This window comes from Falco rusticolus, chromosome 8, assembly GCF_015220075.1.
Source record: "Falco rusticolus isolate bFalRus1 chromosome 8, bFalRus1.pri, whole genome shotgun sequence".
NCBI lineage: Eukaryota > Metazoa > Chordata > Aves > Falconiformes > Falconidae > Falco > Falco rusticolus.
In genome coordinates this window covers 19,576,007-19,857,435 of record NC_051194.1, presented here as the reverse complement: position 1 = coordinate 19,857,435, position 281,429 = coordinate 19,576,007, and the positions used below count along the sequence as shown (strand labels likewise).

General features: G+C 48.2%; 9 protein-coding genes, 5 long non-coding RNA genes and 1 other non-coding gene across 52 annotated transcripts; 6 read left to right on the top strand and 9 right to left on the bottom strand.

The window, feature by feature from the left end:
- Positions 1–3,654: 3,654 nt before the first annotated feature.
- Positions 3,655–6,243, top strand: LOC119152821. The gene is made up of 2 exons (XR_005105942.1): positions 3,655–3,933; positions 5,878–6,243. It is a non-coding gene; the product is annotated as an uncharacterized LOC119152821 (long non-coding RNA).
- Positions 6,244–81,024: 74,781 nt separating this feature from the next.
- Positions 81,025–95,184, bottom strand: LOC119152818. 18 transcript variants are annotated; one of them, XR_005105933.1, is made up of 4 exons: positions 91,607–93,094; positions 90,872–90,940; positions 85,271–90,654; positions 81,475–84,116 (listed from the first exon to the last, which is right to left on the bottom strand). It is a non-coding gene; the product is annotated as an uncharacterized LOC119152818 (long non-coding RNA). The 18 variants fall into 18 exon arrangements; XR_005105935.1 differs by having other exon boundaries at positions 90,872–90,937; XR_005105932.1 differs by adding an exon at positions 81,025–81,216 and having other exon boundaries at positions 83,931–84,116; positions 85,271–93,060.
- A 1,113-nt stretch (positions 95,185–96,297) lies between these two features.
- LOC119152819 lies at positions 96,298–120,454 on the bottom strand. 4 transcript variants are annotated; one of them, XR_005105937.1, is made up of 9 exons: positions 120,242–120,454; positions 118,948–119,040; positions 116,559–116,663; positions 116,040–116,164; positions 111,996–112,094; positions 107,784–107,906; positions 99,648–103,717; positions 96,635–96,810; positions 96,298–96,437 (listed from the first exon to the last, which is right to left on the bottom strand). It is a non-coding gene; the product is annotated as an uncharacterized LOC119152819 (long non-coding RNA). The 4 variants fall into 4 exon arrangements; XR_005105938.1 differs by having other exon boundaries at positions 96,635–96,807; positions 99,648–101,527; XR_005105939.1 differs by lacking the exon at positions 99,648–103,717 and having other exon boundaries at positions 120,242–120,445.
- A 546-nt stretch (positions 120,455–121,000) lies between these two features.
- Positions 121,001–126,472, bottom strand: LOC119152820. The gene is made up of 3 exons (XR_005105941.1): positions 122,727–126,472; positions 122,055–122,204; positions 121,001–121,107 (listed from the first exon to the last, which is right to left on the bottom strand). It is a non-coding gene; the product is annotated as an uncharacterized LOC119152820 (long non-coding RNA).
- A 379-nt stretch (positions 126,473–126,851) lies between these two features.
- DELE1 (DAP3 binding cell death enhancer 1) lies at positions 126,852–147,387 on the top strand. 3 transcript variants are annotated; one of them, XR_005105918.1, is made up of 13 exons: positions 126,852–126,981; positions 127,108–127,219; positions 127,435–127,555; positions 127,914–128,057; positions 134,594–134,649; positions 136,261–136,354; positions 137,060–137,202; positions 137,961–138,119; positions 139,034–139,126; positions 142,569–142,725; positions 142,980–143,238; positions 145,911–146,048; positions 147,013–147,118. XR_005105918.1 is itself a non-coding variant. In XM_037398519.1 (12 exons), exons 1-11 carry the CDS (start codon positions 126,875–126,877, stop codon positions 143,228–143,230), a joined length of 1,437 nt encoding a protein of 478 aa, XP_037254416.1. In that variant the 5' UTR covers positions 126,852–126,874; the 3' UTR covers positions 143,231–143,238; positions 147,013–147,387. The 3 variants fall into 3 exon arrangements, 2 of the variants coding, with proteins under 2 accessions (XP_037254416.1, XP_037254417.1); XM_037398519.1 differs by lacking the exon at positions 145,911–146,048 and having other exon boundaries at positions 147,013–147,387; XM_037398520.1 differs by lacking the exons at positions 127,914–128,057; positions 145,911–146,048 and having other exon boundaries at positions 147,013–147,387.
- PCDH12 (protocadherin 12) lies at positions 146,557–156,791 on the bottom strand. 2 transcript variants are annotated; one of them, XM_037398518.1, is made up of 5 exons: positions 154,596–156,791; positions 153,686–154,031; positions 153,060–153,154; positions 151,965–152,116; positions 146,557–147,389 (listed from the first exon to the last, which is right to left on the bottom strand). In XM_037398518.1, the coding sequence occupies exons 1-5, from the start codon at positions 156,590–156,592 to the stop codon at positions 147,025–147,027; spliced, it is 2,955 nt and encodes a 984-aa protein (XP_037254415.1). In that variant the 5' UTR covers positions 156,593–156,791; the 3' UTR covers positions 146,557–147,024. The 2 variants fall into 2 exon arrangements, with proteins under 2 accessions (XP_037254415.1, XP_037254414.1); XM_037398517.1 differs by having other exon boundaries at positions 153,686–156,791.
- A 5,532-nt stretch (positions 156,792–162,323) lies between these two features.
- Positions 162,324–189,651, bottom strand: SMIM33 (small integral membrane protein 33). Its single transcript, XM_037396500.1, has 3 exons — positions 187,971–189,651; positions 165,827–166,030; positions 162,324–164,392 (listed from the first exon to the last, which is right to left on the bottom strand). The coding sequence occupies exons 2-3, from the start codon at positions 165,949–165,951 to the stop codon at positions 163,954–163,956; spliced, it is 564 nt and encodes a 187-aa protein (XP_037252397.1). The 5' UTR covers positions 165,952–166,030; positions 187,971–189,651; the 3' UTR covers positions 162,324–163,953.
- On the top strand, positions 167,407–187,660 carry ECSCR (endothelial cell surface expressed chemotaxis and apoptosis regulator). 2 transcript variants are annotated; one of them, XM_037396499.1, is made up of 11 exons: positions 167,407–167,513; positions 177,966–178,007; positions 178,555–178,605; positions 179,734–179,850; positions 180,351–180,398; positions 182,260–182,307; positions 182,906–183,004; positions 184,259–184,357; positions 184,957–184,993; positions 186,377–186,476; positions 187,012–187,660. In XM_037396499.1, the coding sequence occupies exons 1-11, from the start codon at positions 167,456–167,458 to the stop codon at positions 187,018–187,020; spliced, it is 708 nt and encodes a 235-aa protein (XP_037252396.1). In that variant the 5' UTR covers positions 167,407–167,455; the 3' UTR covers positions 187,021–187,660. The 2 variants fall into 2 exon arrangements, with proteins under 2 accessions (XP_037252396.1, XP_037252395.1); XM_037396498.1 differs by lacking the exon at positions 187,012–187,660 and having other exon boundaries at positions 186,377–187,003.
- Positions 189,652–189,794: 143 nt separating the features above from the next.
- DNAJC18 (DnaJ heat shock protein family (Hsp40) member C18) lies at positions 189,795–204,839 on the top strand. Of its 5 annotated transcripts, none has more exons than XM_037396492.1 (8): positions 189,795–189,931; positions 190,069–190,214; positions 191,415–191,600; positions 194,700–194,812; positions 196,154–196,263; positions 198,270–198,442; positions 202,592–202,672; positions 203,158–204,839. In XM_037396492.1, exons 1-8 carry the CDS (start codon positions 189,894–189,896, stop codon positions 203,304–203,306), a joined length of 996 nt encoding a protein of 331 aa, XP_037252389.1. In that variant the 5' UTR covers positions 189,795–189,893; the 3' UTR covers positions 203,307–204,839. The 5 variants fall into 5 exon arrangements, with proteins under 5 accessions (XP_037252389.1, XP_037252390.1, XP_037252392.1 ...); XM_037396497.1 differs by lacking the exon at positions 189,795–189,931 and adding an exon at positions 190,310–190,385 and having other exon boundaries at positions 190,099–190,214; XM_037396493.1 differs by lacking the exon at positions 202,592–202,672.
- Positions 204,840–214,538: 9,699 nt separating this feature from the next.
- MZB1 (marginal zone B and B1 cell specific protein) lies at positions 214,539–215,927 on the top strand. The gene is made up of 4 exons (XM_037398215.1): positions 214,539–214,727; positions 214,978–215,084; positions 215,245–215,349; positions 215,448–215,927. The coding sequence occupies exons 1-4, from the start codon at positions 214,539–214,541 to the stop codon at positions 215,623–215,625; spliced, it is 579 nt and encodes a 192-aa protein (XP_037254112.1). The 3' UTR covers positions 215,626–215,927.
- A 114-nt stretch (positions 215,928–216,041) lies between these two features.
- On the top strand, positions 216,042–220,595 carry SLC23A1 (solute carrier family 23 member 1). 4 transcript variants are annotated; one of them, XM_037398737.1, is made up of 15 exons: positions 216,042–216,120; positions 216,600–216,671; positions 216,883–216,984; positions 217,088–217,245; positions 217,326–217,414; positions 217,495–217,562; positions 217,647–217,828; positions 217,927–218,047; positions 218,159–218,315; positions 218,476–218,623; positions 218,749–218,854; positions 218,932–219,061; positions 219,314–219,457; positions 219,613–219,708; positions 219,879–220,595. In XM_037398737.1, exons 1-15 carry the CDS (start codon positions 216,085–216,087, stop codon positions 220,127–220,129), a joined length of 1,860 nt encoding a protein of 619 aa, XP_037254634.1. In that variant the 5' UTR covers positions 216,042–216,084; the 3' UTR covers positions 220,130–220,595. The 4 variants fall into 4 exon arrangements, 3 of the variants coding, with proteins under 3 accessions (XP_037254634.1, XP_037254635.1, XP_037254633.1); XM_037398738.1 differs by lacking the exons at positions 216,600–216,671; positions 216,883–216,984 and having other exon boundaries at positions 216,044–216,120; XR_005105983.1 differs by lacking the exon at positions 216,042–216,120 and having other exon boundaries at positions 216,608–216,984; positions 219,581–219,708; positions 219,879–219,986.
- Positions 220,596–222,576: 1,981 nt separating this feature from the next.
- PAIP2 (poly(A) binding protein interacting protein 2) lies at positions 222,577–232,121 on the bottom strand. Its single transcript, XM_037397759.1, has 4 exons — positions 231,966–232,121; positions 227,524–227,683; positions 224,937–225,116; positions 222,577–223,672 (listed from the first exon to the last, which is right to left on the bottom strand). The coding sequence occupies exons 2-4, from the start codon at positions 227,659–227,661 to the stop codon at positions 223,607–223,609; spliced, it is 384 nt and encodes a 127-aa protein (XP_037253656.1). The 5' UTR covers positions 227,662–227,683; positions 231,966–232,121; the 3' UTR covers positions 222,577–223,606.
- Positions 232,122–235,468: 3,347 nt separating this feature from the next.
- On the bottom strand, positions 235,469–262,204 carry MATR3 (matrin 3). Of its 7 annotated transcripts, none has more exons than XM_037397755.1 (15): positions 261,787–262,029; positions 258,930–260,433; positions 252,737–258,517; positions 248,225–248,286; positions 247,663–247,704; positions 247,285–247,388; positions 246,224–246,276; positions 245,673–245,798; positions 244,919–245,044; positions 244,565–244,735; positions 243,169–243,300; positions 242,004–242,047; positions 241,133–241,523; positions 239,084–239,477; positions 235,469–236,731 (listed from the first exon to the last, which is right to left on the bottom strand). In XM_037397755.1, exons 3-15 carry the CDS (start codon positions 253,625–253,627, stop codon positions 236,718–236,720), a joined length of 2,550 nt encoding a protein of 849 aa, XP_037253652.1. In that variant the 5' UTR covers positions 253,628–258,517; positions 258,930–260,433; positions 261,787–262,029; the 3' UTR covers positions 235,469–236,717. The 7 variants fall into 7 exon arrangements, with proteins under 7 accessions (XP_037253652.1, XP_037253648.1, XP_037253651.1 ...); XM_037397751.1 differs by lacking the exon at positions 258,930–260,433 and adding an exon at positions 238,361–238,482 and having other exon boundaries at positions 252,737–253,810; XM_037397754.1 differs by lacking the exon at positions 258,930–260,433 and adding an exon at positions 238,361–238,482 and having other exon boundaries at positions 252,737–253,810; positions 261,961–262,008.
- A 3,180-nt stretch (positions 262,205–265,384) lies between these two features.
- On the bottom strand, positions 265,385–267,086 carry LOC119152871. The gene is made up of 2 exons (XR_005105955.1): positions 266,976–267,086; positions 265,385–266,625 (listed from the first exon to the last, which is right to left on the bottom strand). It is a non-coding gene; the product is annotated as an uncharacterized LOC119152871 (long non-coding RNA).
- On the bottom strand, positions 265,891–266,094 carry LOC119153029. The gene has a single exon (XR_005106019.1). It is a non-coding gene; the product is annotated as a small nucleolar RNA SNORA74 (small nucleolar RNA).
- Positions 267,087–281,429: the final 14,343 nt, after the last annotated feature.

Here is a 281,429-nt window from a genome sequence, read left to right as displayed (position 1 = left end):
TTGGAAGCTGCAAACCAGAGTGCGCAGGGGCACAAGGACCCTCTGGCTCCAAAAGTGGTCTGGGAGAGCACTGCAAAGGCTGGGCATTGCTGCCATCCTTCAGTCAAAGTGAGCAGGGAAAGAATTTGTTTCTCTTATGCAACCAACGGGAGCTATTGCCCAAAGCACAGGCCATGTGTAAGACTAATTAAGAGCTGAGCTATGCGCATGAAAGAGCTGAAGAGATGTTGCTTTGTTAGCGAGGTCTATGGGCCTGCCTGGCTGAGGGGAGCAGGCACAATGGAAATAATCTGAAGCAATCATCAGAAAGCCAAGGGTGGCCAAAGCAACACTTTCCAGCCTTATGTTCAGAGCAAGCAAAGACTGAGATTTTGGGCCGCATATTGGCTGGGGAAAGAGGCTTGGGGAAGTCTGGTGGCATCAGTATGTCCTGCTGCACCAGTGCTCATCTCAAGGAAAGGGTCATTTACAACAATGTTTTTGCATATGAAATGAATGCCTCCAGAAATACCTGGCTCTCTTGCAAGTTCCCTCCATATTGGAAATAGCTGCCAAAAGTCAAGTCTGAATATTAGCTAACTACTTCAATCAAATTACATAACTACATGATGTTGAATAAGCTGAGAAATAAAGTCAATTGTGGAGTAACAAATAATGTATTTGCTGCAATAGAGGTGCTTGAGCTTTCAAAGCTTACAAAATGTCTTCTTTTTTTTTCAAAATTAAATTTCCTTGAAATCAATGTATTCCCATGGAAATTCTTTATTACAACAAAACGCCATTTAAATGCCATTTTCTGGTGGAAATGCTCTGTTGGTGTATTATTGACATGGTTCAATTACTGCGCTCACGCATTCAGTAGCAATGTGCCAGACAAACAGCACCCAGGGCACATTCCTCTCTTTCTCCAGACGGTTTTTGTGCCCCCCCTAGATGCAAAGGCTGGACTCCAGGCCAGGCTGGGAAGATTCATCTGCCACATTTTGACACATCCTGGGTACAAAAGTCCCTTTCTGCGGAAGGTCTCCAGACTCCTGTACCCTCCTGCATCCATCCAGGACCGTTTGCATGATGAGGTCAGGTCCTGCCCCAGGACCAGCTCTGGCAGAGTTGGGCCCCTTGAGAGATACGAGGGCTGAACCCAGACATTATGTGTGCTGAGCCCTGCCCAAGGAGAGGTACCCAGACCTGCTGAGTTTCTTCTCCATGAATGGAAGTCATCCATTTGACTGCCACCTCATGCTCCTCTGGCAACAAATTTGCATCTTCTGCCTTTGCATTTCAGCCATGTGATTTCTCATGCTCTGGGGATCCCACATGCCCAGTAAGGTTGTCACTAGACTGGTTTAAACCCAGACTGTCTGGTTTTGTCCCAGAATGCCCTGGACCTGCTAGAAACACAGCCCTTGCACATGCCAGGCTGCCCGATGCTCAGCAGCTTCAGGGTTAAGGCAGCTGCTCCTTGTGTTCTTTAATCCAGTAAACTTGGATAAACATCGTACATTCTTTGAAAGGGACCACAGCAGCTCCTGCCCCATCAGGCCCCCACCTCTGAAGTCATGCTGTAGCTGTGCAGGCAGAGAAACTGCAGTATGTTCACTGTCTCCTGAGGATGTGAACTGTTGCTTTCATGGCTGGGAGAAATAACTGCAGCGGGTGCGAGCAGGAGCTGCCTGTTCCTCATCTTTAGGGTGTGCTCCATGGAAATGAGGCAGTCTCTTTCCTCTCAGAGTCGGGAAATCATTTCTCACCTCCTGCTTGGTCCAGCTCAGACAGTGAGGTGCTTTGACCCCCTCCAGGAGAACCTGAGTCTCAGCCCTGCCTCTCACTGTGGCATCCTGCTGCCTGCCTGCTCAAAGTCAGGTGTGTTGGAGCTGGGTGACGGGGCCAAGTGCATCTGCCTGGAAGATGGAAAACATGCACCCCCAACAAATTTGCACATACAAAACTGAGAGGAGTGATTGATGCACCCAATGGGTGTGCTAGCCTTCAGAGGGACCTCCACAGGTTGGAGAAACGGGCTGATGGGAGCCTCACAGAGTTCAGTAAATGTTTGCAGTGGTGCCCAGTGACAGGCCAAGAGGCAACAGGCACAAACTGAAATACTGGAAATTGTGTCTGAACGTAAGAAGACCTTTTTTTATTGCAAGGGTCCTTGAACACTTGAAGTTCACAGGTTGCCCCAAAAGGTTGTGATGTCTCCATCCTTGGAGATATTCAAAACGCCCAGGTGCAGCAGTGGGGGCATGCCCCAGGGTGTGCCTGCCTTGGCTGTACTACTCCTTGCTTTGCTGTGCAAGCATCCAGGGAAGTGGAATGACATTATCTTCTTCTTTCCACTCAGATTGTTAAAGCGGAGCACCCCATTTCCTTCCTGAATTAAGCTGATGTATAGTTTGGCAGCCTGGATAATCTCCTAAAATGCTCCTGAGAGGCTGCCTGACCCGTCCTGTCCTCCATCAGCAGGGGCTTCCTGGGAACAAGGAATGCAGTGTTTATCCCCTGCAGCCTGTATTCTGGAAATGCAATGCCTGTTTTCCTGCAAACTGCTGCCAGCCACCCCGGCCCCTCAGGGTGCCAAAAGCCCTGCGGTGCCAGCCATCCGCCGCTGCATGCCACAGCCACCGGGACCTGAACGCAGCCCTGCAGCCACCCCTCCGGAGCCAGGGCAGATGCAGAGGGGATTCATTTTACCCACCTCAGTAATTTGCTTGAAACAGAAAAAACTTTTTTTAAATCTCCATTTGCTGTGTTTCACCCTGATTCTCCGCTGCAGCATCTCTTTTTCTTGGCCACAGCTTGCACTGGAGAGCAAGGGTCTTGAAGTTTGTTCTTACAAATAAACCGAGTGACTGGTACACTTATGGCAAATTAAAAGCAGCTATTTAGCTATGCAGATAAACTCGGCTCCATTTTTTTTCCTTCAGTTTTGGCTGTTCATTAATAACAGCCCATTTGTACAGAGAGAAATATCACACCAAGCAACCAGCAACACACAGCTAGGATCCTCGGGAAGTTGGCAGTTTTGCTGAAAGGAAAAGGAAACAAAAAAGGCACATTGGGTTATAGAAATGCAGCCTTCTAGTTACAGGCAGCCAAGCAAGTCACAGCAAACACTTTATTCAATTCATTTAGCCCTTTCTCTTCTTACGAAATATTTGCAGTCTTCATTTTGACCCACATGTATTTGTTGATGAGCCAGCTCTGTTAATCATTCATGTCAAACTACTTCAGTCTATCCGCTCTTAGCCCACTGTTTGCTTTGCTGCCTGAAGAATTGGAAATTCAGCTTCGCAGGCTGCAGGTGACTTACAGTTTCCTTTGTATATTCGTGTGCAGAAAAATGGTCTTGAATCATTACTTGAGGGACCAAAATGAAAAGGAGTCAAAGGAAAAGATTATAGCAGAAAGATACAGTATGAAATGACTGATTTTTATTTAACACATTAACCAATATACTTTTTCAAATATAGGCTCAAGCCTACTTAAGGCAAAGTTCAAGTTAATATTGATATTTGAAGGAGGAAGCACTTTCCTATTAATCACCTAACTATTAAATGTCTGTTATGAGACAGAGCTTATGGGCTATGTCTCCAGACACATTTCCAAATGGTTCAGGCTAACTTTGATCCCTCTTAATGACAGAGAGCAATTACATAATGGGTTCAGAAACACTTTTATCGCACAACTTGCACAGGGTCTTTTTTGCAGCGTTGTGAGACAATATCTCAAAAACATTTCTGGGAAGCAGAAAGGACCATTCTTAGATCACCCTGCAGTTTTGCTCTGCAGTCTCAGATTTGCAGCCTAATTTGCAGCAGGCCAGAGTCCAAACGTGAAATAGCTGAGTGATCAAAGTGCAAGATGTTGCAGTGGTGCAAAACCCTGTGGGCTTCTCCTTCAGCCAGGGATGCACAGCATTGTCCATCACAGGTGGGGAAGGAGATAGGGAGCATTTTCCTCCAGCCACTGGGTGGTACAGACCCTCGGCGCATGCATTGCCATGGCAACTGCATCCCAGGGCAGCAGAGATGGTGAGAAAACCCAGCGTTGGGCCAGCAGCACAGCAAAGCTCGGCTCATGCCAAGGCTGGCGCAGGCTGGGCAAGCAGTGGGGCCTGACACCATGGCCAGGTTGGGAAGGGCGACCCAGTGGCCCAGGTGCTGGGTGGAGGGAGGTGGATTTCCTCCCGGAGGAGTCTGGGAGGGACCACGCACTTGGGGAGTCAGCGGCTGTTGGCATGTGGAAGGGTTGTTATGGGAGCCAGGGGCAAATGGGAGCAGAACTGCTGTGGGGGAGCCTGTGGGTGCACATCTGCACATGTGTGTGCATACACACGTGTGTGCATATGTACATGTGCATGTGTGCTCATGTGTGCATGTATATCTGTGTGTGCATATTTTTGTGCATGTGTATGTTGCTTGTGCACATGCATGCAGGTGTGCATGCAAATACATACGTGTGCATGCAGGGGCACAGCTGGGCATGAACCTCTGTGTGTGTGCACCCCCTCACTCCCGCATACCCTGCAGGGTACGTGGCTCTACATCTACATACATTTGTGGGGAGGTCAGGGGGGTTGCAGTCATGCCTCTGTTCCAGCCAGCCATAGGGTGCTCAAGCACATGTGCTTATGTTAAAAATAATGTAATAGATATTCCTTTCAACATCAGTGGGGAAAGGCTGCCAATACCACAAGCATAACACAGGGCACCATCAGAAAGAGGTGGACTTGCACTCGGCTTTTTCACACTTCATCATTTCTGCGTTTTCTAGCTGAACACTAACCTGTCTCTGAGAGTGGGGTGGTGGGTGCCCTGCAGGGATATGGAGAAGCCTCACACCCACAGCCAAGGCATGAAAATATCCATCTGAGTGTGCAAGGGCCAGTGAGCATTTGAGAAGTCAAAGCATACAGAGTGGCAGCATCCTTCACCTGCTGTCCTCGTCTTAGCAGAGCCAGACACATAATGCTGCTGCTCACCTGTGGGATATAGCTGGACCAAGCATATGGGTCTGGGAGACACCTACAGTCAGTCCAAGGTGTTCATCCTGGCTATATGTCATATATCATCCCCATAACCAGACCAACATGCTGGGACATATCAGCTCTCCCTGTCCTTGGGTTTCCAAAGGGATGAGCCCAGTGGCAGGGGTTGGAGAAAGCAGAGATTTGGGGGAAACAGGGCTGCTGGGTGTACCCCAATGCATGTTCAATACCCATCTAAGCAGGCAGGTGCCTCCTTCTGCAAGCCCTTTTCTTCATCTGTGTCTCTTTGCCACAAGTGCTGCTCTGCAATGATCAGGTCCCCATCATGCAAGGCACCCCCCTGGGATGGTCTGTGCTGCATTTGGCTGCAGGCACAAGCTGCACCTGCCCGGTCACATCCTGCACCCCTGAGCTCCTCAGCACAATTTTTAGCTCTACAGGTGGGATCAGCACAAAGCTTCAGCACCACAAAACAAATAGGGATGGGTTAAACCAGTATTTTACAGCTCTTGGCCTTGCCTGTCCTCAGGGTGAGTGCTGAAAGGAGGCAGTGCAATGAATAGATAGGGAACCCAGAAAATCACCTCCCACTGGGTCAGGGAGCACCTGGGAGGTGGAGTATGGCTGCATGGGGGCCTTCTCTGCTGAGGGTGAGGCTGAACCACAGTTGGTGGCTAAGGCATCATTAGAGTGACTATACATCCAAGCAGCATCCTCCTTCTGACAAGGGCTCTTTTGTCCAGCACAGGGGGTCACGGGAAGCCTGTGACTGTAGGCACAGGGGTGATGGCTGGGTAGGTGCACGAGAAAGTGAAAAGCTTTGGGAGCAAAGCTTCTTGTAAACAGGAAGAAAACACAGCTGACTGCTGCACTTCATCTGTTTACAGCTAACAGCAAGTGCAGCAGCGAACAGAGTAACAGGCAGCTTTCACCTGGAAAATGTACCATGTTTGTGCAAATCATCTCTGAGGAAGAGGATACAGGAGCTGGAGCTGCGTCTCTGGTCTGGAGGCAAACACCAGATGCTGGGGTGCCCAGGAAAGAGATTTCCCTTAGAGATGCAAAAATTCTGCATTTACACACATGCCTGTGTGTATTTCTGCCTTTACAACTACAGAGTAAACCTTTCCAGCTGTGGAAACTCAGCTTGGTGAATCCTTTCTTGAGGATTAAGTTTAAACTGGTGTTAACCTAACGAACAGGAGAGATGGTTTAAAGAATTCAAATACAAATAAAGTCTCTTTGTTAAGTAAGGTTTGCTGCCATGCTGTCAGAGACACTCCACTGCCCCACCAAGGGAGTTTTCAGAGGTGCAAATGGTACATAGGTGGCCAGGTCCTGCTGAGAAACACCACTACTCATGTGCGTAATGAAAAGCAGTCTCCTGTCCGAAAAATCCACCAGGTGCAGCTGGACCCACTAAAAGTACAAGAATTAAAATCACAGGAGCCCAAGCTCCATCCACACTGAGGCACCTGAATGAGCAATCTTCTCGGCAGAAATTTTGAGCAAGCCAGGGGCTCCTAATGTTCCTGTGCAGCCTCTGCCACTGCTCAAGGCACAAAAGCTGCTCATTTCAACTGGCCAAATTTGCAAAGTGAAGGGAAAATGATGGTTATTAGACACACTTTTTAACCTGAAATGCAGCCTTTTATTTAGATAACAAAGAATTTTTTACATTATGGGCACTTTCAAGCATAGCTGTTTGGATAGTGACATCGACAGCAGAATCCCAGCATGAAAAATGCAAAATATGTGAGAGAGTATGAAGTCCTCCATGTATCGTGGGTATGCACATCACAGTTCAATTAATTTAAAGCCAACTCTAACCAATCTGGACCTGACTCAGCTATTCTGCTCAGGACTGTGTGATAGCACAGCTGGACTGCCTGGGTCAAGAGCTCCTTGCTCAAATTCCATACGCAGGATAAATAGAAGTGTAGAAAAAATACGACATGGCATTTGTCAGACGTCCGCTCCCTCACCTGCTCCAATAGTAAAAAACCCTTTTGCCAGGTGCGAATTTGCAAGCCCCAGTTTCTGTGATCTCATCTAAAAAAGGGGGGTGGGAGGGTGGGAATGCATTTTAAGCAATTTTGTTTTACGCTACACTTTTTATACTTTGATGGCTTCTTCTTTGGTAGTAAGGGCACAGGAATGCAAAATTAACAAACTGGCCCACTGCCTTTGAAAAAAACAGAAAGATGAGCAGGCCTCTTGTATTTATAAAAATGTTGCACCTTCTACAGCGTTCAGAACTGTACAAGATGAAGGAACCTGTGCAACGGCTAACCTGTACTCAGACAGGTGCCGGAGAGATGCATGGGCACTTCATTTGCAAACACAAATGCTCCCTACGGTGGCTGGAAAGTTGGTACATGAATGTCATCGTCTGAAAGCATCAGGTGGATGTGCCAAGGGTAGACACGGATACTCTGGGAAGGCCACAAAACCAGGCAGAGAATGTCTGATGGTGTCCCAGTGCACAGGCACTCCTCTGGGCTCCACTGCTTCATCAGTGTGGGGCAGCTCCCAACACGAGCATCTGTCCTCAGAGTCCCCGAGGGTGGAGCAGCAGTAACAGCCCTGTCTGCTGTACCATAAATCCAGCTCGTGCACGAGCCCTGGCGGTGCGTGGTTCAGCCAAGAGGAGCGAAGCACAATTGCTGGAAGGGGCTTGACACAGAGGCGTGCGGGAGTGCTGGCAGCCATTCTTCTGAGCTTGCCAAACTGGCACAGATGTAATCTGTGCAAAACACCAGTAACCGGGGCCAAGGGTGTGACAGCTATAGCCTTGACTCGGTTATGCTAAATACAGGAGATGAGACTTGGTGTGCTCTGACCCCCACTGCTGAAGGAATGATCCTTCCTGAGGTGGAAATTGTGGGGGCTGTCTGATGGAGGCACCCCCCAAGCTTTGGACCCAGACTCATTAAGCAGTGAATTTGCATCTTAGCCTGAACTTCTTATTTGACTTTTTAAGAGGGGAGACATCAAACCAGTGAGCAACCCTCATATCATCAGCCTCTTCCAAGCAGCCTCAGCGGTCATAGAATCATCATTTAGGTTGGAAAGGACCTTTAAGATCATCAAGTCCAACCGTTAACCCATCACTGCCAAGTACTCACTAAACCATGTCCCTAAGCACATCTATACATTTTTTCAACACCTCCAGGGATGGTGATTCCACCATCTCCCTGGGCAGCCTGTTCCAGTGTTTGACCACCTTTCAGTGAAGAAATTTTTCGCAATATCCAATCTAAACCTCCCCTGGCACAACTTGAGTCCATGGGAAGCAATATACATTGCCTAAACAAAAGGGATTTCTTGGGTCCCACTGCTCCTCAGGCTACTTGAAGATGTCTAAGCCTGGAGATCTTAGTGTGCACGATGTTATCAGTTCGTTAATCCATCTTTACAAGACACTGCACCCTGGTGCAGCCTCCCAGCATTAACGTAGCACCTTAGGAGGGTCTGAGGAGGGCTGTACATCAATGAAAGAAAAATTGCAGCAGACATTGTGGAGTGCAAGAAGTCCCTGAGCTGCAGGTAGATCAGCCAGCCTGGCTGCTGACACCCTCGCTCCTGCCCTGGCCCAGCAGATGTGCTACCTCCTGAGCTCGCATGGCTGGGGATCAGCTCACCGGCGGCTGTATCAAAGCTGACACCTGTCACCTCCGATGTCCAGCGAGACCGTGCAGAGCCCAGAGCGTGACGTTGGCGTTGGCTCCCAGCTTGCCCTTGGAGCTTGCTCTGTCTGTGCATCCCCACAGCTCCTGTTGTGACCTGAAGCGAGACCGAACGGTGGGTGAAACCTCCCCCAGCGCTGGGTTTCTACAGCCATGACCGACTGCTTTCGGGGTGATTTTGCCTTCTGAAGAGAATGCTGAGTAACGCAGGTTGGACACAGTCCAGGGAGGGGCCATTCAAGCTCAGCTTCTGGCTCACTGTTTGGGGTGCAGATGGGACAGGACACAGGAAACCTGCTTCATCTGACCATCTGCTGGGTAGGAAAGCAAGCACAGAGGCCCATGCTCATCTGCAGAGATCAGAGTCATCTGGGCTGTCTCCATTATCAAAGGTGAGATTTAGAGGACTTCAGAGACCAATTTTGCCAGGCTTGCCTTCAACACCTCCAGTGCAGCAGAGGGAATGCGCTCTGGAAGCATCTCTCTGTCTGCCTGGGCAGTTTTAGGATCCTAGACAGCCACAGAGTTTGCTGCTGTATGGTGACAGGCAGGTCACACAAACATCACCCACCGAGTCTGGAGCAATACTCTTCTGCAGCCAGCAGCACCACCCTCAAGTGGAAGGATGCAGAATACAACGAAGTGATGGTGGGCTCCTGAGCTCTAGAGCCCCTTCCCCATAGATGGGATGCATCCATCCCACTAGAAGTTAGAAACACTTGCTAAAAACCTTCTGAGGGTTATTTCTCTCCCGTCTGAGTACAGACAGTACCAAGCACAGCATCACATAAACCAAACTTGCACCTGCACAGCAGATGTCCTTGTGGGGAAACTTCCTACCACCCGAAAAGCGTTAGGGACAGGTTATTGTCAGCAACATGGGCTTAGCCCAGCACTGGTCCTGCCAGGTATGGGGTAGAGGAACCCCTGGGGTTGCATTTGATCCAGAAAACCTCAAGTGATATTCTCCATCACCAGAGGCAGTGAGGTGTAGATCCCCCAAGTGAGACCACCATCCTCATCTCTTAAAAGGGACTTCAAGCTCAAAGCTCAGTGTTGCCCTTTGGTAAAAGGCTTTGAGGAGCTGGAAGTGCCATTTTGCTCCCATGCTGCCAGTACTGCAAAGCTCTATGCCAGTAGCCAAGGTGGGAATGGTATGGTCACAGGAGTGAGACCCCAAAGCTTGCACTGAGGGGACCATCCCAGGTGGCACTGCTGGAGCAAAGCCCTCGCTGTGCGAGCAATGCACTGCCATCCCTCTAACTTGTGCAGGGAATGCCGTGTCCCACATGAAAGGTGAGAGAGCGTTTAAGCCACTTTTAAAGCTGTGTAAGACTTAAACCCTTGGTGACACATAAGGACTTAAATGCCTTAAGACTGTAACATGTCATAAGGCAGAGTTAAAGCAGCATAAGCCGCCTTTAGCTTCTGTGGTCCTTGAAGGGCAGCCTTATGGCATGCCAACGGCTCCTATTTTAAAGGCCCCACAAAACCAGGCTCTCAGAGAGATGTCCCTTCTGCTAGGCTGGTCTGGAGTCCCCTGTTTGACCCCAGCTGGGCTCAGGCTGCATCGGGCACTGTGCATGCAGGAGGTCTCTTCTTCCTTCACCAAGTCTGGATGCCTCATTAAGACAAAGGGCCAGGGCTTCCGGAGCGTGTCAAACAGAGCTGGTTTCTCCCTTTTCCTTGATTGTGAGTTTGAAGAAGCAAGTCCTTCTGGTGCATCTGGTGTGTCTGGGAGAGGAAGAGGATGCTGGAAGATAAAACAAGAGCGTTCTCCAACTGGTACAGACACAGTGGCCCAAGTGAAGAGGCAGGAACACACATTTGAGCAGTGACGAGCAAGGTCAGGAAGAAACGCCTGCGAGGCAGGCAGATGAGCATGCCCTATGCAAACACACACACCCTGATCCATAGGGCTTATCACAGGCTATAAAGACACATTTTGTGGAAAACCCTGTTAAGATACTGGCTGCACATCACTGCTTTAAGCCCCTACAGCAACTTAAACTGGCTATAATGTTAAGCTTTTAGAGTATTTTAAACTGCTTAGATTGCTCAAAAGACCAGCTTAATCTTAAACTGCAGTGCAGCTGCTTAAACAGTTTAAGCTGATCTAAAAGCTCGTAGGAACACAGAGTGCTTGAACTATGCTTAGCCCTGTTTGTTGACTGAAGCACGGTGCTGGCCCTGTCACACCCAATGTGACACCCGGGCTGACATATAAGCTGTTTTCCTAAATAGACCTTGCAGAATCTAGGGGAGAAAAAAGACCTTCTATTATCCCCTCCCAGCACTAGGCACAGCTCCAGGTGCGCTCATCCTTCCCTTAGCACAAGTGGCACCAGCTCCCCAGGGAAAGGAAGGTCTCCAGGGCACAGGTGATCCACAACATGGTGGGAAGTGTCACACTTTTTTTTTTTTTTTTTTTGTCAGACACTCTTAGTCTTTGCAAACAGAATTTTGCAGGGAAGGGTACTCACTAGTTGGGTTATTAATGGTGCTTTCTTGCAGAGCCCAGCACAAGTGAATGTTGGCTATCATCTTTCTCTAACATGAGTAATGGCTGGAATCTCCAGCTACAAGGACAGAGGACAATGCTCCATCCCTGAGCAGGATGAAGCCACATCTAAACCGACACCTTGTTCACACTGAGTCAGACCAGCCTTGTGAATCTCCCCCAACAGGGTCATTTTTTCCCATTCCCACAGAGAAAGCCCAGGGCTTTTTGTCACTAAGCTTTGTTTTTATGAGTTGCAATGGCATTTGCACCTTCTTCTCCATGTGTGACTTTTACATAATGCAAGTGCAGAATTTATAACCGTTTTGACTACGTATCACTCGGGGAGTTTAATTTATATGTGTCTGTTATTTTGTTTTCCTAATGCATGTTATACTGAGATGCGTGCTGTCCTGTTTCTCCTGCTGGTGCTATCTAACCAGCCTGAATGGGCTTCTAGTGCTTTTGTGGTGCTATCTGTTTCCTAATAACTGGCTGGAATATATTTAGCATGGTATGGTGCTTGCATATTGTATGTCGACACACAAAGACAGCACAAAGAACAATTCTCCAACAGAACAAATCTCCAACACAGCGAAGTTTATGAAATGCTGCAGGGCTCCAGGAATGCGTCCCAGTACCCAGGCACTTACCCAGCTCTTGCAATGGGTGGGAAGTCCTGGCCTGTCTCTGGTAACTGCTGAAGCTATTTCATAAATTCTTGTAGAGATATGAAAACCTAAAAATAGGACTCATGGTCTGTGGAGTGGCCTGGAGGTACGAGAGAAAAGGCCACGAGTGTCCCTGGTCCTGCCGACGAGCTCACCATGGATTAGATCTCAACACAGCATCCTCCTGCCCTCCTGGCAGAATTCAGTGCTACGTCAAATACCTCTGTTTGCACAGAGGGAGGTCATGCCTTGTAGGAAATGCCTTCCTCCCGTTGTTTCCCTGCCCACTGAGACACCAGCTGCCAGACCTGAGCTGAACACTGGAGCCCCAGTGCTCAGCATGGCCGGATCCTTCCCCTGCCTGTTCCCTGGGAGCTCTCCCTCGTGCACTTGGAGCATCTGGGACTCGTGAACTAGCTAGTCGGCTTTCTCGCTCAGGAATCATTATCATTTATTGATAGGATGCCTTTTGCAAGCCTCAGGGCACTGTTGCAGACTTTCAGGCTGTGCACATACGAATTCAGTCCACCCATAGCAGAGAAACAGTTGCTGCATGCAGAGATGTTACAAAACTGTCTTGGCCAGGAAGCAAAAAGCAGTTTCTCAGTACGTGTGTAGCAACTGCAGCAAAATTCGCCAGCCCGAAGAGTGTGTGCAGGAGCGACACACATTCCAGCATCTGGGAACAGGGGTTTTGGGAAACACCCCAGGCTCCTGTCTGCACGGGGTGCACCATGCAGGGCATTATTTCAACAGCTTTATTCCAGCCTCAGCAATCCCATCCTCCACTCCTGGACACCCCGCACCAGCCCCCACACTTAGGCTGTGCATTTACCCCCAGACCATCCACACCAGTCCTGTCTCACACTCCCTACACAACCCCAAGTATCCCGAATGGAGCATCTCCACCAGCTTTCTCAGTCTTCTTTCTACCATCACCTACTGCCATGGACAGAAAGAGAGAGAAACTCATTTTATAATCCAAATTCCTCAGATCTCTACCTCAAGAGAAAGACTGTGGGCTGTGGTGCATTCTGAGCAGGTCTTCTGGGCAGTTGGTGGCCTCAGTATTCAGGCAGCATGGTCTCCATGAATGGTAGTTAGAGCACAAATGCTCCTTCTCAGCTTGCCTGGAGTTCTCTGACGAGAAGGTATTGCAGTAGTCAGTGATCAGAAATGGACTAAGAGAAATGCTGCATTTCCAAGAAACGGGCGATGAAACAAGCTTGAGGTCAAAGACAAGCTGCCAATTCTTTCTAATGGGTTGCTCCAAAGTGCAGACTCATCTCTAGGACTGAAGTTTTAAGGTAATTTCTGCCCATTGAAGGCTCCAGGGTGGATGTGCCAAAGCTCTTGAGGCTTCTGAGATGCCTGATGGAGGCATTTGGGCAGATGGCAGTGCTGTCTTCATAGCACTGGGGTGGGCGATGTGGAGATGGGGATGACACCCACAGGTCATCATGGGGTGACCAGGACATGGACATGACCTAGAGGTAAGTCAGTACCAAAGGCTAAGGCAAGATGTTCTCCTGGGCTTCATGTAACTGATTTAGCCAGTTTCTCACCCCTGAGAGACGCGTGCCTACCCTGCCACCAGCACATCTGCTCCCTGGGCCCCAGCTCCCCTCTCTGAGCAGCACAGAGACAATGTCCTCCCCTAACTGGGTTATAGGAGATTGGATTAGCAATTTGTGAGTTAGTAAAAGTCTAAGAATGGAAGATAAAACAAAGTGTGACAGGCTAAGCAGCCCTTGTCACCGGGGATTGATCACAGTGCTAATAGCCAGCGACAGCCACACATTAATAACACAATAACCCAGCTTTGGATATTGGCACTATCACAACCCTTTAACCTGGTAATAACTCATTGGGAAAATGCTAACAGTGTCATAGCCAACATGTCTCTGCTGTTTACGCCCCCCTCTACCTGCCAGGCAGGCAGAGGCAGCAGGACCACCACAGGGTCACCGGCTCTGCCACAGCTGTGGGTGTCAGGTCCCGTCTCAGCACCCTGTGCCCTGTCAGAATTTTAGTGGATTTTGGTGGCACACACCATCCCCAGTTTGCCTGGGAAGGCTCCTGCTTCTACTTCTGGCTTGGTGGGAGAAGAGACACTGGGGAAGTTTGAAAAAAATCAGAGTTGTTTAGAAAATAGGAAATAAAATTAGAGACAAAGCTTTTTGAAAAATGTAGATCAAAATTTGTAAAAAAAAAAAAAGTAAACTCTATCTTAGGGCAGACAGCATTGCCTTGTTTACAAAGGGTTTTCTGAACGCTGCTCGGTGTCACGCAGCACGGAGGGGGAGGAGGGATGGAGGAATATCACTGCTGTTTCTCCACCCCGAGCACGAGCCGCACGAGGCATTTCCCTGCCTCGGCTGGAGCCCAGGCTCGGCGCTGGCACCCACCCAGCGGCTGCATCTCTTGGCTGCGCTTGTCAGAGTAACGCTGAGAGCAACCGATTTAAGGGATTCAAAGGTCAGCAAATCCTAAGTGCCAGCTGCAGGAGAGAGGGTCTGCAGCATCAGTGAGACATCTGCAGAGGAACCCTTCCCATCCCAGCAGGGACCAGCTTCTTGCCACTGCATGTGCCTGAAACCAAAGACAGCTCCAGGCCAGGTGGGCAATGCAGCCAGGGCTGGGACTGACAACATCTCTGCAGTAGCAAGAGCCCCAGCACAGTTGGGGTGAGACCTATGAAGTCCTGTTGCTACCCCAACTTAGCCAGGTCGGCCATCTGGGAGTGCTTATGGCCGATTACACCCATGGGCTGTGTGGAGCATCCTGTACGTCATCCCCAGCAGACCCAACTGTCCTCATTTTGGGCTCAGACAATCCTGGGGATGTCTGTGTGTGCCAGTGCAGCCCAGGCGTGGAGGAGCAGATGCTGGTGAAGGAGTGGACTCTTGTGCCATAGTGCAAGGACCCGTGTCCCCCCTGTTTCTGGGGGGGCTGCCTGTGCTCCCTGCAGCCCATCATCCCTGCCAGCAGAAAGACAGGTTAACCCACTCATTCTGTGTCAAGCAACACAACTTAATGGCAGAGAACCCCCCCAGCTGTTATAGAACACCTTGGCTATCAGCACAGTGTGCTTTGCTCCACCTCCCCAGCAATGGCTGAGGTTGCTGCTCCAACCCTCCTCTGGAGTCGTGACCACTTGTTGCCCAGAGCATCAAGTCACTACCAGCCAGCACGAGGGCCATGGGAGGCAGAGCAAAACTGGGGGGGTTACCTAGGGTACAGTGGCGTGGCCGTGCCCCGGGGGAGTGCAAACCCCTCCCAACCATGGCTTCCTTCAGCTGGCCAGCAGAGGCAACTTTCCTTCCTTCCCAGTGGGCTCCTGCCCACATGGCGCCACCGCCCATGTTTTTGCAGCAGAAGGCATACCTAAAAAAAACCCAACAAACAACAAAAAAAAAGGTGAAAATGCAATCTAGCTTTGAATGATCCCATGACTAATTAGTTTTGGAGACCAGGCTGGCTGAGATCAGCCAGCCTTGCCTGCAATTGCTCTGACAAGAAAGGACCCCTTTGAGACTTGCTGCCAAACGGGGCATTTCCCCCTGCTGCCCAGCTAAAGGGATGAGGACCAGAGAAGTGGTGGGGAGAGAAGACATCCCGATGCTCCCGTGCTCCCTAGCTGCCTTTTTTCTCCAAAGGTGCCCCAATGAGGGGCTTTGCTGCAGTGTAGCTCTGATGCATGCAGGGGACACGCATCAACAGTGAGAAAGGGAGGGCTCAGCTTGTTTAGCTTAATTAGAATAATGAAGCTGTGAGCCTAATAGGAGGAGGTTGGAGTGCTGAGGCTGTAATTGGCAGAGATTGGGAAGCGTGAGGCTGTCGGCTGGCAGCCATATGGAAGCAGCAAAGTGAGGGTAGTGAGTGACAGCCTGAACCTGTGGCGCTCTCATTAATTCCAACAGCAGAGCTGTGATTGATGTGTCAGCTCCCTGCTGCTCCACGATTCGGGCGGCTGATTCCACCTCACTTCTGCCACTACTGCTGCAGCCCAGGCTGGGGAAGAGAAAGGTGGAGAGGGGAGGAGAGGAGAAAAATTCGTAAAGGAGGGAAAGAGAGAGAGAGGAGAAACAGCAGAAAGAGGAGAAAGGTCAGGGGGTGAGATGGACGGGTGGGTGGGTAGATGGATGGATGGATGGATGGATGGATGGATGGATGGATGGATGGATGTTATAACCTGGGCATTGGTATCTGCAAAGCCTGCTCAGCCCCAAAGACAGGCTTCAATTCTGGTTTTCAATCCACATTCAGATTTTCAACCCAGGATTCACTCTATGTTGCAGTCAGAAGTGTTTCATAGCCCCCAGGACCTGTACGGCTCTGTTCCTGTTTGTGCTCTTGGAGGCTTTACCAGGCTGCAGGCAAATCGGCAGGGCCAGGCTACCCCCTTGGCCCCTCTGCCTGCACAGCAGGATGAGATGCTTGGTCCTCACACGCTCACCTTCCTGCAGAGAGGCTGCCCACTCCCACCGGTGCCTGACACACAGGCGCCCCACGAGCACACAGCAGCAGCATGCCAGCTCTCTGACTTCACCAGCACACCCAGTCCTAGGCTGAGGCTGCAAAGCTGGTGTGTCTGAGGTGTGGGTGTCTATAGATCCACAAAGAGTTTTCTGTGTAGAGTTCTAAACTCGAGGCAGGAGACACTCACCCTCTCTCCCACCCTAAGCAGGACAAGAGCAGCCCCTACAAAAGGCACACTAAGACATGATATGCTGCTCACAGCCCCTGTCTTATATTACCCTAAAGCTTCTGCCATGATCCTGGCAGAGTTACAGGATTGCCAGCCATCACCGCGTAACCAGCTAACCAGATTTAGCTGCTTAATCTTTCTGCAATGCTTCCACCTTCCCTTCAGCTCCAATCACATCTGAACGGGGCCAGTCCCCGTAGGGTGCAAACCAGAGGCTTCGCACCAGCGGCAGCTTCCTCGTGCCATCTAGACTTGGGTAGCAGTGTCTGCCTGAGCATCCCGCGTGCCTCCAGAGAGCTGGTCTGGCTGAGCGTGCAGGGAGGAGGGAGAGCATGTCTGTCCCAGGGAACGGAGCAGGTCTGCTCAGGGAAAGGTGTTTTCAGGATACAGCCTGTGGCAGGACACTGCCAGAGCAGGGAGCGCAGCTGGAAAGAGTTTGGAGCAGACCAGAGCTGCATTTCTGGTCTGTGAACACCGGGCACAGGGAAGGGACTGGGCAGTGTTAGCTGGAACAATTAACCCATCTGTGGGCAGGGAGTGGTTATATGCAAACCCTATTTAATTTCTAGTCTGTCTGGCCCAGTCATTTTGGACCTTTTCCATTGAAACAGTTAATTTTTGTAGTTCTCCAAAAGCCAGATTTAGTCGTTCAAATGTCCTTTTACCTCACTTTAGAGAAGGGAAAATGTCTGGGTAGATCCACCTCAGTGCTGTGACTAAATGGGTGTCTTGGCACGGCATCCAAGCAGTTTTCCCTCGTGGAGCAAGATATGGCTGTGGGAGGTTGTGGGAGAGGCGGCCAGGGAAGTCCTGTCACCATGATCTGATGTTTCATCTAGCATTGCCTGCCTGCATGAATCAAGACTTCTCATCCCTCCCTCTGAGGGAAGCAGCTACCCATGAAGGGGAACAGGGGATAAACTGCCAAGATGATAACTCATTTGGGTAAGGCTATCAAGGCTCATTTGTTTTGCCTTGTTGCCTTTGTGAAGGAGCATGCAAAATGAAGTATTAGTGTGTGGAGAACAAAACTTCAGCTTTACCCTCTCCATACGTTCCCCTAGTCCCAGCTGGGGGGAAGCCAAGGTGATACCTCACTCCAGGGCTGGCTCCTACACACTGCAAAACTAATGGGGAAGAACGGGTTGCCTTTTCCTCTGGGCAACTCCACTGAAAGCACACAGCCACTCCACTAATTTGAAGAAGGATGAAAAGCAAGATGGAGAAGGAAAAACTGGGTTTGATTGCACAGCTCCAGCTGTAGAGCTCCTTTAGCAGGGAAACAAGTAACAGTAAGGGTAGCCAGAAGCTTTGTATCCAGTACAGTCATTTTTTCTAGTAGGTATTCACTTGTACGATGAAGACCATTAGGTAAAGTATCTCTGAATAACTCTCATTTGCAGACTACATGGTGAGGAGGTGGTTTCTCGGCAACTGGTACCTCCTACACAGCGACTGCGACTGTTCCTGGAGTAGGACGAGGCTTTTGCTTGTGATGATGCTGAGATGTGTTTCATCCAGCTCCGCTCCAGTCTGGGTGGCTTCCTCAATGTCTCTGTCATATTTGGACACGCAGAAGTCCGAATGGCCAGGGCCATGATTAAACTGAAGGAAATGTCTTCTGCCTGCTCCCTCTGCACAGAAAAGATGCCAGGCTGACCTTGCTTTCCTAATGCAGAGTCTGGGGGGGAGCCACAAAACCACGGCACGGTAGAAAGCTTCTCTGTGAGTTCAGGTCAGCGCAAGCTGTTCTGCAATCAGTTTGTTCTTCAATAAATGGGTTTCTGAACAACTAGCTACCACTTCACCTCTAAGCTGGGGAAAACAGACTGTGGCAAGCTGTTGTCATACCCGTTCTCGCAGCCTTGCCTGTGCATTTGCTATATCAGAGACAGCACTGACCCCATTGGTCTTGAACTTGAACTTAAACAAAAGATGTGCACTGTCTGATCCTACCTGAGATGACTCCTGCAGGGGCTGGCATCCGAGCCGGACCATCGGCCCACAGCTGGCTCTGCTGCCACCTGCAAGGAGCCAGGCTGTCCTACAGCCTTTGCATGTGCACTGCTTACTCCCGGGTCATCTGGCCCAGAAAGCAGCACACAGGCTTGGCCGACACCAGTGCAGAGCCAGACGTACCTTCAGATCCCCACTGGGAGCTCTGGGTCAGTGACACAGGAGTCGCTGGGGTCCTCAGACCAAGTGAAAGCATGGAATGCATCCCGTGTCTGAGCAGTTTCAGCAGAAAGCAGCATTGATCCTGGACAGGAGCTTTGCTTTAGAAGAGCAGTGAAGAAAATAGTTAGAAGGATGTGCCAGCAGTCAAACACGGCAACTCTGTGAGGTTTTCCCACACATTTTCCTTCCTATAGGTATTTCCAGAGGCTGAAATACAGACTTAAGCTGGCTGAGAATCTGTGATGCTGTTTCCAAGACTGTCTCTCCAGCTCTGTGTACAGTCAATCTGTCTTCTAGCTACTGCAGCTGAGCAGATGAGATGAGTGCATCAGCTTAGGTCTCTGGAGCTTCACATGTCCTGCATGGGTGGTAGACAACAGAAGGCAGCATTTGTTGAGTAGTCAGGAGAAGGGAAATAACTGCATGACAGCCCATGGTTTGTCATCTGTGTCCATCTCAGCATTTCCAAAGCTCATGAGCGAGCAGTAGACTGATGTAGAGGGGGATGTGCATGAAGAGGTGGATAGTTTGTGTCAGCGGAGGCACAGCCAGCTCACCAGCTGCAGCAGCCCTTACACGGCTGGGATGCTCTGAGCTCCCTCTGTGGTTGGTCTGGGGCTGGAGAGGATGTAAGGACTCATGGGCAGGGTCTAAGGAGCCCCTCATTTGTTGTGACCAACATAAGAATGATGAGACAGAAAACTATGAAGATGGCCCCAGCATCCCACATGCTGACATGGTGACAAGCCCCACGTGCCTGGTGATGTCTCCCACGTGGCTGGACACTTGACATGTACTAAGGGTGGCCAGATACCGTGGCCAAGTTAGGATCCTTCGGCTTGATGCCAGGGATGTGCAGGTGGGAGTCAGCGGGTCCTCAAACCCATTGCTACAGCTGCTAAGCACCAGCACCGAGCTGAGCCGGGGGTTTGGCTGTGACAGCGCTCTTATTTCACCCTTTTCCACCTGTGCCTTGGAGTGAAATGGGGTGCAGAAGCAGCACCTGTATATCAGCTGTGTCTCAGCCAGGGGCTGTGATCTGCAACAAGCAAAATGGAGCATCTTCCTAAACTATTGCTCACTGGTAGGAGTCCGGATTAATTCCTCGCTCCTGTCCCCATGTGTTCATGCAGGGGGAATGGGGGCTCAGCACAGACATGCTTCCCCTGGCAACCCATCACCCCCGCTCCTGCTCCAAAGCACCCTGTGCCAGAGTTGTCACTGAGCTGCAAGCACCGCACAGCAGCGGACAGGACAAACAGCCTGCAGGCACCTAAACACAGGGAACAAACAGAAAAAACAGCACCTGGGACAATTCAACCTACAGAGATTTCGGATACCAGGCACTGGAACTTGTGTTAGCATTGCTGAAGCACCCAGGGATCCTGTCCAGGCTCTGGCCCATGGTGCCAGAAAGCTGCCGATTCAGGGAACCACTGCTCAGCCATAACCTGGATCCTTCGGGGTCACGGAGCACACGCCAGCCTCGCTGACCGGGCACTTCCTAGGCACCTCCAATGGCTTTAGCTGGCATCAAGGTTCTCCCATGGTTAGTCACCCCATTTTAAGTTACAGACACAAAGGTACTGGCCCCATCTCCTAGTCACTATTTCGCCTGGATCATTTTCAGTAGTACTTGCAAGAACCGCCATGTGTCCTCTCGGCAGCACTGCCTGGAAAAACTGCAGAGCAAACCCCTGCAGGGGCATCGCGCAGGTTGTGGGACCACGTGCACTGCCCGGTGAAGGGCACTGGGAACAGAGGAGCTCCTTAGTCCTCTTGGTTGATGCTTCTTCCAGTTATTAACTGGGTATTGTCTTCTTCAGGACACCTTCCTCTGCTGAAATGCCTAGATGTTGCCAGCTGATCAAAGTGACCAGGAGAGACACTACACTTCTTCTCCTGCCTGTACAGTGCTGGGACGGTGGGGTCATTTTCTGTGTTGGCTCAACCAGCACTGTGCTGCTGAATATTGCTTCTCTTTCTCTCCATCGTTTATTCACAGCATGGTGTAGTCTTTTCTGGTTTAAGGGCTTCCACACCCAGGTGTTCAGAGCTAATGGTGCCTTCGCTGTAGCACAGCCAAGACAAGCCGAGAGAAGCTCTGAGGAGGGTCAGCTGGGGTCCAGGGCTGGTCAGGGAGATTGGATGAGAGCTGCCAGGGTGGACTATGGCAAGAAATCTCCATCCTACTTTTAAAACCAAACATGATTATGGGTAGCCACCACCACCTCATTGGGCCTTTCCTAGCATTTCCTCCAGGCACAGCACCCTACAGAGCTGTGATCCTCAGCCTGGGGTTTTATTAACCTCACCTCACCGTGCTGAATAACTTTCTGCTCGGTGCATTGCACTGCCTGCTCAGCTGGCCCTGTTTGGTGAATAAATTAATGCCGAGGTGAATCTGGGTATGGGACATGTACCTCTGCCAGGAGATGCTGGCCGACCACGCTTAGGCTAAATGATTTTCATAATTCAGAACTGGAACTGTTTTGACTGCAAACAAGCCGTGTGATGTGGATCTGCTTCTTAATCACATCAGACTCCTCAGGTTTCCAGCGTGAATACTCATAAGTTCAAAATTCATGTCTAAAACACATGCTGCTGCATCTTTGTGTAGAAAACATTCCTGTTGGCAAGCTCTGCAGGAGTGCTTATAAAGAACAAATATCAAAGTGTGACAATCATGGCTGATTACAAATAGCAGGAACATTTGCAGAGCACTGCTCTGCAGAACTGGCCCCGCGCAAGAGGCTTCTCCGTCTGCCATTGAAGCAAAGCCCAGGTGCTCCCTGGGGATGGTCCAACCCTCGGCATTGCTACCCACAAGCTACAGAGCTGCTCTGACTCACCCAAGCCAGGAAAAATAACATAAAATGTGTAAGCAGGGTAGCAGAAATGGAGAAGGAGAAATATGCACCAGAAAATTAATTCTGAAAGCAGAAGCAATATTAGCAGGCAAGCAGAATTCAGTTCCTGCTGTAGCCCGCACAAAGGCAGAATGATGGACGTGCAGAAGTTATTCTTGTGCTGCCTTTTTAAAGCTGAAATGAGGAACAGGTTAAGCAACCTTTTCATGTCAGTGCTGCAGAACACGCTGTCCTGCTCCAGGACTGCAAATCCCACTTCAAAATACCAGAACATGTTCCTACCACAAACCAAAACACCTTATTGTGATTTTTCCAGACATGCTTGCATGCTAACTTATAATATCTTTGCAAAATACGTTGCCTTGGGTATTCTATTTGCATCCACATCAGTATATCTGTGATGAACTTGGTCTTTCTCATGTCAGATTACATGATGCTCTGTGGGTTTTTTGGGAATCATAAGGCAACCCAGAGAATTTTTTCCTGCGTGTCGCCGACAAAGTGGTAATCCAGTAATAGCACCACAGCCTGCTGGCAGTTACTGTTCTCAGATATTAAATGAATGTTCATGGACAATTTTCAGGGTATGTATTGTACCATCTGTCATAGCAGCACTGGTAGGTTTTAATTATGGTTTATACTCTGTCTTCAAGCACCTGGATTCATTTTTTTGTACTGTCTATTATTCATGACGATCTGCTAAACAGTGCCTTGCTTCTGCTTTCCGCTATCCCCTTTCAACAGCTGGGCCAGCAATATAAATGGGAAGGTGTCAAAGGTGTGCAACATGTGAGAACGCTTCTTGCTCAGGCACTTCCCGCTGTGGGGGCCAATTCCACGGCCATTTGGAGATTCATCTTTGAAATAATTTGCTTAGGGACTTAGTTGGATAAATGATTTGCAGAGAGAAAATAGATCACAGGAGCTTCCTGAAGAGGAAGACCTCGATGCAGAAGAAACCTAGCCCAGCTCTGGTGATCCCATGCACAGCTAGGCAGCCCCCGCTAGTAACAAAGCCACTTGCTTTCTGTGTCACTACAACCTGGCCAATTTGCTCTTGTCAGCTCGGCCATGAGACAGCTAGCGGTGGAGGTTTGCAGCTCTGATATTAAAGTTACTGCCTGTGGGTTGTGAGCATCGAGGGATGGCTCTGAAATAATCGCTAAGTTACAGTGAATAATGTCTTCAAGCCGCACTAAAGCCATTGATGCGGTGAAGCTGTACTCGGTAGAGTAGCTGTAATGCTGCTACGGAAAGTACATGCAGGGTATGGCGCAGGTGGGAGAGGACCTGCTGTTTGCATGTTGGGGCCAGGTGGGGTGGCATCACTTTCCAGTCACCTCTCCAGCAACAAAGTGCAGCTCTGAATTTTAGTAGACCGTGCCCACCACCCTCCACGGCTCACGGAACTAAGGTGTGGTCTCACAATGCCCACAGAAAATTCAAATATACCTTTAGCATGGGATAAAATAGACACTCGGCCAATTTTCCCGATAAGAAAGTGTCCATGAAACAATAAGGGCATAGACCCAAAAGAGGTGGGGAAAACCCAGGCTGCCAGATATACTTGCATCCATGATATGGCACTTTCAATGAGTAATCACTTGCCAATACATATGGTGTTTTTGTAGATGTGAAATGTCATGGAACATAACGTACTGATATGTTTAAAAATAAATCGCTGGGATAGCTTAAAAAATAAATGACTGAAGTGAAGGGACTTATGTTGCATTTTGCTGTGGATTAGTTTTGTCATTTGATTTGGGTAAAGCTTGATTCAGGTGTCAAACTAAGCATTGACTTAATAAACTGGGGTTTTTTCCGCTTGCTCTCTGAGGAGTACTGGGGAACGAGGTCAGTCTCTTAATTAATTTATGCAAATTGCTGTTTTCTTCTACTCCGCTTAAACGTTAGTGATACCTGTCTTATCTCCTTATAGCTAATTGAACAGCAACAAATATGTAACCACAGGCAGGACTTTCTTAAAGTCACAAGCAGGAACGATGAAACTCTTACAATCAGCCCAGAACAGCTGCAAAGTATCATAATAATCATATATGTGTGCACACACGCTTTTTCAAGCATTGATCAAACCCATATTCAGTTGTTCAGCATCAGGAGGTGTTACTTAAAGGCACGAAGACAGCGTACGTCAGCAGCCTGGGCTCCCACCAGGGACCTTGCTCTGTGCAGATACCCAGAGGCTGCTGCAGGAGCCTTGGAGCAGCAGGTGTGAGCTCCTGGCTGGCTGCCACACCGCCCCCACGCCTGGCAAATCCACCCCCACATCCTCTTTCTCGGTTTCCCCCGTGTTTGTCCCACTCTTCGTCCCGTAAGTGTCTGATCCCCCCAAATCTAGAGCTTACCTTCCACATGCACCTTTGCAGTGTGCTTTCTCCATCCGTGTAGCTGGGCTGTAAGCTGAGAGATTACCACAGAACAAGGAGCTATAAAGTGCCATCCTGCCTCTGGGAACAGCTGTTGAGAGGGGTGCAGAGAAGGGCAGGGTGCTGTGCGGATGGGCAGGATGGCACAGCTGGGCTTCCAGCCTGCACCTGGCAGTGATGCTGTGGGCGCTGAAATAATAGTGCAAATAGTGCAGGTTCCGGCCCCGCAGGGAGCGGGCTTAGGGAAAAGGGACAAAACGACAGGCACCTGCCAGCTCCGCTTATTGCAGTGGGAACCATATACCCCACAGCCTGTCTTACCTTCTGGTTATTCCTGTTCCCCTACTTGTGGGTTATCTGTGGAAGAGGAAGCCTTCAAAATACCCAAAATATCACACCTGCATTCATTTTGCTATTAAAACACTCCAGGTAGCCTTTGTTTGGTTATTGTGTTGTTTGTTTTTTTCAAAGTGATGCTTTTGATTAAGGCACAAGCAAGGCAACAAAGGTAGTACCGCAGGAAAAATCCCAGGGAAGGGGTGGGAGTGGAGGCGATGCCAGCGCAGCCGCGTGGGCAGCTGCCCAGGTCTGAATGCACCTTGGGGCTGCCCAGTGCCACCTTGGGGCTGCCCAGTGGCTGTGTCACCCACCGGCAGGACAGCCCGGGTCAGCCGCATGTGCCAAGCTGAGTCCGTGCAGATGTCCTGGGAAAATCTGCCTATTTTCCTGGTGGAAGATACTACAGAACCGGTCACCAAATGGCAAATGCTGTTTTGCAGGAATTTTAGAGGGTAATTCGTCACAATTTCCTTTGGATCTTCTCTTTCTTTTGTGAGGAAAGAAAAGTTACAGGCTTCATTTTTCAAAAAAAAAATTGTTTGAGCACAAAATTGCAGGGTTCTGCAAGAAACCGTGTACAGATTTTAAAACTGACTTCTAGGTTGCTTGTTTGCTTTGTGAGTATTTTTAAGAAAACCTGTTTTGTGCAAAACTATAAACCCTCTAGCATCATGTTTCGGTCCCCCCCCCCCCCCTTTTTTTTTTTTCAGAGAGAGAGAACTATGTGAAAATTTGGCCAAGGTGATAAGAAGAAAATAAACACAGAAGCCCTGTCTGGCATAGAAGTTACTTTTACTGGTGAAATCAAACCCAGATATGATGACAGCAACAGCCCCTTGGCTGTGCAGAAGGGAAGCAGCCCCAGCCCAGCGGGAGAGCCGAAGGTAGGGACTGGAGGCTGGCCCATTACCACTTCTGTGGCACAGCAGGTTTCCTACATCTCCGTTGCTTTTTGATGAGTGGTGTGAATAGCGGAGCCACTTTTCCCTATGAAAATATTCTGTGTTTTTGCACATTGCTCTCCCTCCTCCCCCAGCCTACCTCCTGGGGCTCTTCTCTCGAATCCATCACATCCTTCCCCTGCTTCCCATCAAAGTTCACCCAGGCTGTATTGCTCCCAAACACCCTGCATGGAGCCGGCAGTGGGGCTGCAGGTGAGCTTGCCGCCTGCCTCCTTCCATGTGGCACCCACAAGAGCATAAATAAGCATCCACTCAGCCACGGGTGCTCTGGGCTGCAGAGGGATGTGCAGGGTGAGGATGGTGTCCTTACCACTGCTGGTTCCCAGCCTGTGATGGGTGCTTACAGGCACCTAAATGTCAGTGTCCCCGCTGTGAGCCAGGGGTCTGGGCTCTCCTGACAGCCAGCCATGGTCCAGTGATGCGTGCAGGTTCTCTCACAAGTGGGTCTGGAGCTGTAAGAGATGCCCTGGTCTCCAGCTACAGCTTCAGGAGGCATGATCTGTTGTTTGTCTGCCTCCATGCAAATGACACAGCTGCTGAAGGCTTTTTTATCAGGCTCCTGCAAAGTCAAGGGACAGCCCACCTGAAGGCAGGTGAGGGCTGGCCAGCCCTGTAACTTGGCTCGGAGGCTGCCAGCATACCCAGACACCAGGGCTGGACCACACCATGCGCGTGGCTCAGTCCCGAGCAGCATCCCAGCCCCTGCTGCTGGCTGCCTGAGCACTTCTCATCTGCTCCAGAGCAAAGTCATATGGGTTCACTTAAAATAACTCCCAGCGCTGCCGCTGAGCCACTCGCAGATGCCTCTCCTCTGAGATGCGTGGAGGGGCTAAGCACATGCGGGTACCTCAAACATGGAGGCAAATTTGGTGTTCAAGCAAAGTGAGAGACTGTGGGAAGCGTCTGGACCCGTTGAGGCTCCACTGTGACTGGCGCAGAATCGCTACGTGCCAGCCTGGCAGCCAGCTGCCACTGTCCTTATGGCTCTGCCTACATGCATCCCCTCTGCAATGATTTCTAAATGTGCAATATCAACATTGCAGTAGCATAGGATTTTTGCATGTAATTATCCTAAGGTTTATTTGAATAAAAAGATGGTTGGGGGGAGGAAGAGCCCATCTATATCTTGCAGATCATGCAAAGTCTAGCAGCTCTGCTAGCAGAGCTTGGAAATGCCGATAGACAGTTAAGAGCACAGACACACAGCCATATCTGTATTTGCTTTGAAGCGTGCTGCTAAAACATGTTGCCATTGAGATTCCTAAGACCCACATTTTAAAATATTCATTGCCACAGCCCAGATTCTCTCCTGAGGAGCAGAAATCCAGGCAGAGATGAGAATCTATCTGGCATCCCCTTGTGGCTTTGTTTCTCCCTGCTGTAACGGGAAAGCAAGTCATAAAACCAAAGGACACCCCAGATCTGCATGGATCATGGCCAGACCTCATCGCAGAGAAGAGAGTGTCTTCCCATAGTTATCTCTCCACTTGCTACTGCTCCCACTAGCCTCCACTTGCTGCTGCTACCCAGAGATGTCATGAGTGGCTTTAAGTAAGAAAAATACACACAGTCTCTCATGATCTGCAACAGCACTAGTCAAGTTTTGTTCTCCCTGAGATTTCCCCAAGGTCTTGGTCACAAAGATCACATTTTGGGAGGACTCAATGTATAAAGCGTGGCCCCAAGGTGACCACGGCTGTGTCAAAATGACCTTGTTTGGGGACAAGGGTCCTGCTTCAAAGAGTTCAGGCACTTTGCTGTACGTACAGGGACCAGTTCAGCAACAGCCCCGTGAAAAGGCTGAGATTAAGAGGTGCCCCAGGGGTTCAAACCACAGCTACGAATTGTAAAGTGCAGATGTTCTTCCCACACACAGTCCTCCCAGCAATCTGCAGACCAAACCATAAATTTTGTGGGTCAAATTTCGTTAAGGAAGGCCGGGTGCTTCTAAGACATTTAACATTTGTCTCTGGTTGTTGTCCTGGTGATTTACATAATGGATTAGTACAGATTAGCCCAGCATTCGGGAGAGTCACTGCTTTGCTTTGCATGCACCATAGGCAAAGGATTCAGGCTGTAAATGGGATGATCTAATAACAAGCATAATTGCTGTTTTATAGACTATAAGTACTGCCATGTCAGTAGCTCATCTAACTCTACAGTGAGGCCATTGTACAAATATAAATCCCCCAGCCACCAAACAGCTCTTCAGAGGCTCCTCCTTGCGACAGCCACAGCGAGTGGCCTCGCACTGGCTTAGATGCACACAGGAAGCTGAACACCTGTGTTATGAGCCACCAGCAGCAATTTCATGGATCCAATCCTTTAAAGTTGCTAGCCTGAGCATCAGAAGATACTGGGCTCCCTTGATGCAAACGTTTCTGCTTTCCCAAGCCCCAGAGCAATGCCGGGGTGGGGGGGGGGGGGGGGTGGGGGGGGGGTGGGGGATGGGACTGAGGCAGGAGCATAGGAGAGCCCTTTGGAAGCGGAGTGTGGGGTGTAGGGTGGGTTTTTCTTATTATACCCCATAGTCAGTGTTTTTCTTTCTGATTCACTGATAAATTCAGGGCTCAACAACTAATTTCTCTCAGGTGCTTTGCATGGCTCTGGAGCAAACCAACCCCATACTGGTAATATTACAAAGCTTTTTAGGAAAGGAGAGGCTGGCAATTGCGACAGCACTTTTGAATCATTCATAATTTTGCACAGGGGCAACTTCCGTAGGTGTCTTGTTTTCTCTATGATTGTACTGTTTTAGGACTAAAAATAACAAGGAATTGCTGCTCAGAATGTAAGCGAGGAATTAAAGTTGCGAAGAAACTTAAGAGTAAAACTGTAGTGGAGGACACCAGAGCTTTCTCATAGCCGCAACCACAAACCCAATTAATCCTGGGTTAGACAGAATGAAAACACGCAGCTGGAGAGATTTGCAGGAAATGCTCCAAAACAGCTTTAACTTGCCATCCAGGCAGTATGCAGATAGTGGTGTGAAATTTTTTGGAAAATTAACTTGAGCTTATTTGTGACCACAAACACTGAAACGCAGTGACTGTAACTGCATGGCCACCTGAGCACCTGTGTCACATCCCCGTGGGTTAGCCTGCGCGTTTTGCAGTACAAAAGTGATGCTCTGGGGCACCTGAGCTGCACTCCTGCTCCGTGCTTCCCATGTGAGGCTGCTACTTCACTTGGACCAAAATGCTGATGTGGTTTTGAACAGCTGCTGTGGTTCATGGATCCTCTCCTGCAGGTGGGGTTTGGGCTCCTTGTTGGAGCTGCCCGGGCTCATTCAGCAGTGACAGCCACGGAGCAGTGTGGCTGGGCTTGGGTCTGGGACCCAAGGCTGTGTGAGGAGCATGGCTGTTGCATACATGGAGACACCGAAGCTTCAGGCAATCACAGTAAGGCAGTCTGGAGAGTTGGAAGTGGGGCAGAGCCTTGTCATGGCAGGGGAACAGGACACAGCGCTGACGATCCGGCTTTAAGGGTGCTTTCAGGCACCTAGAAGCAGGGCAGAGGGTGGCCGACAGCATCCTGGAGCTGCAGACAGGGCATCTGCAAGGGAGCATCAGCATGTCCCTGTGCGACCCTGCTCAGGGCCCTGAGACAAGCTGAGGTGTCTGGCGTGGCAAACACATCACTGCCCCAGTGCCTGTGGCTGGCCTCCTTGCGCTCACCATCCCCATTCACCAGGTAGGGGCATGTGGCTTGACACCAGCTCCAACCCGTCCCTCTCTTCAAAGTTCCTTTTGCTGGTTGCTCTGCACCAGGCTGAGCCACCCAGATGTCTTCCCCCTGGCCATGCTGGTCTGGCTGGATCAGAAGGACCAGCCGATCTACCCAACTGGTAGAGCTGTTGACCTAAATGAAGGTCACCCTCTGGACCCCTTGGTGCTGGGGAAAGTTCAGCTTTCTTTACAACAGGTCACTGCCCGTATTCTTTCCTGCACTTCCCAAGCACATTGCAGTGGCCATCTACTCTGAGCCCTCCTCCACTATAGGGGTCTGCTTAAACCCATTGCCTAATGATTTCCACACCGAGCTCTCCTCTGAGCCGAGGGGATGAGAGGAATTCACGTCCTGGAAGTTTCAGCTTCTTATTTTGGAATTAATTTTGTAAGCTCCTCCTTGGACCGAGCTCTCTGTGGGCTCAGGCATAACAGGGCCAGTGAGAGGGGAAAGTCATGTTGCTGGTTAAATCTCTAAAGCAAAAATAATCCATTTTAATGAAGGTTCACAATCTGCAATGAATGTGAAACAATGTTGTCAGCTAAGCTGTTGCATTATTCACTTTTATTTGTACAAGGTCCTTCCATTAATATTTGACTACAAGAGAATGCAATTAAAAATTTTCTACTTGAATAAACCTCTCGCCACTGTGTTAGTTAAAGGATAAAAACCTTTTACATTGCTGAAGAAGAGAATTTAGCACACTAGCTTTGTGCACGTGGGTCACACGCCAACTCTTTTAGTTGCCCGCACCCCACAATTTGTTCTGTACTCCCATTTCTTCGTGGTGCCTTCCCTTCAGCCTTCACCCTCGATCAGCTCCTCTGTGCTTCCCTTCTCCCTGTCCCTCTCATTCTGAGCATCCCAAAGCAATTGTTTCCTTCTGAGTGGAGCCAAACCAGGCAGGGAGGGGGGGGGGGGGGCCTGTGCAGGCAGGTGGGATGCACCCACAGTTCCCAGTAATTTCACAGAAGTAACAGTAAGGCTGTCTCAGGCCAAGACAGAGCCCCACTTTGCCAGAAAGAAGTGGGGCTTTGCATTCATGTGCATGGGTGTTCGCTGGCAGGGAGAGATGATTTATTATTTAAATTTTTGCATGCATGGATGGGCATTGAATTAGTTGTTATCTCCCAGGGAGGAAGGAAAAAACTTTCTAGGATCCTGGAAGACAGCTCAGTGAAGACACGAGGTCAGCTCGCAGACTAGGGACAAAAAGGAAGATGTTAGGAACAAGGGAAAGAAGGGTGAGATGCAAAGCATAGTGTAACAGATACAAGCATTATGCACTATTTCCCTTCCCAGAGCATCCAAGAACAAAGGGTATCTCGTGAAAATAAAGAGAGTTTATGTGGGCACAGAAGTGAATACAGTTGGTTGGTAGAGCATGATATGACAAGACACCAGTGAAGAAATAGGTCTGTGTGTGTACAGGCTGGTTGCAGAGAAGAGGGGGAAATGTGTTTTGAGAAGAGCTGAAGCAGGAGGACTGAAGTGCTGGCTGTTTTGAAAATACTTCCGCGCCTCGAGGCTAATTCAGGGAGCTGTGATGTACATAGAGGAGATGAACATTTTATCCTGTTCTAATTCATCTCTTGGAGTCTCTGACACTGCTTGCCTGTGACTGCAGCTGCGAGGAAGAGCAGCTGATGGCAAAAGGAAAGTTCACCTGTGGTTTAGCAGACTGAAAGCCAGAACTGGGTGAGATGGAAAGAGAAAGCATGTGTGCATATGCAGAAGAGGAGCCTCTGGCCTTAGAAAACTAAGGCCCATAGAGGTTTGGAGCCAGGACTTTGGGAGTGGAAATTAGGGGGCAAAAAGGGCCAGCCCTGGGGGCAGACAGATGGCAAGGTGCAGGTGACCAATGTGTTGAGTCAGGTGGAGAAGAGGCACTAGGACCAGGTGAGTAACAGTACCTCAATAAGGGCTTTCAGGGGAAAAGGACCCTGAGGAGAGTTCTCACTGCCACAGGGATCTCCAGATAAGGGACTGTGTCCAGCATCCTGTAGATCACCGTTGGTTTTTTGGAGTGATATCTGCCAGGGCACACAGTGGGCAGCCAGCTGCTCTCAGAGGAGTGTATAGCCTCATCACATGCCAAAAGCTCACTGGTCCCTGTGGGAAATTCATACACTGACTGTTTAACACCACCCAACACGGTAATGTTTGTAGATCTGTATCTACCTCCTTTCAGGAGCAAGCAGGCCCCTGATCGCCATGCAACAAAATCTGTGCCATGGTGTAAGAAGCTGCCAGTGCTGTCCTCCTCTTCCTATGATGAACATTTCCCATGTCTATGACAAACACAGCTCCACAGCTAGATCTCTTTCACTGAGCAGCTGAGATCCGTTGTTGAGGTTGGTGCAATCCCTGTATGTGGTTCCTGGGGCAGAGGGTCACAAGAAGCAACCAGCAGCAATTGCAGTCAATAATTAGGGAGTATTCTGCTCTTCCATCCCCTCCTGATCTCAGGGGTGGGCTCCTGCCTGGCTGTTGGTGGGGAAGGTGGCAGTGATGTCCAGAGTTCAGAGAGAAGCCAGTGGCACCATCTGCGGGCTCTTCTGAGGTGCTCTGGCTGCACGCCTGGAGATCTCACATCCCACAGCTGCTCCTGCAAGGCAGGGAATTAGCTCATCTAACGCTAAATAATCCGTCCATCGAATACTAAGCATCACCTAAAGCAGGTCCTCAGAGCCTCAGATTGCACAACTGTATAGAAAGGAATCTTTGGACCTTAAATGCTCTATGCTTCAACTCTTCACTGATAAAATGAGGATTAAGGAGCCCATTCATCTCAGAGAGTGTTGTGAAAAATCAGTCCATTAGTTTGCGTCCCATTAATGTTATCTAGGCCAAGGAGATGAATAATTCTGTCCCCAGAAGATTTGTATAGCGAGCAGCATATAAGACAAGGGACCATACCAAACAATAAAGCTAAAGCGAGATATTGAGAAATGGTTCGTTAAGTGTATGCCATTCATCCCAGCACAGGGTCAGGCTGTGTCTTACAGAAGCAGTACGTGTTTATAAGCAGAGGCTGCGGTGTGGTGCATGCACACAGGGGCTGCATTAAAGCTTTGCAAAACACCCTAATTGGAATGTGTCCCACCTTGCTGGTGATCAATTTGCAACCTACGTATTGTTCTGGGGTTTTTTAAATGCTGTGCTTTTTCTGTCAAATGACTTCAAGAGCTCTAATCCTTGTTAAGCGACAGCCATTCACCTGGGAGCAAGGGAACAAGCGCGCAGGGACCAGCCATCCTCTCCGGAGACCAGCGGCTCCTGGAGCAGCGGTGGGGGCCAGTGCAGCTGCACGCCAACCCCACCAGAGCAATCTGCTTCCAGCGCTTGGAGATCTCACTATTACCACCCACCTCTGTCCTCCGAAGCAGGGTTAGTTAACCCCTTCTTTCCAAGGCTGCATCTGAAGCCACGTAAGTGTCTGAGCTCAGCAGGAATATACAAGCTTGGAGGTGCGTTCTGTCTCAGACACACAAATCTCTGCTTGAATAAGGGTGGATGCAAGGGGTTCTGCCCTTGACTGCCATGGACCCAAAGGTGTCCATCTCAGGCACCCAGGCAGCTCAGCACCAATACTCTCGCCACTGTGAGCAGCTGAGCCCAGAGCCCTCTGCTCCTTTAGGTCCTTGAGAAGGAGACCCTTTGAGCATTCAGGTGGATGACAGGAGCATCTGCTGCATGGCCAGCACTTACTTTCCAACACAGATGCAGAGCAGGGGGGGGATGTGAAAGCAGACAAGCTTGTTCAGTGAAGGGGACAGGTTTTCTGATACTTCTTTGGCTTCTGATGGAGCTTGGTTACTTTGCAGGGTTCCTTGTGTGCTCCCATCAATAAAACCAACCACCAACAAATCCATGGCTTCAAGGCTTGTTTTTTAGAGGTGAAATGCTTAGATTTCTTCTTCTCTGCCTTGCATTAGTCTGTAGTCAGGAAGGATTTTCGTTAAAATATCCCATTTTCCTTTCCTTTTCCCCCTCAGCTCTGGAAAGAGCTGGGGTAAATCTGGGTTTCAACAGCTGGGCTTACAGACTGAGCCACAGCCAGATTTCAGATCCTCGGCAGATCGTGTAAACTCTTTGGGCTGACAGCCATAGCTACCAGAGCTTTTCTTCAGAGGTAGTTCAAGAGCAGCTTCTGGGAGTCCAGGACATACAAGGCAACGTGGAAAGGCATCTCCACCTGAGCTGCCCAAGTGATGTGCCCAGCTGGGCTCAGGGCTCCACAAATGAGCAACCACATTTGAATCCATTAGTTTTAAACATGCCACCATTGCTGCACCAATCAGCTTTTGCATTTGGCATGTTGCATGCAATAAATGTTTCATAAAATACCTGTTTCTGACAGTTTCCAAGGTATTCATGGACTTCTGATGATATAAAGAAATATTCCCTTTCGTTCAAAATATCTCTACTAGTCACTAGCTTGCCTAGGCTGATGTGGAAAAATCTCACTGTCAGAAAGGCAGCCTGAAAAAATTAAAAGCAAATGGAAAAGGCAGTGGCTGAACAGGAGCTAGCAACTAACCTTATCTCCAGTGAGCCCCTCTCGTAACAGGTACGGAGCTGCCTGGGAAGGACTAAAGGTGCTAAAATATGATGTTTATTGGATGATCAAGGAGTACTGCACTGGCTGTTCAGGAAGATTTATTCTCCATCTGTGCTTGTTTTTATTCTACTGGCATGCCTAATAAATATCAGCTCTTTAAAAGAAAAGCACCTCTATTTGCAAACATGTTAGCAAACCTTTGGCATTTCCCAATGATTTTGCCTCCGACCTCCCCAGCTGGAGGCCCACGTGTTTATCCCCAGGACTTGCTGGTATTTCTCAGGCCGATGGTCCCTCGGGTTCACTCCTCTGCTTGTTGCCTGAAAAAAAATATATCAAAGATCTGGTGCTTTTTCAGCACACACACACCCTTCCAGATGCACACACAGGTGACTACCAGCAATCCAGGGAATTTGAGAAAGCAATTACTAAGTGAACACTCCATATCATACAAGCTCACCAAGGCTCAGAAACCTTTGCTGTGCAACTAGAGAAGAAAAAAAATGAAAATAATTTTAAAAATTACCAAATCCCAGGGCCCTGTGAGGGAGTAAGTAAAGTTTGGCAACTTTCAAATGCATAACCCGTTGTTACAAGCTGTTCCATGTGGCTCCCCAGAGGGCTGGTCCATAAAGGATAACAACCTTTGCCTGCTGGGAGCTATTAGCTTAAACGGTAGCGGGCTGCTGCAGCTTTTAAGGCTGATTATAATAGTGTCATTGGATTTGTATGTGCTGGGATCCATGCAGATGGATTTCACAAAAATTCTAAGAAATTGCTTCCAGGAAAGGGAGCTAAAGGGACGCCTCTGTGCGTGGCAAGCACTGGCTGAACTGAAATTGCTAATAGAGGATCACCAGGGGAAAAAAAAAACCAAACTCAAGTAAGTTAAATGAGTATCGGTGTTGTGATGGGGAAGTCAGGAGCAAAAATGTTTTCCAGGCTCTGGAATATGCTGGAACAGGTAGATCTATTAATGATCAAAATGCCTACATCTCTCTTCTTCATTTTTGCATTGAATTCATATTATTTTATTAAGACAGCCTGTGGGTACCTGCACATTCATTAGGTATGCGAGCACACTCAATCATTTGCTGTGTTACATGTGGCATTACACAAAATTTGGCTGGTATTGTAACTCTCCTTGCAGGGTTATCTATAGATTAGCACTTCTCCCTTCCCATCATTTCTAGGGATTCAGGGGACAGGCTGTAAGCCAGGAAATCTAATCAGATCAGAGAGCAAAACCTGAATTTCCACGTCCTGGAAACAAGCCGGTAATGTATACCTGGCTAAAGCACATGACCCAGAAAAGCATCGATCTTGTACAATTAATTTGCGTTTGACTTGCAGACATCAGGGTCTTTACACATTGCAACCAACTCACCTCTCAGCCTTCCAAGTGAGAAGGTAAAGGACTAGCTCTCGAAGCATCTTCTGCTCAAGGTTGGTCGTTTGGTTTTTTCTGTTTTCTTTTTGGGTTGCACATTGAACTATTTAGTGGATCTTTTCAGCAGTTTTCTCACCCGTGGAGCTGCCACAGCACCCATGCTGCTCCCCAGATTGCTGGTGGGCCGTTCTAGAGCCATGGAGCTGTGACCGATGGAGCAGGGCTTCCCCCAGCCATCACAGCCACTGCCAGCGACACCACAGACGGTCCACCCCAGCAAACCCAGAAGTGCCCAGCACAGTGCAGCTGGGAAGCAATGAGCTTTCCAGTAGCTTCCTTGTTTACAGAGCTATTTATAAGCTTCCACTTAATTAAAACAATCACTAATAAGTCTGGCAGCTTAGCAGAAGCAGCCCGCACTCTTTACGCAGCTGCAGAGGATCGCTGCTCCCAGTGTCTGAAGCCATTGCTGGCTCAGTCGTGATTTACCAGGGATGTTGAAATGAAATGAAGGAAAGGACAAGAGACACAACTTTAGACTGCCTGAAACAATCTGATGATGATGTACATGTTCAGAGCCAAGCATCAGCATCCCATCGCATGTCCATCCTTGCAAAGAGCCAGCCAAAGCGGGTACAGAGGGGCACAGTACTCACGACTGGTGCCCACACACCAGGGGCAGCCCTCTGATTTCACCCCCACTACCAGGGCAGCAGTCCTAGCCTTTCCAGCTGGCCAGGGTCACCTACCCAGCTTCACTAGGTTTAACCCCTCATTAGTTCTCCAAACCTCCACCACCTGGACAAACAGTGCCTCACTGCCCAATACTCTTTTTAACATTTTGCAAAATCTTTCCCTCCTTCTTAAGGCTTAAAGAGAACAAAAAAAATGCACATTCCTTATTTAGAAACATTCTTGTGATGTTTATTGGAACAGGCTGAAAGAGCTGAGGTTTGAAAATTAGTATCTGGCAAGGAAACAGTGTCCTCAGGGGCCAGAGAACAAGCCGCAATGGGAGGAAAGTGATGGGACCAGCCTTTAAAGGCTGGAAAATTGCAAACTGAGTGTGCTCAGCAGTATTTTCTTTTATGCAGTTCTTTTATTCTTAAGATGAAAATTGCTCAGGACAAAAGCATCAGCCTGATACCTGGGACAGTCTGCTCCTTACTCTCCTTTTTCCTGTGAAAATGTATGGTTCTTTGAAAAGAAGAAATGTTCAGCAAGAAGCAAGTGCCAACGTGACCATTTTTAAAGCAAATTCTCTGAGATCTCTCCCTGTTCCTCTAATACTGCATAGGAAATCTGTGACGGTGCCTTGGCAGGGCTGTCAGTCTGTGCTGCCTCTGCACTGCTGGGAGAGGAACAAGGGCCTGTGGTGGTTTTACATGATGAGAAACTGCCTTGTTCATTTTCCAGACTCTGATCCTACCTCAACGCAATAGCGAGGGCCTGTTCCACCCCCCCTCCGGGACTTGCCATCCCATCGCTCAAAGGTTTTAATGAGCGGACAAAGCCGGTGCTGGTGGCATCGCTGGGAGGATGCTCCTGTGGGCCAGGAGGTGCTCAGTGTCCCCTGGGCGGGTCAGGGCAGGCGCAGCCGCACGTCCTGCACCGCTGGTCCCAGCCTCATGCAGCATGCACAGAGTTAAAACCCCTTCTGCTATTCTCGGGGGGCTACGGGGGACTCGGCTGTGACTTTCCCAGCAGTTCTTCCCACACTCGCCCTCCGTCGGGATCTGGCAGAGCCGAGCAGCGAGCACTGCTCCGTGGAGCATCGCACTGACCCGTGACCCCGCGTGGGGCCCAGGCTGCCGCCGCTCACCGCCCCCACAGCCCGGGGAGGCCAGCGGTTCCCACAGCCCGCGCGGGGGGGAGGAGGCGCAGCCCCCCAAACGCAGCCCTCGGGAGCCACAAATCACCCCAGCCCTCTGCCGCCACTCTGCTCCCCGCTGGCCCTGGCGCGGGTGTGCCTCGGCGGGGGTGCTGTGCGAGCAGCCATACCCCTGAGCAAGCCCGCGGATCCTCAGGGTGCCTGCGGGGTAAGATGCATGCAGAGCACTTGTGCTTTCCACTGAGAGTGTCGCGTTCCTATCCAGTATACCCTCTAGCACCCATCCTCCCTCCCCAAAAACAGTCCCATGCTGACGGAACTCTGCCCACCCACTTTATTATCATCTCGACACCAGCATGCACCAGTACTCGGCATCCACAGCACGGCACGCAGATGCACAGTGGTGCGCGCATCTACAGGGGGATCGATGCTGCTGGCTGATTGCTCCTCCGACAAACAAATCACACCTGATAAACATTCCTCTGTCCATAAACACACAACCCTGACCTGCACACCACCCGTATTGCCACCCCCACCCCCACCCCATGGAGTCCATCCATAGGGATGCTGGAGGAGCACAGAAGCTCATGCACCATGACTGGGGCGCTTAGACCACTTTCTGTAAGCCCTTCTTAGACTTGCAACCTCTTATTAACTGGGAGTGAGTCCTCTGCCCCAGAAATTTCCATCCTGGCTACAGCTGCAGAGGCAACGCTAGGTGTAAGGGTTCAGCAAGTGATGATTCATAGTTTCCAAGTGCTTTATTAGTATTAACTAAATCATACTCATTAGTTAGCCCCATCTGCTCAGCATGTGACTGAGTGCTATAGTCTGCATGCAGGAAAGGTCATTTCGACCAGGTGCTCATACACCTTGTCTTTCCTGCCAAAGAGGAAAGTGGTGGAGTAGAGAGAGAAAAGAGCCTGTGAACAGTGTCCGCTGGTCAACCCAACCAGGAGGGAGTCCCTCCTGTGAGGTGAGATAACGCCATCGCAGACCAGGAACACCCAAGCCAATCCTCCCACCTGAGATGCACAAAAGATGTGAGAGAAGATGGGAGAAGAGCCCCAGCAGCCGATCCCAGTCACCAGGATGCCCAGGCTGATGGGAAGGCAATGGAAACCCGCTGGATGACCACGGCAGGCAGGGAGCTGCAGAGCTGTGATCCAGCACGCTTGGCTATTTAATGCTACTTATTGCAGCCCTCAATTCTTCCTCTCCCTGAAAGACAAATGTGATCACTGCTCCGTTTGCTTCACTAGCCTTCCCCAGCACCATTCAATTCACCACTGAGTTTTGCTGGGGGGCAGGATAAGATTGTACAGATATAATAACTCCATTCATCACCGCCGAGCAGGGGTGGGCAAACAGCGCTTTGTAAATGACTTGGGAAGTTTGGCAGCTCAGATCCCACCAATCTCCCTGACAGGCAATACCAGCGTGCCCTCCAGCCCTGGAGCACCACAGCTGGAGGAGTCAGACCCACTGCCACCGTGCTGGCATGGACCCTGCCACCCCATGGTGCACCAGCCTGGGTGCGCATGGGAGCTGATGGAGGGGAAGGCTCTCGCTGCCTGCCCTCTCCCAGTCAAAGCATTCAGAGCAGCAGGAGCAGTAAATCTGGGGGTGCCAGCACCCCAGCAGTGGTATCCCAGCCATGAGTGATGGTCAGAGGCCAGCTGCTGGGCAGTGCCCTCATGGCTCCCGGGGGACCTATCTGTCGCCTCCCATAGACTTTGGGAGCTTTGCACTTGGATCCCACCAGGTTCCTGTGTCCCGCTGTGGTTGACAAACCCGAGTATCAAAGGCTTTTGGTGCTTTCCTAGCATGCTCACACACACGTGCATGTGCAAACACACATGCACACACATGTGCACACACAAACACATTACATATGTACACACACAGCCTGGCGCTGCTGGCCAATGCATCCCCTCCTGTTCCATCCTGCTTAAAAGAAATAGCTTCCACTAGCCAAAATACAAAAGAAAATAATGGGTATTTTTAAATAATAGGTGCAGACATAGACGGCAGCTTCAGGTGCATCCCACACTGCCTCTTCATTGTCTCAACACCTGGGCAATGCAATCCTGCTGCTGACGTGTGGCTTTGGTTCAGAAACTGCATTAGCCCTAATTCCCTGCACCAACATCCTCTGCTGATCCAGGACTGTGGGCAGGGAAGCTTGAGATGATACTGCTAATTCCCATAGCCATCCCACAGCCTCTGTTGCAGTCCACCCTGGAAATTGCTTTGCAAGCTGGAGCCATAGGGAAGTCACTGCTGGGACACGGCTCAGTGACCTCCTGGGCAAGCTGGCTGTGGAACACCTGTGGGCTGGGGATACTATTTTCAGCTCAGTTTTTGGCCTATATCTGGTTTTAGGGTTTGGGGTTGGGTTTATTTCCAGATTTTTAATTACCAAATTAGTACAGAAGGAGCCATTTGAAAACCACTAGTTTAGTGAGGGCTTGCTACTATCTGGGCTTTTCATTAAAAGGCTAGCATCTGTTAAAGAAAATCCAAGGGGCTGACTTTTTCTTTCTTGACACAAAACAGCTTTCCAGAGCTTAATAGAAATTTGAGTAAGGCATTTGCTGCCAAGGATGCAAAAAAAATGATTTAGTGTGTTGAAGTTCATTTATTATTTTTTGCAAAATATTTTTAAGGGTGAAATTTCCTCTGTGTGTTTTCAGCGGAGTTTGCAGGAATGTGTTAAGATACTTCTCAGTACAACAGTAATTACCAATGTTCATTTTCAGGATTATAAAAAGACTGGGTTCTTATGACTATTTTCACTTCACAAACAACTGGAAAACCATTGCAGGTTCCTACACAAATACCACATTGCAAGTATCTCTACAAAATATGTAGCACACCTAGTGTTGTTTAAAGTGACAATAAATAAATAAATAAATCAGTGACACAAATAATTATCAAAATACCTTCGAGCAGTATGTATTCCAACAGAGTAATGAAGTCAGGTATGCATTGTACTCTGTCAAACCAAACAACTCACTTTTAGTACTCCTCCAGTGCTTCCTATAAGTAGTGCTTACACTTACTTATATATTGCTGTATAGGCACTGTATCTAGTTATGTGTTTCCTCCGCTTTTCACATTTCAGGGAAATGGTGTTACAGGTGCATTACATCAGGGGATGGAAAAGATACCCAGAACACGCAAGTCAACCCATGGTCAGATCTGTTCTGCAACACCCGTTCCAGCGCCCTGGGAGCACATGGTGAGGCTTTCCGGCCCAAGCATGGCCCTTCAGTCCGAGCAGCACAGGCGCGCGGCTGGGCATGGGTGTGCTGGGGACATCCTGGGTCTCGGGGTCAGCTGCCCTACCACAGTGTGTTGTAAGATTCACACAGTGAGTAGAGAAGAGAGGTTTTCAGGCACAGGAAGATGAAGCAGCAGCTTCTTCTTACAAGCCCCTGAAAAGTCAATTTATTGTTGTTGCTCTTCTTCTTCCCTGTACTAGAATGGGAGGGAATTACACACAAAGAGAGTAAAATAGGATGAGAGGTGCCATGCTCCTTCCAAGGGAGACCCTCCACGCCAGAAAATGCTGGAAGTCCTCACCCTGCTGCTTGGTGATGGGTTGGGTGAAGGTTCAGGGAAGAGATCTCATGAGCTGGAGCTAGAGGGTGACCAGCACAGTAAAGAGCAGAGCAGTATGGGGACACACACAGACGGCTGTGGCTGGTCTGGACTGGGCAGACTGGGAGAAATAGTTCAACAGCAGGTAGGGTGGGAGCAGAGCTCTAGAAAATCCAGACAGAAAATGGCAATGGTCACAGAACATCAGAAACACCACGTAACAGCATGTCTGTAAGCAATGAACAACTGGGAAAGCCACATAAAAATCCACATCCTGTGAACACCCATGGAAAATAGCATACACAGCAGGATATGAGGGTCATTAGACACAAATTCAAGGACTTTTGGCAGGGAAGCTTCGTTTTTAAGAAAACTTTAGGGGTTTATTGCTACATGGAGTGTACTATGTGCATTTATGTTTGAAATAGATGAATGCTTTCCCAGTGGCTTTGGTCTCTCCTGAGCAGGTTGAGAGATGCTGGGAACATCATTCTCATCCCTTTGATCTCCAGGACCTTTGAATCCTGGAGCAACCCACGAGCAGAGCCCAGCCCAGCTAAGGAGAAGTGAACTGGGACCACCCTGTGGAAAAAAGGGCTGGCCTGAGGATGGTGCAGTACCCAGGATCAACCTGGGGCTGACTCCATTCAAACTTTGTAATTATTTTTCCTCTCTTCTCTTCCAGACGCAACTTCACTGGAGGTATGGATAGCTTATGGACCTTTGGGAAGGAGACAGACTAGCCTGGTAAATACCTACATGTGGAGATCCGGGCCACCGGTGGGGTCCTTCACTGAGCAGCAAGGAGCAAAACCAGGCTTCTAAAACCCACAGAAATGAAAACAGCTGTAAACTGGGAAACAACCTTGGCTTTTTGATGCAAAGGATGCAAATCTCAGAGGCTGCAATGACATTTTATGCCAACGTCCTAATGAAGCACAAGAAAAGACACATTTCTGACTATGGCTGCAAAAGGGACATTTGCATAATGTTTGCCTGCAGATTGGGGTGTTACGCTATGATGGCTTTAGAGGAAGGACAGGCTGTCCTCCTGAAAGTGTCACTGAAAAACATGCCTCCCTTGGAGACTAAGGGACAGCGTTTGTATCCTTCATTCAATGGGAAATAAGCAGCCCAGAAGCTGCTTGGTGAGACATTCAGCAGGTCACTGTGTGCCTTGGGACAGCAGCGAGGGTGCAGAAGGGTGCCCACCACCTTCCCAAGCACATCCCAAGCTGGAAGGAGCTGGGACCACTGTGCCAGTGAGGTTCCAGGACAAGTGGGAGCAAGTCAGGGGCACACGGTGATAAGCACAGCTGGAAACAGGAGTCATCAGCCCCAGAAAGACGACAGCAGGGACAAGTAGCCCCAAAGCCTTGCATAACAAGGTGTGTACTTCGGAACGGGCCCAGGTGCAGGGCAGGAAGGTTATGGTCAGCCAGACAGTGGCAGGGAAGTAGACATGATATGTCAGGACAAGGCGAGGGCAGCTGAAAAGGTTGCACAGGTCACCAGGGTGGATCCATATGATGATGACGTTGGCTTTGTGGGAAATGATCTTCTCATCAAATTTTACTTAATAAAACTGGATAGAAGCAGCTGATGTTTATGTGCTTGATTGAGGAGTGTGACAGAAAGAGAGCTAATTAATTATTGCAACCTGAGGCTTAAAAAACAGCCAGAAAGTCAGTGTTTGAAATGCTGCTTTCACTGGCCTGCCTGCTCTGACAGAGCATGGAGAAAGCCGTGGTAACCCCACCAAAACCATCTTTTCCGTGCTCAGGGAAGGGGACGTGTCCATCCCCCAGCCCAGTGAAACTGGAGCCATACCCAGCTCCCACTCCCACCTGCTAAACCTACAAAACTTGAGCTTCCTCATAGATTCTAGAAACAGGAATACAGCAGCTGATAACACATGAAAATGGACATTTATTTTTTAATTTTTTTTTTAAAGGCTTCTATACTTGGAAGTCTCCTGTTGGACCTCAAAGTGGACCTGTTACTCTCTGCTCTTTAGATGATTTATTAATTACAGGCAGATTTACGGCAGAACTGCAGTTCCCTCAGTTCTGGTGATTTGTGTGAGACTGGAAAAAACTTTGCCTTTTGCAGGAATAAACCCCACATGCATAGCCAAAAAAGGGAACGTAGTCCTTAAAAGACTACACACAGAGAGACACACACACAAACACACACAAATATCTATTCATAAATATAGCTTTTGGTGATGTGTCTCATGCTTCAGGACTGAATCTATTTTTATGCTTTCATAAATGACCATGGAAGAGCATTTCAAATGAATCTCAAAGAATAACATCCTTTTGTTCATAGGCACAGATACACACAGAATGGACTTGGCAGAAAAATAAAATAAGACTTTGAAAGAAGGAGAAAGAAGAAAGTTACCTGAATAACTACAGACTTAGAGCTTCTCATCCTGTTCTCACGGCATGAGATATTTCTCTGGTTTGGAGAAAGAGCTCTGGATTCCCATCTTAGGAAGGATGCAAAGAACAATATAAATCTCTTTCAAATTCTAAATGAAAAGAGGCATTTGATACTGTTTTGGAAGTAGTTAAATGCTGTGAACTCTTACAAAGATGTGCTAATTATGGAGTACCTGCTTCTAGCCACAAGGATGCTCAGCCAGGAAGATATTTTACTGCATTCGGGGACACAGCGAGAGCAGACACACCCCAGCCCAAATCAATAGGTGGACTCTTATGCTCTTGCTTAAACTTAAAGAGAGTGCCAGACTTGGAGGAAGAAGCTGATATTGTCTCTTACCGAAGAATCGAATCAAACAGTAGGTCTCAGCTTTACTTCCCCAGGAGAAGAATAGGCACACGGTGGTACGAACAGAGGCAGGCATTGTGTTCAGGACAAATATTTAGAATGCTCATGATCTGACAGAAAGATCAAACAGGCTGGGGGAAGCAAAAGGTTGGGTTAGAGGATTTTTAGGTCGTCGTCTGAAATAATTAATCACCAGTGCGGTCTGTACCCCATGATACACCCTGATTGCTATGTGTTGGGTGCAGGCTAGGCAACGCTGGGGCTAATACAGCCTCAGGGCACGTCTGCACATTGCTGTGCTCAGTATCTGCCGCTAAGCTTAGTCTGAAGAAGCCATTCCAGATAATGCATCTTTATTTGCTTTGGAAGAATTAAATTTAAATTCCCAAAGAAAATCGGTGGAACTACATAATAGACAGCACAAAGCCCGTGAGCCCAAGCTCCACGTTCCTTCAGACCAGAACAAAATCCATCTTTTCAAAACTCAGGTATTTCAAACCAGGTGAAAGTTTTTGTGAGAAGGATTCCTAGCCTAGAGCCAGGTCTTGAAACAACAAGGAGGCAGCCTGGCCTGTTGTTCCTAAATAGGAAATACAAAAATACGGTTTCTAACCAGGAAAGCTGCAAGACCCAGAATATTCATATGTGAGATCTGAAGTTAGGATCTTAAATTCTTTTTCAAGAACATCAGCAGGAGGAGCACCAAATAAAAATTGTCACTGTTATTTTTCTTGTTGTCATTATATGGTTACAAGTGAAAGCAGAATGGGCCTTCCTGCGTCAGAGGACATAATACAATCTGTGGGTGTTGCAGGAAGAAAGAGAGAAGAATAAGCAGAAGGGGAGGTGGGGAAGAGAAGTAGAAAATTAAATAAAATGACAAAGTTAAAGCCATTTTGGGCAATACAGTTATTAGGAAACTGAAAAACCATGAAGGCTAGGCTGCTGTGCTTGGTGGCATCCACGCGGTCCACGCGATAATGTGGAGAGCACCTGCCCGTGGGGCTGTCCTGGAGCAGGCATCCTCACATGGCCTGGCCAGGCACCATGAGCGGGTTGGGTTGAATTTCTGACTTCCAGCAGGGGATGACGAAGAGGATGGGAGTCCCTGTCAGGTGTCTTCAGCCTGCCTGAGCTTCAGGGGCTTCAGAGCAACTGGGTCTAGCACAGGGTTTCCAATGCAGCAACAAAGCCAAGGGGAAAAGTGAGGGCTCCCTTCCCTCAGGGGGAAATTTCCTGAACCCAGAGGTGCTAACGCCATCCACGATGTCAGCTGCAAGGTGGGACAAATCCTGCTGTCCCTGCAGGGCTCCTCAGCAGGGATGTCTGCTCCAGCACCACTGGGCAAAGGGATGAGTGTTGGCAGAGCCCACACAGCAAACACTGCATCTTGTCCAGCAGGCAGGACAGGGTCGCGGGTGCTCACCTCCACAGCCAGCATTCAGCATTAGGGCAGCAGCAGAGATAAAAGCCAGAGTAAAACCACAAAAGTGCAGAGCGTGGCTGAGCCGTGGGGCAGAAGGGAAAAGCACCACGCAAGAAATTGATTCCATTAAAAAGTAATCTCGAATTTAATAAAAGTTATGATTTGATTATAGCCATAGAACCGGAGGGCAGGGAAGAGAGTGCAGAGAGAGAGCTGAGGGGGAGGCACCAGGAAGGGGGAAAGCAGCTCTCAGCTCTGGCCAAACCTCCAGAATGGCTCTCACAGCCTACGTGGCTACTGCCTGGCCCATCCCCAAGCATCTCTGCTCCTGCCTCTATCTCTTTCCAACCGGCGGGATGGCTCCCTGCGCTGGGCCCCTCTGCCTGCAGGACTCAGGCAAGGGAGAGTAATGCCGATGGACAGGATGGAGAGCATCATGGGGGAGCTCATCCAGATACAGTCAGCATTTATGAAATCAATGCCTCAACGTGCTTGGACGAACACAGAGAAACTCTTATGCATCCCAGAAGATGCTCTTGCTTTTCTGAGGCCCAGAGGCACAGCTTTGTGCAAACCCATCTGCTTCACTCCCACCTGCCTTCTCCAGCAAGGTGGCGGCAGCCCCCACCTCCCCCTGCAGACAGGCTCTACCTTCCCCTGCATGTTGGGACCACCACAGGGGCGGGCAGACTCGGTGGCTTGGGGCAGGACAGATACCACAGGCATTTGCCTGCACCAGGACCGGCAGATCCAGAGCTGAACCAGGTGGCTGTGGTGGAACCCACATGCCAGGGAGGAGCTGATGAGGCTGACACCTTGAGTGCCCTCAGCTGTGACACATCTGCAGCCTTTCAAAGCTGTCCTTGCCCCTGTGAACTGCTTGGTCTGGGAGCATCCCTTTCCTCTGGCTCAGGGAGAACCCCTGCTCACAGCATGTCCTCCCTCGGTAATCCAAAGCCACCCCTGTGAGCAGGGTTGGGAGGGCTGTGCCAGGGCAATGCTGCAAAAGGCTGGTGGGGGGATGGGGATGGGTGAGGGCCAGCCTTGTGTTAATCCAGGCCCCACATTGCAACAGGGGGCACAAGCGGTTCCTCTCATTTTTGCTGGGGAAGGAGTGGGCATGGCCTTTGAGGAGAGGGGGACCTGGGTGGGGAAACACAGCATTGCTTTCCCCTGAGACCATCAGTGCTGAGCAAAACTGACGGTGAAGGAAAACACAAAGGAACTTGCTTGTTCCTAGAGAGGCTCCTCTTGCATGTTCGGTTACATACCAAAGATCCATGATTCTGCTGTGCAGAATATAAAAATACAAATTGTTTTGCATGTTAGAGTAGTGCAAAAGCCCAGTCCTTGTCCTGTCAAAAAGGACTAACAGCTTGGTCTGTGAGTCAGCATCTACCCTGAAATCGCTAGCTGCTCCTTTCCAATTTCTCTGTTTATATTGATAAGGTTGGCAGCTGGATGGCTGCCTGTGTCTTGACAGTAAACGCGTATGAATGATATAGATGCATAATATTGTTAAATGTTATGGGTAAGGATGTTTCTTTAAGTGCAGGTGACAGGCCGTGGCTGTTAGTGCAGACCTATATGCATGCACATATATAAAGAAGGGAAGAGAGAATAATTAATCTAACACCAGTTACCTAGATTTTGCCTCTTAAGCTGAACGGCTATATTATTAGAAAGTATGTGGTTATGGAAGTAAGGAACAAAAGAAGAAAATAAAAATGTGTTAGGACTAAAAGGAATCTGATGTTAGTTATTAAAAGGAATCAAATGCTGGTATAAGGCCTGCTACTAAGTGGGCATGATAAAACTGAGAGTAGTGTTACTGAAAAGTCAAATATGTTCCAAAAATATTTCTGCTTGGTAATTAAAAAAAAAAAAAAAAGGACAGCGTTTTGCAAGTTTACAGAGCTAATGAGATATTTTTCATTCTAAACTGTAACTATTGGTGGTTATTAAATTGCAATATTGAGTCAAATGCATTTAAATTAGAGATGCTGTGCAATGGGCTTCCAAGTGTTTTTGAGAAACTCCTGGGGAACTTGTGGGTTAATAATACGTACTGTGATAATGGGAAATACTGAGAAAGCTTCAGAGGATGGGGAGAGGGAAACACTGGGCCAAAACAAAGAACAGAATGAAATTGCTGAAGTTATTTTGCTGAACACTGTTCCTACATAAAATAGCAGGACAGCTGGTAAAAGATATAGCTAATAATTAATTGAGAATAAAACATTATTATAATAGATTATTTTGGCCACTCAGCAGGCTTTTCTGAGTGTTCCTGGTAAACGGTTATAAATCACCAAGGGTAACCATTGGAGTGATTTTCTCGGGTACATCTCTCAATCGTGCGTGGTGGTGTGTGGCTGGTGAAACAGGAGGATGGGGACTGCATGGGGCTGCTGCGAGCTCAGGCAACTCCAAAATAGAAATTAAATCCAGGGGTTCAGAGGAACATCCTGGAGCTTCAAAAGCCACAGATAATCCTCCAATATACTTTAATGTACTTAACTCCAAGACTAAAATACCAAATACTACAAAAAACAATGTGTCCAAGGTAGAAAGCAGGAGAGACTGTGGAATGCTGTCAATGTGGTGGGCTCCTGCAGCACCGGGGTGTTCGCCCAATAAAAACTGCCAGGTGGCCTCTGATAATGCCATCTCACAGAAGGTGAAAAATAAAGGCATCCCTATGATCCCTGATTTAGGGAATACCTCCTTGATCCCAAACCTGGTGACCAAGTTAATCCTGGGCCTGGGAGCAAGATGCATCTTTCCATGCCAAACCCACCTTTACCTGTGGCTGCCTGCTGGTGCTGCAAAAGAAACAAGCAAACCCAAAACCCAAGTTAACGCATCAAGTGGCAGAAATAGAAATTTGTCCCGATCCCTGGGACCACAGGGTTATATATAGCCTAGGCATGGCATGCAAAATAAATCTCCCTGCATCCCCTGTGCAGATACACCAAGAAATGTACACCCAGCCCTCCATACCACAAGTGACAATTTCTCAGCCTCCTGTCTGGAGGAGGAGGGCTGGGGCGGGATGTACGGAGCTGTGGGGGGTGAGGCGGCATGGGCTGGGTTGCTGCCAGCCCTGCAGGGGTGCTAGGCAGACGGGAGCAGCCGTGGAGGGGGCCTGGGGCAGCCCACGCCGGTGGGAGCTGCACTGATGCCCAGCAGCCCCCATGTTCTGCGAGGGAGGCAGGATGGCCTGGCGGGTGTCATGGTGGATTTTACCAAGAAACCAAGAGGGACCTGAAAAGCTTATTGCTGCGGTTTGGGAGAGACACAGATGGCTGCTGCCTGTTCATCATCCCATTTTCTTTTCCTTCTTGATCTTCAGCACAGTGCTGATCGGCAGAGCTGTCTGACTCACCACTTGTGAGTGGGAAAGTAAAGCTCGCTGTGAACTCAGACAGTTCAATTTTCAGATTTTGATCAGGACTCCGTTTATCAGCTGGGATAGAAGCTGAAACTGTCCCATGGTTGCAAACTGGGGGTGATAGCTGATGGGCATGTGCCCTTCTCCCAAGTCCTCCACGTGCTGAGCCTGCTCTGCCGCAGGAGTTGCCAGGGATGCTGTTAAAGCAACACAGCTTCTTTGTAAGTTGGGAGATTGTGGGGTTTTGGCATCATGTCAACTATTCTTGAGATGGTTCCCAATTATAGTCCTTTCCTTTGTGGTTTGTTTTTTTCAAATTTGTTGTTTTTCTCCGTCGGTGTGCAGTGCTCTCAGTGATGTGAAATGGGTCCTTACAAGGCTTTTAAGTAAATACTCGTCTGGGTGGATTTGCACTTTATTCTTCAGCTTGTAGCTGAGTCACTAAAACTGTAAACTGTGGTCACAAAAAAAATGTTTGCTTCTGTGATTTTGTTTTTATCTGTGAAGATGATGTGAAGGCTGCCATGTCCAGCTCTAAACCAGACGTCCGGTGACAGCCCACAACACGCATGTCCTGGCAGCACCCGAGCGCGTGGAGCTGCAGGCTCGCGGCTGGTGATCCTGGCTGGCCCAGCAGCTGAGGTCCACGTTCCTCTGGTCAAAATGAACCCATCCTGGCACCCATGTGCCAATGCAATGTCCTGTCTGCGCAGTGTAGCAACTCTGAGCCCAGGAGACAACATTTTATTCAAAACCTGAACCCTTTGGGCTGTGCTGCACGGCCCTTGTTGGGGGTGTTGAGTTTTGCTTCCCGATTTGCCATACCTTTTGAGTCCCAGGGAAACGTGATGTTTTATCAGGCACTGATTTCGCTACTGAAGCAAAATCCTTGCTGTCACTCACTTATGTGTCATGCTGTCACAACACTTCTTTGGCCCTGACTCTTTTTTTAATTCATTATTGATCATGGGAAATTGTTTCTAGAAGTGGGATGTAATTTATTTATTACCAAGTCTTCCAGTGGAATGTGATTTGTGCTGAAGTCCTTTTCCCTGAATTGTGCTTCAGCAAATACGATAAGACTCTGGAAGTAGGACAGCTTTGATGCTGAAGAGTCACTCTTAACATCCCAAACACACTGCTGTAAATGTGGCTGTAACCTCCCTTCTGTGCTCCATTTCTGCTGGTGCCAGAGGCTCCCCATCTCTTCCTTTTAAAATCTGAGCTGTTTCCCTCCGCCCCTGGCAGCAATAGGTGGGGCCTGAAGCATATCAGACCCACTCACATTATATCACATCAATATTATTACCCTTGATAAGCTCACAGGAAGTATTTTAGGCAGAATAAACTTTTTTATGGAAGGAAGCAAGCAAAGGAAATCATATATAGGAAAAGCTATTTCCTAGTCAATAAATAGATATCTTTTTAAGTACGGAGTCTGGTATGTTGTTCTGTTTGTCAGAACTATCCCCAGTTTTAGGATTCAAAATATTTTTGTATGTCAGTGTGTTCATCTTCCCCATGAAGTGAGGGATCAGTGGGTTGAGGGGGGAAAGATGGGATCTGGGTACTGCCAGACAACTAACAACAACTGACACCCACTGCTCTGAGAGCATCCACAAGAGCCTGTTCCAGCTGCAGGCGTATCGTGAGTGCCAAAGATAAGAAGGGGGGAAGCTCCTAAAACTGATGTTATAATCTGTAACACCAGAAAAGCTTTCTTAGTCTAGCCTTGATCATATATTCTTTTACACAGGGGAATGCCATCTCTTTCATTTCCTCTGCTCTCCTTCTCTTATGATTTACTTTTTTTACCCATAAAAGTCTGAAATGTCCTTTTGCACTTCTGCTACTATTGTACCCAGGATTTTAGTGGGAACATTTGAAAAATAAATACTAGCCAAGGAGCACATTCATTTTTATTATAGCTATTCTCTCTGCATATGCAATGGTGAATTAACTCTATTTCTGCAAGTCTCTTGATTTTTATGTATCAGTGGAGAGAAGCTAAGGCCATAAAGCTTGTTTGGTCCTGTAGACATTTGTGTTCTTAAGTATGTAGATACCCCAGCAGAGGCCATACTGTTCCTCTATTTTTTTGTGCAATTCTATTTTAGTGCATGTATTGCTAGTGATTTCCACTTTGGTTAATTCTCTTTAAAAGCTGAAAATCTCTCCAAAATTGTTTCTCTTCCTATTTCTGAGACTGCCTGTTACGGCTGCAGAGTTATAGCATGACACTGCCTGAATATAGGCAGTTTTCTACTGCAAACACGTTATCGTTATTCTGTCAATACATTTATTGCTTGAGAACCTCTGGGGCAGTAGCTGCTTTGCTCTAGTGAGCACGAGAGATAGCAGACACTTGCTAGTCCCAAAGCTTCGAAGTAGGTGCCCTGGTCCGTATTATACTGTCTGGGGCATTTTGCCAAAACCTGTGTCTACTTAAACATTTTCCTTTCCTTGAGCTTTTTGACTTGATCCTAATGTATCCCTGGGTTTATAGCGCTGGGATGCTTCTGGATGTACAGACGTGAGCTCAGTGCCTTGTTTATTGAGTTACTTTTATGGTAGCTTATATCCTTCTGTCTTAATCTTATTTTATGTCCTTTTTCCTCTCCCACTCTGTATAGTGGTAACTGTCTCTGATATTTAAAAGCCCACATACATGATCAGTGGATCTTAAGAGTAATATTTTTATCTCATCCATTTAGTAAATGCTGGGTATGGCTTGCTTTACAAGTAAATCTGGATGATGTGATGCTCACATCGCATGGACTTTTCTTCAGTGGTCACAATAGTAATAAATGGGTTTATTGCTATTGTCAGAGACATATGTTTTAAGGCCAGCAGGGCCTTTATGATTATTTGGTTGGAGATTATGGATTGCTCAAAGCAGAATTCAAAGCACTGAGTCAAACTTAATAATGTGAAGGGGAGTATGCGTGATGTGAATATATTACTCGGGAAGACACAGCCCTTATGTAGGTGCCACTTGTGTGGCGTGCGGCACGCACTTGGCTTCAGTCGTGTGAGCAGTCGCCTCCCTCCTCGAAGTCCACAGTGCTTTCCTAAGCCAGGCCTCCCAGGCTGGAGGTGATGGTCTTTCATGTCCTCAGTTTTCTTTGCACCACGGAAAAGTTGCACATTTACGGTTTGAATGCTTGCAGCAGCTAGACCTTGGAATGACAGTGCCTGTCAGCAAGCTGGTTAAAGTCTCTTAATAAGTATTACATGAATCACTGCATCCTTATGGTCCCAAAGACTTTATGCTGTTCTGAAGAACTGCTGTTCCTGGAGATGCCATCTCAAAATGACATGTCTCCCCCAGAAAAGCACATTCCTCAAGGGGTCTTTAAAGCTACTCTGCTGCACTTAGACCCTGCTGAGTTGTGTGGCTGATTATGATGCTCTGCAAAGAGTTGTTTCACAACTATGATTTTCCAATTACTTAAATCACCTGGAACTGAACTAAACCAGAGTTCCCTGTAATTTCTTTTTTCCTGTTTGTTTTGAGTGGAGCTTTATGATCCTATTTTGCTCCTTCCAGTGAGCACTTGTCTAATGCCTAGGCTTGCTATCTGGATGGAGATGTGCAGTCCCACCCACTCTTCCATTGCAGGTGGGCTTCAATTTAAATTTAGGACATAACTGCAGGTATCTACATGAGAGCTACATGTCTGAACTGTTGTTAAATGACCACAGCAGGATTCACAAAGCACACAGACACATCAGAAAGCTATATTTCAGTGCCTTAATCTCCAGCTCAGACACACCCTTCCTATATGGGCTGTATTTTGCTTGCTGAAACCAAGTGAGAGAGATGTTCTCAGCACCTCTCAGACCAAATCTTTTAGGAGGTCACAGCCAAAGGCTTAGAAAAGTGACCCAAAGGCACTGCTATATAGACAGCCTCAGCCAACGGGAGCACTTCTGCCCACTCCAGCCTGCCTGGCCACAGACCCTGAATTGTCCAGAGCTGTATCTGCCCAGACCTCCACCCCATTGCTAGGGCCCAAAGGTGACCCAACCAAAACATTAGACAGAAAATACAATGAAAGCGATTGAAAGTAAGCTGATAAGACAGAAGGAAACACTTAAAAGGCTTATGAACAGCTCTTCCCATGCTCAGATGTCTATGCAGGCAGATCCTTGCCTCCAGACTGGGTTTAGGCAAGTGATTCATTGGTTTCAGGGCAGCAAGCTCTGCACAGCCCTTCTCATCCCAGGAGATCTTCCCTTTCCAGTGTCTCCCAGGCCTGGCTCTTTGATCCCTGTCTCTTGCTGTGGGCTCTGACACCGCTTGGCTAGTGGGTTCCCAGCTCTGCCAGCCCAACTCTGGTAGCACCCATCCTGTCCTCTCCAGCACCTTCTGCCTGGAGCGGGCACAGCAGTGCTTTGCCCTCCCTTCATGGTAACCCACCGGATCCAGACTGCTTCCAGGGAGGGGAAATATCTTCTCCACCTGAGATGCTTCACGCAGGTTCTGGTGACAGAACCAGGTGAGTGGGTGGGTGTGCGGTTGGGTAAATTCCCATGACAACTATGAACTGTCTTTAGCAGATAGGGGAACAAGACTGGATAAGGATTTGATACAAAGCAGTTAAAAATCTTTGAGAAAGGAAGCCTAATTATCTGAATTTCATAATTACCAGCCCTTTTATAGTATACACTCATGAAAGGCAGCTGGAACTTGGAATTACCTATCCAGAGCAGTTCACCATATTGTTGCTTCTGTGAGAACAATATGTTATAAACCACATATCAATAAAGTTGTTTTAATTAAGCAATTATCTATTCAAAGTTTCTTGTAGTTCTCTTTATCTCTGTTCTTTAGCTACAGTACAATATGGAAATTAGAGTAAATTAAAGCTCTTTATTAGACAAAATGGAATTCACAAAGAAAATAAGAAGTTACAGTGAATGAAACGCAGGCCACCTGATCATGCTTGCAACATGTAAAATGATAACTTTAGCTGTTAAAGCAGATGAAGCACAGTGAATTAAATCAGTTAATCCAAGTCATCCTACCACTGTGTTACCAGAGTAAGCTCTATCCGCAACCTGCTGGGGGGGGGCAGGTGACTTCTGGAAGAGTGCAGAGCCCTCCCCAGCGTGGTGTGGGTTTATTGTGGTCTGCAGGAGAGGTGGGTGCCGGCACACGCTGTCCCATGTGAGGCTTGTGCTGGCAGTGGGACCAGGCGTGCTGGGGCTCGGGGCTGTGCAGCAGCTCCCCTCGCAGTGCCCTTAAAGCCACGGTTTCCCCTCAGTGGGGGCTAAGCTGCAAGTCCTGCAAAACACACGTAAAGTAACGCTCCGGACAAGACCCAGCAGCTGCAGCGTGCTCTCAGACGGCAGCCAGAGAATCCCCCTTCCCCTCCCCCCACCCTTCCTGACATAACCCCGTCGTCGCCCAAGCACTGAGTGGGGCACAGGGCAAAAGCCACCCTTGCCTGGGGGGCCAAACGCATCCTCTCCCTCCAGCCGGTCTGTTACTCCCTGGATGAGCTCCTCAGCAGCAGCCTTGCAAGCAGTGCTTAATAAAGCACCTAAAATCAGGGTGGGCAGACGGGACTGAGGAGGGTTGCCTCTCTCCAGGGCTTTCCTCCTGGCTCAGGGTCCTGGTGGGATAACCTGCCAGGGGCCAGGACTTCTTGGCCACGTGGCCGTGGTGCAGCTTGTTTGCAGCGTGACTGCGGTGTCGAGACAGGCAGCAGCTCTCTGTGAAAGCAGGTTTTTGCCACTGAGAACACAACGTGCGCTGAGCAGGCAACAGCTATTAACAGATAAAACCCAGCAAACTGAGGATGTGATTGCTGCCAGGCTTCATGTTAGCAGGTTGTTCTTAGCATCGGCATTGCTCCCGCGCAGTAGCAGCTCCTCTCCTTGTGAATCGGGGAGAGTATTAAACCTGAAGTCCCTTGCAAGGCTTTAACTAAGGTGTGTGCTTCCAGAGAAGTAGTTGGACACAAAGAGTCATCTTGTCACTTGGGTAAACAAGACACAACTATCAGGCTCGGTTTGGGGCTTATCAATTGGAACCAGCATGAAAGCGAGTTCTCCGTCTCACAGTTGCAATGACTGGTTTCTCAAGATAAACTAAGAGTGCATTCAAGTACTTTTCTCTCAAAGTGATATGAAAGTCACATTGTTGTTACTCCACATCTTATGAGCCAGTTCCCTAAATAGGATTTCAGAGACATAAAGTTAATGGGATGCTTGTCTTGGATGCAATTTGAGGCATTACCTGGTAAATTACTGGCTGCTCCCCCTCGCTGCTCCCCGCCCCCAGCCTTCCTGGGGATGCTTTGTGCTCCAGGGAGAGGGGTGCAGAGCCCAGCACATCGGGCCTTGTTCAGTCCCCTATGGGCAATGCCTGTGATGCCTCTTCTTGACAAAGCTGGCACTTGCTGATCAGTTATCAGATGAGTAAAAACTAGGAGATGCTCACCTGGAGCAAGCCTTCTCTTGGCCCTTCCCAGAAACAGAACAAAGCATGTTCTGTATTTTGGCTGCTTGGTGTTTCTGGGAATATAAAAGGAGACATGTCCTACCAGCTTGGGTAAGACAGCTCTAGCCATCTCTGACCTCTAATTAATTGTACAGCTACAAGTTATCCTGGGATGTCTGTTAATTGGGGCACTGACCAATAGTGATTTGTGCAAGGTGCAGGCTCGATGACCCACTGACTGGGAGGCCACCCTGAGCCCTCCTCACACCCCCTTCTCTAGCCTGTTCAGGCATTGCACTGGCTGGAGATCCCCATTTCAAAGGCATAACAAGGTCCCCCGACGATTCTCTCCCTGCTCGCAGGGCTGTCCCCGCTGGTGGGGAGCCAGGAGCTATGTCTGCCCTGTTGCCCCTTTGCCCTGCCTCACCTGCCTCTTAGACCCAGATTGTCATTATGGGTAAAACAGGAGCAACCTCTGCGGAGCTAAAGATCTAGTGTGTGTCTAATTACAGCCTTAACAGTCTAATCAAAATATAACAGTTATTATCCCTGTTACAATGATACTAACACTCTGAATTAATATGGAAAAGCGTCATTAATAATACAATCATAAAAACCCTGCTGGTGTTTGTCTCAAGCTACGCTCACCCTTCTGTGGTTCCTAAGCCTGGTGGCACTGGTCCTCCTGGAGCAGAAAACGGGTTGGGGTGTCAACTGGGTCGACAGCATCTCAAGCCTTTCAGCAGGATGAGCTCAGGGTGGCTGCACGTGCTGTTCCCCAGGGTGCCTGGGGTTACCCTTACACCTCCCCTCAATGCAGCCTGCTTTCTTGCTGCTGCTAAAGTCTGCAAGTTGCACAGAAGCCCCCACCTCAGCGCAGAGGGTTGGTTGTTACGCAATTACCGCTGAGGTTTGCTGCATCCTCCCGTAGCGTTTGCAGAGCTAAGCTGTGACAGGTCAGGCAGCTGCCACTGATCAGTGGCGATTGCAGCCAAAATGAGCTCAAACCAGCGCAGGGGCCAGGGTGAGCCCAGCAAGGCTTGTCACCTCGCTCTTCAAGCGCAAAGCCAGCAGATGTTCCCAGGCCCTGTGTAGCAAAAATCACGTTGCAAAGATTGTATTTGGCCATCCCAGCTGCGACAGTACCGGTGATGGTTAATGGGAAACTCAGTGCCGTGAACAAACCCTTTTACTGTTTCATGAATATCCAATGTTGCCTTGGATATTGTTCCTTATGTTAATATTGCTATAATGTTAGACCGAATCAAAGTATTATATTTCTTATTTTTAATAGGTTATATATATATTAGAGAAATTAATATAAACATTTTATCTTCCTGCAGTTTTGAGTTATCGACTATTACAGCCAGGTAGCTTTTCAAAGATATTTTTTCTATCAAAACACTCTTTTGTCAAAAATGAAGCTTTGGACAGGAGTAGGGCTCTTCAGACGCTATAAGGATTTAATCAAGGAAAGCCATCATTATGGCTTTTGGTTTCAAAATAACTTTTTTACAATAACTTTTTATTTATGGGCAGCTGTAGCCCAAAGATTTTTAATACTGAAGTTATATCAGGTGATTTGCTGCGGATAGCCTAATCCCGTCCCTGTTCTAGTTTTTAAGTGTGATAGGTTGTGGGATTTTAAAGGTATAAGGACACTGTGGGAACTGGCTTTTGTCTGAAGTTTTTCTGCCTCTGGGCCTTGAGTTTCCAGTGTTGTTAGATGCTCCGTGGGGCAAACTGAACTGGTATTTGTGAGATCTGAACGGGCTCCCTCATGTCTCCGTTCTTCCACTCCTGCTTTAAATGGCTGCAGGAGAGTTTAGCTATGGCTACGCACCACATAGAAATTGTCATTGACTCCCTGATTTTAGTGCTAGAAAGGTCCATTAAATGACAGTCTGTCCTTCAGACTAAGGGCTGCTGTCTGCTTGGGATCACAAAAACTTTCAAGAAGCCTGAGAAGTGCTACAGAAAGCAGCGTTAGCAGCTACTTCAAAGCAGAGGGGTGAGAGCTTGTTTTAATAAAATATTGCAAGTGTTCGCACCACCCAAGCATCTGCTAACTGCCCTGAATTTTAGGTAAAAAATAATGGACTTCTTCCAGGGAGAAGTGCAGGTTTATAACTGCAGGCAATAATTAGAGGCTGGTGATTCAAGGTACTGCAAAAGGAACAGAGGGGACAAAAAACTGTGTGTGGGGGGGGAAGCTACAAACTACTCAAATGCTTGTTCTAGGATAAATTTAACCTTCCTGAAACATATCCAGGCTGAGCTTTTCCCCCACCTAGAGAGACACTGTAGGGCTGTCTTAAGCCAGTATCTGCCCTGGTGACTTGCCTTGCCCTAGTGTTGTGGGGGGGTGTCCCGTTTACCCGGGAAGTGCCTGCAGGATGGGCAAGCCTTGGGCAGCGGCTCACCTCGTGATGACGGTGACCTGGTCCCCTCGGCTGCTGAAAGAGGTGGGTGCACCCAGGGACCCCCACCAAACCCCTCTATGCCCCCTGCTTTAGAAAGAGCTGGGTTGTTGCCCCCAGCACATTTGGCTCCATCGGGCATACCAGGAGCGCAGGAGACCGCTCCGATGGAGACCCCGGCATCTCGCTGGATGAATCCCTCTCCATACTGCGCTCAGTCCCCAGGGGCAGGACTGATACCAGCTGCTTCTGTGAGCCAGACACTTTAATTCTTCCTTCGCGTACTATAAGAACACGTTCACAAGTTTCATACAAACTTTTAATAGCTGATCCAAACAGGCTGGAAGCAAGGTTTCTGAACAAGCAGCAGGGCTTGACCAGCACTACTAAATAGTGATTTTATCCATGTTCACACAGGTCTTGGATGAGGGAATGGAGAGTACATAGCATAAAACAGATTATTTTTTTTCTTTTTACAAGAGCTTTAGATTAAATAAGTTTGTGGTAGCTGGTAGGACAAATTAGATGGGAGCTGGTGAGAGATAGCAGGGGGGATTAGTGGCACTTAAAGCAATAATGTAGAGCAGGTCTGAGGTAAGAATTGCTACCTGATAACCTGGGGGGACCTAGGCTCAAAGGGAGCAGAGCTGACACTAGGGTTGGGAAAAACTGCTCTGAAGATGATCTTTTTCTACATGAGCAGTGCTGGTGACCACCTGTTCTGCATGTCACAGTGTGATGGTAACATCCACTGCTCCACTCTGCAACTGGAAATTCCCTTTTTTTTTACTTTTTTTTCCAGGCATGTGGAGCAATCTGGCAAAATCTTGCATGGTAAATTTGTGATGAAATCCAGGAGAGAACATTAATTCTGTATTTCTCTTCATCAGCTCACTGCCCTTTAAGTATGCTCATAAAGTCATTTTGCTCTTGCATTTCTTTGCAGTATCTACAGAGGTACTTAAGCAAAACTATTTCTTTCTCCTGAGCTCTTCTCCATTGCATGTTATCATCTGCACATTAAGAAAAGTGTTTGTTTCCCATTTCTCTTTGTATTTCACCTTCACACTTTGAAGGAATTTCTTCAGTCCTCTCTTTGCTCAAGAAAATTCTTGTTTGGGGAGTAGAGTTTTTGCTAATCCTGCAGACATGCAGACCCTTTGCAGTACCTATCACTACTTCTGTTGCCCTTCCTTGACCTGCCTAGTTAGACCAGACAAATTGCTTTAGGTTGCCTATTAACTACTCAAACTCATTTGGGGCTGATTAAATGCAACTATAAACAGCTGTCCCCCTGACACACTGTTTTTTCTTAAGGAAAATGTACCTTTCCCAAGCAGTGTTTTTGCTTTGACTGTAACATCTGTGACAACACAGAGCCATTTTCCAATGAACATGAAGATGTGCTACAGACCCCGATGCCTCTGGGCTTGCTTGTGGCCTTGTGCAAAGGGTCCTACTTACCTGGTGATGTAGCTTTTTTTTAAAAAAAAAAAAAAAACAAACAAAAAAAAACCAACATGAAAATACACCAGACAAGATCCAGAATGTGCTTGTATGGACAGCTAATTTGAGCTTTACAGCAACTCACAGTTGCTTGCTGAGTGCCAGCACGGTGATTCAGTGTGCTGAAGTTGGTTGATGGTGACTAACTCAGAAAGCTGTTGTGTCTACCTCAGTGCTGATCCTGCTCGCTGTTTTGATCAGAACTGCTGTGCACAAGGGTTAGACCATACCTTTTATCTTGCCAAGAAGCTATTCACTCTTTGTCAGGTTGATTTCTTTTAGATTTAGTGTGTCCAAACAGCTCAGCACAGACTCAAATCAATGCTGGAGCTGTAGAGAAGAGGGAGCCTGATCATGCTGGTAGTCAGGTAGGTGACAAGATGAACTGTGTCCATCAGTATAAATCAGCTGAGAAGGTGGTGATAGTGGCATTGCTTCTCTACAGCTAGCAATGTATGTATTATATATATTTACATATATATATGTGTGTGTATATATATATTTACATATAGCAATGTAAAGCTTCACATAAAGCCTTCTTCCAGTGGCAAACCTTGGCTGACCTGCCTTATGACCCCCAGGGATCTTCAGTCCATAATTCCCATAACACGGAATTCTGCAAGGACGCGTCCCCATGCTTCTGGTTTGGAAGTCCTCTGCACAACACAAGCACAGCCCAAGAATAAAAACTAGCACTGTGGTTTTACCAGCACCCACGACCTCCGTGTTCATGGTGGTGGACCCTCTAACTTTTATCCCTCTGGTCCACCTGGGACATGGCCATGGTGGTGAAAGGACAAGGTCCCCCTGCAGAGTCTGAACACAGATATTCTTGGCTGGGTCAGTTTTCAGTGCAGCAGTGTCGCAGGTAATGGCTAAGAAACTTGATTTATTAAAGGTGTTGGGAAGGTGCTAGTCCTTTTGGGTATCCAAGATCAATGTGACCAGCGTGGTGTGGCCCCGTGCCCTGAGCCCCCTTTGCCTTCAGCAGAGGATCTGCCCTTTCTGAAGGGAGGGCTGGGAGGGCAGAAAGTTGAGTTGATAGAGAGCAATGAGGTCGTAGGTAGGATCACAGCTCCATGGCCATCCCTTGATAGCAAACCATTAGCTTTCTACCTCTCTTAGGGTATTACTTCAGCCGGGGCTGCAGGAAGCCCCCTTAAACCTTTCCATATCTGGGTATTAACGTGGGACTCCCAAAGCTCAAGCGAGAGCCATGATGGGCATGACACCAGCCTCTTTCTTTCCATGGCGCTTATCTCTGCAGGCTGCCCTGATGAGCCAGAGGACAGAAGCTATTTTGGGTGGTGAAAGGCTGGTTTGACACATTCCTGCAGAGAGCCTCCCCCAGCACCCGTTGAACTCGGGCGAGCTGTCGGAGAGAAGCCTGCTAATTAGCAAAGATCTTCGTGCTGCAGCCGGGAGTGGAAAGGGTGTCTCTGCAGCTCTGTACACAGCGATGACAGCTTCAGCTTTGCTGTTCTGTCCCGGCTTGTTTTTATTGAAACTTTGTGTAGACGTGGAAAATGCACAATTAGAGGCTGTTATGTGATTGATTTCTGGGCGCAGGGGCCTTTCCTCCTTGCCTGGAAGGTCTGGCAGGTATTATTTAAAGAGCTAATGAATGTTAATGGGCACATTATTTGCAAATCTTGAAGTGGAATATTAGATCAGGGCTCCTGTGTGTCATGGTAATCAGCTTTCCCTCGCTAGCTCTGGCTTGGGGGGGAAACACCCTGCAGTTGCTTTGTTGTACGCTTTTCAGATTAATATCCTTTTTCCAATCCAGCAGCTTTTCTCTGGGTGTTTTAGTCGAAAAAGCAGATGGCTCACATGCTGGTATTTGATGCCTGACCAAAGGGATTGTCCTGCTCAAAACCACCCTGCCAGGAGCACGAAGCGAGCTTCCTGCTTTGTCTTCTCCTGGGAAGGAAAAAAAAAAAGCTCTTGGAAGGAGGCAAGGGCCAGGCTGGCTTGCCCACACCACCACAACATGCCTGTGATGGAGGCCAAGGGCAGGGATGAGCAGGCAGCATCACCTCTGCTCAGCACCTGGCACAGCCCACGTGAAGCCTCCCCTGCACGGGGACTGGCCACGGGAGCCCCGAGGTCTGGCTATGGGAGCAGCTCGCATGGTGAGCAACTTGCTGCACTGCCTGCTGCTGCTCCAAGCTGCCTTTCCTCCAGTGCTTCCCAAGCTTATCTTCTCTGCCACCACTGCCCACCACCCCAGTGCTCCCCCCGCACCATCCCTCCCCCTCAGTGCCCTCCAGCATGCCCGCATCCATCCAGAGCCTCCTGCCAGCTGGTCTGGGGGCCACTGCAGGCTGGTGGCCCACCAGCCCACATCTTCCTGGGCACAGTGAGCTGCTGCCAAATCCCACAGGCAAGGCTTGAGTCTTCCCCACTGTGCTTTCAGTGAGCACAAAGGTTCATCTGCCTTTCACACGACTCCCAGAAGTGTGTCGATCTGGGGACCTCTGCCCCTCTCAGCTGTGGCTTCGACTGCCCCGTCAGCTCAAAATGCTTGGCAGACACTGCATAGCACATGTGTTGTTTCCTTTAGGAAGCCAAATTAAAAGAAAGGAAGAAATAACAGGTGACTTTCCAAATGCCTTTGCTGGAGCCTTTCCTAATCATCAGAAGAAACGAAGCTGCTGCACAGTGAGAAGTACAGCTCTGCCGTGCATCCGGAGGTGCCTGGGGGAGGATGGTGCTCCGTAGCATCCAAAGTGAGCTGCAAAAGCAGTGAGTTGTGAAGCTGGGCAACCACAAAATGGTGATTTAGGTGTTACACTTGCTGAGTGCTGCTGCACATGTAAAGGACCTGAGCAAGATGAGCAGCACCAGGGAGCTGTGCTGTGGGAGACACCCACTGTCCCAGGTGCATGCAAGTGAATGATGGGGGAGGGCAGGCAGCATGCTGCCACAATAAATTGCCAGATTAACGATGGAAGGAGATACATAACCTACCTATGTATTTCCAGTATCCCTCTTGGTGAATCAGGAGGGCTTCTGCCTAAGAAGAGCAAGAGTTTTCTACTTGTTCTGTTACCTCCAGACTTCCCAGCATCTACCCACCCCTTCTCCTCAGCTCATCGGTGCCAACCTACTTTGAATTAACAGCAATTCAAATGTTAACAGCTGCTGTCCATGTTAGTCAAAAAGAAGCTTAATACAAATATATGACTACTGTGTGAGCATTGTATAAATGATACTTGGTTATGTCTTAAGCTAGGATAACAATATACCCTTTTATCCAATCCTGATATGTTTATAAATATATTTAAATGGATATAAATATTTATAAATAGTTTCTGTAATCTTCTATAATTAGGCTTTAAGCTCTGTGACAGACAGCATCTGTTTGATCTGCGTGTGCTCTTGGTGTGTGTGTGTGTCAGGTTTCTCTAAGAAGTGCTGGGGCTGGGCAGATGCCTCTGAAGGGAGCCGGCATGCCTTGCTCCTTCCCTCGGGAGGAGGCAGCCCAGACCTGAACCAGCCTCCCGGGTGCGGGAAGCGGAGAGGAAAAGCCAAGCGTAGAGCTGGGAATCGGCAGCCTGTGCCCAGAGGCTGTGGAGGGGAGCCGGGGGGGGGGGGGGGGGGGGGGGGGGTGATGGAGGGGCAAACAGCCCAGGGCCAGCAGCACTGCAAGTTATTGTCAGCTGAAGCTGGTCTGGGAGGAAGGACCAGCTGGCAAGGATGTGGTGGGTGGGGAAACTGTTCATAAACCCTTTTTCACTCCTCTTCGTATCTCTTTTTACTTCTACTTTGATTTGGTCACTTTGACCTATCTTAATTTCAGAAGAGAAGGAAGTATCCCGAACACAGTCAAACAAAACTGTCCCTTTTTGCCCTAAAGGCCTTTTGGGAATGATCTCTACACAGAGGAAACTGGGTAGATCTTTCTTAAGGCTCTAGGTACCTGCTCTACTCCTTGGGACCAGCAGACAAGCCCAGTGGCATCAGGGCAGGATGATCCATGACCACACAGTGCCTCAGGAGCTCCCACAGGTACCTCTCCTGCACTCAGGTCCCAAAGCAGGGAGCAGAGATGGATGCCTGCCTGGACCACTCTTTGCTTGTCCTTTTACAGCTCAGAACAGGCTGATGTTGCTCACATGGCTCCTGGCTGCTTGGGCAACACCATATAGTGGCACAAAGCAAGCAGAGGAGGATGCTTAGACTGTCCCACATAGGGACTCAGGCAGGACAGGGGCATCGGCTGCTTGATGCCAAGGTGGCTTGATGGGTGTGTTTGGTGGGAGAAACAGAAATCGGCACTGCAAAAGTTCTCCTGAGGCCATCCTTTATTATTCCTTTCTGGAGAACCCTCTTTGGGGATGATGACACTGGCCATGTTCTTGGGATATGCTACTCAATGATCCTGTGCTCAGTGGGCACAAGCGAGATGGAGGAGAGGGAGGGTCTGCCAGCCCAGTTCAGATGGGTGCCAGGGCTCGATGCAAGGCTTTGGTCCCTGGAACTGAGAGGCTATGCTGGAGAGACGTCCCTGGCTCCCACGGGTACCACTCTGTGTTCCCCCGCTACACATGTGGCTTTGGAGACCGTGGATGTGTCCCCTGCCCTTGGCCTCTTGTCCAACCAGCCCAGCTGTGTCACTACTTCTGGTCCATGAGAAGAGCACGTTTTGCCTGCGGCCTCCGGGAAAATCATTCTTCTGGGGGAGATAGAGGGCTAGGGATTCAGGCTAAGGAGGAGGACGTGGAGGAGTGTGGGGAGGTTTGTATGTGTGGGATGGAGACAAGTGCTGGGAATGGGAGGAAGAGAGGAAGCAGGGCAGATCAGAACAAAGCCAGACTGGGGCAGGAGCCTGGGGCTGTGTAGGAGTGCGAGACCCATCCAGCATCAGAGCTGGGCTGGCTGTGCCCAAATCCTGGGGTGGGAGGACAACCCTTGGGAATAGGGACTGACCAGACTTGGGCGCTCCATTTCGAGTCCTGTTCTCAAGCAGGCAGATGACTCTTCCCCGATTTGCATGTTTAAAAATGCAGGAGAACAGACTGGGAAAAAAACCAAATCAAATTGCAAACTGAGAAGTTGCAGAATGATCTTTGCTTTGCAGCTTTGACTTGGGCCCTGGCTGTGTATCTTTAATCTTTCTGAAGTCTTTAATCAGAAGAAAATCTGGCTTATCCCTAAAGCCCAGGGTCTGAGCCTGTGCAGCGCAAACAGAATCCTCCGGAGCCTCCGGGAGGAGACTGCACGGAGACAAGCAAACATGCGGCTGTAGCTGTACAATGAGACAAGCGCGTCACTGCACAGCAACAACCAGGTATGCTGTCCAACGGGAGCTGCGTTTGGTGGCATTTGAGGCTCGAGATGCAAAGAGAAGTGATGCTTAAGGCACGAACAGGGAAGGAATGAAACTGTGACAGCTGTGAATGAATAAGCAGGCTGTGTATTTTAAAAGAGAAAATTGAAATGCCTGGGAAATGTTGTCCACGCTCACCTGGAAGGAAGCTTGTAAGCCTGGATTTATTGAGGGTTGATGTTGGGAATTTGCAGGGGTTTGGGGTTTTTTAGAAACGGGGTGGTGTGGCTTGCTACCCGTTTGCTAAAAGATCACATAAACCAAGTGGAAAACACGAGGAACCAGCAGAGCCTGTGCAGCCGCTCCGCTCCCCGTGACGGCTCGCTGCTCCCATGATAGAAGCAGAGCCAGCCCCGCCAGCGCTGCTTTTCAACGTAAAACTAAGTGTATCTACTTCAGAGCTTGCCGGGACAAATTTTTTTGGCATGAACAAGGCTTTCCCCACTGACTTAATGGAGGCAGACTTGCTTTACAAATGTTTTCAGGCAGACTTAGCCAGGGTAGACGGCGGATCCTGCCGGCTGTGCTCGGGGAAGCGCCTGCTGCCTGTGCTACCCAGTTGCGGCTGCTGGGTTTCCCTTTCTTCCTCTCCTCCCCTGTTGAATGTTCCTGGCAGTTCTTAGCTGTGATAAAAAGCTCAGAGGAAATGACAAGATTGGAAATAATCGTGCTTTCAGTCTAAAACATGGGAGAGGGAAAGGTACCTGGATTTTTACAACCTTCCCTCCTCTTGTCACACACTCCCGGCTCCTCTGCAGTAGGTGGGATGTGAGGGGCTGTAGCCACCTTTGCAGACAATATTCTGGTCATGGAGTATGATGGCAAGTTGCAAACCAGAAAGAAACCTGAAAAACACTTAACATCTTTACAAAGTTGCATTTTGTTTTGGTTTTTTAAATATTCCCTTAAAATGGCAGCCCTGGTTTAAATTTTGTGAACTGAGAAGTAGGGAGGAAGGGGCTGGTTTTTAATTTAGAAAAATGTCAAAAACATGTTTGGACAATTTTAAATCACCTTTTCTACTCAGGCACGACCTGAAGTTTTTCACTGCTTGTTAATGTTGTCTCACTTGTTGAAATAAGTGTTATTCCAGACAGAAAATACAAAGTCAGCCTGGTGAGAGGGTCCAGCCCAAAACCAGGCTCAGGCTCTCAAGCCACCCACTGGGATGAAGCCCTGGAGCCGTTGCTCCTCTGCTGTGCTCAGCCCCAGCCCCAGCTCACAGGGGCGATGTGGGGAGACCCAACAGGACATGTCACAGCTCAGATGGTCGGGGCTGCAGGGGAGGAGTAGCATGCACATTCAGCTTGTCACAAAAGAGGTCCCAGCCCCAAGACCCATGGCTGGAGGAGAGGAGAGACCTGGGCTACCACCAAGACAACTTCACAGGCATTTTAAAAAGAGGTGAAAACACCTCGGAGCATCTAGGTAGCCCATAGCTGCTGTTTCAGGAGAGACTGGGGTACTGCCTGGTCCTCTCAGATCCCCTCTGTGTGATGGGATGGTGGCTGTAGGAGCAGCTCTGCATGGTTCATCCATGGGAGCTGCTCTCTGGGTCCATGCCTGTGCACCTGGGCTCACTCCGAACAGCTGGGCTCACTGTCGGGGGCTGCGGGCTACCAGGATCGATGGGGCTGGCAACAGGAACAATGTCTGCCCCCCGCATCCCCTTCTGTTTCCCCATCTTCCTGCCCTGCTTCCCCATTCCTGTTTTACGTGTTTCAAGGAAACAGTCCAAAGACAAAGATGCTCAGGGATCCCTCTGTTTCCATGCTTCACTTTGCGGTGCTGCTGTCTGAAAAGCCAGGGTGTAACTGAACCAGAGACTGGTGCTTGTGCTGGTGGGAAGCTTCGCTGCACTGAGTATCAGCAGGGGTCTTGGTACCAGCTGGGGGTGGAGGGAAAGCATCAGATGGTTTAACTAACTCCCTGCCACCTTCCCCCAGCTCCCATCCGCTGCAGACTAGGGGAGGGAGAGATTCCTCTTGGAAATGCCAGGCAGGGGAGTCAGGAAAACAGGCAGGTATGACCATCCCTGGGCTTATCTGCACTGCATGTGCCAGGAGCAGGGGGATCGGCGTGCGTCTGCCCCCCGGAGCTCCCAGGCTGCACAAGGATCGGTTGGAAGGGACAGAACTGGTGGTCAGGAGGACCTTCACACCTAGGTGACCAGTGTGTGACGGGAGGAGGGATGGTGGGACAGGGACCAGGGTGGCTGCGTACTCAGCTGTGGGGCTGAGGAGACAGGAGGGCCTGGAAAGAAAGTGATGGGGTTGGCTTAACAACCATGGGAGATGGTCTGAATCTTCCAGAGGCAGATGCCTTGGGGAGAAAGCTGTGCAGGACACAGCCAGGCACACATCCTGCCACTTGGGATGAGACAGAAGGGCCGGATAACTGGGCCATGGCCCAGGGCACGCTGGGGGAGAGGTCTTCAACACAGGCCAGCCTGGGGGGTCCCCTGCACTCAGGGTCGGGGCACATCCTCAGGAGCTGAGGTGAAGCACCACAGATGTCGAAGCAGCTTGCTGGCTTGGGAAGATCTGTGAGGTTTGGGGCGGGGCGGGGAGGAGGTGTAGCAACCGTCTTTTAAACTTTGTAATTAGCAATATAACCTTTCCGTCGCCAGAGTGAAACATTTTATTTTGTATTCTCAGATTTATTTGGCATCACGTATAAATCCAGGTAAAGTGGTAGGATCATGGACATGCCCAGCTTAAAGAACAGCAGTTCCAACTGAACTTGGCAACTCTCCCAGAGCTTTAGTTTAGGAAAGGGGTATCTTGGATGACCCTGTCACCCAGTTAAGGTCAATGTGGGGCACTACTGAAGTTTTATCCCAACCCATGTGAAAATCAGCGGGACAGGGTGACCTTCATGGTGCCCACAGACCCCAAACTGTGAAAGCGTTGGCATAACAGGCACGTCAGAGCGGGAGTGAAAGCACTGGCACAAGTGGGCTGGATATTAAGTAGTGCAGAATAACAGTGAACAATAAATGTTAGAAAATAACAGACCCCCTGTGGGTTTAAATACAATGCCAATACAAAAGGTTGATGTGACATCCTTACCAACCCAACCAGATGACTCTTAGCCATAATAGCCATCAGTAAGATGGGGGGGGCCGAGGGGGTGCAAACCAGCCCAATGCTGTGGGGGCTTCAAATATTCATATAGAGAAATGGACAGATGCCTGGAGACAACACAGAAGATAAATCTTCCTTGGGACAGCTAGGAGAAGCAACACTAGATTTAATCCTGAGCAGGCCACAGGGCTAATTTAAAATGTTATTATTGAAGAGTCCCTCCACAAAAATGTCTGCAATATACTTAAACTCAGTAACACTGTAGGAATTTAAAAATAAAGCTGAAAAAGTTCATTGTGACTTCATTTCAAAAAGGCTATCCACATAAAAGTGGAGAGGCTTGTTAAAAAGAAATTAAAAGCAGCCACCAAAAGAGTAAAATTTTTCCAGGGGACACAGACATTGTTTAAAGATCTTCTATTAGATGATGAGAGCAAGTCTATACAATTATCAAAAGAAGCTCTAAAAAGGCACAAAATTAGCTCTTCTCATTAAAGAACTGACTAAAGGACCCCATCAGAAGTAAAACAGTATCCTTCAAAAAGCAGAAGTCATGTTCAAATGGGGAAAATAAATAAAAAAAGTGAGAGATGACAAATTAAGCGTATAAATACAACAAAGGAGGTGAACCCTTTTTTTATGAGCAGCTTCCTAAGGTGTAAAAATCTAATAGTAGACCTTTTTTCTCAAACCCCTCAGCAACTGTGGAGCCCCCTGGGGCTCTTCCCACCACAGAAGACCCATCCCAAAATCAGTGTTGCTGAAAGAGGCTGGGGAGCAAACTGGGGAAATCGAGAGTATCAAAGAGCAGAGAGCATTCACCCCAGAGCCTGAGGGAGGTCTAGTATGAAATAGCCATGTAGCAAGGGACCGTTTAAAATAACGGTGGTGCCAAAGGAGCCAAAGGTGGTAAATGCAATGATATTAAAAAAGGGTCCCAGCAGCAACCCAGGGGGCTGCCCAGCTGACCTCTGTGCTGGGCGGGCAGTCGGAAACACATAACAAAGGTGCCAGTGAGCATGAGGATAAATACGGAATAGTGGGGAAGAGTCGGTGCAGGCTGTGCAGAAGGAAGACCTGCACCGTGAGCCCTGGTGAGCTTGCAGAGCTGGAGGTGCATTGGGCAAAAGCTCTGGAAAATTGTCTCCATCAGAGTACTTAAAGAAATTAAGCCGCTGTAGTGTAAAAGAGAAAGTCCGCCTCTGTTTAATAGCTGCTTAAGAATATGAAAGGCAAATTAGGAATAAATTGGCAGATTTTGCACTGGAATAAAAGTGCCAAGAGAGGTACTGAGGGACCTGTGGTGGAGAAGAAAAGGAAAATACTGAGGGGGTGAAATTCCTGGCAATATTTCAATATTCAGGGTTGGTGGTGAAAAGCTATGGCAAGATCTCTCAATACTGAGCAACTGGGCAGCAAAACAAGTGAAATTCAGCAGCAAGATGTGCAAAATCATGTACATGGCTGAAACAGCATGTTTGTGCTTGGGCCTGTCATAAGCCTTGAACGAGCTATTACTGCTCAGGAAAGATAACTTTTCCCTTGCATACCCACCTTGCAGGTAGTGTTATAAAAACATCACCTCAGTGATCTGTGATAGCCTAAAAAGTAAATTGAGTGTGGAAATTTTTAGGGAAAAAGCGTTAAACAAAACAGAAGAGATCAATTTGTCATTGCACAGATCAATAAGTCACCTGCTACTTAAATACTGTTTACAAATGTGTTCCCTCCACTGGAGGGGAAATAAAAAAAAAGACAGAAAAAAACCCCTAGAAACTAGAAAAAGGTGAAGAGAGAGATGGGAAAGATAAGCGCTGGGGAACGGCTCTGCAGGTGGAGAGATTACACGGACGGAGACTCTTCATCCCGGAGAAGTGTGAGTGATGGGCTGGGCGGTGAGGAGCGGCACGGGAGAGATTATTCACGCTTCCCTGCAGCACAAAACCTAGGGGTATCAACCTACGGATCAGGACATTTGAAACACGCCAGAAGAAAATGCTTTTTTCATATCCTGCATAACTGAACTTCTTCCCCACAGGGTGTTATTTGTAAGGTCTGGATGGGCTGCAGGGTAACTGAACGACCCCAGGGAGAGCAGCTGCTGGGAGCTACAGCGAGATGGTTTTGGCACCGTCGGCCTTACAACACGCCCCCGGGGGGTGGTTTCCTCTTCTTGATCTTATTTCTGGTTTTTAAGCTTCTCGTAGGAGCCCATCAGGAAACTCTTGAAATGGGTGACCTGGGCCAAGCTCTAATGTGAGGTCAGAGGAGGATGAGGTGGGACTCCATACACATGTTTCTGCATTTCTAGTCCAGACTGGAAGCTGAGAGCCTGCCTTTATACAGGACACAGGATTTCACGTTGAAACATAGGATCTTCCTCACCATAGAGCACATCCAGCCGTTTTTGTGAGGGGAACCCCCACTGTACATCACATTCGCCTTCCATTACTGTAAGGAGAGAACCAGAATGATGGTTTAATTTCTTGAACAGCCTTTGAGCAAGATGATTTTTAAAATTCATCTCACGCTCCAGGAAAGCTCCAGTCCTACAAGCAGGTGAGCATCGGTATAACCACACCCACGGAGGAAGGTGGTACCTCTGGGACGAGGGGCCACGGCAGCTCCCCATCGGATCCTTTGCGGAGTTGTGCTTGGTGCCAGCTGAAGGCTGGCAGGTCATGAAACACAGGCAGGAGAAAGAAAACAACAGGTCACAGCTTCAAAGCACATTTCTAAAATGAAGCAGGACTCAAAGTGCATTTCCACTGCAGCACTGAAAAAAAAAAAAATAGATATTTTGCTTATGGAATGCGGTTCTGCCACATTCACGTTTAAACCATCGGCCACGGAGCAGTCGTGCATAACGGCAGCAGTGTGATTTTTTTACTCTACTGTCCTGAAAATGGTTAAACCGTCTTTTATTCAAGGTTAAACAACCCAACAGAAGTTCCTGTTGTGCTGAGTAGAAATAGGCAGATTTTCTGCATGAAAAGTGAAATACATAAAGTTTTGAATACTTCGCATTTGAATGGAAATTCTCGCACTGCCCGAGCCCCGCTGATGATGTGCTTATAATGGGGAATCAACGCCGGCAGGGCTGGGGAGCGTGCACCCGGCACAGTGGCTGCCTGCCTGCGCCCAAATGAGAAAATAATTTATTTTCTCAATCGAAATTTATTTTGTGAAAAGTCATTATTCTAAAATCAATGTAAACAAATCAAACGGCAGATGAGAGCAGCCCTCCAGCACAGGGAGCAGCCGCGGCACATGCTGCAGCTGGTGATGGCAAAGATGGGCTGCTGGCACGGCGGAGCAAATATGAGCAGCCGGGCTTGCACAGCACCAGAGAGAAGTTTCTGGTGGGTCCTTCTGGTCCATGGGACATTAAAAAATGCACACTCTAATTTTATCCCCCTCTTCTGCACGCTCCACAGCATTCCAGCCACAGCCTGCTGTGTGGGATGCTCTGGGCAGGGAGACCCGGGGGCAACTTGTTCTGTATCCACCTCTGCATGATAACATATATTTTAGATATATGAATTTATAACCACTGTAGATCATGATCTAGGAAAATAAGGTGATTCTTGGTGCTGAGGCCAGGCCAGGGTGCGCAGCAGCTCCTGCCGATGGGCTCTGCACTGGCCAGAGAGGTCCCAGGCACTAACCATCCCATTCAGATGCAGTAACTAGGCAGAAGCCCTTAGCAAAACCTGCCAGCCAATTCTCATACACACAGCAATTTTTTATAGCTCTCTCCACTGATTCATTGGAAAACAGAAAATTCTCAAATTCTCAGAGAAATAAATGCCTTTTGTTTCGGTTCCTTCTTGACAGGCGTATTTATGAAGATCACAAAGAAAAGATCACAACAAATCCTGGGGAAAAAAGGAAGCAAGAAGAGCGAGCCGAGATACAGATAATAAGTAACAGATCAGGAAAGGGAAGAAGATAATAGTTGTGATTAAAAATCTGATGCTATGAAATAAAGAACAATGGATATGAACAGTAAAAGTATCCATTAGAAAAAAAAATCCATATACAAATGTGTTACGGACAACAAGAAAGCATTTTAAATTATCTGGAATAAAAGAAATTCTAGCAAAATTACAATGTTATAGATCCCTATTTTGATAGGTGCAGTAATGCCATCAATAACAATGCAGACGATGCAGAAGAGCCCAAAAACCTGCTCTGTGAAAGGATGAAGACGACATACTGCCCGCTCTCGGTCCCCGTCCTTTTCTATTCCAATGGTGACTGTGTAGCAGCTACCAAATTGTTAACAGTTTAAAAAATGTTAAGCTGCAGCCTTAATTAACTGAAATAATTATTAATTTTTAAAAGCTTTCAATTAATTTTTAAACTAGTTTTCATCTGCAAGATCAGCCAACTTGTTTCTAAATTTGTGGAGAAAATCACTAAATATTTTAAAAGAATGGCAGAATAAAGCTGGTGTCGTGGTGGTATTGAGAGTGAAAAATGGGGCTACAGGGCATCACCAGCCCCTGTGACAGCAGCTCAGGTGTGCCACGGTCCCTCAGGGCTTCTCCCCCCTCCGTACACCCCTGCCCCCCCGGATGCTTCAGCTGGGTCTATGCTATGAACTACCCTCCTTTGTTTTCCCCTCAACATCAAACATGCAATATTTTTTTATAAGCTGTGGAAAAAAAATGCTTTCCCAAAAGCATCTCGCAAGCCTGGGGGTTGTCTTTGACGCAGAAGTTTATTGTCCTTGTTATCCTGGAAGAAGTTTTGAGACATTTTAGTTTGTTGGCTCGCAGCAGGTAGGAGTTGACGTGGGAGGTTTGATTCATCATTTGTCAGATTAAGGGGTATTGTGTATGTTTGGGGGTTGGCCCCCAGTTAAATCACCACAAGTCAACTGGAATATCAGCAAAATAGTTGCAGGGTCACTGTGATCCTAATATTATTAGAAATTTTGAAACAATACAAGTGAACTGATGTTTAACCAGGGAAACAACACATTCCACCTCTACCGCAAAACAGGAGCAAACGAAAGCCAAAGCCACGTGATTTGGGGTCTAAAAGAGCATCTTCAAGAAATAGCTCCCTTGATCTTGTCCTCCCGTCTAGCACACCATGTCTCTCACCTGGCCATAGGAAAGGCTTGCTATAGGAAAGGGACACTAAATCGCTGGCAGGACTTGGCCCCGTTAGAATGGTTATTTGGGTGGGAAGCAGCGTTTTGCTGCTGCTTCGTTTCTGCCCAAGGGAGCCCCGACCTCCCCAGGATCGCTCCCAACATCACTAGTTGGAGCCAAGCTACGAGCAGCAGCACACCTCATTTAAGCGTTGTCTAACGGGGCAGCGAGCTGGCCTGGAAGGACCCTGGCACTTCCACGGAAGGGATGAACACCCGCTGGGCTACGCTGGCTTCCACACCCTGGAACCGGTGTTGTTGCCAGCTTTTGCACTGCCAGCTGTCCTGCATTTCAGCAGGGCTTTGCACAGCAGTGTCCTGGCTTGTAACACCCTGTGACGGTGGGAACAGCTGGAGGAACATCAAAATTCCCCAGGGCAAAGGCATCGAGGGCACTGTGGGGAGCTGTAAGCCAGGAACACAGCGTGCTCTGCTCCCGCTGTGGCCAGGGCCAGGTGACAGTCGGTAAGGCAGGTCACATAGAGCCAGCAGGCTCCTGGCTCCATCTGCCCTGAGGCAGCAGGTCACCCCAGCCCTGCCCAGCCGCAAGTTCACCCTGAGCGCATGATGGAGAGATCGGAGCAGGGATGCACATGCTGAAGCCAGAGCTTCAGCACATGCTGCCAGGCCAGGAGACCTGCCCAAAACCTGGATAGGGTGTTATCATCCATGCATCAACCTCAAGTGGTCACCAGCACTGTTATCAGGTCCCCAGTGTTATAAGGGCACCTTCAAACCAAAGCAGAGGATGCTCCTCAAAGAAAAAATTGCATGAACAGAAGCGTTATCTGAAAAGTTTCTCTAGGTCGTAGCATCTTCCTTCTGTCCCTCTCACTTAACATCAAAGAAATTCACCATCTTTTGGCAATTCGGCACTTTCCAAGGCAGACCGGACATGTGACATCATTCATCTTGATGCAGTACAAACATTAGAGGGTTTTTTTCTTTCTTTGCCATGATGGGTTTCATTTTGAATAGGGTTTGCCGAGTTGAAATATCATTCATAGCAGGCGAATGCGGTTTCCTGCACTGAAGGCCAGAGCGGGGCATTTTGTCACCCACACCCTGGGCTGCAGCCCCAGAGTCGCGCTGCGGCTGCACCTCCTGCTCGCCCCGGTGCATGGGCAGGGCTGCCAGGCTCCGGCAGCGGCAGGGCTGGGGGAGCGGTGAGGGGCTGCTGCTCTTCGCACAAGCCTGGCTGGGGAGTTGTTGAGACGGCCCCAGCTGGATGTGTGATAAGGACCCGCACAGCGCCGCGTGCCCTCCTCTGGTCCCCAAGGAGCAGACCGTCTGCAGTAGGCGCTGGTTGAATTGATCTCTCAGGACGACCTTTGGTGTCTATAAGAAGAGTCATTCATTTTTGCAGCTTTTCCTTGCAAACTATGACATGGAAGAAGTTCTGAAGGCAGGGAGGTACGTCTGGTGGTGCAGAGGAGGTTCACAGACCTTTGTGCGAGGCCCCGGTCCTTGGCCAGCTGCAGCACGGGGTGTCACGTCCTGGGGCTTTTCTAGCAGGCAACAGGCAAGGCTGTGCCCACAGTCCTTCCAGATACTGAGCATCCCACTTCCCTAGCCCTAAACTTGCCCCTGGAGGGAAACGTGCATTAAGTCTTCCCCCAGCTAAAGCCCTATTTCAAACCCTACTCCACTGGTATTTGAAAATAAGTGGGCTGAATTGAGCTTTCCTCTCCCCGCTTCCAGAAGCCCAGAAGAACAGCTCAGAAAGCATCAGCTTCTCCATTTCCAGCCTGGCTAAACTCATAGAAAAAGGCAGAAAACCATAAAAATAAGAAGTTATCTAGGCCCTGCAGCGACAGTTGCTACTCACTGTCACCGGTGTGTATCTCAGCCCAGTCGCACACCCTGGAGACAGGCAGGGCAACACCACTCACATCGCTCGATGCCTGCCTACATGCCTAGCACCACGCTAGCACACAGCGACAGCAGAGCTGACAGCGCGTTCACACCTTGCGTGGCACCAGCCCTGCCAGGCCAGGGCCAGCCCCGTGATGCTGTGGTCATACCAGGGATGATGCTTTTCCCAGGCACTGCTTGGGCAGGGTAGATGCTCTCCAGCTGGGAAGGGTGAGCAGGGGACACACGGGTGCTTCTGGCCATCAGTAAAGCTCCTATATCCCCACTAGCAGGGCAACATTTTGAAGTTGCAGCTGGTGTGGAAGGACAGGCTCCCCTTGGACATGCTGAAATATTTATATTGTACTCTCAAGAACCTGGCCTGGCTTGTACGCCTGTTTGCCTAACTGATGATGGCTTGATAGCTGCAGCGGGGAGCTTGTTAATTGAATTCCAAAGGGACTAATTATGGCAGGAATAAGAGAGCTCTCTGTCATCTTGCAGATTTTTCCACGCATCTGGGTTTGAGGGGGCTGCAGGAGCCAGGGCTTGCTGGCAAGGGGCAGTTGGAGGCACCGTGGTGTTGCTGCCCTCCTGGTGGGCACAGAGACGGGTCTGGGGTCTGGGGAGGTGCCATCAGCTGTTCCCCTTCTCCGACACTGGAGAGCTGCTCAGCTCACTGAGGATAGCAGGATGCTAAGGTAAGTGGGAGGGGTGGGTGCAGAACATGCAACCCTCCAGCTCTGGGGTGTTTAAATCCTGCTGCATGACTCCTGCAGTGCTGTTGGGTGGCTCCTGGCCGGCTCCTTCCAGCTGCTCAGCTAAAACCAGCACAGGAAAAGCAAGCAAGGACCTGCCTAGTCCCCCGTGCCCGGGGGAGAGGGCACCTCTGGCCGGTGGGTTTATAGAGTCCCTTTGTGACAGCAGCCCTTGGCTGTATGGCCAAGCAGCCACGCCAGGGCAGGTCTTGCTGTGGCTCCGTGGCACTGGATGCATGCAAGGGCTTCCCCAGTGAGGTGCCCAGGCTGGGCACCAGTGTGGCTGTCAGCGGCAGGGCTGGCTGTGAGGGACCAGCTGTGGGCACACGGGTGTCATCCCTGCTGTGCTCGGGGTGGCTTGTGGGCTGGATGCGGGCTCAGGGAGCCTGAGGTTGTGAAAACCTGTCCCTGTGAATCACTCGGCACACAGGGCGCTGCTGCAGAGAGTTTCTCTTGGCTGTGAGCCCCAGTGCTGCTGCCTTCCCAGCCCCTCTCCCTGCACTGCATCCTGCAACGCACCCAACCCGGCTGCGGTAGCAGCTGGGAGCTGAACCCCAGGGGGGTGACGAGAATTTCCTGGATTTAAAAATACATATTTTTATATGTACATATATATGAACACAATCCTTCTTCCTGCTTTCAAAAGTCAACATTAACTCCAGCTGTGCCAGGGATGCAGTTCCCAGTCCAGACCTGCAGCCACAGACATGTGCTGCCAGAGAAGCAGCGAAGGGGTTGAAGGACTTCCCCGACCACCTTGGTGGCTGGGGAAAAATGTACTGTGCTGCCACATCCCAAACCACCCCCTGGCCCTGCCTGTCTGGCTACTTTACTGACTGACATACCATGCAGAAAAGGATTCTTGGTCATCAGATGGTTTTATTGCAGTCAGAGGGCCAAATCACAGGAGGGACACTCATTTTCACCCATCCTGGCTATATGTTTTGGGATATGGTGGCTGTTTGGGGATGCCTGGGGGTGGATACCTTGCATACCAGTGCTGGTGCAGCAGTGGTGCTGCTGCTGCTACAAGGGTGCAAAGTAGGGTTTTTTCATGAGACAAGGAGAGGCGTGATCCTCCCCTGTAGCTGGGATAAAACCTGAGGTACCCTATGCACAAAGGATGGGCTGTGCATGAATTTCATCTCCTTCCACTCACAGCAGTAAGGGCATTGCTGGGGATAAGAAGGGCTGTGCTGAGCTGTGGTTTGCAGCTGTGGGAGCAGGACCCATGTCTGTGGCAGCTTCGGCCATGGCCCCAGATATGTCTGCCTGGGGTCAGTCCCTCTGCTAATCTTCATCTGCTTTTCTCCTGGCAGAGCATACGGCTCCCTGTACGCTACTGCTGTGCCCAGCCTATACAGTGTCCCCATTCCTCTTGAGCGGCAAGTTACAAACGCCTAAATGCCTTGAAAAGTGAGTTACTGAAAGGTTTGTAAGGGGTATGGCAGGGGTGACTGTCATAGGCTGTTGGTCCCCCTGCCTTCAAATTTTTGGGAAATGAGAAGCCCAAACTGCCTCTAGCCGTGCTTCCCGTTCGTGTGACCATGCTGGGTTTTGAAGTACCCGAGTGAAGGAGATCGCAGGTTGTGGAAGTGGGATGAGGAACTGCAGCCTCTACAATGGCTCTGGATAAACCTCGTGGCACAGGGTAACTGCTGGCAGCACCCTGTTTTGTCCTGGGGTAGAGGCAGAAAGGGGTTTATAGACCCATACCAGGAGCTGGATCGTCCACCCTGGTGATTTGAGGGTAACAAGAGGGATATGTCTTAAAAATGTATGAAACACCTTGCTGGGAAAAAAGAAAGGCAAAGGGTGAACTTACTGTAGCCAAAGTTTAAGAGAAAAGGGACTAAAGTTAAAAACTGCTATAGAGAAATAAAATAAATCATTTTTTTAATGGATTTGCCTGTGCTTCAAACTGGTTCCAAAGAGCTTGGGGTGATCCAGGCACCAAAGCCTTAAGTTGCTGAGATATTTATGCTGCTTCTGGACAGGACCGTGGTCTGGGGTATTTGCTTGGCTGGGAGGCGGTGTGTATTGCTGATAAACTTCCATTTCTTTCTTTATGGTTATAATCAAACTCAGATGATTTACACACACACACCCCCTAAAGAGTTCCTGTTATTTCTAACATAGGGTTTGTTCCCTGGGGGTGTCTGCCCTACTTAAAGGCAAGAAAGGGGCTTTCCCTGGGGGCTGGCGAGGCTGCGTGGGCGAGTGGTTACCCGGGGAGTGGCTGGGGGGTTGCAGGTTTGAGAATAAATCTGAGAGAAAGGACCTTCCTGCCAGGGGAGAGCATTTCTATTCTGAATTTTCTGTACTCCGAGAGGTTCGGGTGCTCTAATAAAACTCAGCTCCCAGGGTCTGTGCTTTTCCCTTGAGGAAAAGGTACAGGCAGGCTGCCTAGAGCCCGGCTGAGGGACCTTGTGGGGGTTTGCTGCCTTGTTATCAATAATAGAAATGATGGTAATGAAACATCTCCGGGAGCTTCAGGTTTCCTTTCTCCTTCAGCCCTCATGTCTCAAAGGTAAACTATTACATTGCCAATATTGAGTGCAGGGTTGTTTGAAAGTATTAAGGCTCCAGTTCATCAGAGGTCATGTTTTATTTGATTTTGGCCAATTGGCAGTTCCCTATGTTTGCGTCTGCTCCTGGAAGTAAATGTCTTCTCAGTTTGTGTGCCAATGCCAGCGGCAGCCAAAGGCTTCCCAGGTGCTTGGGTGTATGGCAGGGGGACCCTTCCCACCACTCGGTCCCAAGGCTGGCCAACAGAACTGCGCGAGCCCCCACCTCTGAGGTCTGACATCAGGTCTTTTCTAGCATCTCTGCTTTCCAGGCTGGCAAACCTCGATCCAAGCCTCAGATGGAGCAGAACGATTTGAACCAAGCAGGAAAACCTCTCTGTGAGCAGACCCCTGGGCAGCAATCTGTCCCACCACTGCTGCCACACTGGGCTGATCTGTGCCCGTGTGGTGCCAAAGCTGCCGGGCGCCTGGAGGAGGGATTGGGGTTAGGAGTTTTCAGCATCGGTGTGCGGATGCCTTCCAGCACCCACTACAGTCCTGCACATGCATGGCGTGTTTCCTACCCCGGGAAATGCCAGGCTTGTTCCAAACCAATGGTCTGTGGGCAGTAAGTCCAACCTGAGCAAGCTGAATGCATCAGGTTCTGGGTCCTCCAGCTACGTCAGTCCTCTGGAGGACACACAAGCCCTACCAGACCTTCCCTCTATGTCCTTAAGAGTGACAGCAGAGCTAAAAAAAGATTGATCAGAAGCTGAGAACAGAAGTGTTTCTGGATCTTTATCTGAAGAGTCAGGTTTCCAAGCTTTGCTTTTCAGATTGTTTTTAAAAGTATGTATCTGGGGCGGGGCGGGGGAGGCAGGCATGTTTCAGAAACAGTTCAGCATTGTCCAGAACATGACAGCAAGCCTCCATTCCAGATCCGTGACACAAACTGCTCTGGAGCTGCCCTGCCGCGCTCCCTCTTTGTGGGACAGCCAACACCCGGGCTGGGAAACCGCCTCTCCATCTCCATTAGGGCCGATTTCACCACGCAGGTTATTGTCAGGCACTGTTTGCATCTCTGGCTTTCCGACTGATGATCAGTGCTGTCAGCTTGCTCTTATCCCATTTATTATATAGGTTATTTTATTTGGTTTTATTGCTTCTTTCACCTCTCATCTAACCAAGGTGCATTTTTTTCGTTGTCTTTTTAATCAGCATGGCTTTTTGGAACACGTTTAGGGCATCTTTTAAAATGGTCTTCAACAACTCTAAATTAATCACTTTAATTATTCTGATAATTTTCCTCCCAGTTCCTAAATGTTTCCAGTGTGGCCGTTCTCTGACCACAGCATGTGCCTGTATCAGTGCCTAGGCACGGACTGGTTTTGGGCAGAGCAACAACCTCGGGGCATGGTAGATAACTGTTAATAAGGAGTTTTATCTGGTGATCAGTTCACCCCAATCCATTAGAAAAGGGGCTAAGGCAGCAATATTCTGAAAGTAATGAGTACTTTGAGTAGGAAAATAATTAGCGTATGTCATATGTAATCTCAGGGTATGTAATTCCAGGGTATGTAATATCAAGGATGTGTGATTAGGAGTTCCCAGATCCCCTAGGAGCCATGCCTGGGCCCACAGCAGCGCAGGGTGCAGTATGTCCCCTGGGTGCAGTGAAGCCCTTCAGTCAATCTCCATTGCTCCCTTTAGGGCCCAGTATGGGGACAAGGAGGGAAATTCTCCTCCTTTTGAAGAGGTCACCCAAAAAGCCCCAGTCCACGGGCAGAGGCTGAGGAGGAGCAAGTTACCATGTGCAGGGTGTTTTATGGGAGATGCTGGGGGTTGGCTCCTGCCTCCTGGCACTTTCTTAGAAAATAAATCTTGAATTACCTTGTTTTCATTTCTAATAAAACTGCATGTTGGCAGTTGCCTTGGAGCTAATAATCTGACACGGTGCTGTGCATCTGTGAGTGTTTGTAGCATGGGTGTGCTGGTTCTGTGTTTGAGACTGACAGTGCAGCACTATAATGTTGTTTTCCTACCACTATATTGTCTTCCCAGCACATCATAATAAAAAGAAACATGAAGGTAGGTGATTTATCATAATACAAAAATAAAAGGCATAATAATGTAAATTACACACATCATTAACCTCAACTGTTGCTCTAAAATGGACAGGAATTCTGCAAGAAAATCATCATCTTTGAAGGGCTTCCCTCTAGGTGCTGGAAGACCCTGGTGTCCTCTTCTCTTGAGGTTTGGAGAACTGGTTTGGAGCTCTGCTGATGCACTAACAGCAGCAGTACAAGGTGCCTGTTCCTCCTGGGGGCCGCGCTGGGTTACCCGTGGAGGGGCTGCAGTACCCTGAGGCACGCTTCTGCTCCACCAGAAAATCCACGGCAAGTCAGGCAGCGCAGGTGGGCTTCATCGGGCTGTGGTGGGCATGGACCTGCCACCATCAGTTCCTCTTCGAGGCAGATGAAGGTCAATGGCACAATTCATCTCATCCCTCAGCAGATGTCAGAGAGGGGTAGGGGAACTCCCCACCTCCCCAGAGCGCCACATGTCCCCCGGCTGGGTGGGAAGCCAAAGTAGCCAACTCGGAGGTCTCACTTTCATGTCAGCACGTTGCCAGAGCTGGAGCCTGTGCCATCTGCTGCCTTGTCAAGAAACATTGAGGGGGAACCAGGCTGGAACTGGTGTTGAATGCCGCCTCCTCTCCAATTCCTCCCCTTCCTTTCTGCTCACTCTTTACCTTCTTCAAAGAGCAAAGAGTCAGTTTCAACTCTTTCATCAGATCACCCTCATCAAAGGCAAGTGAGCTGCAGCCGGAGTGGGATCTTCTGGCCGCCTCCCATGGCCCAGATTCCTAAAGCTGGTTTAAAGCGACTTAGAACCTTCCTGTGTAAAAAATTTCCCTTGCAAAAATTAGACCTCATGAAAATAAATAATTCCCAGAGGAAATTTCAATTTGATTACAAATATTGACTTGCTTGGGGGAAGTTTTTTTTAAAGAAAAATCCATTTGGAATCAACATTTTCAAATTAAACATGTATGTTTGCTCTGTTACAGTACTTAACTTGGAAAAATACTAATTTTGTTTCCAGTGGTTGGGGATTTTAGGAGTTTCTTCCATCCATTTTTTTCTGCAAGAGCTAAACAAAAGAGATGCCTTAAATTTGGGCAAAGCAGGAAAAAGATTTGTTTTAATTTTAAAGGATTAAAAAAATGTAATATGAAATGTTGTAAATCATTTTCATGCTTCTGAAAAAATCCATAAAAATTCATAAATACATGTATTAAAGCTGTAGCCCCAGGAGATGCCTGAGCTGTAGAAGCACCAAGCAGAGCAGTCACGGTAGGTGCTGCTTCTCTGGCGTCACCCTGATGGTCTCCATCGCCCCACTGCTCCCGTTCCCAGCAGGTCAGGAGTGATATTGCACAGATGTGGCAGCCAGGAATGTGGGAGATGAGCAGACAGGTGGGAAAAACTTGGTGGTTCACCAGCTTAGTGACGATGACACCAAGATTTGCAAGGGCTCCCCATCATTTCTGAGTTGCACCCATGAGCATGGGGACCCTCAGCACCCAGGCCAGCAGGTGTTTGGATGGGTCACTGAACCCAGTTTAGGGCTTCACACCCCCCCAGAGCTGTACTTCAGACACCCTCTGCCCTTCTGGGGTTTGGCTGTGCCGGACAAAGTGAAAACCAGCTGCTTAGGACGTGTATTTTTGATTTTTTCCCCCCAGATTCTCTCTTTCCCCATGGAGAGTGATTCTTCTGCACTCCGAAACGCTGAAGTTGAGCTGAAACACTTCAGAAATGTCAGGCATTCCAAGGCATGGGGTGCTCAGGTGTGAATGCGTGCTGCTTTTGCGACTTTATGGATTAAAAAAAAAAGGTAAGAAACCAACTTAGCTGCACCCAGTGTAGGGAAAATTGTTCTTCCTACAGGAAGACGGCCTGGGAGGGGAAGGGATGTGTAGAAGGAAGAAGGAGCTGGAGGAACAGCAACTTTCTGATGTAGACAAGGCTTCCACGCGCTGACATCTGTCCCGTGAGAGGTATCGATGGGGGCCAGCCTCCAGCCAGACCTGCCTCTTCCAAACCAAACCAAACCCATTTATTTTAGAACTAAAATATGATCATCGTAAGTGACCCTGCCTGGTGCTGGGGGCTCTCTTGAAGCCTGAACTGGGGGCAAACAGGGTTAAGCTCTCCCCGGAGTTGGGGACCACGGCAGGTCCCCACAGCAGCAGCTGCGCAGGTCCCTGCTGAAGATGAGCAAGCTTTTAGCAGAGACGCTGCTCGCTGCAGGCATCCAGGTATCAGCCAGAAATTACTCCAGACAGCGGAAGTGCTTTTTAGGAGCACTTTATTAATAGATGCACGTAACAAATCACTGATAACAAATGCAAAAAGCCCTTGGACTAACGGCCGGTTTGCCCACTGAGTGCAGCTGCCATTAGTCGCAGCGGGAGGCACCCGGAGCAGCTCTCTGGCAAGAGAGCGGTGCTCCTATGTCAAAGCGGGGAAGCAGGTGCCCGAACTGTTTACCCCAGCAAAGGTGCAATTTCTGCACCCTCCCAGACACAGCTCAGCATGCACGTGAGCAGGCACCGGGCTCCAGTAAGTGATGTTTGAGCCTGCCTTACACCACGCACAGCACAGCAAAGCCTGGAGACCTGTTGCAGTCCCCGTGCCTGCTGCTGGCCCGTCTCTACCATGACCCACACAGGGGTCCAGCACTTGCTCCATGATCCCTCGATTTCCCAAGGAATTGTTTAAAACACATTATCCTGTGCAGACATGATTAAGCCATTTAGGACAACGGATGTCGCCAAAGAAGATAACCTCTCTTAAGGTTAATTAATCATTTGTAAACTGACCTTTGGATGTATGCATTATTCATCAGTATTCCTGAGCTAACAGGCCAGATAATTTTCAGCCACCGGCTTTTTTTGTCAAAGCTTTTTAGCTATTCCATAACAGAGGGAAACTGCTGAAGTACAGGGAGAGCAATGCCCTGGCCCCCTGGCTGCTGCGTCTGTGCGGGATGCTCGTGCTGGCCCATCCTTTAGACCACAGCCTGGGTTTAGCCTGGACCACAGCCCAACAGCCGCTTTTATTCCCCACCTCCGTACTTCTTCCTTGAAGCCTGACTGACCTTAAACTATCTGAAGACTTCTCTCCAGGAGCTTGATATTTAAAAGTGCAGTGACAGAAAATAACTTCTTCTAAAAATATGTGTAACTTATTTACCAGCACAAGGAGAGGGAGAGAAGAATTCAAATGAAGGCATACATATACATCGCACTGCTCAATTGTGACTTTTCCCCGATGCTGTACAGTAGCACCACTTTCTCCTCCAGCAAAGCTGCTCCTGGCGTTACGGTGGCATACAGGGCTCTTCCCCCATGGCCAAACCTGGGACTGGCAGAGCAGGAGCAGGAATAAGGAAAGAGGGGATCCCTGTGTCCCCTCCAGGGCTGCAGGCAGAGCACAGGGCCAGGCTCCAGCCTTGGGATATCCAAGGAGATGATTTAACATTTCAGAGCCACCAGAAGCGGCAGGCAGGAAAAGACAAGCCATTATTTATTGAGGAAAACATCCCATGGATCATTCTTGCTCAGATTACATAAATGAAGAAGAAAAGAAAAAGAAAAAAGAAATCAAAGACAAATCGGTGAGCTCAGTACTTGGGAACCTGCTTCTATCTCCATGGGGAAAAGCCTCCTGCACCTCCCAAGTGAGAGCAGACCCTGCCCAAAGGGGCTCTTCGCTCCCTTCCCCACCTAAAACTACAGCGCAGCTGTGGGGGAGTCCCGTGAACGTGAGGCGTTCATGTATCTTTAATTATTGTTTCAGCCACATAAATCCATGCTGAATTAAAATTCATGATGGTTCTAGGGTACAAGTGCAAACAATTTGTTCGGTAAACTTTGCTCTAATTGGCATTCTGAACATTTCCTGTTAATCAAGCCCCTTGGGCTCGGTTTACCAGTGTAGTTCTGCCTGCGAATGTCAGTGCTCGGAGGGTGCACACATGTATACCGATTTCAAGGGTCTTTATACGATATTAACTCATACACCTTGTCCTCACATTAATTTGCAAGTAATTTTTTAACAACCTTCTGTGGCCTTGTCTTTTATCTCGCTGCCTCATTACTTGAGGCAAGCAAGCAAGCAGAAGAGCATTTGTAAAACTCGAAACAAAACTGCACTCAGAAACGTTGAGGATCTGAATGTGAAATGCCCCCAAGGGCACCTCAAACTCCTCCTTGCAGGAGCCGCCTTCCCAGCAGCACTCGTCTCCAAATGGCCACAGGAGAAACGAGAAGATACTCGGGCCAGCCTGGTGACCATCAGGCAGGTGACCAGTGCCACTGCACCGAGCCTCCAGCCCAGCGCTGGCAACCAGGCTAGGGAGGTGGGCAATGCTTTGGCTCTCCTGAGCCGAGGATACGAATGTCGCCTGGAGAACCGAGGCATGAGCAGAGCTGCTTTTTCATCCCAGCCCCATGTGCACACAGGACATCAGAAATGGCTCTGGGAGATGCCAGGGTCTGGGGGGTCCTGCTGCAGAGCCCCCCTCCCACATACTGCCCAACATGGACCAACTGGCCAATTTGGATCTTTTTGCCCAAGCAACGGCCCCTCCACCGCAACACTCAGGCAGTTCCACCTGGGACCACTGCCAGGAGGGGTTTAGGAGCTTTCAGTGATTCCCACCCCCCCCTTCAGTTTTGCAGCCTTATCAGGCTAGTCCTTAACTTGCACCCCAAGAGATTTGGGAATAGAAGCTATGTATTACCTGAGTGCCTCTTCCCACCAGCACAGCAAGACGGAAGAATAGAAGTAACAAAATAACAAGCATCTGGCAGAGATCAGGGAAGCGGTGGAGAAGCTCTCTTGGATGGAAATACGTGGCGAGGAAACGTATGAGAACTGGCAGTTCCCAGAAGAGACCAAAGATGGTGCACAACAGCAAACTGCTCCCCTGTGAAAGCAGATAAGCATAATTAGATGGCATTATGGCAGCAGCAGGGTCTGGAAGCTGGAAAGAAATTGTATGGGAAGTCAAAACGGGCATGTGCCTGGGGGGAAAACAGAGGCATAATACAGGTTCACAGCCTGAGAGCAGCAAAGTCTGTGCACACAAGGTTTCGGAGGCAACCAGCAAGGGTCTGCAAATAAATTAGATGTAAAATGAGAACAGCAAGATGTGTAGGGGTGTACATGTCTGGGGAAGGAAAACAGACTAAGCGTTCAAAGCAGAAATTTGCCCCATCTCCCTTGTTTCAGTCTTTATAAAATGGTTAATTGTGAATGAAACTTAACAGAACAGGCTCTGAAGGGAACTGTGGAGAAGGCCAGCATAAGGAAAGAAGTTTAAAGCCATTTGGATATGTCAAATGTATTCAAAATGTGAGGACCTGATGAAATGCACCCAAGAACATTGAATGCTTAGTGGTTATCTTCAAAATTTATGAAGGCACAGAGGTCCCTGGAGATGAGAGAAGGACCTCACTTTAAAGAGGGTACTTAAAAAAAGAACCAAAACAAAAAAAAAAACCAAACTGAATAATCATCTTAATCTCAATTCCCTGAAAGAGGCTGGAAGAAAGCCTTAAATGAGCAACTTGTAAGATGTAAAATGATGAATAAAATCAAAGAACATGGGTTTGTCAAGAACCAGTCATGTCAACTCAATTTAATTTCATTCTTTGATAAGGCAACCGGCATACTTGATGATGGGGAAGCAGAAAACACATGAGTGAGGCCTTTTGCATTTCCCCCCTGGACAGCCTCGAACAAGCTGAGAAACCACCCTCTAAAACCAGTCAGAGCTCAACTGGCAGCATAACCACTCCCGAGGAGGAGGGATCGAGGGACAAGGAGGCTTCTCCAGCATCTACTGTGGCTCCAGAGGAGGGGCTGTCAACCTTCCTCTCCATACGGCTGATGGGTGCCTTTCTCCAATCTGGCAGCCCGCAGCTTTGCCCAAGGACAGCTCCTGGCCCAAGGAAAACTGAGACTCAACCTTTATTATACTGATTTCCAGTACCTCGTTTTGGTTCATCCTTAATTTCCCTGTGACATCAGCACCCACACACGTAGAAACAGTTTGATGCAGCATTATCCCATATTAACCTCAGATCCTGGCATTGAGCCGAGACGATGCTTTTGATGGAGCTTCAGGCAATCCACCCGGGTTGGGAATGGTGCAAATCCGTACAAGCAGCCTGCAACACCTGTGGGTGAAGGTGGAGGTTTTGCTGCTCTGCACCTGGCCCTCCAGACGGACAGACGGACCGATGGATGGGGACCTTTGCAAGCCCCAACCAAGGGACTTTGTGAACTGTAAGAACAGCTACTGGAAGAATGCAGGAACAGAAGCTTTTGATACAGTTTCAAACAATGTGTAATTATCAGGTAGCTGAAAATTAGCCCATCTGTGCCTCGGGAAAAGACAATGAGAAGTTATGTGTTACTAATGGCTGAAAAGTGCTGGCAACACAAAACAGGAAATTTTCACTAAACTTTGTTTCTTAAGGTAATGTAATTACACAGCGTAATCCCCAAATCTCCTGACGTTTTTGGTGGGTTTTAATAAAGCTTACGAGGTCTTCATCCACCTTTCTCTTTCCTCTCCTCATTGCAGCACCGTGGTCTTTGGCACTTCGAGCAGCACCAGCCGTCTGGCTGGGCCACCTAAAGCAACAGATGTGGGTAACGTAAACTGCTTTTACAACAGAATAGCTAACAACATGTATCAGGTTTTTCTAAAGTAGATTGTAAATACCCGCCGTGCCTTTGCCACAGCCTCACTATCTGAATGCAAAGCACCCAAGCTTGTAATACTATTTTGGATAAAATTTCTATGTTGGTAGAGTTGGCCGGCCAGAGTCTGGGTCTCTGATCCAGGTCAATGCACATGCCAGCATCAGCATGGTTCAGATTTAGGACCCCTATTGTTTCCTCTGCTTTTGGTCCCTGCTGATCCAGCATGGAAAAAAAAAAAAAAAAAGGGAGAAAAAAAGCATGCTTGCTTTAAGTGCCTTTGAGGATCCAGTGATAAGGTCTTTGGGGGTTGGTGAAGCAAAACTGGAATAGCATAAAACTCATGCAAACAGTCCAGGCAGGGTAAATAGCTCATGATTTTTTTATTCATACTTTTGTCTGTGGAATGACTGGGAGCAAATTGCTTTTTCCTTTCCTAGTCCAAATTATTCAGAGAATTTTTCTGCTGATTTTTGCTATTCTCCCTTTTGAGAGCATTTGCTCTCGAAGATGGCCCGCTTAGCTCTGAATGGAAAGCAAATGTTGCCTTCACCTTCAGTGAACTTTGAAGCAATTGATTTTTACCAGCATAAAAGAAGAGCTGAGAAGTGACAGCTCGTGGGCTTTGCGGAGGATGAATTTTGCCATTTCACAACTGTCCATGCAGGAGGATGCAGGCATCCCAAAAGAAAGATGACAGATGCTCTTTCAACGCATCCCCGTTCAGCCACCAGCCCCATCCTCTTTCACACACGGGGTCCCCAAACCGCCAGCTTCCCCACAGCCGCTGTGCAGCCGCTTTGAGCAACCCACAATAGGGAGGACTCCAAGGAAAATTATTCTTGCTAGCTTTTGTCTGGTAATCCGAGGTCAAGAAAACAAACTGCTTCCTCCCTGCTCTCTCCCGTGCTGTGGTGAGGAATGCAGCCGAGCTCCAGCACCGAGAATAAAGGCAGAGCTGGCACAAACACAGGAGCTTCTTAAATGAGTTTGCCATTAGCCGGAAGGGCTGCAAATTGAAGCGAAGATAAGCCCCTTAGCGTTTCCCTTCTTTAATCCAAGCCTCGTAAAAGCGGAGATGTGTTCCTATTCAGTGGGCTTTATACAGAGGCAGGTATTTCATTTACCCAAAAAAACCCTGCATCGGATAAATTATTAATGTTATTTATAAAGGCAATTCTGCCATTCAGCAACTTCTTTTGGATCCCTACGCTTAATCTCACTGCTTAGCATAAGATACACTCCAGTTAAAAGGCAAAATCACATTCTCTTACAAGGCCTGCAAAATAACGGAGTGCTGAGGTGCCTGAAAAGGGGTTGTAGTTTAAATTCTGCTATGAAGACTAATACATTTATCAGTGGCAAACATAAGCCCCGATTTCCACTTGCTTGTACCCTCCCCGTGCGCTGGATGGGGCCTCACTCATGCATCAAGAACCATCAAAGCTACTCAGCAAGAATGGTGGAGATGCAAAACACACAGTGCTCATACAGGCTCTGTAAGGCTGGCGGGTGGCGCCGTATGTGAGACAGCAAGTAACCCCATCCTCCTCTACGTGTCCCAGCATGTGTCCTGCCCCGAGACACCCACCGCCATGACTTCGGCTTCTGCAGGCTGAGCCTTATACCCGCCCCACAGACCAGGGTGTTATCAAGGGCAGAGATACCAGAAGAAATACGTAAGCATCTCACCAACCACAGGCGTGGGCTTCTGCAGTCAGGCGATGGAGTCAGGATGCTAGGAATCCCAAAACAGGTCCTTAGAGACCCTGGGAGAGCTGCCACCATTGTGGCATTGAGATCTCAGCCCCAACAAAACCAGCATTGCACATAACCACGAGGAGCAAGGCAATAAACACGAGGAGCTGGGAGCCCCAGTGCACGGCCAACATCACCATTTCAGTTGCAACAGTGGGACGCAACAGTGGAGTGCTCACAGCGGAAAGCCAGCGCTGACAGGTAAAGCAGGACCCCTCCCACCAGCAGGGTGACCATGGGTATCGGGGGGATTAAATGCCCACGCTGAGGAAGAGGAGAGCCAGCATCTCCCAAAAGATATGTGCTCAAGCCTCTAGGAGGGAAAAAATGGCTCCTTGCTCCCACATCGGGACTACCCGCCCAAATAACTAAATGTACACATACACCCCCTGTGGCCCCACGTACATCCTGGCAGTTGTCACAGCACAGTCGCACGCAGCCATATCCAAATTTGAGGGCAACACACATGTTGCATGGCAAGGAATGGCAGTGCATGGGAATTGCAGGGAGGTTTGAAAAAATCCTCATGAAACATTCTTTCCACACAGTATGTATGTACCCTGAAATCCTTTTTTTAGGCATTTTCCTCTCCAAAGGCTGCACGACAAACTGTTTAATTGAGCAGCCAGTGCTGGCTGATGTTTTGTTTCAGCACAATTTGAAGGCAAGTTATTTTTGTTTGCTAAACTCACTCAACCTTTTCACAGCAGGGTTACAACAGCAACGTGTATTTTGCGTAGACTGCATCACCCCTAGGGAAGAAGCACTCGGGACGTTCAGGATGTGTTTATTCTCCTGGGCTGGGTGCTGAGGACAAGCAGCGGCTCCGGGGTGGCAGCGTGGTTTTTCTTTGATCAGCCCTGAGCAGGGAGGGCTCCTGCAGCTGCGCTTGAAGCTGGAGATGTCTAAGCTACGGGCACCACAGAGAAGCACACTTTTATGTCAAAACGACTTATAATAAGATTTTAAGTTTGTTCAGGGAGCTGGAATGAAATATTTAAACACAGCACCATAGTAGCATTTTATTCTCATGAAAATGCTGAAATGCCACTTGCAAATCAGAAATGTTTTAAAATTTGCTTTGAAATAGCAGTGCCTTTATGCAACTGTTTTGTTTTTTTCTTTCCAGGAAGAAACAAATGAGAGGGGGGGAAGCTGAGATTTTGGCCATTTCTTCACAAATGAGATGTCTGCTTCCCAGTCTATTCCGGTGACTGTGTTCGGAACCATCATTCCCACTTGGAGCAAGGAGAATCAGCCTCTAGAGCAGCTTACATTGTTGCATCCAGTATTCAAATTATATTATCTTTGTTTCTTACACTGACGACAAGTCATTTAGGTTGGAGAACTCCACTGGGCATTAGAGCTGCTCTGAAGGGTTTGCATGACTTGAAATAAACGTCATAAAAGAAAGAACAAGTTCTTGTATAAAAGCACAGCTGTCCTACTTTTTTTTTTTTTTTAAATTGGGGCAGTTTTCACTTTCTTTAGGTACAATTTATTCATTTGCAGTTCTTAATTTCCCTACGTATATATTATATCCTGTTAAACACAAGAAGCCAGCTTGCTGCAGTCCCTCCTCAGGACTCTGATAGTTTCTTACCTGACTCCTTGCTGTTCCTAAGCAGCACGTGACTCCAGGCAGGAGGCCCAGAGCCACCCAAGCTCTTTGGCACCTGGGCCTGGGTGGCATTTGGGCCATACCAAAATTTAGTAACTGAATTTTGAGAACTGAATTAAACTATTTCCAATGGGAAAAGCAGTTCTTTAGGCAGTTCTGGCCAAATTCAGCATTTGAGGCTCAAACTGCTATTAAGAAAGGGCTATTCTATAATAGTGACCAAAATGTACTTGAATTCAGTATCTTAGCAGGATCATAAAACCCCAAATCCCTTAAGATGATGTCTGACTTTAAAAAAAGATCTTCTGATTTGTATACAGTTTGTTCATAGGGGTTTTTCATACAAAATTCAAAGAACTGTAAGGATAAAATGTTGGCAAGCAGCACAAAAAACTGTTTAAAAATAACACATGGAAGTGTCAGAAGAAATGTGTATCATTTGTCCAGAACACTAAGGATCCAAAAGAGCTGGTACAATTGAAGAGAAGAGTAGAGTAGGCATAAGAAAAATCCTTCCAAACTGAAGGCAGGTCTAAATGGAGAGTGCAGACAGAAGCATGTCTCGACCAGTTAAATGCACAATGATAATGTCAAGCTAGTACAAGATTTTAAGGCACAAAAGGCAACTTCCTCAGCAGCCAGCACGGGTAGGACAGACCTGGGAATATTCTAGTTCCCTAGCTCTAGGGGAAGCCATGGTGTTCCGAGGGGTTTCTCTTCAGATCAAGCTGTCCCATGTGTAACCAGTATTTAGGAAGCCAGCGTATCTCCAGCCTGCAAACATTGCTCTTTAAATCCTCCCTGAGATTTGATCCAAATGAGCCATTGTGAAGACTCTCACAGGTTGTAGATGCACTGTGAAATAAGATAAAATCAGCCTCTTTTAGCAATGCAATAATCAGGAGCTCACACCGTCTCCAGCTGATCCTGATTTCCCCATTCCTCCACCAGCTCATGGATGTTTCAGGCCCTGCCTTCTTGCTGATGAAGCTTTCACAGCCATTTCCAGCACCCAAGGCTGCACCAGCACCTCTTGCTGCTTCTCTCAGAGCCCACCTGCACAAATGTATCTCCCAGGAAAGTAAGTCTGGCTGTGATTTCTGGTGCCCTAAAAGCAGATGTTAATCAACAATGTTCCCACCCTTCGGGTAGAACAGCACTTAAAATGTGGCCATGCTTGGAAACCTACACACAACTGGTGCTGAGCTAGCCAATGCTTTTGGCCATGTGCCTTCCTCACTCACCTGCTTCATGCTGCTACAAACAGGGAGGCAAAACTCCTGCAATCATCATGTAAGTGATTAGAGGAAATTGCATTGCTGAAGCACTCTGTGGCTGCAGCCGTGCTTCAGCTCTTGACTTGCCTGCTGGTAAGCTGCCAGAGAGAGGGAAGTGTAGGCATAAAATGAATAGCAGAAGAGATTGCAGGTAATTATGTTTCTTAAGCTGTTAACAGGATTGGCCATTTGATAAATGAGAGGATTTGGGAATGTTTTGTCACTGACAAGGCATTGTAAGATCCAAGTGGAAATGGGAGCGTTTCTCTTCCGTAGCATGAACAATAAGGAAATTCTCCCGGGATGCTTACGCACCGTGAAATGCATCTGAAAAACCTGGATGCCAGGAATGGAGGCAAAAGGACAGATATAGGACTCTTTCTGCTAAAAAAAAAACCCAAAAAAACCCCAGGTCTCTTACATATGCAATTAATTTGGTCTTGATGCCCCCTCCAGTGTCCCTAGAGGCTCCTGTGTTCTTTTATGGTGCCTTCCCATATCCCTGTATATTGTTTCCGGTGCCGCTGTGGCCCCTTGAATTCCTCCATCTACTTTTCAGTGGTCTGAATCCCTCTGCCCCCATGCTGTTTCCCTCGACCACTCGGCTTGCTTTTGTGATTCCCTAGCTAGCTGGAGAGGCGAGAGGGAAACCAGTGCTGCTCTGTCCTTGTCCTCCAACAGTGCCGCTCAGGGTGGTTTGGGGTACTCCTGGAGCCCCTCTGTTTCTTTTCCAGTGCCCTCAAGACCCTTGGGGTGCCTTTTAGGGTGCCCCAGAGCTTTCAATCTGTTTTTTGGTGCCCACTGCCCCTGAAAATCTGTGTGCTTTGGTGCCCTCAGGAACCTTCTGGGTACACTGTGGGCCCCAAGGAGTATCGGTCCCACCACACAGCAGTGAGGCAAAGGCAGGACCCACGGTCTCACAACCACCTGCGTGGGGACGGGACACAAGGACACCTCTTTTTAAGCTATTCAACAATGAGCTGGTCTGAAAAGAAGGGCAGGATGAGAGCTGGACCTGCTCCAGGGGAGGGGAGGGGAACCAGGACTCACCCCAGGGATGGCACATGAGGCTGCTCTGATGCAAAGGGTTTTGTTCTGCAGCAAGAGAAGATTGCATCAGCAATGTGAATCACACCATTTAAAGCTGTGTTAAAACTCATCTCAGATGTCAGGGCTGTGTGGCCAGTGGGTCCAGGCATCTCCTGTGGACGTGGCCCTTTCTGCTGTGACCTCCTGGAGCCTACATCCTGCCTGGTACAGGTCCTGCTTTCACTGCAGAGCCAGCACTGGAGGTCAGAGAAAGTGGTAAGCAAAGAACAAATAAATAAAACTTCCTTATGCTGCTTTCTGGGGCTGCCTTCCCCAGCCAGGGCAGGTTCCTTGCAGGACTGGAACCCAAGGCAGCCATTGTTTGTGTGCAAGAGCAAAGGAGGAGGGGAAGGATCTCCCTGATCTCCATCATAGCTTTTCACTTCTTTGCTTTACCTGGTTTTTAGCAGCCAAAGCCAGGTTATTCTTACTGTTTTGGTTTCCCTGAAGTTATTAGCAGGGAAAGGTTGCTGGGAAGAAGCTGGTGCCCCTCACATCTCATTTTCCCAGCAAACTCCTTGCTTCAGTCCCGAGAGCAGTCTGGAGCAAGGGCTGGGTGCCCAAGGAAGAGAGGCAGTATGAGGGGAATGAAGCACTTTTGTTTCCTTTGTAGCACATCCTGCACTGGGCAAGAGATAGCAGAAATACATCCAGACAGCCTTGACATGCACACAGCCCCACCTTCTCTCCAGAGACAGGATGAGCAGCCCCCTCTCCAGTGCCCCTACCTGGGGAAGAAGCTTCTGTGATCCTGCCTGGCTGGCATTCCCAGTAGGTACTGGCTGCCTGTCCCTGAGGAGGTAGGTAAAGAAGCAGCTGTCTCTTTGGGATGTCTAGGTAGTAGGAGACACAAGTAAGTTCATGCAGTTTTATATTTGAGCTTTTCTCAACAGCAAAGTGGTGATTCAGCCTGAACAGACTTATTGGGTAGGAAGAAGAGACATGTTTTGACCTCAGCTGCATGAGCTGGTAGCAGCACCCCAGACGGACACAGCCTTGGCGGTTCTGTCCTGGTGCCAGCTCCCTCAGCAGAGCAGTGTCCTGCCTGTGAGCCATGCTGCACTAGCCAGTTTCTGTACTAACTGCAAACAACCCCAAAAGTTGCACAGGGATTCCCTTTTGGGACACAGGTCAGGTCTGTTCATGCACTCTGCTCCAGCAGCCAGGGCTCTTAAGAACAGCAATCACTGCAGAGACTGGATTGGGGGAAAGAAACCCTGGGCAGCATTTTTATCTTCAAACAACTCATTTGAGCTGCAGAGTGAGGTCTTGCAGCCACTGTCAGTCCCTGCCTTGGACGCTCTGGATGGGTCTTGCCCCTCTCAGGCAACTTCTCTGGTGCAGCCTGCCCCCTCCCACCGCTGCACTTATACCTCATCTCATTATCCTAGTAAAGGACATCTTTTAGAGACTTCTCTAAAAGGCTTCCTTATAAAGGAAGTATTTTTAGAGACTTCTTTTAAAGAGTAACAAGATGAGACTTAAGTGCAGAGGTGGGCAAGGCCCAACTGTGTGGTCAATGTTGCCAGACTTTGCTCCCCAGCTTGTGTGAACAATGTGGGCACAAAAAAGCCACTTGGGTTTTCTGCCCTCGCACAGCTCAGTCTCTGCAGTGATCACTGTTCAACTTCCAGTTAAGTTTGGGGTGCACTTGTCTTTGCAGGTGTCCAACTATCCTCCCCCTGAATTAAACGCTTTCTACCCTCCATTTAACGGCAATATTTACGAAACATGCTGGAACAAGGACTTCACCAGCCAGAGCTGTGTTTGCTGAAACGGAGTAAAGAGCAAGCTGGGCTGAAGGGAGCATCTGTGAAGGCAGAGAAACAGCCCCTTCTGGCACTTACATCCTACTAAGAAATAGGAGCTGCTGAAGCAACACAGCCATGGCTGTTGGCTGCCCCCTTTTAGCTCCACCAGCCCAGCAACAAGCTTTTTCTGATGTAGGAGCTGTGGGATAAGTTGAGGATGAGGAGCAGGGCAAAGTCTGCTCCAGAGATCTGTTACCATGCATTAAGTAAACAAAGCATTGAATAAACTGAAAGTCACCTTGTCTCAGTTGTGGCTTGCTCCACTTTTCATTTCCAAGAGGAAACTAACCCAGCATGATGCCAGCATGCCTGATTCCTGCTCAGCGCTTCCTTCACACTGTGGTGCGGCTCCCCGGCAAGGGCTGCAGGGAACTGGCAGATACAGCCCTTTCCTCCTCTGGCAGCTCCTTAAGGGGTAAGTGAAGGCAAAATCCGATTCCTGCTCTTTCAGGCTCTCTGGGAAAAAAGGTCACTTGCTCTTTGCAGCTTAATCTGAAGCATAAAATGGTGGCCCCAAGCAGCTGGTGGAGTGTGGGCAAGAGGTGAAATAGCAGTTATTTTTAGCAATAAGCATCTAGGAAAACAGAGAAACAGCAGGAACAGAAACTCTAGATGTTTTTCCTCTATAAATAGTAGGACTCAAACCCCTGTTTTCACCCAAGCAGGGGCAGGTGTGCAGATGTGCACGTTGGATTTATGCTCCCTTGCTCCAGCAGCTCCCAGCCAAGCACAGGGCTTCACTTCTCCACACACAGCAGGTGCTAGAGCTTCAGCCACAGCTGGGCAAGGCAAAATCTCTCCCAAAGCTCAACCAAAAGCACAGGACAGCCACAGGAACACAACTGCCACCTTGAGTGGGTTGTAGTTCAAGCACAGAGGTGCTTGTTCCTGCCAGCACATTTAGAAAAGGAAGATGGTTTGCCAACCCGCTCCTAGGGTAGACAGATGAGAAAGACTTCCCAAAGGGCTGACCCACAATGACAGCCTTTGCCATTCATAAAATACTTGCCAGCCACAAGAACTAGAATGATCAGAAAGGCTTTTATCTACAACGAAGAGCATCTTACAAGGCAAGGCCAAGCCAGCTGCTACCTTTAGTCCCAGCCAGCCCTACAAGACAGGCCCACAGGCAACCCCAGCACCACAAAGACAATCTCAGTCCAGAAGCCAGCTACCACCCACTCCAAACAGCCTCAGCTGAGCAGCTGATCGCCTGGAGGGCAGCGCTCCTGCAGCCCTCACACCCCTGTGAGGCACCAGGCCTCCTGGGTGCTCCTCTCAGTGACTGAGAAACAAAGTCTCCAGCTCCGATTTAACTGTGCTCCTACTTGTTTGGCCCACATCAGCCTTTCCCATGGGGAGATCACAGTCCAGCTCCTGCCTCTGCAGTGCAGCAATCTGCACTTTCACTGCAGAGACCTGAAAACAGCCCACCTCCTCAGTCATGCGGGACCTTGCAGAAGTGCCTGGGATCGCCACACCTCTGGCTAGCAGCAAGGGATGCCCTCCAGGTCCCCCTTGCCCCCACCTTCTGGGCACAACTGACCCACGAGGAATAGGGTACACAGGCCCCCAAAGCCTCCTTGGGATCTAGCTTTGATCACTTACCACTTTGGGGCATTCATCCGACATCTCCTGTGCCCACATCCTCCCCTGTTCCCCGTACTGACAGGGCTGTGCTGACAGCCAGGGACTTCTGATGCTTCACTGCAGTAGAACAGCATCATCTCTGCCAAAAGAAAAGCTCTTTGTGATTAAATGAGACCAACACAGGTCTCTCCAACTCCCCAGGTCCCAGAGCAGTCTCCTGCCCTGCAAACTCCAACCTAACAAATGCTGTTTGGGAACTGGCTCACTGCTGAGGAACAGCCCAAAATCCAAGCAGCTTCCCAAAATGCCCTGCCTGACAGGGAGCAGCATGCACCATGTCCCATCTGCTGGTACGTCTCTTGTGCCTTGTGCAAAGCTGCCTGCCCACCATGCCCCCTGCCCCACAGACCAATGGGGGATATGCAGAGGGACCACAAATCATCCCCACACCATGACAGGAGCAGGTACACACTTTACCTCTCCTCTTCCTCCAGAAGCCACACTCAGGGCAGGAGGGGGCACTTGTGCAGGGGCCAAAAGCAGCAGCACATCTCAGCCCTCACACAGGGATCCCCCCTCACCTATAAGGACCCTCACGCCCACAGATGGCCCCTTTCAGCCACCCTCTGTGGGGTCTTTGCACACCAGTGCAGGGGACAGGCAGAGCTGTAGAGTGCTGCAGAGCTCAGCCCCAGCAACCAGCTCTCCCACTCCAGTGCAATGCTGCCCGTGGTAGCTCCATTCCCATCCCAGGAACCAGACCAATGGCTCTTTTTGGAGAAGACACTGACACTCCTGGTACAAGCACTCCTGGTCTCATCTACCCTCCCCTCTGCCACATACCCCTGCAACCCAAAAACACCCACAGACTCCAATAGAGGACCAAGCAATCACACAGAGGAATGAAACTCCCCATCTCCTGAGTCAAGCTGGGAAGAGTAACACACCAGTAACCTCCTTGCAGCACCTCTGAAACCCTGGCACTACAGCCCCCACACTGTACTACCACGTTTGAAGCATGCTGCAGAGACCAGGCACTCCACAGCACCTGGACACAAGTCCTGGAGAAAAAGGTGAGGGGACCAAAAAGCCTCAGCCAGGGAGTGTGCCTCACACCACAGACCAGGATGCAAAAGCCCTTGTGGCTGCTCTCCATCCCAGCAGCCCTGGCAAAGAGCCTGTGCCAAAGCAGAGGGACATCTGCCCCTGAGAACAGAGAACCTGCTCCAGGTCCAAGGGGAGATACTTCCATTAGTGCTGTTCCCAGAGACAGAAGGAAAAGGACCAGCATGGCCTGATGTACGCGCTCCGGAAGGGCAGAGGGAACTCAAAGTAGGGCATCAATTGGTGTGAGAAAAGGAGCCAGCCAGCAAGGCCTCAGAGGTGAGATGCTGCAATGTTACCAGTTCGGGTTTTTTACAAAGAAGAAAAGGCAATACAATAAAACTTCCTTCTAACAACATATAAAAAGAAATACAAGGACTTGAAAGGGTCCAGGACAGACTTACAGACATCTGTGCTATTCGTTAGTCTGTGCTCTTTCCCTTCAGAAGATTGCTCGCAAAAGAGAAGGAAAACCACCCCTCACCTCCAGCTCTTCCACCAGTTCCAGAGGCACAGCAGCACTCAGCCAGCTCGGCTCCTCCTCCACAGCCCTGGCACAATCATAGCAACAAACTCAGCTTGAGGATGTGGCTGCTGCTTCCAGCCCTCGGCTGCTGTCCTTCACCTCCCCTCAACCACAGCACTGCCGGACCCTTCCTGCTGGATAAAACATGTGCTCACTTTCTACTCTTTTTTGGTAAAATGGATGTAGCATAAAAAAAGAGCTGAAATGAAAAACCTCTCTTTCCCCACCCCCTCCACATCTACAAGCACCTTAGCCAATCTAGTTTGGTGCTGACAACCTCTGGTCTCTTTTAATTATCCTCGTGGTTCTCTTTAAATATGCAAGTTCCCTTGCTTGGGAAGTGGTTAGTTCAAGATTTGTGGTGTGTCTTTCTGTAGAAAGACCTGTAAGTAACCTTACAGATGTATTTACAATTTTTTTTAGGTTGCTGTCCGGGTTAAGCTCCATGTAGCTATCAGGACCAGGCACTAAAATTAAGGAAGGAGTGTGTTTCTGAACACTCACAAAGAGAAAAAAAGGGAGTAATTTGAGTATTTCTTGAATTTCAAGTGACTTCTGGTGCCCCCTGAAGCATTCTGTGTGGCTTTCAGTAGTAACCAGAGCCCTTCAGCTTTCAGTGCCCACCACCCTCTCCCCCCACAAGAGGCTTCTGTGTGCATTATGGTTTTCAGAACTTGTGTATGAATTTCTCTGAATTTTTCTTAATTTTTATGCCCCATGGAAAATGCCGTACTCATGCATGGGGAGGCTTTGTAGGTACCGAGACCAATGTCTGGAGTGTTTCAGCTCCCCTGACCATACCACAACAGCATCACAGAGAGATGCTTACAGGCACAGCACAAATCAGCCTAGTCAAAACATACAGCTCTTCCCACTGTAGCCCCTGTTCTGTGATTTGCATATTCTCACTCCTCCACCATATAATGTGTGCCCACCTGCAAAAGGTGTCTTAAGGCTCCGTTGCTTGCTAACAACCACAACCCCTAAAAGACAGATGAACCAGAAAACAGTAAGGAGGTTTTACATGCATAGAAAGAATTAGCCCCAGCACACAGTGCTAGAAGCAGCAGCTCAGCCTCCCCGCTAAAGCAAGGCTCGGCAAAGGCAGCGTGCCTAGTACACCATCTCTCTTCCAAACGCTAGCCCGACTCTTCAGCCAAGACTGGAAAGGACAGGATGGTCCATATCTTCAGTACCCTAGCACTTGACTCAATAACTGAAACTTTCTAGTTAATCTAGTGGAAAGAGTTTTGAAACAACTTGAAGGAAGCAACATGAATATGCAGCAAATATAGTCGAAACCTGCTGTCTATTGAAATGGCTCATTAATACTGCACAGACAAAGCAAATGACAGATGCTTACTGCAGAGTTACCACTGAACATATCTGTGCTCGGATTATCGAAGCAGTGCAGAATATTTCACCCCATATGGTTTGCCTGAAGAGGCTGTTTCAGATAATGGTTCTCATGTTGTTTCCATGGAATTTCAATATTCCCCAGAAGACACTCACTGGAGCACTCCAGAGCAACCTTGTGTCATTTGGTGCTGCGTGAACTAGCAGAAACGGGTACTTACAATTAAAAGTGGATTACAGAAAAATAATAATGAAGTCCAAATTTGAAAAAAAAGGAGCATGAAATGTTTTCATTGGAATCAGGTCAGTAAACCTAACTTTTAACATAATTTTTTTAATGGGAAGTGTCACTCAGAAAATAATTTTATGTACATGGATAAAATTAATCAAAATCTCTGGAAGAAAAGTAGTGCAAGATTAAGTATCCACAAAATATGCCTAGGCACCAGAGATCTATTGGCAGGAAGGATGGAATGAAAGAACTGGGACTCATGCTCCATCTGCTAATAATGAAAATGAAGAGATACAATGGTGTGAGCACAAGAGAAAGGTTCACTAAGGAAAAGCCCTTCAGATTGAAAGTGCTGTAACTGTAGTTATGAGAAAAGAAAGCCACTGGGCTTTAAGGTACAAAGAACACAAAAACCATCCTACTCAGACAAATGAAAGGGCCATGGACTCTACCTGCTCACATCTTGTGACCTGTAGTAGGTGCTACAGAAAACCCTTACAGCATAGGATAAATACATATTCTTTTGCTGGATAATTTTCTGGATTGTCAGTTAATGTCAGTCTGTGGTCACCAAAATTTACAGTTCAGAGCAAGCACAAGAGGATACAACACTACGGCCGGGCTTTCTTAGCCCACGTAGAAGTAGCTGCATGCATGTATCTCTACATACACATATTCTGCATGTTTACCTGCCCATATACTCCATCCAGGGACAGCACAGTGGTGTGAGGAGGCTGGCATGAACAAAAGATACCCGCTTTGATAAAGGAATGAGGATCTTTGATATATGGTGATGAAGCACAAGGTATCTGAGAGTCTGGGGAGCATGAATGGCTTTTGAAAGAGAGGGCAGATTTGCCACCTGAACCTCATACCATAAACTGTAAGCCCTCTTCTACTGCTTGCCTTCCAGCCCTGCTGATGATGTATCAGGATGCCTGTCCAGATGGAGGCAGCACAGGTAGCCCTGCATCGACTGAGCTCTTCCCCAGATACTGCTGCTGAAGCAGACAGCATTCTGGTATCCTCATCCCCTCCTGTGGCCTAGTATCTACAAATAATGAGGTTACTGATAACAGTATGATGTTGTCATCCTTTATAAAGACTTTAAGTAGAGTGAGTCTGAATGCACACATTATGCTCGTGGTTTCATATATTTGCTGCCAGACCTGCACAGGAGGCACTCTGTAGTGCTGGGCTCCATTCCACATTCTTAATGGGCAACACACCTGAGTGAGCACCTATCTTTCCACCTCTATCCTGCAGACTTTCCCTGGCCTCACCTGTGCCTGTCCAGCTATTTTTGCCTCCCTTCCCACCTTACAGCTGTTTACCTTCTAAGTCCTCCCACCCGCCTTGCTTCTGAGGTCTGATGGCACGTACCAGCTCCTCTGCTGTGCACTGCAGTAAAATCTTGCTCATGCCTGAAGCTGGGAGTGGTGCCTGTTGTTGGACAAGGTCTCAGTGGAATACACAGCTGAACACTGGCAAGTCTCCGCTGAACAGACACAGACTGACATGGTGAGAGACTCTGGCAGGACACGTCAGATTTCAAAGGAAAAGAAAAAATGCACATCTTTCAGCGGGGTTATTCCTTTCCTAAATTTCAAGCCCTTAATTCTAATACTAAGACTCTAGCTTGTCAAAAATGGACTATATGGCATTGCTATTGGGGTTTTTATTTATATATATCTATTCAACATTAAACATATATTATAAAGGTATATGTACATATTTAAAACATTGGGAAAACGGTACCTTTTTCCTAATCCTTTTACCGTTTTACCTGACACTTTCAAAAATGTGAAAAATATCAGACTGAGTCAGACACTCAACATGAAATCTTAAAACAATTGACTCGTGTGGTTAAATTTTGGTACTGATATCAGCAAAGAAAAACAAAGGCAGAAATGTCAAACATTAGTACTACATGTAACTAGTTGTAAATCAATAGCCAGGAAAACTCCTGACCTACATGAACAGAAGCACGAAACAAAGAAACCTCAGAATAAAATCCATGGCTGACAGAGCTTAACACAAGAAAGTTGTGTTTGCAAAAGAAATCCTAGCAACAGTACGGGGTCACTGCTCAGTGCAGACAGAAGAATTGTGAAGGATTATGCAGAAAATGCAGAAGTGTTCAAACAGACTTTTATTCGGTATTTGGAAAGAAGGATGATTTGCTTTCATTGCTTGAGGATGATAAAATACTTTCCAGTCTATTAGTAACTGAGAGAGATGTTAGAATCTATCAGCAATGAACATTTTTAAATCAGCAGGCTCAGAAGCTCCAGCATAGTTGGCAGAGAAGCTCTCGGGTCCACTAACATTGAATGTTAATAGCAGCAGATCTGTAAATGCCCAACTTATAAAAATCTATTAAATGAGAAGGGAAGCAAAGGGAATCAATGAACCATCAGAGGAAAGAGCAACTCCGGGTCAAAGCAAGGGAGGGTTTTTTTCCATCCTGTCTATAATTAGGATGGTCAAGGGTAACAGGGAGTCCAGTTCTCCTAACAAACTGCAGCCACCACCTTTCCCAGGCTCATTTAACCTGACAGCTCTGAGGTACAAAGTTGTCACTCGGCAGTCCCTCAGACCAAAATTTTGGTAAGAAAACTTTGACTTCTGGGTTAGCTTGAAACCTTCTGCTGGAGTTAAGGAAGTCAAGCAAAAAAGGATAGAGATGGGCTCGAGTTCTGCTCCCTGTTACTGCCCACATGCAAGGTCAGATCATTTTCTAACAAGGATGTAGTTTTTTGTGAAGCTTTTCCTTAGGTATGTACTTTTCCCAGTGACTGTGCATGAGAAGTGGCTGGCTTGTGGCCATGAATGTCCCAAACAGGCATGCAGAAGCTCATGGAGTAGTGCTGTGATGTGGCTCTGAGCCAGGAGCCCTACCTCTCCCAAGCCACAGAGCCATCCACGCCTTTGCTGGCTTCAAGTGCCAGCGAGAGACCTACTTTAAATAAGTTCGACTCCCTCTTCTTTGTAACAAGTTGCAGTTAGAAGTGAAGTGTATTAAATCACTGTATACTTTGCACCAACTGTGTAAGCTATTTCAAACAACTGAATGGGGCTAGAAAGCATTCTCAGGTACCAGAAGCCATTACTGCTTCAGGATAATACTGTGCACAAAACTTTGTCTTTGGAACTTACTGATGTTTTCAATCCCCAAAAAGGTGTTGCATTAAACAAACTAGTTCATAGTGGAAGTTGTAATACACTCTGTTTGATCTCCCATTTAATGTAATGAGGCTTCACTGAAAAAAGAAGAGCAAAAAAAAAGATTTATCAAAATCCTATGTGAATTTATTTATGGATCACAAAAAATGTTTCTAGAATATCCAAGACATGGTCGAGGGATAAAGTTAGATGAAGTTAGGATTTATCTCGATTACCTAACCTGGCATTAAAATCCTTTCCACTGATCAGCAAACAGAGGGATAAAAAGATTTCAGAGACATTATGTAGGTCTGGAATAATTCCCAGTACGAGTTCCTATAAGAAGGGGAATTGTGGGAGGAATACAAATATTAATCAGAAGAAAAGGTTCTAAATTGGGAAACTGCTCTGGCAATGAGACAAAAGTCTAAGTCATTAGTGTAGCAACCTCTAATCCCTATCAGAGCAGCCAGTCTCATGACAGAGATGGACATGAAATGGCTTTCTCCATAAATATTTCAGTTTTGATTAATTCTAACATTCTATGTCTGGATGTAACAAATATGTTGTGAAACATATCATGAAAAGACAGAGGCATTTGGCTGAACAATCCGAAACCGTGCAGAAAACTCATTTTCTAGGAAATGGAGAAACAAAATTTAAAGCTGTTTTCTTCTTAACTCAATGCAGAAAATTCCCTAGTGTCCAAATCTTTAAAATAACTTCTCCAAAAAAAAGCAGGCTACCTAATTAAGTCCAGAACCATGCTACCATTTTGACCCTGATTTCCATTGGCAACTCTCTGACAGGCACCAAAATACCTTATTAAATTTTTCCAGGGACAGCAGTTCTGATTTATAAAAAATAAGTAAATATTTTCTAGGTCAGAGAAAGTAAGAAATGCTGGGAACAGTCCTGTGGTCACAGAATTCAAACGGAGCATCAGGCAGTAAGCTCAAAGTCCTGCTATGGTGACAAGTACTCATGTAAAGCAGATCATCCCTACCCAGAGACTGAAGAACATACATATGCATACCAAAGCTCTGAGATTACGCACAGCACTCTCTTTTTTTGTGTGTAACTACAAATCTTTTCCTTTCAGAGGCTGTGCCAGTATAAGAAGCTCCTGCGACAGCCCCACAGTTGTGACAGGACAGCTGTGTTGGGGCCACATACAAAAGTGGATCAAGGTGGATCCCAGGTAAGAATAGCACTGATTAGGAAAATTATTTTTTAGGCAGTCCCATTCTCTGTCCCAGGTTCCTGGGCAGCCTCATCATGATCAAAAGGAAGTGGGGACAGAAGGGGGTGCAGACTGCTTAAGTGTCATACTGGCACTGGAAGAAATGCACTTGTAATCGTGGTCTTTGGTTGAGATGCTTAATAAAGCAGGAATTTCATGTAGGAACAGGAGGCTGCAGTGTTTTTCTACCAGGCTCACAGACATGTGGCTCAGGCCCTTGGGTTGTTCTAGGAGAGGATGATACTTCCTCAATCAGCAGGAGCAACTCCCACCAGAACTTGCACATTCTTACAGTAAGTTTGACTTTGAGGTAATGAATAGTTCCCGACTTCAGAAAGAAAAAAAAAAAAAATCCCCAAAGCACTAATGGATTTTACCATGTTGCAGCTCAGCATGCTTTACAATAAAGGATATAATAGTTGGCATCAAATTTACCCTCATTTAAAGGTTTCCACTTCTGATGTTATTATGGCCTTCTTATGTAATACTGAAGTGTATTTTAAAGACGGCTGCATTAGATTTCAATTTTGCTTTTAAGTAGTGCTACCAATCTAATTAAATCATCATTCCCTGAGTTTGCACCCTGCGGATGAGCAATACTGCTTTCCAGAGTACTCCGAGTCCTTCTGAGGTCTGTGGAGCCAAATTCATGGCTGCCTAAGCAGACAGAAAATACCTGCAAACATTTAAGTGCCAGGCGGAAATACCCTGGGGACAGCTAGTAGAGTAACGCAAAACAGAAACAAGGTCAAAATGAATGATGAAAATATATCCAAACAAAATGGAAAATGAAAACAGGATTGAAAAAGGGAAGTTTGGGACCACTATACCCAACTTTATACTAAACTTGCCTACCGTGGTAGCCACATTCATAATTTGGTTCTCTCCCACATCAAAGACCTGGAGATGTTCTCCAGCCTTACTGTCCACAGCCCTGCGTACCTGGTTAGCTACTCCTCAGAGACAATCCATCCAAACTGACTACGGGTCACTGTTGATTGCACTCAGGATCTCATCTGCAGCTTCAGCAATGACTGAAATATTGCTGGTCAGTGAAACCCAGGGAGTTTGGTCAGAGAGAGGTAAGTTGGGTGAATGTGGTTGTTAGCAATTTAAGTCTTTGAAAACCACTACAGCATTGCTCTAGTAAAGACTAGATTTAGCAAGTGAATTCTAGTACCTACATTTCAAGCCCCAGGCAGAAGTGTAACCAGCTGCAAGCCCTGAGAACATCTGTACTGCTAGTGGGTTCTAGGATTTTCTTCATTCAGGCAGCTCTGAGGTGCTGAAAATCATGACCTACAAACACTGCTTCTTGCTTCCATTTTCTGGAAAACACCTATGCTAACGGCTATTGTTTTATGGCTATAATCAGTCTCCCTCACTTTCTAAAATTTCTGCTCAGGATTTCTCTCCCTGCCTTTCCCTCTTCCTTCCCCCAAAGTCTACACTGCAGCGTACCACACTTTCTGCTCCCGAGATCTCACCTGTGGTTCTCTCTTTGTGGTGTCCCACTGACTAAGAGAAGCTATCAGTGTGGTGCATGCCAGTTTCTCACCATGGTCTCTGTTCTGGCCTAGAAAGTGCCTTTATTGTCCTACTTAGCTGCCTCTGAGTCCTTCCCATGTACCTCTGCCTGGCTTTTGACAGCTGAATGAGCCTTCGTAATTCTGTTTGGCAGGACACTAACTTCCCATCAGCCTTCCAGAAATTCTTAATTCATTTATACTTTTGACCTACTTAACAGCCTCTGGCAATAAGTTCTACAATTTAGTAATAAGTTATATGAGAATGTGTGACTTCCTGGTTTAGACCTGATGCCTCATAATTTCATGGGGTATCCTTAACTTCTCCTGTTCTTAAAATGAATAGCCACACACTCTTCACTGTTTCCTAGCTAGCTAGGAGATCTCAATATCTCTGTCCCATGCCTGAATATTTTCTCTGTCCTGATATGAAAACCATTCTATCCTCATCCACTTTCTGTGGGTGGAATCCAGATTAAAATGCTTTGATTCAGTGTTTGAGTTTAGATATCTACCTCATAGATTGACACCTACAGGTAGAAATCTAAATTTAGGTGTTTAAATCTCTGAGCTCTGTAACTCCCACCCATCCTTTTTAGTTCTATTATATTCTTTATGAAGACAGGATGAACAGAACTGCACATATTAATCAATACGTGGGTTTGCCAAACATTTATACAGTGACATAATCACGTAATTATGTTTTTCTTTTCCTTTTTTCCTTTTCTAAAAATTTCTCATTTAGTTTGAATTTTTTATTGCTGTGGCCACTGCATTAATGCTTCAGAGAGTTATCCTACAGCAACTCTATTTCTAAGTGATAATAATGTAAAGTTCAATCTGTAATTGAATACGTATAATATATAATTGAACATGTATATTCCCAAACGAACTACTTTGCAGTTACTAGCATTGACTTCCAAGTGCTATTTCTGACAGAGTCACTCACTGCCATGAGAACCATCCGCCTCTCTTCTCAGGGTCAGATTTCACTATTTGAGCTAATTGTGTGTCATCCACAAACCTTGTCACAGCAATATTCACCCCTCTTTTCAAATCACTTCTAAGATACTGAAAACCACAGGTCCTAAATCAAATAGTTGCAAGACTAAGCTGCAGAGTTCCTTTCACTGGAAAAACTGATCTTTTCTCCCACTTTTCATCCCATTTTGTTTCCATCTTATTTACTTACGAGAGGACATCTTATTATCTCAGCTCAACTACTTTAAGAGTTTTTGCAGAAAGACTTACTGACATTTGTTTGGAAGTCCGTACACACTTTATCAACTAGATCAGCCTTACCTACAAGCTTGTTGACATCTTCAAAGAGTTCAAACAGATTTATGAGACACGGTTTCCTTCTGCAAGAACTGTAATGACTTTTTCCAAATAAATCACATTTATGAAATTGTCTACTAGTTCTCTTCTTTATTATTGTAGTTTTTACCCATTTATTCAGTTTGGAAGTGAGATTTACTGATCGGTGGTTTTCCACATTTGTCCTGGAGTCCTTTTGCTCAAGGCTGAAGACACATTTGCCACTTTCCATCCTTCTTGCAGTGTGGTCAACTTAAATGACACTTTTCATGCTACATTTAGCTTTCTCTTAATCTAGTGTTTGAGGTCTTTCAGAACTCTTGATTGAGTATCATCTTATCTTGGTGCTTTCTTACTGTTCTTTTTATTGATTTGTTCCAAAATGTCCTCTGCTGAAACTTCATTTAGGGACAATTCCTCATACTCTCCACTGCTTCACCACTAATGTACCCCTTTCCAGCCTTCCTCTGTAATTTGTTCCCTATTATTACAGTTTCCTACCCTTCTGCCAAGTTTCTGAGGCATTTATTATGTCAATAACTTCCTTTAAAATCAGACAGTCTAGTTCACCTCTTTTAGGCTTCAGAGTTGCAGCATTTGTATAGATATATTTCTACATTTTTTATTGATCTAGTTGCCCATTTTTCATGTGGCCTGCTTAGCTGGGACTTTTAATTGCTGAGACCATTCTTTGCTATTTCCTTCCTCAACGTTATTCATTTCATTCCTTCAATTTTTCTAAGTTACAAGAATTTTCTTATTTCTCTTGAAAAGGAGTTGTGATCTTGAACCATGTGCTGTTGCTTATTTGGTGAGTTTCCACAACTGTCAACTATAAAAATACCTCATTGCTTTTGAATGTTAAAACCTAGTTTGCAATCTAGTTTCACATTGATTTATATAGCTTATCTCTCTTGTAAAAACTGCCTCACCAACGACTAAGAATGTGCTTGTCTGATACTGTGACAATTTATAACACTGTGATTCCACTTTCAAAATTTCTTTCCTACTCATTCCTCTGTGGCCGGTACCCACATGATTCACAACACCAGCTCCCTCTAGCACAAAGTGTGGACACAGAAGTCCAGCAAAGGCCTCAACAGCACTGCAAAAAATGAGAATTCCTCCCATGTTTTAATAATACATTTCATTAACACCTCCCAGTATGAGAAGTTTGTGATTGCTCACTCATGTTTAATATTTTATTTTCTCTAATTCCCACATCTTTTCCTGGCATGCCTCAGGCAGTTATACCTTTTTTTTATATTTTGCTATTTGTTTCCTCTTTCATAAATGTGGCACACAGCACTTGTTTCTTTTTATTTCACACTGTTGATTTCTGGATCACTTTCTCCAGTCTCTCAAGATCATGAGAAGTCTGATCCTGACCTTCAAAGTGCATCTTGGTTTATCCACAAATTTTATGAGGGAGTTCTTTGTTAAATCATATAGGTCGTTAATTAAAAAACTGAACAGAACTGGGCCCAGAACATATGCCAGCAGGACTCTGGTCAAAATAACCTCCCAGTCTGACAGTGCACCATTGCCACCCCCATTACAGTAATATCACATCCCTTCCAAATGATGAATCTCAAGCTATGAACTGCACAGGGCCTGCCAGGACAACGAATTTGGCTGTGGTCTCCCTCACTCTCTTATGCATCCAGACCAGAGTCAACAGGGAGGGCTGCCCGCTGGATGGGCTATTTTGAGCACACTGCAGGCCAGCTTTGCTGGGAGTCCACTTAGTGCCTCTGATCACGGCAGTATGTGAATCTGCCTGCACATACGCAATAAATCTCATTGCCCCAGAAAGCACTGGCTTTTCTACACTTGCACAATACAGTTATGCATTAGAGGAAGGGCTGCACCATATGGTCTCTCCCTTATACAGAAACAAGGTAAGTGTCTCACCCAGCCAGAAATACTGGGCACACTGATATAGACCATATTTCTTTAGTCTGCTTCTGAAAGAATCATGTGGAACAGTTTCAAAAGCTTTCCTAAAGCAAAATATGTCCCATCTGCTGCCTCCTCTTCATCTACTAGACATTCTTTTCTCAAAGAAGGAAATTAGACTTAAGGTTGCATGATTAATTCTTAGTAAATCTATGTCTTTTTTTTTCTTTTTATCTTCTATTTGCTTTAAATTGATCATGTAATATTTTTTTAGACTTGTTTCAGGGAACAGCAGTCTCTAATTCCCTGATTTCTCTTTTTCGAAAAAGTAAACTGTGTTTGCCTTTCTATAGTGCTCAGTGATCTTACCTGCCTTCCAAGAGCTTCCAGGGTAGTCACTAATGCTTCAGTAATTGCTTCAGCTACTGTCTTCATTGCCCACACGGCTCTCAGAGCACATACCCAGAGCAGTTTGAGGCCAGAGCTTCTAATCTGGAGAAACAAAGAGAGAACAAATCTAAGGCATAAAAACAGTGTAAAAGGACATGAGGGACTAGGCCAGGCTGCAACCGCTTGCTCTCCTCTCGCCTTCCAGGAGGCTCAGTCCCCTCTCACAATGGATAGTTTAGCACAGCATAGTATTAACATAGCAGGAAGCTGCCTTCCAGCTGAGGAAAGGCAAGCTGACAACTCCAGGAAGGCTATATCTGAAAATACATTTTCAGTTGAGAACTTCTTGTCTACTGGGCTGATAGGAATTTAAATACCAGGAGCATACCAGCAGCCACACATGTGATGACAGATTTGCTGACTTATAGGCAAAATATGAAGGAGTCTTTTATGAGACACCTAGGTGGATGCTAGAAAGTGCTAGGGAGGAGCATGAGGTCCTACTGCATGTCACAAATTTTAAAGGGAAATGCAATTGAAAGATCCTGGAAGGCAAAGTCAGACTGCTGGCTAGAAGATGTAGCCCCAGGGTACTGTTGACAGTTCCTCTGAAATCCTTCCAGTTATACACACAACTCCAATTAGGCAGAGGGGAAGAAGATGCTATCCGGAGGTGATGGTCTCCATCAAAAGTCAAAAGTGAAATCAGACTTTTCACAAGGAAAATATATATGATGTATTTAATTAAGTGGGAGCTAGGGGAAATCTGTCATGAGCTAAGGCAAACAGATTGCTAAGCGTTGGTAAAACAAAAATATTCTGCATATCCAGCTAGTTCAGAGAAAAAGCTTAGTACAGGGATAGAAACAGTTTGTAGGTGAAATTTTATTATATCAAAATGACATTGGACTAAGAAGCCAAGCAAAGGTGCCCCCAGATTAAGAACTATAGTTGCAAGTATATAAAAACAATATTATTTTTTTAATTAAAAAAAAAAGCTAGATGAAGTAAAACACAGGTAATAAATTCAGGTCTTGACACAGCAGAAAATAGTAAATCCCAGTGACAAAATCAACGGTATACAACAGTATGTGGCCGTGAATTATGGAAAATAGAGTATAAAAGTAAAAGAATTTTTTTTCTATCAAAGAAAATGTTTTAAGGAATCTAGTCAGACTAAAATTCTTACTGGAAAAGACTATACACTGAAACTGTCTGACAGTAAGAATGTTAATATATGAGTAGAGTTATCCCATCAGTCACCAGAGAAAGAAGACTGAGTGCTTAGTGTTGAGAGGTGAAATACTAAACACGGGGACCTCTATTATTCATAAATAAATCGATATAATGGAACAAAGGGAAAAAAAAGGTTAGAAAACCAATTTATAGAAACAGAGTATGGCTGCTTTTCAGAACTGTTAGATCCTGAACATCCAAGAAGAGAGGCTGCTCTCTACTTAATATTATGCAAGGTACACGAGAAGTAAGTTCAAGAAGAGGCAGTCAATGAACCAACAGAGAATATGGGCTGCTCTGACAGAACAGAAAACTCTATCTCGGAGTGCAATGGTTATGACTTAGGAGGTCTTAATGGGCTAGGAGCTCACCACAAATGCTCAAGGTAAAAGCGTGATAAAACGAGAGAAGTGATTAGAAATAAGGAATCCGTTCAACCTCTGGGTACAGCATCATTGAAACCACTAGTATATCTAATTCTGATGTTCACATTTAAAGCTGTTGAAAGATTAGATTGGGGGCAGAAAAGAGCCATAAAAAGTATATGAGGAGAGAAGAACATGTAACTGGGAAACTTAAACAGCTCAATTGTGGGGCGATTCGATAAATACTTTCACAAGGGGAAAATATCAACCAACGTTTTTTAATCTAGCAGAGACAGAAGAAAGACTAAGGGCTGAAAAATGAAAGTGATTCAAACCAGAAATGAAACCCACATTTTTTAACAGCAGTGATGATTAAATTTGGGAACAAACTACCACCTGAAGTGATGGATTTTGCAACTCCTGACATCTGGAACATATGTTCCTGTGAAAAGTTCAAGTTTTGATAAACAAGATTTTTTTTTCCCCTGAAAAACAATTTTGACAGAAAATTCTTAGCCATTATTTCAGTTTCTTCTCTACTTTAAAAGGATATAAGATGAGCCAGAGAAACAGCTTTGTACATTGAAAGTTGGTCAAAATGATAATTAAAAGTGGAATAATGGAATTCCGAGATAAGGAGTATGATATGGTAGGAGCTAATTATCACAGTGTCTGTAATGAAAATTTTGCATCACTAATATTTCAGAATTATTTGAACATATCTTTATAATAATGATCAAAAGGGAACTGCTTGACATAATCTACTTGAACATTCAAAAGCCTTCTGAGAGCCTTTTTCAGGCAGGGCCTATTCCAGAAGAATCCTGCAAGGCCAGATACAGTGGATGCTACAGAAAGACAAAGCACAGACCAACATGCAAACACTGCTCTAACAGCCAGAACACTCCTAGTATCACAAACAGGTATTTCACTACAAGCTTTGGCTTCTCTGTGGAGGTGCTAAGTGGCATTATTCCAAGTATAATTTTTGTAATTGCAATCAAGGCACCAAGAACTCTTGCATAAGTGCTTTTAATACACTACAGGAATGAAATATGACACAGAAGACGTTGACAACTTGTACAGCATCATTAAACATACCACAACCATTAACAGACGCGCCAAGGAAGGCTAGTACATCCCCAGGTAACTCAAGCGGAGGAGTTGGGCTCCACATTTAATTATTTTTTTTTTTAGTAAAATACTTTAGAAAACTCCAGATTATCCTGAGTCAATAGAACATGAAACGTCATTGAAAAAAACATCCTCTTGGGATTTTTCATTGGACTGAGAATTGTGGCACTTCTCAGTAAATGTCAGGCTTATCAGTGTTGTGAGTAAGCATCAGTTAGCTCTCAAACAAGCTGACTCTGTTCATTTTTCTCAGAACTGTATGTAATATTCTCCTGGCAAGGAACAGCTCTTTTAGTAGACTGCAGCACAAATTTGTAAAAGAAGCTTGCCTCAGCTCTGATGCAAAAACCAAAAGAGATCCAGAACAGATTAGATGGCTGTAGAAAGATATGCTTTTTGATTACAAACCCTGGATCATTTGGAGTTAAAGGGATACAAGAAATACAAATTTCTCCTTTTCAGATCATAACAGATGCACTAATTGTAAGAAAAATTTCTTCTTAACACTTGTTTACCTACTTCAAATTACATCAGTAGCTTCAAGTATATTTTTGACCTGTGAATGGTTAATAACATTAATATTTGCAATACATTTTCATCCCTTTATAAAGGTCCTTTCTTTATTTCCAACATGTAGCTTTTCTCTTTATATTGCTAGATGAGACCTAACAGCATCGTGGTAAGATCTTCATTAGCATTCAAATAAAAATTCATTGTTTGCTTGTATAGTGGGGAGATGAGTTCAGCGTTCACTGTTACCATCAGAAGTGTTTACATTCATATCTATGTTTCATTTTCTTTTGACAGAACATAACGAAGCACAAGAAAAGCTGCACTGGGTCAGATCGAAGGTTCCTCTACTGCAGCATCTGGTTTTCAATACAGAGGAGGAAGGAGTTTAAGAACATACCAGGCATGCAACAGCGCTTTCTTGGAATATCACTCTGTTTTCCAATAATATGTGTCTTGGGACTTTTTGAGTCACAATCCTTGGGTTTACTGTTTAACAGGTTATGCTTTAACTTCTCTCCATTAACTCTGCCTGTTACCCCTAGAGCATAAGTAAACTTTGAGCATCCATAATATCCTATGGCAAGTGATTTTACAGCTCAATTACAAGTTTTGTAAAGAGCCATCAAGCAGATGAAACTGATTTCTAGTTGTTGCTTTGGAAGAGACACTAAAGGGGCTTCCTAGTTCAGAGAGAAGGTGACAAGGGAGATACAAGTGAGACTTGTAAAAACTTAGTCACAGCAACAATTGGTGGACAATGCAGGCAGATGGACCATTGGTCTGACCCATTGGAGCATTTCTTATGTTGTTATGACTAGGTCACCTTAAGTTGCATCTTCAGGACCCTTTCAAGGGCTCTAAAATATTTGTGAAATGTGGTTTCTCACTAGAAAAACTTTTCCTAATATGTTAGGGTTTATCCATTTCATCAATTTCTACTCACATCTCAGTACAGACTCCAGTGTGACAGTCTGCAGTTCTCCACTCCGCTCCTGGGGACCTTCTCAGAGATTGTTGTCACATTTACCATCTTCCATCCCTCCTGCAGGGAGAGTGATTTAAGTGACAGGTTACACACTGTAGTAGCTCTATAATTGCATATTTGTTTTCCTCCAGAGCTCTTGAGTGATTACCATATGGTCTTGGCAATCTCTGACTCTTCATCTTATCAATTAGTCCTAAAATGCATTTTATTGTCATTTATTTTGAGACAGTTCCTTACACTTGTCCCCATAAGTTTGGCTCTCATGGGAGAACAACCTACCTCAACCATAATAAGCACCAACACAAATCTTCAGTTTACTTTTCAAAGCAGTTTTCCTTTCTTAGTGATCCTTTTACAGACTTGTCATTTGTTGACCAAACTTCTGGAAAAGTACCTGACCCCGGCAGTTCTGAAAATATTTTTACTAGTATTTTTATTATTCCTTTAGTGAGTCAGCACCTTAAAATTTTCCCTTGCCTGCCCTACAGATGTAGCTTCACAGTTAATGCTTTTTTCCTTTTTTTTTTTTTTTTAATAGTTTCTTTATTTGCTGAGAAATCCCTGATTTTAAATAGTCTCTACTCTGCTGTTAGAATATTGCCTTTTTGGTTCCTTGCAGAATTATTTCACTGAGTGATATATTGCTCTGAGCTTCAGATAGGGTGTTTCTATCTAGTTTCTCATCTTCTGCATCCTTATAGCAGCTACTTTTAATTTCCTTTTAAGAAGCTCCCACACTATTGAATAGGTCCCATTTTTAAGTTAGGTATTACTGTGAGGTACTTGTGGGGGGAAATCAAATACTCCTAAAATACTCTGTCGTGAATCCCTCTGAAAATAAAGGCAGGTATCCACCAAGGTGTTTTCAAAGAAGGAAGGCTTTGGAGGAAAGAGGACATCTAACACCTCCAGCTGGAAGGGGAAGGATGGGGAAGATTCGGCCATGGCACTGCAGGGAGCAGGGACCTGGATGCTGGGTGAGGCAGGCAGAGGAACCTCTAGCACCAAGTTTCAACAGGGTCTGCGAGAAGGTTGTATCAGGGCCAGGTAAAAGACAGGTAGGGAATGTGGGGAAGCAACTCCCAAAGGAGTATGCACATTCAAAAGCAGGAATGCACCTGTGTCAGCAGAATGATGTGAACTCCCTCGTTCGGAGTACAGGCTCTCTGCATTCACACAGGCGGTATGTATGGAGCAGAGCTGTCATACATGGCCTTTCTTCAGCATGCTGGATCTCTCTTCTGCTAGGCAGGCTCTGGGGAGGCTACAGGGAGCCTGGGGTGAAAGCCTGTGTGCGCTTCCCTATACCACAGCTCCCACCTCTGCTGTAGTGCTCAGTACCCTTGTGGCTTACAGGAATTAGTGATTCATGGATGATGGAAAAGCTGTGTTGCTTTTCTGGGTGGCTGGCATCCAGCTCACCTGGAAGAAACAATCTCACACCAAAAAAGGAGGAGCCAGCTCCCATGAGATGCAGCGTCGGCCATGCACCTCTCTCTGCAAGCTCTCTGGGTGCTGTCACTGGCTGGTGTCACACTTGGACATAACAGCAGTTTGTCAGCTTCAGGGTATTTAGGGTACCTCTTCGGATACTGGCCTGTCCAGGCTGCTTTTTGCTCACAGATGTAGGTGTCCCAGCACAGCAGCTCCCCTGTCCCTCTGGACAGGCTCCCTCCTCATGCAAACAAGGTTTACAAAATGCAATATAAATGGAATATAAAGCAGGCAGCTGGCAGAACCCAGGCAGGCCTGCAGATCCACGACGACTCCCAGAAACAAATCTACCAGATGTTTCAGCCTCACAAGGGAGCCACATGCCTGTCCTACTGCAGGAATTGTGTTTTGCCTCCTGTTGTGTTGGCTTCCTGCAAGAACGCTGGAAAATGGTGGTGGTTCGAGTTACTTTCCCTTCCTAAAATTGGTGCTACCATAGGTTTGTGTAGCTAGTGAATATCAACAAGAAATAAACCAGAGCGTGGAGAAATGCTGTTCTCCACTCATCCTCCAGTTTGGCTTATTTACACTGCTGTGCTGCAATCTGAAAAATTCCATCTATAATGAATACTAAATAGTGGGAGTCTTTTTCTCAGCAACGTGTTACTAAACCTGATTGCTGTGAAGTATAATATGCTGGGAGAGAGCGGGGGCTTGGCTGTGTTTCTCTATTTCACACAGTCGCTGAAACTGTCAAGCTTAGGTGCCTGTGTGATCTCCAAACAGCATGTCTCCATACACCCTTTCCTAGCTACCCATTTATTTTTAAAATGTTCCATTGTTACTGCAGCTCAGTTCTTTCAGCCAATTTTAATGTCATTATTATTTCTGTCTCTTCAAAATTTATCTACTTATGCAATTTTAATCTTTTTTTTTTTCCAAACCAATTCATAGCAATACATTAACAGCTGCCTTGTAGTGGAAGTCAGCTAAAGTTAATACTCAAAAGTCCTCACTATTAGGAAATGACTCACCTCTGTATTATAAAATCTGTACTGTATTGCCTTGCACCCCTGTCCTCAGTACACCCACGTGCGTCTCTGCTTCATCACCAAGCACATTTCTGACCCTGCAGTGAGGACCTGTCTGTAGAGGGTACATGTAAACCCAAAGATACCAGAAAGCAAAAACATTTTTCCGTACACAAATGATTTCTAGAGTACTTCTACAGCTCCTTAAGCATAAAAGACCAGGAAGAAGAAGGGATCTATATTGCAGAAGATGGTGAAAAAACAGACAAAAGAAGGGTCATAACAGGGCGCCTGCTCACACTTCAAAATTCCTGCAGCCAACATCGAATACATCTGCCTTTATTTTGGGAGTCTGATGACACTTCTGATTTCCCTCTTCTGCCAGCAGTTCCCGCTTCCAAACAGTTCAAGGCATGACCATGATGATAATTCTATATAACAAAATGCACAGCAGAAATGGTGCTGACCCAAAGGCTTGTTAATGCACAGCACAGATTAAGAGTTTGTTGGGTGGCATCTTTCTGCCCGTTACAATTCTGAATTCAGGCAAAACCAAAGTTTCTGAAAACCAGCCAGTCACTCATACCAATGCAGTGCATATTTTCTTCCTTGGCTCATATACTGGAGTGTTCATATGAATATATATACACTTCCTATACACACGGTATCAAACACTCCAGCAGAAGTATAATACCTTCTTTTGGTAAGATCAAACTTACAGTCACGTGGGTGTACTGAACAGGAGATACTAAAACTTATCACACATGCACTTCTTGTTGAGCTGTGCAAAGGTCATTCAGTTCTATGAATAAGCCCGTGTCAACAGTGAGCATATATTAGAGTTCAGAAAACACTTTGCTGAGGGGATCCAGGCTTTCTGGGTTAAAAGGTTATGAAATTTAGTCTAATCTCTATTTCTATTTTCTTAGATGTTCACTACCAATCTATTATAGGCAAAGAAGTCAGTGCAGGCCAAAATTATGGTTTTCCACTTTTTATTTTACATGACCCTGACCATATTTCTACAAGACTGTTCAGACTCGTAGTTCAAACTTTTCAGAAATCTTCCAAGCTATCCTGAAATCTCTTTTTTAATTTAAGCTGTTTACACCATAATTTCTCAGACTGAAATAACTTATTTTTGTTAAAACATTCCTTCCATCGCTCTCTTAAGAACCTTTTGTGTCTCTGTGCTTTATCACAGGAATTTCACATTTGGCCCAGAGTTTCTTTTGGTGAGGGTTTGTATCTTTTGCCTTCACAACTGTCCACGAAGTTCTCACACGTTCAAACAACCAGGACCACTAGCAGTCATCGACAAGTCAAATAGACTAACTAAGATACCAAAAGATGTAACTCCCAGGAAAAGAAAAACACCAGAATAATCTGAATGATTTCTAAGCACATAGAAACTAATAAGGAGATGAGTACTTGTCAACATGAATTCCTCATGAAGAAAACAAGCTGACTCAACCTAATTTCACTCTCCGATGGATGAGACTTTGTGGATAAGGAAGAAGCAGCAGATACCACATACCTCAATGTCACTGAGGCTCCTGACATTGTCCCACAAGAGATTCATGAGTGCAAGAATGCCCTGGCTGAAGTCATGACACAAATCTGGTTGGAATCTGCACTCTGAGAGTAGTTTCCAATGGTTCACTGAAATGTAAAGGACAAATTGAATGGTTACTCAGCTGTTCATAAGTTCCATTCAATATTTTATTGATAGCCTGGATGAGGGAATGGACTGTGTGTTTATTAAATCTGCCAAGATTAAATCTGTGAAGAGTGGCTACAAATACATGGGGGATAGCAGTATTAAAAACTTTTGACAACTTGGACAAGTTGTCTACAAATATAGGAGTCAATTGTAAAAATGTAATGTTTTAACTTAGGCAGCAGTAAAGTGCACAAATACAGAACAGACATCAGCTGGGTAGAAAGCAGTCTGGAAAAAAAAATATCTGAAGGTTCTGATAGATCACAAGCTGAACAAAGGTTATTGTCCTAAGCAAGAGAAAACACTACACAGATATATTAACAGAAGAATTACTTGCAAGACATCTTGCAGGTCCTTTCACAGTACTCAGTATTAGTAATGCCTCAGTGCAGAGGCACATCCAGTCTTGGGTACCGCTCCTCAAGAAAGGCTGACAGGCTAAGCAACAAGAATAACAATAATGGTTAGAGATCTGGAAAACATGACCTGAATCAAAAGACTGAGAACAGGAGGTGCTCAAAGAGAGAAGACCATGGAGAGATATGGTAACAGTCCTGACAGAATCAGGATCGGTGCAGTAATCGTCCTGTAGCAAATAAGAGTCTACCACAAAATGGAAAAGAAACAACAGTTCTGCACATGCCAAGAATGTCATAAGCAGATTCAATTCTATTGTGGAAGGAGATGGACAAAGTGATCAGATGATATTTCTTCCAGCTTCACTTTTCAGTGATTCTGTGCTCAGCTCATGCTGATTAGCGTTTGTCTGTACTCAATTTATCCTGATGTACCCCAGTGACTTCACACAGTAATTGCTCATGCACATTTACATCATTTCTGCATTAACATCATCATTAAGGTTAGTGTTTTACGTTCATCTTACCATCTTAAGACTATCTGTCTTACAAATACCTTATCAAAATGCTATTTGCCAAACCAGCTTGACTCACAACTCATTAATCAAAAGCCATTTTAATAATTAGTCCTCAAATAGTAATTCAATAAAATCTTTTTATCTTGATTTTCCTTTCTAACCAGTGCAATGGGCAAAAGGGTTTGCAATAATTTGGCACCACTACCCTCAGACTCAAAGAGCCTAGATTACAGCTGCTGGTGCCAGTCTCCCATTCCACTGCCACAATTTTAGAAACCACTATAATTTTAGAAAAAACTGCATACATCTTGAGCCTCTCAGTTCCAGATTCTTATAGAAGACACCAGATCACTGCTGCTGTCATCAGCATCCAGTCCAATCCCTGGCACAAAAGCAAGACCAGCACTACCCATGCCCATTTTAATATCTGAAGAGATGTACTCAAAATCTTCCCCAGATTACCCATTTCATTGATTATACATCCTATACTAATGACATATTTCTAATGTCTCTGGTTATGACGTATTTCTAATGTCACTGCACGTTTAGCCTGTTATCTCCAGCCATCTCCTCAGTGAACATGGAAAACAGTTTAAGATGCAGTGGCCAGGCAGGGCAGCTGCATAACATGATCACTTCTTAGTCACAACTACTTCTCAGGGTGCCAAGCAAAAGCAGTGGTGCCTTATCAAATAACCATAATCAATTACCAATATCAATCAGAGCCAGCTATAGCTCAGCTCCCCACAGGACCCATCAAATTAATGGTTGTACTGTAGCACTGCTGGAAGAAGGACAAAGATCCTTGTTAAGTTGTGCAGTTCCAAGATTTATGAAAATACAGCTCAATTTCAGTGGCATACAATCAGTTAAATCAACATTATATAAAACCAGAAATAATACAAGCCACAGACCTTGTTACCTCTGTATACCCTTACACCACTGTTAAATTGAGTAGATATGTCAGAGTGGAAACCCAAAGGTTCCAGATTTATCATCTTAATTCTTTACATTTCTTCTCAAGAGTTCACAGTGCTGTCATTTTCTCTTCCATTCTGATTACCTCCTTTGTAACGTATTGGCTTTCTTACTTTTACTGAATAATTCCTGGTCTATTATATCTATAATTATACTAATAATTAAGCATGCCTTTTCATCAGCTAGCAGCTAATTACTTCTGTTCCTACCCAGCTTGCTCAGAAAACAGTCAATTCATCTGTATCCATATCACTCTCACTGTTGCTAAGCAGTCAATGCTAGTCAGCAGTTGCACTGTAACCAGTGTTGTTTGGTTCACCCTGGCTTTAAACGCACTTTGCAGTAGCTGAGTGGTAATGCTTTTCAACCCCAGAGCAAATGTTTTTCACTGGTAAGCAAGCTTTAGTGGCACGCTGAAGCACAGCACCTGCTTGGCAAGGACTGCTTATCCCCACCGGTTTCAGAGCAGCTTTGGAGCTGTCTGTAACTGGAGAGACCCAAAAAGAATCAGCTACCATACCAGCCTCTATTAGCCGCAGACTTAGTCCTTTTTTGGTGAGACCTTATCCAAGATTTTGTTATATGCAAACTGAAGTCATGAGGTAGTCTAAGCTGTTGATTCTCTAGCATTATCACAGTGAGGAACTACTTGCATTCATACACTGTCCTTCCAGACTTCTTGGTATACTGGATCAGTCCTGTGTCCACCAATGTGAGAACCGGACCCTGTCAACATGACACTGCTGTCTCACTCTGGTTCCCACCAGCACAGCGGAGATGGGCTCTGCCCAAAAACACTCAAGCTAGTTAGTATCAAACTTTAGTGATGTGGCAACAAATCAGCCCAGATTGCTCTTTTTTCCCAATTACCTGTCATTTTGTCTGTTGTAGCTTGGAGAGAGAAACTGATGTTCCAGGACAAAAGCTTCCACCACCTCCAGCTATGGCAAGCCACTTCCTTCCCTGTTTCTCAGTTAATGACATTAGTGAAATTAACATTAGTGAAATTTTAATGGCTGATATTTCCAGGCTTCCTAGAGACTGGGTTAGGCCAAAACCCTTAATCCTTTTATCTGATTCATGACTGTATACTCTGAAATGAAGAAATGTTGGCAAATGCAGTGGTTGTGCTTGATTCCAAAGAAAGGGAATTTAAAAATGAGGAAATTTGTTAAAAAAACGCTCAGAGTGCCAGCCAGAAGGTAAAATGTTTTCAGATGGCAGGTAGACTATTTTAGGATTCTATATTGGAGGCTCAAAGCAAATGCATATAACCTGTCAAAAAAGACTTGAGAGAAAAACAAAAAGCTAGCATCATAAAATAGCAGGATCAGGGAGGCTGTTGGAAGTTAAAAGGTAACCTGCAAAAAGCTGAAGTTGTGTCTGAAAAAGGAAAACTAAAAAGAACATAAATTCTGGCAGACTAAATGTAAAAGCACAATAACATAGACTGAAGAAAGAGTTTAGAAGCAGTTTGCTAAAGAAATAAAAAAAAATGTAATAAATCCTTCTTGAACACATCAAGAGCAAGAAGCTTGCAAGAGCCAGTGAGCTATACAGGTATGAAAGAAGCACTCAAAAAAGATAATGCCATTGCAAAAAATCCCAAGCTCTTTTTTTAAAAATCTCTGTTCACCTGGAGAATCTCAGAGTAACTCTGAAACCAGTATCTTGCTTATAAGGCATTCACAGAAGGCTTGTCTTGAATTTATAGTTGTTAAACATAGATTACAAACCGGACAAAATGAGTAACAACTTACCATTGGGCACTGATGATATTCATACAAGATTTTTACAGAATATTAAGTATGAATCATCTGAGCTAATACCCTTAGTATGTAACCTTTTGTTGAAAATTGCTGTGATTACCAAAGGACTGAAAGGTAACTAGTAAAAAATCAGTTTTTAAAAATAAATCCACTTGGTGATTCAAGAACCCACAAATCACTAAGTCCAGTGTCCATACTGGCCATATTGGCTGAAGCTCTAGTAAAGAACAGAATTAGTGAATGCATGAATAAAAATAACACATTAAAAAAAAGTAAACATGACTTATGTGAAAGAAATCTGAGCCTCCTAAATCTGCTGGAATTCTTTGAAGGAGTCAAAAGCATGTAAATAACAGAGATCTAGCTGAGAAATTTTTCCTGTACTTCCAACTCACCCCAAGCTTCCAGAAACTTCAGACGTTGAAGGTCCCATCAAAGGCTCTTAAATGAACTAAACAGACAGTGACTAGAGGTAGGGACCTCACAGAGTTACATAATAGTTTAATATTGGAAAAAGAAGATTAGACTAAAGGATGAGTTTTCACAGTAGAAGATGATCATCAGTGGAGTCCCACGGGGATTAAAGTCCATGGTGTTCAATGTGTTCAGAAATTATCTGGAAGTGGAACAGTGAAGGTTTCTGGTAAAAACTAGATTAATTAGGATAATATTTACTTCAAAAACTTAAAGATCTCATGGCACTGAGAAAGCCTTATGATAAAGCAGAAGATAAATTTCAGCCCTGACAACTATGATCTGGATATCCACGAAAAGCAATGCTAACTTCACACACAGAGTGATAGGCTCTGAACTAGTTTACACAATTTAGGAAACACATCTTGATGTTATAATAGCTAGTTCTATGAACATATCACCTCATTGCTCAAGAGTAGTCAAAAAAAGAAAATCAAAATTTCAGAATTCTTAGGAAAGAAAAGTATGACATCACCACTGTATAAATTCATGGAGCATCTGCTTCTGCAATACCAAGTACACTCACCTGAAAAAAAAAAAAAAAAAAAAAAAAAGAAACTGTAACAGGAAAAAGAAAAGATACATGGCAGAATGACAAACATGGTAAGTACAAAACTGCTTCCATGTGAGAAACAAAGTTAGCATGCAGAAGTTGAATAGGAAGTGATCACTTGCCATTTGACTTTCCCAATTGTACTGTTCAGGCCAGATGCCAGAAAGGGGAGGTGGACATCATACAAGAGCTCTGTCGCACGCCTTTTTGTTCAGCTGCTGAAGCCTTCATATTCTGTCAGACAAGAACGTCAAGGGATGTGTGAGAATTGTGACAGCTGGGTTTCATACAGAATCCCAGCATATCTTCAGGAAAAAAATATAAGAGGAAAAAGGAGGAACAACAACGGCTGTACTTGCAGTATTTTTTGTGCCATTACTTCTAAATCATCAATCATTAGAGGTCTCCACTTCCCAGCCCATCTGCCCCCACCCCCTACAATTTCAGATTTAAAATAAATTAAAAACCACTTAGGCAGCATTTACTAATATCTGACTATGGCGATCTAGCCATGTTGCTTGCCAGCCTCTATGGTGATGCATTTTAACACAGCTCCTCTCACATTTTTACATTTCTCTCATTTTTCAAACTCCTTTGAGCATTGTGGGTTCAGGTTGTTAACTCAGCTCCTTCAAGGACAGCTCTACTTTTCATTCAGTTGTGCAGTGGCTAGTACCAATTGGTCCCATACCTGATATCAGCCTTGAACTACTAATGAGTTATTAATAATATGCAAGCAATCATTTTAATTGCAACCGGGTGTCTAGAATTTAGGACCCGTACAAAGAGTTCCTTCTATCTAAAATATTATTGTCCCATTGTACATTTTGGAGTTTAGTTCTCATTAAAAGTAATAGAGGGAAATAGTCTGTAGCAAACTGAATGTGTTTGTTTTCACAGTTCACCTCCTGCTCCTCTGCACTAAAACACACGCTCACTCAGTGACAAGACCACAGCTGTTGCCATCTTTTACTTACCTGCTGAGTGCAATATTTAGCTTGAGGGACACTGAAGTTTTCTGTTTGTTAGTTATCAGGTCAATAACTCTCACCCTATCACTTCAGTTTCCATTCTGTTGATAAAACCTGTCAGCCTTCCTTGAGTGGTTCCTGGCCCTCAGAAGAAATCACATTAAATTGGCACAACCAACTAAATCTGTAAGGGATGTGCTCCTGACTTACCAAAGGGAAAGGGGGAGGGCTTGGATTTCTCTCCCTCTTCCTTCTTGCACGGTTCTAATGTCCAAGTGCTTACAGCTCTGTTGAAATCTTCCCTAGGGATTCAGCAGTTCAAGTCAGCTCGGGTCTTTGAGTATGGCCCAGAGGAGATGTCTGTGAAGACAAAATTGATATGTTTAAGTGCAAGAGACAATAATCATTTCTTCAAGTAGAAGCTAAAAATACCCAGAAGAAAGTGGAATTCATAATGGAGATTTTAAAGATCTGTGACATACCAGAGTCTGCACAAGGGTTTTAATGAGAGAGAAGCCAATTTAATTGGTCAGTGCAAGCAGATGCTTTACTGGGTGAGTGGGCTACAACGTCTCACATTCCCGTTTAATGCCAGGAGCATCACCGCTGTGCTCAACATGGCTGCGACAAGCCCATGTCAGAGGAGCGCACTGTCAGAATCGGGAAGAACCTTTATAATCAACATCTCCGGGTTGTCAGATCACAGAGCCGAGCTGCAAAGAGAAAGCACTAAAAAGAGGCCGCAAAAGCTGACAAAGGAATGCTTCTAAAGGTAATTGCATGACTGACCATCTCCTGTTGTCGTTTGTTTCACTGAAGCTAAAACAGCCCGTTAAATTTTAAAGTCTGTTAATGCTGCATTAACAGGGAGTTGCCGAGTACCAGGATTAAAATCTGCAGGCCTCCCCTGTGAAAACCCTTCTGGAGTGTATGTCACCATTCATAGGAAACCCAGAAATAACTTCCGTGGACCGTTCAATTATAGGCAATCACCACACAGCGCTCCCTCTACTTGTGGCATGGCTCATCAATCAGGTTTTCTGTCACCATGTCTCTTCTCATAGCAGTCACCAGAAGGCTCTGAGTTCCCTCCGAATTCATGTGACATTTACTGTCAGGGGCTGTCAACACCAAGAGATTTTTCCCAGGGCCTCAGAGTTCATCACAAAGCAACAAGATATATCCTCAAAACCTGCTCCAAGTTCCGGCTCTGGATTACAATGACTGACTGAGGGGCTTTGCAGCAGTCCGGGAAGAGTAAAGTGGCAGCATGAGCTGCAGCTTATGCCCAAATACCTTCTTTTTTCTTATTCTGTTAGAAAAATACAACTGTATTAAGAGAGGTTTTCAGCCTATGACTAATTAAGACTTCCTCAAAAATGCCCCTTGTAAACTTTTAAGGGAAAAATGAGATTTTTTTGCTCTGAAATTTAGCCTTCCCATCTTTAGCATTGATCTTGCATTCTATGTCTGTTTAACAATACAGTGACCCAGAGAAAAAATGTATAAAACTTAATAAATTGCAGTTGGCAGTATTGACAGACTGTGTACATGCACATTTGGTTTTGTATGAACACATTATAAGAAATCTAATAAAGTAAAACAAACACATTTTCTTTGTCTGTGAGCTGTGAAACTAGATCATCTGTAATTACAATGTTTCAAGCACACTTGGTCAAAGTCCTGTGGTGGGTTTTCTTAGCCATAAATTTCTGGCTTTAGAAAAACCTACTGTGTATGAAAGCTTACATGTTCCACTAAAGTTACTTTGCTCAAGACTGAAAAAGAAAAATGCAGGTGAAAACATGTTTCTAGAATACCACTATGAGACAAGAAGAAACAGCTCCAGCACCCAAGGAATTAAGTTCCAGTGGCAAATGTGTCTCAGAGAAATAATCAAGAACTTGGAGATATGTTGATTTTGTCTGGACTTCAAGGGGGGCTGGAATTAATGAGTGGTTAAACCAGTGAAAAAAAGAGTGCTTTCAAATTGTAAGGTTTTGGAAAGACTTCAGAATGTATATAACCTCCTGGAACTTCAATATTTGTTTTTAACTTGCTTTCTACAACCAGTCTGGTTTGCTCTTTTCACCAAAATAAATATATTTTTCTTAAGGAGCACAGCATTTATTTCCCTGAGGAGCAAAGTATTTATCTTTCTAAAATTGTTGTGTGATAACAAACACAGTTTTCTCAGCCCCTTCTTGTACACGCTGTGTGCTAGCCCACTGATCACCATCATCTGAGCCCAACAATCCAAGCAATTTTCCACCCAATTTATAGTCCATTTACCCAATCACCTCACCAGTTTGGTAAGATGATACTATGAGAGACCATGTCAAAGGCCTTGCTAAAGTCAAGGCAAACACCACCCACTTCTCTCTCCTTGTTCCCTGAGCCAGTCTCATCACAGAAAGCAATCTGGTTGGTTCAGCATGATTGCCCTTCTCAAATCCATGCTGGCTGTTCCCAATCACCTTCCTGTCCTTCACATGCTTCAAGTTTCCAGAAGAAGGTGTACCATCATCTTCCAGAGACCCAGGCTAAATAGAGTGTGTCAGAGTTGCCCAGTCCTTCTTCTTATCCTTCTTGAACAAGCATATGATGTTTGCCCTTTTTCAGTCACCAGAACTCTCTCCTGATTACTGTGGCCTTTCAAAGTGGCCTTGCAATAACATTGGCCACTTCCCCGAGCACCCTTGGATGCATAGAACAGAATCCCACCATCAACAGTCAGAAAAGACATAGCAAGACACTCCACACCGGCAGCATTTCCTCATGGCTTATCACCTCTTTCTTCTCAATATCCTCTCCACCCTCTGGCTGCAAGGAATGCAAACTAGCTGAGCTGGAAAGACACAAGCAGTAGCCCTCACACAGAACGCTCTGTCCTGCCTGCACAGCCTGAGTCATTTCTCTCTACAACATTTACTCCTTCAGCCATGTTACTCCACGACAGCCTACGTCTCTGCTCTTTGCTATCTCAGCTTTGTCTTGCTCTAATCAGTCCCCTTCCTCATCACTCAGAATCCCCCCCTCATCTCATCTTCATTCAGCTATTTTCCTTCTCCAGAGTAAAAGACACAAAAGCACAGCAACTCGCAATGGACACTGTTCAACTCCTGTGGCATCCCCACGATATGAATCAAAACAGATTAGCTCTGCAATAGACTTGCCAGTTGCAAAAAAGACAGTATCACACACCAAATGGCTGGGGACTTGAAAGCAAAATAGGACTAACAGCATTAAAAGTACAGTCATTAGCTGAGAAGATCTTGGATGAACCAAAACCAACAAATGCAGTTTAAGTTTTTGGAGCATTAATTACTGATACCAACTTCATGAGTGAGAAAATTAAGGTAAGATTATACAGTGAAGATGCTGGTATTTCTATTTTGCATGTAATTTTCATCCCCAAACAAACTGTAGTAGCTTAGCAAATACCAGTCTACTAACGTGAGACAATTACAGACACATTTACTAAAACAGACAACTAAATGACTTTGTAATTAAGGTATTAAGCCAAATCTGGGGTGAAAAGGATAAAGGATTTGTGTCCCATGAGACAATAAAAAAAAAAAAAAAAAAAAAAAAAAGCAGCTAAGGAAAACCAAAAGAAATTTCGTAGTTTAAAGCTAGCGTTTAGGCTGATGAAAGGGAGCGATTACATATCTCCTAGAAAGCCACACTTGAAACTAAACTTGCAGCCAGCCAAGCATAAAACACAGATATACTGAACAAGAACTACAAGTTCATAACTGGAATTACCAGTAAGGAGAACACTATATTCTGGAAAGAGAAACAAACTGCCAGATTGACCAAGAATTTCTGTGCCTATGGAACAAAGAAATAAACAAGGCAGTACACTGTTGAGCTGGAACGAATGCAGGGGTGGCAATATTCATACTTCTGAGGGAAACCACTAATGTAAGGAGAACATAAAGCGTATTTTTCTCTCACACTGGCTTGCCACACTCTCGGTTGGGAACTCTGCCATCTCCTGTTGCAACACCATTGAAATAAACACACAGACACACAGCAGATGGAAGCCAAGGCAGGCCTCTGTGAGCACCGTCAGTCACAGATCAGGCTGACTGCCGACAAAAGGTGAATGCAGGTTCATACACGGCCCAAACCGCAACCACATCTTAATGCATTTTTTTAACACATTTCCATTCACAAATATTTTGCATTTATACATATTTCCCAGATATAATTAATCACATCACTGATTACAGGCAGATTAACTGAGTTCCTGATCACACCTGAAATTACTTTCTTGTTCTAAGAAAAGTATTTTGCAGTGCGCAGTTTCTCCCCAGTTCGACTGCAGCACGCCCAAAGGCCCATCTACCCTGCAGGCACGCTGGTGCAGGCCAAGGCACCCTTTATTGGGTTTATTAGGCAATCTCAGGCTTGCTCCCCACTACTAACTTGGGCCCTACAGGCCAAGTCCTCACCCCCGGGACTCATCGACCCCTCACACAAACCGCGGCCCTGCAGCACACCCGGCCGGCCCCCCGTGCTCTCTGAGGGAGATTCATCTCCCCGAGCTACAGGGGATCCTCAGGGATCCTCCCCCGGCCACCCAGACCTACAAGTGACTCCGCGGGCCGTCACGGAACAGCCCTGGCACTACACGGGACCCCGACCCACAAGGGGACCCCGGGGCCTACACGGGCCCCTCCAGGCCTGGGCCTGCCCCAGCCCCACGGCGCGGCCCAGGTCCGGCGCCCGCCGCGCCGTTCCCGCGCTCCGCCGGAGGGCGGGCCGCCCGCCGCTCTAGCTCCTCTCTGTGGTATGGCGGCGCTCTAGCCCTGCCCGCCTGCTGGGCTCGGGTCGCTTGAAACCGCTCCTCGGCGCTTTGCCCGGACGAGCTCCGTTCTCCCCGCAGCCCGGTGCGGGGGCCGCCGCCGCCGTCCCGCGGGAGGCCCGCCGGGACCAGCCGACCCCTTCAGCCGCTCCGTCCTCTCTATGGTCCAGACCGCCGTCGCTCGGCAACGCGCCCTCTCTATGGTCCCGCGGGCGGGATGTGGCGGCTGCTGCTGGGCCGCGGCCTGAGCCGCTGCTGGCCGCCCCCCGCCCGCCCCGCCTGCGCTGCCGGGCCCCCCGACGGCCGCGGCCCCAGCCCCGAGCGGTGAGTGCGGCCCGGGGCCGGCCTGCGGCTGGAGCAGGGGGTGCCGCGGCCCTCAGGGCCCTGGGGGGAAGGGCGCAGAGGGCTGGCGTCTGGCCTCACGGTGTTGGTGTTTTCTGGTGGTTTCAGAGCGCCCGGCTGTCAGGATGGACGGCCCCGGGATGGCCGGGAGCGAGGAGGAAGGCAGCAGCCCCTGCCCGACCTGGTGCCCCGCTACTCCGTGCTGGAGGCAGTCACCTGGGTGAGGAGCGGCAGGCAAGGCCGGTGGCCCTGGCCGGGGTGTCACCAGAGGGCCCTGGGGGTGTGAAGGGCGATGGGGGCAGCGGGAGCCCTCAGGCTGGGGAGCTGTGGTGGGAGGGGGACCCGAAACAGAGCTGTGGGCAAGCTGCCACCTGGAGACGGGAGGGAAGGAGGGAGTGGGGCTGTTTCCCGTGACTTATCTCTGCTTTTCCTCAGGGAGCGCTCGGTGCGCTGCTCCTGCAGCTGCTCAGACAGATCTCGTGGCTGAGATCGCTGCCGGACGCCAGGAGAGAGCACAGGTCTGCCTGGCTTTCTCCGCTGCCCTCTCAGCAGACAGGTTAGCAGCTCTGGCTTGAGAAGGGGTGGTGGGAGGGCCCGGCTGTCAGACAGGATTTCTGCCTCACGATATGTTAACTAACGCTGGAAGAGAGCTGTTGTGGGAAGCTGACAACCAGCTTTCAAGCTTTCCAGGGAGACTGAGGGCTGGTATCTGTCAAGGGAATCTCACTGTTTCTTACTGATCTGATGCAGTCCCACTTCACATCCCGCATGCCCTTACCTTACCTGTCTGGACTCTGGTCCGTGAACTTCCCCTCTGCTTGACTTTGTGGTCAGAGCAGAGAAGGATACCAGGCAGCTATACAGTCTGGTGTTGTCTCCTAAAGCAGACACTGCTTTTATGCTCTATATTACAGTGGTGACTGAAGCCTCAACCAGCTGCCCCAGTGAGCAGCTGGGGTCCTGCTTCCTGCGGAAAGCAAGTCCAGAGGTCATACCAGAGAATTCATCCTCGGGCATCCCCTCAGGGCAGGGAGAGAGCCAGCCCTGGGCAGAACTAGGTACGTACAATGTGCTGCAGGGCAGGATACTTGTGGCAGAAGGACTTCTGAGTCTTGAGTTTCCCTAGGGCAAAGCTAGAAGCCAAGCGTATAGCCATTTATTGACACTTGAGAAGAGAGGCTAGAGTGGAAAGACAGAACTTCAGAGAGATGAACCAGGAGTCCAGAGACAGGAGGAAAAAATCGGAAGGCAGGGAGGAGCCTGTGCTGTAACTGCAGGTGACATCAGCTTTACCAGTACAGGTATGCCTTAGCGACCTGATTACAGCATCCAGTTTCTGGGTTTTTTATTGTGGACAGATGTTTGCAGCTAGAAGGATTCAGGAGAATACTGCACCATTGATCTGGGAGACTTGTGTACATGGTGTGAAACTAAAGGAATTATTTTCTTCCTGGAAGACGAAAATGTATTTCTGAGCGCTTGTGCTGTAGATAAGAGTGTAGAAGGAGGTATCAAAGACATCCTTATTAAAATTAGTTTTATAAAAATAGAAAGATATACTCAAAAAAAATTTGAAGTCTAACCAGGAAAGTATGCCCTACATATTAAACTTAAAGTCATATCAAGGAAGATCAGATGAAGCCTGCATCAGGGCTACTCACTAGATGTATAAACACTAATAATGTCTTCAAGAAAATTGTTAGAAGCGGGTAGAACAACATGTGCTCATGGCTTGGAAAAGACACCTTAAAAAGTCAGCCCACAGATGTTGGCTAGATAATGTAAGGTGCTACAGAAAAGGTCAGAGGGGTTCCCCGTTCTTGCCTCTCTTCTGTGCTGATGTAAGCTACTGCCCATCACTGCTTATCAAACCCATCACCTGCCAGAGGTTACCATTCCCATCAGTTGGCAAATGGAGCATTTTGTTTCCATGTCTCCTAATTAGCTCCAGGAAAACAGCCAGGTTAATTTACCTAAACTGCCAATTAGACTGTTTAACCCATCTGCTTTTGCCTGGAGCGTATTAAGAAGCACTCAAACACAGTGCCTTGCTGGCACATTACTGGACATGGACCTCTGGGAGAAGTGGTGGGGAATAAGTAGAGACAGTGATGCCTTCAGTTGGCACAGTGGAATGTTCAGGAGTTAATGTGTGTCTGTGCCTGACAAACAGTTTCCTACTGAGAGTCAACAGGAAAAGCTTTTAGGCAAACTGATAAATTGAACAGTGACAAGTCACTAAGGCCACATGCTCTTTGTTCAGATGTTCTTCAGAAGCTATGAATTGCTGAGCCTCTAATGATGATATGTAATCCAGTGCTCAAATCTGCTGTATGACCAGAACACTGACAAATTGGACACTGGGTTTTGAAAAGGGCGAGTGGTTTGAGCCACAGAACTGCAGAAAAGGTAATTCTGATAGAAACGGTGTTACAGACTAGAGATGTTAGATACTTGGATGACTGTACTGTATCAAGGAATCAAAGCTCTTAGAAGGATTTAGGAAGCCATTTCTCAGGCCAGCTTGCTACATTGCAGAGACTTAAGAGAGTTGTAAATCTATTAAGAGTTCTTTGGAGAAATCAACAGGCATGTGGAGCAAGATCGTCCAGCTTTTAGCTTTCTGAAAACCTTTCAGCCAGGACCTAAAACAAAGCTATCTGGAGAAGTAAAACTGATGTGAGGGAAGTTGGAGGGGGTACTCGGCTAGTAGCTCCTTAAAGTACAAGAAATAGTTTTCACAATGGAGAGACGTTACTGGTGGATTCCTCTGTAAGTCCTTTGTTGAAATGTGTTCTGTTCAGCATGGTCAGTGGTGATTTGGAAAAAAGAGGTGACGAGTGAGGTGGCAGAAGAAGCAAGTGGTACAAAATTATTCAGGACAGTCAAATCTGAAAGTCACAGCAAAAGATTGCACAGGAATTAAAACCAAGGTAATCCCAAGGTAGGTTAAATTACTATACGCAGGGGAGCATGGCTGTAAATACACATACAGAACAAAGAGCATCAAATTAATAATTATATTGCAGAGGGAACATTTAAAGTCACTGTGGATATGTTTTTGATAAGGTTAAGTCAGTGCTCAGCAGCAGTGAGGCCAATTAAATGTTAATTATTGTAAAGGAAGGAACCGAGGACAAGACAATATCGTAGGTTTGTGTAAGTCTTATGATGCAGCCACATCTTGAACACTGAAGGAAAAGACGCTCTGCCTTAAAGACAGTAACAAAAATGACATAGAAAAGGAGACAATTACATATAAATAGAGACTGACTCTTCAGCTTAAAAAAGAAGCAGTAGAGGGTGTGCTCGTGCTCTGTGAAATTAAAAGTGTTGAGGGAAGGTGAATAGGGACAATATTTTTCATAATATACATATTAATAGGCAGCACAGAAACGATCAGGTAGCAAGTTTGAAAAAAAGGCAAAAGACGGTACCTGTTTGGCCAGTGCACAGGTAAATTGTAGAACTCTGCTACAGGCCAGAAGTATAAATGGGTGCCAAGAAGTGATTAGGTAAAATTACACATTTGTGTAGACTTAATTGGTCCAGCCAAAACCTCCTGCTTAGAAGATCACAGAACAGCTGATTGCTGGAAAGTTCTGCCAGGAAAAGTGTGACTTTATAATCCCTGTTCCTTACCCTTTCTGCCCAAGCATCAGTCAGTTGTCAGAGATAATGTATGTCAGAAATAATTTGATTTTGCTTAATACAGAAGTCCTCAGGTTACATTCTCACATTATGCTGTGCATTCATTTTATGGGAATTTATTGAGAAAATTCAGGGTGAAGAGATTCAGTAATTTTCACTGAAAAGTCTAAAAAAGTGCATAGTTTTGTAGTGTGAGAAGTCCTGTGATTCTTTCCATGGAAAGTTTTAAAGTGAAGCTTGGTGATGCCTTGGTGTTGCCTTTCTCTCAGAGTATGTTTTGCTTTCTGCAGAAAAAGCTGCCTAAGGTTTAGGGTTTTTTCTTTTCTTTTCTTTTCTGGTGTTTAGCTACCAAAAGAGAATGAGGCTGTCTAAATCAGAATGCATATTGCAAGGAGCTGGGGAGACCAGAAGGAAGGAAAGGACAGGCGCCTGGCAGATGACGCGGGGCGATCTGGTAGCAAAGTCTTGCCGTTAGGGAACAGACCTCCAGAACTCGGGAGTGGAGCAGAATGTACCTTCACTTCTCTAGGTCGTTGTTTCCAGCAATGGCAAAGGACCTTCTAGAGAGAATTCCATGTCCTCACCCTTTCTTTCAGTGTTTCAGTTAATTTCCAGAATTGCTTGTGCTGGTCTATGTGTACAGTGACAAATTGCTATTGCTGTCAACTACTTTGTTACTTCAAGTGGCAAAGATCTTTGTGATGGCTCCAAACATCCCGACTTTGCAGATGAGCCATTCCAGTTTTAACATACCACAGTATGCTAGAATCTGTTACTTTCTGTGTGTTTAAAAAGAAAACTTAAGGAAAATCATTTAGAAGTTGTTTTAAATAGCATTCTGCATATTACTATCAGTAAGTCCTCAGCTGCATGATTGCGTCCAATTTTTTTTCATGCAATTCATGCCTCATTCAAAGGTTTTTTTGCCAAAAGTTAAAGGCATATAGTGAATGAGCAGGTGATTACAGCCAGTCTCAGTGTTATAGCAGCTGAATGCTGCCCTGGGGAGTTGTATTTTACCCCTGGCAGAACTGTAAAATTCGTTATTTCAATTCTGAGATTACGGACATTTTAACAGTGTGTTTTCATTTCAAAGCACAATGAAACCAATTGGAAACACTAAAATTTTCCATGAGGCAGAAATCCTGGATTTTGTCCAGCTCTTGTTGTGAATTCATTCTTGTGAAGCGTTTGGATGTTTTGGGATGAGCAATCTAGACTGTCTATGAGAAGATTATTAATTCCTCATTTGGAGCTAGCTTTGAGCAACATTTGATTAGTACAGGATGAACAGTGGGGAAATACAAAATATTTATTAGCTGCTGAATATGTGAGCATTGGGCATCCAGTACACTGAAAGCTGCAAGATTGCATGGCAAAAAGGATGCATAGTCATATTACATCGTAGCGTATGTTTGAAGAAGTAGAAATAAAGTTGCACAGAAAATTCCAACTGTGGTGTTGCCAGCCTCTGTGTGCTTTAAACATACAACCGTAAGAATAATTGAACATGGTTCTGTATGTGCCATATAGCAACAAATTTGTTCAGAGCCTATTTCCTATGAAGTTCTGCTGAAGCTTGACCATTCTTTGGGAAATAAGAAATAAACAGTTGGCATGAACTTGTATTAATTAGCAATAGGCTGAAGATTATCTGAGCTGGTTCTTTCATTCTGCTGAAGCAGGATGGCATTCTTTGCCACCAAGGGATGCTTTCATTTCTCTGTTTAGTGCTGAGGGAGCCTAAGTGTTGTGTTTAGATTGTGTGCCTGAAACGGGCGAGTCTCAAAGATCATGATATTCATGAAGAGTTTTGATTTGAGTCTTGCCCAGCTTCAAAGGTGAGTTCCGAGAGAAATCATTTATCTCATCCTTCAGGAGATGGGACTGGATATCAGGCTCTGTTGGTGCCTGCGTTTTCTTCCAAATGACCTTATGCTCTCCAGGAATGGTAACTCTAATCCGGGGAGATTACTGGGATTTAAGTAAGGAGGGATTTCCAGTGGTAGAGGGGCTGTCGTTCTGCAGGCTGAATTGGTTTCTGTTTATTTTTCATGGGGTAATGGTTTGTCTAAATTACAGCATGTTTTCTGAGTAAATTATGAATCTCTGACTCGGGAGTAGATGTCTATGCAAAATGTGAAGATTCTTGAAAGCGTGAACGTACTACTGTTGTTTAAACAAGTAGCTGGGAGAATTTTTAATACGGTCAGGTTTTTTTCATGGGATTTGCTGTTGTATGTATGGCAAAAAACCTAATTACATCATGAGGAGATACCTGAACAAGAGAGAGCCTTACAGTGAGAAAGATCAGATAATTTTATGCCTGATCTGAAAATAAATGTAAAGCATAACTAATAAATTCACAGCTTATATTACTTTTGGTGGAATGATGAATAGAAATCATGTTTGCCATAGCGATCTTGCTTGTTGGGTGAGTGGGGCTTGTTCAGATAAAACACATTTCAGTACAGCCAGGGGGGAATTGTTTATCTGGGAATAATGAGGCTGCAGCTGGAACATAGGCCATGGCTTCATGTGCATTGTGAGACAGTGCAGGCACCGCAAGAAGCAGTCCTGCCTGTTGCACGCTTGTTTCTGCCGCTGGGCCAGCATGAGTATGTGTGTAGCCATATAGTGCCAGGAGCTGGGGAATCGGGCCCCCGAAAGGACTGAATTTTTTTCCTGCTATTAGCTCCCTGCTCTACAGCCACACTGTTTGGGAGGGGGTGAGGGAGACATGGGGAGGGCACAGCTACTTCTTGTGTTAGCAGCACTGGCTTGAAGTGATCCAGGCTTCAGCACCTGGTGTTAGGTGCCCAGTGGGATCCAGCTGCTTACGGTGATTCAGGTTAAAAATAATTGGCCTCAGTCAGCCCTCGCCTGTTCATCCCCTTTGCTGGAGGTCACTATCCTCTTAGAGTAGCTGACATAAATGCCTGTGTAATCACTTCCAGCACAATTCTGTGGCATAGATTTTGCTGTAGGTGTTTTTGTTAGATAATTCCAATTGAAACTTGCCAGGTAGTGGCTGAACACGTGGTTGTGCCAGCATATCTAAGAGGGCAGTGATGAGCAAGTGGGTCATATTGGGGCGATAACTAAAGCCTGCATCCAGTGCAGCCAGAGTATCACATCTGATCACCCCCTTGCAGAAGCAGAACTGTACCCTGGAAAGAAATTACCTGGAAAAGGAGCTAGGGAGGCAAGTGCCTAAGCGTGAGATCTCAGTGTGATGCCCTGGGCAGTGGGAACTGGAGCACGGTTCTGGTACGTGCAAACTAGGCAGTTGTGAATTCAAGTAAGGAGGCAATTTTACTCTTCCTGTGATACTGGTGAGGGGATCCACACTTCAATAACAATGTTGAAAATTCAGGGATAGTGGCAAAAAGTCATACAATTAATCAACTCAGGCAGAAAAGTACTTCAGTTGAAAGATGTGAACAGCAGTCTGTTTAGAATCACAGACATGAATCAAGAGGGGCTGATTAGTCCTATCAGGACTTTCAAATGGAGGATGGGCTTTTTAGTAGAGAAGAAAAAAAGCTAGAAGAGCCAGTGTCTGGAAGCAGAAACCAGTTGTATTTTAATCTGAAATGAAGCAGAGGTTTAAAGCAGCGATTACAAGTTGCTGGAACAAACTTCAGAAGAAGTGGGAGATTCTCTACCTTTTGGTGTCTTCAGATCAAGACTGGGGGCCATTCTGGAGGAGGCGGATTAGCCAGCTGCAGATTACAGGACTGTACTCAGGTGGCACTTGGTTGCTTTTGAACAAAGGTCAGACTGGTCAGTGTTCCTTCTGTTCTTAATGTCCCTGACTGAGTGGGTGATCAGTCCTCTAGGAAAGAGCATGGGATAGAAAGGATGGGAAGAGGAGGAAGAGGTAAAGATATAGCATTGCTTAACTCTGCTTTTTGTGTTCGGTTGGTTTTCTTTAATGTAGGGGAGTTCCAGATCCCTGAGAGCTCAAGCTTGCGGCCAGTCTTCCACAGCACAAAGGTACAATTCAATCTTTTGCACCCTCTGTCTGCACCTGAGGCCCTTTCCCTACAAGAAGACGTCTCAGTGTGACCCCAAGCACAGCCTGAGCAATCCACTCACGCAAGACTGTTTTCCAACCTGCACAGTTAGGGGCCAGGAGGAAGAGAAATGTGATGTGCTTTAGCCAGAACAAAGTTCCAGGAATTACAAACTGATATCCCTGTCCTTTAAGGTGTCCGTGTGACAGGGGTGCTAGTAGAGAAGCACTGAAAGAAAATGGGGGGGGACAACCAAAAAACAAACCACCAACAAAAAACCACCTCTCCAGTAGCACCAGTCTGTTCTTAGGTATTTGCATTTTGGTGCAATCTTTCACTAGGTGATTACATGCTGTTGCTATTTTGGTTTTTACCAGACAACCCATGACTGAAGAAGGTGGTGTCACTCCTAAAGCCGCAAATCAGAACCTGCTCTTGTCTGTTAGAGAGAGGAAGACACTTTGGGCTTGAAGAGAGTACATCAGCTTGAGAGTCACAAGGCTATAAATTATATTATTGTTCTTGTTGTGATTAAACCTGCTAATTCCTTGCAATTCAGTCTTAGGTGCAGACAATTCCCCATTTTAAAAATCAGTCAGCTGAGCAGTTGCTCAAGGACACAGTGAACAGAGCGAAGGTAAATTCAGTATTTAACAGAGTGGATTCCTCACTTTGACATGGCAGTGTCATGCTCCCCCACCAGAAAGGCATTTGCTTGATCTGCTGAGGGGGTGAGTATCGAGCTTCCCATCCTGGGAGGTGCCGTTTCTGCAGGGCCGTAGGAAGAGTCTAGCTTGTTCATAAGTCGTGGAGCAAGCCTCAGGAGGCTCTTGGGAGAAGAGGGGCATTGGTCCATGCCTTGCCCTCTTGTGAGCAGCTCTGAGTGCTGGCTGAGCAGCAGAGCTGCTGGGTGACAAGGGGCATTTTTGCTGCGTGACTTCCCCCAGTGCAGAGGCATCTCAGCTCCTGTGCAGTGTGCACTGCTGCCACTCGATGGCACAAAATTTGTTCGCAAGCTGGGAAGGTAAAGCTTCAGGCCGGGCTAATCCTCCTCCCACCTCCCAGAGCTGTGGTAATGTAAAAAATGCTGTTCATTACTAAGAAAGAAAAGACATTGTCTCTGCGGTGCAGGATTTTATTAGGAGAGTGCAGTGTTCAGTAATCTGACAGCGTGGGCTTAGCTTGAATTGTGTAAAGCATATACAAATATGTCAGTGCGTGTTTGGCAGAGACTATTTGTGCTGTTGACATGATGCAGGAGAGTGAACAAGGGCTAGCATTACTTTTGAAGGGGAGAGTTAGGAGTAGTATCAGATATTTGCTACATTCTGAAAGGTCTGATGATGTCAGAGAGGCTATGCCAAGCTCCCTGGCCACAGCGGGGGCGAGCAATGTCCATACAGCTTCCCTGACTAGATGGCTGTGTAGAACAGGGAGATTTTTTTGTGGATACATGACACCAGATTACATCATCCTCTTGATAACTATAGTACAGTATAAATGTGTCTCATTGCTTGGTTTCCAAGAAAGAATCTCCTGTAATGTTTGTATATTTTTGCTGTCTTAAAAGCTTTCTTCTTTAACTCCTTAGGGTGACCCAGCTCAGCGAGGGCCTTTAGAGGAAGCTGCTTTCCAGTTGCAGCAGATTTTCCGGATCGACATTTCCATTGCATTGAATATCCTCGGTAATGTGAACTTGGATTTGTTTTGTCCTTAAACCACACATTTCTCTTTTTGGAGGACCTCCAAATCATTGCAGGTCTTGTGTGAAGGCAGAGATGGCATATACCCAAGCTGAAGCCTCCTTTCAGCAATTTCAACTGTGCTTTGAGAGATTTATTGCCCTTTGTCCCATCCTGCCACCTGATTTATATCAGCATATTTAAATCCAGGCTTGGGTGAAGCCTGCACTGTTGTCCTGACATCTGTAGTTGGAAATGAAGCCATCTCTCTTTTTTGCAACACAAGTTGTCATATCCTTGTATCCTTTTTTTATTATCTGAGATTTTGGTCTTCCGGGCGAGCTGAAAAAGCAATTGCAGAATTGCAGCACTAAGAAGAGCTGAAGATGCAATGATCTAAGAAAAAGGTCCCTTCCCTGTATACACCACTAGTTGCAGTACTAAAAATGTGAGCCACTTCTGTGTGAACCATACGTTAGCCCGTGATCCTTTGCAATGAGACTAGAAAAATTCCTAAAAGGCAGCGTTGCCATCTTTGCTATGGAAACTTTGGTCCTGTGGAGTGAGGGTTGGTGAGCCAGCTGGAAGTGGACCAGAGCACCTGGCATGGGCCAAGGAAGGCCTGGTAGCTGTGGGGGAGGTTGCTTCATTTGAGGCTGCATTCTGTCCATTTTCTTTTCCCATGTTTTTACATTGTGTTCTCCTCAGGGATTGAAAGTATGAGAGCGGGCCATTACAGGATAGCCTATACCTGCTTCAAACTGGCAGCAGATCGAGGTTACAGCAAAGCCCAGTTCAATGTGGGTCTGTGTTACGAGCATGGCAGAGGCACGGAAAAAGACTTGGAAAAGGTATCCACGGCTTGTGGAGTTGTATGTGTGCGGCACAGACCAGGAGGGTGGGTTATGTTGGGTGCACAGGCGCTTTTCTCCTTCTGCATGGGTGTGACAGTCTCTGAAGTCTTGTTAGAAAATGCTGGAAATAATATAAACTGTGGGTTTGCAGTGCTGGCTTCAGTGTCATAGATCCCCTCAGAGATGTGCTCCTGAAATCCCCTTTGTCATAGCTTCTGAGGTCTTCTCGTAGGTACACAGTCTGTGCTGCTAGCACCCAGGAGAGTACCAAGGAGAAACCTGTCATGTTACTGTATTTAAAACACCGCTGCACATCCGAGAGCTTCTTTACATCTCGAGCCATCCAGTCTGGGTACCTTAACTACAGCCTGCCACCTAGTGTGTGTTGGCCATAGGCAGCACCTTCTGTAGCCAGAAAGATCTGCAAAGGTGGCTTGTTCCAGTAATTGTGCAGATCCCCATTGGCACAGGGTGAGCTGTGGTATTGTTGATCTAGTGCTGCTCCCTTCAGCATGGGGAGTTTTGACTAGAGAAGGCAGGGTGGTTAGAGGGCTCTTGTGTAGTTGCAGTCCACTTGTCTCAGTTAATCTCTGTTCTTCTGCTGAAGAGGTGTGGGAGAGCTGCTGGGGTAAGCATGTGCAGCTTATGATAGATCTAGACAAGAGAGGTTAAGCTTATCCTGGCCAGAGGGGAGTCATGCCATGTTTGAGGGCAAATATTACCTGAATCACGCAAGTGTGTTTCTCTTTTTCCAGGCAGCTTTTTATTACTACCGTGCCGCCAGCAGCTGTCACCCCATGGCACAGTACCGCTACGCTAGATACCTCTTATGCCACAGACCTGAAGATGAGTGGGGCGGGCATCAGAAGGCAGTGACTTTCCTGGAGCAGGCTGCAACGGCCGGGATTACAGAGGTTAGTGTCCACAGCATGGGAGTTCATAGGAGAGGGCCAGCAGAGAACCCTGTCTAAAGGATTTGAACCACAAGACGTCCTAGAAAGCAGCATGCGTGGGACTGGAAGCAAAATTCTTCCAACTTATTTATACTCCTGATGGTGTATGGGAGACAGCTCTGCCTGCACATGGGAGGTAGCTAGGTACCCACTGTGCCAGCAGTGTTGGTTGTCTGTTTTCCTGTTGGGCTTTTTAATGTGGCTCTTAGATTAGGTGCCTAGGTTAGACCGTTGGCTTAAGAAAACTGACCTACAGTTGAAAATGCAGCTCTGTGTTCCACCTCAGTTCTGACAGTACAGGTCACATTGGTGGAGGAACTTCCATGAGGTGCTTGAAGTAAGAATAGATCCTCATTCTGTATCTGTGACTTTTCAAGATGATTCATCCGCAAGTATCTGTGTACCCTGCCCTCCTTTCCCACTCTTTAGGAGATGCATTTAGGCATGTGCCATCTTGTGTTGCGAATACCAGTCGTTCTGGCAGTGACTGTATCTCATGTAGCACGCTGTTCCAGGAAGTGCATCTGCTGTGTCTTACGGACAGCTCACAAGTAGGAGCCACTCTCTGACTCTGACTTCCACAGTGCAGTTTGAAACGATGTTCTGGGTCTTAGAGTGTTAGTATGGTGGTCTTCACTGCACATATAGTGGACTTCTGTAGATCAAATGTGATTTTTCATGTTTACCATGTCAGACTGATTTTTTCTAGGACAGCCCCCCCATTCTCTCAGCAGGCTCTACAGCAAGCAGGGTACTTAGCACACTCGTCTTGCCGCAGTAACCCCAGCTTCTGAGCAACTTGCAAAATCAGTAAAAGAATAGGAGTAATTAAGAGGGAAAATCCTGGCTGATTTGTACCATGTGGGTTTTGGCAGGCCCAGGCTTATCTTGGAGTGTTCTACATGCGGGGGCTGCAACCTAAGGAGAAGAGAGGTCTGAAGTACCTGCTGCTGGCAGCGAAGAATGGCGTAAGTAATCCCTTTGCAAGCTCTGATTGTTCTCAATTTAGGATCATTGCAGGTTACAGGTAGCAGATATCAAGGCTTCTTGGAAATGGGAGTAAGTAAGTGTAGGGTTTTACCACACAGTCTGAAAGCAGAGTGGAGCCTTGGTGCATCTTGGAGAGGAAACAGGCCCTGGTGCACAGACCCTGCAAAACATGAATGTAGAAACAGCTCTGTTGGGTTGGAGTAGTTCTTACGGCACCAGTACTTATCTTCATCTTACATAATTTTACAGGTTTCCCATTATGGAGCACTACACCCTCTTCAGTCACTATACACCTACATCTACACCCTCTTTCACTACTTCCATGTTGAGAACTTTGTTGTGTCTATCTCAAATCTGTTCTTCAAAACTGGCCCATTATTTCTTGCTTTCTATAGAGAGGATGAAAAGACTGTTTCTGGTTCTTTGCAGGGACCTTTAACATACGTAAATACTTGAATTCAGCCTTCCTCTGTCGTCGCAGTTGCTCTTCACACATCATGTTGTCTCAATCCCCAACAATTTCCTTGCTTGCACTTTCTTCAAGTGACCCAGGCTTATTATTTTGAAGGGCAGTGCCACAATCTTGGCATAGCACTGCTCCTAAACCCTTACCAGCACTTAGAGGAGTAGCAGTATGACATCCCATGTCTTGCAGCCAGGTTTCTGCATCCCACAGTTCTGTTTCTTTACAGCACTGTGACATTGTTCACTTGTTTTCAGCTTGCACTGCATTGTAATAGCCAGTTTTTTCTGAAGAACTTGTTCATTTTAACTTCAGTTCCCACAGCTTTTGTGTAATGGAAAATAATGAATAGCTATTCCCTCTTCTTCTGGCTAATACTTCTGATTCTGTCACCCTTTAGTTTGTCCTCTGAGTCATTTCTTTTGCAGGCTGCAGAATGCTGGTTTAGTTAGTCTCTCCATATAGTTAAGCTGTTCCATTTTGCTTGTCAGTCTTCCCTCTGTTTTTCTAATTCTCCTTTGACCATTTTAAGATGCTTAGACTGAAACTTGACTCAGGATGGAGGTATGCCAGGGATCTGACATAACGAGATCCTCTGCTTTGTTCTGTATTTCTTTCCAATAATTCCTAATATCGTTTGCCCTTTTGCCTGCCACCGAGCAGTGATTTGGTGGTTTCAGGGAACTATCACAGTGACACACAAATTTCTTTCTATAAGTGCTACTTGGCATTTGTCAACACGAAGTTGACTCTGTAATTGTGTTGCCCTGAGATCTTCTCTGGTTAATTCTTTATTATTAATTTGATCACTCTGAATGACATTACATCACTTGCAAACTTTGCCATATCAGTTTTCACCCACTTAAGAATGCAAGCACTGTCAGATCACTGGTGGGACTAGACCTGACTAGCCACAGCAGCTCAGACATCACGATACAGTATTTAATTCCAAATCTGCTAAAGATCTCTCATAAGCTGCATCATTGACTCCTTTCTTCCAGCCTGATGTCCGATGCATATACTGCACAATATAACAATGAATTATCTAATTAAATCGATGATTGTCATTTACAGAATGCCTGGTAAGCCCTTAACAACAGAAAATCTGTCAGGTAACTGCAGGTCCCAGGGGCACCCCTGACTCGATCAGTGTTTGGCATGTTTTGGTCACAGCCATGACAGTCCTCAGAACCTAATCGTTCCCTACCTCTGCTTCCCGCTGGATGCTGGCTGTGGAGCCACAGCCTCATCTTTGGTGGCAGGCTTGTGCGTAGGCGCCCTGGGATGGAACCCCACGCGTTCTGCTGGGAGAAGGGCTCCATGAGTACGTGCATTTCCCATTACCCTGGAGTTTGAATTTATGTTTAGTTGGTTAAAAGAATAGTGGATATGGGTGAAGCAAGGATGGCACCATTTAGCTACAGCTCCAAAAAAGGGGAAAAGGCCCAAGAAGTCATGGGTTCAGTATTTGTCTCTCAGGTTGTTGCTCTGTGCTAGAGCTGAGGGGGAACTCTGACAAGTGTTCTTGCAAACATAATGATGCTTCAGAGAACTGCATTCTACTTCGGTTACCGCTTTTTATCCTCCTTTATTTCATGCATGCAACCATAGAATATAAAAAACATATTAAAGAGTGTTGTTGGTGAGCTGAGTCTGACCTTCAGGTTTCAAAGCATATTGTAGTCACTTATAACATGTGAATTTGGGGATCTTTTCTCCTTGTGGTCTTGTCTTTGAGGTGTTCGTCATATGAGAGACAGCTAGTGGAATACTTCTAATTTAACCCTGTCTCTTGTCACATCTGAAGTGCCAATCCTTCTACATGTTTATCTCCTCTCTACAGAAGTTTATTGCTGTCATAAACTGAGACTTGCAACATTTTCGAAAGCACCCACTCACTGAGTTCTTCACTTTCCTCTACCAACTACATCCCAGACAGAAACACTTGCAATATGTTCCTTTCTCATGGCTTTATTAAAACTTGCTACTTACTTTTTTCCTTTATTTTCTTTCTTTTTTCTTTCTTTATTTTTTCTTCTTTTCTTTTTTTTTTTTTTTTGCAAAGCCTTGTCTAGATCACGTTTCTGGCAGTCTTACTCTTTATGTCACTGGCTTTTTTGCTGGAAAAAGTCTGTGTGAATACTAACCCATGTGGGCTTTTCAATGTCTTCGGGACCATCATCTTGCTTTCTTACTGTCTGAGACCCTTTTCCTCCCTCCCATTGGATTGCAAATATAAAGTGCCCAGCCGACATGTAAACATATGACGGGTTTGGATTTGGCTTCGCTGACCCATCTACAGTGACATCCTCTACATTGTAGTTCATTCTCATCAGTTACATTTGAGTAGTTTAAGTGCTTCTTTGCTTGACTTCGTTTCTGCTGGTTGAGATTCCTTCTGGAATATAGTTAGGCGGGGCTGAGCAAGACAGTGGTGCACTGTTGTGTTGAAGGCCCGATGCTGCCAAGGGGAATCTTCCACCCTTGGCAGCAAATACCTCTGTGGAGTTTGTTATGTTTTTACAAGTCTTTCTGCGTGAACTGTAATAGGGCAGTCCACAGGGCGTGCGCAGAGTTTGGGTGTGATCAGGATGTGGGTGCAGCCAAGGCTGCCCAAATCCTCTTAGCTCTGACCCCTGAGACAATCGAGATGCTCTGTGGAGACAGCTGTTCTTTTGTGCCTGTGACACAGCCCTGGGTGTTGAAGGGAAATCAGCAAATTTAATTGGAAAGGAATAGGAAGGAGCTGGTAAGAAATTCTGCTTCACTAAGTGCTCAGAGAAAGGGATTAAATTACTGAAGGTCTGAGGGATAGAGGAGTAAACTTTAAAGGGAGGGACCAAAGACAGAGCATTAAACTTTAAAGAAGGTGTTAAAGACTCTCTGTTCTCCTTTCATATGCTGCCATCACTTCTCCATCATGTGGGGCTCATTGCTGTGCTTTCTCCTGTGGCTAGGATGCCCAAAGCAGGTATCACGTGGGCGTTTGCTATGAGAAGGGCCTCGGAGTGCAGCAGAACCTGGCAGAAGCAATGAGCCACTACCGACAGTCAGCTGCTGCAGGGAACAGGAGCGCTTGGGAGAGACTGCAAGTGTTAGAAGAGGAGGTGGAAGGTACCGTGGGCAGTGGGGGAAGAGGGTGTGAGGGACTGCACAGAGCAGTGACCCCATAAAAGTGGGGCCCACATTGCCAGAGGAAGGGTAACACAGGGCCATGGCAAAAGGAGTCGGTTTTACTGCAGGGAAGGGGAGCACTTGTCCTTTTCAGTTCTTCCACTTCTTACCAGCTATTTCCAGTTGAGCTGAAGTGGAGAAGCTGTTCCCGTCGTATGATGTGTCATTAATACCTTGTTTTAATGTACTTTCAGATGTGCGAACAAAGCCTCCATTCTCTTCTGGAATGAGAACTTCTTCCTCTAGCCCCTGTTTCTGGGCTGTTAAGTGTATGCCTGCAGGCCTCCACGCCACCCAGCCAAGACAATCTGCCCTGCCCCACTCCTGGAGCGCAGACGGGCTCCACATGATGGTGCTCGGCGGTGCAGGATGGAGACATGCCCTCGGAAACAGGGCAATGCCACTGGAACTGCAGTGCTTGCAGCCCCACCACTGCTGTTACTAAAGCAGTCGGTAAGTGAAACAAGCAGGCAGAAGGGATGGCAGCTCTTCTTAGTCTGTGTGGAGGTGGAAACGGGCTGGCAGTGAGTGGAAAGAAAAAGCTTTCTGTTAATGGAACAGGAGCCATTTTTAAATAGCAGGGTTTTGAGAATAAACCTTGTGATACCTCCTATGCCACTGTGTCATCCAGCCCTCTACCTTCCAATACAGGGATGTTTCGTATGCTCCTTAATTTCTGTACAGAGCTACGTATGGACTCCCACCATGCCACGGTGATATGATTTGGGGCTATAATTTCAGTAGCCCTGCACATCTTGCACATGGTCCCCCAGTGAGGTTTGCAAGCCACCATATAGTGATGTTGGCAGGTGTAGAGGAATTATAGAGGACTATATGAAAAGTTTATTTGTAAAAAGTTTGTAATGATTGGTAAACACATGAGGTATGAAATGTTAAAAAGGAAAAAAAAGGGGGAATTGTAGAGGAATGAAGCTGGGTTAATTAATATTGATAACATACAGCTGTGGGCTGGCTTCAGGGGCGGTGGGTTGGCTGATGTAGACAAGGTGCAGCTGTGGGTGGTTCTGGGAAGTGATTGGGCAGCCAAGGAAGAGGGAGGAGGAAGAAGCAGAGAGAAGAGAGATACTGCATGCCCTGGCTGAGGAGAAGGCAGCAGAGGGACTGGCATGAAGAGTATGTTGGTATGAGATGGTAAAAGACCTTGTTGCAGCTGGCTGGTTTGGAGAGTGCTGCGACAGGCAGGTAACTCTGTGATGGGCCTGGTCTCCACCTCTGAGGCAATTTGATCTCACTTCAAGGCTAGCTGTTCCCCCAGCAGCTCTGCTACCAGCTTGTCTCTGCCTGGCTGTTGTGGCAGTTTAATCTGCCTTCAAACCTGTGCAAGCAAGACAGTGAATTGTGGTTATTAGGGCACAGTTTTTTTGTGGGCTATTGCTTATGGATCCACCTGTACTAGTGAGAGTAATGGCTGTCCTCAGCCATCCCGCACCATTGTCAGTGTCCTTCGGCCCCCAGTTATTTTTCCTCCGGCTCTGGCAGCGAGCTGCTCCCATGGGTACACCCCTTTGAGTCACGATGAGCAAGGTTTGCTTCAAAATTTATATTGTACATGTTTGCTAAGCACGCCAGCTCATTTTCGCTGAAGTGGATAAGGGATGCTCCCAGCGGGCAGTAACCACTGTCAGGCAGACAGCGGCAAGCAGCTGGTATGATAATTTCTTCCACTGGGGCAGCTGAATCCGGAAAAAGACATTTGTCCACACCAGTTTAAACTGGTTCAAGGGCATCTGTACAAACTGCCCAGCTTCCTGTAGCCATGGTGCTCTGGTGCTTTGTGTGGATCAGACTCTGAAAAACAAAGGCAATGGCCCCATCCTGAACTTGCTGTGGTCTCCATTTAGCAAGGGAGGGGCACAGCCAGAGCTCAACACATCTGATTGTTCTTCTTACTCTGGTCTCTCTTTCTGCTCAGACCAAACTTTCTTAGACCATTTCCTTTATCAAGCAGGATACATGTAGCAGGAAATTCCTCGGGTGGATTTCCTATTCTGTGATAATCCACAGCATGCTTACGCATTGGTCAGGACAGGACGGGGTAGGTGTTGGGGGGGCTGAAAGCAGTTTGCAGAATCAGGAAGTTGAACCAAGAGAGAAGAATGTGTCTCCTTTTTAAGCTGCTTATTATAATGTATTTTTGTGTAAAGATTGTCCTTTGACAGGCACATCAAAGCAAATTTCCAGAGGAAGATGTGAGGTTTTGCTGTGTATTTGTCCTCTGTGTGTTCCCAAGATGCAGAGGAATCTCATAAGGCTGCATCTCCTCACAGTCATAGATATGCCTCCCTCGTGGTTAGCACAGCTGCAACTCAGTTAGAATTTGGCTCATTGTCATTGTTTTGGTGCAAGAGCCTGTTTTGTTTGTGAAACAAAACAGCAAGATATTTCTGTTAGCAGCGCAGCAGCATAAGCAAGCTCGGGCAAACCCATCAGTGTCATTTATTGCCAGAGGTGGGGTCATCTGTAAAGCTCTTTGGAAGCTCCAAATTCAACAATGGATATTTTGGATATTGAAGAGTCTACCTGGGAAATCTTACTCTGTTGCTTTTGTCATTTGGTCCCAAGAGCAGCAAAAAGGGATAACTTTCCCATTTACTCTGCTTTAAATTATCTGTATAATTGTATGCTGCTGTGGTTTGTGTGTGTACACGCTAAAAGCAGGGCACTGTCACTTCTAGGTGTATGGAAAAGGAGCGCAGGTAGGACACTCGGGATGCTCCAGGATCATATCTGCTGGGTTGTGCTGCCTGTTCTTTTTCAACTTAACAGCAAAATGAAAGCCAAAAATATCACCCAAAAGTCACCTGATGCGGCAGCCCCACCAGGAGCAGATAAGCTTTGGAGAAACCTGTGTTGTGAACGGTGGTATCTGTGGTGAAGTCAGTGCAGTATTTTTAATGTAAAGATGGTGAAGATAAGGCAAGCAGAGGAGGGGCTGGCAGTCGCTTCTCAGCCTCGCTTTTGTAGTCACTGTAGCAAGCAATGACATCGTGCGCTGCTAGCAGCGGAGGTGATGGCTTACCCTCATTCCCACAGCCCGACTCTCTCTCACCTGTACAGCCACTTTGCCACATGCCCCAAATTTGTTCTGGTGTTTTGTATCACAGTTGGAAGACACAAATTATGGTACAGAAGAGTCCTATGTGTGCACGATCCAGAAGCACTTACCTGCCATCCGTGCACTGCTGCGTAAGCCTACAGATGCACTCCAGATGCTTATGCCACTGTTGTCTTATCCGTTCTCTGTGAGTGCAAATCCCCTTGGTTAACACCACCTGTGTGCTTCTTCCTTTGTTACTAATATCTGTGTCTTTGTTTCCCTACACATGCTATTATCCTAAAACTGTCTTATAGCTCACATACATGCAGATCAAAGTAAAAAAACATAATATGGTTGAAGCTTCTGGCTGAATATTGCAAAACAGTGTTTTTACGCTTCCCTTTTCCCAGGTTACCTTTGGCAGGCTCCAGCCATCTGTTGTCTGCTTCTGGGCAAGGACTATGCTCCAAAATCCAATGGCCTCAAAAGAGAGTGTGGAGAAAGATATTGTGGGCACCTAATGCAGCCGTAGGAGAGATGCTAGTGCTGATTTTGGGGAGTTTTACAAAATGCCACATTCGTAGTGGTAGAACCCCACCAGCTGTATCAGTGGGAGACAACAGGCAGGTGTCTCCTTTGTGAGTTGCCATTTCAGGCTTTCTGCAGACGACACATCATTACATCAGCTATACTGCACCTTGTTCCAGAGATGGTAGTGTTAGAAAAAAACAATTTTATTTAAATAAGAACTGAGATCCTGGAGCCCAACTCTGCGGCACATTGCAAAGTCCATGACTGCAATATTTTATCGTCTGTGGTGCACTATGATCGTGTGGATGTAGCTGACTGTGTTGTGCTTGTGGTTAATCTAACAACCCCCATCCCCTCAATCAGCCTGCCCTGGGAGAAAAGGGCCCTTTGCTGCTGTGTGGCTTGAGTGTGATAGTAAGGTGGAAGAAGAGGAAAGCTAGGTAGGCAAGAACAGGCAGGTAGAAGGGAATTAAACAAGGTGAAATCAGTGATGGAGCAATTTGATGGCATGAGGCAAAGGAAGAAATGTGCCTGTGTGATCAGCCTGGATAAGGATAATACAATGACCCTGTTAAAGCACATGTGTGCACCCCGAATGCAGAAGGAAGCTCTGTCTGACTCTTATCTCCTTATCACAGCTGCCAAGCTGCCTACAGAACAGGAGCGCTGTCTTCCAGTCCAAGGCTCTTCCCGTGTGCCGATAGCTGCCGCAGAAGCCCCGAGCCTGTTTCATTGTGGACTTGGACCTTCTGGGACAAAATCATTTCAAAGAGGGTGCTCATTTCTGAAAGGAAAGTGCTGGCCAGTCTTGTCCCAGCAGCGTTTGAGTCAGCCCCAGCACCTTTGCCAAAGGTCTCAAAGGTCCTTGGTTTCTCCTGCCTTGCAGCTTCCTCATCCTGAGGTGAATGCGGAGAGTCAGGGGAGAAGACGTTGTCCTTGTAATTACTGGTGAGTGGCAAGGAGAGCCGAGCCACCCATGCTGGGTCAGCAGCCGTCAGCCTCTTGAGGGCCAGCTCTGGAGGGAATGAAAACAAAAGAACTGTTGGTGAGACCTGGAGTAGAGGAGACCACAGGAGAAAAGAGAAAAAGAAGAATTTTTTAAAAATGCTGAGAAACGAGGAGGCTTCCTGAAATCAGCTATGAGAGGACCGATTGTAAACAGGTCTAGAGATAAGCTACCAGCAGCATTTTTCAAACCAGAAGCTTAAAAAAATCAACCAAACTAGAAGTGGTTTAAAACTACTGTGCTTTTTGGGTTTGTTTGTGGGGGATTTTTTAAATGTAATAACCATTAGGATCACTTTGCTTTCTCATTTGTTGCAGCCTCAAGTGGCACTTCACTAAACTGTTAGCAAAGCCCTAGAAAGTGAGGGTTTAGGACTGGCTAAAGGAGAGATGACAATGGAAAGCTTTCAAGGGGGAAGTATTGGACAGAAAGAAGGTCACTAGTGGACTTCCCTTAAGGGTCGCTCTAGGGTGGGAATTTGCTGTAAGCAGGCATATTGAGACCAAAAAGAAAGGGGTTATTGTAAAAACAATAATAACAGAAGTAGAATGAAATTCTGGGTTATAAAATGCGCAGCTGGGTGGTTGAAGACTAGTAACAAAAAATTGAGCTATAAAGTAGTTGTTCATCAATTGGAAACAGATGAGGAGCAGTGGGAGCCTGGTGTGGGTGTTGCTGCGGGCTCGTTAGTGTGCCAGTAATGTGATTCTTCCCTGAAATGGGCAAATGAAATCATACAATATGTTGGTCAAGGTATTCCCTGTCGGCATGAAGATATATTCGTGGTATTGTTACTAGGTCTGGTGAGATCTGATTAGGGGTATTACATACAAATCTGATTACCCATCCATAGGAAAGAGGCTCTGAAAGACAGAAGTGCAGAGAAAACTTCTGAGATGAAAACAGGAGTGAGTCCAGGCTTATGTGATGGACACCCTGAGAGGTAGGGGTTGCTTCACCTAAGGAAGCAAATGCTCACTGGGGTTCTGACTGCAACCTGTCGTTATTTTGATGAGATAAGCACCGACAAAGGAAATCTTCATGCTTAAAATAGTTTTGGCAAAAGAAGTGATTATAACTGTCCATGAATAAACATATACTGGAAATTAAAGGAAGGACCCCATAGCAGGGTGAGCCTGGAATAGCATCCTCATCAGACGGCAGGAAAGGAAACGAGGGTTTTTGTTTTTTAAGGTAGAGCTTTGCAGTTGGTAAACAAGACTCCGTGATGTGGTGCACAGACGCTGCCTTCCAGCCCCACATCACTCCATTTCCAAAGCATAACCCAGAACCGCTGGGAGGTTCAAAGCGACCATCAGGTTGGCGAAACGTTTTGAGTCAGAGAGCAGCAAAACAATTAACTGGTGTCTGGTAACAAAACACAACAGTCCCAGTCAGATGGCAAGAGCTGGTGGTGGTGTAATAATTATGTGGCTCTGACTTACAAAGTGACCTGTGAAAGGAGGGTCCCCATTCTAATGCACTTATTGTGCTGCTTCCAGAAGATAAATCAATACCCTGCCAGAGCCTGGGACGCATGGTCCTCAGTCTGTGGCTAGTCAGTCACTGAGACGAGTCTCCTTCCTCAGCCAGCTAAGTAATTAATCCTTTTTCTCTGAAAAACAGCTGTGTTCTGGGGTGGGATGGGGATGAGAGCCTTCCTCAGCCAGCTAAGTAATTAATCCTTTTTCTCTGAAAAACAGCTGTGTTCTGGGGTGGGATGGGGATGAGAGCCGGGATTCAAACCTGGTGAGTAGAGAAGGGCAGACACATCACTTAAGATTTCTGTTTGAGCTGAAGCCCCAGAATACTTTTGTGTTGCTTAACTTCCAGGATTTCTTTCTGCAGTCTCAACATTTTTTCAGTCGCAGTGACTGTTCCTTAAGAGATCTCCCAAGCGTGCTGAAGTCTCATGTTTTTGCTCTAAAACATCCACATTTCTCTTCTCCTCAGTCTGCAGGAAGCTGCTGCTGCATTCTCTGAATATTTTGATGCTTCAGCTCTGGAGCAGGGCACCACAGTAGCCTGCTCGCTGTGGGGAGAGCCAACACTCAGTGGGCTGATGGCCCTGTGACCATGAAACCTTGTAATTAGGTATGTTTAATTTGACTAATAACTCTTTACTGCCTTATTTTAATGGTGTTTCGGGAGTGGGGTCGTTTTTATAATCAATAAAGTTATATCTCTCATCTGCTGCTGCGAGCACGCCGTTTCACTGCTGAGAGAGAGGTGTTAATAGACGGTGCTGAGCGTTCAGCCCACAGCTCGATGCTCACAGCATAAACAACCCGAGCACTGGCTGGGACAGATGAGCGGCGCAGTGCCCCCGCTGCGAGCAGCACAAAGGCCCAGCCAGCCTCAGCCAGCTGTCAGGGTACTCCTGAACGCAAGCAGCGCTTCCTTCCTCGCTCAGGATGCAGGTCGGCTTCTCTGTTTGTGTTTGGGAGAGAAGGAAGGAGTCCAGCAGCTCCCTTGTCTGCGCTCCTTTGCCTTTTTGGGAAGGTCCGGGCTCGTGGTGAAGGTTTTTCACCACTGAAACAGGGCAGCCACTTTTGCCATGTCCGGTGCACCACACTAGCGTAGCCTCAGCACGCACCACTGGTGGTCACTGTGAAATTCCAGTAATTTGGCAAAAGGTGTGGGGGGGGTGTCCTATCAAATCCAAGAAACATGGGAGATGGCACTTCATGGATATGTCTCACCAGAGCACAGATTTTCTAGGATGCTGCCTGTCTGGGCAGGACTGGATCTGGATGGACATGCTGAGCAGGGCCACCAGTCCCTTTACTGGGGCCAGCGCATGTCAGTATACCCATGGGATGGAGCTGGGCAGCCTGTCTGCTCCCTGCTTTTGGCTGCGGGAGCTTTAAATCTGAGGAATCTTGTAGCTCGTTTCCTTTGTTTGCTCCTTACTAGCATAAAAGGGCAGGAAGGCAAACGGAGAGAGGCAGTGTGGTTCTCCCTCTAAGTAAGAGCACAGCAAATGCTCAACTCTGGAATTAAAACAACCCCAGCAGCAAACCTAAATGAGTTCCTCTTGCTGTGGAGGAGCACAGAGGCTCCACAATGAAATTTCTGCTACAGGACGTGAGTCAGCCCAACTCTTTCAAATTGAAATACCAGTAGAAGAGATTTTTAGAACAAATCAATAAAAGGAACATGTAGGAAATGTCAGGCCCAGATGGTATTCACCCCAGAGTGCTAGAGGAACTCGGATATGAAATTGCTTGGTTTATTAGCTGCTGTTCATTAACTACTGCTGCAAATGAATATGGTATCAGAGGAAGGGAAGGTAGAAATTGTGACATAAGTTTTTAAGCGCATGAAGGTGAATCTGGTGCAGGCAGATTCGTAGAAATCATTGTAAGCGAGACTCAGCCAATAGCAGAGTGCCTGCCATTCAGACAAGAACTGATATGGCATTTGCAGGGTGGGGAATTGCGTTTTGCAAATTTGTTGGCATCTTTGGAAGAGGTGAAAAGTCCTGGCTGACAGAGGACACCTGAGCTTGCAGAAGAGCACCAGCCAGGCTCGCAGGGGACCTGAGCTGTCCCTGAATTAGCAGCCAGGTTCTGTTAGGGACTAATAGATATTTGAGAAGCGAGGGTAGGACTGAATAATCTCCCCCACAAAGGGAAGTCATTAGTGGAGTCCCAGAGTATCCATTCAACATAGTGATAAATGACATGGAGAAGTGGATGGCATTGGTGTTGACTCCACTAAAGCACCCAACAACATAAAAGCGGAGAGTTGCTGATAATACTGAGTGCCATGAGCAAAAAGTGGCTGGTGGATTTCTGAGTCACCAGCTGTTGAATAACTCTCATGGGGGGTGACATGTCACGTATTGATGACACCCCCATCACGCAGAGGAGGGATTTGGGAGTCACCATGAACAGCAACAGAGCTCAGCATGGAGCTTGGGCAGAACAGGAATGAAGAACAAACCAGAAGACCTTAGACCATTGGTGTAGATGTACCCTAAACACTGCACACATTTCTGGTCACCACATCTCAATAAAGATACACTAAAATTAGTAACAGGTTGGTCACAGGAGAGGAGACTGGACTGGTTCAGCCTGGTAGGAAACAAGAGTTTGATGGTGCTCAAAGGGTGTATAACATCTCCAGGGACTTGACAAGGACAACTCTTCCCCTTTCCCACTCTGCATGAACTAGGAGACCATGAAATGAAGGGTCTCGGGTCAGCACAGCACATGGTTGAACTGGACTGCACCCCTCCGCAGTGACAGAGGCCGACCTCACAAATCAGCTAAACAACAGCAGATACATCCGTGGGAGGAAGGAGCTACCGAGAGCCACTAAACATGAAGAAGTCCAACGCAAAGCTCAGCAAGACCCTTTGCTGTAAAACTGCCTGGTACCAAAAGCATAGGATGCTCCATACATGCTGTCCCGGCACCTGCCACTGTCAGAGGCCCCCCTAGGAGCCGGTGTGCCCCGGCTCGCTGCAGCCAGCCAGGTTTATCTTCTGAAGTGGGGTTAGTGTGTCATTTGAGGAGATCCCGCTGTTGGAGCCCCCCCACCAGCCCCAGTGTGCTCCTAGCCGCGTGGGCACCTCACCTGCCTGCGGCTCCAGGAGGGTCTCCAGCTCCTCTCCCACCAGCTGCTGCACGGAGAGTTCAAACCCACTCTCGGAATCGCGGTCCTCTGCCTCGCTCTCGCCGTGCCCGCTGTCCTTCGTGCTCAGGCAGTCGGTGTCCAGCCCCGCGGCCCTGCCGCAGGGACCAAAGCACTCAAGTCACACTTCAGCTCTCAGCACAACCCCGCGCCACCGATTACTGGGAAGGTGGTTGTCTTTATCCCCCACAAATTGGCCCAGAGGTGGGGTGTGGGCATCCTCTCCGTGCATCATTTACAGTACCAATGGCATAATCATTTCAGTCCCCGCCAATTAATGAGTTTTGGCTTTACTTGGTGGTTTGGGTTTTTTTAAACAGCAGATTGAAATGATGATGAGAAAGGTGGTGAAAGCTTTGTCTGCCCATGACCTGGGCAGGTGAGGACAGGGGGACATGGCAAGGCGGTGGTGAAGCCCTGGCATCCTCAGGAGCATTCACCCAGAGACACCAACACCATAAAGACCATAAAGTTTGTCTCTGGGAACACCGTCAGCACACAGTTGGGATCTCTCAGTCCTTCCCATCCCTGCTAGCAGCACCTCCCTCACCAGCCTCCTGGCACAGGGACAGATGCCCCAAACTTGTCACCAGGCAACAGCATCTCTAAGAAAGTACCCAGAGACAAGAGAAAACTCATCCTTGTGCTGCTGCCTCCAAAGCTGGGACCCTCTGTGCTCATGAGTGCACCTCTCCATCGCACTTGAACACACTGGTGTTCCCCTGGTGAGGGCAGGCAGATGGTCCGTGGCCATGGAGGAGCTCAGGTGACCTCGCCCCAGGGAGGAGGCAAAGAGCAGCCCTAGGAGGGAGGTGGATACCAACGGGGAGCCAGGACTAGAGGAGCACATCCATCCCCTGAAGGGAGGACCTACATCCCCAGTCTCAGGTCAGCAAAACTGGGGACAAGGTTTTTGCCTTGTGTGCTGCCCTGGTGTCTCCTGCCCTTGGAGGCTCTTAGGGCCAGTGGGGCTGGCAGGGGCAGGAGAGACACAGGGACACGGGGCGTGGGGAAGGGAGGGCTGAGAGCCAGCCTTACCTGCTGCCGTTCTTGGCCGTGTATTTGTTTCCCCTGTGGTTTGTTTTGGGCTGGAACTGGCCCTGGTGCAGCAGGGAGAGCAGCTGGGAGATTTGCTGTAAGGCAGGAAAAGCCTGTTGAGCCCCGACGATCGCCACTCAAGCTGCTTCCTGCCAGGACGTCCCCTCCGAGCCCCCCGGCCTTTTTATAGCGTTTCCTCCTCCCGCAGATGGCCCAGCATCCCCATGCAGGGGGAAAAACAAGCGGCTGGGCAGCCCACCTGGCCCCCGTGCCTCCCCTGCGCGGTCTCTGCCGGCCATTCCCTCCCGGGGGAAGCGGGCACAGGGTTGTCCCCTTCTCCCTGAAACAGCCATCCTCCACCCCAGCTCCTGGGGTGTCCTGGTGGGTGTGAGGAGACCCTGCCCGTGGTGGGGTGGCCACTGGTCCTACCCAGCCCCTGCTGCTGGGGCACCTCTGCCCAGGGCTGGGAGAAGAGAAAACCAAAGACCATCAGGTTGCACATTCCCACCGCCCCAGAGTGTGCAAGACCTGGGCAAGGAAGGATTTGGGGCAGGGGCTGGGGGGCTGGGGGGCTGGGGGGAGGGGAAGGGGTGCACACCTTCAGCAACACACAGGGCAGCCCCTACCTGCACCGGGGGCGACTCCATCGCAAACTCCCCAGTGGGGCTCTGCTCCGCCAGTGCCACCAGTGACAACCGGACCAGGCTCCTGAGGATGTGCTGGTGGGGCTGTGGCTGCCCAGGTCCCCCAGCACCCACGGGCTTGCTGGGTGGCAGTGGGGGCTGTCCCGCGGGCCCCTGCAGTGGCTTCACCAAGCTCTTGCAGTGCGGTGGTGCATCTGGGGGACTCACAGCATCTTTCGACGGATTTTTCTGTCTGTGGGGTTGGCATGGTCGACGCTGCAGGATGGGCAGGTTGAAGGTCCCCTGCTGCTCATCTGAGTCTTTTTGGGTCCTCTGATTTCTCAGGGTCCTGTAGAGAGTGGGGGTGAGGTGGAGGGGAGGCTGTGGGGAACCCCCCGGCACAGGGGCAGCTGTGCCGGGCAGATCCTCCTGGCAGGGACGGGGGAGCTCAGCCTCCTGGGGCCGGCCCCGGAGCAGCGGGACGAGGTGGATGTCGGTCTTCTGGATCTGCCTGTGCGGCTTCTTGAGCTGCTGCTGCCTGCGGGCATCCTCTGCCTCCCTGCAGTTGTATGCCATGCCGTCCTTCTTCTCCTTCTTACGCAAGGACAGGGTTAAAGCCAAAAGGAGAAGGCACCCGCCCAGGACAGCAGCCAGGCAGATAAAGACCACCAGGTACGGGCTCAGCCAGCTGGGATCCTGGGCTGAGATTTTGGAGAATGCCCCCTGATGCCGGAAAACTAAGTGGACCCGAGCCAGGCTGTGCAGGGGGATGTCCCCCTTGTCACTCACCCGGACCACCAGCTCCTGCTCGCTGCCAGCAAGGCTGCTGGCGTTGCTGGCATTGAGGAAGACCTGCCCCAGGAACGGGTCCAGGATGAAGAGCCCAGCATCATCCCCACCCACCAGATCATACCGGAGAGCCCCATTGATACCAGAGTCGACATCCCTGGCCGCGATGGTGAAGAGGAAGGGAGTGCTGGTACATGACACATTGGTCACTGCTGCAGTCCCTTGGGTGCTCCCATTCCCAGGGACCACCCAGAAGCACCCCGTCTCTGCATTGACCAGGACGGACAGCACAGCTGTGCCTCCCACCAGCGCTGGCGTGGTGATGACAGGTGCGTTATCATTGCGGTCGAGCACAGCCAGCCTGATGGAGACGTTGGATGCCAGCCGGGGATGCCCACCATCCTCAGCGGTCACCAGGAACTCCAGACTCCTCTCCTGCTCATAATCAAAAGCTTGGAGGGCAAAAACATCCCCAGTGGTGGGGTCAATTGAGACCAGACCCAAAGCAGAGGAGTCCGGGATGCTGTACGTAATTTTCCCGTTGAAATCCAGGTCAGGGTCAGTGGCACAGACCGTGAGCAAGAAGGCAGGTGCTTCACTGTTCTCAGCAACAGCAACCTCATAGGCAGCCTTCTCGAAGGAGGGGGCATTGTCATTGACATCGCTGATGCAGATGGTGAGGTGCTTCAGCACGGCCAAGGAGTGGTCACCCTGGTCCCGCACCACCAACGTCAGGTTGTACTCGGCACGCAGCTCCCTGTCCAGCGTGGTGTTGGTCATCAGCATGTAGCTGTGGCTGTTGGTCCTCTTCAGCCTGAAGTGCTCGTACCCTTGACTGAGGGAGCAATGCACTTGCCCATTGCTTCCCGAATCAGGGTCGCTGGCCGTCACCAGAGCCACGAAGCTGTCTTTGGGGAGCGCTTCCGAGAGCACAGGCGCCCGCGCGGCCCAGGTGACATGGACATCAGGAGCGTTGTCATTGACATCCAGGACTTTGACCAGGATCTTGCAGTGTGCCGGAATGGGGTTTGCACCCAGGTCCCGGGCTTGCACATCCAGCTCGTAGGCATGGGTTTCCTCGTAGTCCAGTGGGTGCTTCAGGAAGATGCTGCCCGTGCGGGCGTTGATGCCGAAAGCGTTTAGCACTTCCAGGGGTGCATGCCTGCTCAGGCTGTACTCGATCTCCCCGTTGGGACCCTGGTCGGGGTCAGTGGCTGTGACCGTCACAAGGAGGGTCCCGGGCAGAGCATCCTCCCGAACCTCGACCGTCAAAGAGCTCTCTGCAAAGACGGGGCTATTATCATTGGAGTCGAGAACAATTACTTTAATTAAAGCGGTACCTGATTTTGGTGGCTCCCCATGATCAGCAGCCGTCAGCACAAGGTCGAAGGAGGAGTGCAGCTCCCGGTCCACTTCTTTAACGACAATGAGCTCTGCATGCCTTGTCCCATCAGAGCTGGAGACAACCTCCAGAGAAAAATGCTCACTGGGGGAGAGGGTGTAGGAGCAGTGGGCATTGGGGCCAGCATCAGCATCCAGGGCTCGATCCAGTGGGATCCGCGTCCGCAGGGATGCGCTCTCTGACATCTCCAGCTCCAGCTCGGGCGTGGGGAACTGTGGCGCATTGTCATTGATGTCCAGCACTTGCACAGCCACATGAATCAGAGCCAGGTTTTGGTTGGCCAGCACATCGAACGAGACCCAGCAGGGATCACTGTGCCGGCACAGCTGCTCCCTGTCCACCCGCCCAGCCGTGCTGAGCACCCCATCCCTGCTCCCCACGTGCAGTGGGAACCTCCCGGGGGTCTCCATCAGCTGGAAGGCATCCACTGTCTCGCCACTCTCGCCCTCCTCAAAGTGCTCAGCCAGCGTCCCTATCACCGTTCCCAGTGGCACTTCTTCAAACACCCGGTACTGCACCGTGAACGTGGCCACCTCCTGGGCATCGGCAGAGAGGAAGAGGTACCACCACAAGGCTGGGAGATGGAGAGCGGAGCGGCTCAGCAGCAGCATGATGCTGGCAAAGCCCAGCACCCCACTGCCCCGGCCCGCTGCTGTGGGCTTGCCCGCCTGCCGCCGCATACCCAAACGGTCCCTACGGCGACTGCACATCCTTGGCATCCTCTCCCATCTCCAGGTCCTGTGGGTGCCAGCCACCGGTTGGAAAGGAGAAAAAATCCTGCGTGAGTCTGGCGGCTGTCCCCCACGCTGCCATCATCAGGGGACAGCCAGGAGAGCCAGTTGTTCCCCAGGCTGAAAAACTCAGCCCGGAGCAGAAGGGACTGTCACCACCACTGCCTCAGCCGGGGAGCAGCAGCCAGGCCAGGAGGTGGACCAGCGTGTTTCCTATGGAAACCCCACCTACAGGAAAAGGGAGGACCGGGCTGGTACAAAGCGGGGTGGGGGCTCGTGGGGCAGCGTGGCTTCCCAGCTGGGAGAGGGGTGTGAAAGTGCCCTCTGTTCCCAACCAGCAGGGACCACCACCTCCGCCTGCTGTCACCTGTAAAACGTATTTTACAGAGGTCCTGCAGGCAGACCCTAACCCATCTGCAAAGCCTCCTGTGTGCCTCGGGAAGACATCTGCAGGGACCGGTGATGATGGACTTCAGCTCTTGCATTAACCCAGAGGCTCGTTCCCCATGCTGGTAGATTACTGACTTCATTTTGCCTAAATCCAGCACACAATCCCTGCTCCTTGCTGTCAGTTTTGATGGCAACATGCCCATGTCACCTTTTTCTACATATGGCTTTTGATTATGTCACGGCTTCATTTTCACCTGGACACACCAAAATGAGCTAATGAATCACTGGGAGCGTTGCCACATCAAACACAGGCAGGTGGGCACAGGGGAAGAAAGGAGGCACTGGCAGATGTGACCTGCGTCCTGTCAGGCCTCTCCCCATCCCCTGCATCCGTCTGGCCTGGCCAGCCCCCCCGGCTTGGCACATGCTCTGTCTCCAGCTTGGCTCCGCTTTGATTTCCCCAGCCTCACTCCTCACCCAGCGCTGATTCAGCACCACCAAATCCCTTCTTTACCTTATTTCAGAATCTCACCCCGAGCCCCCACGCTGGGACAGCCTGTGCAGCCGTACCCCGCTCCCTGGCCAAGCTGTTCCATGTGTTCCTCCTAAGCAAGCACGGGAGCGGGCAGCGGGCTGCCTGCAGAGCCCAGGTACCCCAGCCTGGGCTGCACTTTGGGTCTGGAAGGCATTCGGGACCAGGAAGGTCAGTGCAGAAGCTTCCTTGGCCGTTACGGAGAGCAAGAGCATCCTCGTGGCATGGTTTGAGCCCCACCAGCCACATCATCTTTGTTCTGCCCCCCATGTCTACCAGGCAGCTACTGGTATCCCACCAATGCCCATCTTGCCCTTGTCCTGCTTTTCCAGCCTTGATGGGCACCCCATCCTATTCCCATCCCTCCTTGCTCCTCTCACAGCTTTCTTCACTTTATTATGGTAAATTTTAATGCCACAATGAACAGCGCCAGCAAGCCCACCCCAGTGCCGACCAGCCGGGTCAGTGCCACCGCTCAGCACACCGGGGGGATGGAGCAGCACAGCTCAGCCGTGGCAGACCTGGTGCTGCTATCCCTGGGCTCAGTCCCAGCGCCAGGTGACCTTTGCCAAGTCATTTCCCTGCTTTGTGCTTTCGTTTCCTCCTCAGCTGAGCAAAGCCAGCACACTGGCTCTCCCAGAGGGATGCTCCGGCGCTTGCTGCTGCCCGCAGAGCTGCGGATGGAGAAGCGGATGTCTCCCAGCCCGTGCCCTGCTTTTGGGGGGTGGGGGGTGGGGGTTACTTCCTTCTGGGGGGAGTCTCATCCTTCCACCTCCCTTTTTTTATGCCTTCCCTTTCAGGGATGGAGAGGAACAGAAGAACCACACTGAAATATCACCAAGGAAAGGAAATAAATATTACACCTGAGAACTGGGGGGTTCCCCAAAGAGCCCTGCAGGACCTCTCCTTCTCCCCGCCACCTCCCAAGCCACCTGCAGAACAAGCCAGCCTCACCACGTGCCCCATGTTTAACCCACCACTGGTGTAATGGGAGGCCTGTTCCCCCCCAGCGCTGCGCCCACGTGTGCTGGACCCTGCTTGGTGGAGCCCCCCCCCCCCCAGCTGGGGGGACAATGCCCCTTAGGCTGCTGCAGCCCCAAACGGCTCCTTTTCCTCCCCAAAGGCAGGGAGGCAGATGGGGGGTTGGGCACCAGTTTTCTCAGCCACCACAGGGAGGGGCTGATGTGACAGTCCCGGCGCTGGGATGAGAAGTCACAGTCACCAAGATGAGGGCGATGACCCCCCTCCGAGCACTGTTGCCACCCCCACCCCCCCCAGGCCGTCCTGTCCCCATTCCAGCTGTACAAATACCAGCACCGGTGGCAGATCTAGACTGCCCAGGAGACAAGGAGCTGCAGGAGCTAATGCATTAATTATTACGATGCTTCAGGAATAAATCCCTGTAGACCAGACCTGTGACCCCAGGCCATCAGGCCATCGGCAGTTTGCAGGGAAGGTGGCTGCAGAATGCTGCAAAAGCATTGCTGAGCTGCAAACCATGCGGCTGCGTCTTGGGGGAAGATGGACAAAGTAATGCTGACAAAGAAAATAGAAAAGAAAGATGGAGTTGAGCTAAGACTTGCCAGAAGCATCGACAGTAAAATGGGATCTGGTGCTAGAAGCAGCACAGGTCTCCTGCTCACGCACAGGCAGGTTTCCAACGTGCAGGTTCTTCAAGACCTCCATAGACAATGTGTCTATGAACATAAAATCTCCCCCCTAGGAGCTGGCTGCACCTCAGACCTTCATTTAAAGCTCGGGAAGAGCATCAGTTCTATCCAGTTATTGCAGCAGTAGTCTTCAGCTTCTGTGTGATGCGATTAGTGCCCGCAGCAGATGTAAATGCAACGTGCTGGTGTGAAATCCATCTCCTCTGACGCCCAGCTGGTCTCCCGGCTCCAGAGCACGGACACAGGGACACCTGAAGCTCCCGGGGTGCAGAGCTGCACTCGAGGCACCACACGCTCACCATCCATCACACGGCAGAGCAGCCCGGCCATTACTTCGGGTGCCGAGGCACAGGGGGGATCTGCACGCCGGGTTTGCCGGTTTGGGCTGGCTTGGCCTGAGCTGGGAACCACACGCTGCACTGCACATCGCCGGTGCCAGCAAAAGGAGAAGGGAAGAAAAACTTCTTCCAAATCCAATAATGAAAAACAACATCCAAGGGAGAAGAGTTCAAAACGAGCACGGCTAAAGACGTACCAGGCTTGGGCCTCATTCGGGTGCTTGGGGCTCTGCTGGGGCGCTCTGCCAGGCTCAGCTCCGCGCCTCGGAGCACCAGCCCCAGCAGCAGGATGGCTGCGAGTCTGGATGGAGCAAGTGGAATACGGCTGCTGCTCACGGGCTGGTGCCTCACCGGGCAGCGCAGCTTTTTCCTCTCAGCTGTCCCAGTTTTCAGCCCTTCAAAGACAGGATTCGCTTCTCTAGAAGCATCGCTCCCTTTTCAGCAGGAAAAAGGGTTTTCTCAATCCGTCCCTGTGCGTTTGCTGTCTGGGGCGCTGGGTGCAGGTGCACAAGGCAGCCCAGGACCTGCCCGGGCCGCAGCTGCCTGCGGGGGCTGGGGAGGCTCCTGGGGGGCTCTGCCCGGGGGGAAGGACGTTGTTCCCCCTCTCACCCCGACCGGCGAGCGCACAGACCTGCAGGAGGCGGATGGACCTTCGCTCAGGGGCCCCTGGCTCATCTCCATCAAACCAGACGGTGATGCTGACCGCGAGCGACCTCCACACGCCGCCAGGTCCGGCCCCCCACCCGCCAGGTCCCTCTGGGCCGGGCTGCTCAGCACCTCATCCTGCATCTCAGCGAAGACCTCCCTGTACCCGCTTCCAGCCCCCCCCCCCCGCCAGCAACGACCCCCTCGCACCGGGGAGCCCGAGCCAGGGGCATCCCCCCGCAGAGGGGCTCCCACGGAGAGGGCATCCCCCGCAGAGGGGCTCCCCTCGCTGCGGGCTCCCCCCGCCTGCAGCTGCTCCCTCCGCCAGCAGAGCCCACTGCTGCTCCACGCTCGGCTCTGCCGCAGCCCCCGGGCTCCCCCCGTCCCGGGCAACGAGGCGCAGGGAGCCCCCAGGCCCTCGGCAAGCAACAAACCCCCCTCCCCCCCTTCCCCCCCCAAGGGTCCCCGCCCCCCCCCCCCCCCCAGCAGAGGCCCAGGGTGGGCTGAGCTGGCTGCCAGCTCCGCGGGCGGTGATGGCCGTGCTGCCCCTCCCCCCCAGCCCCTGCCGATGCTCCGGCCCCCTCCCCCAGCCCCGCACCCCCCGGGCAGCCCCGAGCGGAGCCCCCCGCCCCCAGCGCCCCCCCACCCCCCCCCCGCCGAGCGGGGCGCTCCCCTGCCCCGGTGCCTCCGCCCGCTCCTGCCCTGCGCCCCGGGGCTCCCCGGTGCGGGGGGGGGGGGGGGCGATAAGGGGAGTTCCTGCTGCTCTGGGCGCATAGAAAGGTTACTGTTAAGGAAGGGAAGAAAGTTCTAAGTGAAATAAATTGGAACAAGTTCTGCGTTTGAATAGAGAGTGATATCGTTACAATAATTTGCACCCGCAGCCTCTGCCACTGGCGAACCCTGATGTATTTTACAAAGATTTGTGCTACAAAGAGCAATCCTGTAAGCGGGTAGCGGTAGAGCTGGCCAAATATAAAGGAGGAGAATCTATAAAAAGGACATTTTATTGTGCAGGAGGAAGCAATGAGAAGCGGAGCTGAGATGCAACCCTTGGTGTCCTGCCGGAGGAGGAAGCTGGCAAAAGAGCATCGCTGCTTTATATGATCTAGTTTGCCATTATGAATCTTACAGTAATTTTTTTCCCTGTATTTCAAAAGGTTATATCTCAATATCTGTTTGCAAATGAAATACATGGCAAAAATCCCCAAGGCCGTAACGTAACTTCAACAGTAGATCTTTCAGAGAGGGCCGTATGGTGCCGGGGCTGCTGGCACCTCCCGGGCTGCGGGCTCGGGGCGCAGGACCCGGCCGGGGGAGCAGGACCCCGCTCCCCACCAGCGTTACTGGGGTTTGGGTTGACAGCCTGAGCTACCTGAACATCACCAAGCGCTTTGCAGCGCGGGGCTCCCCGCTCCGCCGCCGCGTAAGTGATAGATCTAGGCCACAGCATGCTGTAACACAAATCAGACCTTTACGAGTCCCCAGCGGCTGCAAATCAATGAGTTCTAGTAATAATTACCCATTTTATCTTTCTCTTTATTAATATTTAGATGTTTTTAATCTTTTCTTTGCAAACATGATGTTTCCCTGCTGCGGCTGTCCTTCAGTGGGAGCTGCCACGAAAGCTCCTGCTTCTCAGATTAAAGACTGCCTTGAACCAAGCTGCTCCCCGATCTGACATGACACAGCCACCAAGGTGGGTGACAGCACTGCCAGCCCACCCGAGCGGGTGACCCCGTCCCAGTGCGCAGCCCGTGTCCCCAGGTGGCGGTGCCACCACCCTGGGTGCCCAACTCACATCTCGGGCTGGGTGCTGGGGGGGCTCAGGCTCCTGGACAGAGCCCTCACCCTTGGCATGGGTGACCCCCGGACTGGCACCCTACAGCCGTTGCTTAAAGAGACATCCCTGGCAGGTGGTCAGCTCTTCTGCTTGCTAATTAGGGGTGTATAAATTAAAAAATAAGCCCTGTGTTGACCTGCAAAGGGAGACGGGACTCTCTGTAATTTTTCAGTTGAAATGACAGACCCGATCTCCTCTAACACAGGTGTGGGAAAGCTGATAATGCGTCACCTCTGGAAAACAAAAGGGAGAAAAATCGAAACAGAAAACAACTCCCAAAAAAAGTAATATAAATTATGTTTATTGTAAAGACCAAAATTTTCCAGCAAGTCCAACCACTACATATCTTTAAAGTAAGTGAGAAAAAGAAGCTGGAGATAAGTGAGAGGAAGGATGCTGGAGCATCTGCCCTGTCTGAAATACCTCCAGCACCTGGAGGAACAGGTAAAAGAACCCGTTTCTTGTCTGTCAGCGCACAGAGGGACCCATGCTGGGGATGCGGCTCAGGACAGACACGGACCTGGCCGTTCTGTCCCAGGGTGGGGAGAGGCAGGAGACGTATTTTGACTTCTGGAACTCTTCAGCAGAATAAATCCCTGAGGGTGATCCCAGAGGCTGCGCTCGCTCCCCAGGGACAGTCCTCCGAGCCCACACACTGAAGAAGGGCCAAGTGAGGAGAAACAGAGACCAATTTCTTGCCCAAAGAGATGCTGGAGGCACTCCTCCAGCAGCACAAAGACTCCCAGGGCTGAACAGGTCACCACAGTCTGCTGCCACCAGGAGCCTTATGGGGCTCAGGACATTTCACCTCTCCCTCTGCTCCCTCTGTGCCATCTCAACGAGTTTCTTCCCAGGGTGACCGAGCCATATCAATACCCATCCCACCACAGCTGGCTACACTAACCCCACCATCGCTCCCTCCCCAGCTGGGACATGCCCTGCTGCTTCCAATGCTGAAACCTCCTGAGTCCCCGGGTCCCCGAGCAGAGCCTCCCTTGGCACAGGAACGGTAGCCAGCAACGGGGACAATGAAGATGGCCACAGTGAAAATGACCTCAGGTCTCCCCATCCCCACTATTGTGCACAGAGGTGCTGCAGGCTCTGCCCAGAGATCCATGCCCATCTCCACCGGTGCCAACACCTCGAGATGTTCAGCCAACATACAAACTGATGTGCCGTTATCACCTCTCTTGACCACCGTGTTGCCTCTCTTCTCTCGCCCACCTCCACTGGCGGATCGGACACGTTATCCTCTGCTCCTGGCTCCACCACTGGAACACCAGCATGGGTCCAGGTGCTGCCTCCTCTCCTCTGGCTGTTTGCTGGGACGGGCTGAGCCTGCTGCCAGGGCTGGCAGGAGGGAGGACAGCGTTTCAGCCCTCTGACGGAGGAAAAGGGGTAGTGGCATGGAGGAAAGAGCGGCTGGAGGCTTTTCTGTGCCATGTAAACAGCATAATGAGGACACTGTGCATGTGGAAACATCTTTGACCTGAAAAGCAAGTCCAGCTGTAATTTCCAGCTCCTGCCAAGGGTGAGCACAGGCACAGAGCCCCCCAGCTGGGGCAAGGACCAAGACAGCTCTCCTGGCTGCTCCCAGACAACATGGGACAGGTAAAACCAGGGCGAGAAAAAACAGAAGAGATGCTAATGCTGTCCCACGTAGGCTGGCCCAGCCCCAGCACCTGGGCTGGGGACCCAGCCCTTGCCTGGGGACAGTGGCACACCCCCCAGCTGGACTTTTGGGGGTTGATGATGGGTCACCACAGTGACACTCAACCTCCTGGCTGAGCATACCTGGTGAGAGGCATAATCCTGGGGAGCCACAACCTCCGCATGCAGGAACTGGTGAGTCTTAGGCTAAGCTAACATCCCAGTCACTATTTTTCCAGCGGGACATGGTCCCTTGAGTCCTGCCCAGGTGGACCACAGCCTTGTCACAGGTATGTGACCTCGATGACATTGGGCTCAGAGCTCCTGCAGGGAAGGTGATGCTTGCAGGAGCACTGGCAGCTCACACCGGCCACATCCACGCTGGCCAGCTCCTGCTGGCAGGGCTGGGCAGGCAGCTTCCTCTGGGAGCCCAGCTTCTTCCAGTCCATGAGGTGTACCCCGTTGTCCAGGTCCTGCGGCATGGGCTCGTGGTAGAGGGTGATCTGGACGGTGCGGAGGTGAGGGCCATAGTGCACCGCAATGATGATGAAGACAGCCAAGAGGACGAAGATGACGACGATCACTGAGATCATGGGCAGGGCGTCCGATTTCTTCGTCACGCTCCTGACAATGGAGATGGGGGTGAAGGCAGCTGCATCCTGGGGCTCAGGCTGTCTCAGCTGGCTGCTGGGTGAGGACGTGTTCATGGCTGAGCAGGCTGACCTGGGACAGAGGAAGACAGGGTGGAAAGGGGTGACTGCTGAGCAGAGGTCATCCGATGTTCTTATCTCCTGCCTGCACCTGCAGTGGCCAGGGAATGGGATGATCCCATAAGCTCCTTCGGGCTTGCGGGACAGGGTAAATTTTGGTGGTTTTATCTGGGATTGTAGGACGGTGCCCCAGACACATTGAGCGAGGGAGGTGATGCCCTATGTTCCCTTGTCCCGGACACCTTCACCATGGGGCTCTCCCCTCCCCACTACACCTTGTTCCCTGGTGGGGAGCCCTCCACCCTCCGCTCCCAGCCCCACGGTGCCAATCCAAGACCAAACCCCACAGGGACCTCCCTGGGAGACCAAACCCCACCAGAACACTCTGCGAGGCATCCCTGCCACAGCCACAAAATCCTGTGGGAGCCGGCACGGGTGGGAGCAGGGGTGGCGGGGGGGAGCGGAGGGAGGGAGAGCCCTCCCCAGCCCCGCAGGGGTACCTTAGCGTCCCTGCTGCATGAGAGTCATCACCTCCAGCGTCGAGGCTGGGGAGCTGGCAGCAGGACCAGCAGAAAAACCTCTGGGATGGTTCTTCAGTGTAGGTGCAGCCAGACTCACTTCAGAGGCTGCCACGTCACGTCTGGGTCCCACACCCCCCCGGGATTCCCCAGGGCAGAGGAGGAAGCACTTGCTCATCCCGCAGGCAGGAGAGGTGCTCCCTTACCTAGCTGAGTGCCACATCAGCACCACTGCCCCCTCCCTCGCTGCCACGCACCCTTGCCGGAAAAATCCCTCCTCTCGCCTGTTGCAAGACAAGCACCCTTTTGTTTAGGGAGAAAGCACCTACCCACTCCCCTTCAGCTGCAACCCCTGGCCGCTGAGCTGCAGGAAACCTCCCGCCTTCCACCAACTTGGTGTTAAAATTTAATGCGGTTAAGAAACTGGTGCTAAAAATCACCCTTCTGCATGTGAGCTCCTTGCACAGCCCAGCAAAGTGTATCCACACAACGCTCCAGGCTGGAAGGACCCTTGCCCCAGGAGATGATGCAGCCCCAGGGGTGATTTTCTCTGATGGGGGGTCCCACTGCTGCGGAAGAACCGTTCACCAGCATTGCCATGGCCAGCAGCAGCGCGAGCCCACAGCGAAGCTCTGGACCCTGGGACCCGCGCGGGGTGGCAGGCAGGAGCCAGCACCAGGTCAGTGCTCGTGCATCTCCCCTTGCACGATGGCCATGCGAGCAAGGCTGGAGGGATGTCCCCCACTCTGGCAGCACGTACCCTGCATGCAGGCAGGTACCCCCGGTCTGGGGATGCTGCACGGTCAGACCCTCTGCCACCAGAGTGACCCTGAGCACATCTCAGAGCAGAAAAGATGGATCCTTTACAGTTTTAGCCATTACAGAACACGTCTCCCCAGCTTTCCGTCCCAAAACAACACTGTTCTTACCTGGAGGCTCTCAGCAGATGAGCTGGGGTGAATATTTGGGCTGTCTTTCCTGCACATGGGGAGAACGGAGTGGGAAATGCCTCTTCTACCATCAAGCCGAGTGACCAGAAGAGATCTGGCTGCATGTTAGAGCTTCTGGGAATTTGCACTCATTTCAGGATTCAGTAAAACCTTAATCTACAGCATAATCTCTGAGCATCACATCTGTGCAAGAGAGAGGAAAAACGATGGGGGAGGCTGCTAACAGAGGTTTTGTAACAGCAAAGGCTGCTGTGGGATGCTGCCGGCTTTTGGCCTGATGATTTGCTTGGGGTTTTGGGAAGCGTTTGAAGGGACCCACTGAAATGCACAGAGCTGCACAGGGGATCTCTCCCTCTGTTCCTGCGTCCATCTCCCGGCCATGGAAAGCAAGGACCTTGCCAGCAGCATAAGACACCCCTCGATGCGCTCCATGCAGCGGAGCAGCTCCATTGCCCTCCTCTGAAGCTCTGCAGCTTCCCAGGGGGCTGCAGGAGGGGGCTGGACCAGCCCTTCGAGCCAGGAGACACAATCCTGTGGATTTGCATCCTGAGCACCTGCATGGACCTTCCAGATGGGTGGACACAGGAGCCTTTCCCAGGTGAGGACCCTAAGAACCTTCTCCTCCCCCCAACACTCATTCACATCCAAAACAGAGCAACTTGTTTCCTCTGAAGCTGGAACTATGCCAGCAGTGGACAGACAGACACACAGACAGACAGACAATATGTAGACAAGCGCATCACAAGATCGGTGCCAAGAAACCAAATGCCCTGAACCCCTTGGGCTGGAACAGGGGCAGCACCGGCCCAGTTTTCCATTCCCTCCCCTTGTTGAGGAACTTGGGTTAGGGTAAGCCAAAGCCTGCCACGTGCTGTGTCCCCTGCAGGGAAAGATGTTGCTGCTACCTGAAAAACAGCATCCCAAACCCAGCATCCCCAAACCCAGCATCCCCAAACCCAGCATCCCCAAACCCAGCATCCCCAAACCCAGCATCCCCAAACTAGCAAGTCCTGGTGCCCCGACATGCTTGAGCTGCACAGGGGAGCACAGGGCATGGGGTAGCACCAGCTCTTGAGTTACCCCGGCCCCACAAGGAACAAATATTTCCAGATTCCTCCTGGAGATGTTAAGAAATCCCCTCTCAGGTGGGGAGGGAGGACTGGCTCCTCCAGCAGCTCTTAGCCCAGGAAGGGCCAACGCAGCCTGCAGCTCTCACGGCTGATGTGCGGAGTAGATTTGACCTGGGGTGCACATCCTCATGACAAACAAAGCATCTCCCAAAATACTCAAGCACCATAAAGAAGCTACTGTGGCCCAGAGCCGGGCAGGCCTGCTGTGATGCTGCTCTCCACTGCTATGAGAGCCGAATCCCCCAACAAACTGATGGCGAGGTTTCCTTTGCCGTCGGTAAGCGATGTCTCACATCCTCTCCAACCATAATGGGCTAAAAAACACAGTTCCCCTGTGGATTCAGCCCGTTTCCTTCTATTCTTTAACAGGAAACTCTGTGAGAGTCAGACCAGGCATGCAAATCGCTCCTCACCCTCTTGTCCCTCCCGGGATGGACAGAGCCTTAGCGAGGCTGCAGAGCCACAAGCCACCGAGAAGATGCTGGCTCCATCCGTCCATCCGCTCCTCTGGCTGTTCGGCTGCGTGCTGTTCCGAGGTGAGATGCTCCGCTTGCACTCTGGGGAGGGGGAAGCGGTGCTGGACAGGTGGATTTGGGGAGCTCAGCGTCACGGCGGGCACCAAGGGGAACCGGCCAGAGGTTGGAACATGTAGTAGCTGTCATGGGGAAGCTCAGCCTTTAAATTCAGGAGTCAGGTTGCTGGGAAAAATGTGGCTGTACCAGGCTTACGGGGTTTATTTGGCACCACTGGAATAGAAGAACTTGTTTCTTGATTTAAAAAAGGAATGAGATCTGAGATGCTGAGGCATTTTGTAGTAAGTGACTTCTGTCAAGTAAGAGTAAAGGTAGAACACTTAAGTGTACATTATTTTCCTCAGAAATGCTTGTTCCTTGACTGATTTGAATTTTCCACTCATCAATATAAATACAAAGACCACATGCAAGACTCATGTAGAACACGCCTCGCCCTTATTGTAATACTTGTGCTCCTTTGTGATAATTCTGCTTGAGCTTCTCTTTCCCGCGTGAGCCGTGGTGTGGGATGAAGGAACCAGTTTCCTGCTCTGAAGGGTGACAGGTTGTTTTTTCCTGCATCGTCAGGCACCTCTTACATTTCTGGCAGCTGTGGTACCTAGGAGTTGAACTGCATTCAAAGGAATATAGACTGCAACATCATTGCCAATTCCAATAGACAACCACCTAAAAATAAGGTGTCTCCACCCCAAGGCTTTTATCATTAAACCATAGAAGTTGCCTGTGGGTTACAGACACTGTGCTGGTAATAATGGGATTTTTGAAAAGGCAGAGAATATGGAAACCAATTCATTTAGTAGCTGTTTAATTCTGAGAAGTAAGAGCACATGGATTGGAAAATGTCTCTCTTCATCAGAGGGCAACACTGCGGCTTCGGCAGGGGGGTGCACTGGGCTGGCTACCAGCCAAAGGGCAACGAGGCCACACTGCGACACTCCTTAATGCTGCCCAGAACGTTGGTTTTCACTTAAAACTACTCGGTATGGTTTGCGTGGGAGAGGAGCAGCACAGAGGCTGTCAGGCACCTCCTCTGGCTTGGCTGGACGTGCCCAGCCCCCTGCCTCCTGCAGGACCACCGGCCGCCGTGCCCCCACAGCTTCGCCTCCCAGGCGGACCCGGCAGCTGCAGCATCAGGGGGAAGGGATGCCACCTCCACTCCTCAGTGCGCCACTTTGTCCCCTGCAGTCTGCCTAAAACCATGTTGTGAGACCACTCTCCCTAGGTGTGCCTGGCAGCTGGTGCCAGACCCCGCAGGGCCAGGACCTACTGCCGATGCTCGCTGTGCATCAGCTGGTGCTGCAGTTGCATCTCTCTCTGGCTTCACCCAAAACCACCAGCCTCCCCCCCCGTCACTGTGCGTTGTCTCACCATTTTGCATTGATCCGACAGTTCTGAAATGGCTTTTTAAATTTTAGAGCAAAGTCACTAAGGTGGTGCAGCACCCGGAGGGAAAAGCTTCTGCGCGAGGCAAAGCAGCTGGCTTAGCGAAGGGGCAGAGACAGGATCAGCGATGCCGCTGGCTCCCTGACACACAGGCAGCTGGGGAAGGGAATTAGGGGCTCTTGAACAAGACAGAAATGCTCAGAGGTCCCCCTGCACTCGAGGAGATGGAGGTAACCTTGCAGGAGAGACAGAATTTGCTTTGGCTGGAAACTATACCTGCCTGTTTCCACAAGGCCTTTCCCGCCCCCCTCATTATTTTACTTTGTGTAAGTTCATTACTTTATTAATGAATTTATTATTTCTTAATTTAAACTCCTAAGCTCTCAGTTATTTCTAAAGGGAGGTTCAAATACTGTTATTTTGAAATTGCTGAAGTGGGAAGGTTTGGAACATTTCCAGCCTGTTTTTCCTCCCCCAGAAACACTTAACAGAAAATTTGTCCAAACAAACCTCTTCCCATGAACCGTTTCCATTACAATGGGCCGGCATTTTCCAGACAAAAGATTTCCACTGAAAAATTCCTGGTCAAAGTCAATGAGAACCCAGCAGGATTTTTCCACTGTCAGTCACTCCATCCACTGCTCTCCTACCTACACCACAGCCAGTGGATGGATGATGCCGAGAGGAGCATGGTATGTCAAAAACAAGTATGCATGGTGATAAATATTTTCAATAAAATCAAAGACATGGGGTGCAGCTAGAGGATAGACATTCAGCTACCAGGAGACCTTCCAGATACGGTACTTGCATCCCTAAACCAGGGCATCCACTGCATCCTAAAGCTGATTCCTTGGACCAAGGGGAGGCCAGCACACCCCTGACCTGGTGAACCCGGTGAAGGAGGGAGGGAGGAGAAATGTTTGTTCACAAAACAAACTGCTCCCTTCTAGTAACACGAAACCCCACAGATGACTCTGCAAATCTGACTGAAGTAGCCAGAGACGGTTTCCAGGAATTATGTCCCATTTACAATAGGTGAGTCAACAACAGGTGTCCTTGGAGGGGACGGTGCTGGTAACCTAATGCCGGCAACGCTCCTGCTGGGAAAGCCAAGGCACAGGCTTAAGCCCAAGGTTGGGAAAGGGAGATGGATCTGTTTCTTGTGTAGCACCAGCACACGGCACCATGCCAAGCCTCAGCTAGAAGGTCTCATTACTCCCCTTCCCAGAGGAACCCACTCAGCATGACCCAACCAACACAACAAGGAGGAACCTCCCATTTGGTCTTTTTTGTAGACTTAAGGGCAAGGGGGTGCTGGTTTTACCTTTCAGCTGAATCATCCCAGCACAGCAGAAAATTCCCCTCTAGTATCCCTGGTTGCGGTGCTGTTTGGAGATAAAAACGTTTCAAGGAGACTTTGCCCTAATGCCGGTAGCTCGTGAAACTTGCTGCACACCTGATGAAACACCAGGACGCAGTGAATGCCACTGCCTTACTAGCAGTTGGATTTCAGAGATTAGGGAGAATCTTCTTACCCCGTGCTGGTGAGAACACACCGGCTTGGGACCCCATTCCCTGAGATCAAGGTTTTGCTGGTCTGAAGCACAGGAATGGGACAGGGACTTTGTAGTACAGAAGCGAAGCTGGTGGCTTGGGCTTGCCACCCTGCACAAAGAGCAGGCAGAGAAAGCTCACATGGAGCTGTTTGTGGCAGCAGTGTGGGTCCATGGAAGTGTGGAGCATGTGCGTTCACGCTCCAGAGCAAGCCAGGCAAACCCTTCTGGCACTGGGGACAGCCACCACCAGTTCTGGGCAAGAGACAGGAGTCAAGGTGGGTCTCCCCCACCTTTCCCACCATCACCAGGCACAGCTGCAGACTCCACATGCTCCCGAGGGCAGCACAGCGCTGGGCGAGCAGCTCCAGACGTACGATACAATAAGCTCCTCTCATACTTCAGCTAGAGGTGACTCTGGAGTTGCTACAATTCTTGGAATCACACTGAAATTAGTGTAATTATAAATGAGGGAGAAACATGTCACCGCTAACAATGCACCAGATGGAGACACAGGACCCCTAGGCTTTGTGTCTGCCACTTATCCCAGACACGTAATGCTCCCGGTGCCCCCAGATATGAAACAGGGATAATAAACCAACAACCTCTTCCATATAGTGCTTTGAAATCTGGGAATAAAACCTAGGCGGTGTCACCAGGGTCACTCACCAAAAATCTGGACTCAGATGAAGCCTGTCAGGCCAAGATGCTTCACCTGCCCTTTAGCTGCCACTTCTGCAAGACTCAGCACTTCAGGCAGCAGCTGCACGGTGCCTCCAGCACTGCCGTGCTGAAATGCCTGCATCCAGGGACCTCCTTCCGCTGCTCCCTGGTGTTAAGCCAGGAAACTTAAGAAAAGAAAATGGCAAGAACAGGAATTATGAGAAAGCCCTTTGCCACCAACCCCCTACACACCTTGCCTCCTGAGTCACTAGGTGGGAGCTGAACCGATCCCAGCAGATCACGCTCCTGCATGGTGGTTCACAAACACATTTTTGTGCACAGCCTGGCTGCTACCAGCAACATCCAAATAAACCTGGGGAATCTTAGAATTACTTGAAAGAAGAACGAATTTGTGAATAAACTTGGAAACGGTAGCAAAGAACCGACATGAACTCGGTGGAAGCAAGACAGGCCTGGTGGGCACCTGCCATGATCCACCACCTTGGCTGTGCTGCTGCAGGGGATGGTAACGCATGTGCTGTCACAGAGCTCTGCAGATGCCTGTCCGGAGGTGCAGCACACAAACAAATACAGCAGGTGATCTCCTGCAGCAGCTGGAGCACAGAACATTTGGAACAAAATCATGCAAACTGATGAGGACTGCCTGCGAGGTGGCCTGTGTACGGCAGCACCTTGGCTGGCAGCCGCATCAAGCAGCACTGCCGAACCAGCCTGCAGCCCGTGATGCTTCTCCTCTGCACCTCAGTTTCCCCATCCACAGAAAAGAAAGCAAAGCTAACACTGCCCCTCTCTTCTGCAAAGTGCTCCGAGATCTGCTGATGAATAATATTATTTTTTTAAAAAACACAGGTAGGCAAAAAGCACATGCTGGGCTCTGGCTCCCACCAAGCCTGAACAAGCGGTCTCCCCATCTTTCATTTGAACCGTGCATGGAGTGATTTCCTCCTCCAAAATCCCGGATCCAGCACCAAACCCTAGGAGCAGCATAGCCAGGAGAAGGGCAGGACACACATTAGCACTAGCACAAAGACCGGGAGCAAACACAGAGCTCTAAAACAAGCAGGTCACAGAGGAAACTGGAACTAGCAAGCAGCTGGGAGGGTGACAGTGCAGCAGCATGGTGGAGCAAGTGTTTACTCCCCAAACACCATGGAGCAGTGGTGGTGCAGCCAGCAGAAAAGCCATGCCACCTCCCTCCTCCAGAAACAACCACTTGTTGTGCAAAAACCAGACGTCAGCACGCAGGGTGATGTGGCAGAGCCTGCTCCGTGCATGTGGTTTCCCCACATTGTTTGTCTCCTGGCTTGTTTTCTACATTCAGGTGGTTTTTAATTGACTTCCTCTAAGATCTGCTTCCAGCACAGCGCACCAGAGAGGAGCACGGAGCATGATGCTCAGAGAGGATGCCCAGGCCCGGGTACAGCCCTTGAGGAGAGGCAGAGGAAGGCAAAGATTAATTTTAATTGCTTATGAGATCCGGGTTTAATTCCTGGCTCTCTAAACTTTCCACAACACTTTGGCCGAGTCATTACAATTCAGAACCACTTGGCAGTGAGCTGCCAACCCCCCCATATCACTTGGGAATTAGATGCTTAAATACCACTGTGGATCTGGGACCTGATCCGGGCTGCCAGTTACCCAGCCTGCATAACAACATTTCTCTCTCTCCTCCACATCTCCACCTTACCTGTTCTGCTGTGAGACCCTCAAGGCAGCAGCGCTTTTTTAGGCACTTAATAAAACGAGGCCTAGGCTTTTGCAGAGCTCTCTGCTTTCCGGGTTTCCTAATACAGCATTTTTTTCCCCTGTGAAACTCCCAAGAATTGGGGGGTGTTGCTCTCCGCTGCTTCAACAGCTGCTGTTTCACCCAGGAAACAGCTGCACTTGCATTAAGCGGTCGGTATATTTTTGTCATGGGTCGTTTGACAGAAGTGCCAATATATGAATTGAAAAGTCTAATTTTAGGTTGCTAGGTTTCTTTTCTAAAGCATCTGTTTATGCAACCTGCAAGCAGCGGGTGACGCCAAGGCTGGCACAGCCAGGCTGCACAATGCCACAGGGGCTCTGCAGCTCCCTGTCATGCAACGTGCCACCCAGGGGCAGGCAGGACATCACCACACCTCCCCCCAAAACTGCCAGGGAAGGAGAAGAGTCCAGCAAGTCCAGGGTTACACATCATCAGGGATAGACGGTCCCTCTCCATCACCCGTTCTGTGTGGACAGGACCCGTCCCAGTCCCTGTGCCTTCATACTAGTGCCAGAGATGCTCCCCGGTGACTCCATCCCTCTATGAATACAGGCTGCACAGCACGAGCCCTTCTTGTGCCTGATCTAAACCCCGATGAAGCGTTTCCAAGAGCTGGCCGATGCTGCTATATACGGAGGCTCTGACAAAGACTGAGTTTTTTAAATCTTAATAAATTCAGTGCCTCTCTTTGGTCAGCAGCTGAAGAAATCGCTCTTTAAATGCCTATGATTGCCAAAAATAATACCAAAGCAGAAACATCTAAAATTCACCTTTCTTTTGGTTTACATCATCCTCTTTTTGTGCTGAGGAGCAAGTGGGATGAACTGCTGGCTCTGGGAACATCTCAGCTGCCGTGAGAGAAGGCTCCATGGCGAGACCCCTCTGCTCTCAGTCTAACACTCACAGAACAACTACCACAAGTAACAGAAAAACAAAATTCCCCTGCTCATCCTCTAGAAAAATTAACCGAAACGCAGCTAGTGCTGGGTCAGAGATTAAATGCACCTGCAGCTCCGATGCGCTCCTCTGCAGCAATGTGACTCTGGTGGGTAATTAGGGGTTTCCCATTACAGCAAGAGTAGAAAGCTCTATTTCCCATTGTAAATCCCTCAGCAAGCTCCCCATCTCCACCTAGAACTGCACAATCCAGCTATAAATCACTTGCACCCAAACACGTAACAAATATCTTGGCAGTGCTTATGCTCAATGGCAAGTCATTTGAATGGCTTTGATGTTTATTGCAATTACAGCTGTGCTGGCTGCGTCCCGATTATTATTGTTAGCCAGGGCCCTTCACAGAGGGGAGCACGGCCGAGCTGGCGGCGGCACCGGGAGGAAACAGTTTCCAGCACGGTTTGCACGAGAGTCCCCCGGGGACGTCTGCAGGGAGCTGGGGCGCGTGGCACTGTTTTGTTCGTACCCACCCTGCTGCCCAGCCCCGCGGTGGGACCAGGGTCTCTTCCTGCTTCGCACACGTCAGTCCCCCCCCGAGGTGATTCAACCAGGATGCTCAGCACCTTCACCAAAAGAAAACACCTAATATAACAGGACTTTTGATTATTTGAGTTGGCAGGAAAGGCATAACAAGCAGCAGTGAGCAGGAGTCAGAGCCACGCTTGCTCTGCTTTGAAGTAACACGCAGTTGTGTTTAGAGGAGCCAGGGCCATTTATTCCCGAGTGAAGTGCCAAAAGGGGACCTCCGTCCCTCGGCCTCTTCACAGCAAGACCGGTCACTTCTCCACAGCAAAGCTCAAACATGGCAGACGGGGGCAAGCACCTACCTGGCCAGGTGAACTCCAGAAGCTGAGCACTGGAAAATCTGCTCATTGTTCTTATTTACAATAACCCCAAGGTTTAGTTTTTGCAAACAGAGAACTCCTGTGAGCCCATACTCTGGTGTGACCTTCAGCAAAGCGCTGAGCTGTGGCAGAAGAAAGCGTTAAGTACCATCCTCTTCCTCTTACCCTAGTGCCAGGGATGCCGGAGTAGCCCACAGGATGGTCCCATCAGGGATGGCGGGACAGGGAAATGTCACCTCCTTCACCCTCAGCTTCCTCCCATCCCCAGAGGCTCTGTTCAAGCTCTCTGATTTCTTCTCAGCTGCACCAAAAATGGTGGAATAAACAGCCAGCTCAGCACCTTTATTCCCCTTTTCATTCCACAAAGGCTAAGTTTAGACAATAGCTCTTTCTTCAGCAATTCTTGATGCTTTCAATGTGCCATGTACACTAAAAAGCACCTGTGATAATTTCAACAAGAAAATGTGTTATAAGCAGCTTTTCTTCCCATGGGAAAACAAGACAATGGCTTCTGCAAGGGAATTTTGGATAAAGAGGAGCTGTTTGAGTTTGGCAGCTGCTAGAGGATACTGGCCCCTGTGATGATCTCAGCACATTATTTTTTTGTGCTGAATGTATGGAGTATCTTAAAGCATTTGCAAACCAATGTCCAGAAACTGTATTGTAAAGCTGTTCAGAAGAGGAAACCCAGTGACAGAAAACTTGGCAAACTGGGTACTGATGGAAACAGCCCAAGTCGCTGCACGTTCTCCACAGAGTCAGCTGGGCCGCTGGGGAGCAGGTAGCACCCCACAGCAGCCCAGGTGACAGGGCTTCAAAGGGGTGCATCCCCCTTCCTCAAAACAGGCATTTTACCTCTTTAAGAAGGGCAACTGTGTACCCAAAAGATCTTTTTTTCCATTATATTAGTGGATTTAGTAAGTGATGCTACACCTGTCCATACTCCTGTCTATGTTACTAGACTGATGCTCATTTAACCTGCTCTTCAAAACCTGCAGAGAAGGATATCCCATAATTCTCCTACACAATCACTCCTAGCAACCCACTATCCTTATGTCGAGGCAGTTTCCTCTTGCCCAGCCTCCCTTTGCTTTGTTGCAGTTAAAAGTCCTTGTTTTCTGGTCCTGTTCCAATGGATTTAGAAAACCAATTAGTCCCTTCCTCTGTATGTAATTAAAGATCTGATCATGTCTCCTCTTTCATGGACCAAACAAGATAGTTTCACCAGCCTGCTGCCAGTAAGCTAGGAGAGAAAAGCATAGAAAAGATCTGAAGAGTCAGGTCTGATTTTCAAAGCCAAATCCTATCTGGAAAGAGACCATGCCTTATTACGTATTCAGTGTGGTTTGCACACTGTTTTGGTTCCTGTTTGGCTGGGATCATTGTCTAAAGCCTCAGACAAAAAAACAATTATGGCTCCAACGCAGTTAAATTGAGAAAAATGAGATCAATCAGGAGCTCACTACACCCAGACGGTTCCCAGGGGTAAGCTCTGAGCCAAGCCCTGATAGCCCACATTCACTAATGAAGCTAAATGAGGATGCTAAAGACTTCACTGCAGATACCCACCACTGTCAGGGCATTCATCTGACCTCTTTCAGACACCTACAGCATAGGTACCCACCACTAAGTTCATCACCTACATCACTTCTACGACTCCTGGCAAGAAATGGGACGTTGCAGGCTGTGGTTCCTCTAGCCACAGCTCGAGTAAGGTAGAAATCTGAAATAGGTAAGGTAGTAAGGTAGAGCTGTGAAATAGGTCAGAGCAACAAGGTTTTAGAAGTGCCTGGTCCTCTCTTTAGTGAGAAAGAGCCTGAAGGTGAGCTGTCTTATGGGAGATGTGAGAAGGGAGCAGGTGAGATGAACCTCACACACAGGAAGGACAGATCCTGGCTGTAAATGGGCGCACAAGCCCTGCTGTGCTCTCTCTGGCTGGTGCTGTGCTGCTGGAGCTCCCCTCCTGCCATCCCACAGGGCACGGCAAGTGCAAAGGCACTGCAGCTCCTCAGGACACAGCTGCCATGGAGCTCGGCGGCATCACACAGGCACAGCGAGCTGCAACGATTCAACCTTTACTGCTGTCCCTTTTTCTCCAAAACTTTCAGCTCTCGTGGGACTCTGGTGAGATGAATCACCGGTGGGACCAGATTCAGCTGGTTTCTGTAGCTGTAATAGAGTTTCTTGCATTAATCTTAACTACAGGCAGCACCAGGATCACAGCAATAATCATTTAAAAATATCAGTTAGGATGTGCATTTCAAAACCAACAGACTCAAAGTCACCTTTTCAAAATTAAGCCAGCTGGGTTTGTTTTGAGCTTTTAAAGTGCCTTTACATTTTCCAGTTCTTGCCTCCAAGTATGGGAAACACTTTTCCCTATTTTAAATGGCAGCATTTTTAATTGACATCTCATCTAATCACAGGACTCCAGGAGCTGGGGCTTAAAGACAAACACCAGGGATCCTGAGAGTAGGCAACATGGGAGATTGGTGCAGGGATACTCTGTCAGAAATCCCAAACAAAAACACCTTTCAGTTGAGAAACTAGGGACTCAGCGCAACACCTACAACCCTGGGAGAGCAAAGCCTGGCGTGGACCTACAGAACTCTCCACCACGACCAGGGAAGGCAACTCTGAGTCCGTCCCCAGGCTGCAGCCCTCTTGCCGTGTCCAGATGTACACAGCCACAGGCTTCAGCCAGCTTCCCAGGATGTAAACACACAGGATAGAAGGAACAGACGTAGGACACAGGGAGGAAAACAGTCCCACCAGCTCGTGGAAGCCTTTACAAACTTCATCCACCCATTCATTAAGGTCTCAAGGGAACAAAGTGTTCAAATGCGCGTCAACTATTTAAACAGCTCCCGAACACAGCTCACACAGCCTTTCTCGGCCGACCAAGCTGGAGGCAAACAGCCACGGAGAGGGAATGACCCCCCTGATCATTGGACTGGATGATCTCAAAGGCCATCTCCAATGATTCTATGATGCTATGTATACAGCCTTGCATTTTCCCTGTAACAGATGACTGCTCCCTGAAGGGCTCACCTCCACCTGGGAGGAAGGCATTTATCCTGCTGAATAAACTCCAGTGCTAATTTACTCAGAACCTGATAGTTTTGCACTCAGTATTTGCTATTACTTCTTTACTTTGTGGAAATCATGTATTTCAATGCCATGCCTACAGAAGATGAAGAAAACCCAAACCACACAGCCAGCAACATCACCAATGCATTAGTGACAGTCACAGATGAGCACCGCTGATGCTCTTACTCTTTCGTTTCAGGTACTACCGCCTCCACAGACTCCTCTGTCCATGCTGTAACAGGTACCTCCTGGGTTGTGATTTGCTTTGCATGTCTATTTGGATGTGAATGCACTTGCTTATGTGGGGCTGCAAATGGGACCCAGATTCAAAACTCCCATCTGCTGAAGCGCCTTCACCCAGGACCCTGTGCTGGCCACCTCTGTCTACCCCATCTAACATCCTTCACCCCCAGATCTCCAGGGACCATGGAGGCCATTGTGCCCCAGAGGATGACCTTGCCTGGCTCCCCCTTTTTGTCTGGAAGAGAGCAATGCAGCGTTCCAGGAAGCACAGTGAAAGCAGAGGGATCCTGCCTCATCTTTGCTCCCCATTTCCCAGCAGTTAGCATGCTCTCCTCCACGGATCCTCAGAGCCAAGGTCCATCTGCACACAGGTTCCTATAGCCAGTGACAAACCCTCTCCTTAGCATCTCTTGCCCGTGTCACCCTTTCAGCTGCGTTGGCTACAATGGCCCCTTTTTGGCCCATGCTTCAACCCACCCCAGTGGCGAACCCACCAAGGAGCATGTGGAGGAGATGTCACCTCTGTCTCTCTGCTTGTGTTACAGGTCAATCCCAATCAACACCACACAGCCCTGAAGTAAAGAACCATCCCTCAGGTAATGCTCATCTGGAGACCTAAGAGTGCAGCTCAGGGGCGTCCTGGCTCTTAACTGGACTGACCTCCAGCCCAGCTGGGCCACCAGCAATAGAAGGGGCTGTGAGACAGCAGGTTAGATGAGAACAGTGGTGGGGAAGAAGGAAATTTTGTGGAACAAGGGCTTCTGATCCAGTCAGCTCACCCCAGAGGGATCAAAGAGCAGGGATAAACCACTAAATCAAACAGGGAGAAGCAAGGCCAGCAGCTCACATCCGAGGGCAAACCCTGCATTTTGATTCTTGTGCACATAAAGGATGCGACTGCCCCGAGCCCAGGCCAGGAACTGGGCTGAGCAGTGTCCACGTTGCTGTATCCTCCTGCCTGCTATCACCCGCTCTGCCCAGCAGTTCTTCGTGCAAGGACCGCCGGGTGTGTGCAGCACGTGCAAGCACAGTGCCCCACATGCCAGGTCTGCCCTTGGCTCCTGGTGTCACAATGGAAGTAACAGCAAAGAAATCACTGTTGTAAGGGCTTCCCTGCATTACACTTGCTGTTCAATAGTGCTCTCTTGACAAGCCTGACCAAGCAAGTGCTTTTTTTTTTTTAAACTAAAAACTTCCAGTGTTTTGCACACCCTCAGCACCTCCCATACAACAGGTCAACACTTCTCCAAGAGGAAAAGGGAAGCATGAAGAGGCTTGTCCTAAACGGCAATGTTTGTGGCAGCACAGGGGCTGAACACTGCCTTAGCTCTAATTCAGCTATTCATGTTGGGAATTTTGCTTGGTTACCTACTTTAATGGGAACAGCAATTAGTCATAAGGACAGAAAAATATTTAGAAGTAGTATGAACCTCTGAGGAGCTCCCTTTATTCTTTTTTCTGTACTCCTCCCTCTGCTGAAACCAGCTTCAGGACACTGCGACATCTATGTGGTCACACAGAAGCCCTGGAAATGGGCGTAGGGAGGTGTTAGCTGGGTTCCATGTTTCAGTCTGAAAATACACAAGAAGGGATCTCTCCAACTCCAAATGGTAGCCCGCTTGGATCTCTGGAGACAGATCTCCAGATGCCCTCCTCCAAGCTGTTTCTAAGCAGAGCTTGGGGTGAGCAGAGCTCCCGGAGGTAACGCTATGCTTCCTCCACAGAGCCTTCAGTAAAATCAACACCACCAACTGACTTGAATCTCAGCTCTTCTGTGGGTCAAACTACTACAGCCCAGACCTCCCCCATGACCACAACACTGCTAGCGTTGACTGCGCGAGGTACGTATGGAAAACTAAAATTTTTGCTCAGGCAGGACCTGCTTGTGCATCCTTTCTTATCCACGCAAAATTGGAAGCATCAGGAAGACTGGGCTAATCCATGCTATTCTGCTCACCCAGTAGCAGCAACTTTTGAATTTCTTTGAGTCTTTGCTAAAAGAGCAGCTCGTTCCAGCTCCCCAAAAGCACAGAGCTGGACACAACCACGACCTAGATGTCGCAGCTGCAAGCAAGCCCATACCAGAAAAGCCACATCATGCTTTACCAGGTAACATTTTGTGGAGCAGCTACACGCACCCCAGCAGACCCCTCCCAAGCTCCCCTCCCATGTTCACTCTCTAAATTGACCACACAGCTCGTTACCTGGACACCTTGATATTTGTTTGGAGGGGAAGTCTCACGTAAACAGGTTTTTACCCCATGGAAACCCAACTGCTCTCCATAGCAGAATTAGTAGCAGCTTCAAGAGTTAATTCTCCTTTCCCATGTTTTCTTTTCAGATGAAAAGTCTAGTGGAAGCAGAAGCACAGCAGCTTCACCACCTCAAGGTACTCTGTCCTTTTATAGAGTAACAGTAAGTTTAGATAATTTCATGGCAATTAGCTTCTTCAGTTCACATGGTGCATGTTATATAAGCACTAGTCTTTATCTTGGGGTTGAGCCATCAGTAACACCCAAAATCATGCCTGGTATCCTTGTAAGCAGTGATAAAACACAGGGGTGCACTTGAACAGTCAAAAGACTGATCTATGTTTAAGAAAAGGTAGCCCTTTTAACATCCCTTTTTAAAAAAATAATTTGCTTTTGACAGTTTGCTTAACCCCGCCTGTAAGCAAAAATTAGAGAATTCAGTAAGCGTTTTCGCAGAACAAAGGCTGTATCCAAGAGAGTGGGAAGACTGAAATCTGACAGCTGAGCTGATTCCCCATTAAAGACTCAGCCTCAAAAAATCTGCAACGGTCAAGACAGGAACCACCCTGCCTCTCCAAGTACCTCTCAGATCTTCTCTAACACAAGCAAGGTTAAAAACCCGTGGTCAGCTCTGCCTGCACAGATGTCCAACCAGCATGCCTGTGCCCAGCTAAGCCAAGAGCCCTTTGCATCAGAGCAGACTGCTATTAATTATAACCCTGCTTTATATCTGAAAAGCTCCATACATCTTTGACTATAGAAATGTTGCTGATGCTTCCAAAAGCGAGGTCTCCTGTTGTGCAAGACCCAACATTTCCCAGGGACAGAGTATCCATGCCAAGCTCAGCAAACCACAGCTTCTGCCCACCGCCCATGGCTAGAACAATTTCAGAACGAAACAAAGGGTTTAATGACTGGTGAAAAAACTGTACAGCAGTAGTCCCTGCTTCTCAGGACTGTTGTGCTCCATATGGTTTCTGAACCAGTTAAGATCTGTTATTTCATACCTTTTCCCTTTTTCACACCATTTCCCCTTTTTCTTCTGACTTTTGGCAAAATTAAATTCCAAAACAGAGATATTTTCTGCAGGACAGAAACCCTGGTTTCAGCTGCATGCCCTGCGCCCCAGTGTAGGGTGCCAGAAGCTGTTTCTCATTTCTCCAAGCAGCACATACTTTTGGCCAACACTGCTATTTGGAAGGTGGGGATGGAAAAGGAGGAAAGAAGATCCTACTTAACCTACAAATGATCTTCTGAAACTCTAAAGTATCATTTTTAGTCTCCTGGCAGGGCCTATAGCTACTCATTAAGATCAGTGCAGATAATCTGGCTGTTCAACACACATCCAGGACGAAGCAAAGGATTTTTTTTCCTTTGTACCGGTGAAATACAAAGGCTAGCTTTAAAGCAGCTGTCACAAACGAAACAGCTTCATTTAAGTCAGTTTATCCCACTGAGAACTGGAGTCTTTGCTCAGGCAAACCTCTATGCTGCCACAGCTAGACTACATATGGTGTACAAGTTAGCCCAACTCAAACTAGCTTAATTACTTACAGATAACCCAGGACAGCACATGCACCTATTCCAATTCCAAGGACAAGCTGAACAGTCAATTCACACCCATATTCTGCAGAATTCCTTCCCCTAAACAGAATATTTTTTAAGTCTCAACATTTATGAGCAAATCTATAACCTTCCCAGTTCACTCTTCCAGTATTCAATTGCTGTATCTGCCAAAAAACTGCACCTGGGACTGCAGAACCTGAGGAGTTCATATAAGGGCATTTGAATGTTGGGTCCCTGAGTTTCTATTTGGACATGGAAAATAGTACAAAGTACGTTTGGTGGGAAGGTTTTAGCCCAAGTACGAATTCCGTGTTTTTTCCAGATACCATCAGCATTACTGTAAATCCATTCTCCTCTCCAGCATGCCCATTAATTCTTGATGATTAGATGACACTCAAGGACAAGACTCACATTCTGTATTTCTCTGTGCAGGTCAAGAGCCCAAGAGAAGTGAGAGTACCACAACATCAGCAACTCAAGGTGCCTTTTGCTTTCTCTTGCAGAGAGGCAATTACTGCTAGGTATTTTATAGCCCTTTACACAACCAATAGCAAGGCCATCACACTGCTATCTTCAAGGCAGCATAGTGAATGGCCAGAAAGTACCCGGGGGATGCTGGCCATCCCATCTAGACCTTGAAAAGCCTGTAAAACTCCACATAAGCAGCACTTTGGGGGTAACGTGTTGAGCCTGGGAACAGTGGGTGTGAGTCACAGCAGGAAAGGTGCCACTGTGGCAAAAGGTTGCAAAAAGAGGGAGATGGGACAAACTCCCGCCTCAAACACACTGCCAGATCAGTCCTCCACCCACCACGCTCAGCTTCCTCACTAGGGTCCCAGCAGAAATCCCTGTGGATGTTCTCAGTTTGTCAGTAAAAAGGGGCCACACCAAGGCAACCTGATTCCCACGCAGGTAGTGGTCAGTTTGCTGTTAACATTGACGGGGCTGGCCAGGATCCAACATCATTCTCTTCAAAAAAGTGCAAGGGCATGTTAGGTCCTCGAGCATTGTTAGGAATCTTCTTCCCAACCTTGGAGGAAAGACTTTTCTATAAAGCTGCCTTTTCCTGCTCTTGTAGGCACCTCAAAGTCAGTCACCTCAACACCGAACTCCTCCGACTACTTGCCTGCGCCCACTCCAACGGATGATAAATCACCACTGACGGTGGCAGCTTTTGGTAAGGTCTTGTGCAGCCTGGCAAGAGGAGGGGGCTCTGTTTCAGCAGGCCATGCTCTTTTGGACACCCGGCTTCAAAGATGCTTCCCTGGAGATGGCTCCAGTTTTCTTCTTCAGCCTGCCTGATTCTGGAGTTTCCAGAGTGCAAGGGGAAACCCTTGAGAAAGAGACTTGTCACCAGCAGGCAATAAAGCACCTAATAAATACTCCCAGCCATGCCCCGTATACAGAGGACAATCTGAAAGTCCATCATGGCTACACCTGAGCTTGGCATCTTGCTCCCAGCACCAGCGTTTGCCCCAGCTCCACATTAGGACAAGACCAGGGCACAGATCATCCCATGCTATGCCTTGATTTCTGTGACAGGGTCTAGAATAAATACACTACCTGCCTGGAAGTTTAGGTAATTTTTTTCCTGCAAACCTGTTGGGACTGCATTCCCACCCTGCCTTACAGCTTTCCTCTGGATGCTTGCACCCTGCCTGGCAGGAGGCAGCCAAGTCCTCTGCATCCTTGAGACTGTGGAAAGATGAAGCAAGAGGTGCCATGCCTTAACCTGGCCACAGATTTGAAGACAGGCACAGGGTAGATTTAAGAGACCCACTCTGCCTTGGGCTATACTGTCCCCCTCCTCCATGAGGATGAGCAAAAAACCCAAACAGCTCATTTCTATCACGCTATGGGAAGAAGTGTTATTTCAGAAGCATTTTAAAAAGTCAGGAGCTAACTTCCTAAGTATCACTTGCTTATATCCTCCAAGGGCAGCCATGAGAAGTCCTGAAGCAGTCTTAACAGGACAAAATTCCTGTGCAAAGAATAGTTTGATTTATCGAGGCCTGAACCAAACCTGCACTTGGCCACTGGTTTATGAGACAGATAATATCACTCACAGTCTTTAGCTTGTCTCTCCCTGTTACGTTACGTATTTATCTGATTTTATACACCTTTAGAACAAGATTTACCAACTGTACTAGGGACATGTAGACTTCAATCAATCCCCAGTGTAATCAGCAGACTTCTGCCCTCCTGGCACTGCCTTACCAATCAAGTACTCCTCAGAAGCCCTTAAAGCTAAAACACAAGACGATAAAGCCATTCACTCCAGTGACTATTTTCTTCTCTGCCTATTACGTACCATGCTCATTTTATTGATTTCCTACCTAAGTTTTGATGACAAAGTCTCTCCGCTACCCCAGAAGCCAAGGACAGGCACATTGTTATATCCCTTGCAGACAGTTCTTTTCTTCGTCCCCAGGTGTCATCAGCTTCATAGTTATCCTGATAGTGGTTGTGATCATTCTGGTCAGCGTGGTCAGCCTGAGGTTCAAGTGTAACCGCTCAAAGGACTCAGAAGGTATTTTCCTGGGATGATCTTGTCGTTCCCTACTCAAAATGTCATCATTTTCTACGTGGATTTGGCAATTCCTAAAAGATGCTTTCAAAAAGCTTACACAGTGGGGAGGTTTTGAAGGCAAACTGGAATGCAGATTCAGCAGTTAGGAATGTAGTGTGACCACCTCTTCAGAGCCCCAGCCCAGACCCATCTGCACAAGGAAACAGTCTCAAGTTTGCTACAGCTAAATGTGCAGATTTCCAGAGGTGGGCAGTTCTTCCAGCAAAAGTTTGACACTCATTTTCCCTAGGAATCCCATTTCCCACTAAGCAGTGCCCACTACAGGGAAAGGCTGCTATACAGCAAGACAGGTAACTGCCAAAAGACCAAAGGATGCTAGTGACTAAACAGGCAGCAAAGCATTCAGTTCTGCCTGTATGTCACATTAGTTGAAGAATTTTCTCTAATCGACTCTCAAGTATCCCCTGTGGTGTCTCTAATCTCATTTGGATTTCATTTATAACCCTGTACAACACAGTTCTGAAGACAGCCGACTTATTTTATTGCTTAGCTGTGATGTTTTCTCACCTGTACATCACCAACTGCTTTTCTCCCTCCAGACAAACACAAACCAGGAACCTCCATGGTATCAGAGAGGTAAGGCTGCTCACACTATTCACATCCTATTGAAAGTACTATTTTATTCCAGAACTAATTTTAACAAGGAGAAGAGTCTGGTTTGGTTATTTCAGGTGGAAGGAAGCATTTCAAGACATCTTTGAAACAGATTAAAAAAACCAAAATCAGCTTTGATGGCACCTCATCCTCTGCCTGATGCAGTTAAAGGTAGAAGTTCAATATTTAGGGGCCTCTTTTCAAAGCTGCACTGTTATCTGCAAAAACTCATCACCTTCCAAAAGCATTTTGTTTATCTGTCTTTGCCTAGATACAGACTTGAGGTCTAAACTTGGTTTTCTGGGTCTCAAAGCAGCCTCAGTGAAATGAGATCAGGTCCCCAAAAATATCTTCCAAGACACCCCTTACTGTTCCCTAGCAAAAGCAGGATAAGGAAGCCCCAATCCAGAAATCTTTGGAAGAGAAGCATCAAGTGGAGGATGGTCCATCTGAACCCAATGGTCCAGCACTGCTACCCAAGAAGAGAGGCTGTACGTGGGAAAGCAGCAGGAAACAAGAGCAGGAGGAGACCAAAACATGTTGCTCTTACATTTCCAACTGATAGTTTCCTACCAAAATAATAAACCCTGCTTTGGCAAGAGGCAAGGGACACAGGGAGCAAAGTCCCTAAGTATTTAGGTGCCAAATTTGCATCAACATCAACGGTTCCCAAACATTCTTAATGATTGTGATCTAAGTGACCTGAGGTCAATTAGGCAGAACTTGTAAGAGCAGAGGACTGTGCCCCCGAGGCACCCTAATCCCCAATGACACCCAGTCTCCAGGCACTAAACAAATACTCCAGCCCTCAGGGTAGGGAGAAAGGGGAATCCCACCTTCCTAACACTTGTAACGCTCACTCTTAAGAGACAATGGCAATACGTGATCAGCAGCATCAGACATAAAAATACCCAGTGTTCCGTTTGTACAACAAAATCTTAAGGGCACAGGACAGAGTGACACAGTAATGTTTCCTTTTGTTCCAGTTCTGGTAACAGCTGCAGGGCTAGAAAGGAATTCAGTCACTGAGAACCAGATCCAAACTGCTCCTTGATTCTGCCTACAAGTCCTGACACAGGTGACAATGGTGCTTTCTGACAGGCAAACCAGCCCCCCACCCAAATTTGTCTGAACACACTGCTTGTCTCCCCAGAGATCTCTGAACCTCTGTTCAGGCAGGCGATGGGAAACCGCGGCAGCAAGGATGGGCCTGAATCAGGACAGCAGATGAATGGGCAGTGCAAGTCAAGTCCAGTCCCATGTACCAGCCAGGCTCGGCCTTGCCTGTTTGCCTCCAGTTGTGTGCAAAGAAACGTCCCCCTTTCATTTTCCAGAGAATTTAATACTGCCTTCTCTTCTTGACAGCTGCTCGGCAGGCCCAAGCCAGAAGGATAATAGCATCACTCTGATCTCCATGAAGAACATCAACATGAACAACAGCATGAGTTACCCACCATCAGAAAAGGTTTCCCTTTTAAGCCTTGCTTTTTAGAGAGTTAGCTGGGGATTATTTCTCTTGCTGGATAAGAGCAAGCTTTTGAGGTATTTCTTGGCTCTTTTATTCTTCGGAAAGATAAAAAACCTGCCATCAAACTCCTGAAGGTCCAAACTGGGTTCCAGTAAGCCTGGTGAGAACTTTAGGTGCCCATCTCAGATTTATCCAAGCTGCCTGAACTCAAGGTGTCAAGTATGGCTCACGTTTGTAGATGCCATCACCTAGGGCGAGCCAGCAAAGCTAGAGTGGCTTCTCATTAAATGAAAGGTAAATAAGCTACCCTTTGAGAAATCAAGGTCTCACCCTCTAGTCCAAGCTTACCCACTCCCGTTCCACAGGCAATGTTGAAGCACATTCCCATCAATACTCTCAGATGCATCCCACATAAGTAATTTGCATCATTTTCAGTTGTTTTAAAGCTGGGATTGAGTTTGAGAGGACACATTGCCCAACTTCTTTTGCTAGCCCAGACAGGCTGCTGATGCAAGTTTTGTTCTTTTTGCAGGTGCTATGAAGCCAAGGGCCCAGAGCTTGAAGCTGACACATGACAACCAGCAGTGACTTTCTAAGTTCTTTTTGGTTTGTTTTTTTTTCCTTTGAGGAAAGAGCAAGGGTGGACTTTATATATAAATTATTATGTCCTTTCTGATCAATACATTTACAGTAGCATCCCACATAGCTTCCCCACCTGGGGTCTAAGGGCTTTCTCCAGTTGCAGCCTGCCATGCGCAATGGCTGATATGTAACTCTGCTTTTGATAGGCCTTCAAACACTCAGACTATTCCTGCAGCAAGAAGCACCAAGGCACCATCCACTTTGCTAATAAACTGCTGCCTTAAATTAATGGCCTTTATAGTCTGTGCCAGGCAGTCACAGGCTCGTTAATCAATATAGCCCCACATCGAGTCAAACCTGTGCATTAGAAAAGCATGACCTGAAGCTGAAGGCCTAATGGGACTTAAACAGCCAAGTGCTAGATCAGATCCCAGCACAATTGCTCCAAGCCCCTTATCCTTGGTGCTCTCATTGTCCCCACAGCGGTGGGGATGATCATATACACCTACCTCACAGGGTTGTTGTGAGGCTACGTTAATCAATGTCTGTAAAGCATTTGGAGAGCCATGAATTAAAGGTGCTGCTGAAATGCAAACTGCCATCTTAAATACTTTATTATTAATAACTGAGCTTCAGGCAGGCAGATTTCTATCTTCCCACAGGCCCAACATGCTCAAAGAAGACTTATCTTAAGTGTAAAGAACAAGGTCTCTGCATAAACAGGGTTTTATCCGAGTGTAAAAAGGAGTGGCCACAAGCAAAATGCCGAGCTACTTCAGCACCTGAAATATGGTAGCCTGAGTTTGCTGGAAGAGCTTCCACCTTCCATACCACAGCTTTCCCAGAGCTTCCTGACAGACCAGAAAAGCAGCATCCCCTTCCACAGATCAGCCAGAGCACCCACCTTACCTCAGCACCAAGAACCACCAGTGCACGACCAAGACGCCACGATAAGGGTCCTCCATGAGGCTCCACAGTGCAACAGCTCACGTTGGGAGTCAGCTGGTTCACAACGAAAGCCGGCTCAGGCCCAGCTGCCAGTCACTGCCTGACTACAGCAGAATACTTATCCTAAGCCGAGCAACCGAGGATGATGGAGACGTCAATACCCAGCCTCCACATGACCGTAAGAGAAATGATGCCCTGTTGGGTATTTCTGGAGGTCTCAGCTGCCTTATTCATCAGCCTAATGTACTGAAGCACTAACTCTGCCTCTGCCCATCTTCACCATGACTCCTGCTTGCAAGCTTCCCCAGCTCCACAGTCAACACAGACCTCCAGAGCACCTCGTCCACCCAGCAGCTGTACACTTAGATACTGCCTTCTCCTAACGTGAGCATCAACATCCATCAGCGCTGAAGGTTAACTGTGAAGTTAGGGAAAAAAAAAGATCTAGCCAAGCACTCAAAACAGGTATTGCTGCACACATTCCCCTGCACAGTTCAATGAAGCATAATAATTTAGCCTGATTTAATTTTATAGGATGGATAAGAGATGTTTACTGGAATGTGCAGTGCTAGAGGTAACTGTGCTTTGCAGCTGGCAATAAAGCATTCAGCAAAATAAATGCAACGTTTTCACAACTCCTGCTAAGATCCAACACACTTTAGCATATGCACCAGGCAGTTTGATAAGCTATTTTTTAATAAATGAAGCTTTTCTGGTACAATTCCTGAAAAGTAAAATGACATCACTCCACTCGGCCAGTCCCCACTTGACTGGTGAATTTGCTTAAGCACAAGATCCCTGGTGATTCCCACCTAGCTGCATCCAGACAGCTCCAGATCCCAGAGACCTGTGATTTGGTGCATGACGCATCACAAGTAGGTTTTTAGCTTTAGTCCCAGAAAGACACAACAAAGGCAGCTGGTGAGCACCTGTGATACCAGATGCTTCAGTGTCAACCTTTAACAGACCTCCCCTCCTGCTGACAAGGAGACAAATCTCTCTAGACCTGTGAGGACTGCCCCGTGGAATCTTGCTGCTGTTTTACTTTTCCTTCAACCTCCTTCCTCCCATAGACTCTTGAGGGTCTTGACAAACAACCTGAACTTGCTCCATTGTAAAATCAATCTGTGCCCAAAAGCAGAGTCCCCGCTTTGACCTTGTTCAAAATAACGACTGAATGAAAAGACCCGTAACCCCCAGTTGCTGCTGCTCATGTGAAAGGAGAGGCATTCTCGCACCTGTTGTGCTCCCACAAAGAATGCTGGTGGAAAACACCAACTCTTTCACACCATGAGCCCACCTCCCACAGCTCAGGAGCCCAAGTTAACTGGCTGTGGCATGAGGGGAAGCAAGCAGTGGCGCCAGCCGTGCACACAGGCTGTGGGACAAGGCCTCAAAGGGTTTCCAACCAATCTTCGGCGAGGCAGCGCGTAGGAGGCCATCCCCTCCTCACCACCACGGCCCAGCAACGTGCCCCACGGCCAGGGAGGAGCCCACGGTGATGCCATTCCCCAAGGCGGCTGGCTGGGCCCGGCCTAAGCCGCACCGCGGCAGGGGGTCCAGCAGGTGAGCCCCGGCCCACCCGAGCCACCTCCGCAGAAGACCAAGCCCCGCCGCCTGCCCACACCCGCCGCCCAACGGCACTGCCATGACACCACCTAACCGCGCCGTGACGTCACCACACCGCGCCCTGATACGCGCTGAAGCCCCGCCCCGCGCGGTGCCTGCTGGGTACTGCAGTCCCCCCGCCGCGAGGGGCGGGGCTCCCGCGCCCAGGGGCCCCCGCGCGGCCGCCGCCTCCGCGCACAACATGGCGGCGCGGGCGGGCCGGGGCGGCGGGGTGTGAGGGGCCGGTGGGCTGCCCCGGGGCCCGCCGCGGCCGCCATGACCTACACGGCTGAGCAGCTGGACGGTGTGCGGCGGTGAGCGCGGCGTGGGGGTCCGGCGGGCCGGGGAGCGTCTGAGGGAGCGGCGGCGGTGGGTTCGGGGAGGGGCGGCGGGTCTGTGGTGGGGGCCGGCGGGGGTAGGCCGGGGAAGGTAGCCCGGTGTGTGCTTCCAGAATAAAGCGCTGCCGGAACTACTATGAAATTCTGGGGGTGGAGAGGGACGCCAGCGAGGAGGACCTGAAGAAAGCCTACCGCAAACTGGCCCTGAAATTCCACCCCGACAAGAACCGCGCTCCCGGAGCAACCGAGGCTTTTAAAGGTGAGGTGGGGGCTGGCCCGGTCTCCAGAGTCAGAAAGCAGGGTGAAAACGAGAACAGACTGTCTCAGATGTACAATTTTGTGCCTTCTATAAAGGTATCATGCAGGTCCGCATAGCTTGTCGTTTTTATGGACAGCTGTGTGCATCTCCACAAAATCCTGCAGCTGCTTGGTAAGATTTGCCTTTTAATTTTCAAAATATAGACTTCCCTTAGCAGCAAAGGGGAGCATATCCCAGATCTCATTCCTAGATACTGCTAAGGGTTCAGAACAGTGCTTGGAAGTAATACTGGCCGTGTAGGAGAATGTGCTGTTGTGTAACCAATATCTCCTCAGTGTCATAAATTTATATATATATTTACAGATACGCAAGCATATTTGAGGCCAGCGTTTTGTGTCTGGACTTTTCAGTAATGTTGCAATCTAAACCTCTATCTCTGTCCTCTAACGTTATCATCTGAACTCTTACATCTTTTGCCTTTTCCATGCAGTGTTGCAGCTGTCTGCAACAGCACTGCAAGGCAGCGTGAGGAAAGTAAGATGCTAATTCACAATCTATTAAAATAAGGAGGTTTTGGAAGGCTTTTATTTATTTTTTTGTGTTAATCTTCTGTTTCTGTTTGAGCTTGTTTACAGACACGTGCTGTCAAAGATCAAGGAAGAAGATGAACCAAACATACTTTTGGGTGGTTTGACGTAAGGGGTGAAATAGATATGCTGTACAGCTTCACAGGCATCTCTGCTGACAGCAAAACATAGAATATGGTTCTGCATTTTAATTAATCTCTGCAGTTATTAACCTTGTATTAACTGGTATTAACTGTATTAACTGGTATGTGGAGGTGTGCTTCTATATCAGTGCTTAGTTTGATCTGGTAAAACATTACATTCTCAGTCTCTTGACTGAAATGGACTCTTTCACCTCAGGTTTACAAATATGTCAACTCTCTCCATGTACTTCTAACACTTTTGGTTTTCTCCTGGTATAAGTGATAGCAAGAAATAGGCTCCATCACAAGGAATGCCAGTATTGTAACACTTTTTTTACAAAGGTAGTTCATTCAAAAGTATTTTAGCCGTTGGTCAAGCACAAATTTCATGTGGCTGTTTGGGCTTTTTTGCTACTCTGCTTGTAAAAGTCTGAGATGTGGAAATACCACGTGATATACCTGTGTAACACTTCTTTTAATTCACTCTCCAGCAATAGGCAATGCTTTTGCAGTTCTGAGCAATCCTGAAAAAAGATTACGATACGATGAATTTGGAAGTGACCAAGACTATGTCAGCACTGGCCAGGCCAGGCACTATAATTACTACACAGAATTTGAAGCAGACATTACACCAGAAGAAATATTCAATGTGTTTTTTGGTGGGCATTTCCCTACAGGTCAGTATCCGTCTGCAGTGCTTTTGAATTGCAATGAACTGACACTAGACCGTAAAGCAAGTTCGGCTTTTCTTGGCACAGCTCAGGGAGTGGATTATACATCTGAAAAGAACAAAAACCCTTTTGGATTTACTCTTCTCTGGTTTCTAGCTTTTTATGCCTGGAATAGCTCCCTTAATGCACTGTTTAAACTTCAGATTTTAGCAACTCCATTCCCCAAAAAATGTTGTCAAAGACTGGCCTTGCCATCCAGGAATTGCCCAAGAAAAGGGGATTACTAGTGCAATAATGGTTGTTGCTGCTCAGGCAAGTTCGAATCCTCCCAGCCCTTGAAAATTTCTGACAGTACTAGTTAGGGGTAAGAGCATTTCAGTCTGGCAGGGGCTTAGGCTGTTTGGTTCTTGGGTAGGCAACGTTTTAATACCAGCTACAGCTGACCACCCTTCTTTTTGTTGTTGCTTTTATTTCCTCTGTTGTCTGAAGCCAGCAATGGCACGGGAGGTAAAATACGGTGTGAATCGGAAGGAATCAGAGGCACCTTTTCTGATGCGTTGTACTTGAAACACCTTCCTGCCTTCCAGTACAGCATGGCAGCAGCTCCTGGCACTGTGGTCTCAGTGCTCTTATAACTAGGAAATCAGGTGTTCATTTGGCTTGCAGCGGCTTGCATACTGTAAAGAAATTAAAACTTCTGAGCTTAGAAAGTGATGCCCACCAGGAGAGGCTGGCTGTTACTGGATATGGAATATCCAGTAACGGAACATTAGATCTGTACCTGTAGTAGGTCCATGCGTGTCTCAGTCTGGCCTCGGCTTTTGTGATTGGAGTAAAAATAGATACTGCAATATCAGTGGAATACAGGTTTGGATTAAAAGTTAATCTGAAAGGTATGATGAGCTCAGCGGTCTTCTAACAAATGGCTTTAGCACTCTTGCAAACTTTTTGACCTCCAAGGCATGGTATAAAGCAACACCAATTACTACAGCGTAAAGCCATAGGTGCAGGTAATTACTTACAAGCTCCTCATAACCTTAGTATGTGTGGTAGCATCTTGCAGTAAGGGCACCTCAAATTTTTTTCAACATTTGATTGGTAGATGTGCAAAGTGAGCATAATTCCACACTGAGTTTGCAAGTTTTCTCTTTCTGATTTTGCAGGAAATTGCACCTGTGTGTGCCTTGTGCCTTGGCCACCACTGAAACATTGCCCTCATGGAACTTGACTGCTTTGTAGCTGCGTGTGACAGGGACGCTTGGAGTTGAGGACAAGAAATGTAGGAGCTACAGGAGGAATTTGGGTACGGGGCATGGCAGGTTTAACAGATAGTGACGTGAAGAAATAAATGGGAATTTTTATCAAAGTGGCAAAGAGTAAGAAGACCAAGATAATTTCATAGTAATAGATGCTGGTAGTAAACAATAGTTTCCTCACAAAAAAAATGTTTAAGTCTAAATTTAGGTACGTTTTCCTAATCTAAAAGTCAATTTTAAACCATGGAAAATCAGTTAAGTAGTTTTCCAAACAGGCGAAGTCCACACAGTTTCTACTTATCAAGAGAATTGCTAGTACGAGGGTGTCCAGATAGTCACTATGAAGAGAACATTTTTTAAACTGTCATAATGTGAAGTAGGTCTCAGGTGTGTGAGCTGGAGTTTGTGCTAAGCTGCAGTGTTGTGCTGGTTTTTGTTTTGTGACACCTTGCTATCACCAGGTTTTCTGGAAGTCTGAATAAGGAATGCTGGTGTTAGGGTAAACTCATTAGTACAGCTTTTGTGGGCAGGTTTGCGGCTTTGTTTTTACTGTGCATTTTTCCTCTATGGATATTCAGTGGAAAAATACTGTAAGTTAAAAATGTTAAATGTTGTAAGTCTAGAAGGAGATGCTCCACATGGCATGGTGTTGCAGTTATGAGGGGTAGAGGCCACAAATTGAACTTTCTTCTCATAAAAAAATAAATGCACATGGAAGGAAAGAAACTGCTGGCAGAAATTCTTTGAGAAACCTAAGATTTGGGAAGACTTTTCTAGGTGCCCTGCAAAAGCCATTCTTCTCTTCCCACACTTTGTCTGTTTTTTCACAGCTTGATAAAATATAGTCTGAGCAGTGTTGAACAATAAAAACAAACTTTCATTTTCAAGAGAGAAACTTCCTTTCCTCAAGGCAGCCTGGTTTGGCGCTCTGTTGAAGCTCTGACTGCAAACATACCTAGACCCTCAGAAAAATCTTTGAACAAGCAATGAAACATATTTTACACAATAGCAAAGGTCATTTCCCCCCAAGTTTCTTTTGGAATTCTTTGGGAAATTCAGGGTATAAAATAATGCAACATCTTTCCCAGGGCTTAAAAATAGATTTGCGTTTCTGTTGTCATTATAAGGCCATAAATTTCAATTCTCTAGTAAAAAGACATTCTGAATTTCAAGAGGAGAGCATACCTATTATTAAAATATGATGATAAAATCAGAGTTCAGACTTCAAATTGAAACAGCATATGCAATTCTTTCCTCATTTTAGAATTTTAAAAAATAGATCAACTACATTCAGTGTGTAAGAAAGGAAGTCCTGAATTGTACTCCTTTTTTACTCAAAAGGCTATTTTTTAAATCTCTTTCCTTCTTATAAAATCGTTAAGTGAAACTGTTAACAGCTTGAAGGAAGAGGAAGTAGAAATGACTGTGGAAGACCATGCCTGGTAATTATGGAAAGCCATAATTTGTGGCCTGAGTCTGGTGAACCAAATTAATTTTCCTGCTTGGAGCCTGGGGATGTAACACAAGCTATGGGCTTGCAAGTTCATGTGACAAAACCAACATTAAAATATGAGATACAAGAGTAAAAATTATAGCATGTTTCTGCAGTTTGGTTTAAATTAAAATGGACCTCAGGCAAACTTTACAATTTCTCTGGTACACTTCTTTGGAATGACATACTCTGGTGACACTTAAATCTGAGGTGTGTTTGCACTTTTTAATCTGAGGTCCACAACTGTAATTCAGGCCATGGAGTATAAGCCCAGGTAATGAGCTAGAAATTCTGAGTAATACAGGCCAATGCCAGCAACTGGATGAGAATCTACTCTCTCTTGGTTTCTTTTAACAGGAAATATCCATATGTTCTCAAATGTAGCCAGAGATGCGCACTATTATCCACGGAGGCACCGAAATGAAAGAGTGTGGACACATGAACAAGAGGAGGAAGAGAACAGGCCACAGGTAGCCAGGAGGAGGGATTTTGTGGGCTTAAATATTTCAGCAGAGTGAGGGTCCACTTACGTGTCTGAAGCCAGGACAGACCTTCCCATGCTGAAATGCTCAGTGTTTATCCTCAAGTGCTGCAGCCAAAATGGATGCTTTGAAAAGTAATTAGATTGTCTTTTATTAATCACTACTTTAAAAATAGATTATATTGATAGGATTACAGATTACAGGCCCTGGAGTTTCTGTCGCTGAGTGTTTTGCTGTTGCTTGCTTTCTGCGAGCTCTAGTGGTTTAGTAATCCAACAACAATTAGTCCAGATGTGGACTGATGATGGATACGGAAGTACTGGCTTGTCTATCTGGCATATTTAATCCTTCAGTAGATGAGCGCACACTTTCTGCCCAGGTGCTGCAGAGGCTTCCTCCAGCCTGGGATACATTCCTACCACCTGAAATCTCCAGATGAGACACAAGGTGTCATTTGTTGCCAGCACACATAGAGGCGTGCCACCTGCCGTGGAAAAATCTTCCTCCAGAGGCAGTCTGTTAACCTAAGGAGATGACTCTCCAAGGAAGATCAGTGTATCCCTGTGAGTCCCTTATAGTCAATCAGGCTCGGAAAAAAAACACTTAATACAGCCTAAGACAGCTAAGCTAGGACAGGGAATCCACCTACTATTATGTCAGGTATCCTGGTTGCTATCCCAGGGCAGAGGACAAAGCCTAAATAGCAGCCTATTGTATTTTGTTCCTGATTAGAAAAGGCACTTTAGAAATGAAACAAAGAGCAGAAGTAAAGATCTGCTTTCTCTATATTTTCCCCACCCTTTTGTTCTACTAAATGCATTCAAACAAAAAACCAAGTGCCTGCATCCTGTCCCAAGCTATGCTATGTATGTCTCTTAACCCTTTACTTTTCAGCCATGTTATCCAGTGCTTGAACAGAGAGTGAGATTTTTAGAATGCATTTAACAAACTTCAGAAAATGCATGAAAAGCCATAGGCACAAAGGGGAATTGCAGTGTGTTCCCCCGGTTTGGATTGTGAGCTGGTCACTGACAAGTACAGTGCTGTAGGCATCTATCGCCTGATGAAGGAAGCTGTAGATGGAAGAAATGTCATGAAAATCTAATTGAAGAAAAATGGCTTCAAAGAGGTTACTGAGATTTTTTTAATAAAAGTTATTTTAAAATTAAAATGTCATCCCTCTCAAAATTCAGAAGTAATTACTTTTTTTCTTTTAGTTCACACTTAATACATTGTTGATCAATGATAGGTAGCCTAGTTTCTGTGAACAGATGTATCTTTTTCCATCTATATCTTTTATTGACTACTAATTATCTATGTTCTTTTCAGAATTCATATTCTGCATTTATTCAGTTGATGCCAGTTTTCATAATAATAATAGTGTCAGTTATAACTCAGCTGATGGCCACAAACCCACCCTACAGCCTATTCTACAAATCGTAAGTCATTTAAAAACACGTTTTTTTGGTCTTCGGTGTTTGCGATAAGGAGGTAGATAGAAGTAATAATAATAAGTTAATTGAAAAATGCGTGTTAGTGTTCTGTTCTGCTCTTTCTAGAAAGCGTTATCAATTTGTAAATAAGGCAATACCAACAGTCTCTACGGATAAGTTCTCCTAAGCAGTATCTATGAAGTTAACTGTGGTGAGCTTTATTGTACTCTGTGTTGAGCAAAGAGAGGCACTGAGCCAGAAAGCTTTCTCAACTGCTATGAAAAGTTTTTGCACAGTGATACAGTAGCAGAAATGGGGGAGTAGCTTAGCTACAGTGCTGATCAGCCTCTGATCTGCCCAGCCCCCACGGATCTGTGGACCACCACTGAGATTCCTGTGTAAAGCAATTAGTAAACAAAGCCTGCGGTTTGCAGTGTAAATCCAAATCTGCTTTGGAGCCTGAATTCCACTGGATGAATTATCAGGCTTCAAAAAATCATTACAGCCTTGAAATCCCCTGTTTTTGACATTTGTAAAGAAGCAGGAACCTGGGGGTTTCAGAGGCCAAACTGAACTCCACAGGTCTGGAAGCAGAAGGAACACCACCCGACCTGCTGTAACCTGAGTTTGTGGGGCAGAGGAGAACCCACTGGCTCCTCTCAGCATCCAGTGTTGAGAGGGGGGAAGCTCTCTGGTTGGAAAGCTCTCTGGTCGGTCACCTTCACTGGCTCTTGCTGAATTAGGAGTGCGAGTCAGCAGGTTTTGGAGAGCATGCTGCAGACAGCAGAGTGCTCCAAACACTCCTTTTACTCCCTTCTAGGAGTAAAACTACTTAGGTTTAGGCCCATACCCTGTCCACTGTCGTGGTAGCCCAACACCCTTTATCTTTTTTTACCACGAGATGTCAGTGTGTAGACCTAGCATAAGAACAGGAGGGTGGTTGTTTTTTGCCTGGGTTGTGGTTTTGTTTTTTTTTTCCAGAGAGCATTTCTGCTATCTGCCAGTCTCACATGAAACCTCTCACACTGCCCCCAGAGCAGCTAATCTCTCCTGCTTTTCTTCACTACCTCCCCTTCTCCTGTTGATTTGAGATAGTTAGGCCTGAGCCTTGTACACAGTTATGCTGTTTCTCTAAATCGTATCCTTAAAAAACAATAACAGCCTAAACACCAAAAGAAACTGTTTACATGAAGAGACCATACACCTCTGAGACATAGCGAGAGAGAAGGCTAAGAGGAGTCCAGGAAATAGAATAGATAAACTGGATTCCACTGAGTAGAGTGTAACCTTTGTGTTTTGGCTGCCAGCCTTTCTCTGGGCAGTGATTTGAAAAAATGCCTGGATATCTTTGCTCAAATAAGGAAATTCAGTATAAGAGTGTAGTTTAATCCAGTGGCTGTGTCAGAGTGGCTAATTCTACCTGCAGGATATTCTTTAGGATATTCCATGCCCCACTTAAGGTTTTATAATCATCAGTAAGCTAAAGGAAAGTGTAACTAGAATCTGCCCTGCTGATTTTTATTTCCGCTAAAGAATCCAGAAACTGGGAGAATCCAGATCCAATTGCATCGTGCCCTAAGCAATACTAGGGCCATATGCCTTTCCTATAGTCTCTGCGTTTGTTATCAGTTCCCATGGATTTCTGGACCTAGCTTGCCAGAAATTACCAGCAAACAGAAGAAAATGTGTGGAGCTTCTGTTCACAGCTAAAATTTGTTTGTGTCTTGACTGAGCTGTTGAGAGCAAACACAGTATTTGGAAAAAACAGTGTCAGTTGGGAGTCAGTTCTTCGTAAATATCTCCAAATATTTTCTGTGGGTTTTAGCAGGCAGCCTGAATCCTGTAAGACTTGTAATTTCCTTGCTGGATGGTTGAGGGAGCTATAGTCCTGCAGAAAGTAACTAAAGAAATTGTAAACGCTGTGCTTTGAAAACGCTGATGTGGAGAAACATCTCTTGTTTTCTTTATATTTGAACTGCTAAAAAATTGTTTTCTCCATGATGTTTTCACAGCTCCATAGGCCATGTTATTAGTAGAGAAACAGAGAACTTGCAGGTGCCTTACTATGTTGATAAAAACTTTGAAAAGAATTATCAAGGAGCAGAACTTCAGGAGCTAGAGAAAACCGTTGAAAAAGATTACATAGACTATATTCAGACCAGCTGCTGGAAGGAGAAACAGCAAAGTAAGTTATTTTTGTTACAAGTGTGTGCCTACAACCCGTCAGTAGTTGTGTGATGGCTATGCTTCACAAAGCACTGCCATTTTTAGCTTCGTTTTCCGATGCTTATGCCATCTCAAACCTTGCACTGGTATTTCTCACAACTGCTTTTAACACTGAATTTGCTATTCTTGACGGTCTGTCAAAATTCATTTTAGGTGATTCTGAGAGACAAGTGGAAAGTAGATTTCACCATTTGAGAGCTTTTTTTCCACTCAGTTTTTATCCTTGAATAACTCCTAGTAATGATGTTTTAAACATACAGTCCACCATATTTATCTAGTTCTGGCAGACTGTTAGGGCTAGAAGAGATCTTGAGACATCACCTACTCCACATTTCCTTTGCTGGACCAGAGTCGTTTTTGCTTCAGCTGGTTCCACAAGAAGATTATCTAAATTTTTCTTCAAAACTTCATCAGAAGGGGAGCCATAGCCTGCTCAGGGGCTTGTGGTAATTTTTCAGTGGGCTGTGTTGTTGGTATCAGTTTTCAAAGAGCAGGCTTCTGTGCTTGTTCTGTATGCTTATTTGCATTTTCTATCTTTAGATGAGTTTGAGATCATGTTTTTCACCATAGTCAGGATTGTCTTTTGAAAATGAGAATTGAATGCAGAAAGGGAGAACACAAAAATGTGAGCATTCAAAATATTTTTTCTTACATTAGTCCTAAGTCAATCAGTGGCACGTATAAAGGCATGTATTTTAACCCCATGTTGTATTACTTGTTAATTACTACTAAGCTAGTTAATTGAAAATGGAGCAAGTCCATCCCTGCTTTTTTCAGAACTGTACAAAATAACAGAAATCAAATTACAAGGACTAGCTGAAGTTGGAATGTTGTGGCTGATTTTTTTTCAGCTAAAGAACTCATCACCTTCAAATGAGTAAACACAGACCACTGCTGTGCATAAAGGAAACTGGAAGAAGTTGTTTCTGTGTAAATGTTTAATAGTAGCAGGCAAGCTGCTTTTACATATGAGTAGGGCTTTCTGAATTGCTCTGTGTAAAACAGCCCTCAGCAGCCTACTAAGAAGTGACTTTGCACTTGTTTACAGTTTCTTTACCAATTGCATCATTATGGAAGCATACACTTTGTCTAAATAAGACTTGCTTAATTCTATGCTAAAGGTAACAATAGTGTTGCTGATTCCAAACTATTTACAGGATTTTGATGGGGAAGGGTTTTGTTTTCCAGAGACTCTTTTGGTTTGCTTTATATAGAAGTTACCGATCTTGCTTTTAAAGAGAAATATACAGATGTACGCTCTGAAGTTAGAGAAGAAGCTGCAATATAAGACCATAAAAATCTGAAGTAGTCCTTTAGTTTTTGGAGTGCTTGACTTGTGATCTTTGAGCATCTGTGGCTGGCAGTAGCAGCTTCTAGGTATGATGTTAATAACCATGCATGTTGGCTTCATGTGTAGGCTTGCTGTAGGGATAGAATATATTCCTTACAGAAAAATCCTTTGAATTGAGCTTGTGCAACTGAAAGTTGCCATATTGTCTCTTTCACATAGACCTTGAGCCTCAAAATTGGCAACAGGGCTCGCAAGTCTGAGATGGCCTGGTAGTCAGAGGGGGGGAGGTGATCCAGGATTGAATGCCAAATAATGCCTACAAAACAGTGCTCCTCTGGAGCTTTTTACACTTACAGACTGTTAGTCACACATCTGCAAATATATTCATAACGTCCACAATGAGCAAGTATCCTGAGGACACCAATGTAATTTAAAAAAAAAAAAATATTCAGAATGATTACCATCTAGGCCAGTGAACAGGTAATGAGCACAGCTGAGACAGTGCTAACTTTAGTACAGCCAAGTTTATAAAAATAAACTGTGACTACAAGATGGAGTGTTGGGGAAAAGTTCTCTGGAGATACTGAGACAGTTGTTAAGGCAGCTGTTGCTTCATAGCTTTCGTCCATTCATTCTTGTTTAAGTGTTTAGCTTCATAAGGTCAACTTCTTTTTTGTCCGTTGACTATCTATTAATAGTAAGTGTGTTTTGTTTACTGAATGCACATTTCTCTTCAGTACCAGCAAAATGGTCATAGATTAGTTATATAGGAACAGTTTGATTTTTAAAGTCCTTGATTTTATGACTTAAAAAGTGTTACTTGGTATCCAACTACCTTAATGAAAACTTCAAAAGTAACTGGTGTATCAGTATCTTGTTCAGCCAATAACTTCGGTACTGCTGCGGCGGGAGGTGTGCCTCCCTTCAGGACAGAACAGTGTGTAGAAGTTGTGTGTGCTGTGGTTTTCAGTCTTCTGAATCTTTGCTAAAGCTAAGTACAAAAAGTGCGTACCAGGTTTTTACAGGAGATGGTTCAGCTGTGATAGCACAATTCTAAAGCAAGACTGCAAAGAGCTTCGAGTTGCAGAAAATTACAGAGGCAACCGAAAACAGAGAATAAGGATATGTAGTTGGAATTCAGTATTTTAAGACTTCCTTAAAGAGAAAAAGTTCAAATAAACAACTCATAAAGATTGAAAAACACAAGAAACAAGTGTAACAGAATGAATGCTGTGAAAGCACAAGCATCTGCAGTGAATAGTTTTGCCCAGTTGGCTAAGTGTATACTAAGATTCTTCACTGCAGAATTCCAGGGATTCTGGATGCAGAGACAATTACCTGAGTCTGCTCTTGTGGAAGGCTTGTCAAGGCTGTGTGCCCAGCACTACTTGAGTTATAAAACCTGAAAATTTATTCCTGATCTGAAATATAATGTTCATGCCTGTCAGTTTTTAAAGCTTTTCAATAAATAGGTGGAGAGTAAATGGCCTTAAATTTCCATGGGACAGGGACATAGAATGTAGGGCATGAAAGGACCTATTGAAGTTCTTTCCACTTTGAATAATTTTGTAACATGAGAGGCTTGTAAGGTGCATAAAAGCTCTTTGAAAAATTGAGTGTCATCAGGTAGCCTGTGCTTGGGGAAATTTTGACCTTTTCAGAAACACATTACTGCCATTCTCTTAGGTGCATCTAATCCTGGATCTAAATTATTCTTCAGGGAGAAAGCTATATTAAGACTTCCTTAGCTAATCAGCAAAAGAAAATTCTCAGGGGTGGGGAGTGTAGGGGGTGTAATAATTTAAACAATGGGATTATTTCAGTTTTATGTTGCTTTTGAGGAGAAGGGGGAAAATATGCAATGTACATTCAAGATTGTATTGTCAATGAAAGGGCACAGAGGCCTTTCAGACAAGTCCCTCAGCTAGCTGTTCACCTTCCTGTAATCAATCAGAAGGAAAAAAAAAAAAGAATTTATAATGCCTTCTGGGCAAACCTCTTGCCAGACAGAGTTTGAATTCTGAGAAGTGCAATATCAAAAAACCAATTAGAGCTACATGTTTGGATGGGCTGCTCTGGGCAGCTGTTTGGGACCTGCTCTGGGCCCATGCAGGACAGATCTGCCAAAAGAATTGTTTCTCAGTTAAGTGGGCAGGGGTGTATGTCTTGTAGTTCCTGCTTAGCTTATTAGGCTGCAGACGGCAGACACAGCCCCACAGTGTGTCCTGAGGCTCTCCTTTCTTCTGGCTTGTCACTTAAATGCCGCTGATAGGTGTCAGTCACCCTGCTCCACCAGTCTGCACCCAGTGATACCTCGGAAAGGATCAATGCACAATGAGATTGAACTCAGGTGTAAGTAGCGGTATCACCTAAGACAGGCGCTGTGTAGCAGACCAAATGGTCAGTATAACATACCCCTTTTTATGCACAGTTAGTTTAACTACATACATGGTTTTTAAAGTAATTACCTATTCTGTAGTTCATTAACATAATTTTAAATCTTACGTGACTTCTAAGCTGTACTTTTGTAGTTTGTGTTTTCTTTGTAGACAGTAATAATCGGTCTTGTTTTTTCTTTTGGTTATTGCATTAGTGCACTAGTAGAGCGCGTTATTATAGCAAATACTTAAATTCTGAAGTAGCTAGCCTGGCTAAACCTGATGGCCTCTCTTTAAAGGAAGTTGTTAACATGTCCGGTTTCACTGAAACAAGGTGAATTAAAAATAATCATGCCACGAGGATAACAAAGCACTAAGAAACAGTTACTTGAAGTAGGCTCATGGCTTCATGCTAATATATATTTTTTTCGTCTTTCAGAGTCTGATTTGTCAAATTTGGCCAAGCTATACAGAGATGAGCGGTTAAAACAGAAAGCAGAATCACTGAAACTTGAGCACTGTGAGAAGCTCTCCAGTCTGATTGGAATGCACAAAGGGGGCTGACCAGGACACACACGTTCTGTAGTCTTATTTATTGCTGTTTTAACTTATGTTTTTATTTTCCTTTGTATAAAAAGGGAAGGAGCCTATTGTAAAGAGTCTGAATATGTGAGTCCTTCTGCATATAGTGCAGAGATGGGCCAACACAAGCTGTAGAGCTGGTGTTTGCTGTAATATATACTGTACACTACGTTTGGTTCCAAGGACCAGTGGCACTTCGTAAATTAATTCACTGGGAAATGCTATTAGTTTGGAACCTGTCTTCATTGGTAGTTAGTCTGCCATCCAAACAGTGTATACTTCCCAGGAGAGCAGACAAATGTCTTTGCTTTCTGTATTTTATATGGACCTGCGGTTCACTCGGTCATATGAATAGCGTAGTTCTCGGTACTAAGTGCGCTAGCCTTCTCATACGATACCAAGCGGATGTCCTTGCTTCTACAGTGGTCTGTAAGGAGAAAGGCAGCTGTTTCCTGTTGGAGTGTAATAGGCAATGCCTAATTCGGAAGAGTCGAGTACCTGCTTCAGGTGAGCACTTGAGCAGCTCCCAGCTCTCCCTGCTGTCAGAGGGACTGCACCCCGTGCTGGTCTGACTGGAGGGCTGTGCCCGTTCTGTTCATGGTGAGACAACGCGCTGAGATGCCAGCACCGACGTCGAACAAGAAGAGTGTCTGTGAATTGCACCAATTCCTGTGTCTGCCAAACTGTAGAGAAAGGACAACTGTATTTATTTTCTCATATATTTTCAGTGGCATATTTCTAAGCTGGCTGTTTACTTCTGATTTTTATCTGCAAACCCTTCAGCTGTTACAGGGGTCCTGCTTTTTCTGGTACGGTTTTGATGTAGCATATTTTTACTCTGTTGAGCAGTTATGAATGTTTCACTGTAGAGATTAGTATTGCAAAGAAAAAGATCCATGTAGTAGTGTCCTGTTTTTTCTTGATCCTCCTTTATGAAACTAGGTATTTAAAGGCAGGTTGAGGACGGGGTACGCTCGTAAGCAGCAGAGAACAGAGTGTTACTCCAGTTGAGCATCGTTAACCTCCTGAGGCAGTTTCTCCGGTGGGGTGCTGCAGGTGTGTACTGCATGTGGAATGAACTGTTCTTACAGAGGACAGGGAGCAGTGCGCTGGAGGTACAGGCTTCTTCCCTCCCTCCCTGGTGCCGAGACTTGGCGTAGCTGCAGCAGAGGCAGTGCTTGCCTTTCTGACATGGAAGTACGTGTCTATTAAAACTGAACAAGTCTCTGGTGCGGCCCTCCTTCCTAAAACCTGCAGTGAGTAGCACAGGATGCCACAGATGGCCTTGGCTTAAACCGAGGGAGCACAAAGCTCAGAAGTTTGAGAAAGGCCAGAATTAAAATTGCCTTAAAGCTGGGGCTGCGAGCCTCCCTGTGCCTGGGTGTTACGGTGCGGTCATGTGCGGTTGCTCTGCCCAGGTGCTGGGGGTGTTGTATTGGCAGGGAGCACGAGGCGGCTGTTCCTCCAGCAGGGAACTGGGACCGTGGGTACCAGGAAGTGTCCCCTTGGTGTCCCTATCCCATCCGTCGCAGCAGTGGGAGGTTGAGCAGCAAACAAAGCTGGGAGCTGCAGGAAGAAAAGCTTTTCTGGTGGTCTGCACCAGAGAGGGGGTGTATGTCTTGGGTTTGGAGACTTGGTGCTGCGGCGGATGAGACATGCGCGTCCCACATGTCATGAGACCATGCAACTGCAGCACTGGTGCTGCTCTGAAATGGTGGTGTGTTAAAAAACAATGCGGTGACTACTTAAAATTGCATTTTCATGTTAACAATGTTCCCCATTGGGAACTTTGTAGGAGCGCTTGGGGAGCTTGAGCAGTTTGTCAGCCGCTCGGGCCGGGAAGAGTGCAGGGGGGGAAAGGCGTTTGGGGTGGGGGGTTTTGAAACGTCTTTAGCGTGAGGCTGTAAGGGCAAACATGTTTGAATATTCTGGACTGGCAATATGGCTGTGGTAGGACAGGCAGCCTTAATTCTGGTATTTCCCAGTTTTGAGCACATAGTTTGTGTACAAAAAACAAAGTTCTTTTAATGTTGCTTTTTATAAAATAGTTTGTAGAATATAGTTGAAATATATTAAAGTGACTGGACTCTGTTCCAGGTTTGGTATCTTCCCTGTCATTCCTGTTTGACTCCCGTGGCTGTAAAGCGAATCAGAGGGGGAGGCCAAATGTGGCGACTTCACTGGACCTGAAATGTCCTGTACGGAGCTTGAATTCATACCTAGTATTTTGCACTTAAAGTAGATCACACCTTTCATCCAAAGATCTCAAAGCGCTTTATGGAGGCGCAAGACCTCCTGTGAGAAGCGCAATAATTTTAAGAGTCTTCTCTGCAACTAGGAAAGAGGCCAGGATGAAGCAGAAGATGAGACTGGAAGGTAAAACGATTTTGAGAAGCGATAATGTTCTTTGTCCATGGTCCCGGTCAAGGGCGTGAGGGATGGCGGCGCGGTGTGCGCGGCGAGGGCGGCGGGCTCCGAGGTGGCGTTGGTGGCAAACACGAAAACAGCGTTTTGCAGGGCACGGGCATCCCAGTCGATCAGGAAGGGGAAGCTGGGAAGCCAGCTGCCAGTGGCACCTGAGGTGCGTCGCTGCCGCTGAGCGAAGGTTCCCGGCTGGCACGGGCTGGATTTGTAATTATTTCTTGGGTCTCTAAAGGCAGAGCAAGGCGTTTGTTCCTGGAGCGGGCCTGGCTGCCTTGGCGCGGTGCCCGGGGTGCCCCTGCGGCTTGGGGAATGCCGAGGTCTTGCACATGGGGGGGTGGGGGCGTGTGTATATAAAAAATTATGGGATTTTTTTAAATGAAAGACTTGACGTTTCTGTGCCTGTACGTACCGTGGTAAAAGCCTGACTTTGCACCAAGAACCGCTTGTGCTGCCTGGGCCTTTGTTCCGGGCGGGGGCGGCGGGCCGGGGGTCCCGGCGGGGCTGAGACCTCCCCGGGCTGCCGCGAGCACCGGTAGCGGCCCCTTTAAAACCGCGGGGGGGGGGGGGGGGGGGGGGGGAGGGGAGGGGAACACGCGCTGCTGGGGAGCGGGGCCGGGCCGCCATTTGCCGGGGCTGCGGGAGATGGCGGGGCCCGGAGCTGCCGCATCCCCCGCCGCGCCGTGGCCGAGGACGGGGCGCTCCTCCCGGGGCGGGGGGAGGCTGCGAGGCCCGGCCCGTTCGGTCAGGCCCCGCCGTGAGGCCGGCGTGCCGGGGCCCGGGAGCTCTGGCTGCAGCCGCCATCTCGGCAGCCCGGAGCCTGTAGGCCCCAGCAGTGGGCAACCGTGCCGCCGGCTCGGGCATCCCTGCCCGGGCACCCCCGGCTCAGGCATCGCTGCCCGGGCACCCCCGGCTCAGGCATCGCTGCCCGGGCACCCCCGGCTCAGGCATCCCTGCTCGGGCACCCCGGGCTCAGGCATCGCTGCCCGGGCACCCCGGGCTCGGGCATCGCTGCCCGGGCACCCCCGGCTCAGGCATCCCTGCCCGGGCACCCCCGGCTCAGGCATCCCTGCCCGGGCACCCCCGGCTCAGGCATCCCTGCTCGGGCACCCCCGGCTCAGGCATCGCTGCCCGGGCACCCCGGGCTCGGGCGTCCCCGGCTGAGGCACCCCCTGCCCGGCTATCCCTGCCCGGGCACCCCCTGCTCCCCACAGCCAGGCCACACGGTTTGGGTTCCCAGTTCGGCGGTGGCCGTGCCAGGCCCCTCGCACAGGCCACCCCGCGGCTGGGCCAGCCGAGCCCCAGGCTCAGGCATCCGGCACTGAAGTGCCCGAGCTTTGCCAGGGCTGCTGCCGTGCGGTGGGTGCCCGGACCCCCCCGAACGCCGGCGGCAGCATCACGGGTCCCTGCCCCGCCGGGCCGGTGTGTCCTGCTCCTCTGGAGTTGCGAAAAGAGCGTGGGAGAGGCAGGTCCTGCCGTGGCAGCCCTCATCTCCCTCCTCACCGCCTCTCCCAAGCCTGCCAGCGCCGAGAGGCAAGTGCGCAGAGCTGGCACAAAAAGCAGGTTAATAAGCAAATGCCACGGTAAGTCTACAGGCAGTATCATGCTGGCTTAAACATAAAAGTAAATCAGTATTTAATGAGCAAGCCTGGCTCAGCCTGTTGTTCAGTAACATGCTTGTGCCTAACAGGCTGCTCCTGCGCACACCCCAAAGTGCTTTGGGTGCTGGAAGTTTACAGCTCCTTAACTTAAAATGGTTGTATTTCAGTTGGTAGGACGACCCCGGGGCCCTCTGCTACGCCCTGCTCTATGTACTGATCAGAAATCACGAGCCACACGGAGAGGGGACAGACCCCAGGAGCAGGAGGAGATGCAGGCACCGCAGCCTGGCGTTGCTGGCAGCCTGGGGCTGCAGCCGGGGCGGTGAGAGGGGGCTGCCCAGCCCCTTCCCTCTGCTTCACCAGCACACCCAGACAGGTTGGTCCTGGCAGCCTCAGCGGTGCTGGTTTCGAAACCAGCCAAGCCAGCAGTCCTCGCCGCAACCTGGCCATGCTTTTCCATAGGGCTGGCCCTAGGGAGCAGGGGCTGTACCGGAGCATCCCACCTCCCACAGCACTGCGAGCAGGTGCCAGGGCAGCGGATGAGCGGTGGGGTGTGCGGCGGGACTTTCCAGCTACCCTGGCAGCCTCCGGTTCTGCCGCACCGCCTGTCGCAGCGGGTGACTGACCATCTCGCTTTAGGCAGGACCTAGGTGTCGGAGTGAAAGATGCAGCAGCAGCAAGAATTGTGCCTAGTGTGAGGGCTGCAAAGGAGGCACGGGGAAGGTTCAGAGTGGTTGGACAAGTCGTTGCCCCAAATCTGCCTCACACGTGCTGCCAGGACAGCGGGACCTGCAGGCAGTAGCACAAGGACATTTCCCTCTGTGCCCAGGGAGAGCTGCCGCGATCCCCCCCGGGTTATTTTACCTTACCCAGAGCGTTGCCAGCTCCTGCAGCCCATGTCCCCCTGTTCCACCCTTCCTCCTCGCCCCCAGCAGTGGTACCCTGAAGGCAGTGGCAAGGCACCCAGGGAGGCTCGGCAGGACGCCGGTGACCCCAGGCTGGGCCACCCTCCCTTTCCCACCAAGTAGCAGTGGCACTGGGATGCTGGGCACAGCTGTCAGCGGAGGGAGGGAATGAAACAGCAGCTCTCTGGGATCCAGACCAGCCAGGGACGGAGGGGTCGGTCCAGCCTGAGGGCACTGCACCCCCCTGCCCTGCTGTGGGTCTGTACACCCCCACCTCCCCCCGGCACTGCAAATCCAGCAGCAGGTGGGGGCTGTGGGCACGGCCCCGCAGTGCAGCCAGCCGCGCTGTGCTGGGGCTGGAGCCAGCAGTGACTCAGCAGGCGCCCGCCGGGCGGCCCTGCCGCAAGCCCCTGCTGCCCGGAGCTGGGCACGGGGCTCGGGGATGCTCCCGGCCAGCCCCCGGCTGAGGGCTGGACCCCCCTTCGCGTGGGGACCGTAGGGTGGTTGCGGCACACGAGCAGTAGCCCAAGGGTTTGGGGGGCAGCATGCCATCCGGGCAGCGCTGGCAGCCACATCCCACTGGCTCCCTGCAGCGCTGGGCTGTAGGGATTTGGGGACTTGAAATCCCACGTGTGCAGAGTCTCGCGCAAGGACACCGTGCAGGACACCGTGCCGGCCAGCGCTGCCCACGGCGGGTCTCTGCTCCTGTGGGCATGAATGCCACCTGCAAGCACAGCCCTGCTCAGCAGGGAAGGGTTAAGCGCCGTGCCGGCTATCAGGGAAGCTTTCCTCTCCTCCTTCTTGCCAAGGTTTAAATTTAGTCCCTGCATGAACCCAGAGGACTCGGGCATCAGGTTGCACCGGGGCTGGCAGCGCCAGGAGCACCTGCCACCACTGCTTCTCTGCAAAAATCCCCCTGAAAGCTGGAACTGAGCTCCGCTGGCAGCAGCCGGGGCCAAGAAGCCGCAGAGACCCCAGTGCCATCCAGGGCACCCCAGCTGCTCCTGTAGATTTCCCCAAGAAAGGCCAATACTGGCTGTCCGTCGTTCGGCTCTTGTGAGCCCCGGAGCGCTCAGTGCCTGTTTGATTTGAGACCTTCGGTTTGCTCCTGGTTGCTTGCGATTAGTGACGGGGGATAAGGTGGGTTTTGGGGCAGCCCCCAGGATGAGGACACGCCATCCCTGTGGCAAGGCAGGCAGAGGTTCTGGGAAAGGAGCTGTGGTGGGGATGGAGCAGCAGCCTGGGACCCCAGCCGTGCCTACTGCGCTGGGGAGGGGACATCCCCAGAGGGGCCTGGGGGTCCCCCAGCTCCAGGCAAGCCCAGCACACTGCAGCGGGGGGCACGCGCCCGGGTACCCTTGTGGGGTGTGGGGATGCGCTGGCGCCTCACCTGCGGGTTTGGGGAGCAGCAGTGCAGGGTGAAGGGGCAGGGGATGGTGCTGGCAGCCCCCCTGCAGCCCCCTAAAGCCGGGGGCGGCGGTGGCATCCTTGCAATGCGCTTGGCATCGCCGCCCCCAGGCTGGCGCTCGCTGATGTCCATGTGATCGAGGGGCTGCTCTGTGCTGCTGCTGGGTCCAGCCGGCGAGGAGAAGCCAGAAGGTCGAGCCAGCGTCCCCGGCGGAGCGTCCCCAGCACCAAGGAGGGTGCCCTGGCACCGGCTGGCACCCCCAGGGGCCACCCCTGCCAGGATGCCCCGCAGGAAGAGGGACCCCATCCTGCTGTCCCACGCCGAGCTGCCCAGCATGGATGGCGAGGGTCCCTGCACTGGTGGGGACGGCCGGCGGTCCCTGTCGGAGGAGGAGGGCCACCTCCCCGGCCTCCCCCGTGATGACCTCGCCAAGAGCATGTCGGGCTCCTCCGTCTCCTCCTACCACTCTGCCCTGTGCTCAGAGGGGACAGAGACCTTCAAGGACTGCCTGGAGTTTCTGGAAGAGGAGGGGATGCCCCCCCGGGCTGCCGCAGGGCACTGGGCTCTGGCGGGGCCCCCCACCGTCCCCCCACCACCCGGCCCCAGCGCCCGCCCGCGGCAGGCTCAGCTGTCCAGCGCTGCTAAGAATAGCCCAGTGCCGGGGCAGGGGGGCAGGATGGGTCCCCGCGGTGGGGACCGGCAGCCTGTCACCACGCCAGCCCCGGAGCTGGGGATGCTCAGCGGGGCGCCCAGTGATTCGGATGAGGTGGACGGCGAGGTACGAGCACTGACGGCCAGGGCTTTCCACAGCCTCTCGGGTCTCCCTGGAGCTCGCCTGGACATGTGCAGCTCCCACACCTCCTCCAGCCTCTCTAACTCGCTGTCAGAGGACGGCGGGCGACCGCGGCGGTGGCCGGTGGCTGGCAGTGAGCCCCGGGGCACGGTGGCCGCCCTCCCTGGCCGGGCAGGCTGGCCCTTCCCTGCCAGCACGGATGGGGAGCTGCTGGGCTTACTGGGGAAGGAGCAGTTTGAGTGCGTGGATGTGGAGCTGGAGAGCGGGGAGGCCAGGAAGGGCCACGGCAAGAAGAGGACCGTCCCGAAGCGCCAGATCCTGCTGAAGAGGAAGGAGAGGAAGGAGACGGGTTTTGGCCCCCGGGGGGACGGTTCAGCCCCCCAGCCCCTACCCCCTGCCAGGAAGGAGCCCCCCAGCAAGGGCAGGGCTGTCGGTGAGGACTTCAGGCTCAACTACAAGCAGTTCGTGAAGACAGCCTCCCTGGATGCCGACACCAGCAAGACCAGGGCAGCCTCTTGTCTGGTGAAAAACGTCCTCGCCAAGAAGATGCAGTATGAGCAGAGGATCAAGATGGAGCAGAAGGGGCTGTGGGGCAGCTCGACCTCCTCGGGGCTGTCCTCCACCGGCACCGACCTGCTGGGGGACGGTCTGGAGGGCAAGTCCAGCTCACTCTCCCGCTCAGACTGCAGCTTCTCGGCTGAGGACCTGCGGGGTGGCAGGGTGCCGGCGGCCGCGGTGGCCCTGAGGGATGTCACCACCACCACCCACCCCACCAAGGGGGTGGTGCTGAGTGAGGCGACGAGGGATAGCGTCTGCAAGCTGAAGACGACCTTCAATGAGCTCAACGAGAGGATGAAGTACCAGGAGGTGCTGGAGGGCCACTGGCTGCCTGGTACCACCGAGGAACCGACGTCGGAGAGGATCCGCTACCGGCGAGCGCGCGCCTTGTTCGAAGCCCACCCTGGGGTGGGGAAGGTGCTGGACATCGCCCCCAGATTTGAGAAAGCGCCAAAGCCGTGGCCCAGCCTGAAGCAGCGAGCCATCCTCCCCAGCCACCCCCAAGCCCTCCCCTTCAAGGGCGACAGCCCAGCGCTCCCTGCCACGCCACCACACCGCCTCTTCACCTCCCAGGCGCAGGAGGTGAGGCTGGTGCCGCAGAGCCGGCAGGAGGAGAAGCTGCCAGTGGTGCCCCCACAGCCGCCCAGCCCCGGTCCCCCAGCCCAGGGGTGCCCACCGGCTGCCCCCCCCAAGCCAGATGAGAAGGGGAAGGGGAAGGGGCGCATCCCGCAGCCCCGGGACGTGCGCAAGCTGGTGAAGAGCAGCTACAACCTGCGCTTCGGGACTGCCGGCGCATCACAGCACGGCACCACAGCACCGGCGAGCACCGGGGACCCACCGCCGGCCACCCCACTTGTCATCCACTGCACCTCAGTCTGCCGCCGGGAGCCAGCGACGGAGCCAGGGGACAAGGAGGCGCTGGCAGCTGCCAGCCCAGAGCCAGCCCCACCATGTGCCGACGACCCTGCAAAGCTCACGGGCAGCGGGCCCGTGCCCACCCAGGGCTCCCCTGTCCACATCACGAGGGTCCAGGCCACGCGGAGGGGGGCGGCCACCACAGAGGGGCCACCAGCATCCCCCCCGCGCCGGGAGCGCAGCGAGCTCAGGGTGCCACCACGGGCAATGGTGGCCGAGGGGGTGCCACACATGGAGACCCACCTCCATGTCCTGGTGGGCCGGCGGTCCCCGGTGGCGGCTGGGGAGGGGTCCCCGGCCCAGAGCAGTGCGGTGCTGTGGGCAGAGAAGACCATTCTCTTTCCGCCACCACCGCCGAGTCCCAAGGAGGGAGAGGAGGGATGCAGCCATGGTGGCACCGGAGGGCTCCTCACTGCCAAGGGGCTTGAGTCAACGGTGCAGCAGCACGGCAGCAGCGACAGCGGGGACCCCCAAGCTGGACCCCCAGCCAGCAGTGCACGCCCACAGCCTGTGAAACCAGCAGCAAGAAGCACGCCAGAGCTGCCCGTGAGCGAGCAGAGGCAGAAGCAGCCAGGCAGCCAGCTGGTGCCAACAGGGAGCGGCAGCTCTGCTGGTGACACCGGCCCCACCGCCCCATTTCAAGCCAGGGAGGGCACCGAGGGTCCCCCTGGCCGGCTGCCGGAGCAGGGGGAGGTCTGGGAGCACTCACCAAAGTGGCCGGCACCCACCGAGCCATACCTTCCTGCTGCCCCGGCGGAGAACTCCAACTACTTAGCAATTCCTGTGAAAGCCCCCAAACCCTCTCCAATGCCAAAGCTGCCCCCAGTCCCCAGCCTGGCCAGCACGTCCTTCGGGACCCCTGCAGTCCCCAGCCTGGCCAATGCATCCTTTGGGACCCCCACAGTCCCCAACCCAGCTAGCACAGCCTCTGGGACCCCTTTGGTCTCCAAGCCAGCCAGCGCATCCTTTGGGACACCCATGGTCCCCAACATGACCAACTCATCCTATGGCTACCCATCGGCCTCCAGCCTGGCCAGCACATCATTTGGGACTCCCTTGGTCTCCAAGCCCACCAACAAGTCATTTGGGACCTCCTTTATCCCCTACCCAGCCAGTGCATCCTTTGGGACCCCCCTGGTTCCCAACTTGTGTGGCACATCCTTTGGGACCCCCTTGGTCCCTAACTCAGCCAACGCATCCTTTGGGTCCCCTTTGGTCCATAGTCTGGCCAACTCATCACTTGGCACCCCCTTGGTCCCCAGCCCAGCCAGCTCATCCTTTGGGTCCCCTTTGGCCCCCAACCCGGTCCCTGGTTCCCTTGGGCACCCATCAGTCTCCAACACAGTCCACTCATCCCTTGGATCCCCTTTGGTCCCCATCCCAGCCATCGCTCCACTGGGGACCGGTGTGTGTCCCCTGACTGGTGGGGAAGTGCCCTGGAGCAAACCTATCCCTGAGCCCCCCCTGCCTCAGCCCCCCGAGGGCCCAGCCGCTGCCAAGCGCCCAGTGCTGCTGCCCCCAGCCCAGCCCCAGCCTCGCCCTGAGGATGCTCCCCAGGTCCTAAGGAGGACCGATGGTACCTTGCCGAGCAGTAAGACCACGCCAAGCCCCACCAGGCCCTTTGTCCCCCACCTGCCCACACACCGGAGGATGCTCGTCGATCCTGACAGTGGGAAATGCTACTACATGGAGCCACCGCAGCAGCCCCAGCTGAAAACACTCTACGACCCTGAGACCGGGCAGTACCTGGAGGTGCTCATCCCACCGGTGGCCTCACACACTGGGCTCTACCAGGCTCCTTTCAACCCACTGGTCATGGCCCCGGGGGTCTATGGCCCACCCTACATGCCTTACAGTGGCTTCTCGGGGCTGCCGGCACCCCCACCGCCCTCTGCCCCCTCTCCGGTGCGCCCTGACCTGCCAGCTGCTGACAACCCCAGCTCCTCTGGGACCGTCAGCTCTGCCTCCAAGAGCGAAGGGCCACCCGCTGCCGGAGGTCCCGACTGTGGGTACCTGGAGAGCCTGTATTACATCCCCACGGGGATGCGGGCCAGCCCCGGCCCGCCCCCTGCCCACGCCAGCCCTGAGAAGGGACCGCTGCTCCAGATGTGACGGCCCCTGGCTGAGGACAGACTTGCATAGCATGTCCTTTCCCGACGGCTGGGCTTTCACCCCAAAGTCAGCATCACCCCCAGCACGGGAGGGGTCCCCAGCCCCGGCCGAGCTGGTGAAGCACCGAGGGGTGAGGGGCAGTGGCTGGACATCACTGGCTCCTCATGGGAATGGGGAGAAAAAGATATTTTCCAGTGTGAGCACCTGGCAGCACTGGGGGGGCCTGAAGCCACATCCCCCGGCAAGCAAAGGGACCAGATGCGCGGCCTCCACTTCCCCCCGTACTGCCGGTCCCATCCCAAGGGTGACCGGGGCTGGTGGGCACAGGGGGTGATGGCCTGGCTACCATCAGCCCCCCCAGCAGGCACAGCTGCAGCACGGACTCCCTAAAATAGTAATAAAAATGCTGAGCCAGCATTAAAACCTGCGTATTCAGCCTGTGTTTGTGTAGTCTGTAAAGGGGGTGTGAGGGGCTCCTGCAGCCCCTGTGGGGGGTCAGAGGGGCTGAGGCACTTGCAGCCCATCTGTCTGTCCTGGAGCGTCCATCGGATGAATCCCGTTCCCTGGGAGCAGAAGGAGGCTCTGCAGTTGTCAGCGAGCCCTGAATCCCAATCCTTGAACCCCAGACCCCAGCCCTGAGCTCCAAACCTCAGCCCTGAGCCCCCAGCCCTGAGCCCCCAGCCCTGAGCCCCAAATCCCAGCCTTGAGCCCCAGATCCCAGCCCTGAACCCCAGATCCCAGCCCTGAGCCCCCAGCCCTGAGCCCCAGCCCCCCGCCCCCCGCCCCAGCCCGGGTAGGCCCACACCATCCCAGGGAGGGGCTGTGTCATGCAGGAGGGGGTCGTCGGGTGTTACAGGACCGAATTACACCAAAAACGTTCTGGAGAGGGGGCACTCAGTCGGGGGCGTCCCCACGCTGCCATGCCCCCCCCCTCCCCAGGGACACCCCATCCGGTGTCACGCCGGGGGTGGCCAGGGCCATGTCAGCCGGATGCAGGTGCATCGTCAGCCACGCATCAGCACCCGCTCGCAGCCCTGGGGGTTTATAGCTGCCCCACGCCTCCGCCCCGGCACTTTCGGCATCGTGGCAGGATGCTGCTGGCACTGGCGGCGTGGCTGGCCCTGAGCCTGCTGGTGGTAACGGGGTCTGAGAGGTGCGAGGGCCCCCCGGCCACTGCGTCCCGCTCCATGCCCGCGCCCCAGCTCAGCCCCGAGGAGCGGCTCTCACCCCACATGCCCGAATCCCTGCGCTGCGACGCTTGCTACGCCATCGCCTTCCAGGTGAGCACTGGGGAGATGGCGCCCCAAAACTGGGAGTGGGAGCTGATGGCTGCCCCCCACCGGCACCCCAAAAAAGCCCTTTGGGGCCAGCGAGCTCCCTTGCAGCTACTCATGGATCCACCACCCTGTGCTGAAGTGATTCAGCTGCCACAGCTGCAAGGAAGGGGGTGCAGACCCTGTCCCTGCCCGGGAACATGGTCGGGGGGGGCTGCCACCCTCACCAGCCAGTTTCTGCCCTTTTGCACCCCAGATCGAGGAGCAGCTGCGCAGGGCGGAGGGGAAGGTGGGCAGGAAGGTGCTGAGCGAGTCTGACTACACGGAGGTGCTGGAGAGGAGCTGCTCGCAGGGCTGGGACAGGTGAGCGGGGCATCCCCGGTGCTGGGGCGTCCCTGGGGCTGGGCCGTCCCTAGGGACTGAGGCGTCCCCAGGGATGGGGTGTCCCCAGGGGTGGGGGTGTCCCCCAGGATGGGGCGTCCCCACGGACCGGCGTCTCACCAACCCTTGGCTCTCCCCACAGCTACGGGGTGCAGGAGCTGGATGGGAAGAAGCGGCTGGCGGGGCCGGGGCTGCCGGGACAGGAGCCCATGACCGTGATGGTGATGGGGGGGCCCTGGCCGGGCAGGTAACTCGGGGGGTTGGCAATGCCGGGGGGGTGCCGGGCACTGTCCCCTCGCCGCCACGGCCGGGGGATGCCGCGTGACCCGCAGCGGCTCCTTGCAGGCTGTCCAAGATGTGCCACAGCCACGTGGGTGAGCGGGGAGAGGCGCAGATCTACGGGGCGCACCGGCGGGGCCCGGCCGCGCTGCGCGAGCTGCTGTGCCACGGGGACAAGGGCGCCTGTGCCGGCGGCAAGGCCGGGGTGCCGGCACCCCCCAAGGCGCTGCAGAACGAGCTGTAGCCCCGCTGCGGTTAATGCTTAATGCCCCGGCGACCTTCGGAGCCGACTTCGTCCCCAGCGCCAGCCGACACGAGCCGGGAGGTGGGCACCGTCCCGGTGTCGCCCATCACCGGCACCGCGACCGCCCCTGGACGCCCAGCCCCGCCGCGCCGGGGTGGTGGTGGCGGCAGCACGGCCGCCCCCCGCCAGCCGGGAATTACTCTGTAACCCGCCGGCTCTAATCTTTTACCAACGCGGGGCTCGCGGCGGGAGCGCCCCGGCCCCAGCGGCGGTGCCAGCCCTAATTAAAGGAGTTAATGGATGATCCGTCCCGAGGTAGCTCCCCGGTTTCACAACCGGCAGCCAATGGCCGCCCTCCAGCTTGCGCCCGCGCCACGGCCCCGGTGGCGACTAAAGTCCTTCCCACGGCCATAAAACCCCCGTGCAGTGACATCGCCGCCGGGGCCACATCGCCGGAGGATGGGGACCTGCTCGGGAGACCTGGCTCAGCCCCAGGTGAATGCGGCCCCCGGCCCCGCGCCCTCCTGGGCTGTATCCCCGGGCAGTGGGGGGGTGACCAGGGTGCTGCCCCCGCTGGTGGCCAGCTCGGGGCCGTGCTGCCCAGCCGGGGCTGGCAAAGGATGGGGCGAGCTTGGGGACTGCGGTGAAGCCGGGACCAAGGGGGCATACTGGGATGCTGTGGCTGGAACTGGCCGTGCCGTCTTTCCTGGCACCTGCAGGGTGGTCCTGGCACCCTGGGGCCGGTGGTGACCCCCCTCCGCTCTCCCCTGGGGATGAACCGACATGCAGGGAGCGGTGGGTTTTGGAGCCCAGACCCCTCTCGGGGGTCAGAGAGGTGCCAGGTGGGGTGGACCGGCTGCACCTGCTGAGCTGTGGCCCGGTGGCCCTCGTGTCCCTGGGGCAGAGCCCAGCCCCGTTCCCATGGGACACCCAGGACAACACTGACCCTGCCCCTGCCTCGCCCTTGCTGCCAGAACAGGAACTTGGCTCTCGCCCCCGCCGGGCCCCCGCACCCCCCTGGGAAGGAGCTGCCTGCGGCGGGCAGGGTGAGTACCGGGGCACTCCCGCAGCAGCACGGCACCCACCCCAAAGCCTTCTGTAACGCATCGTTGGATGGAGACCAGCCAGCTGGGACCCCTCCCCATCCCTGAGGGTGCAGAGGGTCCCGTGGAGCAGTCTGTGGGGACAGTGTGGGGTGTCCCCCCTGTCCCCAGCCCCCAGGGTGAGCCGGAGCTGAGCTGTGCCCCCACACACCAGGACCCTGGGGTGGGCACCAGGCCCCCCCGGCCAGAGGTGGACATGCTCTACAGGATTGAGGACGTGCCCCCCTGGTACCTCTGCATCCTGCTCGGCTTCCAGGTACAGCCTGGAAGGGGGGTACCACCCCATCATCAGAGCCCAAGCCCTCGCTCCCTGTGGCATGGGGCACACCAGCCCCACTGAGACCCCCCTTGCCCCCCAGCACTACCTGACCTGCTTCAGCGGCACCATCGCCGTCCCCTTCCTGCTGGCTGAGAGCCTGTGCGTGGGCAAGGACCAGCTCACCGTCAGCTACCTCATCGGCACCATCTTCACCTGCGTCGGCATCACCACCCTCATCCAGACCACCGTGGGCATCAGGTAGAGCCGTGGCCCCAGCAGGGACCCCCTGCCCACCCCTGGGCTGCAGGCGCAGGCATCCCCTCTCATCCCCCCCCCAGGCTGCCCCTCTTCCAGGCGAGCGCGCTGGCCTTCCTTGTCCCTGCCAAGTCTATCCTGGCCCTGGAGAAGTGGCGATGCCCGCCTGAAGGTGAGGGCGGGTGGGGTACGGGGGGATGTCCAGCTGCTCCACCCCCACCCGGGACCACTTCACCCCCCCTTCATCCCCAGAGCAGATCTACGGCAACTGGGCACTGCCGCTCAACACCTCCCACATCTGGCAGCCCCGCATGCGAGAGGTACGTCCCAGTGCCCCCCAGCCCGGGAACCCGAAATCCTTGGCAGGGCACCGACCGCCTCTGCCCACTCTCCTTGCCCTGCAGATCCAGGGGGCCATCGTGGTGTCCAGCCTGGTGGAGGTGGTCATCGGGCTGCTGGGGCTCCCTGGGGCGCTGCTCAGCTACATCGGGCCGCTGACCGTCACCCCCACCGTCTCCCTCATCGGGCTCTCCGTCTTCCAGGCAGCCGGCGAGAGGGCCGGCTCCCACTGGGGCATTGCCACACTGTATGGCATGGGCATGGGGGGATGGGGAGGTAGGGGTGACCCCATGGAGCCAGGAGGATGCCAGGAGCATGAGGGACCTCATGTCTCTCTCCCCCCAGGACCATCTTCCTGATCGTCCTGTTTGCCCAGTACCTGCGGCACGTCACCATCTGCCTGCCTGGCTACCGGCGGGGCAGCGGCTTCATCCTGCTCCGCATCCAGATCTTCAAGATGTTCCCAGTAAGGGCTGGATGAGAGCCGCCGGGCCCCGGGGCATCCCAAAATCCTGCCTTTTTCCATGCACGGGTTTGCAAGTGATGCAGGGTGCATAGCTGGTCTCTGCCCCTGCAGATCATCCTGGCCATCATGGTGGTGTGGCTGCTCTGCTACGTGCTGACGTGCACCGGTGTATTCCCCAGCCAGCCCGAGGCGTATGGCTACAAGGCCAGGACAGACGCCCGGGGAGAGATCCTGTCTGTGGCACCCTGGTTTCGGGTCCCCTACCCCTGTGAGTGCCAGGCAGCCCCACGGCGCGTAGGTCCCCCTGATACCCCTTTGCCCTGGGGGACGTGGGGACCTGGCACAGCATCACCGGGGCGGGGGAGCACCCGGGGGGGCAGATCCTGGGGTGTCCCTGGCCTTGACACCCCACTCTGCTCCCTGGGCAGGCCAGTGGGGTCTGCCTACGGTGACCTCGGCAGCCGTGCTGGGCATGTTCAGTGCCACGCTGGCGGGCATCATCGAGTCCATCGGGGACTACTACTCCTGCGCCCGGCTGGCGGGAGCCCCCGCGCCTCCCGTGCATGCCATTAACAGGTACAGCCGGCTGGCCCCCCCTCCCAGTACCCTGCTGGCACCATAGCATCCCTGGGGACTGGGCTGGGATGCTGCAGAAGAGCAGCGGCAGGGACCACCAGCCCGTTGTTTGCGTTTTTCCCCAGGGGCATTTTCACCGAGGGCATCTCCTGCATCATTGCAGGGCTGCTGGGAACCGGCAACGGCTCCACCTCCTCCAGCCCCAACATCGGTGTCCTCGGCATCACGAAGGTACTGGGGCCAGGGAGGGGTCCTGGCTGGGCCGGGGGGCATGGGCGCTGTCACCCACTGCCAGTCTCTCCATGCAGGTGGGGAGCAGGAGGGTGATACAGTACGGGGCTGGGATCATGCTCGTGTTGGGGACCATCGGCAAGTTCACGGCGCTGTTCGCATCCCTGCCTGACCCCGTCCTTGGAGGGATGTTCTGCACCTTATTCGGTAACCTGGCCGCAGCTGCCCCTCAAACCCAGAGCGCTGGTAGCATCAGCCCTGGGCTGCTTCCCTGGAGTTTTGGGGCTGGCAAGCCCAAGGGATGCTGGGCGGGCTTTGAGGTTTTGGGTTGAACCGCGGTTGCATTTGGACGCTGCCGCTGCCTTTGCGGGCAGCCCCCCCTGACCTCAGCTCCCAGCCAGCAGCAGCAGCGCAGGCATCCCTGCCTGCCTGCAACGCAGCTGCCGTCTCTGCTGGCAGGCATGATCACGGCCGTCGGCCTCTCCAACCTGCAGTTCGTCGACATGAATTCCTCCCGCAACCTCTTCGTGCTGGGCTTCGCTATGTTTTTTGGGCTGACGCTGCCAAACTACCTGGATTCCCACCCCAAGGCCATTAACACAGGTACCTGCCTGCCACAAAAAGCCCCGATTTTGGGTGTTTAGGGAGCGAGGAGGGCAGATCTTGAAGGTGCTTCCTCACCCCGGGTAAGCACCGACTAATTAAAGCAAATCTGGCTTATCGCAGCACGCCCCGACTCAGTCCCCACGCTCTCGCAGGTGTCCCCGAGCTGGACCAGATACTGACGGTGCTGCTAACGACGGAGATGTTCGTCGGGGGGATCATTGCCTTCGTCCTGGACAACACCATCCCGGGTAACTAAAGCACAGGGGCCAGGGGGAGGAAGCGGCGTGGGTGGAGGCAGGTTCTCTTTGGTGTAGAGCTGCGAGAGGGGATCGCAGGGCGAGGGGGGTCTGGTGCTGGGCTCCCCGGCTGCGGGCGGGCAGGGGCTGGGGTCTGGCTGACGCGGTGCCGGCTGCCGCAGGGACGCAGGAGGAGCGAGGGCTGGTGCAGTGGAAGGCGGGCGCGCACTCGGACAGCGCGGGGAGTGCCAGCCTGAAGAGCTACGACTTCCCCTTCGGGATGAGCGCGGTGAGGAGGAGCCGGTGGCTGAAGCACGTGCCCATCTGCCCAGTGTTCACCGGGTTTAAGGCCCGGGCGAGGGGCGGCAGCACCGTGGCAGCCGCGGATGCGCAGGACGCTGCAGATGGGCTCTCGGTGTGCACAAAGGTCTGAGCAAAGGGAGGGCTCGTGCCCCGGCGCCGCAGAAGCCGAGCCGAGCTGCCACGGGTGCTGTCGGGGCTCGTTAGCACCCGCCAAGGCCAAAGCCGAGGCTGCTGGTGCTCGTCTCCAACGCAGGGTTAGGGAAACTCAAAGCTGCCTTTCAGGGACAGCCTGAGCTCCCAGGGTACCGGCCTGGGGACTGCCCCCCCCAGCATCATTGCTCCACCTCGAGCTTTAGCTGGCTGAGACTCGGGCGCTTGCTGAAGCTCGTTAGGCACCACCGGCACCAGCCAGAGCCCCCGGAGCCACCAACTCTCACCCGGAGCCACGGATTTTCATGCTGCGTCCTCGGCTTCAGCAGGGCTCCGCCGCAGCTGCAGCGGGCTCTGCGTGGGGTGCAGTATCCAGAGCAGCATTAGGATGCCCGTTTTAAGAGCATACATTAAAAATAATAAAAAATTCAAGCCCACTTGCCCTACCGGTGTCTTTGCCACGTCCCACACTGTTCCCTTGTCCCTTCTGCATTGCAAAGGCTTCTGCAGCTTTCCGGACTCCCTCCCAGGCTGCCCGACGCAGGGACACGCTGGATTTCACCCAGCCCTAGCAGCCGTGTTCCGTGGGCTCCAGCCCGAGCGCCGGGGCCACGGGAGGACTGGGTCAGCACCAGCCCTTGGCAAACCCGCTCCGGGGAGCGCTGGAGGGACGGCTTCGTCCCGGCCGCCGCGGTGGAGCGCCGCCTCATGCAGCCGGTCGGTTTGCAGCAGCAGGCACAGATGGCAGCACATGGCCTCGCTGCAAAGGGCCCGTGGCATCAAACACGTTTCTGGGCTTGGGTTTAGCACAAAATGGGAAGTTGAAGCCAGTGCTGCATGACCCCGTCACAGTCTGTCCACACCGCTGTGGTGGCACAGCCACGCGCTTGGTCCCCAGCCCGAGCAGGAAGAGAAGTGAGAAAACCCACGGGTTGAGACAAGGACAGTTTAGTAAGTGAAGAAGGGGAAAAAAAAACCCAAGTGATGTAAACACCCACCGCCCCCTACAAGCACAGCGATGCCCAGGCAGGCTGTCAGCAGTGGACGAGTCCCCTCTCTGCTGCTGCTGCTGCCCCAGTTTTGTTGCCCAGCCTGACGTCACACGCGTGCAGCACCGCTCGGCCAGCTGCGTGCCCTCCCTGCTTCTCACCCCCCTGCAGCCCACCCCCCGGGACCAGAGCAAGGGGAAGAGAACGCCCTGACACCATACAAGCATCGCTCAGCGACAGCCAAAACATGGGTGCGCTAGCTATCACCTCTGTTCCAGCTGCAACCCCCGACCAGCTGGGCAGGGGCTGCGATGGAGAACGCAGCTCCCCGCCAGCACAGGCTGTTGGGAAGTTCACGGCCCCAGCAAACCTCCTGGTGTTACACGGCTGGCTGGGGTAGAGCAGGGAAAAAAACCAAAGCGGAGAAACCAACCCACAGCAAGGCTGGGCGCTCCTCGAGCTGGGTCCTGGCAGCAGCGTTGTTGCCACCCACCCCGAGCCGAGATGCCAGGACGACGCTCACCGAGCAGCAACTGCTGCCAGCCGCGCGGGGGTTCTCCAGTGAAACTCCCACTCCAGCTAAAAATAAACCAGGGCACGGTGGTGTGCGATTTCCTGACCTTCTGGCTTTAGGTGCTCAGCTCTAAACTGTCTCCAAGTCAGTGCAAACACCGGGAGTTCTGCCGTTTCCAGGAAGGCCAGATCTCTGGCTCGGAGAGGGGAAGCAGTGCTCGGTGAGGAGCCTGGGATAAATGTGATTAACATTTTGCAGAGCAACAGCAAAACGAGTTGGTCTGACTGAATTCCTCCAAGCTGGGTTCTTTCATCTGGAGCGAGACTGACGCAGCGATGTGGTTGTGCTGTAGGGCAACACCTGCGTACGGGCTTCACCTCACTCCTCCCGTACTGCCCAATTTCTGCAGTGTTTCCACCTGGTTTAATCTGAGCTTTAAAAAACAAAACGAAACGAAAGGACTGTAACAGCGAGGCTGGGCAGTTCTGAAGCAGGGGTGGATCAGACCAGTACCCGAGGACTGCTGGGGGCCGCTACTGCGGCCACAACTCCCCCCCGGCCTCCTGCAGCTCTGGGGTTTACAGGACCGAGCACCCCAGCTCCAACAGCGCCCGCGCCAAAGCCCCTGCAGCAGGCTTTATATAGTGCCATCAGCTGTTAACTAGGACTGCCCGTGCTGCCAGCAGCAGCGGAGCTGAACTGGGATTAGCAGTGGTGAGAACGAAGGAAAATATGCCCAGGCAAGCACATGAAGCGGGAGGAAAGAAATAAAAGAGCAGTCAAGAGTCCAGCCTCAGACGAGTATTTGGGCTATCGTGTTACCAACAGCCCTACAGGCACCGTACCCATAATGTCATCCCTTCCCTCTGTGCGCTGCCAAGCGAGTTTCCATGTGAGATGCATATTCATGAGACAGCCACCACGTCAGTTCTACTATTATTTATTTTTTTAAATATTTTTGAAAAAATATAATTTTTTTACAATATTTTCAACTTAAACACTATTCACACTGAACACGTATGGCAGCTTAACCTACCCAAATATGAAGTTTAAGAAGCCAAAACTGTTCTAGCTTTATTAAAAGAAAAAAAAAAAAAAAAGTTGTTGTGCTGTAGACTATTGTGTAGTGATGATTAAACAAAGCAAGGGAAAAGCACCACTCAAATCACTAATGCTAGGGTTTTCTTGGTTAAATCCAGCTATAATAAAGTTGTACGCTAAAAGTTACATAGGCAGTGCTATGTATGTATCTGGGTTCTTGGAAGAAATTGTGATGAAACTCACATCTCCTTGAACATAATTGGGAAGCGAAACGTTTCTAACATGATAACATACGGCAAAGTACAGGGAATTTCGTCCTTCCAATCGCTTGGATGTTAGTTCAGTAGCTGAAATCTACGACTCTGTACAGGTCTGTAACTTCTCTGTTAATGCTCATGCTGCTTAAAAGAAGCATGATTTTTTTTTAAGGGGAAAAATTAAGATTAGTAACAATACTGATATTTCAAAAGGAAAGTTAGCTAATTTGCATAACAATCAGATAACCTTGCTTTCATTTTCAAGTTAAGGCATTATCAGGTGCAAACTCGCACCAATTGACACATCTTTAGTTAAAAACAGACCACCCATAGCAAATTCCAAGTCCTATTTAAAAAGACAGAGTCTGCAGAAGGTTTTATAGACGTGGTACTTTGTCTCAACTTGACTGGTGCTTCTTACCTCACTGCCGCCTTTGCAGAGAGCCAGGGCCCAATTATGTTTCCATTAAACTTTTGACAGATTTACTTAATAACAGTCTCAGCACTTTTATTGAGCATGCAAGACTAACAAAACTTTGGCAATGCATAAGTGTAACACAGTGACAAGAAGAGAGAGCTTTTACAATTAAATCTTCTAATACTGGCTTCACAGTGTGGAAATTGTGCTACATCCACCAAGAGAGGGCCCAGTCTACTCAAATATTTAAGTACTTCACCCCAGGAACAAACTCCTTTGCGTTTGGATTCAGATTACTCTTGACCTGAGGAAGGGAAAAACAGAAAGTCTAGTTGAATCGTTATTTTAACCTCCCATTTTCAAGCTGAACACAGTCCTAGGCAGACAGAGCGTTAGGAACACTTTACAGATTCAGAGGAACAGTCAGGCATGTAAAAGGGTTTTTGTATATACCACAAGTCTCTATGATCACCAGAAAAGCCTACGCCTTTGTGCGAGTACCTGAATTATCCATCCCTCCTCAGCACCACCTGGATGCGTCAGACGAGGGGTCAGGGAACAAGGAACAAGAAAACCACAGGCATGCATCAAATGCAGCAACTTCGCTTAGTGCTGAAATAGCGGTTTCTGAAGTTGAGCTGTTAAAATGTGTCATGAGGTTTTTAGATCTTGCTTACTTAAGCAAGAGGAGACTTGTTCCAGGAACTTAAGCTGCTTCTGGAAATTTGATGTATGAGCCCTGTATTGATTTTTTACATTTCTATGTCTGTGACCACCCTGTCCTCCCACCTGGCAAGCTACAAATGCCCTGCAGTTCTAGTGGGCAGCCAGCATCTTCAAAATGAGCTCTTTACCATAGAGATGGAGGATTAGGCTTTTGGGTTCTTAACTGAGTCTAGAACTTAAGCTTGGAAAAGTAGGGGTTTGCATCTGAATTTCACAGCAGCAGTGCAACACAGCGGCATGTTTTCTGTACTCTGTTATCAGTAGCTTCGTATTTTGTTAGGGAAAAATATGTACACATTGTCCTTTCCTTTTAGTTAAGCTCCAGACAGAAGTAACAAGGGCAAGGAAGAGGCAAACCACCACAGTTTAGCTGCTCTCCCCCTCCTTAGGATTTCTACAGCAATCTGCCTGCTATGGTTCGCGCCACCCAAAGCAGACCTTGGAACAGACCTCGTACCTCCCCGACACGTGAAGTGCTGACAGATGCCAAATGAAACTTTTGCAGCCCTGTCAGTGAATGGCACCTCACAGGGTCAGCGAGCTTTGCTTGCTGCCTTTCTTTCATAACATACCATGCACACCCAAAGCCACGTGAATTTACTCGCCATGGGCTAGGAAAGGCACCGCGTGGTTACAAAGAAAACCACTGGACAGGTCACGTCACTTGAGGAAACATCCCTTACCCAACCGTTTCACCTTTCCCCCTCACCACCTGGCATGGTTTAAGAGTCTCTGGCCTACATGTAAAGGGTATTATTCTCTTGCCATCACCAGCAACAAAAATCAGCCCTGGACAAAGAGAGATGTCAAGCCTTAGAAATATGATGAGAAACTGAATTTACCACCAGATCTTCCAGTGATGAGCTGTCACTGATAACAAGGTCATTGAACTGGTCCTGGATTTGATCCATTGTTTGTGGGAGATCACGGGCTGGAATAAACCATTCGTGCTCCTCCTCTTCTTCCAGCATCTCCTGGAAACAGCGCTCAATAAATTCTTCTTCCCACAACTCCTCTTCGATCTAAACAACGAGAAGGAACTGCTTCATTAACTAACAAACTTACTGAGAGTTTGTGTCTTCATTCCAAGATTTGTGATTTGTGCACCTAGCTGACCTTCTTTCTAGCTATGCGGCAAGACTTCTTGCAGAACACCACGCATGTGCTGCAGGAAGGCAATCAACTTTGATTTTTATTATTTTTTTTTAATATAGAAAAGCCCAGGAACTTGGGCTGCAGTTAAAAGGGAATGGCAGGAAAACCCCATAGCCCTGGCTGTTGTTTGCAGCTTGTTACGAGCTCAAGGAGAAGGAAAATGTTGGTTCCAAGTGAACATTTCAGTTGTACCAACTAGTCTGGACTGAACTCTCTCCAAATATGAGGAAGGGAACCAGGGACAACACGTGCAGCCAGGCACAGTCCCCAGAAAAGCGTCCTGCAAGACTCCTGAGAAGAAAATAACCACCGACTGTCACTTGGAACAGGGAACAAGCAGCATCTCCTGGGCTGCTCACCCAAGGAACACAACACGATCTCAGCAGTTGTTAAGAATGCTGACCCGCTGTACTATAAGCAAGACAAATCAACGGATGCAGAACTGACACACACTGCAGACTAAAGGAAAGTTTTGCTTGGTTGTTCAGTAAACAAGCTTTGGAGGGAGTTCATCCTGACAAGTTTTCCATGTCCTGCATCGCAGTACTTAAGCGTGGAAAGCAGGGAAATAGAAGCTGGTGTGAATGACGTGCCAGACATAAGGAGTGGAAAAATGATTCAGGACAGATTTAAAAGTTCACTCATTGGAAGCTCAAACAAGTTTTCCTATCTATCCTTCACTCTAAATCAAAACACACACTTGATCCGACAGTGGAAATTCAGTTACATACCACAAAAAGCAAATCAAAAAAGTTAATGCCAGAGTTTCCCATGAAATCTAGGTCCCCTGTGCTCAGGGCAAACACACTCACCAGCTCACTTGGTGCTCGGGATGCACAGCTTCGGGGAACAGGGACTCATCACCATATACTCTCACTGTCCAGACAATTCAAACCCCACATGAAACACTGACTTAGTGATTTCTCCAGTAAAGCACGCCAGCAAGAATGGCAGTCTCCAATCAATCCTTGTAAAGCACCGTCTCTGTCCTGCGTGTGGGTAAGAGGCAGCCGTGGGCACGCAGCCACAAGCTAGTATTACAGCGGGGGTTGCCCTGCTCCAGGCTTTTTATTACATGGTGGCACACCTACAGATGCCTCCAATGGCAGCTCCGGAAGTACTAAATAACATTTGCTTCCCCAAATGTCTTGAAATTAATATTGCCTCTGTGTTTTCCAGCCCAAGTTTAACTTGCTCAGGTTCCCACAGAGATGTGCCTGCAGCAGCAGGTGACCAGGCTGCCACATGGTGTTTGCCTGCCTGAACAAGACTGTTCTCCCCTCACGCTCCCACCTTTCCTCTTCTCTGAACGTGGAGTCCGTACCTGAAAAATAGTTTATTCACAGTACAACTCTCAGCTCCTTCCCCGAGAACTACACATGCCATATGCTAACTAGAGTACAGTCCCCAGGAGGGAAAACCCACAAAACAGAAAACAACACTGAGGCATGCCATCCTGGCATAGGCACAAGAGAATTTCTATTTTGTGAGCAACCTGAATTTCAGATTAGCTTGGGGCCCTGCTGGCACCCTAAAGAGAGAGCAGCAGACATATCCTGTTTCAGCAGCTCAGACTTCAGCACAGCCATACTGTGCTGGAGCTGAGAGAAAGCACCTACTTGAGTACAAAGATCAAGTTTTGATTAAGAAAGGGGCAGTGGAAAGAGGCAGGCTGTTCCCAGCCTCCACAGGAGAGAAAACTGTGGCCAGATGCAAGGTGAAAGATGAAGTTAAGGCTTCCTCCCAACCTGATTGCGAAGGCCAGCTGTAAGACACTCAAGTATTAAGCAACAAGCAGGACCGTCACCCAAAAGCTATGTCCACCAACTCGCTGGGGAACAGCAGCCCTGTTGACGAGGGAGGTATGCACCTGGCTGCATCCAGCACAGAACGACAACAGCCAGCATGTTTGCACATGTAAAACCTCCACAGCTCAGTAGCCCAGCAAGACCTGGCCCTTCCCAACTGCCACATAAAGTCTGTCAACTGTTGCGTGGGGTTTTTTCTTTTCCCTCCTTCCTGCAGAAGTCGGGAATTAATGGTGCATTAGAACATGCTGCACTTCCCGTATTTTCCACCAAGATCACAGAACATAGGTATTTATTACCAGAGAAACAAGAGATCTGCCTATTCCCCAGAATTATTCTAGCAGGTCTATCTAAAAACTCCATCTCTAAAGGATTGCCAGTCTTGTACCCCAGCTGCTAAGCCACAGCACCTCTCCCTTCAGCTAGAAAATGGTAAAGCACACACGTACAGAGCGAAATTACTTGCCTGCCTGTTAAATTCCTCTTCATTCTCCATCCACATGTATTCTGCAAAGGGATTGTCATCTTCATGAGAATGACCATTTATAATCACATCTTCACTGATGATGCTTGGGCTAGTACTGCTGCGACTTGGATCTTTCATGGCTGCGTCTTTGATGTGAAGTCTGCAATTAAGAAATGCAGTAATTAAAGGTGCGCAGATTTGCTCATCACCCTGCTTCTGCATAAGCCCGGCCCAAGGGAAGGCTGCACCTGCGTGTGAAGGCTCCAGGTAGCCTTACCGTGACTGCAGCAGAGAAGCTCTGCTGATCGCAACAAGTAAAGAGAGTACCAGAAATGCTGTTTCCATTATACGCACGTTTGAGTAACAAATTAATTTCCCAAATCAGAACTCACCAAATCAGCGAATGCCAAGCACCAAGGCCAACAAAAAGTGACAGAAAAACCCCCAGAAAGCATGCACATTTGCCAGTAGGAAATTATTTAAGGTAACTTTCAAGAAACAAAAGGAAAATTTATTTTCCAAAATACTTTTAAAGCTCCCACCTGAGTTTCAACAAACTCCCCTGGAAATGAAATGCCCAGCGTACATACTGTTTCAGAGGCAGCGGACAAAACTTCAGGGGAATTTCCAAGGATATCCATGGTAGGATAAACTTGGGTGTGACTTCTAGCCTACTCAAATTCAGTTATGGGATGTTCTACGGTGCTCGCATGAACCAATCGTCACGGCCATTTCACCACTGGGAAACCTTTGCAAGCAAGGCAGAAACCATTATGCACAGACGCCTCACAGAGCCAAGCTGGCACGACAGTTATTACAGATATCTCATTAGCAAAAGCCCACTGATTAGGAAGCTTCAGGTAAAGACAACGTCATAAGGCACTGGCAGAGTACGTGCTCGCCTCTCATCACACTTCATTAATACGGACTGAGTCATGCCTGGAGAGCACTCAACACCTCTGCGTGTCCACGATATGTGCTATTGCAGCGTCCCGAACTCAAGGCGTGAAGGTACAGCTGGCAACCATGTTTTGCTCCACCTAACCACAACAAAAGCAGGACAAAGCCTGAACGTGGTCTGTTAGGTCCTTGCCATAAGAATGGTATTGCAGCCTTTCTGTCAGGCTCACAAGCCTGTGTGAAGCTTGGAACTCTTGAGTTCAGAGACCCCACTGCTCACACTAGGCTCTAACTGAAAATGCGATGTTCTAAACAAGACAACGCTGTTTTCCCTGTACCATGCTTAAGTACAGTTATCAATACTGGAAAAACTGTATTTTTAGATACTAATACTGGCAGTGGTTTTGGTTTGTTTTTTTTTTAATTGTATATAAAGCATGTGACAACGTGCTCAAAAAAAATCCAACTTGAATGTTTTTCTAGTGCTAAAAATTCACAATGAAATGATGCAGCAGTGAGTGAAAATATTTTTATTTTATTCTCAAATCACTGGTTTAGCTTGTTGTCTGCATATCAAAAAATTACTTATTCAGAGAAGAGCATATCAAAATACAGCCTCCATTGTTATTAGAGTACAAGGGCTTATCACGGTGCAGGTCAAGTTTTCTCTTTGTATTTCTGTTGTTCTATTATGTATGGAATTAATGTAAGTTTTGGTTCCAAATGTATTCTCAGTAATACCAGGTCAAAAACCTGGTGCATCCAAATAATCAATTAAGAAAAGCACAAAAGAAAAAGGAACTTGCCTGGCTTGCTCTATTCAAGGTTTTTAAATCAAAGGCAAACCCAAGTGCGGAAGTCACTTTAGCTCCCTAGGAAGTACAACAAATGAGACCAGAACCCGGGTATTCTAGCAAGAGAAAACAGGTTCTTTTTGATGTTCTTTCAAAACAAACTTGCACAGGATTACTGGCAGCATTTAACATAAAACAGGAAGAGACATTGCATTTAACACCCCAATTCAAGCTTGAAATTGCTTTAAGCAACTTCAGCAGTTCACAAGCTAAACAGGATGGACTAAAAGAAATAAAATACCTCAGAGCCTAAAAAGCCCAATTTCTTGGTACCTGTGTTCTACTGGGCTTTCTGCACACCAACAATTTATACTACAGCCAAGTAACTGCTTCAGTGGTTTAAGGTACTTAGGACAAATTCTAGGCAGCTTCTGTACAAAGATGACTGCACTCAGGCAAGTCTATAAAGGTAAAATAATTAAAAAAACCAACCCCTCCTTGTTTGTGTAAAAGCTTGAAAGGTTAATTTGTTGAATCACGGGACTAGTTTTCCAGTTTCTCAAGCCTTCCTGTAGAACACAAGCTGTTTGCTTTAGGAAGCAGAGGAAAGAAGTTCAGTGTTTTGTGTTTGGACCAAAACAACTTTTTCCATTACTGCCCAAGGACGATGTGGATGATTATCTTCAAGAAAGATCCGAGGCTCACCCTGAGTAACTGCAGTTTATCTGTTGGAGCCCCAAGTCTGCTAATGTTTTCCCACAGGAAAACAAGTCAACAAATGCTTATCCTGCATGAACAGTTAGGAAGCCCCAGGCCAGTCCCTTACTCATAGGACTCCTTGTAATTTCATTTTCTGCAACTTGTAATAAAACAAATAAATAAAAGCAACATTTTTTTTCCATTTCACCATTTCAAGATACAAGCCAGTTGGCTTTCTGTGCTCATTTGCAAAGACAAGATTAGTCTTGTTTCACTAGTATTAGATACAGGCTTTTTAGTCATGAGCTAGAGCCAAATGCCACTTTAGTCTTGCAAAAAGTCACAATCTAAGGCGGCTGCTGTAGAAAACAAGCCACAGAGACAGGCTATACTACTGTCACGAATAAAAATAATACATTTGCCATCTGGCAGTAGGTGGCAAGCAGAGGATCTCAAAGCTCCTTAAACTAGAACAGGAAATACAATAGTGCTAAGGAACAGACAATATGGAGAATTCTGCCATAGTGATATGACTGGAGATCCATCCCTCAATTACTCTAGGATTTTTGCAGGGAGTGGGGGTGATGCAGGAAGAACAGTGTAAGTGCATAAGGGAAGACACTAACAAAAAAAGTAATCAGATTTTCATCTTAGGAATGAAGTCAGAAATTAAAAATCCTGTAACAACAGGACTTTCAGTTACCTCAAAGTGTTTTCCGTATGAAGTGTGGAACATGCAGAACATCATGAAGATCCATTAATTTACCTGTTTCTGTGAATTTTCCTGTGTTTATAGCGATGAAGAGCCCTAGACAAATCATGATTAAAATTCAAAGCTTTGTGATTGAATATCTTGCATTTAAACCCCAATCACAAAAGAAGATTATCTACCACCTACTCTAGAAGATAAGGTCAGTGGGCCTAACTCCATGTAGCAAACCTCAGGTCCTTACCCTTGATTAAAAAAACCCCAAACACACACACGGGGGGGGGGGGGGGGCGGCAAACAAAAAACAACAACAACAAAAAAAAGACATTTGTTTCAAGCACCCAAAAGCAACACAGAACAGCAAGTAGCAGGTTAGGATTTGAATAGCAGCTGAAGTTGAAGCCAAGCTGTTTCAGGGCAGCAGGGAGTACTTTGAACTTCTGCAGAAGACTGTATTATTTGTTTATTAACTAGTGATTACTCTTGTGAGTCAGGAGCACTGACCAGGTTTCTTGTTATCTAATTAGATTAGCAAGTGGTAGTTATCAAGTAAACTGCTCGTACTCCCTATGATAAACAGATTTCTTAATCGAATTCACGAGGCACGCCAACACCATCTGATATAAACACTTCAAAGCAGCGCACCGGAGCTCACTGGGAGCAGTCGACCCACACGGTGTGCCAGCACCCGCCGCAGAGGCACAGCCGGTTGTACCGTGCGGAGCGCCCCCGCAGCCCCGCCGGGAGCCGGGCAGGCCCGGCGGCTAACGAGTCCTCCCGGGGACCGGGGGGCCGCCCCCCCACGGGCCATTCTCGGCGCCGATGTTTTCACCCACAGCGAGCGCCGCCGCCCGCCCGCTGCAGCGGGCACTGAGCACAGGTGCCCAGCCCGGGCAGGCCGCACCGCGCTCAGGCGGCGGCCGCGCACCCTCGAGCCCAAACACCCACCCCGGCACCGCGGCCCCCCGCCTCCCGGCGCGGGCGGCCCCAGCCCCGGTCCCTGCCCGCTGCCCCCGCCGGGGCCCGAGGGCCTCCCGCGGCTCTCACGGCGCAGGGGCCGCCCCCCCGCCCGCTTTGTTCGCCCGCAAGGGCCGCCCCCGCGGCAGGGGCTCCGTCCCGTCAGGCCCCGCGCCGCCGGAGCGCCCCCCCCTCAGGACCCGGATGGAGCCGGAGACAATAAAGACGGCGCCACGGGGCGGCCCCGCCACCACGGGGAGGAAGGAAGGGGCCGCGTCGCCCGGCCGCACCTCAGGGGAGGGGGCGGCTCCCCCCGCTCCCCCCGCAGCGGAGGCGGCGGCGGTCCGGGGCTGCGCGCCCCCCTCCCCCCCGCGCCGCCTCACCTGCGCGCAGAGGGAAGGGCCGCGGGTGCGCACGCCGGCTCCCAGCTACTCCGCCACCGCCGCCTCGTCCCCCGCTCGCTCCCGGCTCCGCTCCGCGCCCGCCGCCCCGCTCCCCTCCCAGCACCGCAGCCCGCCGGACGTGAAATCACTTCCGCTACCTGCGTGACCTCACGGCGCCGCCCCCTCCTCCCCCGGAAGCAGCGGCCCGGCGCGCGCGGCAGGCGGCCCTGGCAGGGAGCGGCGCGCCGCATGCCGGGAGCTGTAGTCTCTGCGCCGACCGCGCAGCATGCCGGGAGCTGTAGTCCCGCCCCGGGGCCTGGCTGCCATTTCGCGCGGTGGCGCGGGGCACGCCGGGAAGGGTAGTCCCGACGCGGCAGGACGAGCCTCCATCTTGTGGCGCCGGGCGGGATGGCCTCCGGGCCCGGCGGCGGCCCGAGCGGCCAGTCGTGCTGATGAAGAGGCAGCCCCCAGGCAGCCTCCCGCCGGCAGGGCGAGCCTGCCCCGCTTGCAGCGGCAGTAGCGCGGGTCGCCGCGCCGGGCATGGCAGGCAGCGCAGCGCGGGGAGGGAAGAGTCCCTGGGCGCATACGGGAAGGCCTTCCCCGCTGCGCCCCGAGGGCTGCCCCGGCCTTTGCCAGCCCGCCTCAGGGGCAAGCAAATTCTGCACGTTCTGGAAACACACGCGTGTTTACATAACGGGTGTTTCTGCGCCAGACCCACGCATCTTTAAGGCTCTGTATTGCCGGGGGTAAAGGATACCACTTTCCTTGGACCCAGACTTCAACCCTATTTACAAAATAGGTTGAAAAACCAATTTCTTATTCTCTCCTTTGGATCTCACCCCGCCCCCTTTTTCTTTAAGGTGGAAGTATCTCTCCTTCAGACACTACCTGCTGCAACCAGCACAGAGGTTTCGGCAATGATCAGAGCGCCATGCTGTGTTTACCCATCCTCTCAAACACGCTGCCTTGGTACAAGCTTTTCCAGTCTCTGATCTTCATTGTCCCTTAGCAAGCAAAGGAACTAGATAGCACAAGAGCTTAAAAGCCCTTTGTTCCATTCAAGCCACTGATGAATAGTCTGACTTGATGTGGAGTCAAAACGCAATGTTGCAAAGCCATCCCTCCACATGATGGACTTGTAAGCTAATCATCACAAAAAGCAGGAAAACTGTCACAAGAGCAAGCTGGGAAACCTACAGCAGAAAAATGTTTCTGCCCAGAAATGTGTTACTGAGGTCTAAGTTAAGCAGAAATTGGCAACCTCGGATAACTCTGAAATCCGTTAGTAGTTACCAAATGCAAGCACGTTTTTTCAGACCCAAGAAGTTAGTGAGCTAGCAGCATACAGACCACCTCGCTCAGCTTAGCTCTTCGGTTACACCACCTGTTAGGCTGGGAAGTCTGCGCTACCCAAGCACTCCCTACCCAAGCGCTCCCGTAGGCTGCCTTGTAAGCAGGAAAGGGGCTAGCCAAGGATAACGATTTCATTAACATATCTCTACTCAGCCCTTTCCTTCCTTCCTTCCTCATAAATTTTAGTAAGGGATAGCCAACTATAGAGTCTGGGTTTTCTCAGATTTTTTTTTCTCAGGTTTTCTGGGGACTGATAATCCCTTGCTCAAGCTGTTTATACTGATTTTATTGGTCACCACTACTAACTTGTTTCCAGGGCCTATAAGCTTTCTCTGGCCTGTCAAATGCTCGCTAAATGCTTACCTACAAGCCAAGTACAAACTTTAAAACACTTCTGCAAGGATCATCCTTTAAAAAAAATAAATATCAAAACTACTATGCCCATACTACTCTTTATTTCCACAAATATCTGCAACTCTGTTTTAATAAATCCAGCATAACATGTGGTTTCCTCATTTATAATAGAAGCATCTCTATTTATTTCCTGCATTGCTCAGCAAGCCCAGGGCCTTGCTGCACCTCTGCTGAACTACACACACAGCAGAGGCAACAGCCCCTAGAGTACTCTTGAAGTTGAAAATAACATACAAAAGCTAGCATCATAAATTGCAGAGCCTAATATTCTACACTCTAGTCTCATGCTCTCTGTGTGTTTTCCCCTCACCCCTTTACAGTGCAGCTACAATTATTTCTGAAAAGCAAGCAGCTTGTGGCAAGACCACAGAGCGATCTGCCACCAAAGCGTGTTCCTGGCACCTGTCCTCAAGATCAAGCTACTCCAAGGCCTTCATCAGAAATTAACGTAAGGCATCTATTCTCTCCCTGTCCTTTGCATGTGAACAGAAGACATTTTGCAGAAGCAGTTGAGATTTGACTTACTTTCTGATGTATAAAAGCATCACGCTGCACATATGCAGACATACAGCTTTATCAGGGTTTTGAAAGCATTAGGCACCTAACAACCACTGATGGCAGAAAGACTCCATGGGAGCAAGGGATATTCTGACTCTGAAGTCAAACTAAGCCACAGTTACTTTCTGCCTGGGAATTCTTTATGTGTAGACACTAAACATGATGTAACATCCTCCTACAGTTTAATCCCCAGTAGTCACGCAGGTTAGCATTTAGAACAGGCTGAGGACACCAGATTAAAGATCACTAAACCGCACAACAGCTAAGGAAAGGGTACTTCAAAAATAAAACATACACAGCTGTAGTATCTCAATACATTAATCTTAACTGCATGTTGTAAAAAACCTTAAAATGCTTGGGGAAGTTGGAGACCTTCAAAATAAATTCTTATCTACCATCTTTAGAGAGAAGGGGATGACTGCCAGACACTGAAGCTTTGAAGTCAAGTCCTCTGTTTGGCTGATGAACTAAGCAAGCCTTTGAGACAGAGGAATGACAAATGTCATCATAAAGCAAGTGGGAGTTCAAGTACATCCTTGTGACTTAGCCAAAATAGAACTGACTGCAGGGCTGCTGTTGTTTGCACTTTCTTTCAGGGGCCTTGGAAAGCTGTAGTTTTAAGACCATATCACTGCCTTATATTTAATCAATTTCATACAAACACAAACAATTTTGCATACTAATGTGTGTCATGTAGAAAGCTGTAACTTATCTTTGTAAAAGTGCAAAAATGAGTCACTGCATGGGTAAGGTTTTATAATTTGGATATGCTATTTAAATAAAATCTGCACCATTAGCTGCTTATCTGCATTTCACTGCTCTATACAGAGTCCCCAGAGAAACTGCTACCATCACAATAGATGTTTGAAGTCATACTTAATTCTTGCACAAAAGGGACTGAACACCTCCCCTTTTTGTGAGGATGTAGCAGTTACAACTTTACTTCCACAAAACACCATTCTGTGTCTGCTAGATGTATTTGCTTCAGTAAATTCACGAAGATTCATTTGGAAATGCTTCTTGGCACTGCAGCCTCCCTGTTGGCCAACAGAGTGTGCTTGGAAGAATTGTCCCTAGTCATTTTTATCCACATAAACGTGATGTGGCTTGAACTTCAACTTTGATAAAAATACTGTAAAACTCAAGAAATAAAACTGTCAGCAGAATATGCCTACCGGTGTTTTAACAAGTGATATTTTAATTTGTTTGGAAACAAAGGAAAGAGAAAGAAAAGTTATGCAGTAAGCTGCTAAATCACAGGTGTTAAGACATGCAAATTTTAAAAAGAGAGCTAGCATTTCAGTGTGGTATCATGAACACAGGAGTAAAGAGTGCAGTAGACACATTGGTTAACATGCCAAACATCTATAACAGATTACTGTTGCCTAGCCTTGTTTATTGGTAAATCACTTTAGTAACCTGAATTCACAAATAAGCAGTAAATAACAAAAACTACAGATAAACACAGGTTACACATGCAAATTCCTGTTCACATATCACATGTGCAGGTACATTAAGAGCACAGTTCTAAAGATTCTTGATGAAACCAGATTTTAACAAAAACTGTTTTAAAAAGCAGGTATGAAAAAATTACATGTGAAGAATATAAAGGTACCTTTTTTACATTTCAGGACTCAAATGCTTCTTCCGAATATACTAGAGATGTACGACAGCTACAAGATTCAAGTAAAAGCAGGAAGAGCTCAAGAAATAATACTGGTCAGAGAAGTATGGGCATTTACTTTTCACTAAAAATACACGGAATAGCTGAATAGGAAAGTCTATCAAGAGCTTAGAAAAAAAAAAATCACGAAGTTGTAAAGCTGACTAATCACTGATTTTTCTATTTGCTATGTAACAGCAATGACATTAAAAGAAACTGCAATTCAACATTTAAAAAAGCAACTTACATTTAAAGACTTTTCAAAAATGAAATGCAATGACAGCCTTACACTCAAAATTAACACCTGCTAGGCTCAGACTGAAATATGGAATGTTCTAGATAAAATAAAAAAAACAGTGTTACTTTTTATTTTTTATTGAGAATGGAACTGAAAGAATTTCTGAAGCTTGAAAGTAGTAAATTTCACTTAAATGAGGCTTTCTTCCCATAGATGAGCTTTCCACAAGGGTGCAAGATACTTTTCTTTAATAGCTTGAAGTGTCAAAATGAAAACTTGTTGCTATTCTCACATTAAGAACAAATTTTTGTCATTAACTTAACTGCGTATTTTTGCTACAACATTTAACACATGAACAGACCTATAATGCCTACTGTATTTCACTAAACCAAAAAAGAATACAGTATTTCCATCTACTACTTGTACTGCTTTTAAAAAAGATTAACATTAAAAACAAAGCCACTGGTTTCCTTACATCCTTCCTTCCTTTTAAGCTTCTTTCTTTTGCCTGTGGTCTTCTGCCATTTTATCCAGAATTTTCTGTTAAAAGAAAGCAATCATATTTTGCATATATTTAAAGAGTTTGTTATAGTCACAACATCAACAATAGAAACAAATATCCTTTTCAAGTTATAAAATCTGCAAATATTATTCGCAATGGTCACAACAAACAGGACTGGCACTTCTCTGCAGCCTGAAGTGAAGTGGAGCTCCTCTGAAGCACCGCACTATTGCTACGCCACCAAACATACAGCTCGCCACCAGCAAACGCTGCATGGCAGCCTCTGCAAACACTGACCTGGCCCTGCTGTTAATGCTTCCCTAACAGGCTGGCAAGCCAAGAGAATTATTTTCAATTTCGTCACGGGCTTGTGACAGCAATTGTGCCACTTACCTGGTTGGAATTTGCAATCTATGAAGCCAGGGACAAAACATCTCCCCTCCCTAGAGAAGGGTTATTTTGCAAGCTTGAGGAATTTATTGTCACTTCGATGACATTTGGTAGCCGTATCAATTCATCTATTTATCTGCTCTTACTGCTCTCAAAGAGAATGAGGCTCCCTGCTAGAGAACTGCCTTGACATTGTGAAACAAAACCTGTGTTTCCCCCCCTTCCTTACCCCGTTCTAAAATACCACCAATGTTACAAAGTCATTCAAGAGCAGCTCACTAGTCATTTGTGCCATGGAAAAAGCAAATCATGCTTCATTTAAGTGATGATAAAAGTTAATAAATTTGGATTATTTCCCCCACTTCCCCTTTCACATCAAGTCTTTAAAGTCCCATAGTCAGGTACCTCAATGGAAAAAAAAAAAGCAAAAAAAAAAAGCTATGGGTGATGGATGAGGTGGGTTTTTTCTTTCTAAAAGGTTCTGCATGGTAATTGATTTTCTGATCTACTCCTTGTAGTGTTGTTTGCTTTGCGATATTTATTTGTGCCATCTGCCTTCCAGGGCATTCTATTTGTTTAGGGTTCCCTATTATTAAGGGAGAAAGCAAACATTCGGAGTCTGAGATGCCACCCTTCTTTTCTATGAAACCCCCGGGCGTTGTTTTCAGCTCAATAATCAACTGATATGAAATCAATTTATGTGAACACTGCATTATTATTAGAATTTCATTTAGGATTTCCCTTTCTCAGAGGTGGTATTTAAAAAAGCAGCTCACAGTACACAAAGATACAGCAGCAGCATTATGATTCATGCCATGCAATCATGTGATACCTAATCCAATTAGAAATTGTAAAACATGCTCACAAAATCAGAAGTTGCAAATACGGATATTTTTTTAAAAATATATATAGATTTCAGTTTAGGCCCATTCTTAAAGGGCCAACTGAAAGGGATTTAAGTCATCTGTATTTACTCTGTGCCACTAGTTCTAAGCCTGGCCTTTACTCCAATTGGAATGCCATCTTTAATCCAAATTTACAAAAAAGTGCTGGAGCCCATCTTTAAACTGTGTATCCTGTGTATTATTTTCACAAGATGAAGAAAGGTCTAGCTTGAATTAGAGACCTCTGAGAGGTCTAGCTTGAGTTAGAAGTTATAGAGTAAGCCAATTTCCACTGCCTGAAAGCTTTTTTTTTTTTTCTTTAATCCAGTCTCATTCAGATCTATTCCCCAGGAAATAATCACGCCATTTAAAATGAACAAGTTTTTGCCTTACCTTCAACTTTTGATAATGAGGAAGGCTGCTGCAATGGGTCTTTTTTGCAACATCTTCATTTGTGTAGAACAGGGAACACAATTTGCAATAAAACCCTGTTTTGGGTACCACATAATTCACACCTAGAGAAGTAAACACCACAAAATAAACTAAGAGATCTACTCTACATCATTTCTTTTAATGTCATATGTCATTTCAGCTAAATCTTAAAACCATAATTCACTTTACATTAAAAGCTGCTTTATCTTTAAAAGTCCTTGTTTTAGTTTAGTCAAGCCAGGGCCTAGTAATAATTAAATATGTGCAGGCTTTTTTTTTTTTTAAGTTTAAAATCAACCTTTCAGATTAAGGGTCCATTTTATTAGTTCCTTCAAAAGAACTAACAATGTTCTGTGATCAGTTTCTAAGTTCTGAGTATTTAGTATGAATCTAAACTATTACCACTATTGTGATTTGTGCTATTAGTTGAATTTATATTGCTAAAATACACCTCTTCCAATTTAATTTCTGCCTAAGGAAAGTGTTATGAAGAACTGTATGAAAATAAGGGAAAAAAGAAAGAAAGTACTAGGGTTAGGGGAGGAGTGAAGAAGGGGAAGAGTAGAAAGCACTAGAATGAAAGGCTCAGAGGCCATGTGTTGCCAGAAATAAAAAGTCAAATGAAATGAGAAATGCTACTTCAATGCACAGACATATTTTGCAAAGAAACAGAAAAAGCCTTACCAACAGGAACATTTGGCTGGTATGGCCCAATCCTAAATTCATCTGGAACAAGAGATTTCTCTTGGACATTCTTTGTTTCCTGTTCATCCTGGGTGTCTGTATTTTCATGGGCATTCTTCTCAGTATCCTGTGCTGTTGCTGTATCAGAAGCCTCAACAGTTTCAGCTTTCGAATTATCTTCGGTTTTGGTTCCATTTTCTATCGTTTCATTTTCCTGCTCTGGCTCCTCAATCTTGTCTACCTTGATTTCTGCCAAACTATCGTCATTTTTGCCAGCAGATTTTACTGCCAAACCTGACTTGCGGAGTTTTTGATGATCTGAGTCTTCTTCATCACCAACCTCATCTAGAGTGACAAAACCTTCCATGCTCCGTGGAAAGCCACCCACGTATCGCTGTTGAGAAAACGTTTTCCTTATGTCAGCTTATTCTTAAATGTTTCCCTCAAACTGTCTTAAATTTCAGCAGAGAAATATCTTCTCCAAATTCCCTGGAAAAATGCTCAAATTCTTCCTTCAAGACCTACCTCACTCATTCAAAATGTTACTCAAGCATGCAGAAGTGTAACAAGCTCTTTTTAAATGTACTCCACTGTCCCACAACCAAGTGTTCAATTTCAGAATATTTTTTTTTTTGCATCATGAGGGTCCACTGTTCTATCATAGCAACATGTGATCTTCAACTTGAATTTCAGTATCTTTTTTGTTCAATTCTTACTGTGAAAGTCCTTTTAACACGAGTATTTTAATTTCAAGTGGAAGTCATTTTGGAATGCACAAGTTTTGTTTCTATTTGAGACAGTCCTACAAGATCCTCAAATTCATGCCTGCATAAAAGGTAAAACCTTACCAGAACAAATCTGTGCTCACTAATAGTATGACAGTTCATAAAAAATTAAAATTAAGACCTCTTTTTCAACCAGTGGAAAGCTTGGAGCTTCCAAACAAAAACAAAAAACCCAAAACCCACCAACCACCAAAGCTCTGGAAGTCTCTTAACATCCAGCTTCATTATGTCTGAATTCCAATTTTTTTTTTTAAACATTCCTGCAGATATGGAGACATCAGTATTCCACATGCTTAACAGCAATCGTGAGCAGTACTGCAACAGCATTAGCTTTGTATCTGTGCTCTAAGAATGTAGGTCTTCAAGGAAGCAAGTCTGGATTTTGAGGCAGTTTATAACAGATACCCACACAATAAGAAATAATCACATCACTGCTGTTACATGGTGTTGGAATTAATACTGCTAGTGTAACTAGCTTCCTGATGGAAAGATTCCGCCAAACTGAAAACCATGCATGCTTCATTCATTAAGAACAAGGAACATACCTTACTTTTTTGCAAAACAACATGCCAAATCAACAAAGGTACTAAGCATGCTACTCCATATAACTCAACACAATTGAAAAAAGCAGCTGGCAGAACATAAAAAAAAAAATCATGAGTGTGGGACCATCTGGTGAGAAAAATGGAATTCAAAGCAAGTACCCTCTGACTGAAGGCATCCTGAAACTATTTTTCCCCCCTCCACTGAAAACGGGCCTCTGCTAACCACATATGGACTTGCCTACCTTTCTGACTAAGCACAAAGTGTAGAGGTACATACAATTTTGTCCAAGTCTACATTAACCTCAAGTCCCAAATCAGTTTGAGTGTCCTGTTCTGCTCTGTGCTCGGAAGAGTAACTACAGCCAGTCTCACCAGAGACTGCTCAGGAGAAAATAGCTCCTGGCTGCTTAGTATTAGTCAAAAAAGGGGTGAAGAGAAAGGCAAGAAAAACCCCAGGAAGCAACATGGGTAGAAGCCCGCAAGTTAACAGTTTCTGTCAAAACAGAAACAGTGATTTATAAGTGATTCCATCTGCAAGCTACATCCAATGGGATCTTCCATTTTCTTCACAGGAGCTTTAACACCTGTTTCTCTTCAGACAGGTGTGCCATGCATGTGTTTTAAAGACCCACAGAAAAAGATCTGAAATAGAATGTACTGTGGTGTGCTATTTAAGATAGACAGGGTTTTCCACACTCAGGTACCTTGCTATAGATTACCTTTTTAAGCTTTTTCTTTGTTGCTGGATTGGCCACAACATTCCCCTCAGTTTTTACGGTCACATCATCAGCTGTGTCCTTTTTTTCTTCAGTAGTTACATCAGCTAAATTGGCAACATCTGCATCATCTCCTGCTGAGCTGCCACTTTCTAACAGTGCTGCTGCTTCCTCCTCATCCACTAGCAGCTCATCTTCAGATTCAAGGAGTAAACTCGGCTCATCTTGGTCTGCCTGTTCGCTACTTTTAGTGCCCGATGGCTCAGCAGCATCATCTTGTTTCTCCTCTTTCACCTTATCTTCTACACTGCCACTTTCAGGTTTCTGAGTAGCATCTGTTTTAGACTTCTTATCACTTGGAGAATCTTTGCTGTCTGGAGAATATGTTCTCTTTCTGTTAAGAAAAAAGAATACTTGCTTGTCAACCTGAACAGAGCCCAGAAATTACTAAAAAAAGAAAAAAAGAGGTAGGTTATATTTTTCTAGACAAGCCTGAAAAAGATGGTGTTTTAGTTCAGGAAACGGAAGGGTGAGGGGAACCTCGAAGGATACCATTCTTCTAATATGCAAAAAGCTGCTGCAAGGAGGAACTGTCCTTACAAGGTAGGACAACTGCTTGTGGGTTTAAACTGCAGGAAGGCACAGCTACTTAAGGACTGGAAAAGATTTCCTGAGGAGCCTGAAGAGGCTGTGAAAGCGCCACCATTAGAGGAAGAGGGTAGGTAGCATATTAGAAACAGTTAATCTCAGGGCACAACAAACACCACTTTGATCTCAAAGCTTGCCTGACTACTTTTGCATAATTTCTATACTCTGGATACGGTGTTGTCATATTTCCTTTAAACAACATTATGCTTTAGCAATAGGACATTACCTAGTTTTATCCTTTTTCAGCAGTTCAACTCCTTTGTTTGGAATCTAAAATAGAATGAAAGAAATTTGTAATTCCCAGTAGAGTATTATTTATACAACTGTTGCAGCATTAATTCAGACAAGGCAGCACAATTTAGCCAAGCGCTTCCAATTATGTTAATCCACAGGTACTCTTTCACCATGCCCACCTACCCACCAATTAATAAACTGCTATTATGTTAGCCAGGACCTTACCAGCCTAGAAATCCCACGTCTTTATTCACAGTAACCATCAGTTATTCAATACAAAACAAATGGAACATCCTGCTCCAGAATAATTATACACAATTCCTCTTTTGCTTACGAATCGATACAGCGCTGTGCGGGCAGTGGCACAAATCAGTCTTTGTCTGTGCTCTTCCTTACTATTAGCAGTGGGCTACATGTAAAGCTTTAGCAGACTCACAACATTTATGACTTAACTGAATATGAAATTCCACTTGTATGGCAGTTAACATGGAAAACTGTTCAATGAGTCCGTTAAGTATTTGCATGTGCCACAAAGGGTTCATTTTTGGTGCATAATCATGTGCGATACAGATCTCTTCATACTCCACAACAGAAAGCTTATATTTTTATGAGACAGCTGGACAGTTCAGATTTGTCCTGCTTTTCTACCTACCGTCCTAGTCCGATGGAGAAAAAGTCTTATAATTGCAGAAGTATTAGCCTGGTGTTACGTAAAAAACCCAAACTCATCAGCTAACCCTTCCCTCCTTGACATGAACTGCACAGGCAGAGGTGCAGTTACATCTTAAGTTTTGACAAAGCTTATTCTCCAAAATTAAATCGTTAGACTATCTAGGTAGTTGGAGTTAGTGTCCACAACAGGGATCAAAAAGCTTTCTGGTGCTAAACAAAAAAGGTTTTGGATGGCATCCAACACAAGAAACTCATTCTGTTATTAATACTGCATAGTTTAAAAAGGAGTCTGGAAGGAAAATCCTTTCACTTTGTTCTAGGCCTCATAACACCACACTAAGGCTAAGTAATTGCACTTAAGTGGCCAGAAAAAACTAAAGCAAATTCCATTATACAAGCAGCTCTGAATTCTCCATAAGTGATAACTGTCTTTTACTTCACTTTACACCTTCAACTACAATTAACAAACTAAACACACTACTTACCCTTAACACCAGTTTCTTGTATTTTTCAGATAAATCCACTTTCACACATCTGCCTTGGAACCAAAGCGCTTTGTTGGCACAATGCTCAACCATAGCTAAAGCATCTTCTCTGGTCTCCATCTCAATGAATGCCTGAAAATATTAACACCTGTTAAAAAGAACTACAAAATACACAACACTTTTGCAGCCAAAGCTATTTAACTTATTAAAACACAACATCTCCAAATGCCGAAACAAAATTGTGGGATTTAGCTATATCCCTCCTGTCCAAAATAGCTGTACAGTTTAAAATTTACCAAAGTGCTCTATACACCTGAGCTTTTCAATCCAGTAATAGTCCCATAGAAAGTTCTGAGATTAAACAGGTATTAGAAAAATCTGCAAAACAAATGTCACCATAAAGTAAAATATGATTCCAAATAAAAAGCATCTGGACAATGAAACTCATTTATTTGAAGCTTAATTATCTGGGAATTCCAGGGTAGCTAAGAAACTACCCCAGTGCATCTTACTTTTCAACAGTAGCCCGAAACAGAAACACAGCAACTGCTGGTCTCTAAGCCCTGCTTTGTGAGGCATTCCTCCAAGAAAACAAGCCTAAGTTTGCTGAACAAGCTTTTAAAAACACAGCTGTGCTAAACTAGCATTGGCAGACTGAAGAAGGGCATTCCTGCATCCAATTCAGACAGCAAGGGATTTTATTCTTCTAGTGAAGTAAGGTCAGGGAGGACTTCCTAGGGGTCATACAATAGATTCTAGCAATCTTTCACTCCACAAGTATGGCATTAGGGGATTCAGACAATTGTCTCTTTGAAGAAACACTGGAATTTCCTTTTTAACTCATGGGAGCAGCAAGCTGGGACAGCAAAGCTAAAAAAAAAAAAAAAGAACTAAACACACACTTATGTATTTATAGGAACCATATACATGCACAAAGCATTCTGCTATTCACATACAATGTACTATTTTCCAACTTCTTTGTTAAGACAGCCACAGCAAAACTGCTGCTTTTGTCCATTTTAAGAATGAAAAATGAAGGGTAAACAAAACCCTCATGTAATAGTGGAATATATTTGTTAATGTTTCACAGGTAATTTTTTTCAGCCTTAAAAAAAGTTCCAAGACTCCTAGAGATTTGCATAACAAAAATGAAGCCTCAATGCTAAATATACCTTCTTCACAGCTGAGGCTTTTTTTTTTTTAAAGCAGCTCACATGACAGTAACATTTCACAGTAAGCTAGACAGAAAAATGCCACCTACATAGACCCCTAATAATTTCTGTATCTATGAAAAGCAGAAAGTCTACAAATGCACCAATTAAAACCACATCACTTCATCTCAGTTAAAAACCCTAGCTTCAAATCTTCACACATACATGTTCCTATCATCAGTTACCTGGCTTTTCATTCTCATGAGTATGTAGTTCTTAATTTTTCCATATGGTTCAGCCAGTTTGAGTACTGCGTTGTCAGAGTATCCCGAGTGAGGTAAATTGCTGAGGTGAATCACACGACCGAGCTCTGGTTTTGGCGGCTCAGTTTTTTGGTCCGGTTTACCCTCGGGTTTCTAAAATTAGAGGGAATGAAATTTTTTAAAGTACACACATAAAATATAAATGTGTAACTGTCCCTTGATTAAGTTGATCCAGCCGAGAAGCACATAAATTAAGAATAACTTAAATGTAATGGGCTTCTAACACTGACTGCTCCAGATTAAAATCAGGCAATTTTAGAAAAAGAAGTGTTTTACCTTTATTCTTTTGTATTTCTGTGACAAGTGGACTCTGACTGGTTTACCAAACACCAGCGCAGGTGTTGTTGAATAGTATTCTACTGCAGCCTGGGCATCTTCAGTGGTCGACATTTCAATAAATGCCTGAAATCATAAAAACAAATTAAGTGCTACTCCTTCAAAAGTTAGTATTTTTGTTTAAAAACTCAAGCTATTCCTTTCTTTCCTGTAAAAACTGGTGCATGAAATACAAAACCTGCTTTTTGGTTACAACATTAACTGACCTGCAAAGCTCGGCATTAATTTCACATACTTTATTTAGGTACACAAATAGAACTGTTTGGTTTGTTTACATTCCACTTAGATTTGGATTCAGAACATTCAATTGCTTCCTGCTTTTTTCTATGATACTGGCTTTTTCCATGCTTCACATTACAACACTGTGTCATATAAACTAAGACCAACTACGTTTTCAGAGAAAATTAGAGCAAGAACAGAATTTGCAAGCATAGAGTATTTTTGAGAAAGCTATGAACCACCACCAAGAAGGATTTTTTAACAGTATTTAAGTTGAAATGCAGTACTACAGCATTCCTGGAAAGACACGTACTAGTCACTCCTCCTTTCACACACTCGACCTTAGTGATACATCTGTCATCTTGCTTGGTAACAGAGTAAGTCCTTTTACAAAAGTTAAGCTTAGACAATAAGCATAAACATACTAGAAGACACCAAGCAGTGCCAACAGCAGTACTAGAGGGCCTAATCTTACCTCATTGATTTTGTTTAGAATCAGGTGATTTGTAATTATTCCAAACGGTTCAACAAGCTGAAGCAGCTGGTATCTCAAGTTCTTTCCCCTCTGGAAATCCATGATGTGAACAACCCTGCTTGTCTCCTATTGAAGGCAGAGCAAGATAACGGAACGTGAAAGAAAATGTCTATCAGCTAACCTTAAAAAGTCTGTCAAGGCTCTGCTCTACTTGTATAATTTTTTAAAAAAATTTTAAATCTTCAGTAGTAATCAAAACAAGATGCATACGGGAAAGGCACAGAACCTCCAGGGATTTTCAGAGGAAAATGCCTGCCATGCCAAAGTGCCTTTCTGTATGTCCATGTCACAGTTTCACCACAAGTTTAAATAGGGTCTGTACAGTTTTGGAACAAAGATTTTGTAGAGTACTTGGCACAATGAAACCTCAATCTTATTCCAAAGCTTCAGTATTCACAATCTATTCATTCAAGAAAAAGCTTATGAAAACAAAAAACCAACCACACAACATAAAATTGTTTAAAAAAAAAAGACAAGTTTTTAATACTAACCACTCTGCCCTTTTGCATGTGTCTCGGTCCCTGCATATTTCCATTTCCAGCTCCTTTAAGAAATTAAAAGAAAGACCAAGCTTAGGTCAACCCTTAAGAACGGTATTAACATGTCTTTTCACAAGTTCTTGTAATCCCAAACCAGAATGACATCAATTTTTACAAACTATTTCATTAATCTGAAAAGGCTGTTCATTTATTTCAGAGCTTTTGTAACTTTAGGTCCTCCTTCCTGATCATTCAGTTTCAGTTTAACATCAGAAAAAGCTGCATTTACTGCTGTGCAGAAATAGCAGAGAATACATAAAGCCCACTGAAAATCTCTCCTGGTTTAGAGTACAATTTTTTATAGTAAATATATCACAAGATGTGATATCTCCTTAACTAAGATATACTTTTTACAATTGTGGTTTTAGGTGTAGAAAAAGACTCCCTAGTTTTGGTTCTAAAAAAATCACCAATTCTATCATAATGCCCATCTTACTAGGAAACACCTGAAAAAAGCCTTTCAGATAGTTTGGCTCAAAGTCAAGTTTGAGATGTTTTGAAAAATTAACAGTACTGTTTTAATGAAATAAGTAAGAATGCATCAGCTAAAAATTCCTTTGAAGTATCTGAAATACTTCAGGATGTCAGGATGTCTAGGTAAATTAATTAGTTTTGCTCTTTTTGTCACTTGAACTACTTAAAAAGTAGGAAGTAACCATTTCGGGCAAGAACCTGATTCTTAGCCTGCCTTACTGGGAAGAGGAGGCTTGCATCATCTACTTCCCATTTCTCAGTTGCTATTCAAATCTACTTGTCAAATTCGTTTGGAATTAAGTGGGGGCGGTGGGAAACCACTTCAGACACTGAATTCCTGCAAGTTTCACCAGAAAAACCCTACCAACATGTGACTAATGAGAAGACAGATAAAAAAATTTTAGACAGGAAAAAAAAAGTTTCAGTTCCACTGGTCAGAAAAGTGAATGTTTTGTTGTTCTAAACCACTGGTAACATTGAAACAAGATTAAATAATCAAGAACTTAAGTTTTGCAAAAGTAGGTGCCTGTTGATGTTACCTCTTGGCCCAACAGGAGGTCCTCCAAGGTGGAATGGAGGTGGCGGTGGTCCCAGAATTCCTGGTGCAGGATTTGTGGACTGCTGCAACATAAAGGGATCACCCCTAGAAAGAAGGGAAAACATGCCTTAGTTTTAGACCAAAACCAGTGCAAAATTATAAACCAAAAATCTGAAGTTTTCATTCTCAAAACCCCTAAAAAACCCCTGCAGAGCATCAAAGGAGAAGTCAACTTTTGCTACTTTTACTGCTGCTCTTCAGCTAGTAGAAAACAAAGGGCGGTATCTATCTGAAGAGGTGTGTTGTTTCACGTAAAAAGTTAAGAACATCCTCTGCTTCAAATAAAGTTAAGAATAATTTAAAATTCATTACTACTTACATTCCATGTCCTGAATCGCTATCAGGATTCCATTCTGGATATCTTAAAAGAACAACAACAGAAAAAGAAATTAAGAAAAACACAATATCCTCTACATACGTAATAATTTTCATACAATCAGTGATACCTCTGTATGTTAACACAGGTAAAACGCATAGTACCACTGCCCACTACAGGACCACTACAAGAGGCATGAACAGTACCTACGGACAGAATAGAAGTGCTGTCCTTAAAATAAGCTTCTGACACTAATCCGTAACATGCCTGCCAATTTCCAATACAAACTGCACACAGTTTGTCCTACAACAATAATGTGTATAGTGTAAGTGAATACAACAGATTCTCAACCGTTCAAGATCCTCTCTTTAAAACGTTACGTATAGATCAGCAGGATTCAGAAGTTAGGAACCAAGATCCCTTTTTTGTCCTGAAGGTGCTCTTTTTAGTTGTTTCTATTCCCCACAAGGCACAGCATGTCTTCCAAACCTGCTTTGTGCAACATAATTAACCATTTAGTTGTACATGCCCTCATGCCACAAGAATGTTTACTTCAAATTCATACATTTCAAGCAGCAGCTGACAACGTCGGCTGTGAGTCGCTCCATTGATATGATGGTTCCACTCCTGCAGCAAAGTAAATAATTAAAAGTTAACAGCCACACATGGCAAGCCATTTTTTAACAAAATACTGTTGTATAGTGCAGTATCTTCTCTTCTAAGCTGAGGTATCGAAGATACATCGATAACGAAATCTCTTTTTGTAGTGCTTTCAAGACACACTGAAATTGGGCCTACCTCAACTGCTAACCTGGGTAAAAAAAGCATCTGATGAAAAATGCCTTGCCTCTACGGGCCGATCCTGCCTCAGAGGTGCAAAGCGTACCAGGGATAGCTGCTACAGCATGCACGCACATTACTGCGATTTCAACTTCTAGAACTGGATGCAAAGTTATTGTGTCTTCAGTGATTTGAGAATTTCCTCCACTCTCTCTGCTTCGTTCCTCAGACTTTTAAAGATCAACGTGAACTAACCATTCAAGTTTTTAGAACCATAAAGAAGCCAAGAAATTGCAAGGAATTCAGAAAGGAAAGACTGAAAGAAATGAAAGTGCGTAGCTAGGACAAACTACAAGTATACAGGTAAAATATAAAAATATATGACTGTTTGAGGGGAATAATCAAGAAAATAACGAGTTCTAAATCAAGATGGTACAAAGGAGGAACAATGTAATTAAACCAAACCAGCCAAGTAAAACACCTTCTGGTTCTGACTTCAGCACCAGGAAGGAATGAGGGTTTTCTACTTTTTCTCTGTAGACTATTTTGATTATGAGGGGAGAGAGTTACTTTAAGAGGAGAAGCATGGGGACTCCTCCTTTATTGAAGTAGAGCGTACAATCTCCACATTCTCACAAGTAACAGAACTAGTTGGTGCTACATTCACATTTGTAAAGTGACAGAACTTCTGCGGCACATCTGCGAACCAGTCTAATTTCCACTCTGCTGCTCTTCAGTAAGCAAAGGGATCAGCAGAGACACACAGGGCGAGTTAGCTTTAGGTTCACAGAGAAGTGAAGGAGAGTAATTCTAGATCTTTGGGGAGCAGTTTTAACACCTGAAGGTTTTCTCTTACTGACTACATTTTCAACTGTGAACACATACACTGCACTGGCCAACTGTTTTGTGTGTCTCTTCTTACATGTGTATTTCTGCTCAGCACCCACAAATGGTTTTTTCCTAATCTCTCATCTTTCCTGATTATTAGTTTCCACCACACTATAGCCATTCTTCTGGACACAATGAGACACTCCTGAGGCTTACTGTAGTGTTTCCATATGCTAAATGCCTACTTTACACTTTCTACAAAGGACAAAAACCTGGATTTAAAGTGCCCCATAAATTACTGTTGTTAAGCTACACTGAAGTATTACTCCATGATACACAAAATATAATGTGGAGCAAGATGAAACCTTCATTCATTTTATCAAGAAGATAAAGTAAAGATAAAGTAAAGTGAGGGCACCACTTCTTGTTAACTGCACAAGAGGTAGGCTCTGCAACTACTGATAAATAAGCTGGCAATTACGATGAAAAAACCCCACCAAAAACCCAAAGCAAACCTACCTATGAAACATCAATACATAAACCCAAAATTTCTTCAGTTTAAAACTTGCTAACAAGTTTTTGTACTATACAACAGAAAGCAGTCCTTCAAACACTAAAAAACCCTCTAAATTTGGGTGCACTATCTGTAAAGCCTTGGTGGCTGGTTCTGCTAGATATAGCATGCTTTGAAGATGTCTTAAGATGTAATGTAAAATATCATAACCTGAAGTAAAAGTTATCTGCAAATTAGAGCCAAAGTTTGGGAGATTTAATTCGTACTACACTTCAAATGCTTTTTAAAAAAGGAGACCTGACATATAACTTAGGACCCCCCCCACCCCAGGAAAGTTTTCAGGAGCTTTTTTATAAAGTGCAATTTTTAATCTGGACTTCCCTCTACTCCCTGCCTCTGTCCAGTCTGAAGCATCACTCCTCTGAGGTTTCAGAGAACTAGGTATTTACAGGCGCTAAAATTAACATGAACACCCAAAGCAGAGAGAATCCAAACTGAGTTCCTTAAAACTCAGATTACCTTTTGTCTCAATTGATGCAAGCAAGAGGACACGCTGTTCTTCAAAAAATTAGGCCAAACTTAAGCACCTAATTTTAGACAGCCCTTTATTAGGGACACAGCCATATTTTTCCTTAGAGATGTACCACCATTTCAAATGTTTAACCTCCAAATTCATCTGCTCATGTTGCATCAGCCTTTTTCTTCAGCAGGGAAAACAATCCCTCCACATCTAACACCTCACTCCTTGATAAAGGCATCAGGATTGACAAATTGCCTAAAAAAACCTGGGGCACAATTTACTTCACAATTAGACAGAAAACAAACTTGGTCTTAAATACATATATCAACATAAAGAAGCTATTAATAATACCAGTAAAATAAAAAGAGGACTAGTCTGCCAGTTTACATTACTCTAAGGGTGTTTTACCACTTGCTTGGGCTTAAAATATACATTTCTGTATTATACACGTCAAGAAAATTTTCTATGATATTTTTATTTGGAGGTGGGAAAAGTGATATTTTGATACTGCAGTGGAAAGTTTACATTGTCCCAGCTAAGAAAAGCATTCCCTTTCTGCTTTCCATAAATTTTGGTTCAGATCAGATTACTTTAAAAGTTACAATCTACTTGATTCAATTTTGTGGGAGACAAAACAAGACTTTCTGTAACTGTTAGATATGCAAAGCAGAGGAAAAAAGGAGAGAAAGAGAAAAATTCTTGCTGTAACATGATTCTGAAATTAGAAACAAAGCCCAAACTTGGGTCATAAGAAACAGATGATCCAATCTCAAATACTTTGTGGTGTACTAGAGTTAAAGTCAAAGCATATTCCTAAAAAACCAGATGTTTCACACCTTACCAAAGAAGTCAGCTACTTAAATTATGCTGTCATAAGAATTTGGTATTTCTCATACCTGGAAAGATACTTCATGCTGGATATCCTTTCAACAGATCTGCATACCAAAGCAAACTAAGAACCACAAGGCTTTAAAATAAAGTGCTAAAAAGAACCCTACTTACAGGATTATTGGTTGCCATCTTCAAGGGCCTCAGAAGTTTATGTTTTCAATCTAACCAAATGAAGTCCTTTTACAGAACTGAGCATGGCATCTAAACTGTTAGCACTTTAAACCTTTTATGAAAATACACGTCAAATACAGGAGACAAGAAACCTGGATTACTGTGATTTTTTAAAATATAAAAGTAATTAAAGCAACACAAGTTCATAAACTGTCAGATCAGCTGGAGTTACACAGTGTGCGCTCTAAAGCTGGTTTGATCATTTCCTTGCAGGTACAGATTAATTCTCATTTCAAAAAGATTACAGATGTACAGAAGCAGCACTTTTTGAGAGGTAACTGTAAATAAATGGTTAGTAACAGCAATTCCACATTGTATCAATTTTACAGTAACAGCATGTATTCTATTTTCAATTGAAGGCCTTCAAGCTAATCAGCCACTAATTGTGACAAGAGGGCCACTGTATTAGCCAATTAAATTGCCTAGTATACTGAAAATCAGCAAGATGAGTAAAATTGGACAAGCTGAAGGTGAGAAGGCTCTGAAAATAACGTCTGAATAAAACAGGCCATTTTGAGTAACCTGCTACCTTTGCAGAGAGTTGAACTACTCACGAATAAACTAAGAGGGAAGTCTCAGCATACTAAATATACCCGAAGATCCACTCTACTTGTGAGCCAAGTAAAGAACACTACTACTAGGAACACAGAGCAGGATACTGCAACAGCAGACTGATTGCTCAGAGAGTCTACAGGGATAGATGCAACATGTGACAATAAAAAGTGAGTCTGAAGTGTCTAAGAAAGTTGTGAAAAGGGAGAAAAATGACGACAAATTTCAGCCATAGTATGAGATAGAGTGTTAAAGTGAAATTAAAAAGGCAAGAATGAGCTAATCTAAAACGTGGTTTTTACTTTTGCAAATAAGTTCCAGGGCTCTACATTAACTCTTTCCCTTTGGACAGGGAAAAAGCAGAACTCTGCAAGAACGCATCTTAACTACATATAAATCAGCAATCAAGACAGATGTGGAGGAGAGCTGAAACTAGCTTCCTGAATAGCACAGTAGATACACTGCAAAAAAACCCCAAACCAACAATAAAAAAACCCACCCAAAAACTGCTTGAATGCCAGATGTTTGTGGTTAAGAGAACATGTAGATGTAAAATATAAATAAGATATCCCAGTAGATGATAGCTGTTTTGACTTGAAGCTAAGCAATCTGGGCAAACAAAACACATTAATGTAAAGCCCTGGTTTACAACGTTTGTTAACAATTACCTTGTAAATAAACCAAGTGCCTTTTTCACTCTCAAACCAACTTTCAGATCATTTCAAAAGCAACCAGGCTATAGAAATAATTAAAGAAATAGGTAAAAACAGAACAGATACTACAACGTAAAGGAAAACAGAAGTATCTGGTGCATAACTCACCTTATTAGAATGAACTGGCATATCACATATAGAGCACAGATGGGGATAACCCTTCGGTAAGAATCCATGGAAGTCTTCAATATTGCTATTTGGAGGAGCACCTCTCTTTTTCTCAAAGAGAGATCTCTCAGGACCAGGACCACGACCCATTCTGTCATACTCACTGTCAAATTTATGATAGTTATGCGAAGTCTCACCATAAAAAGATTCATCCCTACACCTTTCTCCATCTCTTAATCTGTCATCTTCATAATCCATTCTGTCATAATAACCAGATTCTTGAGAACGACTTCCATGGTCATAGTCAACCACTGGGTTGAGACTAGGACCACGATCATCAAAGCTATCTCTTCTAAAATGCCTTTTTTCTTCCCAATCATCCCTAGGTACTCTGTATGGTGGTTCCCGTGTGGATGATCTGCCATCTCTACCATAACCTTCTTCAGCTCTCCTCCTTTTAAGTTGTAGAAGGATCTGAGGCAAGTTTTCAGGAGTGATCTTGTCCTCGGGATAGCGACTCAGTTCATCTAAGTCTCTAGCAGACAGACCAAAGCTGGCCAAAATGTTAGTGGCCTGGTCTGCATCTCCACGGTGCTGAGAAGACAAAGGGAGCGGACCTCTACTTCCAATGTTAAATATAGACTGCAAATTATGGGAAGAGGTACTACCAGAAGACAGTGCACTATGAGATCCTTGTTGGTTCAATGAAGAACTCATTCCAAGATTCATTAAGCTAGCAAGGCGTGCAGTACCCTGGTTCATCCTTCCAAGAGATGCTGGCATATTTAAAGACTGGGTAGCAGCAGCAAGAAGGCCTATTCCTGCAGAGAGGTCACGCCCATGACCTTGTGAATCCCTACTCAGAGATGACTGCTGGAATGACTTGGACATTGTAGAACTATAGCTCGTCTACTTTATGGATCAAAAAATTTCCTTTTTTTTTTTTTTAAAGATGGCTGAAAAGAGAGCTCACACTAGAAAGCTAGGCAAACTTCACTTCAAAAATGGTAACGCCAAGAAAGAGGATCAATAATGACTGCAGATCTTCTTCAAGCTGAGAAACACCAGACAATTCTGTAGAAAAACAAGCAGGTTTAGTCATAAATCCCTTTAAACAGATGCAGTTTTAAACTTATGCATCATGTTGATCTAAAAAACATTAAAGATCTCAATCTTACAAGGCTTTTATTACATAACTTAACAGGTTCAAGAGGTACCCAGAACCTACGTATATTATTTCAGATAAAAATACAGCAGTGTTTCCTATACATACTACTCCTCTTCTACAAAAAGCTACTTTCATACTGAAGACAAGTGAATTTCAGAAGTTTGGGATGTCTGAAAGCATCTAAAGTTTACTAGCACATAAGCCTTGATCTCTGGTTAATGGTTTTGTTTATAGCCTATATTACTGTACTGTGTCTATGAGAAGACCACAAAAAAATTAAGCTCATAGAATCCAAGATGACTTTGGCATATAATACATATTTGAAAACGAAACCTATACCACCACAGAACAGGACGAGAGGAAGTTAAAAGTAACTGAAGTTTGGGCAAAAAGTTTCCGCTGTTAAGATCTGGTAAATAAGACCAAACATAATATTTAATCTTTATGCAGTAAAATTCAAATTACTGATGTGAAGACAGATGTGAACAAGGAAAATAAGTTTTAAATTTTGCAGGAAGTAAACAAGACCTCTTGCTCAAATTGCAGTTATACCGATAATAGCACTTAGAAAGTGATTCTTTCGTGTTACATTGCAGCTGTGACATCAGCCTGTACTCTCAGACCACAAGCATCAGGCTTTGTACTGGGATGGGAGAGCTAAGGAAAACCCTGCTCCTGCAGAAAGAGATACTAGGTGAGTCAGGAGATGGCACGACGCCCCCAGCCAGCCCTGCAGGACACCGGTGTCTGTCTCTTACCAGCATACTGCTGCCTTCCTTCAGGCCCAACACTCTGATAACCATGACCACATGTGGTAGTTAAAGATCCTGAAACAATAGTCATGAGAGAGGTATCTGCCCTTGGATCCCACTAAAAATACTAAATATTTGGCAGTTTTAACTAAACTGTATTATCAATATCCACAGTGTATTTTATGGTGTAATGGATATACTTCACAAGACTTTTTTTTTTTTTAAGTGCAGAGCAGAAATAAACTGTAATGCTTCTCCCCATACTCTTTCAGCCTTGGCTTAAGTACACAAAATGTAAAGCAATTCAGCACACATGAAAAAATTCCACCCGGAATATGTTGTTCTTGGGTCCCCGATGAGGTAAAGCCCTTTCAAATCTCTGCAGAGCAGTTTTGCTTCTCCAGCACTGCCGCTCAGATGCACATGAAACACAATCACTTGAAAAAGAAACAGGCACAAATTGCATAGCTCCAAATCAGTTTCTAAGAGAACAGGTACACTTAGAGAGGAATGGAAAGCACAAAATTAAAGCAAGGATTATTCCTTGAAGAGACCAGTTCTGCAGAAGGCAGTTTCTCTTGTACTGGAAACAGAAGAAAAAAGGTCAAGGTTATGAGCATGTCTCTGTCCCAGCTGCCTTCCCAATCCAGGGCCCTATTTCAACAGCGCAAAGTTTTTTCTACTTTAAGTTGAAAAACACTTGCATTTTCTTTCTCAGTAGCAGCATGTTAAAAAAAAATACGCATTTATGTAGAACAAGAATGGATTTTATGCGAGATATATAAAGTACACAAAACCCACACAACTCCATCTTTGAAAAGCAACTGCTTTATCCATCTTGCTACGTATCCCATTATCAGTGTATCTAAACTTATATTTCAGCTATGCTTTTAAAATCCACATACATTGCAGTCACTTGAAGTAAGCTTAATTGTGTAACATTTGGTTAAGAGTTAGAGATCAAGAAACATGGCGATGGAATTAAGTTTAAAAGTATCTGAGGCAGAAGACAGAAAAGCACTGCAAAAAGCTTCAGAAGAAAACAATAAAACAGGAATACAGGGAGAGCAGATGAAGCAAATTTTAAGTGAGATATCCAGGACAAGCTGACCACACCAGAGAACACCTAATAGAAAGCATTTAAGAATTACATTGTAAAAATGAAGACTCTTTAGAGTTCAAACACGAGAGAAAAAAATATTCACCTGGGTATTGTGTTTTATCTTACATACATTCAGTAATCAAAGTACTTTATGACAATTTTACAAGGTAACCCTTACTCTTTCAATCTTTACATATAGATTTCCTTGTAGTTCATTCACACACTTACAGAACTGAACTTACTACGTTCATCATAAAATCAGGTATTCCAGAGGGCTTTACAAGCCTGACCCTGACAGTGATTCAGCAGTCAGCCGTGTGGTCAGGAAAGCCACGGTGGGTCCTGCTGCTAATGCAAGGACCTGCACTATTAGTTTTCACTAAATCAGGAAAGTTCTCCACTTTTCAAAAACACCCTTTCTCTTTGAACAGATGCTCACTAATCCCAGTCACAATTTGCAATTGGGACTTCACTGTCCACTGCTCAGGAGAGATTAGCAGAGAACAAAACCCATCACATCCCAGTCTGGCACAGACCTGGGCTGCAGAGAACCCGATTACATGCCATGCTTTGACCCCACATACACATGGAGGTTTTACATAACTACACTGTGCTGCTGCAAACACCCACAGAAGAAAGCAGCAAAGGGAAAAATAAAAACAGAAAAGAGGGGGGGGGGGGGGGGGGGAGGAACCGAGACAAAGAAACAAAGAGGAACAATCTATGAAAAAGCATGAAGTGGAACAGTAAGACAATTGTATGATGAAGACAGACCATAACATTGGCAGTTGGTGCGCTAGCCAGTAAACTGCCCTACACCTAATTAGGTATTTGAGTGAAGTACTTACAAAAACTAAGTTTCTAAGTTATGCTAAAAAAAATATCATTTATCACTGTCATCTTGCAGTTGCTGTACTCTACTCCTAACCATCCCAATTCTTTAAGATCAGATGAAGACAACAAAACAAGGGCAGGGGAAGAGGTCTAAAAATCCCACCAAAGAATGTTTAACTTCCACATGGTCAGGTTTAATATGTGATTCTAAGACAGCATTTCATGTGTTGATCACTTCTGAAAGATTTCATGTCAGTATCTGATAGAGACAGGTTCCCACAGACCAATGCCAGCTTTTAAGCGGGTGTGCCATCAACTGAGTCACAGCAACAAGATGAGTATGACTGAACAAAGCTGTCTAAAGATCCAGACATGATTTAGCAGAGTTGAAAGTGTTATGCTAATTGTTCTTCATGTCATTTCGGCTTTACTGGGAACAGGCTTTCAGATACACATTTTTAAGATCTGTGGACAGAAATTTGGCCATATTAAGATTTGAAAATATATAATATAAAGCAATCTTGAAAAAAGTTGAAAGTCAAAATGTTACTAGATTTCCAGACAAATGTGGACAATGAAAAACCCACATTTTATATCTATCAAGTTGCAAAAGAGTTTTCTGTAAAGGCAGACAACAAAAATAAGAAATTTGAATCCTACAGAATACACTGCTACCAAATAAAGGCCAAAATGCAGCTGATTTTCATGTAAAACTGATTTTCAATAAAGGTTACAGGACTCTTGCTCCACATAAAACTGTTTTCAGGAACAAAATTAATATTTAATTCAGTGAATTCTTGGGATACATTGATCATGCTGAACACGGTAGCTTTAGATTACCACCTTTTATGGAATACCAGTAGGTCGAAAATAATTCCCTAGCTCCCTATTCCTTCTACCACTCAGTTGTTTTTAATCTGTGCATACATATTGTAGCTTTAATATTAATCTTGCTTTTAGAACAACTCATCTTTTACTCGTTCTTCTTCCACTATTTATAGAAAATTCTCAGCAATTAAAAAATAACTGTTTTCACTTTCTAGTCAGTTTCACTTTCACTTCACAACCAGATTGACTCAAAACACGTGGAATTTAATCAAATAAACTCAATTTTGGTAAAAATATGAAATAATCTGCAAGCTGAAAAAACCCACACCCCTCAGTTTGTAACACACCACACCACTCTGGAAGACCGTACACGCTTTGGGGAAAAAAGTCTTGAAGAAGTTTCACATCCACAACCGTTTGTATAAAAACCCATGGATTTTTCTTCTCCTCCTTTATGCGTTACACCAGGTGCAGCAGTCCCTTTTGAAGCAATCTATTCTGCTATGGAAGAATTTGCATGCTTCTCAGCAAAACTCTCCAACATTATGGCAAAAAGTTACCGACGGAAGAGATCTGGAAGTCCAAGTGACAAATTCAGACAAGACAGCTCCCCACGTTGCTCTGAGAATTAATGGTAGTAAAAACAAGAACTCACAAGGAAATTGGAAGCAGATGTTATCTAGGCCCTGAAAGACCAAGTCTAATGAATCTGAAATCTATGGGATTAATTGTGGCTTGGACAATAGAGAACAGGCCATTGTCTTTCCAAAGGCAAAGGAGGAATTGTTTAGCAGCCCTAGACAGAGAAAACACAGATCATCACCCATTTCAGGTACCAGTGTTCAGAGTGGCTATTTAATGTCGCTGTTTTGCCTGCAAGAAAACAATTCCTCTTGTTCAACTATCTTCAAAGGCCATGACCTCAATAATTAAGCAGCACCTGGCACACCGGATGCATGCACTTTTTCTGTGTGCATAGATTAGACGACCTGTTTCAGGCAGAACAACTGGAAGAGTCTCACTTGTTAGGATTATGTTCAGCTTCATCTCAGCGACTTGCTTGATCAGAGGAGCACACAATCTAAGATCTGAAGTTACTGTAACAGACGATTGCTTTAGAACAGAAAAGTATTACATATGAAAAACATTTATAAAATGGGAAATTAAAATGAATAGCAATTAAGAATCTTAAAATAACTTACAGATTTCAACATCTGAATGCAGAAAAGAGCATTGCAAAAAGAGCATTCAAAAAAAAGCTCATTTCCTACCTCTGCTCATTACAGAATTTATTAAAATTCAAGCACCCTTTCTGTAAGAAGTGCATGGAAAACAGTGCTTTTACTCCTTTACAGAAACAACATGAATGAAAAAAGGGTCCAAGAGTAGTACAGAAAGAGTAAGAGAGGCAAAAAATGTGTATTTTTAGAAAGAGAAAACAGAACCAGTCAGGGACATGCTGAAAAATTGCTGTCACATCTACTGACCACTCCATAAACACACAATTACCTCTATGGCTTCCACGCGCTCCTTCCTACTACTTCTACGTCCACTCTGCAACTTTCAGAGCTCCAACTCTACAATAAAACGGATGTACAGAAGTTCCAACACCTATGAAAAGCTCCATGAAGACATTAAGACTTGGTTCAACAGAAGTCACTGCAGAATGATGTAGGATCTCAGACTGGAAGCACTGGTAATAACGATGGTATGTTCATGCACTTGGCAAACCGAGGAGATAATCACTATTCATTCACATCAGTTGTGGAGATGAAAAGCCACACAGGCACAAAAACTTTGACAAAACCCACAGAATATACCATAATTATTAAAAAAAAAAAATCAGGTCACACAAAACGATCCAAAGCCAGACCAAATCAGAATTAATTACAGCAACAGAGAACCAATTCTACTTTTTTTAAAAACAAAACCAGAACACTTTTGTATTCTTATCTGGTAGGTGATTAAAAAGCCTTCTGACTAATCAGTGAATTTAAGCCTGCCTACAGGCATTTCCAGGGCTGGGATGAAATTGCATTCTTTCCCAGCTGAAATCTTGCATGAGGTTGCGGAGATGTATTCTAGCTGCAGAGAAGAATCAAGGGACTGTTTGACTGTTTCACTGCTCAAAATAAAACCCCTCTTGTTTAAGTTATGACCACACAATATGGTACTTACACACTTGCAAACTAAGTTCACTCAGAAATACTGAGAGGTATTCACTTTTGTTTTCACAACTTGTTGACAGAGCAACAAGGAAGAGTGCAAATAGCATGGAGGGTACAAAAATACACTGATAAATTATTTCCATTCAGTTTATTTGTTAATTTCTTCGCAGCTTTGCTTACAACAGCTTCTCTCTCACATCTGCTGAGCTACCCAGAACACTGTCAAGTATTAACTACAAAATATCCTCACATTCACCAAAACTCTCAGCAGAGATGTGTGCAAGTCAGAGAAGGGCAGTAGACAATTATTTACTTTAATTCCCACCAAAAGAACATTTTTATTTAAGTGTATTCCTGAATAAGCCAGGTGGCAATCATACTTCAGTTGTATGGATTGTAATACCACGGATACTTAATTTAGTTTAGAGCCTTACAGACTGACTCTTCTCCCCTCCCCCTTAATTGGTTTTTTGTTTTTACCTTCAGGAACATAGATATTCACATTTTAAAGATTCATTTAGGATTTTCTCTTTGTTATTCTTCCCATCACTTAGTGTGGGGATGTACATAACACCTAGATATGTGCATAACACTGAAAACTTCAGTTTCCAATACACAGTAATTTTGGATAGCTTCTCTAAAACACTGAAAGAAGGCTTGTGACACTGCAAACGTCAGAGGAATCATTAGGAAGTGAAATCTGAATGACAAATTACAGAATTTTGATCATCTCCTTACCTAGTGCCCAATGTAAAACAATGGGATATTGGGTTGCCACTTAACACTCAGATGTACAAGTCTCAAGTGCCAGTATCCTCACTCAAATTTAATTATTCCGTGTAGTTCTGTAATAAACAATTTTGTGAGGTTTTTGGTAAAATTCAAGACAGATATTCACCAATTTCTCGGTAACACATTAAAATGTTAATATATGATTCACTGCATTTTGAAAAACTAACGTAAGACTCTAATATGCTAAAGTTTTCAATGTATTAAACGTGTTTCCAAATTCAGGAAGATTAAACCACTGCATCAAGAGATTCTTTATAAAGAAGTATCAGAAAACGCTCCCCGTTCCTCTTCTGAGGCAGGAAAACCACAGACCGGCCGAGAGCCGCGTTCTCAGCAGGAGCTGCTCTGCTGGAAGTCAGGACCACCTACACCACTGACAGTTCGAAAACACTTGAGAATTTAGGGCTGAATAAAAAGGATACAGACCGTGCAACGATTTAAAACAGTATCAGGTACTTTTTTCCCAAAGGTATGGTTCGTCGAAAGGAAAAGAGCCGTACATTTAGGAGGGATTTTTCAGCTTTCTTTCTATAGCATAAATGCTTCGTTATCAGAACAAAGTGGTTCTTCAGGTTCCCAGAAAATTCTTTTTAACTTTTGCTTATTTTCACCACAGGTGAAATTTGTATCTCATTACTTTGACTCAGGAAACAAAATATGCGCTTTTTAAAGCGGAGAACGTTATTAATCCACCACAGGAGGAGAAAAAATGAATAACCCTGCGGCATGATTTATAACCGCAGCTTAAACTGTATGAAAGTGAAACTGAGTAGAAAGAAGAGTCAAACGGATGCTTCCACTGTCAGTATTCTTAATGCTCGATTCATTAATTCTTAACGCCAGATAAACATCAAACCCAGCAGTTCTGGAGAGTGACGGCCCTCCCCGTGGGGGAGGCCACACGCCGTGGGGAGGCGGCAGGCCCGGCCGCGCTACCGGGGCGCTGGGCCCGAGCTCCAGCCGAGGGCGAAGCGCCGATGCAGCCGGGTCCACCCCGGGAACACGTTTTCCCGAGCGACCGATGTGAAGCCCTCCCGCCGGCCCGGGGGGGGGGGGGGGCGGCCAGGGCAGGGGGCCGCCGCCGAGAGCCCGCCCTGCCGGCAAGGGGCGCCGCGGGCCCGGGCCGGGCCGCGCTTTGTTCGGGCCCGCCGGAGGCCGCGCGGCCGGCCCGCAGTACCGCCAGGCAGCGCGCGGGGGCGCCGGCGGGCGCTGCGGGCGGCCCGGGGGCAGTGGCGGGGCCGCGGCACCGGCCTGCCCGGGCTGGCCGCTCCCGCATGCGCGCCCAGCCCGCTCCCCCCCGCGGCCGTTCCTAACGGCCGCTTCCCCCCCTCCCCGCGGAGCGGCGGCCGCCCGCGCCGATTCCCAACATGGCGGCGGGCCGGGGGCGGCCACAGCGCCGCTCCTACCTGCGGGCCGGCGGGAAGGGAGCGCGGCGGCGCCGCCCGTTCGCTGTCGCACCAGCGGCGGGGGAGGGAGGGAGAGAGGAAGGGAGGGACGGAGGGAGGCGGCTGCGCGAACCCCGCGCACGTCTCGCCGCACTCGCGAGAGCACGCCCGCCCGCAGCCCGCCTGCTCACGTGCCCGGCGGCCGCTCGGCTCGACTCCGCTCCGCGCCTCCGCTCCGCGCCGCTCCGCCCGGTGGCGACGGCCCCCGCCCCGCCCTCCGTGTGTGGATGTGGCCCGGCGGGGGGGCGGAGAGGGAGGCGCCGCCGACCCAGTTCTCGCGAGAGGGGGGGGGGGGAAGCCGCTCACCCTGATCTCGCGAGAGCCCCGCCGCGCCGCGCCGCGCCGGCCCGCTGCTCGGCCCCCGCTCATTGTCCGCGCGCTCCCGCGGGGGCGTATGGGAAGGCGCTCGGGGGCGGGGCGGGGCATCACCCGCCTGGCCCCGCCTCCCGGCCGGCGCTGAGGGGGTGCCCGGGCCTGTTGGTTCGCGGCTGCCCTCGGCCTTCTCGGCGCTTCCCGCCCTCGCCCGCCACGCCCGGAGGGCCGCGGGGTGGCAGCCGGCGCGACGGGGACGGTGCACTGTGGACCCTAGGCGAGAAAGAAACGTGTCCCCCAGCCCCGGCAAAGAGGAACCCTCCTCAGACGGGGCTCTCCTCAGGGCTGCTGCCTCCCTTGCTTTCCATGACTGGAAACAGAGGGACAGATAACGCTAGCTAAGCGCTTCGGCCTGTATTTGGCCGAGGTAATAAGGATTTCTTACTGCCACTTGGCCCTTCCAACCCCCGAGCGTTGTCAGTGCTGTAACAGGGCAGGCGCTCAGCCCTGGAGCTCCTCAGGCCGGGCCCTGGCGAACAGGGCGGTTATGCTCTGCCAGCTCAAGCCTAAGCACTGCTCTCAGCAGAACGAAGACGTTACCATCTCAAATATTTAAGACAATGGGCTCTCGATGACTACTACGGTCATTAGAAGATTCTGGTAAAACACCCCTGCAGCCTCTGCGCAAGGCTTTCCCTTTCATCCGAGCCAGCACTGCCACCTTGCGCCGTACGGGGGAAGTTCACCTTCCCTGCGCGCTCCCTGCGCGGCCTGGTTTTGTGACCAAAGTAGCACTCGTACAGTCGGGCAAATACTATTTATGATTTGAAAATCTTTCATAGTCAATCTCTCTCTTTCTAATTTATTTTTTTGGCGAAAGAACGGGTCTCTCCATCATCTGGGAAGCTGCTGTGTTCAGCAGCTTTACAAAGGTGAGGGTGTGTAGCTGAATTCAGTTTCCAGGGGAAAGGAAAAATCTGCCCTTTGAATGCATCACAAGCTGATTTTTCTTCTCTATATGTGGCTGGAGAGCACAATGAAACAATAACACAGAAGGTATTTGAAAAAACTGGGATTGGTACAAAATACATGTTGAAATAATATGAAAGTGCTCAGAGAACAAACACAAGAAATTCAGTTCAAGATAAAAAACAATTAAGTGTTCAAAAACAAACACATAAATCTAAGCTAACAATACTTCTGTGCTCCAGTACTGCTGAGCAGTAAAAGCAGGGCAAAGTGTCTTGGCAAAATGTAAAGCAAACCAGGCACTTTTGCCTAGTAAAAGTCATATATAAATTGCTAAACGTACAGTGTCAATAAACTGAATTGTAAATCACATTAGCATTTCCCAAGTACAAAAGCAGGTCTTGCTCCGTTTCCCTGGGTTGCTTTCCATGCCAGTGTTTTGCTCTTCTTGGATCACGTGGGCGCTCTCAATTTGCTTTGTTGTCCTTCGGTCAAGGACTGACATGGCGGCAAGGTTTTGAACTTTATTGATTGCATTTGCACTGCAGAAGGAGCCATACAGTGCTGACCATCACTACCCTGCTAACACAGCTGCTGTGGTAAGATGCAGAACTCCAGTTCTCTGAGCTTGTACTCATGATGATTACTGGAGAATGTTCTGTGACATTCCTGTGTTTCTTCTTTTTCAGTACCTGCACAAAGCCTGGTGGATTTGGGGAAGAAGTGGGACCCATTCAGCTGCCTGAGACAGGGTGAAGAGCTCTTATGGTGTGTAAGGCATGCGCTGAGTTCTGCAGCCTTTCCCAAGAGCTCTGATGGGATAATCACCGCTGCCAACAGACCTTCTCTGTCCTTTACTATTACTGCCTTTTTTGTTACAGCACAGCCAGGCCTACAGGTCTTGGGTTCAGCCCTGAGATGAATGTAGTAGAGCTTTATCGCAGAAACAGTTTTTCAAGAAAATAAGCCAGTCGGCATGTACTTATTGTCCATATAGCGCATGCTTTATGTGGCTGATGGTAGAGCGTATATTCCTCGATTTTTGCCGATTTCAGGAACACCTGGTGCAGCAGCAGCAACCCATCACAGTGAGGGTGCTTTTTGGCAGTCAGCAGGCAGAAGCCCAGGCCCCCTCAGAGGGCAGCGGGCAGCCAGCTGTAAGGCACCCACGACTCCCCTCCTAGGCAGGTGTTGGGGAACAGACAGATTGCTGGGTACAGCATAAATTCACAGGAAACCTGCTTATTAGTTTTGCAGGTAGAACTTGTCCATATAGAAACAATAAAATTATATTCATGTGCATCAAAGACTTCAACTAAGAAAAAACTTTTTTCCAATAATGTCAAGTACTTCAATAAATATTTCCATATGCATATTCAAAGATCAGCAATACGCAGATGGCAGAAGGGCTAACAGGAGCAGTGTCAGGGACATTTAGAAATAGCCCTGAAAAAAACTCGGCACTGGAATTCATTTATACTAACTGCATGAGAGAAGCACCTACTTGACATAAACTGTCAGTATCTTGTGAACTAACCTGACACGTGCTAGCGTTTTATGAAAAGCCTCACATTTATAAGCTCCAGCCACTAGCAACCTAATTATATTGTCCTGTTATGCTCCTGCAGATAGCAGCTGTCTCATGTCCATTCTTCTGAGTTTGTGTATAGATGGCACTGCAGCTACAGTAGCAGCTACGATAGGATAATTGTAAAATGACTGAAGACCACTGAAGTGTTTTTCAAAAACTGAAAATGTAAGTTTTAGCCTAAATAACTCCCAAGTTTGGATTATTTCATAGACGTGGGGTTCTCCGAAAGTCTGCACTAAAACCATCTTTCCGCCCCCCACCAGTTTCAAACTATTTTACATATTTCACAGCCTTTTCAACTTGACCACCTTTTGCAGGCTTCACTTTCCCCCAGGCCCAGGGAAGGGATAGGAGAAAGTTCCTTCAGGCCAGGAACCAAAGCACGGGAAGGATACCTTACAAACTTGTACTGGCTCTGTACACTGCAGAGATACGCTCCAGACCTTTTTTCCTTTATGAAAAACTTCTAAACATCTGATCTCCTTCAGTGCTGGAGGAAACAAAGCCTTGTTAGAAACCTATCCTGGCAGCAGAGGCCACGGAAGAGTGTGTGTGTGTGGCTGGAGGCATGCCAGGCACCCAGTGCCTTACTCCTGCCTCTCCAGTCGCCCACAGATAAGAATTCAACGTGACTTTCAAATCCTGCTGTACCCGACAGCCTTATGACATAATGAAAACCAAAACGAGCAAGTTTAAATATAAACAAGTTTAATAAATAGGTCACATAAAAATATAATTTTAAACAAGCAGAGAGAGGGGATTAAGTTAACAAATTGTAAATTTAATTCTTGTTATACCTTGTCCCCAACCACCTTTGGTGTTTCAAGTTACTACATCCAGGTGCTGAAAGCAAGTACTTCTCTAGTAGATGCCTTTAAATTGTGTACTCTAAGTTTCTATCTTCTCCATCTCTTTAAAATGGGAATCTTCAAAGCAGCACCAACAGCTTATTTCTTCTGACAACTACTGCTACTCCAGCAAGCCCCCACCTGCAGTGAAACATGCAAACCATTTGCCTGTAATTAAAAAACATACAGTTAACAGGAGTATCTCTAAAGACCCCAAATTCAACACTTAACACTGACCAGTTAGTTAGCTGACTTTCATTTTTATATAAAGGAGACAATATTAAACAGTACATCCGCAACAGAGTTTTTTTTTGTTTTTTTTTTTTTTACATTTTCTGACTGTGCATTGTCTGCATCCAATCTAGGACTAACTCCACCGAGAAAGAGCTACTCCACTCTCGAGCATGCAGCGTGCTGCCAAAGCCTGGCACCATCCAGCACCAGAACAGCGCAGGCGGTGCCAGGCGCGGCTCGGCAGCCTGTTTCTCTCCCAGCAGCATAACACTATCCCCAGCACTGAGCAGCAATGGGTAGCTGACTACCGCTGGATGAAACAGAACTCAACGTTGAGTTTTTAAAGGACAGAAGGAAGCAGAGGCCCATCCGCCCCTCCAGCGTTGCAGGCCTCACTGCTAACGCCTCGCATCAGGAGAGCGGCTTCCAGCACTGCGTGCTTTGCTAGATAAACCAGGTTATTATTTCCACCCAGAGCACCAGAGGCTGGCACCGCAGCCCATTTACAGGCCTGCAGAGGCCGTTTATTTTAGTTAGTGTGGCAGAACGAACAGCCTTTTTGCCTGTCTCCCCTCATCGGCTCCTGGAGAGACCTCACCCCCGTAGCTGGAAAGGCCCCTGGGCTCTGCCTGCGCCCAAGTGCAGCTCATCCCTTTGCACCTCCTCCCCGCAGGATCAGGCCATGCCAGCGGAGCGGCCGCCTGCTCAAGAAGGCGCCTCATTTGGCCGGTTCCGCCTGCAACACTCGGGGTTTGTCACGAACCACGCCAGGGTGAGGGGCCCTCACCTGCGGGCAGCGCCTCCCTGCCCCCCGCGCCGGCCTGAGCCGCGCGTCGGCTGGAAGCCCTGCAGAGAGCACTGGAGGAGCATCACTTCAAATATTCAATTAATTAAATCTGTTTTAATAGCGCTGAACAGCTGGGAACTGGCTTGTGGAAGAGGAAAAAAAAAAATCAAACTGAATAATAGGCTGAGAAATTACTTCTAAACGGCACAGCCTGAACAAATTACCCTCCAGTCCCAGGGCCTCAGAGGTTATCAGCCAACGCGGGCCGCCGGGCGCGCCCGCCTTCCCACCATTAATAACAATTAATAGATTTTAAAAAGGGGGAATATTTCCCCGTTTCGGTGTTTCCCGTTTGCAGAGTCCCGGCGGCGGACAGACCCCCGGCGGGAGACCCACCGCTTCCCCTCACCTCATGGTGGCCGGCCCGGCCCCGCGCTACGGCGGCGCCTCATGTGTGCGGGCGCCGAGAGAGGCCGAGCCCCGCCGCGCCGCCCAGGTGCTTCCGCAGGCCCCGCCCCGCCCGCCGCGGCCGCTCCCCAAGGGCGGGCCCTGCGCCCAGCCCGGCCTCCCCCCCGGCCCGGCCTGCCTCGGGGCCCAGCGCGGCCTGCCTCGGGGCCCGCCATGGCCTCCCCCGGCCCGGCCTGCCTCGGGGCCCAGCGCGGCCTGCCTCGGGGCCCGCCATGGCCTCCCCCGGCCCGGCCTGCCTCGGGCTGCCTCGGGGCCCGCCATGGCCTCCCCCGGCCCGGCCTGCCTCGGGGCCCAGCGCGGCCTGCCTCGGGGCCCGCCATGGCCTCCCCCGGCCCGGCCTGCCTCGGGGCGCAGCGCGGCCTGCCTCGGGGCCCGCCATGGCCTCCCCCGGCCCGGCCTGCCTCGGGGCCCAGCGCGGCCTGCCTCGGGGCCCGCCATGGCCTCCCCCGGCCCGGCCTGCCTCGGGGCCCAGCGCGGCCTGCCTCGGGGCCCGCCATGGCCTCCCCCGGCCCGGCCTGCCTCGGGGCCCAGCGCGGCCTGCCTCGGGGCCCGCCATGGCCTCCCCCGGCCCGGCCTGCCTCGGGGCCCAGCGCGGCCTGCCTCGGGGCCCAGCGCGGCCTGCCTCGGGGCCCGCCATGGCCTCCCCCGGCCCGGCCTGCCTCGGGGCCCAGCGCGGCCTGCCTCGGGGCCCGCCATGGCCTCCCCCGGCCCGGCCTGCCTCGGGGCCCAGCGCGGCCTGCCTCGGGGCCCGCCATGGCCTCCCCCGGCCCGGCCTGCCTCGGGGCGCAGCGCGGCCTGCCTCGGGGCCCGCCATGGCCTCCCCCGGCCCGGCCTGCCTCGGGGCCCAGCGCGGCCTGCCTCGGGGCCCGCCATGGCCTCCCCCGGCCCGGCCTGCCTCGGGGCGCAGCGCGGCCTGCCTCGGGGCCCGCCATGGCCTCCCCCGGCCCGGCCTGCCTCGGGGCCCAGCGCGGCCTGCCTCGGGGCCCGCCATGGCCTCCCCCGGCCCGGCCTGCCTCGGGGCCCGGCGCCCGGCCTGGCCTCGCCCGGCCCGGCCTGCCTCGGGGCCAGGCGCCTGGCTCGGCCTCCCCCGGCAGACCCGGCACAGCCCCCCCCGGGGCCGGGCTGCGTAAAAATAAACTCAGTAATCTCGTCAAAAATAAGAAATGGCGGTGAAAGCGGCGTGGCTCTTCCTTCACCTCTCTTCCGGGGTGGAAAAAATACTGGTGTTGAATATTAGCTTGTATGGCATCATGCAGTGCTTGCAGGAGCAAACACTGCTACCTTCTCTAGGCCCCAGCTGTGAGAGACTATTAACGTAATGTTATAAAAGTGCTTTCCATCAGAGCCCAGCTAAGGCAGCAGAGCTGCCTTGCCATGGGGCTGGGCATTACAGCTGTGGCATGTGTGGCCATGGCTGAGGCAGGTGGGGCTGGCTCTCGCAGAACTTGTCTTGCAGTGATTTAGAGAAGTTTCTTCCACCTTGCACAGCATTGCTTTGCTCTTTGCTCTGCGACTGTCACTGTGACACAAGTGCTGCTGAGCCAAAAAAGTCTGATGAGCGCAGAAGGATCACGGTACTAACAGTGCAGTGCTGGAGCTGGAGAAGGGCAGGTAGCGAGTTCCTGTGTACAGGCGGATTTTGGAGCTGAGGGTAATGGTAAAGCATTGCTCTTGCTGTTGCAGGAGCTTTGGGCATTGGTTACACTATGACACAACCCACCCTAGGCTTGCAGCATGCATTTTGTAAGCGTTACAGCTCCGTGCAGTTTCCTCAAGTGGGTGTACTGTGCCAGCAGACAGTAGTTCATGTCCTAATTTAACCCATCCTGCTAATTTATGGGAGCAAAATCTCTCAGACGTGATCCTTCCTTTATTCTGTAACAGCATTTACTCGGCAGGGGTTAAACAGGCTTCTGGAGCCTGTTGAGTTGCTTTGAACACGAGCTGCAGGGCTGTGTTGGGATGCAGGGAGTTCAAGGGAGGCTGTGTCTGGACTAGAGGAGCTCTTCTGGAGGCTGGCTGTGCTTTTGTTTTGTGGTAACTTAAATCTCTAATCTGGCTTGAAAAAAAGCATCCCAGTCCCTTCAGCCTGCAGCACAGCAGTTTCAGGAGAAAAGGACAATTTAGCTTCCACCAAGCCAAGACAAACAGCCCAAGCAGAGGTTTCAGTATCAAAGAACGACGTGATGTTTGCTGACATCGGCTATGGCCTGGGAGAGAGGGAAGGCCAACACAGCTAAGGAGATGAAACCAGCTCTCGGACGGTCAAGCCAGTGCTGTGGGCACTTCTAGGGTATTGCTGCAGGCAGCTGCCCACATCTCCTGTCCCCAGGCCTGGAAGCAGGCGGGAGGTCAGGCAGAAGGACCTGTTTCCAGTCGCAGTGTGTTGTGCTCAGCTCTGCAGAGCAGTCTCTGGCCAGGCTGCTGCAGCACGGGCCGCAGGCACGGCACTTCTGGGCTCAGCCTGTTTCAGAAGCCTTTTCTTATACCCTCAAAGGGATGCAGCTGATGTAGACAGCACATTCACCAGGAAGCGGTGTCAGAAAGGGGCTTTGCTTGATGGCCATGGCAGAGCCATTGTGTTTCACCTAGTGTGACACCTTTCATCCAGAGTTCACAAATAATGTGCTAGCATTTGAGCACACACACCCTTGCCCCTTGCCACATGAGATGAACCAGTACTCCAAACCCAGTTACTAGAGGGGAAGGCTGTGCAGGAACACAGGGAAATCTGTGCTGTAAAGTGAGAGGCTGGTCCTGGCATCGAGAGTTGCTGAGTTTTGGTATTTGGCATTCAAAAAGCTTTTGAAGTATCTCCCTGGTCCTGCTGAAAACATCTTATTATAAGAGGCAAGGCATACTAATTTGGGTCCCATGCTGCACTAATGAGTTATACAGCTTCCAAACTGGAGCTGTCAGTTAGGCAGCCTGTTCCAGGTCTCAACAGAGCTTATCATCCATCCCTGTCTGTGGGCATGTGCCGTCAGTCACAGGCAGTAAGGCCTCCAGTAACAAAATCATGAAGTGCTCTTTGTGTTTGCTATTACTTGTCCCTCCACCGTAGCAGCTTTTCATCAGCCCTGGATGTTCTGCACTGGAGCATAGCCAGGGAGCTGCTGTCCTTCACTAGGTTCATCACTAGCTGGGAAAGCACTGAACTCTCCACCGCTCAGCACCAGCCTCTCTCCCCACATACAGCCGTGGCTGTCGTGGGCAGAGCAAGCCTGGCGCTTCCTGGGATGAGGCAGGGGCTGGCTGTGCTGGGGAGGAGCAGCCCACATGTCACAGCCTGCGTGAGCATCCCCACACCGAGGAAGAACAGCTGCATAGCTATAGAGAGAAACATTAGCTGAATTAATCATTTGCACTCTCTCAAAGCAAGCATATGGGCTTTTCAATTAACAGCAACCTTGTAGCCCCTGACTTGCTAAACTGGGGTGCTTCTGGGCTTTCTGTAAGAACAAGAGCCACACTTCATCTGACTCAACAGAGGGGACCCTGTCATTTCCACTTCGCAGCCATCGTCACAAGATGGCATTGCAGACTTAAAAGCTGAGCCGGAACGGCCAGTGCTGGGAGATCTTTTCGAGACCATGGGGTGTCCAACCCCAGAAGCAGCTGTGGACTTAACCCTGCCTGCTGAGCTCCTCCACCGGGTCTCAGCCCCCAACACTTGCTTTTAATCACGTCCCTTTAATGCCAAGGCTGTGCTTTAAGCACACGGCATGCAGAATGAAAAGCTGCAGCCGTTATTCCTGTAACCTGCGAACCAGCTAATTGCACTGGTTTAAGCTAGTTGTAGTCTTGACAGTTAATGGCATGCAGAGCGCTTTAATCTTAACCTGCAACACCTCCGGCTCTTACAGGGCCTCCTCTGCTCCTGAGGACACACGGTGAATCAGACCAAGCGGTGAAGTAGTTTAAGACATGGCTAAAGGGAGCCAAGGGCAAATCATGAGTGAAATGCTGGGCTCATTTTGTTGGAAAGCACTGTCAGATTTAGAGCTGTCTTTTGTTTGCCCAAGATTTTTTTGGGAGAGCAGTGATAACTCTTTCAATAATTTACAGCTTTAGAATAATAACAGAGAAAAAACCCACTCCTTTTCAATACGGTTTGTTTTTTTTGATAAAGCTTATTTTGAGTTAGGTGCACAAAAAGTGCAGGACGTTACCACCTCTGTGTCCCCACCACTACCCCTGCCCTCATGGGGCTGCAGCCTGCCCTGAGCTGCCTGCCCACCCATGGCAAGACCCACAGCCAGCGGCCACAGCTCAGCTCGTCCCCACTGGTGAGGAAACTCCAGCCCCACACACTGCCCCACCACCTCAGGGGAGGGCATCAGCCACAGTCTCAGCTCACACGGGTCTGCGCTCCCCTTCAGCCCTTGTTGCTGCCCTCAAAGCAGGCAATGCCTTGCCCAGGTCAGGCTGCTATGGCTGTGCTCACCAGCTGGGCCATTGCTGTTTGCTGAGGGTTCTGTGCAGCTTGGATCAGCCCCAGGGGACCAACAGCCCTCAGTGGCCTCAGCCAGCCTCACCTACCACCCCCAGCCCATCACTCCTGCGGTGAGCGATGCTGCGGGAGCGCCTGGCTCCAGCCCTGCCTCTGGCCCCGCTGTCGGATGGACCCCTTGCCTCCTGGAAGGACCCTCAGACATACATGGTAGCTGGCTCTGTTTTCTAGATGGACTTTGAACCTGTGTTGTAGCTATGCCTCCCGCCTCATCTCCTCTTGTTCCTGGGTGGGCTCTGGACCTGGGTCACTGCAAACTGGACCTGGGGCTGCCTGTAACCAGCACCTGGCTGTGCTCAGACCTTGTGGGACTCTGCCTGCTGGTGAGGATGATATTTCTGCTGGGGTCATCTTGGCTCCCCTTAGGCAGCAGCTGACTCCTCCTGCTGTGCCCATCACCTTGTTGCAAGAGGGTAAGTACAAAACCTGTTGATCTCCATGCTAACCCTGCTCCTCTGTGGACCTTCCTGGGTCCCAGTGGGAGGAAGCTGTCCTGCTCTGGTATTCAGTGCCTGTGTTGGGACATGAAGATATCGGGCTGGGTTAACATGAGGCTTGCTGTTCCTGCGTGTGAGCGGGTGCTCCAGGCTTCATCCACCAGTTGCTCCCTGCAAGAAGCAGCTGTGATCTAACTGCATCGTCCTCCCTGGCCAAGGGCCCTGCAGCCTGCCACCAGGGCTTAGTATTTGTCTGTCTTAACGGATCGGTGGCTGTGTGGTTTCCAGGGCTGACAGCTCTCCCCAGCCTTCCCCCGGGGATGGCAGTGGGGCAGGATCTGTTGCTGAGCTGTCTCTGAGGCTGTAGCTGGATGCATCCCTTTGAGCAGCATGGGGAAGATGCTGGTCAGGCTGTTGCCTTCACTGTGGAGCTAGAGAGCAACCTCCCTTGGCCCAGAGGAAAGAGCAATCAAGGTTATATAAACCGAAACCAGCCTGCCAGAGGGGTGGATGTGCCACTCCGCATCTGGCCAGGCCTGGCTGCGGGGAGAGCCCTGCCTCCCCTCCCTGCCTGCAGCCCCTCTCCCCAGCTGCCTCCCCCCAGGCCTGCCTGGGTTTCATCTCACTGCCAGAGCCCAGGTCTTTCTGTTGTTCAAAATGTACTGAGGCAGCATGAGGAGCCTGTGCAATTCCCCTCTGTTCTCGGTTGAAACTGCTGCAGAGCAGTTTCTTTTCCCATTTTGTCTCTGGCAGAGCCCTGGAGCTCTGCTCCCTTCCCCTCCCATCCCTCCTGTCCTCCTGCTGAGCTCCTCCCTGGCTGAGTCTTCCTCCCTGGCATCCCCTTCCCCTTACAGCTCCTATTCAACCCCCATCTTTTTGTTTCTCTCCCTTTTTCAGTGCTCCCACCAAGAAGACAGATTGCAAACTGCAATCCCTGTTACTCAGTGCCTTTCATCTAACAGATCCTAAGCCACTCTCGCAGCCTGATAAATGTCATCTGCTAACCCTACGGAGGGGGATCCCCCGGGATACAGCCCACCTCTGGGATCTGTGGCAGACCTCACGGCATCAAGCTGCAGGGTCTGAGTTGCAAATGTACAAATGGTAAAGTAGCTGCCCTGCCCCTGAGTGGGGGCATTGCAACTTGCTCCCCAGCCCCTCCACCACCACTGGAGGTTCACCTTAGGAATTTATTTATGCAGCAAGGCTAACCAAAGCAGATCTTCCTCCTTTCAGTGGCCCACCACGTCCCTTTTCAGCAAGGAAGGTCTGTGGGACAAGTGGCCAGGTACACAATTAAGGACGCAGAGGAGAGCTGGAGGTGGGCTTGCACTGCAGCGACCTGAGCACGCAAGTAAGCTGTTCTGGAGCTCTACTCCAAATCATACTATGACAATAAAACCCAGCTATACTGAGTGCCATTTATCTGGTGCTGGTTTAATTCTGTGAGGTCTTGTAAAGCTTGACTTGAGCCCCAAGGGGATTTTAGGCAGTACTGGCACCAGGAGCAGGGAGGTATAAGAATGACCTGTGTATCCTGGAGTCAGGTGGTGAGTAGAGATGAGTGGCCACACCAAGAAAAGCACCAGCCCAGCATTTTAAAGTAGAGCTAACTAGAAACAGCTTATTCCATTTAAAAAAAAAAGGGAAAAAAACCACTTTTAATTAGGACAGAAACCCCCAGATAGGCTCTTTTAAAGAAAAAGCCTAAAAACATCATTTTTGCTTTGATTTGAAAATCGTTTTTGCTCTTCAGACTGTAAGATAAAACACACTTGAATTGATGATGCATTTCACCACAAAAATATATCCCTTTTCATCTTGAAAATGCTGAAATGGGTTGTTTCAAAATTTTCAACATTTATCCCCCTTTTTTAAAAAACAAAATTTTTAATTTAGCTGAAATGTCTTTTTTTTTTTTAAAGGAAACTCTTGATTACATTCCCCCCCCCCCCCCCCCAATCGCTTTAATTAGAATTAACAATTACAGCTGATTCTTAGCTGGGTGATAAACAGCTGGACTCCACAGCCCTCTCTGTTCTGGGACTTCCAAACAAGCTCCAGCACTAGCAGGAGTTTAGCCCTCTGCAACATTTTAGACTTGTCTAGTCACTGGAATTAATTTTTCTTCCTTTTTTTTTTTTCCCTCCACTCTTTCTCCTCTGAGGATTAGTTTTTACCAGTGCAGCAGTCAGGGAACTTCACAGTGAGTTGAGATTGCATTGATTTCTTAAGGAAGAAGCCGCATGCTAATTTTTCCTATTTTTCTCCCATAGGGAAAGCAGGTAACAGCTTCAGGAAGGCAGTTGGGTTTGTCGATACTATGTTCATCTGCCAGATGACAGGAAAGTCTGAGATCTGTAGGACCATCATGGAAAAGAAGGAGACCTCAGCTGGCCTGATGCAATGTCTGGAGATGAAACTAGCATTGCTGGTAAACTTGCACATGGGATTAAAGCAGAATGGGTTAAGCCTGAGAAAAGCATTACGTGAGGATCAGGGGATGGATCAGTCCATGGTCCTGCCAAGAAGGCGGCCAGGAAGAGCATCCTGCTTAAACCAGACCCCTGTCAGACAGAGGGGAACCCTTGCTTGTAATGCACAGGGTGATGCTCGTTGTAGGCAGCAGCTCAGGACCCCCAGGGTGTTGGCTTGTTCTGTGCAGCTCTCAATCTGTTGGCCCAAGCAGCTCTGTTCTCTGCCTCGATCCCTCTGCAGCAACCCCCACCCATTAGCCAGATGGTTCCCAGGCTCGTGACCACGGTGGAGGGCCCCAGTGCCCAGCAGAAAGGTGCTGCAGAGAACCCCAATGGCTTTTCAGGGCTGGAGCCCAGGTCGAAGCCTTCCAGATGGCATCTCAAAGGTGTCCAGGGCCTTCTACTCCATGGTGTGGGGCTGGGGGCTCACCTGCTGTCCTGCTAGTGCTTCCCTCTGTATCCAGGATGATTTTCACACACGCCAGCTCTTTGGGGGCAAAGGAATGAATGCCACAGCCGTGTGAACAGAGAGGAAGGGCATGGTGGTGGAGGGGAAGGGAAGGGATTAGAGCCTGCTCTTGAAACCCCTAAAAGCCCTGTTTTGGGCATGCAGGCAGGTTTGTCTAGCCTTTGCATGCAACCTTCAGAGAGCCAACAGGCATCGGGGAATCCTCCCTTGCCGAAACCAATGTCCCCACTGCCCACCATGGCTCTCCCGCTGCTGGGTCTGGTGCTCTTTGTCACTGCTCATCCCTGTGTTGGCTTGTTGCTGTTATGGGCTGATCTCTTATCCCTGGAGACAAGCCCATGGCTGCAGCCTGTCCCACTCGCTCTTCCTGCTCCCGTGCCAAACAGTTATTGCCATCTTGGATGACCTTGAGGTGGCATTAAGCAAGAGGGAGGTTTCCGTATAGAAATTGCCCTGTGATTAATGGATTAAGAGACTTTGTGAAAATTAAAGCCTTTCTTCACGCTCCACACTTTCAGCTCTTCAGTTGTTGCTTTTTCTCTCCCTTCTGTACAGAAATCCCTGGGGCCCTCGCTTGCCCAATCCCTTTTGCTTATGTTTTCTCCCCACGGTGACCTGGGGATATGGCTGGCAGCACCCACTGTTCTTTGTCACCCAGTTTCCCCAAAAGCTTCACCCTGCCGAGTCCTCGGCAGATCCCACTGCTCCCAGGCCAGCTGCTGCAGAGAGGAGGGTGCTGCAAACACAGCTTATTTATGTACGAAACCAGCCCAGGAGAGGGGCTGTAAATGCCTCTCTACTTCTATATTTATCCTTGCAGCTCAGATGGATGAGGAATCCGATCGAAAGTTTAGATGAAACAGAGAAGAAATGAAAAAGTGTCTGTAAGCAGCAGCTCAGCTGAGAGACTGGCAGCCTTGAGGGTTTCCAGTAGCAAAAAGACTTTCAATTACCGTGCTGCGCTGCCGCTCAGCAGTGCTTTCTGTTCCCCCGCCGTGCTGCTGGGGCGGATGGGGCAGTGGGTCCTTGCTGCAGAGCACCCTGTGCCCTGCCATGGTGGGACCCAGCTGTTTTCCCAAAGACTGCAGCCTGGTCATTACGGGCTATGGACCTGAGACCTTTAAAAAAAAAAAGGTCTTGTCGGTATTTTACAGGCTGTTTTCTTCCCAGATGCCAGTAGGTATCGTCAGCAGCAGCAGAATGTGAGTGCTGAGGCGCAATAAATATCTCCAGGTAATGAGCATCGTGGTCACTTGCGCCATGGTGGAAAGGAGCTGCAAAGGCTTTGCTAAACAACTTCAGAGCATTCAGTGCTGGGTTTTGGTGATGGATGATGATTTAAAGCCCATTTTTGCAGGGAATAATGGCTCATAACCATCCCCTCTCCTGTAAGTACGTGGCACCACTGAGATTTATGGTCTCCTTGTTTCCACCTTATGGGAAGTGTTTTATTAATCGTCCCTGTGCTTGCTCCCAAACCCCCATGTGCTGTGGCGTGGGGATGCTTCAAATGCGGTGAAAAGGAGGTGGCAGCACAGGATGTGGCTCCCGGGGGAGGCAGCAGAGATGGGTGCTTCCCGGGAGCTTCCCAAGGGTCTGAAGCCTTCAGCCCTAGGAAGGACTGTGGCTGCAGGCCAAGGGAGACTGGCTCGGCCGGGCTGCTCTGCCGGGGGATAATGTGGACTGCAAGTCTGGTCCTAGGGCCCCCGTGTCCCTGGGGAGGAGGCAGGGGATGGAGCTGCCCTGGCACTGTCTGCATAGTCCCCCTCTGGCATCCCATGCTGGTGACTTTATTCTTACCTAAACCCCTGCTTGGACTCCTGGAAAGGCTCCAGCTCAGGTCATTAGAGGTGACTGACTCTAGAAAGGGTCCATGGGGATGCTGCTGCCCTTGTGGTCCCAGCTGAGCTGGCAGCACTAAAAACTTGACGTTCCCTTCACATTGCTTATGTACTTGCTGGGTCCCTCTGCTCTTGCTACGGGCTTTATGCTCCCCTCTGCTTCTAAATCATTTGTGCATGGCTTTGTAGGAAAGCAGCTTTGAATTGATCACTGTTGCCACCTTATCTAATTTAATCCAAATCTGATATCAAACGGGAGTGAGTGAGGGAAGCCCGGTGGGAAGCCTGCATGTGGCAAACCACTTGGCTGTGATGAATGATGTTGTTAATAACCTGTAATGAAATGCTGGAGTCATCTGGCATTGCTGGGCTCTTGAAATGAGGGAGAGCCTGCCCTTGCTCCCCCAAGTGAAGCTGCCAGGCTCCCACAAGGGCTGAGCTGTCCTGTGGATGTGTTTCAAAGGGAGAAGGGTCATCGGGGATTGATACCTGCCAGGATCCTGACCCTGAGCTGTGCCATCATGCATGGGCAGCAGCTCACCTGGAAACCCTCATGCTTCACCCCTGGCCCCGCTGGCAGAGCCTCTCCGTGAGCAGGGACAGCCCCTTGGCTCTCACATCCCACTTACTGCTCCCAAGCTTTGAGGGAGCCCATGGATGAATCTTGTCTTTTTTTTTTTTTTTTTTTTTCTTTTTTTTGGATGGCAAATGAAATAGTATTTGGGTTGGTGGTGATGAGAGGCTGCAAGCAGGATCTATCTGATCCTTCAGAGAGGCTGATGCTGATGTGGCAGACCTGGTCCTGCAAAAGCCCCCATGTCCCAGCACATAAAATGGATGAGAAAGCATCTTTAAAAGCAAGTGGGGTAACACTGCAGCTGCGATGCCATCCCACCTCATGCCCAGTGTTCACCTCTGTCTTCTCTGGATGCATGTGCACTGCAAAAATCATCTGCTCTGAACTCAGGCTGGGTCATGACTCACTTCTTCGGTTGTAAAGATGTGTTTCATCATTTCAGTGTGGAAAGTGGCTGCTGCCAGCTCTCTGGCAGCAGCGAGGCTGGCTGGGGCAGGCTGGGAGGCAATGCAGCACGGCGCCGAAGCTGCAGATTGTTAAACAATTACACCCGCTGGAGCCTGAATTTCATTTAATCTTTTGGAGCTATGGCATGACAGAAAAGGTTGAGGGGAAGGAAAGGCTGGAGGGGAGAAGTGTTTCAGAAACAATCCTGGTAGGAGAGTCTTCCTAGTGACTGAGTGGCCACAAATTCATCTATTTTGGTGCAAGCATTGAGTGGAAAGCCTGGACCTGTCACCTGGAAACTTGACCTAATGAGTCTCCTGCAGCCTGTAGAGTTTGCTTATTATCTGGGAGAACACCACCATTCATGCCACACAGTCCTGGCACCCTCCCGGGGGAAAAAGACAATCAAAGCCTCCTGAAGGCAGCAGCCTGGTGCAGAAGCCCTGTGAACACGGCAAGGTGATCTGGGAGAGCCCTGGCATGGTGGGGACGGGAAGGTCCCCAGTGCCTGTCAGCTTCGCTCTGCATTGAACAGCATCTCATGGCTTTCCTCTGTGTCTTCCTCCAACCCAAACTACTTGCAGATACTTGAAAAAACCACCAAAACCGAAGAGTTAACTGGTGAGGCACAGCGCTGTGTGGCTTCACAGCAACACCACCTTGTTATTTATTTTTGGACTTAAATTGAATGTCCAGTTATGTGTCTGGGGGTATTCAGCACCAGCCGGGCAACTACATTTCTGACCAAGTTCAGGATGCATTGTCATGGCTGAGCTGCTAGAGAAGGTGGATGGTCCTGAGGAGGGCAGCTGGTTCCAGCTGAGCATGCAGTGGTCTCAGGCACAAACCCTTGTGCCTTTTCCTTACAGAAATTTGGACTTCTGATGGCCCAGAGTCACCTGGGCCTCAGCACCATCCCTGCAGTGATTTCACATCTCTCCTCCAGCTCCTGCCTGGAAGCAGCAATCATTGAATCAATTAACTAAGGGCAGTTGCAAAGGCAAGGAAAAGTTTATCGACGTTATCGTGACAGTGAATCATACTGTGGTGTCAAGCTATTGATCTGGGCTTGTCCTGAGCAAGGACAAGTTTTGTACCAGCCTGCCCAGGGGGAACCAAGTTCTCCCTGCTGCTTCCCTGCTGCTTCGGTGTAGGACTGGCTCAACATATCCAGGCCCTTACCCTAGTTAAGTGTCAAGCTTGCAAAGCTGTTGACGAGAAGATGTCAGTACTGTTTCGCAGGGAATAACCCATTTCTGCATCTTCAGCTTTTCTCATTTCCTCTTTTGAGCAGCGCAGCACTATTGATAAGTGAAGACCGAGGTGCCTGTAGCAGGTATTTGGGGATGCCAGCGGCTCCGAGTTTGCAGGCGGCCTGTGGGAGCTGGACGGCAGTGCCTGGTGGTCTCTGCCTGAGAGGGGGGAGCAGGCAGGACCCAGCGTGTGCCTGGGCAGGATGCTCTGCCCAGGGAGATCATCCCTGAATCCCACCCCATGCTCAAGGCTGAGCTGCTTTGAGCAAAGCTTGCCCTTAAAAGAAGGCATTTAAACACAAGGAATCAATTGCATTCAATGCAAATGAATCTGTTGATGCTGCTGTCCAGGGACAGAGCAGCCGTTTACTGCAGTGTGTGATGCTGCGGGGATCAGCAGCTCCGTGCTTATTAATGCTCTGGGCCACTAACGATGCCCAGAAGTGGCCACAACCAAAGACAACTGAAGTCTGATGGATTAGTGCTGCCTCCCACCAATGCAGCCCGCGATCCATCAATTACCTATCTGCTTAGTCCTTTTCTCCATCCTTTTACAATCTAAATAGCACATTTTATAGTCGCTGCTAAGTGATGTGATCAACATCAATTACCTACTAAAAGAGAATCAAGTCTTGATTTAAAATTAAGTGCTGCATTTTGCCATGTTCTTTATATGTAGCCAACAGAATAATTGCAGTGACATAAAAACTAATTACACAACTCCACAATTAGGCCTCCCTCCTAGTGCTGTGATTGTCTTTAAGTACACTGATGAAAAATTACTCCCAGCCCTAAATTACTCTCTCACACCCATCTTCTTCAATACCTTTGGAAAAAACCCTCCACCCCATCAGATCAAACGGAAGAACTCAAAATGTGAAAGATAATACATGCAGAGCGTGTTTTCTAATCTCTTTGATGTGCAAGTGGTTTCAGACGGCGGGATTAGGCTGGTATTGCCTGCGGATGCAGCAGCACTCCTCTCTTCGACTATAGACTAAGCATTTCAGCAAGACTTCCCAAACCCCCTGGGGCTGTCATGAGGCTGGTGCGCGGGCACCCTGCCGCATTGGCATCGCTGTTAGGCTGCAACCGGGGCAAAACTCCTCTTTCCCTGCGCCCCAGCTGACATTTGGCTCTTGGGCTGCAAGTAGCCCTGCTCAACTGCCAGCCCTGGGTTTGGTGCATGAAGGCATTTTATTGCTTGAAAGGGGACTCACGGTGGCTTCAGAGAGATGGCTGATCATTCTGTTAGTGCTGTTCCACCTGGCAGAAACAGCGCAGAACAGCTGGATTCAGAGAGAGAATCCAGACCTAATTCTCCAGAAACCAGAGAGGCCACATCAGGGTCTGGGCAGAGGCAGGTAGGTAAGCTCTGTCCCGAGCTGCTGGCACTGCTGCTCTGGGAGCCAAGAGGGCCCAGAGCCCCAAAGGGAGGAGAAGGAACAGGCAGCAGTAGGGCAGCCCTTTCACGTACTCAAAGACCAGGAGTTATGTCTTGCCAGAAATCACATAGCCGCCTGAAAAATTGTAAGCCCCAATAAAAATCATAAACCTCAATAAATCTGTGGAGCAGTCCTGACGGGCTTTGTGGGTTTTGATTCCAGATTCTGATTTGGAGGTGTTTACATCCAACCTGGAAAAGACTGAAAACATTTCATTTACTGGAAGTGAAAGCTGGGATTTGCTTGCAATCAATCTCCTGCCTGCAGGATCGTTGTGGATGCCAGCAGCAAAAGCATAGCACATGGGTCAGTAGAGCCATGGCGAGACTGGCCCAGGGGACAGGGTGGGCACACAGCTTCCCGCTGGTCCCCTCACACCGTGCCAGCCCATCAGTTGTCACTTGTCGCTGAGCATCCTTCACTGGATAATTAAGCATTGCAGGTTCAATTCTGGCAGGGTGGTTTTGGCTGCTGCCTGGTGTGTGATGGAGCCCATGGGCATCCTCATGCACCAGCTGCTCCTCAGCCACAGCCCAGCCCTTGCCGGGGAGGAGGGTTGCATAGCTCGGGGCTGTGGCTTTTCCATAATTTCTGCAACGCCATCATTCAGTCACTGGCTGGGAGAGAGGTGGGAAATGCTTCAGCATCCGATGTTAATCAGCACAGTGCTGCGAGCTAACGAGGCCGAAGGGGCCCCTTGGCTCACACCCGGCTTCCTCACGCCTGCAGCCCGGCCCAGGGGACGCCAGGTACCCAGGCTGTGAGGTAACACCCCCGTGTTCACCTCAGGCTGCACCGCCTGCCTCACAGCGTGTGACACATACGGGGGCACGGCAGCGGCCAGCGGCGGGCAGGTGTGACCGCGGCCGGCACCGGCGCGCCCGCACGCACCGAGCAAGCGTCGCCCCCTCCCTCCCCACCGCCGCACGGCGCGGG

Bases quoted from the DNA above. Each gene is read 5' to 3' on its own strand.
- PCDH12 (XM_037398517.1), bottom strand. From the start codon at position 156,592: ATGCCAAGGATGTGCAGTCGCCGTAGGGACCGTTTGGGTATGCGGCGG. The intron at 153,155-153,685 runs GTAGGGGCTGCC...CCTGCCTTACAG, and splicing joins TGGAGTCGCCCCCGGTGCAG to CAAATCTCCCAGCTGCTCTC. The intron at 147,390-151,964 runs GTGAGGTGCCCA...CATTCCCTCCAG, and splicing joins CCTCCTGGAGCCGCAGGCAG to AGCTGGCCCTCAAGAGGCTG.
- SMIM33 (XM_037396500.1), bottom strand. From the start codon at position 165,951: ATGCAGCCAGATCTCTTCTGGTCACTCGGCTTGATGGTAGAAGAGGCA. The intron at 164,393-165,826 runs GTAAGAACAGTG...CCTCTGTCCCAG, and splicing joins CATCTGCTGAGAGCCTCCAG to GTCAGCCTGCTCAGCCATGA.
- DELE1 (XM_037398519.1), top strand. From the start codon at position 126,875: ATGTGGCGGCTGCTGCTGGGCCGCGGCCTGAGCCGCTGCTGGCCGCCC. The intron at 139,127-142,568 runs GTAAGTAATCCC...TCCTGTGGCTAG, and splicing joins TGCTGGCAGCGAAGAATGGC to GATGCCCAAAGCAGGTATCA. The intron at 142,726-142,979 runs GTACCGTGGGCA...ATGTACTTTCAG, and splicing joins GTTAGAAGAGGAGGTGGAAG to ATGTGCGAACAAAGCCTCCA.
- PAIP2 (XM_037397759.1), bottom strand. From the start codon at position 227,661: ATGAAAGATCCAAGTCGCAGCAGTACTAGCCCAAGCATCATCAGTGAA. The intron at 225,117-227,523 runs GCAAGTAATTTC...CTCGTTGTTTAG, and splicing joins AAGAGGAATTTAACAGGCAG to ATCGAAGAGGAGTTGTGGGA. The intron at 223,673-224,936 runs GTAAATTCAGTT...TCCCTTCCTCAG, and splicing joins CATCACTGGAAGATCTGGTG to GTCAAGAGTAATCTGAATCC.
- DNAJC18 (XM_037396492.1), top strand. From the start codon at position 189,894: ATGACCTACACGGCTGAGCAGCTGGACGGTGTGCGGCG. The intron at 198,443-202,591 runs GTAAGTTATTTT...TTCGTCTTTCAG, and splicing joins CTGGAAGGAGAAACAGCAAA to AGTCTGATTTGTCAAATTTG. The intron at 202,673-203,157 runs GTGAGAAGCTCT...TTGCTTCTACAG, and splicing joins ATCACTGAAACTTGAGCACT to TGGTCTGTAAGGAGAAAGGC.
- ECSCR (XM_037396498.1), top strand. From the start codon at position 167,456: ATGCTGGCTCCATCCGTCCATCCGCTCCTCTGGCTGTTCGGCTGCGTG. The intron at 167,514-177,965 runs GTGAGATGCTCC...CTTTCGTTTCAG, and splicing joins CGGCTGCGTGCTGTTCCGAG to GTACTACCGCCTCCACAGAC. The intron at 178,008-178,554 runs GTACCTCCTGGG...CTTGTGTTACAG, and splicing joins CTCTGTCCATGCTGTAACAG to GTCAATCCCAATCAACACCA.
- MZB1 (XM_037398215.1), top strand. From the start codon at position 214,539: ATGCTGCTGGCACTGGCGGCGTGGCTGGCCCTGAGCCTGCTGGTGGTA. The intron at 214,728-214,977 runs GTGAGCACTGGG...TTTGCACCCCAG, and splicing joins GCTACGCCATCGCCTTCCAG to ATCGAGGAGCAGCTGCGCAG. The intron at 215,350-215,447 runs GTAACTCGGGGG...GGCTCCTTGCAG, and splicing joins GGGGGGCCCTGGCCGGGCAG to GCTGTCCAAGATGTGCCACA.
- MATR3 (XM_037397753.1), bottom strand. From the start codon at position 253,627: ATGTCCAAGTCATTCCAGCAGTCATCTCTGAGTAGGGATTCACAAGGT. The intron at 243,301-244,564 runs GTAACTGATGAT...TAATATTTTCAG, and splicing joins TCATGAGAATGAAAAGCCAG to GCATTCATTGAGATGGAGAC. The intron at 242,048-243,168 runs GTAAGTAGTGTG...ATTCTATTTTAG, and splicing joins ACAAGAAACTGGTGTTAAGG to ATTCCAAACAAAGGAGTTGA.
- SLC23A1 (XM_037398736.1), top strand. From the start codon at position 216,739: ATGGAGACCAGCCAGCTGGGACCCCTCCCCATCCCTGAGGGTGCAGAG. The intron at 218,048-218,158 runs GTAAGGGCTGGA...CTGCCCCTGCAG, and splicing joins AGATCTTCAAGATGTTCCCA to ATCATCCTGGCCATCATGGT. The intron at 219,709-219,878 runs GTAACTAAAGCA...CGGCTGCCGCAG, and splicing joins CCTGGACAACACCATCCCGG to GGACGCAGGAGGAGCGAGGG.